The sequence below is a fragment of the Tinamus guttatus genome, unplaced genomic scaffold, assembly GCF_059628265.1.
Source record: "Tinamus guttatus ecotype Peru unplaced genomic scaffold, ASM5962826v1 Tinamus_guttatus_pri_ptg000056l, whole genome shotgun sequence".
NCBI classification, from domain to species: Eukaryota; Metazoa; Chordata; class Aves; order Tinamiformes; family Tinamidae; genus Tinamus; species Tinamus guttatus.
Window position 1 is genome coordinate 3,708,451 of NW_028288590.1, and position 288,358 is coordinate 3,996,808.

General features: G+C 43.0%; 2 protein-coding genes across 2 annotated transcripts; both read left to right on the plus strand.

The window, feature by feature from the left end:
• Positions 1-2,722: 2,722 nt before the first annotated feature.
• Positions 2,723-39,843, plus strand: RAB2A (RAB2A, member RAS oncogene family). The gene is made up of 9 exons (XM_088540170.1): positions 2,723-2,872; positions 2,957-3,063; positions 12,161-12,232; positions 14,633-14,700; positions 24,657-24,739; positions 26,326-26,418; positions 29,801-29,912; positions 37,667-37,735; positions 39,723-39,843. The coding sequence occupies exons 2-9, from the start codon at positions 3,018-3,020 to the stop codon at positions 39,816-39,818; spliced, it is 639 nt and encodes a 212-aa protein (XP_088396296.1). The 5' UTR covers positions 2,723-2,872; positions 2,957-3,017; the 3' UTR covers positions 39,819-39,843.
• A 17,569-nt stretch (positions 39,844-57,412) lies between these two features.
• Positions 57,413-179,679, plus strand: CHD7 (chromodomain helicase DNA binding protein 7). The gene is made up of 38 exons (XM_088540132.1): positions 57,413-57,580; positions 97,270-99,127; positions 124,659-125,077; positions 133,079-133,217; positions 136,267-136,404; positions 137,470-137,535; positions 142,229-142,284; positions 143,719-143,833; positions 145,611-145,694; positions 146,623-146,760; positions 146,857-146,978; positions 147,444-147,687; positions 151,755-151,931; positions 153,544-153,687; positions 155,576-155,831; positions 159,297-159,507; positions 159,983-160,178; positions 160,379-160,546; positions 161,192-161,371; positions 161,463-161,573; positions 161,656-161,861; positions 162,814-163,013; positions 163,646-163,805; positions 166,807-166,896; positions 167,355-167,458; positions 168,927-169,056; positions 169,363-169,435; positions 169,624-169,678; positions 170,360-170,588; positions 170,755-170,963; positions 171,099-171,776; positions 172,468-172,628; positions 174,249-174,476; positions 174,659-175,102; positions 175,644-175,865; positions 176,285-176,425; positions 176,856-176,960; positions 177,767-179,679. The coding sequence occupies exons 2-38, from the start codon at positions 97,445-97,447 to the stop codon at positions 178,721-178,723; spliced, it is 9,039 nt and encodes a 3,012-aa protein (XP_088396258.1). The 5' UTR covers positions 57,413-57,580; positions 97,270-97,444; the 3' UTR covers positions 178,724-179,679.
• The last annotated feature ends 108,679 nt before the right edge of the window (positions 179,680-288,358 follow it).

Genomic DNA, 288,358 nt, shown 5'->3' on the forward strand with positions numbered 1-288,358 from the left:
ATTGCTTCTATTACATCTATAGGCTAATTATTTTTGGAATAATTGAGAATCTGCTCATGGTAGCCTTCTATTAATGCTTAATGTTTTATGCTTAACTAAAAAAAATAATATATTCACTTGTCTGGAAAACAGAGAGTTAAAAAATAAGCACATGCAGTACCTATTTACTTAAAACTCTCTTAATAGCATTTAAATAAACGTTAAATGTAACTTGGATAATCAATTTTGGTTTCATGTCCAATTGGAGCCATCTGAAATCAGTAGAACTGCTGATAGAACAGAATAATTTAGGCATACAGTCATAGTACCCATCAACGAATTAGTGTGTGTTTACCATGGGATAGCCTAAGCAACAAATTTGTGTTGGTTATCCTTGCAAACCGCTACCAAACACTGATACCTGGAATATCCAAGTAGTAGAGTCACAAGTAACTGAAATACTCCACAGGCGTGCACACATAAAACCTCTTAAAGCATGCCAGGTTGACAGGATAAGCAGAAGTGATTTGGCTATTCATTCAACATGAAGCCACTGAGCAAAATTAGAGGTGACTTCCTAATTGCCAAGCAGCCAGCAAGCGGCCCATGTGGCCATTTCTCTGTGGTCTGGGTTGCAGGCAAGTTGGCTACCTCAGATTCACTATGGGGACATCTCTCTTAGTAGAAAGTTGATCAGAATTATCCTGGGCGGTTTTGCCTGTGTCAAACTTGAGGCCTAGAAGATCACAGAAGTCTTCCTAAAAAGTTAAGAAACCGAGTCCCACCAGTGAAGCAAACACACTTGAAACTTATGACACTGGGACGCTACGGAGAGGTTGCCAAGGCTTGACCAACCCTCGCACTCAAGTTCTTTGTGACTGAAGGATGCAGGGATCCTGGATACCGCCACAGAAGACCTGGGACATGTCACACGAGGGACTACAGGACTGTGCAGACGAGGCTGAGACATAGAAGTCCACGTGGTTCTCCTTAATGCTGCCAGCGTGGACAGAGAGCCTCTGCAGGAGAGGAATCACGCTCTGAGTCAACACCTGGCCACGGAACTGACCTCCCAGACTGGGCTGTAGCTCCACGGGTGAAGTTAAGTCATGGCATTTCCCTGCTCCACAGATGACACAAGTGGTGCTTGGACATGGGAGGGAGCAACAGCAAGTTACAGGGTGCGGAGTCACACCATCTCTATTGGCAGCCGTCTCTAATTTGATATCAAAATACATCTTGTCTGCTTGTGGCCTCAGGGAGCTCCATTTCCCATCACTTTGTGCCCCATGGTTGATGGGCAGTAAATCAAAGGCAGTATGAAGTTCTTACCTATGATGGAGCACTTAAGTAGACCCATTTCAATATGAATTTGTTATTTTAACTGACTTCAACTACAGATTTTCCTTCTCTCCAACCAGATACTATTTTTAATGAAAATTTATTGGGATATGGTGGACAGAGGCAGGCCACGGTATGCACAGTTATGGGAACAGGAAGCCGCTTTGCCTCTCGGATAATGAGGAAAAAGAAAAACAAGGCCAAAAACAAACAAACAAAACCCTGTTTTCCTGAGGAAAGCCACTCTGAATTGTTAATTAATGAAAAAATCCACTGGAACTCCACTTCTGACAAGTAAAATCACAGGGGAGTTGAACAGAATGTAAAAATAATAAGTGACAAAGAGAAAAGCAGGATTTCTTAAGAGTAGACAAGGATTAAACCAACCATTTTCCTTCTCCGGAAAACAACATGGCCTGAAGGTAAAAAGGTGCATGACGTATCTGGACTTCAGGAAGGTTTTAACACTCTTCTGCATCGCAGTCTTTAAAAAAAAATGCAGTATAAGAAATCGTTAGGAATATATGCCTCAGAAAAAGTTATAAAGTTCTAAAACTTTTTTAAAAAAAATGAACAACTTGGGTAATATAATGGCTGCAATGGAATAAAATTGATAGATAAACGCCTTGACAAACTCAGTGGTCCTGATCAAAATGGCTAAAATTTAGTAAAAGGTAATACAACCCTCCATAAAAAGATATCAAATCTATGGCAATATTTGGGAAGTAACTGGCTAGACACAGCAGAATAGCGAACTAGGATGAAAAATAAATTTCTTCTGATGCTGTTGCCAAAAAGCAAGATCACGTTCCGCAAGAGCGTAGTTCATCTACCACTGGAGATCCTCCCACAACTTTTTTTGAGGGTCATGAAGCTGGGTGTCATGGACACGAGACCTCCTATTTTGGAGGACTCTTTCTTTGAGGACCCCGTTTTACAAATAATGTTGAGAAAGTAGAAGATCGGGAGGGGAGGGTCAGGGAAAGAGAAGACAAACGACCGATGAAGGAGTTTTGAAAACACCGTGTTTTTGTTTGTTTGTTTGTTTTTTCATGAGTAAAAGCAACGTAGATAGAACTTTCATATTATAAAGGGAACTGCCTTTCCTTTCAAGCCAAGCATTTGTTTGCCATGTCCACAGACAGAAGAGTAGAAAAAAAAAACAGAAACAAAAAAAAGCCCAAAACAAAAACAATCAAACAAAAAAAAATGCGCTGAGTTTTTTATTTTGGGAAAATCCCCCGGTGCCTCCCGGGGGGGCGGGGCGGGAGGGGGGGGGGGGCTGTGGCGGGCGCGCACGCGCGCTGCGCCGCGCGGGGCCGGGCCGGGCCGGGCGGCGGCGCGGCTGCCTCAGCACTTCCGGGTCGTGCGCGGCGCGTCGCGGGGCGGAGCGCGGGCTGGTGCGTGACGTTGCCGGCGGGGCTGGGGGCGCCGCGCGCTGTTATTGTTCTCGCCGCGCGCCCTTCCCGCCGCTCCGGGCCGCGGGAGGCAGGAAAGGGGGAAGGAGGGAGCGGGGCAGAGCGAGCGCCCCCGCGCACAGCGGCGGGCGAAGGTAGGAGGGAGCGCCACCACCCCCCCTTCCCCGCCCGGCGGCCGTTGCGGCCGCTAGCCGTTAACCGTCTCGACCTCTCCGCAGCGCCAGCGGGGGCAGAGCGCGCGTCACGCAGGAGGCAGCGCGAGGCGGCGGCGGCGCGGCCATGGCCTACGCGTATCTCTTCAAGTACATCATCATCGGGGACACAGGTGAGCGGCGCGGGCCGGGGGAGGGCGCCGGGCCCGCGCCCCGCTCCCATTTCCGCAGTGTTGGCTCCGTCGACGTGGTGGCTGCGCGGGGAGGAGGCGGCGGCGCCCCCGCCCCTGCGCCGCGCCCCGCCCGCGGCCCGCGCCGCCTCCCGCGGCCGCCCCCGCGGGCCCCGCGCTCCGTCGCGGCCCGGCCCGCGCTCGGGGGGCGGCAGGCGCGGCGGGGCAGCGGCCCCGCGTTCCCCGCGGAGGCCTAGGGGGTGCCGCCGGGTTCCTGGCAGCGCAGAGAGCGGTGCCGGAAGGAGCCTTGAGCGTAGGCCGCGGGGATGGTATTTGCGGCCCGGCTGGAAGCAGCAAACTGCCCGAGTGCCAGGACGTGCTGCCAAAGGGAGTTTTAAACACCCCACTTCTACAAGAGCCATTTTTAACCGTTTTCCTATGTCGTATATGTGAGCTCTTCCCCACAGCCACCATCCATTTGCTTATCCATTTTTAAAAACTTGCTCTCTCCCATTTGTCATTGACTACCATGTTGCAAGTAATGTTGCTTAGGAATGCTGGAGGCATAACCATGTGCTGATAGGGATGGATGCTTGATGCAGTTTTGCCAATTTTTCCCTACTTCCCTAGTATACTGTGGATATAGGTGACCTCTTTTTCAATTGTACTTTTGGCAGGGCAAGGTATATAACAAGCTGTTGTGCTTATGCATCTTCCTCATTGTCTTCCTCATAGCTGAATAAATACTCTCTTTATGAAATTTGATGACATGGCTGTCCCTTTACATGCTAGTATAGGGATACCTGCATAATTATACTTCATATTGACAAACCAGTTAATCTATTGCTGCAACTTACTGTACTATTACAGTAAATTACCATATAGGTGCCTTACATGTGTGGTGTTAAATAGACTGGTTTGCAAGTACTGTGTGTGTTTTTTTTTTTTTTCTTCTACCCTGCATTTAAGCTCTACAGGCCTTCTTTAGAAACTGTAGTACAAATTAACATCAAAACATCAGGGCTATAATCTTGATAGATGATGACAAGACTTCAGTTTTTACTTGAGTTTAGATGGCTGTCAGGTCCTAAGCCAAGCTAGAGGACACGAGATTACTTCAGTAGAGTCAGGAGAAGTAAAAGGAGATTTTTCTGACCAGTATGGTGCAAAATAGTAGTGCAGAATTCAGGGTCATATTACTCTGGAACAGTTGGTCTTCTGTTCTGGTCCATCTTAAAAACTATAATTTTCAGAGTGGTAGAGAGGGCAGCAAGTGGTTGCTCTGGTATATTGATCACACGCAGATTAGTGTTTTTACAATAAAATGTTCTTCCTGTAGTGATTTCTGTTGACCGTCTCCATCTTAATTGAAGATTGCTTGAAATACAAGCTACAGAATGGATGTGTGTCACTTCTGAAGTTGTATCTTTTTCCTTCAGAAGCAGATGCAGGAACAGTAGGATAAGAAGAAACACTAAGCAGGAAACAGATCACAAATTTACTACTAAAAAACAAAATTCCTGTAGCATTTATGAAAAGTTGCTGTTGGAAGCTAATTAAAACTTGTCCAACAATCACTAGTAAAGGGAATTAAATATGCCAGTAGTGGGAAGTTGATTTTGCTTTTATTTAGATCTCCTATGAGCCTTTTAAGTATTCTAATATAGCTAGTATCGAAGAGCCAATTTATGTTGTGCACAGCTTGCTGCCAGAATGACTGCGATCATTTAGGTGTTGCTATTCAGCTGCCAAATTCAGTTGCACTCATGGCTGTATGGAAGTTAATGGAGTGCATGGGGCCTCTCCTGTTCTGCCCACCACAGTGTTGCAAGCAGTGAAGATATGCCCATGGCCTTGCATGCCCTTGATCCATAGGGACCAAAAAATTTCTTTGCGATCTGATTTAGAGGCTTTGAAAGTGGATTAACTGCTTGGTGACTCAGCAATTAGTTGTAAACAAACCGTGGATGAAAAATAAGGCAGCGTCAACCCAGGGTGGATGTTGATACTTAGCTCATCTTCCTTTTCCAGCGCTACAAAACAAAGTGGGTTATGCAAGCAATCAACAGAAGAACAAAAAAAAGTCTGCAGTTATACAAGGCCCACCTGCATGTGTATCCTGAATTACGATTGCAAATGCTTGCATCCACTTCAATGCAAAAATTCAGTGTGATCTCAGTCTTTTAAAAATGACACCTGACTGTGCAAGACTGCCTTTTGCTCAGCAGATCTTGTCCTTTCTTATTCCTTGCTTCAGTGCTTCATCAGCATTCAGTGACTTTTTCTTTTACTGATACTTCTGGCACTAGAGCTCTATGAACAACCATAACAGAATAAATCTGAAGTTATTTATGATAGTAAGTTATAATATGCATTTATCAGTGATTTCTTATATCCAGATGTTTTCACCAGTTTCTATCAAACGTTGCAGTTCCATACATCTCAAATACCAGTTTTGCAGGGGTCAGAATACTTTCCACCAACACAGTTTATCTGAACGATCAGTGTTGCTGCATCTTCCATGGGCATGTCTGCCTTCTATTTTTCTTGTATCTGTTTATTGAGGAACCTTTGGAGCCTCTTGCACAATGTACTTTTCCTTACCTTCCTGTTTCAATAGATCTCCTTGGCAGCAACAGTCACTTTTATGTTATCTGCTTGTATTAGGGGAAGATTGTGAGACAAAGTATAATTGCTCAATAATCTAACTTTTCCTATTTTATGGAGGAAATCAAGCTGTCTAGTCTACTGTAGCACCTTGTATAGGAAATTCTCAGTTGTTGAAATTAAGCAACATTAGAGAATTAGGCTATTTTTTAGTTACTGTTTTTTGTGAATATGTATCTGGTGTCACTACACTTTGTTCTGGGACAGCTCTTATAAACTGGCAACATGCAGGGCAGGAAACTTTTACCCTTGTTTTCTACATGTATTTCCTATTGATACTCTATAACACAGATTTTCATCTTACCAAAGCTGTTGATAGCACCTTGTGATATGGTTGAGAACTCGCACACAGATCTGTACTACTTGCATCTTGGCGTAAGACCCTTTTGGTAATACTTTGATCCGTCCCTAAGAGGGCAGATAATCACGTGTTTATAAACATATATATTTTCTTATCTTCTTAGAAGTTAACTAGAAATACTGAGCTCTAAGTAGATAATCTATAGCTCATCTCATGAGTGTTCCTGTGTGCCTCCATAGTTCTTAACTTCTGTTTTAAAAGATAAGTTTAAAAATAAAAATTATTGTGAATGACTGGCAGCTTTCTTTTCATGGCCATCCAGGCCATTAACAGGTTTTCTATAGCTTCATGTAGTTTAATTTTGTTTGGAGAGAATTTTATTATTATTATTACTGTTATTATTATTATCTGCAGAGTTATCATTTGGGCAATGCCATACTAAAAGGAATGTGATAGAGCAGAAGACTTCTTTTCAGTATGTAGATGTGGACTAATTTTTATGTAGAAAGAAAAACTTAAAGCAGTGGTTTGCTGTGAGTTATTTACAATGGCATACATTTATTTATCTAATCTAAGCAATGAGGATGAATACTCTTCAAAAAGAGTTAAAAATTCCCTTTTATAGTATTGCTTTCCCCAAACTTATGTAGTCATTGTTAAAAATCTTAAAGGTTATTTTTCTTTCCTTATTCTTTTTTAATTTATATATGAAGGTCCCTCTGATTGTAGAGATTACTGATTGAAACTTTGTAATCTCTCCTTCCTATTCATTTTATTTTTCTTATTTAGTGACAGAATTGTTACTGACAAACAGCTGACTGATAAAAGGTTGAGGGGAAAGAAAAATCTCTGCTTTAGGTTGCTGTCTTACTAGGCCTGTGGTTGGTAATGTAGCACTTTGCTGAGTTGCATAAAGATGATGTGGTTGGAAAGGCAGGAGAGAGGGAATGAGTTGCTGCCTGTCACAAGAAATTTATTGGGTTCGGTTAACATCTGGAAGAGATCTAAAGTAGTGCAGTCTGCCACAAAGAACTAGAAATAGCTCATCAGTCAGATTAGAGGTTTGTCTCTTATGATATTTGTACTGTTTATCTGGTTTAAATCTGAGTTGTTTTTAAAGTTGGTTAGAAACTTGTCTGCTGTCAGAGACTGTGCTCAGATTATTTACAGTTTTTTTTTCTTTTTTTTTTTTCTTTTTTTTTCTTCTTCTTCTCTCCTCCTTGTTTGTTTCTTAAAGGGAAGTAGGAGCAGCAGACAGCTTGTTTAAGCTCAGTTTGTACCAGGGATTTGGTTCCATGAGTACCTGAGTTGAGCTGCCAGTTGGTTACTGGGGAAAGGAGAAGTTCTTGCTCCCCTTGCTCTGTGGAGACTGCCACACTTTTTCATGAGCTAATTCAACTCGCTCTATTCTCAGGTTAATTTTCTACTGAGTAGTTTGGGAGAATAAGTTGCAGCAAGATAGAGACTGCATGTCTCCAGTTGTGTGGTGGTGAGCAGTTTGGTTTGCCCTGTTTGTGAATTGTTCTGTGAATAGGTAAGCCACTGTAATAGTTAGCTGCTGCCAAACTGGGTGGACCCCATGGCCACTCCTTGTCCTAGCTGCAGACTTCTGCTTCTGAGCTGTCAGTATTGTTGCTTGTCTGATCATTCAGAGATTCTTTGGTGCAACTCATGAAGATGATTTTAAAAAAACTAACCCCGACAACAAAACTCTGCAGTCACGGAAGTATAAGAGCCATTCTGAGTAAGAAGGTGGCACTCTGCAGGAAGCAGTGACTCTACCCATCAGAGGCAACTGCAGTAAATCTAAATTGGTATCAAAGCTGAATTCTGAGGGCAAATCTGAATTGGGACTGCTACTGAAAGGCTTTTCCTCTTTCACATTTCTTAGGAAGCAGAGGTGCTTTTGCAAATAAGTGAGAAAGTGATCTATGATTCCCTGCACTGACACAGTGACTGACAGAAGCATCAGTGCAGGGAACAGGACTGCAGGCTGGGTTAGACTGGTTTAAGTGGTTGTGGATCCCTGCTTTGTGGCTATAGCTTGTCAGCAGACAGATCTAGTAGTGAGGAGAGCCTGGAAGCTTCACTAGTGATGACTCTAGTGCACCTCAGACTTTGAAGATGACAACTAATGAAGTAAAAAGGAATCGATTTTTATTAGGCTGGTTTCATGAATTTCTTTTTCCTTGGGCCTCTCACAATAGGGTCACGGGAGTTAGAAGGGGAGAAGGAAACAAATCTGCTTTTTTGATTAAAGTCATTAAATTGGCTGTGCCATTTCATTGACTGTGCTATGGTTCCTGAGCTGCTTTCTGAATTGTTATGAGTGCAGCCTGACACTGAAAAGAATAATTTCTCTTTCAGTATATTTTGTAGCCCTGATCTTTGTACATAACTGGCATTTTGGATGAGTGTAGTATTCCGCTGGATCAGTTCCTTGCTTTGGCTCATTGCATAACCTTCTGGGTGCAGAGGGAGAGGTTAGTCTTACCCGTTTTGGCTTGCTGGGCAGTGAAACGGATACCGGTGCTGATGTAAGACAGGGAGGAGCTGAAGTGTGACTGGCCAAGGCTGAGATAGGAAAGCCTGGCAGTGCTTTCTCGAGTGGAATTAGTTGTGGAGCAGCCCCCAGATAAATTGGAAGCTGCCACTGCTTTTCTAGTAGCAGTAGAAAGCTGCTACTGAAAGCAGATAGATTTGGAACCAGCTCAGGCTGATGTTTGGAATTCAGGATCTGAGGATAAAACACTGCTGTAGCCTGAGTTCCAGTTCACTTTCTGTCACTCACTGTCTGGCTACTGAGAAGTGGTCCTGAAACAGGCAGCCTCAAAGATACACTCTATCTTTGGCACGTAATCCACCACTTTAATTTACTCCTAAGCAAGAATCCAGAGCTTTTGTTTACAGTATTGCTTGCCTAAGTATGTCCAAGCTTTGCTCAATTCTTATTTAAAGACATGATATATATATTTTTTTTTTTTTTTCTGGGGAAGATATTACTGAAGTTATATTAAAATAATTGCGGTAGGAAAATGGAGGCTCGGTTAATAAATACCCGATTTTAAAGTTGTCCATGCAATATCAAATCTGTCCCCCCCCTTTTTTTTTTTTTTTTTTTGGACACTTTTTGATATCTACAGTTAAGACATACTTAACTAATTTTTCCAGGGATTCTGCCTCATTTCAGATATAAAATTAATAGTCTGAAGTAAATGAAGTTTCTGGTATGTAGCCTCTTTGTTCTTAGTACTTCATATAGAATTCAGTGTAGTTACTGTATACGATTTGTATGCAATGTAATTGCCTGGTACACAACTGTTAGTTGATCTTTGCAGCATCTCTGTATGTTCACAAAGTGATCAACTGCTCAGGAGTTCATATATAGCTCCTGCTATAGGGGAGGCAGACTCTTGCTCTGTGGCTTGCTGGCTCTGTCTATGATAGCAGAGTTCTCTCTCAAGCTCTAGAAATGTATGGGCTGCCAGCTATGCTAATGAAAACTTTCTGGTTACAAACTTGCAATGTCAAATTTATAAAATGTAACCAAAACATCACCATTTAAAAACATAGGCGGGGGGGAAAAAAGCTTCAGTATTTCTAGTTGCTATTTAAAAATCGATTACAAGTTAACAGTCACTATATCTTTGTATGCAACTCGAGTCTTTTTTTTCAGTCAACAACAGTGCAAAAACTTATGGAACTTACAGATTTTTTTTTCCATAAAGATCTAAAATGAAAGGAATAACATTAAACAGACTGATTTATTTTTTCTGTTGTGACCCTTTAGATGTGTAGACTGCTTCTAAAAGGCCTGCAGGAAGTAAGTAAGTGCGCAGTTTCTCAGTTGTCTTGAGCCAGCTCAAGGCAGTGCTTGCATTGAAAGGGCTTGATCTGCTCTGTGCACATGCTAGTGTTTGTGTTTTCACCTGAACCAAAAAGCAGACTGACATGTGAGTGCCACTGCTAGACACCTAATCAGGGGTCACTTTTTCCATTGAGTTTTGAAGTTATTTTTCTAATGCATGTAAAATATGTGCAGGCAACATTTTATGACAGTTATGGGGTCCTCATTTATCAAATGAACCTGAAATTGTTTGGCAAGATTAGTGACAAAAGCTATTCTGGATTCTATTTCTGTACTGATTTATAGATTTTTTTTTTTTTCTTCTTAAAAGTAGGGTGGTGATTACTTTTTGTGGAGGGCAGCTCTGTTTCGGCAGTGGTACCAAAGTTATCTATCTATATATAGTGTTCTGTGAGTAGAAGAATTATTAATATTTCTAGGTTCCTTAAGACTTGTTTTCCGTCTCCACAGCATCAGTATTCTTTCTAGCCTTCTCCCCAGTTCTTTCTTTCTTCCAGTGCTTTCCCCCACACTCCTTATCCATGCCACATCTTTCATGTCTGCTAACTGTGTTGAGAGGCTGGATGCAGCATAATCTCTACCTGCTTCCACCCTGCTTCGGGACTCATAGCTTGCTGCCATAAGACAGTGCTGTACAGAAAGGAGAACTATCTGCTAAGACTGATGCTGCACACTTTGCCTTGGGACGTAGTGTTGTGCCAGTCTGAGCATTCATCTGCTGGCTGCTGCATTTCTGTTCCCTCTTTTACCTAGCTCTGAGGCTTGTCTGACTTAATATTAAGTAGTTTCTGTGGCTTTGTCACTCTCGTTCAGCCAGTGTGTAACCCAGTGGACAGCTGAAATGGCTTGGACAAGTTCTGGGACCGTGTGGGGTAAATGCGCATGAACAGGCTGTGGTGAAGAGGAGGGGATCAGCAACAGCAATTGGCTTGGATGGCTGGAATTGCTGCATCAGCTGAGGCATTAATTTCAGAGTGTCATTTTATTACAACTCATTTTGTGACAAAATCAAGGGCACTTCTCATATTTCTGTTAGATTTGATTGAAACTGGTCTTAGGTCTTAGCTTTCAAGAACAGACTGACAGATGGACAGTGATTATAGTTGTATGGGCTTTGTTTCCTTATAAAATGGTCAAACTTCAAGAAGTTTAGCACTTTGAAAAGTAAAAGATCATTAACACTGTGTGCAAACCTCTGGCACACTCATCCTGTGAGTCGCAGCCTGGTGGTTCGTATGCCTTTGGTTGCTGTATTTTGTTACCAGAGAAGTCCTTTGGGATCAGTTGTTGCCTGGCTTGTATGATGGCTAAAATAGCCTCATCTTGCTCTGTGGATAAAGAAGAGCACAGGAGAAACTCGAATATTACAGAATCAGGTATTCTGTAATATAGGTCAGAGAGTTTAAATATATGTAATCCAAACATTTGACTGCAGAGGTTTTAAAAGGCTGAAAATGCAGAATTAGATAGAGTTGGCCTGGAAGAATGATCTCCAAGTAAAAGAACGAGGGATTATAATTTTAAGTATTGTAAAATTTGTAAAAAGGTAGATGCTTATAAACGTAGGTGGTCTGAGTACTCCATCAACTGCATTAGCTTTGGCTTTTCAATGCTTCTACATATAGAAGGAACTGCCTATCTACTGGGCAGTGTCCATGTAATGTGAAGTAGCCCATACAATACAAAGTAGTCATTCACACAATACAAAAATTGTTCCCCTCAGATATCATCTGTTGCCAATTGTGCTTGGCCTGTCTGGTCAGCCAGTAGTCAGGAGCGTGTGTGGGAGTTCTGAGGAGCTGCTCCTGATAAATGGAGAGGGGTGCGAGGGAGGCTCTGCTGAGTCGAGCTGGCTTGGAAGGAACCCCAAGGCCCTGGAGAGGCAGGTAAAGCAAGCACAGAGCTGTGGGGAGGAGACCTGTAGTTACTGCTGTGAGATGATGTATAGTGAAGGCTCAAAAGTCTGATAGGAAACTGATCTTCAGTATTTTTAAAGGCAGACATACTTCTTAAATACATAGTGTTCTATTTCTGGATAGTCAATACTTGAACTTCAGTATTTTTTGGAAATTTAAAAGCTTTTACATTATACAAATATACAAAAAGATTGATACACTTCAGAGTGGGTGAGATCTGGTATTTCATGTCCTTGTAATGGATTTTAAACTATATACATGATTTAATTCAATTAATTTTTATTGGTTCTTAATAAATATTTTTTGAAATTGCTTAAATTTTTTTTCCTTTTTTTTTTCCTTTTTTAGGTGTTGGGAAATCATGTTTATTGTTACAGTTTACAGACAAGCGATTTCAACCAGTCCATGATCTTACTATTGGTAGGTCTGTTTTGTCTCCTTGATGGTAATACACTATTTTAAAGTGTGTGTGTGTGTGTGTTTGTTTTTTTAATGATGGTAAGCAGTAGAGTATCTGAGCCTGTGAGTTTATTGTGCTGAGCCAGCGTAGGATTTGTGCTGTATTAAGGCATCATTTATTTCTTTATGTGATGAATATTTGTTAGCTAATGAAGCTAAGTGGAAGCCAGCTTCTTACTGGGAAAGTAACATAACTATGAAATTGTTTAAATTGGTTCAGATAATGCCTAAACTCTTTCTTCAGAATAGCTAAAAGCTGGATATGGAAATGGAATTGGTCAAGCTTGAAATACCTTATTGTATATATAAATTGAGACTTTTTGTTAGAGAATGGAATGTTAGCCTAAACCTGAAGACAAACAGCAGATAACTAAAGGATTTAACTTAAAAAGGACTTTAACTTAAAAGATGAATATACAAACACTATTTGGGAAGACTAACTTCTTGGTGGAGAAGGACTGGAACTCAGAGGTGTTTGTTGTCTGGAAGGGACAGGGTTTATTCCTGTTTCCTCATTTGGATTAGAATCTGATATGAGGTATGATTTCATACTGATACTAAAGGAAATGAATTAATTATGAAAGGATGCATTGCCTGTGATCTGATGACAACAGATTCTATGAACTGCCTTTATCCTGATGACAACAGATTCTATGAACTTCCTTTATCTTTCCACATAAAATATGAGGAATAGTGTGTGAATATATATATCTTTTTCTTGAACAAGGTTAGTCTTCAGATTAGTCTTTCTCTTGAGCGTAGTAGACGCTACTTCTCATAGAAGTAGCAGGACCTTTGAGCAGGACCTCCCTTGTATGTGAATCAGGTGGTTTGATTATGGCTTCTGTTTCTAGCATGACAAGCCTTGCACCCCTTGTGTGTGGCTGACTGATTTAATTCAAATTAATAGTCTCACATCAGTTTTTAAATATTCCTGAGGATTTTTGCAGTGGCTAGGCTGGTTGAGTAACGAACCTGAGCTCTCTATGGAAACGGGACTTACTGTCACCTTCCCTTATGGGTTCATATGTCACACCTAGTGTATCGTTTGTGGCCTTGGCAGTCCTGCCTCATGTTCCTCAGGAACATGCTGAGCTGAGAAGGGGCTTCACATTCACCATGTTCAAACTTATGTGAATTTCCACACAGCATGTGATCAAAAGGGTTGGTATTTTCTAGTTGATGCTGTTCTGACTTGTTAGAATTTGTGGATTAAAAAAAGTTTAATTACGCAGGCTAACTTTTATCAGTATAGTACAACTATTTTAACAAATGGGAATGCAGCTTCTATTTCTACTGCAAGTAACTCAGGAGAAGGGAAACCAAAATTAGATATTGGGGAGTAAAAATTGTACCATCTAGGGTTTTACAAAATTCATCCAAAAATTTTAGTATAGCCAGTCTAAAATGTGAACTCTAAAGTTTAGGAAATTCAGGGAGAACACTGTAACATCTGCCTCAGGTCATTTGGGAACTGGACTAAACTTCTGTTTAGTTTTCCTGTTATGCTTAGGACATTACCCTTACTCCAGAACTGAACAGCTTCTATTCCTTCTTTGTGCTGTTTTTTTGTTTGATTTTTTTTGCTTCAGATTGACAATTTTCTCACAGTATAGAATTTGATAAGAGGGTAGATATTCTTTCATTCTTTCTATGGGGATACTAAACTAAACACTTGGATTGCTGCTTTTAAATCAGCAGTTCCATATCTCTGCATTTAGAGATCGTGTAATAGCTGCAGTGTTGATGCTTTTGGTATCCCAAGGACGTTGGTCACGCTTTGCAGAAGATTTCAAAATATAGTCATTTGTGTGTTCCCTCCTCCTATCTTCTTCTCCTACCTCCCCCATTGGTAGCTTTTTCCTGCATTTTTTTTCCAAGTTGTTTGGAACCTTAAGAGAATCAGTTTTCTTTGGCCAACAGCTTATGCTGGTTTCCAGTAACGTGTGTGTTGGAAAGTAGTTTTGGTGGATTCCCTAGAAAATGATTTCTTCTGCAGAATGCAGCAAACCTAACAAGCTTTTAGAGAGATGTTTGGGATATCTCCAGTGCAGAACTACTTATTTAGAAGACTCCATTCAAATCTAGACAATGAGCAATGTTAGACAAAATTTAAGTTGGTAATGCTTTATTTTTTTTCAGAAATAATGGTATGTGAAACACAAAGTAATTGAAACTTGATAGCTGTATAAATGTTTGCTATTTCTAGGCATTTCTCGGATTTTAACTTGCTGTAGCAATAGACTGAAATTTGTGCTTAGTTACTGTTAATGATCTTAAAGCTGCATTAAAAGATGGATACAAAAGGCTGAATTTTAATTCATTTTGCTTACCAGAAACATTTCTGTAATGTCTGTTCAGGTGTAGAATTTGGGGCTCGAATGATAACTATTGATGGAAAACAAATAAAGCTTCAGATATGGGATACGGTAAGTAATAAAAGATGAAAATTGTTTAAACATGTGACCCTGCTAACATTTTTCTTTATTGTTCTCTATGATCACCTTCTGTGTGAGAGTATATTCTCAGTCTTACAGCTTTCTTTAGTTCCTCTGAAGACTAAATATTTTTAAAAATTCCGTTCTTTGGTGTAATGTACTAGTAAAATGTTGTAGTTTTCTGCCATTTATACTGTATCCCAACTTCCTTAAATGACTTGGCAGAAATTTCTAAGACTGAAACGCATGCTTTTTTCTTTTTTCTGTGAAAATGTTTTCTGTATTATTGACATTATTTATTTTTCCTCTAAGTAGCCTCTTTGTGTGCATTTATGCAAGATCTGCTTAATTTAACTTGCTGTTGGGAAATTGCGATGTGTTTACTGGTTTTAATCTCCCATTGAATTAAGAGTCTTCCAAAGATCTGTTTGCACTTCTGATATAAAAGTAATGCTCAGTTCACGTTTGGTTTTTTGTTTTTTCATGGAAGACCGAAGAACTCAGGTTCCCCATAATCATGAATGTAGTGAGTACTTCAGAAAAACAAGGAAGATTTCCTTGCTTCCAAAAGCACAGCAAACAAGGCAAAGGCCTTCACTTTACTGGTTCAGGTTAAGAGCATTTTCACATTATAGAAGTTGGTTCCTCTCCCAGCCTTGCCAGTTGCTTTTCGTGGGTGGGTAGGCAGGTAGGTTGCCTGCTCCACTGTCCACTCTTGTTGCGAAACAGCTTTGAGGCCCATCTTGATAGTTGTTGTTTCCAAGGCACCTATTTCTTCCCCAAGGCAGGATTTCCCAGTTCCTTTTCCAGAAATATTTTAGGAAACATCCAGAAATGGACAGGCAGTGGAATAGCTGTAGTGTCATGTTTGTACGTTTTGTGTGGCAAATCAATAAATTTGGCTAAATCTATTGGCTAATCAATAGGCTAAAATTCTGCTTTTACATAACTTCAGAGCTAGTGTACCATGCTTATTTTACAATTTCTTCATTTGAAATGGCATCTAGCACCTTGGAAGTTTGCCATGAAAAGGTGTAAAAGAATATGGTCAGACTATGCTTGCTTTAGGCCTTTTCTGCCCTAGGTATTTGTCATGTTATGGCTGTGGATTGCTGACTCCCAAGGTAGCTGATCACTACAAATTCAACACATCTCTGCATGAACAGACGTTTCTAGTGTTTAGCATGACCACATGCTACACTTTCTAAAGTGGGACAGACTTACTTAATACCGACTTACCAATATTACTGCAAGTGCAGGCACTGTCTTTCATTGTCTTTCGGACTGACTTCGTTCATGTGCTGTTATCTGCTCCTTGATTAGAAATGAAATTCAACTGTTTGAGTAAGTTGTATTTTTCTTACTGCCTGCAACTCAGTAGCTCTTTACAGTCTCTTTGGCTTCATACGCTCCTGCCAAGTGTCCTGTAACCACAGTTTCAATGGATTTGCTACCCCTTCTCGGGTAGTGATTTTATTAGGATAGCTTCTTTACTGTAGTATCTATAAATTAAAAATATTCATTGAAAGCTTTCATACTCTCTCAGTACCTTGCATGTTTATGTCAGTTATTAATAATTTATAAATTGTAAGTGATAAATGATTTTATAATAGGCTGTAGTTAAAATTTTAATGCTATATAGCCCAATTTTTAAAACATGGGATATTTCTAGTCTAATCCAATCTTGGCTTGCAAGCTTATCTAAATTCAGCTGACTCAATTCTGGGCTTAGGTACAAAGGTCTTGAAGCAATACTAAGATAAGAAATATGATGAGGTATTTTCAAGAATGCTTCTTCCTTCAGATTGCTAAGGTACACAAATATGTCAATAATGAGCCAAGGTTACTGATTCTGTAGTGTGTATCTGGGCTGAGCTTTTCCAGGATGTTTTTTTTCTATGAGCAAGAACTGCTAGCTATTACTAGTGCTACATCTGTATTTATAAAGCTGTTAAATTTTTTCTCATGAGAAAAAAAATGATTTTGCAATGGTGTATTGCTAATACAATACGTGAAGCATTTACGTCTTCAGTCAGTGATGGGTGACTTGCAGCACCAGCACCTCTCTGATTTAATGCTAGTCTTTTGTATCTGCCTTTAATTCGTCAGTGCACAAGAAGAATCTTGAGCAGAGACCTAAGAAACAGAAATTATTTCTGTTGGTTACCAGTGAGTTAGGGACTTCCTTTCTTAAGAGAATCAGTATTTACTTGAAAATTTTCTGGACAAGTTCAGTGGTAGGGTGATCAGTTTATGATGTTTTAAGGAGATCAGCCTTCTCCAAAGAAGGCTGTATGTAGTGACAGTGGGAATATATGGAAGCTGTATATATGAAGCTGTAGTGTGCCTTACAGTGGGCAAATGTTAATTTACCATCTGACACTGGTGCATCAGGAATTACCGAACAAAAAGAGCCCAGCTTGCTGTTTTATGTCAGAACTCAGGAAAGTTTAGTAAAACACCAAATGAGCAACTTGTTTTGTATGAGGAGTGTCTTAGGGAAATTAGCTGTACTTACTGCTCTTCAGTTCTCATGTGGGGCCACACAAACTTTTGTGTGAGACTACATGCGATCTGCTCAAGGAATACGCTAGTCTGTTAGCAAATGTAGTTAGTGTCTTGTCCAGTGCGCAGCTGATCTAGAGCTAGTCTGCAGTAGGAACCTGTGAAAGGGGAGCAGTTGGATATTGCTGGCTTAGCATCCTCAGCTGTGCTCTGTGCCAACATCTGCGCCAGCAATGTGTCCCCCGATTTTTCTCTACCATCTGCAGACTGCTCCAGGACCTTCCTATCGCTTGGCTTGGCAAGCTCACTGCTACATGTGCTGAGCCTGAGACATGTCAGGAGTTTTAGGTCTTCAAGTCCTTGACTTTCATTTTTCCTCTCTGATCCATTTAGGTCATCAGGCATAGTGACATGTTGGACTAAATTGTTCTGTGCCTTGCCCGTCGTGGTCTCTAGATTATTTCCTTCCCTGTAGTTTTGTTATTTTTGTAATGACTTTCAGTAAGCTCATAGTCTGACAAACATTTTTGTCAAAGCTGGATAACTGGTAATTGCCTGCTATGAGGCATTCAGCTCCTGTTTTGTGGAAGGGTGTGATATTTAAGGTACTGTCAGTTGCCAAAATAACTTTCCTTTTTAGGGAACCAGTAGTGATCTGCAGAAGTTGGTAAGGAACAAAATGACAGTTCTGGGAGCTGTTAAGCTTTGTGGGGTTTAAACAAGCTGTGCAGATGGATGTTGTTTGTCCTGTGACAGTGTAACACTGAAAACTATAAAAAATTATTTCTCCTTGGAAAAACAGCCGTGTTGCAGAGAGATACAGGCTTGTTACCGGTCTGAGTCCATAGCCTTCATTTTGTGGTTGAGGAGGGATAAGTCCTTAAAATGTCATTGCTGACAGCTAAAAATCGCAGTAGTTAAAAAAAAAAAAAAAAAAATCAAATTCTGTCAAACTGTAGGGGAGAGAGATCAGTGATGATACTATATAATACTATTTATCTTCTTTGGACTGTATTGACATGGCCAAAAATTTTCCTGTTTGGAGACAGTAGGTTTGGAATTCCTTTACCTCACTTTTCCTCCTTTCATGGAAATCTATGATCAAAATCATTTCTTTTTATTCAGTATTATTTTTTCATAACATCTTAGCTCTTGCAATTGTGTTTATACCTCATGCATATTAAGAAATAACTGTTCTTGTTTTAGTTTTCCTCCTGAAGAGAAAAACTTACCTAGAATATAGCAGTTATAAGGAACAGATTATTCATAGGGAGCCTACATTTAAAGCAAACAAACAAGCAAAAAAGGCCACTGCCTCTGAGATTTTTGTTAAGCAAATAACTGAAACTATATCTTTGTTTTATAAGCAAATTTCAAATAGTTTCTTGGCTTACATACAGGTTAGCTTTCTCATTAAGTTAACAGTGTTTGTTGTAGTAGGTGAGAGCTTGCACATATGCCTGGGATGATTTTTGTTTGATTGATGGTTTGTTTTGTTTTTCTGCAAGATTAAATGTTAAAAGTATGTACATCTTTGTTCCCTAAATCTGCAATGTGAGTTCTCCTAGGACTGGAATATTCAGGGTATGTGAAAATGGTTGGATAAGTCAATTACTCTTAAGGTATTTGCAAGTACTTTAGATTTAGTAGAAATAAATAAAATCCCTTTAGTATGTGATGTGAGTTTTCATCTTAGCAATACTGATGATAAATAATTCTTATATAATTGCTTTCTCTGTGATGCTTTCTGCTTGCTGTGGTAGTTAGAGCATATATCCACGTTCACATGCAGCTGGTGAGTCCGTTTGCTGATCTGGTTCTTCAACCGAACTACCTGTAACAAAGTGGCTAAATCTTCAAGTTGAAGTTATGTCTACTCAGTGCTCAGGGGATGATACTCATTACTGCTGTGAAGCAACATCAAGAACTTGCAGGGAATCAACTTTGGTTCATGCAACTAGCTTAATTGTTAACTCCCAGGTTATGTTTGCTGCTGCATAGCAACACTATCTTATTTCTAGATTCATGGGTGGGCAGGATTTGTTCATATAGTACTTAATCATATCAGAACTTGTCTAACGGGGCCATCATCTGAACTTCAGTGCCTGCTGCCCAAGTTAGTGTTCACATCCATTACAGCACTGTAGGAAACCGGGATAATTCGAGATACTGTCTGGCTTACTGTCCTCAAACGTTCGTAATGTGCTTATCGTAGTTCAGTAACCAGACACATTTATTGTTGGCATTTTATTTTCTTACTGGTAATGTTTTTCTTTCCTACGGTTCATCTGTGGCTTTCCACATAATAAAACAAGCTCTTGCTTAGGCTAATGCCTTAGATGAAAGGACAGCAATTCCTTTCTTTTATCCTCAGTGAAGCTCTGAGATTTAGTGAGAAGGATTGTTTAAAACCTGGGGTTTCAAAAATACCTGTAAATTTTAAACAATCCAGGAATGTATAACAGATAGCTGGAACTTTCTGTTTTGGTAGTGTTGGGAGCTGCTGCGGGTGTCTAAATTACCTGCCTTCAGCAACAGTAAAAGGAAAGGTATAGGTACTGGCAATCTATTTCGACACATAAACCGTTTCCCCCTTTGGTATCTGCAAGTCCTCTAGAAATTTCCTATCTTACTAAGATGCTGGCAGGGCTATCCTGAAACAATGTGTCACTTGGCTGAGTTTTCCTACTGTTACAGTTAAGTTGTTACTTAAGTTGTTACAGTTTTGTCTTAAGAAGGGTCTTTAGTTCCATCTCCTGTACAGGAGGATCTTGTTATGGAACATCTGTGCTGGAAAGTGGGAGCTTTGTAGAACAGATTTTATTTTTTGTGACTATTTCTTGAATTACTTGTTAGTAAAAACAAGTCTTTTCTTTTAAATTGTAGAAGGGAGGGATGACCGCATGAAAGATTAATGTATTTTTATAAACAAGTTGCCATGTGATTAAAATACTCAAACTTATTTTTAACTTTCAAAACGGCATTCATTGCTATGTATCAGTCTTCTCTCCATCTGGAACATTTTGTTCCAGTGATCAACTGTGTGGAGTGGTTCCCAACTGGCAGTTGTCACAAGTGGATACTTGCTGTGTCACAAGTCTGATACTGGCTGTGTGAACCGGGTGTTTCTTAGATGTCTCTTAGCTGTCTGTGCAGCTTAGGAAAGTGTAAACTATTTAAAAGTGTAGTAATTCCACATGTGAATAAAGCATTCTGTCAGGGCATTTGAATGTGTAGCCCCTTCCAAAAGCAAAGGAGTCTAAAGTCACTAGCTGTGAGACGCTGTAAATTTTAATTTTTCAGGTGGATATGTATCATAAAGTTTTCTCTTAATAAAAAAAAAAGTATGCTGGGATGTACCCAAATAATGCTTTTCTTGGAGAAACATTACCAAATACTTCAGCGTTAAGAATGAAGGATTTAATAAAATGAACGAGTTATTTTATTTTCTAGAGAGACTTGATGTTATTGATTCTATCTAGTTATCTAATTATTTTCTTCTACTAGATTAGAGAGATAATAGCTTTTATATATATATGCATATACATATATATACACACATATATACAGTTAAGGATCTTGCAAGGAACACTTTTTTGATAGCAAAGACTTGAAAACAGTGCAGATAACATACTCACTTACCAGTGCTGCCCAGATTTCCCATAGGAAAGGTGAGAGTTTTCAGAAAGCTAACAAAAGTTCACAACATCATTTACATTATGTGTAACATTAAATATGACTTATAGGAGGTATACATATTGGCACCCTTAAGAGTTGTAAACCCCTCCTAAGCCTAAATGATCCTTTATGGCTTGAACTTCCTGATACGCTACAAATATGTTGTGTCAGTTGCAGCACAGTTACATGTTCTAAATGTTCCCCGAAAACTTTATTGCTGGCCCTGTATTTCTGTGGATGTCTGACCCAAGAAGATTGCAGTGTGTTTAATGTTCAGCTCACATTATTTTGAAATTGTATTTTGGGCTATGTACTGGGGTCGGCTTAGTGCAGGGCATGGGGAATGTAAGTGCACACAAGTTCTACAGTTCAAGCAGGGATGAAGCTTTTTGTTCCGTTTTGAAACTTGTAACTTCTACAAATATGATTTTAAAGTCGCTTGTTTCACAAAGTTTGTCTTTGCTAAACTCTGGTATGAATTCTGAAAGCTTCTAAATGTGAATTCTGACAGCTGGCTGTCCAGGAGGTGGTCAGAAAGGAGGCTCTTTAACCTTAAAATGTCACTTGTTTATCTGCAGCCTGCCTTAGATTTTTTTGTGATTAATGACCGGCTCATTTGGGAGCCAGCACCCTTCCTGTGAAGGGGGAGGATGCTTGTTTAGCATGTTGAGTATGTGTTTAGTGAGCCCTGCAGGCTACCTTGACTGAGCTAGAGTTTCAACACGTGGAATAGCTGTCATCTTCTGTCTCTTATCAGAGTTTATCTTTCCCCACTTCCTCTGTCATGTGTGGTGTTGTAGTACTGAGAGTGGCTGTATCCCGACGTGTCCTAGAAGTAGCATGGCCTGGAGAGATACCGTGTTAACATCCATACAGTGACACCTGCCTCTGCCTCCCTTCTCCCTTCCCACCCTTCATGTCTCTGGGATAAATTACTGAAAATTACTGCACCAAAAAAAGCTTTAATAGGAAGGGGGAAAAGCTTGGGGCAGGGAGGAATAGTAAGAACACCAAGTTAACTCCCCTTATTTTGCTGCTTCAGGCCTGTTTCTGATTTTATATTGAGCTTCTGTACTACTAGTTGACTGCTGCTTCTTGTGGCAAGTAGTTAAATTTGGCTTGGCCCTCCTGTATAAAATAAAGTGATTATAACACAGCTTGTCTCCCTTCCTCCCCGCAAACAACCCCCAAAATGTACCTTTTTTTTATATATATATAGATAGCCTACATTTTTTTTTTTTTTTGTCTTCCGTTGTGCTTTTGGCCTTTCATTGTGACATATGGGATAGGAAGGGAAAAACAAGTTGCATGTCAGATGAAAAATGCTTGAAGTAATAATGATCTTAAATGGAAAAGTGAAAATGCCTCTCAAGGCAATTATTTTGACTTTTCTGATCTCTTATTTAGTTTCATACTAACTTGGTAAAATAGATATTGAATGATATAAATGAGACATTTGTTCTTGTTTTATATAAAAATGCGTATGTATAAATCTGTGTGTATATATATGTACACATGCAAATATAATGGAATTTCTTTACAGAAGCTCCATATTCTTTTATTGAGGATGAGCGCATTAGAATGAATTTATTTAGACTTCAGTTTGTGTTGTACATCAGTCTATGGAGGGACAAATCCATTAATGCCATATGGAAAGTCATCTTCTGAAGGAAATAAAGGAAAATGTCTTCCTTGCTTCCTCTGCTTTTCCCTTGGGAAGTTGTGGCATTTAAGAAACTTTATCCTGGGTAAATGAGACACAAAAACATTCCAGTATTTTCAGGATTTGGATATTGAACTTAGGAAGAAGTGATTCCTGTAAGAACTCCCATTTCTAACAGTTCTGTAAGGGCTGGTGGGGCCTCTAGTGATTTTGGTTGACTAATTAATTCACTTTAGGAGACAAACAACTTTGTATCAGGGTGAAACCTGCAAATGTGAGACAGAACCTTAATGTGGAAGCTGAAATCCACTTAATGTGGCATTTGAGTGGATGCATTGAATAACCTGGCAATGGTAACTCATCTGTTGTAGAGTCAGAGAGAAAATATTTTACATGTTTTATCGTGTACCTGAACTAGTTGCCACACCAAGAGAAAGTGTAGAGCTTTGTGAAGCTTCTGGATAGAGTTCCGAGGACAGAGCTAAACATTTGCTTTTACTGTTCTTTGCTGTCTAGATTGTCTGCATACTGTTACTTTATATATGTGTATTACTTTCTATACATGCATTTATGTAGTTTTATATAAAATGCTTGGATTCTTGGCCAAGTGTGCATGCCAGGTATTCCAGTTGTGTTGAGGAAGTACTAAATATATTTTCTAGCTCTTGTGGCTTTCCACTGAGACATTAAGTGTCCTCTTACGTGCAAGTATCTGCTTGTGCTGGAAGACCAGAATGCCTTTTGAACACTGTGGGAGTCGAAACACATTGTACCACTGAGCTTTCTTCAATAACAGCAGAATCTATAAAACATTCTCCTTGATTTAAGAAAAAAAAATGTAGTAAGAAAAATACAGTAGCTGTGAGAAATTTTCTGTACGCTCGTTCTATAGCTTAAGCTGAGGCATAGCTTGAACTGTCAAGTCGGGTGCTAGCAATTTGGAATGAGCACAGGTTGCTCAAGGTCTACAATTACGAATGGTTATTTTTCCGGGGGTACCTTCCCTTAAGCAGGAGGGGAGGAACTGTTGCTTTGTCCATTTAGCTGTTTCTACTTGTGGAAGCTGTGTTCTTAAAAGCATTTTTAGACTGTGATTGTAAATGCAGAGATGGTTTTAGGTTTACTGTTGCATGGTGATAGGGTTTATTTTGGAATAAGTAAAGGGGATTCAAAAGACAACTGCAAAATAGTTGAATGTGGTTAAAATATAAACTGAATCACATTCCTGTAAGTGCTGAGGGTTTGTTTGTTTTTGTACAATACTTTTCTATAAGAAGTGTGTAGTCTGTGTAAGATCTGCGAAGTTTAGTTGTGAAGATGGCTTTTGCATCCTGTAGCCATTTGACAAGGATTATTTATCAGGAACAGAGGAAACTCATTAACTGGTGGAGCAGAATTGTGTAAAATTGAATTCAGAACCGTTTTCTGCTTTTTTGTAATAAAATGATTACTGAAAGAATTCCATCTGAAGACTGTTGAAAGCTGGCTACAGTTTATGATATAACGGATAAAATCTGCATCCTTGGCCTTCCAACAACCTTTACACCAGCAGATGGTGGGCGTAAAGATGTCATTCATCATTTATTTACAATGGGCTTTATTTATTCTAGTGTCAACAGCTGCCCCAGGGAGCGGGTTATTGAATTCAAATGTGAAGCTCTGGGTTATTTGCTTCCTTTCAAATTTGTCTTCAGAGCTTAGTTGCTAGGAGTCCATTCTGTGCTCTAATAATGATTCATGTATTGTGAAGCCATTCAGTAAATTGGGTTGTCAGGGATTGCCAAAAAAGGTTTAGAGGTCTTTTTCCGAGATAGATATATATACACACATATGTGTGTGTGTGTACATATATATGCACTCATACATATATACATCTCCTGTATGCTATAAAATATATTGGAATATTTTTGACAGCACTGTAGTTGGTGTCCTTTCCTTATGTGCCTTCTTTTGCCAGTGTTAAAGACTTTTTATGCCCAGTTCCTCTCTGATCTCTCTCCTCACAGTCCTTCCTGCAAAAAGACTTTCTAATTCTGTGATTTTCAGCACAAAAACAAATAAAATCCTTTGCCATGAAATAATGAAACCTTGTCTCCTACAGGCAGGGCAGGAGTCCTTCCGTTCCATCACAAGGTCTTACTACAGAGGGGCAGCAGGGGCTTTACTAGTGTATGATATTACAAGGTGAGAATATAAAGGGAAGTATAACTGGATTCAAGTCATATGTCTTTGTAGAATTGCACTGTGGCAAGTTATGATATCCACATTAACATAACTTTTTAAAATAGATATTTGTCAGTTTAAAGTGGTAACACCTACCTTATGTGCTCCAAGTCACAATGTGATCCAGGTGCACTGTGCACTCCTTAATTTTCTCTGTATATCGACTATGTATAGATAAAATCATAAATTGTTTGACCATGAATGGCCCTTATTTTAATTGAGAAAAGGCTTTAAAATATTTAATGAATTCCTTCCTTATGGTTTTATTAGCATGAAGTGTAATTTCTCTTTAGCCATTTGCAAACTTTTTGGTGAAGTGCCATTCTGAAAAAGAGGGAAATGGGATCACATCAAAGTGATTGTGTAAAAATGCTGCAAAACGTCTACTGTTGCCAAGTTAGGGAGAATACAGTGCTTGTACTGTGGTTTCTTTAGGGGTGTACAGTTACTAAGTAACTAAGGCTTTCTTGCTCTCTTGAATAAAAAAAAACCTGTATATTATCTGCAAAACTGTGGAATTTTTTTTGACTAGACAATGATCATTAGTTTAAGAAAATGTCCAGCTAATCACCTGCTGTGTTTAAGATTTACTGTACATAGTAAAATCTGTAGAATGCTACCTTGTTTTCCTTATCTACTTGCAAAAACTGCTGCCAAGTTAATTATTCAGTTTCTAAACTCACTGAAAATGAATGTAAAATACTTTTTGCCTATGTGTGAACACATTATTTGTATTGTTTGCATGCTCAAATATGTGTTGTACTTAGTACTTTTAAAGTCTTATTCAGTGGATTTTATATGTATATAAAATGCAGCATTTTATAGCTAAAATATATATGTATATATTTTACTCTGTAGGGAATATGGTTTTAGTTATTCTGGGCAGTTTATAAGTACTTAATGCTCCGTGTTTACTAAATTTTTGTTTGCCTGTTCTCCCCCTGACAAGGGGATTACTAGCGCTTACCCATGGAGCATGTGCGCTAATAAATGTACTGCTCAAGTAGAGCAGTTAACTAAACTCAAGCTTTCCTTCCTTTTATTTGTGTGTTGATCCCCCTAAATTTTGCTTAGTAAGTTCCAGGAGGCAAAGGAAAAAATGGATTATAAATAACTATACAAACAACTTTGTATTAAAAGCGGTTATTGACAGACTGTTAAAAATATTGCTTCATATAGTGTTTTGATATTCTTTAGTGTTGATTATCTTCTCTGAAATCTTGACAAGTGTGTGAACAGGAACCAGTGCACAAACTTGGTTAAAAGCTATTTCTGCTTGCTTTTCAGTATGGCAGCACTGAGCAGTTCCATAGTTATTTGTAGAAAGCTCGGTGACTTGAACTTGGGAGTGAAATTTGCTTCTTCTAAAGTCTATGGAATCTGACTGATGAATTTTAATGGTCAGGAATTTAGTCCTATATGTTTGTTAATAAGTAATGGAATATGATCTAAGCATAATCAAAGCTTACTATGAGTTTAAGGGCAAAAGCTAGGGAAAATGATTTTTTTTGAAATACTGCTTAATTTTCCTTCTTGTCCGTCTTTAGGAGGGACACTTTCAATCACCTGACAACTTGGTTAGAAGATGCTCGTCAGCATTCCAATTCCAACATGGTCATAATGCTTATTGGGAATAAAAGGTAAAACTCAATCATTTTGAAATATGTAGGCAGTAAAACTTTATGGGTTGTTTGTTTGGATTTTGCCTCTTGCATATTCATACTTGTAAGAAGTAACCTAACTGTAAGAAGCTTTCAATCACTGAACAGAGTTCTACAGTCCTTGTCAAATGTGTGCAGTACACATTTACATTCTGTACAGTTTTCAGAAGTAATTTTATTTTAAAAAGATTGGTCATGAATGCATAAAATAAAGAATTACATGAATTATTTTTTCTCACTGTATTTTTTTAACCCCTTGAATCCTGCAGAAGCACTTGGATCTTGCCCTTTTAAAGGGAACTTAAGCTCCTAATTTTAGGTGTTCTTAGCAAAAACAAAAGATCAGTTTAGAATCATACCAGAGAAAATGCCATTACCTGAGATGCAGCTCATACTACAGGACTTACTTCAGAAATATGTTATGTTTGTTAAATCTAATGAGTTTGTGTTATTTTTGGTTACATGAGATGTTTATGAATTCTAAATCTGCTTTGCGTGTTATGTTTTAGCCATCATTGACAAGATTTTACCATTTCCTGGTGAATTTGGGCAGCTGTTAGATACACCAGGTGCTGAAGAATCAATTAACATGTTTTGGAAACTCGTTACTAAATTTTTTAAATGATTTTTTTACTCGGTCTTTTAATCACCTAAATATTTGGAAGGTCTCGGCATCAACAGGGTAAACCTGTAGATGTTGAAGTTCTTCACAAAAATACATTACTGAATACATTAAACTTATCTTTAGTTTATCCAGTGAGTGTAGCATCATGTCTAGATTTTTTTTTTCCTGGAATTGTAGGATTTTTTTTTTTCCAGATATCAAAGGCCGTGATTTCAGAATTTAATAACTTGTTACTTAGGCTACATTTGCCTTTTCCTAATTGACCTTGACTTGTCTACATCCCTCAGCAATTCTTGAAGGTAAAAATGCCAGTTGAAATAAGCATGTAGGCTTCTCCCTGGAAACTTAATAAACAACAAGATCATATCTGTGACACTACTGAAAAGCAGCCTTGTGGTAATGGCAGGCTGGTTTCACTCATCTGCCCTGTTCATTTCTTCTGTGTTTCCCTACCTAAACCCCCCAGAAATACTGTCCTGTTGTGTACACATCAGACCACATTGAGTAATTATGGAGCCTCCACGTACATAATCTGGAAATGACCAACAAACTTTCTTACTAGAGTTATATGATAAGTATAATTTTTACAAATTAATATTAAAATGTAATTTCTTATTAAATGAGGCTTTGGAAGCCTGTGCTGTCAAAGACTAATTTTTTATGCTGATGTGGCTGAACATACAGTGGTGACAAACAGAAATATATACTGTGTACACAAAAATATACTACGTGCTTGAGATACGTAAGTACTACATAAGCTTGCATGCTTAGGTAAGACATCTGTAGCTGTTCCTGGTCTTAGTTTTTAAACTGAGCTGTAAATTTTTAATATATTGTGTTCTGCTCATTTGGCCATGTTTGTATCTTACAATATGCTCACTGCCTACAACTAGCCCAGTAATTATCCCAGTTGTAACTAAAGATGATTTAAACAGTGAGTATGCTTAGATTATGTAGAGGTGATGATGCTACGGGAAGTATTTTTTTTTAAGATGATTCTTTAAAAAGCATTGTTTTCAAGCCTCAAAGAGGAAGACGGGGAGGAAATGCCTTTAACTGCCTTGCATTGTACTAAGAGCATTTTGTAGGACATAGGAACAGGGCGTTTCACTTGAAACTGATGGAAGCAAGGACAGGGAAACTAGTGTAAGATTTTTGAAGGAGTAAACTTTCTTTGTAAGAATCCAAAAAGTTTATCTGTAACACTTTTGTGCTAGTGACTCTTTACTAGATTTGAAAAACGTTGAGAACTTAATCTGAAATATAGTAGTTGGTTTTTGAAAACAGTGGAACTATTAGTAGTAAAACATTACAAATACTATACTTAATCTTCTTTCCAGAACAAAACATAGCTATATTGATCTAGTAAGACCAAATGCTTCGAATTATTGGAATGTGATGTATGGAGAGAGGAAGACAACTGTGGTTAGTAGAAGCAGTTAAAGCTCTTATACAGATATGCTAAGATATCAGTAGAGAGTTTAGACTGGGTTATCACTGCAGCTTTTGATGCAGTTGCTGTCCCTTAAATAATAATTAAAAAAAAAAAAGTTTATTTCTGTTTTAGTATTGAGATAATGCTGTACTGAACCAAGCCTTTAAATTAAAAGGTATTATTGAGGGTATAGTGGTAGTAACCAATGAATAAAACATTGCACAAGTTTGAAAATACAGTGTCAGACAGCTACTTCAGGAGCATCAGAATGAATACCTGTTAACTTGTCTTAAGCCTAAACTGACATACTGAGAATTCTAGCTAACTGAGCATCAAAATTGTTTTAAGAAAACTTCTCATATATTCTTAGCTCCAAATGCTCCATGTTCAAATGATTTGCTGAACAATCTTGAATCTATAATTCATCTAAACTAGCAGGTAGTGATTACAATAACAAAAACTTGGCTTACTATAAAATAGCTGCTGCAGTGAGTATGGCTGATTTTTTGATGTATTTGTAATTGTGAGAATGGCAGCACTGAAGCCAGTATTATACTTCTCACTGGCAGTCTAGCTGTAAATTAAATCCATGCATTTGCATGCTGTTTAATTTGGAACTGTGCATCTGAGAGCACACTTCTTTCACATCCACAATTTAAATGCAGCATTATTGTCAAAGTGTACTCAGTTACAAATGTACAAATGTACTTGCAAAGAGGAAAGGAGAGAAACAGTTCCTAAAGAAGCTTTAATAAGTAAAATGCGTTTCTGTAGTTTACAGAAATGAATTTGTCTTTGTGAGATATTTTTCTTTTAGTGAGCAGAAAAAAAAATGAACTAGTTCTATTTTTTGTAAAAGTTTTCTTAATGATATTAAGAACTGTTATCAGTTCAGCTTTTGTAGTGTGGGTAACTACATAACACTTTACTAAAAGGAGTGATAGTTATCTGAAAATATATTTTCTAAACTTAATATTGAAGGAAGAACTAGATAAGCATACATGCATCCGGTTGAAAGCTGTTTCACTGAAATCTGTGGTAAGATCTATGTCAGCTGGGGTTGACATCTTAAATGAGATTCCGTGGCTTTATATAGTAGTGTATATAGTTCATATGCTGTAGGTGCAATGTTTCTAGTAATTCTGCTTAATGTAAATACTTCAGTAGATATGAATATGTACATAAGACCTAACAGGGGGAATGTTGGCTTATGAGCATGTCTCTGGAGAATGATATTTATGATATTTACACATGTTGGACCATACAGGTAACTTGGGTTGTTTGTTTGTTTTCCATCTTAGTGATTTAGAATCTAGACGAGAAGTCAAGAAGGAAGAAGGTGAAGCATTTGCACGAGAGCATGGACTGATCTTTATGGAGACATCTGCCAAAACTGCTTCTAATGTAGAAGAGGTAACTTCACTTAACACTGACTTTTTGTGTTTGTTTTTTTGTTAAGTAAAAACAATTGTTTTGAATCACAATCTGTAACTTGTGCAGATCCTCTAGGTTTGAGATTCTTTAACTACTCCATAACTTTACATTATTATATAGAAAATATCTATGCTGTATGTGATTGTATGGCACTGATCAGATTGCTGAGCCTCTAGTAGCTTGTCTAATATTTATTCTTTTAAAAATATTTGGATCAAGGAAATCAGGGTACATCTGACTGTCTTGGAGTGTGGAAGATAAAACTGGATTAGGTTACTGTCCAAAGCAAGAGGAATATTCTGTATCCCTAACATATGTCAGTCTAAGCTGTTCTTAAAGACCTCTTAATATTTCACAGCCTTTCCAGGCAATCTCATGTAATTTGGTATTCTTTATTGTAAGGCAATCATCATCTTTCCCCTCAAATATTTAGAAGAAATCTTCCTTGCTACAATTCATGTATGCACTTTCTTGCTGTGTCCTCTACAGACCTGGGGAAGAGATCATTGTCTTGCTTGCCTGCTTTGTATTTGAATAATGTAATACTTTTCATTCTTCTCTGTTTTAAAAAGACTTATTTACTCTACATTTTGCTGATAGCTGATGTTTGTGGACATCTAACAGTTCTTGCATATCTGACTTAAATTTACCCCTCACCTTTCCTGAAGGACAGTGGACAAAGAACTCCAACGGAGATATTCAAGTTACGTAGAGTAAAAAGATTATTTCACTCATCTTACAGGCCATACTCAGTTTTTACAGCCTAGATTATTCATCTATTGTGCAAGAACATGACATTGTTCAGCTTCTCTTACTGTATAGTTCATCCTTCCTTTTCCCTAAAATTGCCCGAGTGCAAAATAAACGCATCAATAATAGGGTTTATACAATTCTTCCACCCATTTGAGAGAGATATTTAGATCAAATCAAATCTCCGGAAGCGTGTGTGCTTTTTGCTGCTGTTACTTTTTGGTTTGGTTTTGTTTTACAGAATTGCTTTCATGGAAGTTTCTAAGTCTCTAGTCATAGCTCACTGATTTTGGTGCTTTAGATTGGCTTCTTGAATCATCAGTTTTTAAGGTAGAGAGGAGAGCTTTCAGGTCAATTCCAGAAACTGAGACACATTCTTCCTGGTGGGGGAAAAAATAATAATTTCATAAATGCATAAGTGTTCTGAATTTCTTTCTTTGTAAAAGAGCATAAGCACTGCAGTTCTTAAAATTCAGGCTTTTCAGGGCTGCTTATATTGTTTTATCAAGTCGTTTGTGTTTATAGAAAACCATTTAGTTTTGCAATGTTTTTCCTTGGTGTTTGTCAACTTTGTGATCATTATGGAATTTATATCCTTGACGGATAAGGAAATTCTATAGCAAGTGACTCAATTTTGATAATTTGTGAGAGTGAGACGCTGTTAGCTTTGTAAAGGCTACTGTATTATTCTCTGGTCCTACATTGTCTAACCACACTCCACACTTTCTGAATAGCTACTTTAGTGGGGAAATTCCATTAATTACTGATTAATTCTGTCTTATTAACTTGGGATTGTTTACTGCCTGAGCATTTCCACAGCCGTCTAGATCAAGATATGGTGTGCACTTCCTAACTTTGTCTAGCATGCAGTTAGACTGGAGGGAACTGCAGCAAAGGAGCTGGTAACTGCGTGCTCCTGGTACTCAGAGTACAACGCTGGGCTACCGGGGACATTCAGGAGGGGCCCTGTAGCAGTACAAACCCCCTGATGCTGGATGAGGCAAGGGAGCAGATCTGCATCATCAAGTGTAAGATGTGAAGTTCTTGTGGTCCTAGCCAGTGCCATTCGGTTAAAGGCTGCTCATGTTCCATGTGGATGTGTTACTGGAACAAAGCACATGGACATCTGCTCCTTATGGTGTACCAGAAGAAGGTAAATGGCCAGGGAGACTTTTTTGTAATGGATTTTTTTCATCACTCTAGTTGGAAATACTTCACTTCCCTCTGATGAGTGACAGTGCAAGTCTGTGGAGACAAAGTATGGTCAGTCCAACACGGTTTCTGACCCACTTTGTTGAATTACCTTGCTTCATGTCATGAACATCTACTATAGATGTTGCGGTGTAATGGTAGAAAGTCTCCAGCTGTTTCAAAGCCACCCAACTCTGGTTTAGCTGTGTCCTTTAAATCACTTCTGTTTTATGTTTTCTACCACTATCTGGACTCAGACAAGGCAGTAGGTTGTCCTGTATCGTGCTTGCATCTTTAGATCATGCAAAAATATTAACAGGAATGCTTAGCAGTGGTGAACATCCTGCTAGCTGTTCATCTCGTCCTCAGCTGCTCAGTAGCGTTTGTCCTGTTCGCCCAACAGGTACCTGGGAGTTGGGGACAGGCAGTAGGTGTGGGCTTGCCATAGCTTCCTTGGAGGTTTCCAAGACTTCAGTTTGGTCACAGGCTTAAGTCATGGTGCTTAGTGTGGAATGTGGTGGGGTGAGAAGAGTTCCTGAATCATTAGGAAGATAAAAGGATTGTTTACATTTTTTAAGGTATAGGTTTACCTTAGCTGCTGTCACAAGGCTAGTCTGACTAGCAACTTTGGCTGCACTGTATTTGTCAAAGCATTTTTCCTTTTCCTTGAGTTCCTTTTAGCCTTTGTCTAAAGCCACTAGAATAGATAACCAGCTAGCAAAACATAACTCGTTTTGTTTCACTTCTTTTTTTCAGTGCACTCTAACAGCATCCCAAAGCAAAATAATCATGCTTGTGCTTGTTTTAATCAGAATGCGGTTACTTTCCCACCTTACATTAAAATTACACATAATAATTTGTTTATTCCCTCATTTACAAGAGGAGATTAGGATGCAGGTCAGAGCTTGCTGACCGTGTTTCTTCTTGTTTGTGTTTTTTTTTTTTTTTTTTTTTTTTTCTTGGACAGTGTCTAAAATCTCTAAAGTCAGAACAGAATCATGTGCATAAAGGCAGTGTATCCATACAGTCTTCTATGGGGTGCCTTAGCTGATCCTGTATCCCCAGAATATCCCCCTTTAATGAGACAATAAAGAGGTAAAGATTCCGAGTTGCGTTAGGAAACCCGAGTAACTTTGGGTTGAACTCCAGCCTGCTACTCCAGACTGTGCCAGTGAGCAGAGTTTGGGAAGAAACAGAATTTCTAGTCCATGAAAGTTTGGGGTTTTTTTTCCTTTTATTTTTTGGTTTTGTTTTGTTATGTTACATTGGTTTTGACTGTATTAAAACCACTGTTTGTTTAAACTTTATTGAAATAGAAATTCCTCAATCCTTTAGCCACCTGGTGAACTGATGCTTTGGCCAGTGACAAGGTGGAGGTAGGTGATGTTGCTCATGAGAGTCTCAGCCTTGAGGAAGGGAAGGGGCAGGGCATGGTCTCTCCTGAACACTCTCCTTGGACCTTGTCCCTGCTCCCCAGGAAGTTCCTGGGGCTTGGGGCTCTTTGAAGTGTAATCAGAATACAAGGTCTCAGTTGGTCTGGAGGCCTTCAGCCTTTGAGAGCCTTGAGACAGTATTGTTTTGATGCTATCTGCCTGCCAGGACCATAGTCCCCTGGCTCCCTAGTTCTGGGTCATGTCCCTCCATGTAACTCTTCCAGTGCCCCAGGCGTCTTTCCGAGCGGTGGCTCCATGCGGTGTGGTGCGCGCAGAGCAGCAGGACGCTCTGCGGGAGGCGGCCGTCGCACCAGAGCCCGTCCACGCCGAGGCGCCACGCGCCGCCTGAGCCCCTTTGTGGGACGCGTTCCTGGCGCATCCCTCGGTGCTGGGGTCATCCAGCGGCACAGAGGTGTGCCGCTCTGCGGTGGGAAAGCGGGAGGAGACCCGAGGCCCTGGCGGAGCTCTGCGCTGAGGGCCACACTTTGGAAGCTGTCGGCTCTGCGGCCCTCGCGGTGCCCTCAGGATGCGTCCGCCCGGAAAGCAGCCCCAGCGCAGCGCGGAGCCGAGCGGAGCGCGGCCGCCGGAGGGCAGCATGGGACACGGACAGGGAAGGCAGAGCCCGAGCCCTGCGTTTGAGCAAAGAGGGACTCGTAAAACCAGGGTTTGGGACAGCATCGGCGATTAGCTCGCGTGTTTGCTGTGTGCTTGGCCTGTAGCAAAGTCCTTGCACGCTCATGGTGGCAAGAGCTTTCTGGGGTAGAGAAGTGATGAGACTGCAACTTGCAAATGTGGCTAATACGGCTGTGCAAGGCATTTGCCTATTTTGTCACATCCGTGCCACATGAAAACATAGCTTTTGTGACTTGCGTTCTCGTGCCCTTAGCATAAGACCGCTGCCACTGCTTGATGCAGAGGTAGCGGTAGTTTATTCCCTTATTTCCTGAGGTGTTTTCACCAGTAATGGAATTTGTTCTTCCTGGTTTTGTCTTGGGGAGGGTTAACCTATATGGCTTATTTATTTGGTGTGGCAAAATGGATGTCGTAGTTGATTGCATTTTGTGTTCAGTGTATTAAGATTATTTTAAATGCAGTGCCTGCATTGCTTAGTTTCTTTATTTCTTTTTTTTTCTTTTTTTTTCTTTTTCTCCTTTTTGAGGTGAGCACTGTGAGATGTCTTAACTCCCATTAAGCAGTGTGATCTAGGAAACTCCTAGTGCATGTTATCTAATGTGATGTTACCTTAAAGACGCTGCTGGACTGTGACTCAGAAATCGCTGTGTTTGCACATGGCAGCATGCAGACCGTGTCTTAGAGGACTCCTCATCCCACCTGTGAAGTGGGATCCCAGCAATGTTCAGCATCTCATCACTATTTGAGAACATACCTGTGAAGCACAACAGAAAAATATTTTAAATAGTAAAAAAATACTATTTAACTGGTTTGCAACTTTTTCTAATGCTATATGCAGTAGTCTCTTAAATTGGAAGTCAAACCAAGAGCTAAAAATCAAGAGCTAAATACCAGATGTAGATATTTTTCTGCAGTTTTGGTGCTTTCTTTTTCTAAGCTACATTTGAGGAAAAGTTAAATTTATAAGCTTAGAAACCTGGTATACCGTTTTTGCAAAAGGGCCCTTCCTGTTAGGGATAGTGGGATGGGTAGCAGGGCCTTGCTGCCCTTCAGGTGATGTGAGCATCGAGCAGGTTGAATCCAGCACTGCCTGCCCAGAGGGGGAGAAGTAACGTGGATGGACTTGAGCTCCTTTAGCACGGAGGTGTCCAAGTGTCTCCGCATCCAGTGGGAGCAGCGTTGCCAGAGGGTACGGATCAACCCGGCATGTTGGTCGGCAGCGTGAGCCCGTGCGGGCCTCGAGTTGTGGGGAAGGGGCTGCACTGCAGGGCGCTCCAAGCTGGCACCCCAAGTGCTGCCGCGCTGCTCGGGGGCTGATAAATCCAACCTGGCTTTGGAGGGAAGCAGCTCTGTCTCTGCACATCCGTGGCTCATTTAATCTGCAGGCTGGATAAACTGCACCTAGACTGAGAGCCTACAGTATACGGCACATTCTGGGTAAGGGGGAGAACATGCGGTGTGTAAAGTCAATTTTTTAAATAAGTCAGTTATACTGAGTTTACCTTCCTGTCCTTGCTAATTGGGGACTAATATGCGATGCCAAAATCTGATATGTATAACGTGCTTAAAGCAACTAGATTGGTGCTTCAGTAGGGCTCCCAGGCATTTATTTTAAGTCCGCTTACACTTTGAAACATAAACTAACTCAAAATAAATGGATGCAAAACACTAGAGCTGGGCACTTTGCCATGCAGAATACTAGTTTGTGCTGTGTTTATGGTAGTATTTGCACCACAGTCACCAATGGCAATTTGGTAAATCAGATTTTTGTCTTCGGATAACAGAAACGTTAGAAAGGGACAAAGTAGGCTATTTCCGTTTCTCCCATCCACCATTTCTTAAGCAATATACTTAATACTAAAGCAGGCTAATGGCTTGTGTTGAAAGTTACGGTACCTGGGCAATAAGTATGTTGAAAAGGTATCATATAGAGACAGCCAAACACCCTGTGTTCCCCAGTGTGTTTTCAGGGAGGGGGATGACAGATAACATTCTTACAGTGATCTGTTCTTGAACATAGCATCCAAAAGGTAGTTTCTATTCAGTTGTTAGTTTGGAGTTTGTGTTCTGGCAAAATTCTGATTGTTTTTTGTTGATCTAAAGTGATTCTTATGCATCTCATTTAACTTCTATGAATTTAATTCCAAGAGCCTTGGCGTGCTTAGCGAATGCATTCTAGAATTGTGAAAGTGCCAATTGTTAAGTGCTTGTTTACATGAAGTTATCATAACACATTTTTAAGACTTCAAGCTCTGTTTAATGTCCTACTCGAATGGGAGCAAGCAAGTATCTTCACAGATTCCAGCTGTGTGCATTTCCAAAGTTTTTGACCTCTACCTTTCATTAGTCCCATGTACGAGACAGCTATAATAATTATTGTGTAATCAGAAACCAAGATAAGTTTGCATTTTCTTCTTATATTGAAAACTTCAATTTCTGAGGAATGTGAATCAATTCATAATTGGCTGAAAGCCAGTTTCTTCTCCTCAACTCTAACGCGTGTTTGAAAAACGAACTCACTTCCTAAGTGCCTTGTGAATCTACAGTGATTAATTCTTCTCATTATTTTGCTGCAAATTCTCATGACCCTCTGTGATGATTCGATCACCCACTTAGAGTTTATGCATATTCATATCTCCCCGCTCCTGCCGCAGTCGTGCGAGTCTCCTTCACTGGCTGTGCTCGTGCTTGGTGCAGTAATTGAGCTGCAGTAGATTGATTACTCTGGGGAGCTGTAAGGCCTTTAAAGGTGAAAACATATCAGTCCTGTTAATTAGGAAACAAAGCTCTGGTGGCAAGTTCAGCAGTCAAATGCTTCCAGTGTAGAAATGAGGAAAGGTATGATTTGTTCCTCTCCGTGAACCCTGTTTGCTTTTTTTATATTTGAATTAGGTCTGTGTTTGCTGTAATAGGCTCCTGCATATCTCATATGACTGTGTGGTGGTGGTATTTTGAAGCAAAAAGAACTATAGATTTGAAATTGATTGTAATTATTAGCGGATGTCAATCACCTCTTAAATTATACATTATCTTAGGCATTATGTGACCTATAGCATTCAATGTGAGCTGAAAAATGGAATCATTGCCTGTAAACCTTAACCAAACCCATTTATATCGTTCATTCTTTCAGACCAGAAAGTCTTTTTCTGAAAATCTGTAATTTAAATTCAGAAAAAAACATAATAAAACCTAGAATCTCTTCTTTCTCCTGCTAAGATGTCTATTGTCTGACACGTACAAGATTAATTAAAGAGAATGCATTCTTAACATTAGGTGAATATTAAATGATAGCATAAGGTTTCATCCAGCAGACAGCATCCTTACATCATCATTGTAAGTACCCTGTGGTTTTATGTTGCTAAGCACTCTAATCTATAGTGGCCTATTACAAAGATATTAAGGGTAGGGGAAACCATCTGCCACACAATCTATCCATAAGGGTCAGAAATAAATAATTTAAAAGTAATTTATATATCTTAAAAACCACTTTTTCCTCAGTAATTACTGGACAACAGATTGCAGCATACAGATGTTAGGAAAACGCCACCTTTCTTGCAGACAGCAAGCGATGTGCTGCTGCTGCAGGATGGAGCCCTCGTACCTGCTCCTGCCGAGCTCCCTGAAACAAGTGCCCTGAGGATGGGCTCTTGTTCGTGCGGCTTACGCTGAAGGATAACGTATCTGCTGGCTAATTCTTTCTATTTTCCCTTTTCCTCTCTATTTTAGGCATTTATTAACACTGCAAAGGAGATCTATGAGAAAATCCAGGAAGGAGTTTTTGACATTAATAATGAGGTAATTTTCAGTACTGTAAATGTTTCTTTATGTACAAAATGCCTTTTCACCCAAAAGTTGGAGAGTAAAATACTTGTCCATTCCACTTGGATGTAGAATTGTCTGCCACTGTGATAAAAATGGATTAAAATAAGTGACCCTATCCATCCATGAAGCATCGCAAAATAATATAAATCCCCAAAAGAGAAGAAAATCCACTTTCATCCACTTCTCCATATGGTGTCATCTGTTTTCAAAGATAATTTTCCGCTATGTAAATGGGGGACCATGTTGATATGCCAGATGCACTCCGTGAGCTGTCCAGTGCAGGGGAGGGGTTGCTTTGAGAGTTACATAAAAGACTTTTGAAATGTTTCTGGTTTAGGTGGCTGGATTCAGTAGGGAATACAAGATTAGCCATTTTGCCTATGCACATTACTCAAATGACAGATTATCGTGCCCTGTCTCTTTGGGTTATCTGGGAGGAGGTTGGGGAATGGGGAGATGCAGGGACTGATTCTGTAATGAACGAGTCTAACAATCAACAACACCTCTTGAATTTTAAAATGATTGTCCCGTTGAAAATCTTGAGTAGTTAGGAGATAGATTCCTGGCCATAGAAAGAGGAGGTTCAAATTCAGTGGTTGGAAGTGGCAAAATTAGTAGGTAAACTCTCAGTTTGGTAATACTTGCATCAAAAAGTAATGCCACATAAGTAGGTGTGAATTCTCATGTGAAGTGGCGAGTCGCTCCTGGTGCACAGTTCTTAACCTCTGTGTCCATCAAGTCCCTGCCGAGGTGCTTGTGTCTGCCCTGGGAATAGGGGTCTCCTCCGCAGGACTCGGCCTGAGGCCCCTCACTTTTGCTTGAGGAAAACGAGCAAACAACAACAACAAACTATGCGTGTAATGTTTTGGTGCAGCTCTATTTCAATTCAGTTTAGTGATGGAAAGCTTAAAACTGTCTGCAGGGCTTTCCCTGAAGTTGCAGAAAATGCACTCAGTACTGCCATATAAATTAGGCAGTGATGGGAGTGTCTGGAAAGGCTGCTCGTTGTATCTGTCGAGTTTCATATAGGAGCTGGCTGCTTTACGGCGCCTTATGGAGCTCTGACTGCAATGTGCTGTCAAGAGCCAACAGGCCGTGCTCGTTCCTTGGCTTTATGCCAAGTCTGACTCCTTGATTCTTCAAGAAGTTGCTACCAGCCCAGAGGGGGCAAAACCAATGAGCCATAGGGCATGCTTTTTATTAAAGAGGAGTCAAAGAGCGAAAAGAAACCACATCAGCTGCTGTCAATACTGAGCTAGTGCCAGAAACCCCAAGGCTACTACTGTTGCAGAACAACTGCCAAGCACTATAAATCTGAGATTTACTGTGACGCAAAGTTTCCTTAAGAGCTTAATTTCTGAAGCTACTGTATTACTTTTCTCAAAGTGCTGTATTTTTAGGTAAAATCCACTTGAGGGAGTGAGGGTTAAGATATAAGTGTGATTTTGATGAATGAAAGAGCTGCGCTGTGTGTGGGTTCTTGGCAAGTAGCCACGTCTTTCGGGATCATAGAAATTATTGATGACACAGAGCACTCGTGTGCCCTTAGCCTGTACAGCTGATTCAACACAGAGAGAAAGGCTGGCTAGAGGAAAAGTTTTATACTAAACTAACAGAGGCTTTAGTAGGAGGGGAGGGTTATGTGTTCCTGGAAAACGTAATGTGGTCTTAAAGCCTACTATAAAGTAACATTTAAATATTGCTCTTGCTCTGTGTTTTCGTGCTAGGAGTTAAAGAATTTAACATGGAGAGAAATTTAAATCAGAAGGAAAGCATCTATCTTTTAAGTCCATATTTCATTGCCCAAAAGGCATTGCTTTAAAAAAAAAAAAAAAAAAAAAAAAGTTTTCCTTTGCATGTGAAAGGGTAGCTTGGTATTTGACCTCCTACGAAACAGGCGAGGCTCTCGGTCGCGCTGCTGCTGTAAAATCATGACCGTGGGGCTTAAACTGTGTTCCAGGCCAACGGCATCAAGATCGGCCCTCAGCACGCCGCGACCAACGCGACGCTCGCCGGCAGCCAGGGGGGACAGCAGGCCGGCGGGGGCTGCTGTTGAGCCCCTCGCGGCTCCCCGGCTGCCGCCCGGGGCCGCCGACCCGAGCGTTCGCCCTCCCCTTCCCGCCTGCCCCGCTCGCCTCCACTTCAGCTCCACTGAGACATGAAACTTGTAAGTTGGTTTCCTGTTGCAGAAGAAGACTTTATCCTTCAAATTCTTGTATAACTTTGAATAAATGGTTAATGTTCACTTAAAGACAGATTTTGGAGATTGTATTCATATCTATTTACCTTTGATTTCTAGGTCAATTGATGTGATTATTTTTGTTAAATGTTGTCTTGTGCCCTTGACTACGAACTGAATTGTATTAAACACTACAAAGTCATCTGAGTATTTTAATCAGTTTGTGTAGTTAGGTTTCCCAGCTCCTGTGGTTACCTAATGTTTAATATTGTAGAGCTGTCCTTAAGTTTTTTCTTTTTGTTTTTTTTTGTCAATTTTGAAGGCTATGAAGAGAAGCAGAAGGACTCTTTTAATTCTGTATTTATCACTTTCTGTATATATAGTTTAATAACCTGCTTGGGTGTACTTGCCAAGCTAGAATTCTTTAATGCATTTGCATAAATTCTCTACTACTTAGCTTGAAACTACAGAAGCATTATTAGACATTGCTTGGACGTGAAATTTTAAACCTTTCGACATTATTAGCATGTTCATCCTCCCCTGTCATTATCCTGAAGTCCAAAAAAATGCTTAATGTATATTACTAGAGGCTTCATACATGCTATCTATTTTAATGCCAAATGTTTGCTGTTTGCCCACAATTTCCACAGCACCTCTTCAGAAATGGATTAGCTGTTTGCCTTAATGAATGTGAGAGGTAAAAACAAGAGTATGAATGAAAAACACAGGAGGAGTTGATAAAATGGCACATTATTAAACCTTTAATGTTCTTTTCTTGTTTACCACTTGATTTCTAAGGATATTTTTCATGCAAGGGCAGTTTTTCAACCTAATTGTACAGTGTTTGTGTAAAGTTTTCTTTTAGTGACAACTTGTAACCCTAAATATATGGTAAGCATCTTGTCTATTGTGAAGAGGGTGTGAAAATAAAATCTGCCGGTTTGAAAATCCTGATGAAAATCAAAACTAGAAACGCTTTGGTACTTATTATGGGGAGGGGCGGAGGGGGGTGGCTCTGCCCCAGGTGAAATGGTTGCAGCCTTGCAAAGCAAAATCCCCCGTTCGAGTGTTTATTCGTTAGCGTGCAGAATACTCATGTCACTTTTCCTACAAATGAGGGGAAAAAAAGTTCCCACCTCTTCATTTTTATATAAATCACAGTTAAGAGGGTAACGCTAATGCAAGGCCATGCTTCATGTATCTCTAAAGAGGAAGAAAAAATGACTGCAAAACTTGTCTTATTGGACCAATACCACCTGCAGCACAATGTTGGGGGACATGAATCTTCATGTCACCCATTCTTGTTGTTGAAACGTTAGCACTGCAAGCGAATAAACCTCAGTCTGACAAGTGTAACATAGCAATGGCTCTGAGATTAAATAAAAGTTAAAAAGTGTGTGGAACCTTCTGTTTGTATATGTGGGGAGGAGGGTCAGCCAAAGGGGCTCATGCCCTTGTGTGCTGCAGGTCTTACACTTGCAGGAGCACTGGAAGCAACGCGGTGTAACTATTTCACCGTTTAAGCTTTCGAGGGGGCACCGTTTACATTCTTTCAACTGTTAACTGCTTCTTATGTAACGTTTTCTTTTATAAAACACAACCACTTTTATTACTTCCGTTGAAGTTCAATGTGTTGCATGACAGTAAAACCCTGGAAATAAATTGCATTATGTTGAGGCTGAACTGCCTTGTAGCCTTGAGGTGCCCACGTGAAGGAGAGACCAGCAAAGTGAGTTTTGCTTCCCTGCTTGAATCGGCGTGTGAGGATTTTTGGACCTGGTGACAGAGCAGAGCTCAGTCACTGGAGACAAGATGAGAGGACGTGGAGTCTGCTCTTCTGCAGCAGCCTCGGCAGCCTTGGAAACGTGAGTACATTTCTCCTGCTTATGAAAATTGCCACTGTTAGGTAAACAGAAGGGAGAAATTTATACCCAAATTCTAAGAAAAAGAATAGTGCCCGCTGCTCCAAGTGGTGGTTTATGAGCTGGAGCCCCTGGCCCAAAGCCCCTGGGTCGCATTCTGAGAGCAGGGGCACAACGGGAGGCGCAGGACCAGCGCGGAGGAGGATGCAGTGACACTTGTGTCCACGCTGGTTTCACTCCTGCGAGCAGGTTGTGGCTTCCGCACCGGTCTCGTGCTGCACGTTGTGGGGGGAGCTGGTGCTTTCGGAGGAGCTCCCACAAAGCGGGACTGCCCTCACGTTCTGCCTTGCTTCTGTCACCAGCCTTGTGCAAACCTGATCGGATAGAAATACCTGCGTGTTTGTGGGTTCGGAGAAGCCACCGATCCTGTCATGTGCTATTAGAGTTTAAATATTATACTGCACAGAACCCAGCAGCAGGGTTTAATTGTACAGTATGTGCTTTGCAGGGCTTTTCTGATACTGATTTCAGTTTGACCTGTGTACAAATAACTGATAACTTAAGCAGTTTCCATGCTGCATTCCAGTTGCTTCTGGTGACATTTTTGTAAGCAAAGAGTTAAAATAGTCCTTGGTCTGCAGCAACTGGTACCACTGCTCATGTAATGCAAAACTACTGTCAATACTGAGAAGTTGCATTGAGGTGCAGTTTCCTGCTATCCTGGCTATCTATGGCATAAACCGCAGTTAACTTGCGAAAGAAGAAATGTGCAGTGACAGATCCTCTAAGCATGACTTAAGACTTGTGTCTCTTATTTCTACTTAAAATGAGAAGCTCCAGGAATTTTGGCAGTCACTTAGGAAAGATTAAAGTTCCCTAGGTCTTATACCTGTATGTTTTTGTTGGCTTCAGTCATTCTGATTTATTCTTGTGCAAAATCAAACTTGGAACTGACTTAAGGTAAATGACTGCCAAAACATTTACAGATAAGTTAAAATAATGAGACATTTTCAATTCCCTAGTAGGCAGCGCTCCGCTCCTTGCTCCAGAGACTTTCCCTATTACATTAGACTTCTTAGGATACTTAGTTCATTGTTTTGTTGACGAGTTGAGGAGCCCTCAACCATACTATTTATATATCTGGGGGTTTTCTGAAGGGCACAGATTAGTTGTAGGCTAAATGGCATATCTTTAAGTTGGGAAAATGGTTTCTGTCCTATGAGTTTGAGTGTTGGAGCAGCAAATCCATTCATGGGAAGAAATAAAAACTCTTATCCAGCTCTAGGTTACAGTTAAACTGAATTCAACTGAGTTTGCTTATTTATTTTGAATTAGAGCATCTGTGCTTTTCACAAAGTTTTTATACGTATTATTTTTGCAGATGCTGAAGCCTGAAACGATAGTTTTGTCACTGCTGATTGCCTTGCAGCTTTTCTTCATAGGTTTTCTTTTCTTAATAGGTTTTTCTCCTAAATCAAGTCTTCCTCATGTATTTCCTGCCTTTTCTGTGGTCTATCTGGTGTTCTCTCGCTCAGAGTGGAATCCCATCAGTAAAGTGCTCTTCTCCACCTTTCCTGCTCCATGTCAATTGGACCTACGTTTGGGGGAATTTACCCAGGAGAGAGTAGGATGTGGGGAAGGAGGAGTTGAACTTACGCTGGTTCATGATCAAAACCATAGGGGCTCCGTTTCCATATTACCTGTGCACTGTTTTGCATGTGCAGATACCATCTTTCTATTCCTCTTCCACTACTGAATGGAAAGAGGTAAGAGAGAAAGACCCACAAGCCTCAGACAACTTTTTTTTTTCTTTTTTTCCTTTTTTTTTTCAATTTTTCTGGTGACATTGTGCTGCACACTCTTCCTAAAGTTTCTACCCGCTGGGGTCTGCTGGTTTCTTTCCGCTCTGTTAGTACAACGTAACTTTTAACAGTACATAGCGGTGATTTATTTTACTATGGTACTGAAATTTCCATTTGTAAATAATCCAGGCTGCTGCTGTGTAAGTAGCTGCTGAAATGTCTTTACTGGGTCTGCTGCGTATGAAAGAAACCACAACATTAGGCAATAAAAACTACTAACAGAATGTTACAAAACCAAGACCATGACAAAAAAGCAGCATGTTGTGGATCTATCATTTTTATTCTTGGGACAGATTTTATTATTTTTGGAACTATTACAAGGGCCATGTTAAATATTGTGTATGATAAGAGGAAACAGACTCTTGGCAAACATGGAAAACCAATTACAGTATATTACCCTATTCCCCTTCCAATAAAGGAGGGGCTAAGCTACGAGTTTATTCTTTGCTTAGCAGCTGGGGAAAAAGAAGAAGAAAAAAATGTTCCTGCAATAGGACTGCCTTGAGGAAAGTGCCTGTTACGGGAGCAGTCTCGTTGCAGGCAGCCCACATGGAAAAGGCAGCCCCAGGGCACTCGGCGGTTGCTTTTCCTCAGTCTGAAGAGGAGACTGGTGATAAGGGAGCCCTTGATGAAAGGAAATCGCTGCTCTCTGTTATCAGGTATAGCGCTCTCGTTGTAACCAAACACAGAATTTTTATTTATTTTAACCGGCAATACTGTGAGTTGCCCTATAATGGTGATGAGCATTTCTGAAAAAAAAATATATATATTGGCAAATAAAAGGGAACACATATCTGATATTCAAGCATGTGATTCAGCAGCTCCCTCGGATAGTTCTCCGTGACCTGGAGGTGAAATAAGGTGCAGTGAAAAACAAGTTGAAAGTTTACTTAGATGATAGATAGAAGCATGATGTACCAGACTATCTGACCTCCTGTCCTAAATTGCAGCTCTTGAAAAATTGTCCATGATCACATGAATGTAAATGAACCAATGCATCGACATACAGTTCTGTGTGTTTTTCCCCATGAAGCAGTAATGATTTTCAAATAACTAGTTTAAAGAGTCACAGATTTAAACGTGCATTGGACTGAATCACGGTGACGTGCAGGACTACAGTATAGTTTATGTAAATTAACAGGATGGCATTGGGCCTTCCTCACTTAAGAGAAACACAGAACAACTTCTTAGATAGAAATTACTTTTTCTAGACTTTTCTTGACAATGCTGGGAGCCAAGAAGGTCTGTGGAGGGTCGCTCAAAAGAGTGGGGCATTTGTAACAAGGGTTAGGAAACGGCCAGTGTTCTGATCCCGGTCTGTGAAACGCTCTCGGGAGCAGGAACGCGCCTGGCGTTACGTGACTCCCTGGGCAGTTCCCTGCCAGGTGCGTTCAGGAAGCCGAGGCCCCATGGAGGTGCTGGCCCTTTCCCCTCAGGATGATGCGAGGCAGAGAGAGGCCTTCGCTCTGAACACCGCACCCCGCGCAGGGAGCGCTGCCCCCTCGCGTGGGGCTCCTGCCCCCTTTGCCCACGGTCCTTTTAAATGCGGAAAGTAGCGGAGCTGCAGGGTGAGGGCTCTGGCTGGTGCTGAGGCACCTCCTGCCTTTGGAGGCCCCTGGAAGCGGGACCTGAGGAGGAAAGATGGGATCAGAAAGCTGGCAGAGGAGTAAAGTGCATGTCCTGGGTAAAGCCCTGCAGCCGTGCAGCGATGGACACTTCTAACGCTGGGGAAAATGCAGTTTATGCAGTTATGTCACCATGCTGGCCGGCAGGATTAATTGCTGTGCACCACAAATTAATATTTTGACCTTTCATCTGCCTTCCTACCTCGGACTGAACCTATTTTCTTTCAATCTTTTAAAACCCTCTATGTTATTTCTCGGGTTTCTCTGTGCCTTCTGAACCTGCCTTTTCTCCCTTGTTACTTTCTTTCCCCCCCTTTCCTTTTCTCTCCCCCATGGATTTTTGGGATGGGTGCCTGGCTAAGAGGAAGGTTTCAAGAAAAACAGCAGCACCTTTGCACCCCCCTGTTCTTTTGAGAGACCCTTATTCGCTACCCCTGGACAGGGGGGTGGATGCTGGGGCCTGCTCTGTCCCAGGGGCCTCTGTGAAGGCCTCGATCACCCTGCGCAGGGCGGGCACAACCCCGGCTACCGGTGCGCTCAATCCTGCTGCGCCGCTCTTCGCGCATTTACGGGCCGCGCCGCGCGCTCCTCCCCGCCCCCCGCGCGGGACCTGCCGAGGGGCGGGGCGGGGCGGCGCTTCCCATTGGCCGGCGGCCGCGCCCAATGAGCGCGCCCGGGAAAGCGCCGCCAGCGAAAGGAAAGCCCGGTCACGGTGACGTCACGGGCGGAGCGCGGCGCCGCGGGGGGCGGGATCCCGCGTGGGAGGGGGGCGGGGCTGCGCGGGGTCCCCGCGGGAGGGCGGCCGGGAGGGGCCGGGGCTGCGCGGGGTCCCCGCGGGAAGGCGGCCGGGAGGGGACGGGGCTGCGCGGGGTCCCCGAACGGGCCGGGGCTGCGCGGGCTTCCCGGCGGCCCGCAAGGCGCTGCCGTCGCCACGGCAACGGCGACCCCGCGGGGGAGGGGCGCGACGCCGCCGCTGCCCCGGCTGCGGTAGAACGAAACGAAACGAAACTAATTGTAAAAATAAGAACAAGGAACTACGAAAACTAACAATTGTAAAAATGGGAAGAAGCTCCTTGGGGAGCGCGGCGCTCGCTCTGTCCCCGTCCCTGCGTGTCCCGTTTCCCCCGCCCGGCCACCTTTACCGGCGCCCCGCGGCGCGAACCGCCTCCCCCCCGCCCCGGTGGCCGTTATGGGAGCCGCGGCCGCGCTTCCCCTCGCCGCCGCCGGGCTCCCCTCGCCGCGGCCGGGCTCCCCGCCTCACCCGCTCCGCGGAGACGTGTGAGCGCCTTCCCCGGCTTCACACCGCCCTCCTCAGCGCGGTGCTGGGCGCCCGCCGCCGCCGGGGCTGCCCCCGCGGCCGCCTCCTCCGCCCCCCGGGGCTGCGGGTGCAGCGTGTGCGCGGCGGGGCCGGCCTCGCTCTCTGCGCCTCGCGGTTTGTGAGGGTGAGTTGAAAATAACTTCAGCTTGTCACGTTCGGAAGTTGCTGCGGGGAGAACAAGGCCCTCTTTCACTGTGCTTTTGTGTGGGGCAAAATGAGACGGAGAGAAGCAGCAGCAAAGTTAGATATTTTGATTCTTCAGAGGTATGGAAGTTAACTCTTTTTTTCCTTTTCTTCTTCTTCTTCTTTTTTTTTTTTTAAGTAAATATAGACTTTTTAGTAAGAAGAACATGTGAATGCACCAGAAATCTTCCTGGAGTGCATGTCCTCTCATGTGACTTCTGTGCCAACGTTGATTTTAACTTTAGAACAAGCCAGACTGGGCTTATCTAGAGAAAAAAAAAAAAACCCACAATGTGGAGAAAATGGAAATTCCCCTTAGAGTTCAGCTTTTCATTAAAGTCTTTTGCAGTGGATCCTGTACGAAAAACGACACTTAGACATTGATGTTTCACTGTACGAAAATGAAATAATTTCTTTTTTTTTTTTTTTTTTTTTTTTTGAGGTGCTGAAGACTTGAAAGCAGGCATTAGTGCGTATTTGCCTGGACATCTTCAGTTATAGTTTTCTTCTTGGACAGGTAGAGCAAACTGTGTGCGTGCACCTTTGGCCATTCGAAGCAGTTTGTCATTTAGGGGACAGATAAATAAACTGAAAACTCAAACTGAAACCATAAAAACTTTTGCAGATGAACTAACTGCCTTCTCCCTTTTTAGCCACCCAATACCCCTGTTTTAGGTGGGCTGAAGTAAATAGAGAAATATCTTGTATCTAATACATATTTTTAGGTGCACGCTAATAGTATGTCTACATTGGAACAGTGTTTAGTAGGACGAAAAGCAGCATCTGAAAAGCACATAAGCCTAATTGGTTCCAGACACAACTGGCCTGGGTTTTGTTTCCTCTTATTCCAACTTTCTGACCTTGTAAAAATTATCTTGATTGTGTTATACTAAAACAAGGCCATGATCTTGCAAAAACTTCCATGTGTGTGACTGCCGAGCAGCGCTGAGTAAAGGGCTCTGTGTGGAGCAAATAGCATCAGGCCCCAGGTTCGTTTATTTGTTTTCCTTTGCTTCTATCTGATCACGGTGAAGCAATAATCTCACTTCTGCTAAAAGCTGAAACTTGAAAGCATTTCCATTTTAAAAGAGATGAAAAACATGTAGAAAAACTTCTGGTTTGGACTGATTTCTAATTCTTACAGAAGTCTGAGCTGTTGGAAGCTCATGGTTTTTGGACTCGAGAAGAGGACAATGAGGATTTGAAAACTATGTGTTTCATGTAAGCTTTTTTCAGGACACTGCCTTTGACTCTTGCAGAGTATTTTTCGACAGACTCTTTCCAGGGATGAAAGTTTAAGTTTTTCCTGGCTTTGATGCTAGCTGCTACGATGCTGTTAGGCCTGGGCGTGATTATGAAAAAGGACCGGGGAGAGTATAACGTTAGACACGGTGCCATCTCTGGCACTAGAGAACTTATGGCATAATTACATTTTCTACCTGACAAAATCCAAAGCCTGGGCACACTGCTCCCTCTTATTGCAGTAACCGCGGCTGTTTCCTGTATTTGGGAATCTGCAGGTTGCGAGCCCTCTATCTCACTTGTGGTGGAAAGGTGTCTTTCCGGCTTGTGGAACTGGACGCATGTCCCTGTCCTCCCTTCTCCGCAGGCTCACCTGATTTACCTTTTCCCTCCCCGGAGACTCCGCTGTGTGTTTGCGCCTTTGTCCGCAGGGCTCCCGTGGGGCAACGCACAGGGGCGGCCTGGTAGGTGGCACGGAGGCCTGGAGGAAGCAGCTCCCAGTGGAAAGGGGCCTTTTCCTGCTCCTCCCTCCGCACCTCTCCAATTCCTTCGCGGCTCCTGAAAACTGCTCATCTTGAAAACTCAGCAACGAACACAGCGACAAAGTTGCTTTCACAGACCAAGTGTTATCTGCCTTTCTTCATGCTGTTTCCTTAGCAGGTAAGTGTTTGGCATGCCAAGTCACTGCACCCGTGCAAGACCAAATACAACCAAGAAATTAAAGGGTATCTTTAAAGAAAACCAGCAATCCTCAAGCAAAATTAAACTTGTTTTCTAGGAATTTGGTGTGAATAAGGACAAGGAATAAGTTGTCATCTTTTTTAAGCTTTTTTTTTTTGCTTTTTATCTCCATTGTCAAGTTTTCTTATTTTCCTGCAGAATGCAAGGTGATAGATCATTTATTAAATAAAAAGGTGACTGCATGTGCAACATTTAGACTCAAAAGTCACATTGGTAACTCACCCCATTAAAGATAAAATAACGAATATTGCTGCTAATGCAGTATCTGCAATCTCTGTCTTCCAACCACTGCTTTACATCTTATTTTCTGTTCAGTTACAGGAGATACAAAAGTTACAAAGCATAAACAAACCTGTGCATGAGAAAGGTGGGTTTGTGGCAGATTTCCAGAGCAGTTCCCTTCATGCTGCAGAGCCAAGGCTTTTCTCTTTATGGATAAGGCAAATTCTAGACATTTATGAAGGACACAAACAGAAAAGACGCAGAATGGAGGAGTACAAAATGAGGTGTTTGGAGGCAGTGTTCGAACACTGACCTGTGTCTCTAGATCTATTTATTTATATAGTAATATTTATTTATTATCTATATGATCTGTTTATTCATAACTGGCACTTGCTGGTATTGAGCCGCTCTGCTTCCAAGCAGCGCCAGCCCAAACGGCGAGTGCTCAGCATCCCATGGGATCAGACCTCGCTTCTCTCTTGTGCCATGGTGTGTGGGGTGTTTTTATCCGTGAGGTGGTGTGTTCAGAGAATGTTTTTCTTGCATTCAGTATTTGTAAAGTGCAGTGAATGGTAGGTACACTGTTTAAAATACTTGGGCTATAAGACTCTCCCCTGTCAGTGCCACCTTGCCTTGAAGTGCTGCGTGAGGGTCACGCGTTGCCTGGCCTCTGAGAAGCCGTGAAGATCAGAGCAGTAAGCTTAAGTCCTTGCATGCTAAGTTAACGTGTTCCAGGCTGTTGGAGTATCCCAGTACCCACAGGAATTAGTGCAGACTATTGTGTGTGTCACCTTTTCCTCCACATGCGCTGTTTCCATAGGGGATCAGTTCATATTCAGAAGTCTGGCCCTTCTCTGTGCCAATGAAATGCAGACCCCAGGTGACAACTTTGCTGCTCTGTCACAGTAGGACTCTGCAATAAACTTTAAATGTTACTATCTCTAAAGCAGTTTTCTCAGAGATGGGTCTGAATTAGTTCAAGGAACTACTCGCTTGGTCTCCTGGGCAGACGTGCAGTGGTCGTAAGCTGCAGCGTCCTCCGAGAGCGGCGTTTCCGCACACCCTCCTCGCGAGGCAGAGCACGGAGGAGACACGGCCAGTCGCTCCACCGTGAGGCACTGAGGCGCTGCAGGGGCAAACGCTGGGCAAGAAGCACCAGGGATTGATCGTCTGGATTCATGGTGCAATGCCCGGAACGTTCATGAAACGTCTCAGTTGCACCCAGCTGGCAGGATGGTGCCCACCACAGATGATCAGTTCGGAAATCAACGTGAGCTTAATAAACGAAAGAGTGAAATTCAATTACAGCAATCACCAATTTCTTTTCCTAGGAAGGAGAAATCAGATTTGGAGAGGGAATAACAAACTAGAAGGTAATATGGGGTGCAGAGAGGCTTGCTGACAAAATGGCAATGGGCAGTGCAGTGCTCTGGCGAAATGCAATGCTCTCTTAGGACTTATCAATAGGTGGCATATGTAAGTCACAGAGTAAGGGGCAAAGATGTCTCCACTAAGTGCTAGTGAGGCCTCAGCTGGAGCGCTGTGTTTGGTTTTGTGTTCGGAGATGAAAAAAAGAAAACATTGGAAAGAGTACAGGGCAGAGCAGCAAAGATAAAAGACGTAAAATATAAAAGGAAATGGTGAACAAAAAATGTTGAGCCTGGAAAAGAAGGTTTAGAGGGGATTTGAAACAGTTTCCCATGTACAAAAGGTTAGAAGGGGGTTGATGAACTGTTTCTGAATGCTGGGGGAAGATGAGATAAATCAGCAGTGTACAGGGGAAGGGTGGGTTAGGTTGGATATTAGGAGGGTGTGTGGAGGGGATGATTTAGGCTAGATATTGGAGAGGGAGGGCGAAGATACAAGAACAACTTTCTAGTCATTGTTAGGGCAAAACAGCCGAACCAGCTCCTAGGGAAGCGAGGGTATCTGCCTCGTGAAGGGTTTCTGAGAACAGGTTACAAACATCTGCTGGGGATTGTCCGGGACCGCGTTATCCTGTCTTTGTGCAGCCGCTGCCACCAGATGGTCTCTGCAGATCCCTCCCAGCCCCACGTCTCTGCAAGTTCACCAAGGAGAGGGGAGCCGACCTGAGCTTAATGAGGAAACTATCATCTCATTAGCTGATCCTCCTCCGGGGCGGAAGAGGGGAGGGGTTGCAGGGAAATCACATCTAGGTGTATGAGTGAATAGGCATGGTGGTTGTTTCCGACTGGCAATTTTAAAAAGTCTCTACAAAAAAAAATACATGGAAGAATTATAAATCTTAACACATATGAGATGTTCCTTACTGCACTTTTTTTGTGTAGCAGTTTTAAGACACAATTTTAATTTCCCACTTAAACTTGTTATTTTTGTTACCTATGTTATGATTATTTTTTTCAAGAATACTATTATTGTGTATTTGCCTGTATGTTTTAAATCTCTCCTTTCTCCTCTCCCACCACACTCCGATTTTAAAATAACACGTTCAGGTTTAGGTATTTTTGAATGTCTTCCATGTAGTTCTTGAGTATTCTGAAGCAGAAAATAACAGTGACACATAGCTCCTGTTCTCTAGGCCGCAGAAGGAACAAGTTGCCCAGGAGCGTGTCTGGGAGACCTCTCTCGGAGGAACACTGGCCGAAATCGCGTGTGTGGGACCCCCGCTTCCTCAGCAGGTGAACCGGGTGACTTGAGCGGCGCTTCCCTCCTCCTGGGCACCTTCCCCGCGGCTCCCTCCTCCCGCGGGCGGAGGAAGGAAGTCCCAGTGCAACGCGGGTGCTGCGGAAAGTCCTGCTCACAGGCGGGAGACGCGATCTCTCCGCTCGTCACATCCACTTCTACGGGCGGCCCTGCGGCAGGGTGGAGCCCTCCTCAGGCTCAGGAGGAAGTGATGTGTGGGGCAGCCCGCGTCGCCCAGCCCTGCTCCCACGTCAGCTGATGCTCTTGTCCTGTGCGTGACTCCGCTCCTAGATAGGACGTGTCCCGTCTGATAAGGACAAAGGTCAGAAATGGCCGGCGCTGCGATAGCTGTGCCTCTCCATATGAGAAGAGGCAAGTTCTCCTGAGCAGAGGTGGAAATGGGAACCCTTCGTTGCTGCCTCTGCCAGGTCAAAGCAAAACCGCCCGTGGAACAGTTGGTTCCTATCACAGCCCAAGAGGTCCTCATGGGCTCAGTGGGTTGCGGTGTAGCTCTATTTCCTACTGTTGTCCCAGGCTTACAAGAACTCGCTGTCATTCCTGACTAAAGAGCTGGTCTGACTAACCTTGTGTCTTGTCTCCAGCACCTATCAGAACCAGAGAAATGAGTCGAGCAGACAGGCACTGATTTGTTTTATAGGAATTTAGATTACAAAAGTCTAAGTGATCTCACTTCTTATTCTGGAAAAATTAGTGGTGAAGCAGGTTAAGAGGAGAGCAAATTGTTCATCACCTCTGTAGTGCTGGCACTTCAGTTAGTGTTGCCTTCCAGTCGTACAGATCATGATTGGTAAATGGTCCAATTTGGATTATTTCTGAGAGACTTGGCGGGGAGGGCAGACAGGTTCCCCATGTATTGGTGCAACCAGAGGAAGAATCTTAGAGTGCCACTTCAGAGGGCACTTCTGCAGGCTCCCCTTGAAAATCTTTAGTTAAGTTCTCTAGTTAGCCTTGAGAGAGAGGAGCATTTTGTTTTGCTGCCCTTCCTCTGAGGGCTGGCACGAAGCAGAGCGGATCGCCAGGGCAGTGCTGCGCCGGCTCCCCTCCCTGGCGCAGGATGAGTGGGAAACATCAGTCCCTCCAAAGAGGAGACCGTTTGGGCCACACGAGGCCTGGTGGGTGAGTGGCGCGGGGACACAGCCCGCCTGAGCAGCTGCCCCATGCTCTCCTGGTTCACTCACTCAAGGAGCTCCCTGCCAGAGACAGGGCTGCTGCTTGGGCCAGGTCCAGGTTTTGTCACTCCTGATGGCTTCAGCTTTCTTTTCTTTTTTTTTAAAAAAAAAAAAAAAAGAAAAGAAAGAAGACCCTCCCCTGCCTTGCCCTCTGTTCCCTCATGTTCCCTTAGCTTGCTGGTGCCACAGGGTGGCTCCTTGTAGCACATGTTATTTCTAATGCTTTTAACTTTTCAGCTGAAGTTGCAAACGCTGTTAGCCCTAGGTCTCTTGCTTCCTGACACTGCCTGTGTGTTCTCAGCATTTCGACATGCTGCAAGCTGAACGCTTTCTTCCAGAAAAGGGAATATTGTTTGTCTTTAGCATGTGGCACATCATCATCACCATCATCTGTCTTTTGGCTGCTTCACTTTCTCAGTCTTGCGTGATTTCACTGCTGCCTCATTTTTGATAAATTTGAGTAAAAGTTTCACTTATGAAGGAAAAAGAAACCATTGTCTTTCTTTTTTGCCCCTTCTCCTTTTGACTGAAGTAATATTCAGAGATGAAAAAAACATGTGAGCGTGTTTTTGGGTCATGCAATTTAGGAGTCACTTCCCACCAATCATGGGACAAAATATAATGCCTGGAATTATTTGAGGCTGTGGAATGAATCCTGAATACCAAGCACGGCAAAGCACAAGTCTGCTGAATCAAGAGTCAAAGATTTCATATCCCTCCTTGAACATGTGGAAAGAAAGGTAAAAGAGAGGCTGTGAGATGAGTTTTTCCTGCGGTTTGGGGAATATCTGTCAGAATTTCCCTCCATGTTCTTTCACCAAAGCAAAGCAACCTTTTGGAAGAAGCTGCCAGGGGCGGGTATAGAGCCAGCACAGGTACTTTCTGCTGCGACTGACGAGCAGCTTGGATGTGGCTTAGGATGTGAGGAAGCAGAAGAACCCACAGAGCCTTTTATAAGCAGCGTTGCCCTGGCTCATCCTGCACAGCCTTTGTCTGCAAACAAGCAAAATGCCTGGAGTGTGTTGTCAAGAATGAGGCTAATGTTACTGGGGGCCTGATGGCCTTCAGGTCTAACCGTGCCTGATGCGCTGGGGGCTCTGTGCAGCGAGGCTGCAAGACGTCCTTGCGCCCGCAGCACCATGTCTGCACTGTGATACCACCTTCCCCTCTACCTGCCTGTTAAAGCAGATGCTGGTTCCTCAGAGTCTGCTGAATAACCTTCCTTTCTGTTTTAATGTGATAGTAAATCATTTGCATTTTGTAATAGTGATGTTTTAAATGCTAGTCACTTATCTCTGTGCCTGATTTCTTATGAAGTACATTAACTTATCTCTGAGTAATTATACCTGTCATACACAGCGACTTGCTCAGCTTTGTACAAACTATCCCCACCTTGAAAGTTTACCTACTTAGGTAAAGTGTAGCAATTCGCCTGGGTTTTGTTGGTACACATACCCTTGCTCTGCAGCTGCTGTTGAAATTCTCTGCCATTAATGCAAATTCTTCCTAATCTGCTAGCCAAATGGCTCCCTGCATCAGATGGATTACTTGCTCCCAACAGCATACAAAGGGCTGGGTGATTACAAGTGAATTTCCACCCCGTCATCTCTAGGATATTTTAATAAGCTGTTACCAATAAGGCTAATCATGAAGACTTCCATGTCGCTGCTTCATTTTCCTCCTACCAAGCTTCAAAGTGCTTGTTGAGAACACAGGCAGTTACGACTTCACCACTTTAACTTGAGCACAAGTTCAGGTTTTTAACTTTTTTTGCTCCGTAGCAGCTATTCAGTTATGTGTTCCCTTTGCTCCTGTCCTGCCGCAGAGCACGCGTGTGTGTTAATGCATGTCACGTAAGGACTATGTCCTACCTCTGAGTGTTGAAATGTGTGCAATACTTTTCCTAACTCCCTATTTCCTACCTTGGATGAGGAGTTGGAGAACTGCCATAATTCTGCTAGTTTTGCGAAAGAGATGCTTACAGATTCTGTTTCTACTAATGTCAGAAAATGTTGGGGGATTCCCTTCAAAATTCTATTACCTGTGGGGTAAGCCAGCTGATTTGATAGGCCACAGCCTGAGGAGGTAATTTGTGGGAGCTGAGGGTCTGTGCCTCCAGAAAAAGGGCACACACTAAAGGCACCAAAGTTGTGGGTCTTCTGGAGATGTAACATTTTTCCGAGTCCCTTGGCATGGCCCGTTGTTGGTGAGATGGTAAAAGACTTCAATTTAAAGAAATGCTCCGTTTCTTAGCTTGTCTTGCCATATCACAGCACTATTCTTGAAGCATTTTTTATGGTCGGAAGCTTTGCAATCTCTGATTTCTGCTAAACGAGAAACTGAAACAGTTTCTAGGGGGAGCAGTGAGGCTGCCGACAGTTGGTCGCAGAGTGAGTTTCTCTTGCCCCTAAATCTTGGAGAAGTTAAATCTTTGAAAGCAAGGGGACTTCCCCACTGACTCATGCTTTGCTGAGGTGCTCGGCTGCCAGATTAGGGCTGCAGTTAAATGGTGCGAGCAGAAAAGCAGCATTTTGGGTAAGCAGCTCTTTCTAGGCTGTTTACTCTCTCCCTGGTTTGTCAACACACTGCAAGAGAAAACTGAAACTGATTTGATTGCCTTCAGTGAGTCGGGAGGATGTGTCTATGTAGCTTCTTTACAACTCAGAGAAATATATTTTAAAAATAGAATGATGGTAAGCCCAGCAACTTTGGTAGAGGTGCGCTCAGGGCACATGCACCGAGAGCTTCTAAACACTGTTTCCACTGCTATTTTTAGCTTTTTGGTCGACCACTACGCAGAACAGGGAGCGTATTATCCGGCACCACCACGTGCCGTCAAGTTTTCAACACCTTTTCAGCTGAGAGCGCGGGAGAGCGTCACCTCCTGCGGCTGCTGGTCACGTCTACGGGTGACCACGGGACCTGCTACACGAGACGCCCTCGTGCCCCCTCTCCTATAAAGCTGCCTCCTCAAAACTCTGAGTAAGACTGAGACCGAATTGGTCTTGGAGAACCACGGCATGGACCTGTCTGATTTGCAGGCTTTCCCCAGAAGCCTTAAAATACTTTCAGTGCCTTAAGGCTGCGGCAGCAACCCAGGCACCGGGAGCAGCGGAACAAATACCCCGAGCCCTGACCGAGAGGACGTTCGCGCAGCAGCTTGGCTTATTCGTGACAAGGGGCACGCGGGAGGTCCTGCCTCCCCCTCACACAGCACCGGCACGCGTCCCTGTTTCCCCTCGCCAACCTGACACGGACGGCCGTGCTAAAAAGTTACCTAGCCAGATAAATTGCTTAAAATTCCCGTAATGCTGAGCATCTTTCCGCTGGGGTTGCGTGCTAATCTCTTTATACTTTTAAGATGCTTATTTAGTTTCCAGAGCAATCCAGGAAAGACTGTTAAGAAGGCTTTTTTTTTTTTTTTTTTTTTTTTTTTTAGTGGGATTTGTGTAATTTACTTAGGCAATAAGTTTGCTTCGGTTTGCATCAGGACTTCGGGATTTGTAACTTACAAAATATGAATTTGGCCTCCACTGCCCTTTCTGTAGCATCAAAATAATGCAAACGCGTCAATAATAATAACAATAATAGAAATAATAATTAAAAAGAGAGAGTCTGCGCGGAATACAAGGCGCTTTCGAAGACCGGCCGTTTAACGGCCGCCGTGTTTTGAAAGCCCGATCCGCTCGGGACAAAGTTCACGCCGCAGCGCGGGCCGCCGCGACCCGGCCCGTGTCGCCGCCGCCGCGCTGCCCTCGCGCGCCGCCCCCCCGCCCCGGCCGTTTCGCCGCGCCGCTGGGACGTTTGACGAACGGGAACGCCCCCCCCTCCGCCACCCCCCGCCAGTTTCCCGCGGCGGGACGCGACGCGCCGGGACGGGACGCGCCGGGATGGGGCGGGGCGGGACCCGCCCGCGCCACCGGCTCGCCCTGTGTGGCCGGTCCGGCGCTGACCCCGCGCTCACGGCGCCGCCGCCGCCCGGTGACCGGGGATGATTCGCACGGGCAGGAGCCGCTCCCGCCCGCGCGCCCCGCGCCGCCGCCACCGGCAGGCGGGAGGGAGGGAGGGAGGGTTAGTGACCCCTGCGCCGGCCTGGCCCGGCCCGGCCGCCCCTCCCCTCCCCCCGCGCGCGCGGCCGGACGGTTTTTGTCGTTGCATAAATTATGCGGTGACGCGCGCGGGGGGCGGGGCGTGGCCGCGCTCGCCCCCGGGGAGGGGGCGGTGTCGGGGGCGCGCCTTGTGGCCGCGGGAGGAGGGCGGAGGGAGGGGGCGGTAGCAGCCGCCGCTGCCGCCCGCCCGCCCGGCTGCTGGTGTCTCGCTCGGCTCGGCTCCCGCGGACGCGCTCGGGAACTATCGGATTAAACTTGAATCGAGTGAAATTACACAAAGGAGCGACGCGGAGCCGGCAGCCGGCGGAGAGCCCGAAAGTAGCCGAGAGCCGCGCTGACCCTTCCTTTCCCTCCCCTCCCTTCCACCCCTCCTGCGCCCGCCCCGGTCAGGGATCTTCCCCCCCCTCCCTCCCCTCTTAGCCCAGCCCCGGTGCGAGCGAACGAGCGAGCAACTCCGAGCGTGCGAGGGAGGGAGCGGGACCCGCGCCCGCCTCGCCTCGCCCCTCCGGGCAGCGGCACCAACTCCGCGCCGTGTCCCCTCCTCCTCCCCGGCCCCTCGGCGAGGGAGCGAGAGGGGGACACCGGCCCCCAGCGCTCCCCAACGGCGCCCGCACCGGCCCGGTGAGTGACCGCGCGGCTCCGCCGGAGCAGGGCGGCGGGGGGGGGGGGGGCGGAAGGAGGAGGGCGCCGGGCGCGGAGCCCCCGCGGCGGGTCGCGCTGCGGGGCGGCCCCGGGCCAGGCGGGGGGCGCCGCGGGGCACTTCCCCCCGCCCCACGCACACACCGGGCGAGGGGCTTTTTGTTGCGCTCCGGCCTCGCCGCGGCGGAGCGGCGCACTGCCCCCCCCCCGCAGCTCGCCGCAAGTTTGGCGGGCCGCAGAAAATCCGCGGGGGGGGGGAAGAGGGAAAAAAAAAAAAAAAAAAAAAAAGTTGGGCGAAACTGCGCGGCGGCGGGAGCGCCCCCCGCGCCGAGCGCGCCGCGGGCTCCGGCACCGGGAGCGCTAACAAAGTGAGGGCGCTTCCCCGGCGCGCACGCCGGGCCCGGCCCCGCCCGCCGCGCCGCGCCGCGCCGCACATGGGGCCGCCGCGGTGGCCGCGCTCGCGGCCCGGCCCGGCCGGCAGCCCCGGCGGGAAGGGCGGGCGCGGGGAGCACGCGGCGCGGCGGGGGGCGGGGGGCTCCGGCGGCCGCGGAAGAAAGAGGAGCGGGGGCAGGGAGGCGAGGACGCCGCCTCCGCCCGCCCGCCCGCCCGCGCGAGCCGGCGGCGGCCGCTCCGCGCTGCCCGCGCCCGCATAATAGGGGCCCGCGGCGGCGGCGGGGCGGGCGCGCGGGGTCGCGGCGCCCTCGGAGGGCCGTGCCGGGCCGGGCGGCGCGAGCGGAAAAAGGTGCTTTGAGGCCAAGCGGTCACGGAGCCGCTGGGGAAGCGGGCGCGGGGGGGTTGTTTGTGCGCGGGGAAGCGCGGCGGGATCGGGCGGGCCGGGGCGGCGGCGCCGCTGCGTGCGGGAAGTGCGGAGCGGGCAGCGGGTGCGCGTGAGTGTGAGTGCGGGTGCGAGCGCGGGTGAGTGAGTGCGAGTGAGTGCGGTGCGGCGGGGGGAGGGGGCAGGCTTGCTGGTGAGGCTCCCGGAGAAGGAGCTGCAGGCGACGAGCAGCCATCATTACCCGGCGCTCCTCTATCCCGGGAGCGTTACATAAGGGGACGCGCTCCGGCACCGCTCACCCCCCTGCCCCTTCTCCCCCCCCCCCCTTTTTTTTTTTTTTTTTTTTTTTTGGAGGAGGGTGGGAGGCGGGGTAGGGGTGGTTGGGGTCAGGGCGCAGGGTTCGGGGCCGCAGGCTGGAAGCGACCCGGTTCCCTCCGCGCGCTCCCGCACCCCGCTCGCTCCCGGGCTTAAAGTAGATTTTTTTTAAACAGACAATGGACAAAAGCGAAGTAGCGGTGCCCGGGGAGCCCCCTCGGGACTGCGGAGCGGCCGCTGGATGCGCCGTGCAACTCTGCCCGCTCTTCGCCACTTTCCGCCTTTGTTTTCGTTTGGGAAGGTGCTGGACGTGCCTTCCAACTGTATAAAAGGGCAATTTCTCACTCGTGAGAAGCTCTTCCAGTCACTTAGTTTTTCGTGCGTTTGTGGTTGGGGGAATATCAGAGCAGTCTCGGTGCAATAAGTTTGTTTCTGTGTAGATGCGTGTCTCGATTTTACTTTCATCCAAGCACATTTGAGCTGTGTTTATCCTAGAAGATGGCTTTCGGGAGAACGTGCTCGTCCTTCCCTCTCCTCCCCCCCTCGCCCCCTTTTCCTCGTCATATGCAGGACTAGCACAGAGGTACAAGCAAGTTGAACAAAAAATGTTTCTGTTCATTTCCTCACAGATCGTCCATTCTAACGACGGCAAAAAAATCTTAATGACTATGACCTTAGCAGCATGGGTAGCTGATTTATCCCAATTATAAATCCCGTTAGTTTGCGGTAATGTGTGAGTATCAATATATAATTCATATTAAAAAGCATGATTGGTCTTTTTCTTTTTTTTTTCTTTTAATGAAAGTTGAAATCCCTCATTTTCCAATGAGAATGCTACATCTGTCGCTTGGAGTGTTTTTGTCTCGCTGTTGCACAACAGAGGCTCTCTAGTCTTTAACCTAAAATGGCAGCTTTAATTTGACTGGGGCCCATTCATTGACAATGATAATAAAAAGGCTGAAAGCTAAATGTGGCTGGATGCTTGGGGCACGTTTGCAGAAGTCTCCTCTGCATCGCGAGGCACTGCAAAGAGGGGAACTTCTGAGCTTTCTACTTTCTATCCTGAAAGTTTCTAGCACCTTTTTTTTCATTAAAAAAATCACATTGCTTTACATAAAACACGTTCTAGACAACAGGGTTGCTGACAAACTTAGCAGTGAGGAGACAGTTTGAGAAAGCTTCTTCTAAACACTCTGCATTTTTAGTGGAAAAATAGTGGAAAAATTCTAGTAATGCTTTTTAAAATAAAATGTAGCACGAGGGAAGATAACCATTTGTTTCTGGGGTTTGTAACAGGTGATTAGAACAATTACATTCTTAACATTTTCTGTCTCTAGCCACTAAAAGTGGGAACGTTATTCGTTTTCTCTTGCTTGGTGTTATAAATGTACTCAATGTTTCACAGATTCTTTTGATAGTATGTTGTTTAACTTCTGCAAGATAAAACCACAGCTACTTGGAAAAAGTAATTTTTTTTTGTATGAAACATCCTTTGACGTTCGAAACATAGTTTTACAAAACAAATTTTCTCTTACTACCGCACTGGGAAATGCCACAGGCTAGCACAAGGTCTGTCCTGCCTTTCTATTAACTTGAACTGATTAGTTTAAATCTCTTTAAGCTTTTTCTTTCTTTCTTTCTTTCTTTTTTCTTTTTTTTTTAAGAAATATATAAAGATCATTTTGAAATCTCTATAGCACACTCTTTAAGAGCAATAAATGCCTGTGGTTGCGAATTTAACTGCATTAATGATTTTCTAATCAGATAATAATATCTGACCAAATATCTTACCAAATATGTAACAATATAATGATGTTTCTGTTATTACTTGTAAATCACATTTAGATTATTTTAAAGGTGAAAAAATGCTTCATTTTCAAATCTAAAATAATTGTTTTTTCTCTTTAGTAATTAAGCAAAGTTTTGATAATAGTGCAGTTCCTTTAGGAAAATATCATCAGGGAATGGTAATGCAAAAATATTAGTCAAAATGAGATATAATGGAATATTCTTTATTGAAATCAGAAATATCTGTACAGTGTTAGAAGATTGGAGATGTCATAATTTTCCTTTAAATTTGGTTAATGTGGAAATGTGAAGGGCTAGTGCAAAAGAGCACTGTGGGGAACCTCTTGTTATATGGAGACAGATCAGCTAACAATATTGTAGCATTTTCAGGAGAGTTTTTTGCTGTTTATTGTTCCAACATTTTTTGAGACAGGTCCCAAATATTCCTCTTGTTATGTTCAAATGATATTAGAATTTTAGAACATGCAAAAGAAACAATTTGCAAGTACATATGATAACAAAGTAGGAAAAACCACCAGCACCACCACCAAAAAAAACCCTTAAGTATTTTGAAGAAAAAGCCTGCTGCTGGGTCTGGAGGTAGTGTAAGTTGCGCTGCAGTTTGGCTGGGCATGTTGTGCCCTTCTGCAGGGAGCCTCTTGCCAAGCTGAGCAGTCTTTGCAGAGCGTGCGGCTGCAAACTCAAGCTCCTCGAGCAGGAAGTGGCCTAGGCCCTTTACTTGAGGAGAAATTGCTGTATAAGAATACAACATGGCTTTAAAACAAACAAACAAAAACCCCAGTGTGAGCTTCTGTAAAGGTGAAATGCTTGAGGAATAAAAATCTTGCAGCTTTTCAGAGAGCTGTTTAAATGGTTTATTGAGACTCTATATGACTTGCTATGTTTGTGGCATCCTATAGTGTCTGGGTAGTTGATTGATGTTTGTTTGTTTGTTTTTATACTTTTAGAACATGGCATGATACATAAAGGTTGTTTAGATAGGAGGAGGAAGGAAAAGGTAAATAAAAAGGATAGGAATAAACAAGTACGTTTCAGATGGAAAACTTTTGGAGTCTGCTGGATGGTATTTGGCCTTGCGAACTGGCATTATCAGTGTTCAAGTGAAATTGTCAGGCTAGCCAGGATATGGACAACTGCTCCACAGATTCCTCCCTCCCCCTCCCAGTGGTTAAAATCCTGACTTCCAAACCCTTTAAGTTTTGGCTGCTGTGAACAAATTGCCAACTGCTTGGACTTATGAGCCACTTAACTGATGCCTGTAGGTAACATGGATGACACTTTTATGTTACTTTTATGCTGTCTGTCTGCATGAGAAAACTCTGCAAGTTTCAGTAAATAACTGTCTTTTTTTACAAATAGGTCTTTTATATAAAAGTAGGATTTTAGACCTAATTTCACCTGCAGAAAAGTTAATGTATTAATTTACTGCATCTGTTTACCTTTGTCACTCTGGCAGATGCTAACTTCTGTCACTTCACATTGCTTTTATGTCTGTAAATAGCTTGTTTACACAAATACAAACTATATTGGACTTTCTAGGGAAAATATCACGTATTTCCTCTATTTTTGTCAACATTGCAAAAGCAAATGAAAACTTCACTCCAAGTACCTTTACACTTTTATTAGCATTCTGATAAGGTATTGAAACCTGATAAAAGAGCTCTTCCTCTTGATTTCTTTCCATCTGTAGAATCTAACTTTAACTTTTAGTGGCTCTTATTTCACCAGAGATCAGTGGCTCTGGAAATGCTGCATCATAGCAAATATGCATCAAAATTCTTACTTGGAAGAAGTTGGAAGACAGAAAAACTAAAGAAGCCTGTGACCTAAAGGACACATTCCAAATGCCTTAATATGACAACAAAGCTCTTAAGTATATTCTTAAGCACACAAAAGCTGATTAGGTCTTAGCTTCCAACACTGTGACTTCTCAAAGATGTAAACATGCACCTAGAAGAAGCCGAGTCAAAACTGATGATCTTTGTGCTGTCAGGTTCTCTAATTTCATTAATACTGCTCATTAGCTGTTTCGAAGCATCCTGATCATTTTGGTGCTTTTTCTTTTTTTCCCTCCTCCCCTAGATGCGTTCTTCTTTAAAAACTATTGATAATAGTCAATGACCCATCCTAACATAAAAGTTAAAATATGGTAAAAGAGTATTAATTATCAAGTAAGCCTCCATATTAGTTTGCTGTCATGACATTCTCTTTGGAAGGCTTATGGGTGTATGGGAAGCAACACCAAGTCCTTGCTGGCGTGATGTAGGGATCACCTTGCTTGGCAGTGACCTATATAGCTCTTCCGGGTGTGGTTTTGCTTGGCTTTCATGGGAGCTGCGTCCAATCTTCCTGTGACACAGACAGTTGCTGTGACGAGAGGGCCTTGAGGGGAATGGCGGGGAATAAATAACTTCAAGAATCAATTGTCTGGAAAAAGTCATTGCGGCCAAAACGTCTGCCTCTTCCTAATGGTTCTGCGGGAAAAATTAAATTTCACGTATACAGTCTCGATCCTGGAGGTTATTCTGTTCAGAGTTTATTTAAATATGGACTGATGATCGCAGCAAATAAGATGGCAGCTTACCTGCCTGGGAATAGCTGGCGTTTTAGAGAATCCAGTGCAGAGCAACTGGAAAATGCTGTAATTTTAATATCTGTGAGTCACTTAGTAAGCTAGTCAGCTGAGCGCTCCATTTTCTGCTACGACTCCAACAGGTAGCTGGCTGTTAAGTTTCTTCTTGGCAATTTTAGAATAAATTGGCCTACCCTTCTGTTTGTTTTGATTTCTGCCCACGAAGTAAGTGTCATTTCTCAGAGTGTTTTAGCAGACAAATGCATCAAATGTATGAAGTGTGGTGTTTTACCTTTTAATTCAGGAAAAAAAAAAACCCAGTCCTGCTCAGACATCTAAACCTTTTATTTTTCCTTTTTTTTTTTTTTTTTTTTTTTTATCTCTCTTCTGCCCCTTCCCCTCCTTATCCTCCCATAGCTGCCTTTTTTTTCCCCTCTCCTACCAGATTTTTAATCTTCTTTTCAATTTATAGTCCTCTTTGTCTACTGATCAGAGTTGTATTTTCTTGCTAGTCTTAGATAATTAGGATATGTTGCAAAATAAACATGCATTTCAACTCCTAATAATTTTGTTTCCTACCCAAAGCATAAAAAGATCCTTTGTCAAAGGAGCAGCACTGGCTGCACCAGAGCCTGATGAAATCTCATGGTATTAGGATCTAGGTGCTGTCTGGCAAGATGCAACCAGTTTGTGGCCACTGAGGTGTCCAAAGGACTCCCCTTTGGTATTGCAACTTGCTGGCAACTTTCTGGAGATTGTTCATGAGCCTTTGAATATTTTGGTCGCTTCAAAGCTTTGTATCATTTTATTTTATTTTTTTTCAGGAAAACTGCATTCCCAAAAAACTGCATTTGTGTAGTGGTCAAGGAATAGAGCTTCAATAAACCTTTCTTCTTGCTCTGTGTATGAAGAAGTTGGGAGTGGAGGAGAGTCTAAGTCGTATTTCCCCTCACATAAAATGGAGCCACAGTTGCAGGATGCCTCTTTCTAGAAAATGAAGTTTGGAGGGGGGCAGGGAGGAGCTTGAATAGGGAATTGTGAATTTTTTCCAAGGAATAGAAAAGGTTGGGAGAATGAAGACAATGTGACCAGTGGTAAAGTAGATCAGAATCTGGATTAAGTGCAAGGAAGATTTTATTAAAGACACTTTTGTTCCGGATCTTAAAATAGTAAGGCTGTGGATTTATTATCTGGGTAAACAGGATTTATTAAAAGGTAATTTTGAGATGCTAAGGAATACTGAGTATTTTTTTGAGACAGAACTCAAGGAAGAAGGATCTAAAACTGAGTTGAAAGATGGAAATTCAAAGATTTGGTGATAGGACAGAAACAGAAGAAACAAAGCCCTGATCAGAAAGCACTGGGTAATGCTGTCCTGAGAGAAATATTAAGCAATCCCTTATGTGGGAGGAATGGATAAATTCTGTTAAGGTCTTTGATATTAATAACTTGGGTGAACTAGTAAGTGGGAAGTCCAAGTTGATGATAGCTTATTATATAAAAATATTCCTTGCTTCAGAAAGCTGAAATGTGTGGCTGTAGAGATCAAAATCCCAAACTGAAATGTTACTTGGTAGAATCTCTTACAAGAAAGTCTGAGCTCTTCTGGACTGTAAAGCATAGTGGTTTATATAATTTTTAGGGATTAAAATAATAAGGCCAATTGTATCTCCTTACTGGTTCTCTAATTTTCATGTTCCCTGGAAAGAGGATTAAAGAAAGAAAGGTAACAATGAGGCTAACAGATGTTCCAATATCACTAGGATAAGGCCGAGATAAAACTGCATGTCGGTGAGCGACGAATAAGTTTCAAGGATGCATATTAATTAGCAATTTGGGGCATAATAGATGTTTTCAAAATCTTACGTATTCCTGGATGCGAGAGTATCTCTGAAGTCCAGAAGTCTGGTGTTCCAAATAACTTAGTTGTTTTGCTTCTGAATTTGAATAGATGCTGTTTTGTTGCTTAAATGTGTATGGAAATACCTAAATATCCAGAATAAAATGAACAAAAAATAAAGCTTAGCATAAGATTCAAAAATACATTTTTGTCCCTTTTTTGATATTAATCAATGCAGTTCCTGTGGCTTTTGGAGGATGTGCTTTAGTTTTTGCTCTTTCGGGACTGGAGTAGTTGGATTTGATTGTTTATTGCCAGGCAAAAAGCAGCTGGGTCTTCAAGGTCGTCTTCAGCACGGTAAGAGGTGCTTGGCCTGTGTTTCTAATTCCGGGGGTAGATATGGAATTTTTGGCCCGGATTTATTTCAGACTTCACCGGGTGATGTGGTCATGTCACAATAGCTTAAATGAAGGCCATATGTCATTCTAGTCCATGCTCCTGTGAGTTCAGAGATTCTTTTAATTCCTAATGAGGAATTCCTGATGAGAGTGTAATTTTTGCCTCAAGTAGTTTTAACTGTGAAGAATTAAACTGGGAGTTTATAGTGAGCAATTTAATATCTCTCCTGATTTAGGAAGGAATCATTCAGAAAGTTAAATGGAGCTTTCTTGACTGCCCCAGGAGGTAAGTCGGTGAGAGACTTGCTGAGTAATTCACTTTATTTATTGGTACTGTTATGAGGTATCTACTGTGCTTTGCGTCGACGTATCTGTGTGGAATGGGGTACAACCTTAGTCTTCCTCTTATTTTAGTTGCTCATGCTTCTTCAGAGGGGAAGTGAATAAGTCTGCTTCAGCTTCGCTTTCCCTCCTTCTTTCTCTCTTGATTTGCAAAGATATATGTTAATTTTTTTTTTTCTGTAAAGGAATAAGTGAATGGCAGTTACATCACTCTCTAATTCATTTGTAACCCTATCAGAGTTTACTTTAATTCCACTGTAACCTTGTAAGAGGTTACTGAGGGGGGAAAAAACACGTCAGTCTCACCTGCATTTCCATTTCACTACCCTTCTGCAGTGATCCGCAGCCCAGGCCACCTCGCTCGTGCCAGTAGCTCTTAGCAAATGTACTTTTTTTCTGAGCATGGCCAGGATTTGAACTTTGTGGCAGTCCTGCAGCAGGAAGGCAGTTTCCTAGGAATGATGCTGCTGCTGGAAGAACTGGCTTGCTGCAGGCAGCACTAGATGAGAAACACACCCTCTGACGTGGTAGTTGCTGTAGCAGGTGGCCTTTGTAGCCTGGTTAGATCTTGTACCCCAGCAAAAAAAACAGGAAAATCTCAGGCCAGAGCACCTGCCTCCAGAGAAGGGTGCTCGGCCTTTGGGTTGTGGGTTGCTCATATGCAGTTTCCTTGCTGAGATGATTACGTATCCAGCAGTACACCTGGGCTGTGCGCACGGGCATGGTTCCATAACGGGAATGTTTCTGTGGGAGGAAGTGAGCTCTGGAAGTGGTCACTGCAGGTCGTGTGGGATGCCAGCTGCAGACCCGAGCTGTGTCTCGAGGGCCCTCCTGGAGAGCTGTTTGTGGCCTCTTCAAAGGGCCCTCTGTGGCACTTTGAGAGACATGGTGTCTGTCTGGTGGCTGTCCAATGTAAAGGGCTTTTGGTAGGCAGCTGGTAAGGCTAGGAAGGCTGAAAATCTCTCGTCTAATTTGATACTGTATAACGATGCTGAAATGAGCTCTTTCGCTGCTGAGGGGACCGCAGGTAGGCGATGAGCTTGGTCAGAGCGAGCTGCAATTTCAGGCTGCTGCAGCTCGAGCTCTCTGCTCGCTCTGTACTCGGCGCAGTTTGGCTGCAGGAGCAGTGCGCTTGATGCACGCTTGCTTCCCTCTTCCCAAGGGAAGCGGCACATCCGTGGCAGGCAGGCATCCAGAGCAAGGCCGCTCTGTCTGCAGATAGAAATCATGATCATTAATGATCAGAAAGCCTAGAACTAGGCACCTAGAGCAAATGGTCGCTGGCTTGTGGAAACGCACATCACCATGTGTTGACTTTACTACCTCCCACCAGATTCTTTCAGGTTTTAGGAAAAGAAGCATACTGACTTCTGTAATGCATTTGCTTTGATGCAGATGATGTTTTTAGGATTTCTCCTTTGCTTTCAAAGTTATTTCAGTTTTTTCTTTTTCAGAAATACTTGTATCTTTTCTCTATTAATGCTTTTTAAATCAGTGGTCACTTTTGCAACGCTTGCTATGTTGTATTTTTTTCTTTTAACTTGAGTAAAACATGCAAAACTTACTTTATCCTGCTTTTCTAATTGAAGTATCCTTGTCTTTCTGTTAGTTTTGCAAGAACTATTTTTTTTCAGATGCACTTAAATCTGTTTAAGCAAAGCCTGATTATATTTTCAGTGCAATAAATCATCTTGTAGCTTGTATAATAGTTGAAGGCCTCTGAATGTCTTGTTGTCCATGTGATGATGTGCAAGTCAGAGGACAGTCTGAGGAGGTGCTGCGAGCCAGGACACTGTTCTGAAAAGTTTTGCTCTGCCTCTTCCCACTCTGTGGGTCTGCAACTGTGCCGTAACAGCAGGGTTGCCAGAGCCTTCCATGAGTCACTTCAGTTCGCTAAAATGGCAGGAAAAATAATTTGGGAAAATGGAGAGCATCTTGCTGCTGTAATGAACCAGCCTGGCTCATAACAGGGTGTGAGGAAGCACAGAGCTGGTCCTGGGAGGGGAGGCAGGAAGGGACCAGGCCCTGGAGAGGAGCCTTTTTCTACGGATGGCAGCGAGCAAGTGGATTGGATCAGTTGCCTGGGAGCCCTCACCGGAGAAACAGAATTCAAATAATCAGCTGTGAAACAAAGGACACGGAAAGAAAAATGCTGGCCTGAGCTCAAACTGTATGAAAATGTGTTTATTTTAGCAATGGTGTGGATTACGTTCTCTGAGCAGCTTGTTAGAAGTAATAAACTGCTGCCCAGAAATCACAGTTTGCCTTCTGAGATAGAAGAATAAAGGTTTTCAAGATTTACTTACAAATGTCTTGTGTGAGATCTCAGATTTAAATCATTCCAAGAATATATTCACAAGAAAGCAGACAGTTCAGATGTTCTACACTTTTTGTGACTCTTTTTGGTAAGCTTTGAATTCTCCATTGGGCTCCTTAACTTTATGAATCAAGTTGTGTGTCTCAAATTCTATCAAACTAAAAAATACCTCAGTAGATTCAATTATTCAGCTTTTTATCTCAAGTATCTAGCATGTTTCTACATTAGTCTGAGGTTGCATGAGATTTCTTGGTCTGGGTCGGTAGGTGGATAAGATTTAGATTATGATAGGCAATAAGTAAGTCAAGGCTTCTCATGCTAAAATGAACACATGTAGCTTAGTCCCAGTCTCATTGATCTTATTTGATTAAAATAAGGTTTACATGGTGCTTATTTATTCATAGTAATTCTGTTCTGCTGCTGTTTTCCAGAGAGAGAAATAGGCAGTTTATGCTATAATGTTCAGATAAGGAAGGGACTCCTTTGGGAGTTTTATTTCTGTCTTGTTCTCAGAATACCTAATGCTTCAAGGTAACTCTTTCGGAGTAGCAGGAACGGAACATGAGAAACTGTTTCCTGAAGAACCCTCAGTGTTTTGTGTAAACCACTTGCAGCATTATGGAAGGGTACTTCTCGGGAGGCAAGGGAATGGAACTTTTCTTTTTCCTTCCTGTCTTTCTCAAGACTTGGACAATTTTATGTGACCTCACAGAGGAACTGTAGTCTTCTAACAAAAAAAAAAAAAAAAAAAAAAAAAAAAGACAAATGGGGATGGGGTCACTTAGATCCATCTCCACAGGTTTTACATCTGAAAGGGAAATTTTCAGGAGTCATAAGGGATGGTAGGCAAAGGAGGAGGGGTCTTGCAATAACCTCGGTGTCTTGAGTTAGCAAAAGAAGCTTGAAAATTCTGAAATCAGTACGAGGATGGTGGCTCCGACCAGCATTGTGTGTGTTCAGAGTGAATTCTGTAGTTGCTAAAAGCAGCTTGTTTACATTAGGAATTGTATGTGCTAGCTCTAATGGGCTTTAGGAAGCCCAAAGCGCAGCTGTAAAACATCTGTCTCTGGGACCAGATCTTGTCTGTCTGATGAATTTTTGTCCTGCATTTCATGTTCAGATTTAAAAAGAAACAAAACTTTTTTAAATAGAAATTCTTAGCTGTCCTGGTTGAAGATTGGCTTGCACTTGAAAGGCTATTGTGCTGTTTTGTCTTGAATACAGAACTTAAAATAGTGACTCAGTATTAACTTAACTCCACTTCCTCTTTAATCCAATCATCTTGCTTGCTATATGACCTTATAGCACCTTGATTTAAAGGCTGATTATTCCAGTGGATTAAATTTGGAGGTGTCAGTAGTGGTGGGCATTGGAACAGGAAATGCTTAAGAGGAACTGAGAAAGGCTGTAGCCTCCAAAAAGAGGGAGTGATGGTGTTTTCCCACCTGCTGAGAGTGGCTGATATTGAATTGTGCTTTATGCTACAGCACACAACTTGAAATGAGGCTGCGGAGGATATTTGGATATAAAGCAGCTATAACATAGTTCTGTTATATCTTAAGAAAAAATACAGTTGCTTAATTTGATGTTCATTTGTTTGGATCACACACTGAAATAAGACCAAATACTTGTTTAGTGTGTGTAGCTCTGAGTGCTAGGATGGTGGTTCTTTCTTTGCTTCTGCTTGTGTCTAGTGGACTGAGCAGATGGTTGGAAGGCAGGGACTTCAGTGCTACTCCAGACTGGTACACCAGGGTCCCAGTGGCATGTTTTGCAGTCCGCCATGCTGGGGTTTGTAATAATAGTTGATCTTTACCTAGCAGCTCTCATCGAGGTATTTCGGTTCTTTGAAAAATGCTAACTTTGTCTCACTACTACTCCCATGAAGTAGATAGACAGTATTATTAAAAGCAGAGTTGGTCCAATATTTAGCATAAGATAAATACGTATATAACTATTTAGATTCTGTGTCTAAATAGCCTACATTTTATTTTTAATAATTTATATATTTTTTCCTTCTTTGTTTGCCCAAGAGTATATCCTGAACAAAATATATTTTGTCTCAAGCTTGGGTATTACATGGTTCCTACTTGTTCTGTGTTGTTTCCTGCATAAACAGTGGCACATAGTGTATAATTATATGTTGAGCTTAGTTTTGGAAGTAAAAATAGTTTAAAATGTATACTTTCAATTATTAGCCATTTTGAGTCATTCTTTCTGTGCACCCTGTCAAGTATTTAATTTCATTAAGTACAACCACATGATCTCTTGAAGAGCCAAGTGACTCTAATGAAAGATGTATCATTTTTGGTTATAATCTTGGGGTTATGGTGAGCTTTACTGGACCCAAAAATATTCAAAAAAAATCAAAATATTTGATTGTTGTAGGTCTTTGAACATGCATCACTGGCTTGTGCTGCCTCATGCCTCGTGGAGGTTGGGCTTATTCTGCACTGGGCATGAGCCGCCTTCCTCAGCGTGGGCCCTGCTCAGCACGGCTTTAAGCCGTGAAGAGGCAAGTTCTCCCTTTGCTTATAGCAGCAATCACTGTCTCTTTTGTATTTAGTGGGGAAAAAAGTCATATTCCGAAGTTAGGAGACTAGCATAATTCCTGTTTTATGTTCCCCTCCCCTCCTCGCCCCCCCCCTTTTTTTTTCCTCTTTAGTAACTAAGGTGTTGCACAATGACATGTGGATTGGAGCCGAAGGTTGGATTCGGTCTTCCAGTAATTCCTTTAAGTGCTTAACCTAAATATGTTGTACTTATTTTAAGTACCTTTTTATAACTGTAGTAAAACTTCAAGCCAGTGCTTTAAGTTGATACTGTTTCTTCCAGCTGCTTTTTAAACAGGAGAAATGTGACTATCTTACTTTTTAGCACTTAATGTAGTCTTAGTCTTTAGCTCTTTCTTCAGACTTGAAAAGTTGTCTTTAGTACAACTTCAGCATTCTTAAAATTTCAATGTATAACACAAATTTGGTTTGAGTAATTCTCAAATCAAACTGAAGAACCTCTGTAGGTATTGAACAGCACACAGGCAAGTGCCGCTTGTGTTACACAATGTAGTATCGCTAGTTTCTCTGTTACAACCCTTAGCCAACCTTTTTTTTCCCCCAACAGGTTAAAACTAGATTATAAAAGGCTTGCTTTGCTTTCTTCTCCTCCCCTTATTCTCCCTCAATAGAGTATTCTATTTATTTATTTTTACACAAAAATGGTAGAATTGCAGCGAGGTGAGATATTCTGTACTTGGGGTGTCCTTGTCTTGTATGTGTTGTGTTTCTCTTGAACATTACGGTCTCTTTTGTATTCTTAATGATATGAATTGAAATAAAGTTTTATTGTGGAAGAAAAGGGAAATGATGAAAATAGGGATTTTGAATAGGGATACTAATGAGTTACTAAAATCATAGCATGATCTTGCCTTTTTAGTACATGAGAATAGCTGTCCCAGTTGAGACACAAGATCTGCCTAATTCAGAATCCTGCTCAACAGTGTGAGCAGCGGAGGCCTCCAGAAGCAGAGCCAGCCCTCTGTATGTCCCCAGAACAGTCCTTTAGCCTTCCTCATTCTGCATCTCTGCATCTCCTTCCTTGCAAAAAGTGCTAAGTAATAATGATTTTTTTTTCCTCCCATGAATTAATCTAGTCTTTTCTTGGTCTTCAATTCCATTGGGACTGTGGCAATGAGTTCTGCAGCTTTAAGTACACCTTGTATGAAAAGCTGTTTCTTTTTATTTGGTTTATCTTAAACCTACCACCTGCTAGTTTTGTTTGATGTTCTCTAGTTTCCTTGTTAAAAGAAAAAGTGAACAACTGTTGCCTTCTCCATGCTGCTTGGGATTTTGTGGACTCCTATATTCTCCGTCCAGCCGTCCCCAGTACAGAGTTTACAAAGGTCTGCAAATGCTTGCCACCCCCCGTGTACCTTCCATTCCAGAGGTTGGGAGGTAGGGAAAGCGCTGGAAGTGCCCAAAGACACAGGCACCTCATAGGCTTGGGCAGCAGCACAAGGACAGTCTCTGCTCTAATTCTCTGCATCTCCCCCACCTCCCCTGCAAATACTGTTAGCCTTCAGTTTACTCTCTTGACAAGTCCTGTCTTCTTAGATCTGTCTGCTCTAGCTCCCAGATCACATTCTTAAGAATGAGAATGAGGTAACCAGGTCAGAGCTCACTAAACTGTATGTAAAACACTGGGATTGTATTTTTCTCAGGTGCATTGCATCCTGTTGACCCACACTGAATTTCATCTGCATTTTATTACACCTTCTATTACACCTTTCCTGGGTGTAATTAAGAGCTGCTGCCTTTCGTTTTTAGCAAAACGAACATGTTAATGTCATCAGCAGGGTTCTCACTTGAAGACTTGCTTTTTTTTTTCTAGTTCATTTATGTGCATGTTAAATAACAACAGTTTGTACGCAAATAGAGCTAGAAAAGTGAGGTGACCCTCACCTGAGAAAACGGGTCCATCTCTCCCATCATTTGTTTCCTGTTTTGGACCAATTATCTATCCATGGGAAGACCTTCCCTCTTCCTCTCTGATAGCTTAGTTTCTCAAAGAGCCTTTGGTGCAGAACCCATGTTGAGAGGTTTGTGTATTTTGAAAATCCAGATCGGCTCAACCACTTCCTTATTCTTTCAAAAAAAAAAAAAAAAAACACCCAACCAAACAAAAAGCAAACAAAAAAACCACATGCGTTAGCACAACAGGACTTCTTGAGAGGGGAAGAGTGTTGACAGCCATCACAAAAGTTGATGGCTTTTGTGGTCATTTTTGTAACTTGTGCTTGTTTATGCTGCTGAGACAATAGAGTCCTCTCAGGAAAGGCTCTAAAGGCTGATGTGCTGCTGGCAGTGTGGCTGGGTTGATCCCAGCTCCTCCGGTAGCTGCACGGGCAGATCGGCCATTTTCTCCTTGAGCTTTTTTGACCTGAGTGAAGGATGACCCTCTTGTCCAGTACCTCGTTACTGTGCGCTGCAGTCCCTGCTCCTCTAGTGACTGAGGAGGGAAAACCTAATGTGTGTGTGTGTGTGTGATGAGGCCTTGTTTTCTCCCTTGATTGTTAGCCCAGTGGATTATCTGCCAGGCTTCATGCACCTGGCATGTGTGGAAGATGGATTTTTTTTATTATTATTTTGCCTTTTTGTGAACATTTTAAGATTTAACCTGTGAGTTCTTTTGTTTGCTTTTTTATTTTCTATTTTCCCCTCTTGTTGAAAGTGTTCTTATTTCTGATGGCCTTCCTGACTTGTGGTTTGTGAAAAATTACTTGTTCTTTCTGAGCTTTCAATATAGCATGTGGGTGTTTTTTGTTGTTGTCTTCTTTTTTTTTTAATATTATTATTTTATTGCCTGACAGTGTCTTTCTTGTATTAAACTTATTTTTATGTATTTTCTCTTTGGAAGTAAACACTATTGTAGTGCATTTTTGTTGCTGTTGCTTCCAGGGATGCTAAACTTCAGCATGTTTAATGGATTTCATTAGCACTAGCAGTGAGTCATGCTATGGCAAGGTCAAATGTGACACGGGGAAATCTGAATTTAATGTCATCTCTTCTGTTGAATGTTGAAGTAGTCCATAACCTGGTTAAACTGCATAAGGATAGCCTTAAATCCATCACCATAACTCAAAAGAAAGTACATAAAGCCTTTCTTTTTAGACAGCATATGTACCCCATTTTTCTCTTGTCACTTACCTTCCCCCAGCCCACCTTAGCAAGCTGTACTAGTGGCATGGAAAATAATTTGAATGCCTTTAGCATATTTATGAATGGGACAAAGTGTGTGACTGTTTTCAGCTGTAAACTGACACTTTTGTCTTAATGCAGACTATAAAACAGTAATATAATCAGTTATAATCAGTAGTTATCATAGGCATCATAACTTTGATTTTTCTTTGTCTTGGCTTCCTACGTAAAAGTGCATTCCTCATGTGGTGCATTACATAATTATTTAGTACTGAGGTGTCCCTCTTTTATCATGGTATGTGGAATGTTACAGTACCACTCTATATAAAAATAAATAAATAATCTTCATCTGAAGCAGGGGTGGACAAGTGAAAACTTATTCATTTGTAGATACATGACTACCATATTTAGAAAAAGTTTGCACAAATAATAACTATTTCATACTGCTTTTTTTCTGAAAGTTATGTTTCTTTGGGGAGTTTTACACTCAGAAAATATGTATAAAGATTATGAAATATTTGGGACCCCTCAGTCATGAAGGTAGGTGAACACATTGTATAGAGAAGGAGCAACTGTTTTTCAAAATGTATGTCCTGGACAGTAGCAATTATGAGTTCAAAACATTTAGAAATAAATGATTTTTTTTAAGGGAGAACTTACAAAATGCTTTCATTTCTTTCTGCCAAGAATGCAGGTGTTGAGAGAGGCTTGTGCCCGTTCCAGTTGTTGAGGAGTCATGGTTGTACTTTCGGTTAGTTTTTATGAAATCTCCTTCCATTTCTAGGTGGCGTGCCATATGTACTAGCCGATCCGTTGGCTTGGTTTTCTGAAATAATTTAAAGGGAAATTAATGTCTTTTCAGGTAAATTGGATTAGATGAGGGTAACAAAGAAACTGTATCTAATAGACTGTAGGGATTTGCCTTTAAGAAAGAACCTGAAGGAATTTAGGCGAGGAGCTTTTTATTACTTTAAAAGCAACAACAACAGAAAAAAAAAAAAACAAAGCACCAGGCAGAAAGAGATATCTTTGTGTCTAATGGTGGAGTGGAGGTTAGTAACAACATTGAAGCAAGGGCGTTTGAAACTCACCCAGCCTAGAAGTGATCAAAACCAACGTGGTGGAAGATGGTAAATTCTCTCAGATAGCATTTAATGAGCAAAGGAAGGAAGGATGTTCTTGGTGGTGTTTTATCTCTTCCAAAATGATGTGTTTTGAACTTCTCTCAAGTAACTTTTGTGAAGAGCAGAGGGGAAATCTGGTTTTTGTTTGCCCTAAAGCTGCGTGGTGGTTCTGCATTAGTAAAATACATCCCTGTTATTGGAAGGTCGCAAGCTATCAGTCATTTAATTCCTAAGTTTAAATGGAATATGGGATTTTATAGCCTGGTTTATTAGAGGACTTTGCTTATAGCCTTGTTTAAAATGTGGCATTAGCAATTTTGATATGGAAAAATAGCATAAAGATGTTTAGAGAAGTTTTCATCATGGTCTATGAATAGATAATAAATAAAAGTAGTTGCTGGGAAATGTTGTCATTTCTTCCTTCCCATCTTAAAGCTGCCTCCCCGCCGGCTCCTCAAACATGTGCTTTTGAAAGTGGCATTAGGAGGGGGAAGTGGATCTTATTTGATAGCACGAGCTATGGATTATAGGTACTTCTGTTTCTGCGGTCTTTGTTAGAGGCATATATATTTATTTATATGTTCCGTTCCCTCCCTTCAATAAGGCAGGACCTTTTGTCCTGGGAATAGGCTTCTAGGTGCATCAGGTGCATTCTTAGCAAAGATCTCTTACGTAGCTGGTGTGGTGGGATACAGAAGACAATTACTTACTAAGTTGTAACTTTGAACTGCTGAAAATTGAGACAACTGCATGTTAGGTTATTTCATGTTAAGCAATATTAGCAGTTAAGCATTTTAGTTTTGAATAACAAATACAAAAAGTATCACACTTTAAGGCAAGGACAGCCTTTCTGTGGTCAAATAAATCTTTCAGGTAACTTTGGTGTTGATCTCGTTAGTACTTGTAAGTGGAAAGATGTCCCTGGTAGTGGAAAATGTGAGATGAAATCACATGTTTCAGCTTCCCCATCCTGTCTTGTGCTTCTGTTACTGAGTTTTCCCCAGGACAAAAATTGATATGAATCAGGTAGGTATATGTGACTGCAGCACAAGTTCATTTAGGTTTGTTCATCATTCAGACTTATTTCTTTATTAATGCTACAGCTGAGTACTAGTAGAAGGAAGGAAAATGTTACTTGTTTCTGTTTAAGCATTTTCTGTGCATGTGCGTGCGCTTGTGGCTAAGAACACTGCTGTTTTTCTTCGTTCTCTTCTCCCCTTCTTCACCTTCTCCTTATGGCTCTGTTGCTTTCAGGTGTTTCACTCTTGGACCAGGAACCTACGCGAGAGGCTCCATCCTTTAGTAGTTGTGTTTGTAAGGGAGACAAGGGGATTTTTTTACTACTTTCTGCCTGCTTTCCCCCAAATACAGTGATCCGAAATCTGTTAGCGTATTTTCTCTTTTGAGAAGCCTAATGGTGTCCAGCTATTCTTGTCACGGACTGCTATTTATCCTACCTTATTCTAAAGCTGCTGTGCATTAGTTAATGTGGAATCCTTAAAATATAAATGCATGCACAACTGTCATTTTCTGTGTTACTATTTCATAGCTTCTAGTTTTCAAAGGCTATTTAACTTAGACCAGGTTTCTATAACATGAAAGCCTTGGCAATTAAATAAATTTTCATTTATTTAAACTTTATTTATATTGAGAAACCTCAAGGCTTCTGTTTTAAGATATAGGTATTTTTAACAGGGGGAAGCTAAACAAACAATGTCTTGAAATACCTTCCTAATATCTTGAAATGTGCGATGAGTCAGCAGCTAAGTAAAGTTTTGGTTTTGAAGCTTGATGGATCCCAGCCTTTGGTGCACCTTCAAATGTAACATCCTTTGCTCAGAGATCAGGTTTCTGGAATTGGACGTGAGCTTTGTGAGGCTGTGGGCAAAATGGCTCGGAGAGGATGGCCAGAAATCCCTGGGCGCTTTGTGAGCCGGTGGTTCAAGAGAAGGGCTCTCGCGTTCCTCGTGTCCGGGCATGTGTCCCACTTGCTGTTGCCGGTCTGACTGACTGCACTGAAGTGACATGGTGGGATAAAGCAGGGCAAACGGCCCATTGCACTGGCTCTTGAGTATTAGTTAGAAGTTATTTATGTTTGTTTTATGAACCTGAAAATCCATGTTTGCTGGGAGAAAACTGGTAATTCTGTAATGGTTAAATTTCATCACTCTCCTATAATAAACAGAGCTTATGATGCAGGTATTTGCCCTAGGCTTAAGAATAGGATTTTTGTCATGTCCATAAATATTTCATTTTCTTTTTATACTCTTTATTGTGTATAATTATGACTCAGTAATTGCACTTGATATACTGAATGGATACATTGCATGTACCTTTGGTAAAACATCCTTTTATGATATGATACTGTCTGATAAAACCACAGGTAACTTTTCTTCTCAAAAAGTATTGCGGTTCTGTGATACTGCAGCTAATATCCTTTTAAAAACACTTCTGAGTTGTTGGAGAATCATCCTAAGTGATAGCACTTGTGCTCAGTGAGTTCTTAGGTGTTTCCAAGAGATTTATGGTGAAGTCCAAAGCCTTCCAAGGCCAAGCATAGCAGTCTTGTCAGATACAGTTTTACAGCCTAGTGACTTATAATGAGAGTAGAATGTAATTAGAAATTGTCCATGTCTTTACTGAGTACTGATGAAAACTATGGCTCAAAGGTTAATTCAAATAATAATTAATATTAGTTTCTGTCAGAACAGGGTGGTAATGAAATCTCTGTCATTTGATGACTCTGATTTTTTTCCAGAAGCAAATGCCTAAGAAATGGAAGTGGTAGTTTACCTTTTCCTGCTTATGTTCAGTTCTCCTGCAATCAGCATGATAGCTTGATAAAGCAGAATTTGAGGGCAATCTAAACATACTCACAAATATTACAGCCTACAGTGAAAATCGCCTAATGTGTTGCATGTGTATAAGGAGAGAGATTCATGGCGAGGCTGCAGAACTGGACAGATTTACTGCAAATGATACTGAAGGGCCATATAAGGGATTTTCTCTGTTAATAACTGAGCAATACCATGTGTTTGCGGAAAATACTCTTAATAAGTTTGTTAAGATGAGAAACGTGGAATGTTACATTGATGTTTGTTTAAATTGGACTAGTTTCAATGAAAGCGATAGACCAGGTTTTGCTGGCAACCAAAACAAATGCTGTTCAGTTCCTTTTCCTGAGTTTAATTATTTTATTAAAAAAAAGTGCTGAGCTTTTGCTTAAGCCAAAATATAGTTTTCTAGCTGCAAGTAGTCTGTGTAAGCTTAGACCTGTTATTTTATTTTTTTTCATGGAAACGTTGCTATCTTCTGTTCTAATCTTCTGTAAAATCTACCTACCAAAAAGCTGCTCTAGAAAGCTATAGCTTGCTTTTATCATCTAAATAATGGTGCATAGTACAGTTTTGTTTTCCAAACTTCTCCATTCTATGTAGTTTGTGTGTGTTACATGTTATCAATCAGATTGCATCACACATGATGTAATTTTAAGGCTGTTTACTGTCAAAGAATAAACCTAAGTATCTGTAAGTCAGAGCTGGGCATAATTAAGTATTTTTCTTTCTTATAAAAGTGATCACAAGACAGATTTTCATTTTTTTTTTTTTCCTTTTCCCTGACTCTTCTGGGTAACGCTTTCCATACAAGCTGAATCATTTCCAGGAGAGAGCAAGAATCCTCTGCCATGATCATGCGTCTCTGTAACAGATGCACTCAGCTGGCAATGAGTTGCATGCAGTATGGCTGAGAAAGGTGTGTGGTTGGGATGGTCTCTTGCTTTAAGACTGGCCCGGGGGAGAGGTGTGACATGTAATAGGTTTGAGAGAACAACATAACTACAGATCTTGCTTCCTTCTTCATACACTTTTTAGATAGCCCGTAGCCAGAAGACAGTATTTTGTCCTAGTTTCTAATTAAGTGAGCTTAAAAACAAGCAAAACTAGCACCGAGGAAGTGCTGTATAAACTAGGTACCTAACGCTCAACAACAAAATTATCTTGTAAGCAGAGAAGGATTGGTCTGGGAACTGAGCTGCCCCTCCAAGTCTTGTTAGGGATCTCTGAAGCCACAAGGTTCGAAAAGTCTAGCAAGTAAACTTGATCATGAAGTTGAAACTTGCTCATCCAAAATGAGATATGCACGCAAATTTTCAAAGGTTAGTGAAAGAAATTCTAAAGGACATTTATTTTTTTTTTCTTACTGGATTAGGCTTGCACATTTATGCTTAATGCTTTAATCTTTTAAAAAGAATCCATTGCCTGTAGAGTTGGTCAAGCAGCTTCTACAGTAGGTTTGCAGTAATAACACTGGAAGGAATGTTTCTAAATCCAAAATACTATGAGAATTACTGAAATGTAAATGTCCAATACAAAAAAGACCTACCCAAAGCAAGACCTGAAGTGTGAAGATTTGTGCTAGTGTATTTCTAAGGCGTTTGAGTGCAAAGAGATAGAAATTTAAAGGGGGGGTGCTTTGAATGTCCCCAAAACATCTTTTGTTTCTTATGTTTCTCAAATCAGCAAGTTAAAGCATGTATTAGGGCATCCTCTGTCGTTTCTTAGTACTGGTCTACACATCTTGTATTGACATGGGGTATAAATTGAGACTACTCCTGCTATCTTGCACTGGTTTAAATATACCAGCCCCAAATAGAAATGAGGCTACATGAGGGGGAAAGGGCGGGGGGGTGTGGGAAAGGCAAGATTGTCATTTCAGTTCCTCTCTTTTTATACCGTAAGTGACAAAATTTCATGTTTCAGGTCTGCTTGTAGTTTGCTGCCCTGTAGTTCGCTTTCTCCAACCACTTGAAATTCTTCAGGAAGAGAATCTTCTAGAGGGATTGCGCCTGTGCTGTGGTATAAACAGTTGTCGTGTGAAACTGATGTGAGCCTTAGTTTTGCTCTGCCTCCACTAAAATACACTTTTACGGTAGTTTGTGCCGGATCAGCACAGAGGAGTACAAAGAGGGAGCTTTTCAGTACAAAGGCTGCCTGTTTGGCCTGCCCAAACCACCGTGAATGTGTTTAAAGGGGACTTTTATTACCATGGAAACTCTCAGACAGGAAGGAATTTGTCCTGCCATATCTAGAAAATAGTCTGTAATGGTCAGCTCTTGGAACAAAAGTGTTTCAAATAGTGGGATATGTTTAAAAATTCTTGTGGTGAATGTTTTGTAAAAATATATATATAAAAAAACCCATTTTATGTTAATGGACTTTTAACATGGGAACTTAGGGAAGGCAGTAGATGAGAACAGCATGATTAAGGGACAAACTAGGAGCAATCCTAGTTTTACCACTCGTTCAGAAAGCTTCCGTGGTGTCGCATGCATGGAGATGAAATACTCTCCCTTTAAACAACACGTTAATCCATCACATATATTTATTGGTGGGCTCTGTGTGTGCTTGGATTGAACTACTGGAGGAAGAATCCTCTGAGCACCATGAAATAATTAACTTTGGAATGTCTTAACTAAAATCTGCTTCTTGGCCTCTCTTGATAAATACCTTTAGTATTCACAAACAGCCTTTATTTGCTCATACTAAAATACTGCTTGTTTTCCTAAAGTATCTGAACAGTCTTTCCTGGAGTTGCATGCTGTTATTGTAATAACTTGAAGCCAGCAACTGTCCCTTCCATCGCTGATGAGCAGTTGCTGGTAACTGCAAGATGTTCCATGCTTTGAGCAGTATCCAGTGTTGATTTGATTGAAAATTTGAGTAGTTCGCACAAGGTATTTTTTTCACATATTTGATCAAATTAAAATTCCTTTCTACTCTGATAATCACACCAGCAGACAGTGTTTTCTCATGTTCCTTCTATGCAGCAAACATGCCTGGCCTCTTTTAATGCTCTGCTCTGCAGGTTGGGCTGTTGCAAACCACCTGGTGTGGCCTGGAGGCAGTGTGAGCAAGTGGTGTGATCCACGGGCGGTGCTGCTGGGAGGGAGGCATCCGCCTGCGCTGCTTGCCGCGTGCTGAGGCTGCTCTCTGCCCCTTCCCATGGCAACTCATGGCGGGAGCGGCTTCTCAGCGTCAGGCTGCACCCCCACGTTCTCTTAAGATGGCTGGGGCAAGCTGCAGAATTAAGGTATCTTGTGGTTAGAAACAGGAAAAACTAAGGAGCAAAATTTGTTATGAAAACTTTCCACTGCCCTGTCAATGGTTGCACTTGCTCACAGCTGCCACAAATCAGTGTTCAAAGTCTAATTCTACATGGCAGGCCAGGTAAGAAGCAGCTATACATATAATAGCGTGTTTCTGTGTGCCTTTTACAAACACCAAGTGACCTTGCTTGCATCATCTAGGTTAACACTGAGATCTGCTGCTCTGAAATGAGAACTTCTGTGCTACACGCTGATCAGGTCAGTCGCTAGCCTCCCATCAAAGAGGCAAAAGGGCTGCAGAAAGCAGCTCCCTCTGGGCTCAGCAGCAAACAAAACCACAGTGGCTCTTTCCGAAGCCGACTCCTGTGCAGTGGTTCATTTCCCTGCTTTCACTCAGTCGTCCCTTTCGTCTCTGGGCTGGGTGTCCTCCCAGACCGCTCCAGAGCGGGTGCATCTGAAGCTCAGCCAGCCTTTCCAAGGGTGCGAATCCCTGTGAGGGGTTTCTCTCTGCTAGTGACCTCTGTGGAGAAAGGAAGTACTGGGGACACCATGGATGATGTAACGTGGTTGTTGAGTGCAGGTGTTGTAAAGTGGTGAATCTAAACTGTTCTCAAATAATTGTGCTGTGTCAATTTGTTTCTTCAACTTTTGCTCTTCCTCACTCTCTGTATTTGCTTTTTGCCCACTTTTCTGGGTTCTAGGTTTGTACTTCTATGCTGCTGTGGTACTGTAGGATGTTTTTTTTTTACGTTCCCTCAGACTTTGATCTTAATTCATCAACTGTTTCCTTTCCTGTTTCTCCCTTACGCATTTGTAGCTTTTTATCTCTTTCCTCACCATTTCGGTTTCACACCTCTGCCTTGAGCTGGCGATTCTCTCCCCGCTGCGTGTTTTGCCAGCGAGCAGCCCGAGCGCGCTCGCTCTTAGCGCTCCCTGCGAAAGCGGCCACTGGTCCTCGCGCTGTGCCTAGCGGCGCCAGCCTGTTCTCCGCGTGGGGAATCTGGAAGACGCCGAGCGATGCAGCGACCTCCCCTTCTCTTGCGCCTGTCCGAGTGGCTCCGCAGGCTGCTGCCCTCGGGATATGGACTTTGTGCCCACCCCCGCCTCCCGCGCACAGACATTTCCCTTCTCCTCAGCTGTTCTGGTTTCCATCTGTTACAGGGCCTTCTGGTGCAATTGTTTCCTCATCTGGTGAGCTGAATAAAATGGTTAAGGACCAGACACCGCGCTGACCTAAGAATTAGGGGTTGTGGTTTTGGAGAGAAGGACTTGCATGCTTATTTCCCTTTTGCTCCCAGAGCCTTGGCATGGAACGCATGCATGCCCTGTATCTTCAAACCTGCCTAGGTACATTTTGCTTTCTGTAGAGCAGGCATATGAACTCATCCCACTTGCGTAAACGGCACCGTGGGCCTGTCTTATGCGTCCCTCCCCCGCAAGCGCGCGCCCTGCTTTGTTCTCGCTGTGCGCAGAGTTCCGCGGCGCTGTTAAACGTTAACCTGGAGCAGACAATGGGCAGCCGCGGCCAGGGCCTCGCTGGGAAAGCGAACGTGCAGCTCCGACAGCACCCAGGCCGGCGGGACGTCACGGAGCCCGTGCGGGCGTGCAGCCCGCGGGGCAGGGCAGCCTCCTCGCCTTGCAAGGGTCTTCTCTGCCGGCAGGCACAGGCCTGCTGCCCATCTTCAGGAGGCTATTTTAGGCTCCTCGTGTCTTTAACACTTCCCCGATCCTGCAATTCCTCAGGTTGGCCCTTCCAGAGATCGCTGCTTTGTTGTTTGCTTTTGAGTGGTGCTAGCGGGTTGCAATAAGCAGAGAAGACAGCGGTGCAATACTGGCATCAAGGAGTGTTCTTGGGAAGCTGAACAGTTGAACAACAAAATGCCCATTTTTTATTTAAAGAACTGCAACCACTTCTGACTTGTCGGTGTGTAGCAGCCCTGCAAAGCTGCTGTTCACCATCCCTGCCAGAAATGTTTTGAATTGTCCAAAATGCAGTCACTCACCAGGCAGATTGGCCTCATGAGCAAGTAACTTCCTTCCTTCTCATGATTTCATCATCCTCCTCTGGAAGTATTTGGCATTTTCAATCTATTTAGGCTACTTATATATGTAGTTTGTTTATATATGTAAATGAGAAATGTACTGAACACTGTAATTGAATGATGCTTTTATTTCCAGGATGTAACTACTGCTTAACATATGCGAAAGAGGCTTGCTCTGACAACTCTGTCTGTTTTTTGAGGACTTCTGTGATCTCACAGAAGGCTTTTTAATATTTATTCATCACTAGTGTTATGGTTGTGTTTTGATGATAGACACTTAGGAGATGGGTGTTAGGCAACCAGTTGAAAATTATTGTAAAGTGATTTTTTTTTAAGTGATCTGTAGATTCAACTTGAAATCCCTGAGCACATTAAAAGTGCTAATGCACAGCCTTCTGAAAGCCAGGTTTCTTGTATTTCTCGGGTAACTTCCAAAGTACCAGCTAATGTGGAATCTGGTTTAAACCTGGTATGTGTGGCTTAACCACCGGTTCGTAAATAGGGCTTGTGCGTTTACTGGCTTGATATTGGCAGACTGACTTTTGGAGAAATTGCAATATTGTAGAGTTGCTGAAATGAGCAACTGTTTGCCTTTTGGGGAGACAGCTGTGTTACATGGTCAGAGATACGTTGTACTTCTCGGTGGCTTTCTGTGCGTGACCTGTCCATGCATTAGTCACACGCTGCTCTGTAAGGAGAAGTGAAGAGAGAAGCCCTGTGGCAATGAGATGTGTTGCTTTCTTGAAAAATGTCGAGTGAATGAAACGGCGATGGAGGAGGGGGCTTGGTGAGATAGGAATGTTGTTAGTGATGGGTGATGGTTCTGTGACTCGCTGTCTGGCTCTGCGATAGTTCTGTGACTCGCCAGAGTTCTGTGGCTCGGAGGCACGAGCAGCGACGGTGCCGCTTCCAGGGCAGCCGTCCAGCTGAGCAAGGGGAATCGCTGTGGGGCCGTCTTGTAAGTAGCTCCCTGATGTCTGGGAAAGAAGCTTTTCTTTTTCCCACCACCTCCTCCCCGAGTCTTACCCATTAGAGCTTTAATAGAAAAGGTACAAAACTAGGGCCAAGGAAGGACCAGCTTGTGGTTCTGGAGCTTGGGAGCAGCAGTAGAGCGAGCATCTATTAATGCTTCGGTAAGCTGTGTTATTTGGGTATGCTGGTCTGGCTAGCCAAAAGGCTTAAGCAGTAGGCAGCTAGTGTATGGTGTAGCAGATGTGGCAAATTAAATCAAATGATGGAATTACTGGTTATTTTAATTTGAATTTGAGTCAAAACTGCAGATACCTGGGGAAAAAAAAAAGTAGGGAAACACAAGCTGGACAGTTTTGGCTCCAGTGAAATGTAAAGTTGTCGAAAACCTGAAATCTTACAGGTTTGAGAACTGGACTGAAGAGGAAGATTTTGGACTATGCCCTGCTTCATTTGTAAAGCTGCCTTAAAGGAGAGGGATGTCTGCTGTAAAGTAACAGATGGATACTTCTTTTCTAGCAAAATTAAAAAGCAGCAGTGTAAATGATTGGACTATATCGCTGTCATAGGTTTGAAATAGAGGAGCTACGTAGATTTCCATCTTGTAGATGTTCCTTGCATCGCTGCTTTGCTGATATATCCTTTCTCCTTGCTTCTCAAATGAAAGTCTCTTTCAAACTTGTTTTGGTTGGCTCCAACTCGGGAGGGAAAAAAGCCTTTGGGCACTGCACTAGATCTTAACTTGAAGCTTACTCTGATTTTGATACTGCTGCTTCATTCAAGGCCTTGGCAGGTGAGAGAACCTCAGTTTTGTCCTTGCTGTAGAGAAGACATAGGGAAGGGCTGCAATACATGAAAAATTAACTGAATCTTCAGTAGCATGCCATGGCCACACTGACAACCACGAACTTCCAGATCACCCGCTAGGGCTCTGTGTAGAGCTGATTCATAGCAATGGAGCCAAATCTCCTGGTTTAAAGGTACTAAACTGAATTTAAATATTTAGTACAGTAGAATATCCCTAGCTCACTGCTTTTGCCTAAGAAACAGGCTATGTTGTATAAAAAATGTAAAAAGTCTTCTGTATGTGATGCTGCTTACAGTTCTGAGATCTCTAAGTAAAGAATAAAGGAAATACCCCTATTCAGAGCAGGTAATGAAGCAGCACTGTTTGTTTTTTGTATGCGGATACTTCAGTTACTTAAAAAGAAAAATTCTTGCCAGAGCATCCTCCTACACTTTTGAAGAAAATGCATTTTTTTGGAGTTGTCGAGAAGAGTTGCTAGCATATGGGCAACACTTATTATTTGCTGTTGCTAATGCCAAACTGTGGCTTCTGTAAATGCAGCTGTCTAAAAATCTAGGCATTCAATAATGAAAAAGTAAGTCTGATGCCACTGGTTTTGATCAGTATTGATATCTCTGTATTGATAATGGAAAAAAATAATGTGGCCAAGACTGAGGCTTAGAATTTATCCAACAGAACTGCAGAGTAGAGCTGCACCCCTTCCATCCCTAAACTGGAAAGTTACTTTCTAAGTAACCAGAAATCAAACACAAATGCAGTATTTTTCTAGAAGAAAAGGCACCAAAAAGCTTTATATTATATAAATACCCATTTTGGTTAGAACAAGTAAGCTCAGAATTCAGCCGTGCTCTAATCCCAGCCTGCAGGGCTGGGCAGGACTGTGTGGCGAGGTGCTCTTTGGAAAGGGAAACTGGCAGCTGCCTTCCCTGGATGCTCTGGAGCAAGCTGGGACTCCAGCAATCCCGATTAAGAAATCCAGTTAACAGCTGTTGCTATTGCTACTGTATTGCACACATCTCTTCTTTAGGCTGTTCCAAGTATTCCCCTTGCTTAATTCTTCTCCTCTCTTCTGGTTTGTGTGTAATTTGCAGAGCTGTGCAAAATGCATTGGGTGCTGTGGGGCAGGAGAGGCACAAGTGGTGCTAAGGCACCGTGTAGCATCTGTTACACTTGGCAAGAGGTGAGACCTCGGTTTGGTGGAATTCTGAACGGGCACCCTTAGCAGTTTTACAGGGACCCGTGTCAACCTGGAATAAATCCGTTAATTCAGTTAGGTTTTAAGGTATTTCAGAGTGTTAAGACACTGAAGTTTCTCTTCTTTTTTTTTTTTCTCTCCTCTTTTCTTTCTTCAACAACTCAGTGTCATTGGTATATAGTATCCAGCAGGATCTGATTCCCATGACTGGCTATTACTGATGTTTCCTTGTTTTGCTTTGAAGCTGGAGCCCCAGATGAGGCCATGTGCTTTTTCTGAACTCATCTTCATTTTATTTCAAGGCTTAGTTCACTGTGCTCAGAAAATAGAGGCACGTGGATTTGGAGTGTTGAAGAGGGCAGTAAAGGGGACAATGATGATCTCGTGTACTTCAGACTTCTGGGTGGTGCTTTGTGATCAAATGTTGCACAAGTAATTTAAAAGGCAGTATAAAAAAGTTGGCCAAAAAAACTCACAGTGAACATTCTGTTAGCAGTAGGAGGCAATTCATCATCCTGTTAAGTACATTCCTTTTACCTCCATATCTAGTTTTATAGAATTATGTACATACACACACACACACACTGGGAGGACAGGAAGCTAGATTTTATTCCTTTGTGGGTACCATTAATGAAGCACCCGAGTTTCAGATGTAGGGCTAAATCGTATTTGCTTATACAGCTTAAGGACTGCTATTTCTTAAATTATCTAATTCCTCACTCCTATGACTTCTAAATCAGTTGATCTTCAGCAAAGCCTCAATTGTGTTTTATGCTCAGCTGTGCGCTATAGGTTCCAGGTGATGCAAGTCTTTGCTAGCTTAGAAAGATGTACAAAAGACTTGATGTACAAAAGGTCCTATAATGATGCCATTTACTGTTTGCTGCTTTGGGAAAAGACAGTTAGGACTTCACGCATTTAGTCCCTGCCTGTTATGTTCTGGATGAAACATTTTGTATGGATGAAATCCATTTGGAAGTCTTATTTAGTCTTGATAGCTGAAAAGTTCATTGTACTTGTTTTTTAATTTATCTACATATAAGCAAAAGAAAGTGTTTTAGCCATGTGTTTGTTTACCTCTGATGAGGAGGATTTTTGACCCTTGGTAGAATAAAGATTTTTCTAGTATTGTTTCTGCACTGTAGAATAGCTAATAAACTATCTTTGGAGGGCTTTACATGTCTGTGTTACACTGAAATAGCTGCAAGCTGTCAACTCTGTATGGTAGCAGCATTCGTGTCATGCTTGATTAGGAGTCCTGACTGCTGTAGTTAAAACATGTGTGGCTCCCTAAATATTTTTGATTGCCATTTAAATTTTAGGACTCACTTTATGGATCAGAATTTCACTTTATTTCAGGTATTTACAAACACAAAATAAAGAAATTGCCTGACCCATAGAGTTTACAGTCTAAACTCTTCCAAAGTTATCAAAATAATCTTTGCTATTTCTTATACTTGTACAATAGCATTCTAATTTTCAGTCAGCCTGACCCTTTCCTCTTATTTCCTTGCTTTTCTTCAAAAAAAAATCAACTTCACCTTTACAGACTTCAGTGAGTAGAAAAACACTTTTTCCTTTTCTTGAAAAGGCATGGAATGGCAATGGATTCATTTTCAAGAAGTCTTCAAGATTTAATGCTATGTAGATGGTTCAGCATGTCTAAGATTCATAGCTTGAAAGGCAAAATTAAATCAAATTTAAAAATCATTAGGAGCAGTGAAGATGGTGCTTTCAGTCATAAAACTGTAACCTGTATTTTGAGAGAAGGTAGAGTTACCTGCTGCAAAACAGAACTAGTTTCCAAGTTTATTTTCAGGTGACTAAATATGTCCTTTTACATCTTATCTATGAATAGAAATGCAGTGCTATTTTTGTAGCTTTGTCATAGGTCTCTTAACACACAGAGAATTGAAGGTGCCCAAGAACTTTTCTGTAGAGTGCCAAAGATTTCATCATAGATGAATGCCAGCTGCCTTCACTGCTGCAATAACCTGAATGGCTATGGCTCTGGATACTGGATCACTAATTATCTTTGACTGGCAAACTACTTCCAAGTTCTTCAAAATGTTGATTAAAAGGAAAGTGAGACTGTGTAGTTCTAAAATTTTAGATTACGAATTCTTCCCTTGTTTTTGTTTGAACATGAATGTGTTGGGATCATTTTAGAAGTGTGTGCATATGAATTAAACAACACACAGTTGAAAATTGCCCCGTTACGTCTCTTGTGTGAACTGGGGGAGACCTGTTAAAGCTTTGCTTAAGACAATGTGCTTCTCTCTTCCTTCCGAACCTCCATGTTTTTATAGCGGAAAAATATTGGAGTACAGTCCTGCTGGGAAAGGAGAACCACATGGAAGTAGGACCAGACACCTGATGAAGGTTGTGGTGGTCTAGCAGACACATTCTCATCTGTAACTTGTGCAGGGGAAGCCTCATACTACACAGGCACCTTCTGCCCTGTCTGTGCACAAACCTACAAACCATCAGCTGGCTTGTGCTCAGCCATGGATCAAAGCAAATGGTAGAAGAAAAGAAGCCAAGAATAAATCATCATTCCAGAGTATCCTTTTCCAGTAGGATGCTCAAGACAGCTATCTCAATTTAGGGGGTGAAGGGGGACTGAGTAACCCAAATGAGTTGTCCAGCAAAGAGTTGTTGTCGAACATGAGTTTTGATATCTGTACTATGTCCTAGCTACCATATGCTTTGGGTATCAGCGGACTTGTTTACCAATTCTGGCAGTGAATGAAGACGACTTAAATCTGTTCACTCTATCAATTGCATTTTGTCTTTCAATGTTCTAGTGTTTTTATTGTCTGGCAACACTTTTTCTTCATAATATGCTTATTGCTTAAATAGCTTGAGAAATGTGGTCGGATGCAAGAATTTAACACTGCTTTCGTATAGTTCCTTGCATATAGTAAAATACATCAAATAACCAGTTCCTTAGAAAAAGGATCTCTAGTACCAGAAAGTAAGACTTTCTTGTAAAAGCCAGTAGATGAGTAGATGAGATGTGATTTCATTTAAATAGTTTGTAAAGTATTGCTATTATAAAGCAGTGGTAACTTGTAAGGCCTTTCCAGCGTAATATGCAAATTCATCACTTGCTGAAAGGTTCGAGATGACACGTGAAATGTGCTGGGCAAAACTCACCATAAATCCTGAAAGTTGACTAAGGGTTTGAATACAGATACAGGATCATTCATCCTGCCAGATGAAAAGAGTGTGAGGGATAACTACCATTTTGGTCTGCAAGTCTGAAACACGCTCTCTTTACTTCAGTGAAAACTCTGGCTTTTCACTTTGGATATATAAGGTGTATTTATCTTCACAAAAATGAGTGTGGATATGTGGTTCCTGTACAAATGCAGACTGTGATCTACCAGTATTTATGAAGAACACATGTACAGGAAAATGACTCTTAAGTACAAGTCATAAATTGAAATGATTATAGAATATACATGGACAAATATACCATGTGTGGTATTGGTAGACTGTAATTTCATCAAGTGGTTTTTCAGACTTCATAAACTATGAATGAAACATGATTGTATTGGCCTTATAACAGGTAAAGTAAAATATAGGGTCTGGCTACTTTAAAGTGCTCATAATTCTACAGCTGGAAATAGCCTTTTGGGACACGATTAAATCTTAAAGCCTGCCTATGATTAAAAAAATACATTTCCATGAAAATCGCATGTTTAGAAACCCTGGAAACATTTGGGTATCCACCTCATGAATTTTTACAATTCCCAGCTTTCTATATGTAAACACGGCGAGCTATTTTCAACAATTTAGTGAAAGGGGGTGGTGGGTGGTTTGTCTGGCTTCGAATTTTCCTCGTTCCTCACCCGATCTGTTGTGCTGGGTGCGAGGCTTCGGCGGGCGCGCGAGGCCGCGTGTGCAAAGGCCGACCCGCCCCTGCCCCCTCGTACCCTGCGACACTCGGCCTGTCTTTGTGCTCGAGTTTATTCATGATGGATACGTTTCCCTCCCCAGCGCATGTGCTGGGCCCTCGCGGAGGGAACAGATAAATTATTTTCAGCTGCAGCCCTGCCAGGCCGGGCCGGGGGGAGGAAGGCGGCCTGTGCTCCCGGAGGAGCCGCGCTGAGCGGGGGGCCCCTGTGCTTGTGCTCGCCCGGGACAGGGCCCAGGCTGAGCGGCCTGCAGGAATATGAAAGGGGACGCCTCGCAGCCTCTCACATCCTTTTAAATGCAAAAGAATGTAGGAAATTGCCAGATCAGTTGGTTAATCAGTGACAACTGCAGTAGGTGTACAAAAAGCCTGGCCCTTAACAAGAGTAATCAGTTGTGCTTGGTGTTTTTTCAGCGCCTCAGCGGGTCGCCGCTGGCCCCACCTCTTGAATCCTCCGCGGGTTGAGTGTCACCTTTATAAGAGAATGTAATTGCTCGGAGATCCCTGGGTGACTGATGGCCACAATATAGGGCTGCTCCCGCCACCTCCCCCCGGCCTCGCCGGGCCTTTTTGTTCCGCTCCGGGCACCTCGCTGCGCTCCAGAGCGCGGAGCGTCGCCTGCGCGGGCCGCGCGGGGCCAAAGCGTGTTCTGCTCCTCGCTGCAGTCACTGCAAGATAACGCTGCCGTCGAGCATTTTCAAAAGTATTCCTGAAATATTTTCTGTGACTGCAATTGTTTCTCTTAACTTATCTGGGGCTATTTTTAGATAAACCTTCTCCTTCTCACATCTGTATTTTAAAGTTATGCTGGGGTAGAGGGTGGTCGCATGACCAAAAAAGGCCTCTAAAAATTCCAAGCTACGTAACACTAAAACTGAAGTGTTTCTAGTGTAGACTTGCTTTGCTCCCCCACCTCCCACTTCTAATGTAAAACCTTTTTTTTTTTTTTTTTTTCCCCTTTGTACCTCAAATAAGAAACATCCGAATATGCAGTTTTAATAACTGACTGGAAGAGTTGCTTCCTCCCCCCGCAACTGGAAAGAAAAGATGATGTTTGAAGCCTCTTATTTAATATCACAGATGCTGATTTAAAGTTGGCAGTTCTTGTGTTGGGAGCACAATTTGCAATGCAGCTGGTATAGTGAATATAGAGGAGAAGTCACTGGGAGTTGGAGGGGATGTTGTTGCAAGAAGCCACGGTGGGTTTGCATCACCGTCCTCCTAGGTGAGACTGTTGTGGTTCTTGCATCAAAGGCCCTGTGAACTTGAATGACGTAGGATATTGTTTCCAAATGCGTGGCACAGGCTGAACTCTGGCTGGTCATTCTCGCATCAGCTGCTTGACAGGAACAAGCTGCCAAATATTCCAAGGCTGTTGTGCCCTCAGTTGCCTCTGTAAAAGCCAGTTCTTTGCCAAAGTACATGTTGTATTAAGGAAATAAAATGCAATCTGGTTCATACTTTAATATTTTATGGGAAAATTACCATTGCATTAGTTTCTTGCCCAAAAGATGTTGCTGAATAATATCCATGTTGCTTTCTGCACGTGCGCAGTCAGCTAAACTATGACCTTTGAGGAAAGGCATATGAGGTTTTTCACCCTCCTTACCAACAACAAACAGCCTTAATTATATTGACTGCCTTAAATTTGCCACTGCAAATTTCTGGAAGGAAGGTTCTTCTGCAAAGGACTATCTAACCGGGTAGGTGTATAATTAAACTTCTTAGAAATACTTATATTGTAGTTCCTGACTCTTCTCACAGAAGATAGAATATTCTTGTTCTCTTCATCCTTGCAGGTCTGCTCTCTCTCTTCCCAGGATGGGGGAGAAATCCTAGCATCCTTTGATCCAATAGAAACCTATTTTTTCAGCACAGCTGTACTGTCTGAAGTGTGCGTTAGGAAACATTTCACATCTTAAAAAGTGTTTTTTAGGTTTTCGTATATCCAAGTGTTATTGGAAGCTGCAGGCAAAATCATGCTGTAATCACTTACAGATCTGCTGGTTTATTTTGGTTAGTCTCTATGCAGGGTGGATGTGCTGTGCATGATAAGTTACCTGTGATCTAAGTGAGACCTAACCATTAGACCAGGAGACTAGGCTAGTTCCTGCACTTGCCCCTAGGCCCTGGTGTAACTTTGCATCAAAAGTGCTGATCACTCAATAGATGAGTACCATGACAGTCTGTCTTCCACTTGGCATAATGTTCACTATGTTGTCAGGTTGTTGCTTATGGTTATAAAGTCTTTGAATGTTTTGCCTCAGACTTTGTTCATAAAAGGAAAATATGGTTAATGTCATTAATGTTTGCTTCCACGTGGCAAACATTTAAATGATGACCTAGAACGGCCAAGAGGAGCTTAGCAATTTTGAAAAGCAGTTATGCAGAAAATGTTCAAATGGAGATTTAGTAGCCTAATTTTTAATCCTACGTTATAAGGGCGCAGTCTCAAAGTTACCTTTGGCATGGCTTAGTTTTTGCCATGAGGCCTATTTCTGCCTCCTGCTTCAAAATACCAGGTATTTGCAATTCAGGTGTGTTATTCCATTAAGTAAGTAATTGTTTGTTTGCATCTCTTAGGTACTTTGGAGTTGTGTCTAAGATGCTTTGTAAAAGTCAGCAGTGTATGACTTGTCTTATTAAAAAAACAAAACAAATAAACAAAACCTTTATGCCATTACAGAATTAGTTTGCAGAAACACTTCTGGGATGTTCATAAAGAAAAATTACTCTTCTAAATCCTGTTTATTCAATTTGCTTGCTGCTTGGCTGTCAAGAAATACTAGCAAATTCATTGTACAGAAAGAGCGAGAGTTGAACTGGGTGATATTTTTATTGCAAAGTGTTATTTTGAACATAAGAACATGAAGACGCTGATATGGGGGCACATAAATCAATTTATAGCCCTTGCTGCTTTTTGTTCTTGGTGTTGATACCTGCTGCTTTGGGAAAAAGACTAAGGAAGCTCCAGTTTTAGGTTTTGCAGTGCTAAGACCTCAGGTAGGACTTAATCATAGAATGCTTAAGGTTGGAAGGGACCTGTAGAGGTCATCTAGTCCAACCCTCCTGCACACGCAGGGTCACCTAGAGCACGTGGCACAGGACTGCGTCCAAGCAGGTTTTGAAGATCTCCAGAGAAGGAGACTCCACAACCTCTCTGGGCAGCCTGTTCCAGTGCTCTGTCACCCTCACTGTTACGAAATTTTTCCTTAAGTTCCTGTGGAACTTTTGATGCTTCCGTTTCTGGCTGTTTCCTCTGGTTTTGTCGGCGGCTACCAGTGAAAAGAGACCAGCACCATCCTCCTCACTGCCTCCCTTGAGGTACTTATAGACACTGATGAGATCCCCTCTCAGCCTTCTCTTCTCCAGGCTGAACAGGCCCAGCTCCCTCAGCCTCTCCTCGTAGGGCAGATGTTCCAGGCCCCTGATCATCCTTGTAGCCCTGCGCTGGACTCTCTCCAGCAGCTCCACATCCCTCTTGGGCTATGGAGCCCAGAACTGGACACAATACTCCAGATGTAGCCTCACCAGGGCTGAGTAGAGGAGCTGCTCGACCCTCGAGGAGCCCTCAACCTGCTGGAGACGCTCTTCTTAACACGCCCCAGGATCCCATTGGCCTTCTTGGCCACGAGGGCACACTGCTGCCTCATGGTCAACTTGTCGTCCACCATGACATCCAGGTCCCTCTCTGCAGAGCTGTTCTCCAGAAGGTCAGTCCCCAGCCTGTACTGGTGTCTGGGGTTATTCCTCCCCAGGTGCAGGACCTTGCACTTGGCCTTGTTGAATTGCATGAGGTTTTTCACCGCCCAGTTGTCCAGTCTGTCCAGGTCCCTCTGGATGGCAGTGCAGCCCTCTGGGGTATCAGCTACTCCTCCCAGTTTGGTATCATCAGCAAACTTGCTGAGGGAGCACTCAGTGCCTTCATCCAGGTCATTGATGAATAAATTGAACAGGACTGGACCGAGGACTGATCCCTGGGGGTAATGTAATGTAGCAGTCAGTTGCTGTTCCATTCCAAAAAGTGAGGAGCTGACCAAGGCTACTCAGTCTCCAGCAGACGGAAATATCAAGCTGAACAGTGGTCAGTCCTACCTAAAATCTGGGTCTGTCGGATCACACCTGGAACGTGGCAGAGCACTGTACATACAAGTTCTGCCCGGGGAGACAATGGGGTCACTGAGCAGGTGACTGTGTCCCGATGGTCAGGATCGCATCTCAGACGTTGGCCAGGCAAGTGCTAGGGGAATCTATTCACAGGCTCCTTGGGGTCCAGTCTTGCTGGGAGAAACTCTCAGTTTTGGGAATAGAGAGACTACAGAACCTTGCCATCTTTTGTGTGTTCACAAACTTGCACAGCAGTCTGTCACCTGGGATTTGGATATTTTGTCCTCTGTCCCTGGAATAGTAGTCACTGTTTCGTGCGTATCAGCAGGTTTTGATTCATGGGGAAAACTGTACATGAATTTTAGAGGTGTTTTGAGTATTTAAGCCAAAGAAAAGACTTTTATGCTGAGCTTACTGTTGTCAGTCTTGGTCCAGTCTTGATGTTAGTACGCTTGCTTTCGTGAGGATATGAAGCAGCCTGTGTGACTATCTTAGCTTCAATTACTCTTTATTGCAATTGCTGCATCTGTGGGTTCCTCCAGGTTTTGAGGATTTAGCAGAGAAGGTAGTGTTGCTTGTAATGAAGGAAGCACGGAACTCTATAACTTGCAGTAAGGCTGCCTGCTTCAGAAATGACTGTTTCAGCATAAATTTACAATTGTGACCCTACCTTCTCAGCCTCATGACTTGCTTGACTCTGAGATGTCTGTCCTATTTGGAGCTTACTATGTGATTGCAACATTGACTGTTCTCTTACCAAAAAGTTGATGGTTGTTTGCTCACTGTTATTCTTTCCTACATGTGTTCTGTTAGTCGCCTCACAGAGGTGTGACTCTTGTTTATGGAGGTAGAGTAAGGTTTGGTGGGAGCATAACTTCTGACTGGAAAGGGCCATTGTCATTAAACTTGAGGCTGAAGCTAAAGCTGCAGAAATGCTGCTGAAGTTTGGAAACAAATTCCCAAACACATTCACGTGCTGTATTTTAAACCACACTTCATCTGTTTAGCTCTTGCTAAAGCTGTTGGAACTGATTTCGTGTTCTAGTTAAAATGCAAACCCAAAATCATAAATAGTGGCAGGCACTCTTAATTTAGGGGTTGCATTAATTTGTGTACACGCTGCTTCATAAACTTAGAGATTGCTTTTTCTTTTTGAAGAGCACATACTCAGGAAAGCTCAGTGTTCCCAGTTCACAGTGCATCTCATTCATTCCAAGTGACAGTCCCTAGTTCATATCTGCAAACTGGGGTCAGAGTCAGCTGGGCAGGAATTAAGGTGTCTTTAATTAAGCAAAGCCCTTATCTATTTCCTATTTTCACTGGTTTCTATGGGTGTAGTAGCAGGTCCTGCTAGCCGAGATTGACAGTGTTAGTGGCTGTCCCTCACTTCAATTTATTGAAAGCCTGTCAGCCGATGAGTTAAGCTGAGCAGTGCAATTCAAACACACACTTGGTTTCTGGAGAATCCTGTGTCATAGTGCCTACAATAATTAAAGTGAGAATTTTACTGTGTAGGTTTCAATTATTTTTACTGCAAAGTTTCGTTACTCTGCATTTCATTATGTTACAGGAGTAGGACATACTTGTGTCTTCAGAATGATTCTCTTGGGCGTGATTTCAGTAATAAACTAGTGAACAAACTCTTAGCTGTTTGTAGTTCTGTGGATGTAAATGATTAGCTGCTGGATCCGATCATCTGCTTGGGTGCAGGGTAGTAGCAGCAGAACGCTGGGGCTCTGCGCCCCTCAGCATGTGTGCATGTAGGGAGGCTCTGTGCCTTAGCAGAGCTCCTCAGGTGACGCTAAATCAGCGCAGGGATTTCCACCGTGGCAGAATGGCTGCTCCGGAGGCCCGAGGTGGCTCCTGCTGCCTTGAATCAGTGGAGGATGGGGTCAAAACTTTTTTGTGCTCTGCTTTAAGAGACTGAGGTGGCAAATATTACAGCTGGCTTGTATATAATAAAGAAATTCGAGTCAAAAGAAGTAGATATTTGAGATATGGCATGCAGGAGTTTACCCGCAAGTGATTTAGAAATACATGTGTTAATTTTCCAACCAAGCACTGAAGAGATTTAAGAGTGTAGTTTTAAAGGTGACATTCAAATGCTATTTTAGGAGAAGTGATAAATGCATGTGCTTTCCCTCTCGCCCTCTGCTTCATGCTGTAGAAGGTCCTCTTGACAATGGCTACAAGAAGTGTAATAAGCATGCTGATATCCTCCCCTAGAGCTTGGCTGGGACAAATTCAATACATTTTAACTAAATAACAGAGGATTCATACAACATCTTGTGAATTTTCTTTGGGGGTGCTGAGGTGGGCAAAGCATCTTTTCAGAACATGCAACGCTTTGCTGTGGAAAAGGTGATCGGAAGCTTTTTTGAAACGATTCTGTTCAAGTGCACTACTCTTTTCGAGTTCAAGTGCACGGTTTATTAGATTAGTATTTTTATTATTTAAATTCATTTGTAATTACAGATTCTCCTTAGTGAGTTTTCAAATTATAATTCTGGAGCAAACATCTGGGGTCTTCTGAAAAGTTATAGTTAGTAACATGATTAGTAACGTGTGATGATGAATACTGTACTCTGGTGACGGTACCCACCCCCTCTACCCCCGCTTATCATGAGGGAAATTTTGATAGGGATTCAGAAATCTACCTTATCTTAGAATGCTTAAGAAAATCTAATTTTCTTATACAAGTTGCTTGTGTAGTTTTATTTAAATGGGAAGAAGCATCATGTTGTTTCTGAATTTACAACGTGACTAAATTAAAAAAAAAAAACGTGCAGCAGAAAAAAAAAGACTTAAATGTAAAGCTGGGCTTGGGAGTTTGGTATGTAAAAGGGTCAGAAAAATCTGTTGTCCATATAACTAACTTGGGTCTGCGAAAGGCCTTGGGGCTGGCGCTTGCCCATCTGATTGCGCAGCTCAGGGGAACAAGGTTAAGGACGCGCCGCGGTCGCGGGCGCGCTCGCAGGGCTCCAGCCCGGCAGATGGGCTGCTCGGCCCTATCCTACATCTGCCTACCTGCTGTGGCAGCTGCTGCCGCTGCGCGTTGGGTTCTTTTGTTCTCTTCCACCCAAGAAAGGAGCACTAGGAAGTGCAGTGAATGGATTAATTTAAGGTTAAGGCTGGTGTTTTGCTCGCTTCCTAACTCTCTATCATAATGAAGCTTCTGATGAAGCTAATGAATCCTTCCTAAAGCAAAATTAAGAGTGTTTGAGAGGCGGGGACGAGATAATGTTTAAAGCAGTCAAGTATATTTTCTTTATGTGGTCTGATGTTGTTTGTTTCAATATTTCCTTTTCTTTTTTTCCCCTTCCCCCACTTCCTCTAGGAGCAGTAACCAGACTTTGCCTGACACTGCGTGGTCCAAAAGAATTAAGGAAATATGGAATGACATGAAGGAGATTAGTTGAGGATTAAAGGCTTTGAGGACAAAACACCTCACCGAGGTGAAGCACAGACTAGTGTTCTAGTTGTAGCTCTGAGGAGCTGTGTGCTGAAAAAAGATGGCAGATCCAGGAATGATGAGTCTTTTTGGAGAAGATGGGAATATTTTCAGTGAAGGTCTGGAAGGTCTTGGTGAATGTGGATATCCAGAAAACACAGTAAATCCTATGGGGCAACAAATGCCCATGGATCAAGGATTTCCCTCTTTACAGTCATCTCTTCATCATCCCCCTGCAAATCAAAATCAAGCAAAGTTGACCCATTTCGATCACTATAATCAATATGACCAGCAGAAAATGCACCTGATGGATCAGCCGAACAGAATGATAAGCAGCGCCCCTGGGAACGGTCTCGCGTCTCCTCACTCTCAGTATCACACCCCTCCGGTTCCTCAGGTTCCTCACGGCAGCGGTGCTGGCGGTCAGATGGGCGTCTATCCCGGCCTGCAGAGCGAGAGACACGGGCAGCCCTTTGTGGACGGTGGCTCCATGTGGGGGCCACGGGCGGTTCAAGTGCCAGACCAGATCAGGGCACCTTACCAGCAGCAGCAGCCGCCGCCGCCGCAAGCGACGCAGCCCCCGCAGGCGCCCTCGGGACCGCCGGCGCAGGGTCATCCTCAGCACATGCAGCAGATGGGAAACTACATGGCTCGTGGTGATTTTTCAATGCAGCAGCACGGTCAGCCGCAGCAGCAGAGGATGAACCAGTTCTCTCAAGGCCAGGAAGGCCTTAATCAGGGAAACCCTTTCATTGCCACCTCAGGACCTGGCCACTTGTCTCATGTGCCCCAGCAGAATCCCAGTATGGCACCTTCTTTGCGACACTCAGTCCAGCAATTTCACCACCATCCCCCCGCTGCTCTCCATGGAGAATCAGTAGCCCACAGCCCCAGATTCTCCCCTAATCCTCCCCAGCAGGGTGCTGTTAGGCCGCAAACGCTTAATTTTAGTTCTCGGAGCCAGACGGTACCCTCACCTACTATAAACAACTCAGGGCAGTATTCTCGATATCCTTACAGTAACCTTAATCAGGGATTAGTTAATAATACAGGGATGAATCAGAATTTAGGCCTTACAAATAACACTCCAATGAATCAGTCTGTACCAAGATACCCAAATGCTGTAGGATTCCCATCAAACAGTGGTCAAGCACTAATGCACCAGCAACCCATCCACCCTAGTGGCTCACTTAACCAAATGAACACACAAACTATGCACCCTTCACAGCCTCAGGGAACTTATGCCTCTCCACCTCCCATGTCACCTATGAAAGCAATGAGTAATCCAGCAGGAACACCCCCTCCACAGGTTAGGCCTGGTAGCGCTGGAATGCCGATGGAAGTTGGCAGTTATCCAAATATACCCCATCCTCAACCATCACACCAGCCGCCTGGTGCCATGGGAATTGGACAAAGGAATATGGGCCCCCGAAACATGCAGCAGAATCGTCCATTTATGGGTATGTCTTCAGCACCACGGGAGATGGGTGGGCACATGAGACCAAATGGTTGTCCAGGCGTTGGCCTTGCAGACCCACAAGCAATACAAGAACGACTAATATCTGGCCAGCAGCTTCCTAGTCAACAGCAGTCTTTTCAACAGCAAATGCCAACCTGTCCTCCCATGCAGCCTCATCCAGGGATACACCATCAGTCTTCACCACCCCCTCATCCTCATCATCAGCCTTGGGCACAGCTTCACCAGTCACCACAAAACACACCACAAAAAGTGCCTGTCCTCCAGGTAAGATACTGCTAATGAACAGGAACGTCTTTACATTACCATGATGCATTTCAGTGTGCAAAAGTCGTATGGCTTTAACATAGCTGGTCTTGTTTGACTTTGCTGTTGTTACCGTGTTTTCTTGCTGTTCAGAAACAAAAGGTAAAATGAGGCTCAGGTAGCCTGCTAATGTTTGTGCAGTATTTACAGGATAGCACTGAGGACATACCTGAATCTGATACAGCAACAGGATGAACAGAAAACCTGATTTTTTTTTTTATTATTAATCGTGTTGGTCCCTTTGAGGGGAAAATGGGAAGCATGTGTGGCAACTGCTGTTTAAACTAATAGTTAGAGTATTTGCAAACTTGTCAGAAAAAGTTAATTTTATAGTGGGTTTGCTTTAAGCAAACTGACAGTTTTCTTTACATACAAAAGGAATGTTTTATTTTTCTATGATTAAATCTGAATTTCTACACATGAAAAAATTTTTCAAGATGAACTTTTTCAGCACTGAGTGAGGGGGCAGCAGTTTATGTGAAAAGAAGTCCACAGATGTGAATCACGGTCTCAGATTAGATCTTCTAAGGCTGAAATGAAACCTCAGATAGTATGGAAGTCTTTTACCGATTTTCCGATCTGCTAGATTTCAATGAAAATACATTGCTTCCATGTTATTTTTTTAATTAAAAGCTGGGGATTTTAAAACATCTTGGTCGTTCTGTAGCTTAGCAGCTTTGAATGTGTGTTAATGTATTAAGTTTGAGCTAAAAGATGCCTTTTGGGGATGCTTAGGTTTTCTGTCACTTGCCTCTGACTTGAGATAGTCAATCATTTAAGAGATTTTGCTACTGATGAATAGGTGACCAGGATATCGGGCGTTTAGATTTTTGGTCTGGTTTCTTTCCCCCTTTTTTGCCCGGTGAGTAATTAATGCCGCGTAGCTCTCCCCATAAATATTTGGAGACAATCGCTGGAATGCAGTCATAACGCTCCGATGCCACAATAAGCCTCATAAATCATCCCAACAGCTGTCCTCGCCAGCGTCCCGGGCCCGCGCGGGCAGCAGCTGCTCGGCAGCCCCTTCCAGAGCTGCCTGCCGGCTGCTCCCGCTCGCGGCTCCGCACAGCGTGAGCCGGGGCTGGGAACGGGGCGCCCGGGCAGCTGACAGCGCCGGAGATGGAGCCGCTCGGCAGCTGGGAGAGACTTCCACCCCCGCCAGGGAAGAGGGGAGGGCCGAGCTTTGGATGCGCCCTTGGGCGCTGGGCTCCTCGCAGGGAGAGCAGGGACTGAGTGGGGCGAGGGCAGGGTCTTTATGGGAGGGAAGAGGAAGATGTGCTCTTGAAAGGAAGAAAAAATGTCCTCGGGTGCATCCCTGCACCCTCCCAAATTAGTGTGTAATTTTCTGCGTATATTTTCCCTTCCTCTCCCTGCACCTGCACGCACTTTGCTCAGAGTACGGAGTTTGGGGTGCTTGCGGGCACGCAGGAGGGTGCTCAGTCCGTCATCTACCCCCAGAGAAGAGGTCTTCATGGTGCCTCCTGGGTTATCAGCTGCATAAGTTAGAGGGCAAAAAGGGAGAGCATTCATGACTGCCTTCAGAAAACAAGAGAATAAGCAGAAATTTGGAAAAGGAGGAATGACAGCATGGAGAAGTTGGTATGAAAAGTTGACAAATGGCAAGAGAGGTACAAGACTGCAGACTTTTTTTCTCCTTTCCCTGAAGGGAGGAAAAACTTGAAATGGTAGAAACAGTAGCACTAGATGTATAAAATAGTAAATAAGCAAAAATAGGCGAGACGGCATTGCTGATACCCTTCACTACTAGCAGTGAGGGGTGGTGGAGAAAAAGGACCTAGATCCGTTGTAATAAACACGGGGCTCCAAAACTGTGGTGTTTTGCATTAGGAGTTAATTCGGTGTTTTCCTCTGATCATCCCATAAACTTTTTTTAGCAGCAACAGATGGTTTGGGCGGAGAAGATCTACTTGTAGAATGGAAAGGCTTTTTAAATGTTCCAAGAACATTCGTTTTCCTTTAATCACTGAGGAGGTAAAATACAGACAGCTCAACCTCTAAATGAGCTGTACCGTCTATTACAGAGTTTTAAATGGCAGATGAATAACTTGAACAAAGGTAAGTGTTGCAACTAAATAATTAGAGGAAAACCACATGAAAATTCAAGTTACTTGATTAAAATCAGTAATTTGAACAATTGTAGCTAGCCAAGTAACTCTTCTGTTAGGCTGCTTCTGTTAGGTTTTTATTTGGTACAAGTGATTTGTTTCACACCTTCCCATTAAGTAATAAGTTTTGGAAGACAGTAGGTGCAATTTAGGGTGTTTGTGTTAAACCTGACTATAGTAATGAAACACTTGAAAGGCAGGTATTTCCCCCTTGAAAACTGTGTGGATCAAATATGTATTGTTCAAGTCAATGAAACTCAGCTCTTCCCCACCCCCCGGGGAAAAATGGAGGTGTGTGAACATCCTGCTCTGCAGAGGGAATGCAGAGGTGGCAGGGCAGACCCTGTCTGTCAAGGTCTTGGTTCTTCATGTCAGCTGGCAGAAGACTGTTCACTCAAAACAGTTATTTAAATGGCTAGTTTGTTTTTATTTGTATAAAATTAATGAGCAAAAATGAATTTAGTCAGGGTAATGAAAGTCACTGTACTTTTAAATCAACAGAAGTCATCTAAGTAATTATTTTTTGAGTGTTTTGAAGCTAAACTTATCATGGGAAACCTGTAATACTTGTGGTTAACCAAATTACTGTTTTGTTTTTAGGTATCTTGGAAGGAAAATGAAGTTTTAATGTGAAAGAAATTATTCTGTCCGTTTTAGGATTCTTTCTTGTGTACAAAATGGCAAATAATTTTGTGCATGAGATAAAACTAGTGGTTGACAATTTGGCTGGGAGTAGCAGAGAACTAAGCAAGGTTATTAGGACCTTGTTAGCAGTGAGTTGCTGAATTCAGTTTTTATAGGTAACCGTATATGAGAAGGACTATAACATTAGGGCATTCAATTACTGTGCTTGATTTTTGAACTGGTTCTGTGAAAATATTCCTCCTCGACATCTTTTAGTGGCCGTGGGCTGGGAAGAAAAGCCCTACTACGGCCTGGTCAATGGCCAAAGTACGAAGCTAAGGGTAGGAGTCAACTTATTTCCACAGTGGAGGAATCTGTGCTGAGTTTTTATGCTCTTTAACATGTTCATAATTGACCTGAGAAAGAATGGAGAAACATATGACAAAATTTGCTGCTTTTGTTAAGATATTCAAAGCGTAGAGCTGAGTGCCAAGTACAGAATGGAGAAGGACCTTATAATAATGCACCTAAGTAGTTGGAAAGAAATACAGCAGGAATGTCAATTGTTTGGCCACAGGCTGTGTAAATCAAGGCATGGTGCCTGTGCGGTGATATGGCAGGGCAAGAGTCTCTAAAAACAAAAGTAAAATAAAACACAAAGGAAGCTGTAGTTCTCAATGGGGCAAGAGAGGTGTCTGAGCTGGTTGCTGCTACTCAGGAACAAGATCTTGGTGTTAGATGGATATCTGAAAATATGCTATGACAGGCAAAGAAATAAAATGTTAGGAATGGTTATGGAAGTATTAGAGAGCAAAATGGATTATTATCATGTTGCTACATATATGCATGGTATGTCAGTGGGTCAAGGGCTGTGCAGCCCTTGAAAAAGCAGGGAGAGGGATTGTTTTGGGAAGAGGGAGGGAGAGAATGGAAAAATTTGAGTGGTATGGAAAAGGTGCATATGAGGCAAGGATTTGTGGTGTCTTGTTTTTGTGCTTCTTGGGTGTTCAGCAAATTATCAGGTGGTGAGTTCAGAATAGCACCTTAAGATGCTGATCTCTCAGTTTGTCAGTGTACAAAAAATCAGTGCTTGTTAAATGCAAAGGCTCTACATTTGGCTCAGCAGATCTGGGCCATAAATAACAAGTGGCTGAAAGTTTGTTTTGAGGATATATCTACTGTGTGTGTCCAGTTCTTGTCCACTTCCACAGATGCTCTCAGGATATGAGGCCTTTGGGAGGGTCTGATTCTGTGCAGTTACTTTTAAATTTTCAGAGAATTTTATTAGTGTTAGAGTGAGCATAAGATTTTTTTCCTGTCAACATTAGGCCGTCCTGGGGGCAATACTGTGCAGAACTTATTTGCCCATAGCTACTGTGTGGAGTAAGTTTTGAGTGTTATTCATTAAACATATCCCACAAATATAATCTACACTATTTGTGGTTGAATATGGGAATAATTAAGGAGAGGATAACTATGGTTTAAAGGCTCTGTGCTAGATTAAATAGTGGAACTTGGTAAAGTTGAGGGATCCTGGGTTAAGATATCCAACTGCTTTCTGGGAAGGTGCTTGTTTTGTGTCACCAGTTTTGATTATCTGTGGATTTTTTTTTTTTCATTTGATTACTCTTAGCTCTATTTTGTATGAGTGCATTGGTCTGAAATTTCCTGGGCTCCCTAGGAGGGAAAGAGGCAGGGAAAGTCCTGCTGAGTCACCAGCAGAGTCATCCCCGTGACAGGATCTTCCTGTGCTCTCAAGCTTTGTGCTGCTCAGCTTAGTTTATACCTGTGTGAAGAGATATGAGAACTACTGTCAACTTGAGTGATTTGAAGTGATGTTCTAATGCTGCAGAGTTGAATCACTACCACTTGCTCAGTAAAATGAAGTTGATGTTCTCCTGGGTGGTTTAGTTTTCCTAAGGTGTGGAAACAGAATATAGGAAGAGGAGACTGACTCTATCTCCTTACTCTCCACATAACCAATTATCTTTCAATCTGTATACTATAATTTGTTTTTTTTCTTGTAAATAAGTAGAAATCCAAAAGTTTTAAAAAATTTGTGAGCGCTACTAGCTGTGTACTTTTTTTTTTTTTTTTTTTTTTTAAACTTTGATTCAGAAGTTACACAGCAAATCTCATATCTGGCCCTCGAAATTCTAGTCTCCTTTCCCAAATGCTCTTGGACCAGCAAATTAATGGATATTGGCAAGGTTGTTAAAGGTATGAGGTTAAACAGGAGAAAAAAAAAAAACACTAATGCTGAACCTTGATGATAGAGTCCAGTAGTATGTTACTTAAATAAATAAAATAAATAAAAGCCCTAAACCAAATCAGATTTGGTGGAGAAAGATGAATGAAAGGTTGAGAAGAAGATCCATAGGATTCATCTGAAAGTAGGGCTGGTAATCACAAATTACTTTTAGATGTTTACAAGCCTCTATTGTATTTTGTTGAAGGCTCTGGGGAACTTCTGCGTTTGAGCAAGGAGTGCCATGTAATTAGCCATAACCTTCCAAATAAGAATAGACCATTAAAACTGCTTTCATTTAAAAACATTGAAGTAATTTCAGGTCTATGAAGGATTGTATTGTGGTGACATCTGGTTCAACTGTGAGCTAGTTCACTTTTGATTCTCTCAAAGGATATAATAATTAATACCAATTCCACAAAAGTTCATGGTACTGAACTCCTTAGATATAGTCTAATCTACTAATTAACAAGTCTGTGGATGTCTTAATATTAGCACCTCATGCTTGAAAAGGCTGTATATACTTTTGTAAATCAGGGGCCTCTGGGCCAAAGATTTGTAACATCTAGGTGGATTTGTTTGGGATTTTTTTTTAAGGGACTTGAGGAGGTACAAGCAAGTTTAAGAATGCTTTTTCCTTAGGCTGTCGTGATTTGACAGTACTGAGAAAAATTTGTCCTGTTAAGTTTTCTGTTCTAGAGTTGTGGGTGAAGCTAGTTTGCAGCATTAGCATAAGAATACATGTCCACATCAACATGCTGATTTTTGTAGGCCTCAAAGTTACCAAACTTGTTCTTCAGCCCTGCTGCGTTGGAGGTTTGTGTACGTGTGTGACCTGGCCCTTGTTTTGCTGAAATCATTAGCATTGTCTGAGGAGCTGTCTAGCTAGAAATGCTTTTAAATAATGCTGCTGTTCAGTACTTCACTATTTTTAATCTGTTGATAGTCATCTTTCAGAGGGATTTGGCAGTCATCTGATTTTTACATGAATGAACGCGTTCTCTTATTTTATATTTATTCAAATAAATTTAAATATCGTGCTTCAGAGAGCTTTTTACACGACTGAAAGGTGATAATCTAACACAGACCCTGGAGTCTGCATCACTATTGTCGTAAGCCTACATAGCTTAAAGGATGGAGAAGTGGGCCAAATTAGAAGAATGCTTATTATTATTATTATTTAATACTGTGATAACCTTGATAAAGAATGAGTTCCAAGTGAAGTAATAATTTGCTGCCTTTTACTATGAAACTTCCTAGTCTTCCCATTCTCTTCTTGTACATGGAATTTGAGGCATTCATTTGTGTTAAACTCATTAGTTCAGCTTATGCATTAGTGCTGCCTTTGCTTGTATCTTGGGTGCTACTCTTACAAACTTGCCCATTTCCTCCTCTTTTTTTTTTCTTCTCACAAGAGTAAATGTATCATTTTTCTCTACAGAGCTCTATAGCACTTTGAAGTGTGGTATATGTGCGCGTTATTATTTTTTAATTTATTTTTAAGGCCAGTTTATTCCTCAGATTATGAGTCTGTGCTTTTGACTTTTGACAATTGAAATATAATTTAAGAATTGGTAATGAAACAACCGTGAAGCTAAAACGCTGCCCAGAAAAGGAATGGTCCCGTCTGAGCAAGCTATGAGACTTGCACCAAATATGCTCTGTGAGAGTTCTCTTTTCTAGATACCCATGTTCTTTTAGTTTTTGTGGCTATATACCTTGCAGATGCTAACGTGCTCTGGATTTGTGGGACGAATTGCTCAGTTTTTCTTTAGAAATACTGTGAACCTTCTCTTGTCTGTGGAGATGTAAAGCTTAGTATAAGCTAAGGAGAAAGATTAGCACCTTTGGAGTTTTCACTGTGATTCAGATATAGTGTAGGAGATTTTCTTTTGACAAGTTCTCAAGTTGAGGACATACTTTAAAGCTGGGGTAGGAGGAGCATAGGAAGTGTGGGCAGCAGGACTTGTTCAGGGGAGAGGAGCGCTGAGGTGATGGGGCAGAGCGGTGCTCAGCGGGGCGGGAGGGAGGTGGAACTGTGCCCGCGTCTTTGCACCAGCACCCATCACCGTCCTTCCGCGAAGGGCGCTGGTGAGGCCAACCTCCCCTGAGGTGGGGTGGGTTCCTGGCACCACTTCACTGTGTGCCCAGGCTGGCGGTGGGGATGTGGGGATGCTTGGTGGGAGGAGATGGGCCCTGCCACTTCCTGAGGTCGGACCTTTTGGCTCCTTGGACGCCCCTCAGAACACAAGTTCCTGTAAGAGCTTGGCTTCAGTAACCAGGCCCTGAGTCACAGAATGGTTGAGGTTGGGAGGCACCTCTAGAGATCATCTACTCCAACCCCCCTGTTCCAGCAGGGACACCCACAGCACGTGGCAGAGGCACATCCAGTTGGGTTCCTCCCTCATGTTTCGATAAAGTAAAACCTCCAGTAGAAGTCAAAACCTTATCCTGTCTTAGTGACAAAACAGGTCATGTTCCAGTGCCTCCTACTTTTTAACTCTCACCTTTTGTTCCTTTTATAAAAAATGATTAATTTGCTTTCAGAGGTTTGTGGTGATCTTTTAGAAAAGCAAGATTCTTTCTTCTCCCAGTTGCAGTTATTTTGCAGTTATTTTGTTACTGAAGAGATGAAAGAATGTCCACTAAACTGCAGAAAGAGCTTGTCACAGTTGTCTTAGATGCGTGCCATATGCGTTGAAGTGAGGGAAGACGCTTTCGGTATCTTTCTCAATCTGTGAATTGTTCCCTTGAGCAGTAACTGTAAAAATTGCTATTTTGCTTCGACACAAAGAATCATTTAAAAGCAGTGTCTAAGTTTGTACCACTGGTATACGGGATAGTTTAGTGATCCGAACACAAGCAGGTTTGGCTAATAAGCTGCAAAGCAGAATTGTTTCTACATTTTGCTAACTATGATAGATGACTTTCCAAAGTCTTGGTTAGAATTTTCTCAAATGCTGTGCAAGATTGGTAGCAGTAGTACCCCTGTGTATGAGGAAGAGCATATTGATGACGGACTTAGAAATTATTTGCGCAGAATGCAACTGCGTAAATGATTCTGATTCATTCATGAATCAGATTCGTACTGAGATGCCCAGTACACTAAAACATGCCCAATTCATACTTTTCTTGTAACTTGGAATTCATTCCAGTGTATTTTCTCATAAGGATGCAGTTCAAGAAGACAACCCCTACGCATCTAGCAGTTCAAGGCAGGAAGTCCCACTTCCCACCTCTTACCCTGGGTTAGCTCTGGCTGCTTGTTGGATCCCCTGACTCTTTCACTAGTCGGTCAGAAAACTAAGCCAGGAAGAGGGAGAAAAAAGAAAGTATGTATACTTATCAATGCATTGGGGAAGAGTGAGATTTCCACCTTTAAGAGGCAGTTGGATTGGTTCAGCTACTTCTGCAACCAAACCATGAATGCCCTTAAATTAGGAATGTGGTAATTGTACAGTTTAATATATGAGAGTGAAATGATGCAAGATATGGAAGACCTGAAACACACTGTAATGAAGAAGTGAAGACTTAGTAAAATTTGCACTATGTCTTTTTTTATATTTTGTTAAATGTAAAAATGTTATTTTCAGAGAGCTTTCATGTATAAGAGTTTCAGAAGTGAGTATACAACTACTTATAATAGACATTTTCTAAAGAAGGCTGAATAATTAGTTGAATATTATACTAATTGGTAAAACATCTATTTTAATTGTCTAGTTATTAATGTCTATGCAACTCTTGTAACCAGAAGAACATAATGGCCTCTGTAATTGTGACACTGCAACTCCTACAGATTCTACATTTCGTGTTTTTGAAGGAGAGCTAGAACTCATAATAATTTTCATTAGAAACTCCCTGAAATCTAGATATCAATATGAACCTTGTTTTCTCTGCCCTCTTGTCTCGGCGCTCTCTCTCCAGATGGCCCTCCATCCACTTGCGTTCTGGTACTCCGTATCATTTTTGGCCCTGCACGACTCTGATAACCGTGATAATACATGTAACTTTGCTTACATGTGAGTGCTAAATGATTTGAAGTGCGTTATTTTATTTTTGGAAGAAATCTCTCTGTACCAGCCAATTGCCGCAAAGTATAGCGGGAGGCTTATAATGTTCAGATGGGAATTTAAAGTGATACGGACTGTCAAAAGCTGACCTCATAGTTTGCTTGTACGATTGTATATGAAACATGAAGCCGTTAAAACTGTTGCCATTATATTTTGGCATTAAAGCTATTATCCATGTATCTCTCTGTCACTTCATTAATGGGATATTGCAAGTATTTACTGGGGCAGGCATCATCAGTTAGAAATATGGATAAATGTCTACAGTGTTGGAGGATTGCTAGGTCTTTCTGTTAGTCTTCTGTTGAAATATTTCAAGAAAACGTATTGAAAGAAAATAGTTCTGTAGCTAAGCATTAGACTGGGATTTGGGGAACTTTTTTGTGGTTGGCACTGATTGCTTGTTGACAATTTGTTTCATTTTTGTAATGCTGATATTTCTGTACCATGCATCCATGAGGCATTCTGCAGCGTGGGTAGGCAAGGCACTACGGAGCAATTCCTGAAGTTCCCTCCTGTAACAGACAGTAACAGGTAGCTCAAGAACTTATGTTCTGTCTTATATGACACATAAATACTTTGCTTGGCTGCACTTTGTCAAAACCAAGCACCTGGGCAGGACAATGGGAGAATTGCAGTAGCAGCCACAAACTGTCACAGCGGTGACAAACTGAAGACTGAGGCTCAGCTTCCCAGCAGCTATTTCTGATACCAGCTCATTCTGCTGAATGGCAAAGGTTACGTGGCCGCGACTGAGAGCGTCCTCAGTGTGTGCCTGGTGGCCTGTTCAGAAAAATAATCCAAAGGGGCCTGATTGTAAAAGCAGGCAGCTCCGTGGCTGCCAGCGTGGCAGTGTTCCTGGTGGTAATAAGGTAAAGGGTCATTTTATAACCAGGGCGTTGTAGCTAATCCAAAACAAAACATGAATCTTGAAGGTGTATAATTTAAACCCCCTTCTGTGTATAGAAATCTTTGGTGTTTCATGGAAAAGTATTATTAAAACTGGTTGCTTATTATCATAATTAGACATAGTTCAGAATTATTTCAATTGGTGCTTCTAAATGAGAAATTTGTCTACAGAAAAATTGTATATTGGTTTCTCTCCCCACTCTACAACCCCTCCCCGCTGTAATGGCAAATTCTGTTTTAGCTGTTAATTCAGTGACTACAGGAGCTGTGGTTTGCCATAATACAAGTATTAGCATATGCAAAGCTTTTTTCAAAATTTTAGTTTATTTTTTATTTATGCTGTGGCTAAAGAGCTGAAGCTTGAGAAGCGTCTTTGACATAAATGGAGCTTAGCCAGTGTGTCATGAAAGGCTTTCCAACACATCTGTGATTTTAAGCCCACTTTGTCTTGTTGAAGTTAATAAGATACTGCAATGGAAAGGCCATTTGGAGAACCACTATCTTTCCACCCCAAGAGAAAAATAGGATTGATTATTGGCAGTCTCTTTTGGTTTTGCATCTCATGTGTTTCCATTAAGACCTGGAATCAGTGGTTTCATCCTGTGGTCTGTAACTCCAAGGTCCCCTGTGGACCACTTTTAAGTAGCCTGGGAGAGCACGTTTATGTGCTAAACAACAACTTGTCAATGGGAAAATTCTGAAGAGAATTATACCACCACTGGAAAGCTACTAGAAGCTTACAAGTGAAAATAAAAAATTGACAGGACAGAGTTTTAGGTTGTAAATCTCTCTTCAGAGCGAATCTGTTCAGGCACATGTCCGAAATGATAGCTGGTACGCTCTCATGTAAAGCAAAGTGTAGGAAAGAGTCTCCAGCAAAGAATCTAGAAGGGGAATTCTGTATTGGCTGGTCAGGGTGCCATTTCTCATTAATCTTGAAGTAATGGGTTGCCTATTGGCACTTGTCTCTTTTTGGAGATGTTAGGAAAAGATTCGAGAGAACATATACTCGGAACTTTTTATTTGCCTTTCAAATTTGAAGAGACACAGGCACAACTGGACCTTTCTGTGAAGCTAGAAATTTTGTAGCAGAAACTGAGAGCATAAAACCTCAGCTCCCTGCATCGCTGGGAGGTTTGTATCAGTAAGGCCGCCGGGGAAGGACGGCCTGGGTTTGCAGTGTGCAACCTGTACGCGGGGCACGTCCTTCCAACCGAAAGCTTTGGAGCAGCTTCAGTCGTGAGGACTATGTGGGTGAGGAAGGCAAAGCTGCTCACCTGCCCTTTTGCAAGATGAGATGTGCTCGGCTTCCCAATGCTTCAAGGTGTGCAAAGGGCACAAGCATTAACTGTAAAAGTAACATTACTTGTTTATGAACTTTCTTGTGTGTTCTTGGACTGACTTTTACTGTTTGTCTTTGTATGTCTCCAGAAAGTTAAAGGCCTTTTTGAGTGTGTCTAATGGTCTGCTTGGTGTTTTAGTATATACAGAATAATCACTGAAGCTTCAGAAAGTAACTTGCTTTTCGAATGACTTTTTACAAGATATATCTGATTGGATAACCAGAAACTCTTATGCAGGAAGAACTATAGGCACCCTTATATAAAAGGAAGGTGTACATGGAAACATCTACATTATTTTTCAACCCTAGAAGAAACACAAATTAACTTTAAAGTCTCCAAACACAGAATTGCTGAGCCAGCAGAAGCTGATGAAGCTGGTGTGATCAAGACTCTTTGCCTCTTAATGCAGGAATGCATTCGTTGTGTTACAGAAAGGGAGGGCAGATGTTTGTAGTCTTGCAATGAAATAATTTTATATTATGGATGGGTGTGTGTATGTGTGTTTATATGCACACACATGTACATGTATACTTTATAAAATACATGTGTGTGTATATATAAAATATAGATCTACAGTGAAACCTGGATTACATCAAGTAATTGAAGTGTGACCTGCACTCCTGCCTCCCCCTGCCTTTTTAGGTGTCTCCACACTTCAGTTGTACCAACTTACAGTGACATTAAGCACTCCTGTAAACCATCTGGTTGCCTCAAAGGGAGGGATGGGAGAAGGGAGTTAGACTGCACATTAACTGGAGAACTGTCAAAGCATCTAGGGGACTGCTAGGACTGGGCACTTCAGGGTAATTTTTGTGGTAAACAATTTCTTGAAAGAAGTGTTTCTCCCTGTATTTATACTCATTGATTCAGATCACTCATGTTAAGGAACTGTATTTAAGTTCTTGAGGAGGAACACGTTTTCCAACAGAACCTTGGAAAGAAAGGGCTAAAACTATCTCAAGCCTTTTGGTTGCATTTCTGTTGCAATTTAAGACATGGCAATTGGAAGCCACTATCTTCTGCACTAACTCATTCCTTAGAAGTATATAATTAATATTTAAATATTGTAAATAAACAACTGGGACTTGCTTAATTCTGCTTTTCTCAAATCTGTACCATTTAGAGTGCCTAAAAATGACTTCTATGTTGTTTTGGGAAGGTAATACAGATGCTCTGTTGCAAAAGAGTACAAGCTGTGTAGCCTTTGGTTTAAAATTAACCGTCTATATCAGGCAGGTGTGTTTTAATGGTATGTTTTTAAAATCATGGGGGCTTTTCCATACGGTATTTGAGTAGTCATAGCTGTGATGATTTAAGAATATGATCATAGTAAGGCTTATGGGGAGAATTTTTTTGTTTCCCCAGATATATCAATCTGGATACAAAAATATTTTGGGGCAGCCAACCTTGTTGTGTAGGTCTGACAAAAAGATTTGTGTAGCCAAGCTATGTTTAATAGAGTCCCCTGAAAATTGGGCATAAATAGCTGTTTTAAACATATTTAACTCATTTCTGAACCTAAATATTTAGTGTTTGTCATATTTCAAATTACATTTGTTGAATGTATATTTTTAAACCTGAACAAGATCTTGCTGATGAATCTTACTATCATTAGGAGCAAAGCTCTTGTGAAGGGTGTCTTGGCCATTGAGTTGAGCTGCCAGTTTCACATGTGCCATCTTAGCTTCTCACACTCCTCACACTTCAATTTGACCAGCACCTGGATTTTGTGCCCATTACCCCTTTTTGATACCTGGGCACAAGGCTGATTACTGGGATTGCTGGCCAGGCCTGTGACTGGCTACCCGACATTTATCAGCAGCTGTTTTTCTACCCAATTTGTTCTTGTGCCAGTTTTACCCTTTGCCTTCATTCTTCTTCTTTGCATGTCTACTTGGACTTGCTGGTGTTTCATAGGTAGCAATTTATCGAAAATAAGCTAAGTTCTTCCAGCCTTCTCCTTTGAAGTAATGTGTCCCTGTGCTGGCTTGACTAATTGCAGTTCATGCGCACGAACTGTATACACTATATATCGGGGCACAGATACTTCCCTGTGTTTAGTGGGAATCATCCTGAGATGCATTTTAATATTTAATTTTCTTCTCACTGTACATTGCACTAGTTATTTATAGGCATCCTGTGGTTAAATGCAAATTTCTTTAGTCTTCAGCTATACAGTCTTATGTTGTTGCATGTAAACATAAATGAAGCCCAAAGTTGGCTATAATAATAGGGCAGAAAGTAAAGAAGTACTGAAATATTTGAAGTTTGGAAATGTGTGTGAAAAGGTAGTTAAATTTGTGATGGCTTTATGCTGACAGGCTTAGTGGTTTCTTTAATGTTTCTTATTTAATACTAGGAATCTGAATATGCTTCTGTTAAGAGTTGTGACTGCCTTAAAGAACACCTTTCTTTACAGTAACATTTAAAAATACTGATTCCTCTTGCTCATCTACAGTCCTCTTCCCACAGCTTGAGCTCAGGGCTGTAATGGAGCCTGTTATAGGCAAAAGGTGCCTGACTCAGCTGTGGCATAAAACAGCCTCTTGGCTTTTTTAATTGCCGCTGCTAAATCATCAGTAGTTTTCCTCTCGTAAAATAGATATCATTAGTGTTAAAGGCATCACTGCTAAAGATATGTTTCCTGACCTCAGATTTCTCCAAGTTGATCCGCTTGAGGTATTGAAAGATTTGGGTTTTTTTGTATCAGAACTTTTCTAGAGTTACTGCTTTTACTTGATATTTAGGAGTATATCTAAAATAAATGAAAATGTAAGAAAACCATCTGACAAGAAGGTGTCAGATTTTTTGAGACAGGAGAGGGAAAAGAAAAACCTACTTTACCATTATATGTTTTTTTTTTTTGTCTGTTTGTTTTTTAATCTTAAAACTTATTTAACCTGGACTGGGTACCTTCTATGTGACAGAATGGAAAATGTAAATTCTAGAGTATGTAACCCAGAAAGTACCCCTATAATTTAGCTGATGATTTTGTTTGCTTTGTTGCATTCTTGGTTTATTAGAAGCTGAACCTAGACACTGCTATAGTTTTGCAGAAAGGTCAGAAATAAGAAGAGGAAAATGAAAGGACAAAGGTTAAAAGACTAAATATTCCAATCTATATAAAAAGAAGTTTTAATTTGTGTTTTGTGTCTCCCAACCCCAATGCTATAAGGTGTCACATTAAGTATTCACACTGCTGTGAGCATGGAGTAAAGAACTTCTGCGAGAGAGATGCGATGGGGGCATCTGAGGAAAGTGGAAATGTTTCTTTTTGCTGTATATAGCTGGCTTGTTTGTACGTACATTTGGGGAGAGGCTGTAGGTATTATGTCTGTGTATACTTTTAAGTGACTGGTGAAAAGACGTATCAAGAAACAACAAAATATGCTCCAGAATGTATAGAACTGTAATTTAATGCACACATTTCAGGTGCTTGTGTATGTATGGTCCCAAGCTGCAGAGCTGGAAGTGGGGGAGTTAGTCTATGTGTTTGAGTTGTAATTGTAAAATACTCTGTGCTAAGAAACACCCTAGTTAATGTCCACTAATGAAACAAGTTACTTTTTAATTTTCAAGTATTTGAAGGCTGTTACCTTATTTAGGTTTATCCTGACTGCATAGACATGCATTGTTGCATGTATTGCAACTTCTTGTAACTGTAACACTGTGGTTTACAAGTGGGTTAGAAAAGTCACCCTAACTTCTGATTAGGGAGAGCTAGGAAAAAAGTGGTAGTGCTTTTTCAAATGGGGGTAGACAGGGCTATTTCTTTTATTAGTGTGGAGATATTCGTAAGGGAATAACATTTAGAAAGTTAGTATAAAATACTATCTTTTAGGTCATTTAAAACTGAATCTTGTTATTAAGCATGCTCATGTATACCATGAGATTGAAATGGCAGCGAGGAAAGCATCTTGAGTGCTTGAATGACATAAATAGTAGAAACAAGATGACTGATTTCCTGTGGACATCATCTGATCGTATCAGAAAACTTATTTTCCAAATGGGGCTGCTTTTTTTTGTTACTTTCTGAGAAGAGACCCTACTCATCACAATAACAAATAAGTAAGCAACTTTAAACATTAAAGCCAGAAAAGTAAAATAGAATTGTTTTGGAATAGGATTAATTTTCATTGCCTTATGTGTTTTCTTAGCTGTAAAGTAAGACTCAAGTGTCGTATGTGTAACAGTGCTTGTGCTTCTATTAATACCATGAACTTGTTTTTTTCTGAACCTAGTAAAATGTATCTGCAAGACTTCTTGGTGAAGTGCAAAAATATTGCTGTAAACCATGTAAGAGTTCAGAAAGCTTTATTATTTAATGAAAGTAGCTTTGTAAAGTCCAAGCTTTATTATTGAATGAAAGAATGTCATGGAGGTATTGCAGGACTTTTAAGTAGGACCTTCTTTATATGTATGGCCACAATATCCCAGGAGTTGCCGAGCCCTGTCTTAGCTCTCTGTGGCAGAGTTTTAGCCATCTAATGTTATTTCCCTTTGCCTGAGCTACTCGAACATGATATACATTTACATCTTTGGGGGTAACTTTGCTCTCTGGTCCGAAGAGAGCTTGCAGATAGAGATAATATGGTTTGTTAAAGCTTCTCTTGGAATCGCGTTCCCTTTTTGCCAGCCTGGTAATCTGATGGGTGTTTGCTGTTAAACTGTTGATTGAAGTGCTGTTGATACATGTAGGCTTCTTAAATGTGCATGTTTGGTGGGTCTAGAGCCTGATGCTGTTGTGGAGGAAGAGGGGACGGGAAAAAGTGCAAAAGCAACTCCAAACCAAAAGGCTGGGCTTTCCTTTCCCAGGCCTTGTACGAGAGGTGTTAGGAAAGCAACAGACAGCCAGGTCCTGCTGACTGTCCTGAGTGTTGGCGGGGACGAAGGGACCTGGCGGGGAGGGGGTGCCTAGGAGACTTTGGCAAAATGGGCAGCATGGGGAGCCCTGTATAGGGGCAGGTTGCACTAGTGGAGGGTCGGTAGCACCGTAGGGTAGAGAGGATGGGCTGGAGCTGGGAAGAGATGGGGCACTGCAGTGCCAGGAGGGGAGCGTGCAGGCCTCCTTGTAAACCTGTGCTGCGTTGCCTGCGCGTCTCTGCTGCCACGTGCGTCCCTGCGGTCCTCACTGCAGTCCCGTCCTTTGGATTCATCATCCAAGTTCTAACGCGTTTCGCACTGTCTTTGCAAAGAACAGAGGAGGCTTTACAGGATGCCCGTGCAACAGGTGGTGTTTCTGAAGCTTGTGTTTGTTTGATACTTAGACATAGCTGAACAGACAGTAGAAGTAAAATATTGCCTTTTGGTAGTGTTTGGCTTCATCCAGTAAAAAGGTCATGCTGATTTTCTTCTTCTCCTATCCCTTCCCCTTTTTGTGTTTCCCCTCCTGCAGATCTAAGGGTACATTATCTGAATTAGTGACTTTACAGATCAAAAGCCCAGAGGCAGCTCTCTGAACCTGCAATTACACACATAACCTGGGGATTAAGTTTTCCTGTAAGGCTGGGGTTAGAATAGAAAATACCAGAATAGAACTGTTCTTCGTTGCTGGTGTGGTGTGCGATGGTCTCATTGCTGCGTCTTGCAGCACGAACAGAACTTTTTTTGTTCATCCCTTGCGGTCAGAGGGGCAGTGTTTGCGCTGAGTACACTCAGCTGTGAATTCCCCCCCAGTCATAAACCCGATGCTGTTTGCTCTGTGCCACTGTGATTCAGAGCTGAGTAAGAGCAGAGAAATGTGTTGCCAGAAGGAGACGTAAGGTAATTAAGGTCGCTCTTAAAAACTGTTGTCTGAGGGGAAAAAACAAATTTTAGGGAACATGCATTGCTTTAATACACCAAGTCAGTCAAAGCTGCTTTGCTGGACTTTTCTTGAGGGTTGGGTGTTAAATCACAATCACACTAGATATTACAGAGCTATAATCTGTGATGATGGTAATGATACAAGGCTAGAATTGCTTGCTTGTGGAAGAGGAGAGCTACTGCATGTTTAACGTTCAGTAGGTGCCTGGAAAGATTTCTGACTGGGGAAGGAGGAGAGAAGTGTGTGCAGGACAGTACAGTTCTCATCCCTCCTCAGCAACTTTGTTTTCAAAGCACAACTTTCAAGTGTGCCCAAGAATCAGAGAAAATGATCTGATTTATCTCATTGTACTATCAAAGAGTAATATGGATCTTTTTTTTGACTGTCTACATGTATACAAAAACATTAAGCTAGTCTTCGTAAGGTTTATGAATATAGATAACAGTTTTAAAATCATTTTTCCAGCCAAATATATGAATCTCTCCTTCTGGCCCTCTTTGTGGGAGGTTGCAGTGTTGTACTAGGCGCTGTGGAAGCTGTTTCATCCTGGCCTGCTCTTGCCTTGTTGCCTGACTTCGCAGCTTGCCTGGCGTTGTGCAGCCATCATCTTGTTTCGGAGGAGTCGGGTGGCAAAGACTAGCAATAAACCTTGCGGGTAGCGAAGTAATCCAGGGAGCCCTCTAGTAGGGATTCGGTATGACAAACACTGTGCTGGAGTGGTGGACGCTCCTGACCTTGTATAGGAAATATCCCCATTTTCTAAGTACAGCTCCTAAGTTCGGGTGTGCAGAGGATGGTGTTTACGGGCTAGCCACAGTGCGTGGCGCTTCGCGGGAGGGCTGCAGCCGGTGTCCCTGCGCTGGCTGCACGCCGTGTGCCTGGCTTCCCCGGCCCCGCTGCTGGAGCTGCTCCTCTGGCCAGCACAGTACCCGCTTGCCAAGGGGCACGGGGAGAAGAGAGGTCTCCTCTGCCGTGGCCGCGGAAGGGAGAGTCGCCGAGGTGGGACACGAGTTGCCGGTGTGGGCAAGATGCAGCGCCGTTCTGAGGCCAGGACCTCGTCGTCTCGGCGCTCGTACGTGGCAGCGCAGCCAAAGCCAATAAAAAGCTGCCAAGGACGTGAGTCCTCGACCTGCCTGCTTGCTGGGTGATGAGGGAGGGGAGTGTGGCGGGGTTACTGGGCTGGCCGCTGGAGCAGTGCTTAGAACCTGCCCTGGTTGCGTTAACGCCGATCTTAGTCATCTAAGCCGACATGTGTTGATACTTTTATGTTATAGCCTATTTCATAATCAAATGCTTGTTTTGTGGACCATCACATTAGCAGGTTTAAAAAATCAGTATTGTAATTATTATGGTTTCTTATGTGGAAAAGTAATTTGGAGAATATTCGTTCCATTATCTTGGGCTTGGAAGCACTTTGAAATTGTCGTATTAAACATCAGTGATAAGCAACAAGATCATGGGATATTTAGTTATTTTTGAACTATGAACAAACTCCTCAGTGCTCAGTTCACTGGCAGATATTCCATAGGTTTAGTAATGCTATTCTCTCACTTTATGCAAGAGCAAAACAGTATTGCTACATATGGTTACTATAAAACATAATGGGATTTTTGATTTTTGGATGGCCATGTTAGTGTCATCCGTCTTTTGTAATGTGTGTTACTCCATACAGTACGTCACCGTAGAATGAATAATTCCAATGCTACAGTTGTGCCGAAACTCAGTTAAGGATCTCTGATCCGTTCGTGTAGTGTCTTTCATTTTCATACACAATAACTGGGTGATAGTTGTAGCTCCACCAAATTAGAGTGGACAGGTTTATGTGACAGTGGCTGAAGGCATTAAAACAGGTTGAAATTGCTCCTGCTCCACTGTTAGGATGGTGCTGCCCAAAAAATCCAGTTGCTTTGATTCAGACTTTTTCCTGGTCACTTTGAGTAAAAAAATACTAACTTTGAGTCACACTTTTAAGAAGAGAAAAAAAAATAAATAAAAACTTCTTTCCTATGAGGGCGACAGAGCCCTGGAACAGGCTGCCCAGAGAGGCTGTGGAGTCTCCTTCTCTGGAGATCTTCCAAACCCACCTGGATGCCACCCTGTGCCACGTGCTCTAGGTGTCCCTGCTGGAGCAGGGGGGTTGGACTAGATGATCTCTAGAGCTCCCTTCCAGACTTAAACATTCTGCGATGCAAAGTGCATTTTACTTCTCAAATTACTTCCTGCTAAGAAGGTGTTGACAGAACTTGGTTTTGATACATTTTTGCATTTCGCAGAAATGTGGAAGTGTGGCAACAGATCTGGTAAATTACAAGATTCCTGTTGACGTCATTTCTTTCCTTTTCAGCTTGTGTGATGTCTTTTCCTTTACTGTGGGAAGGATCATTGATGACACTTGCAGGTTTGTAAAGCCAAGTTGCCACTCTGGAGCTACAAGTTTCAGAGGGGTTTCTGTGGGAATGGGATACCAATACTTTCAGAAAGCATCATCTTGCCCAAAATGCTCTGTGGTCCACCAAGTATTTTCCTACAAGGAATAATATTGTCCTTGAAAACCTCATAGTTGGAATAAAAACACTAGTTTCAAGGCAAAGGAAAGGGCTCATTCATGAACAAGGAGGAGAAATTCATTGGCAAAAGAAGCAGTTATTGGTGCGGGAGTATCCTTGATGATATTCCTGGATTTCAGTTATCATAGAAAAAACAGTACAGCTCTAACATTGTCAAATGCAGCGACAAGTAGGTGGCTGAGGTGGTGCCAAATCCTGTTTACTCTGGAGTTTCTGCCGATGCACTAGCTTCCCAGCAGAGCAGTGTCGGAGCAGTTGTTGGTCTGCAAGACGCTTCAGCGTGATGAATAGAGCAGCAAGTCGGGCCTGATGCTGGAGGTGCCGCCAAGGCGAGCGAGAGCTGCGGGCGCAGCGTGGCAGGCACGTGGTTTTGAGGGCTTTGAAATGGAGAGACGTGATCAGGGAAACTTCCCTAGTGGGTTTGTTCATGGGGTAGTCATGATTAGTAGTTCTAAATAATACAGATGGGTGATGAATCATTTCACTGACTCTTGAAAGGAAGATTCATGGGGCAAGTCCTACGCGGGATGGTTTTTAACACCTTGAGGACCTCGTCGCCAGAGTGTGAATTCAGAAAGTGCTCTCTGCACCGGCGCGCTCAGCACTTTTCCTGTGTGTGTTGCTGTAGTTTTTCTGGTGCTTTAGAAAAACTTTCTTCAGGCACAAGTTGCTGTTTAACTTTTTCAAAGGGAAGGTGGTAACTTAACAGAACTGTGATTGCTGCAAAAGGGAGTATTCAGTAATGATTTACCTCAAGTGAAAATTTCCAGAGAGATATATCAGAGGTTTTATTTTGGAGGCAGAGAGAGTTGATTGGGTGCTTCCTTTAGTGTTATACAACTTAGTTAATAAATCAAAATGTGAGCAAACTTCAATAAAATGTGGTTCCAGTAAATCTTTTCCAAAATAATAGAAATGAGCAGGGTATATGGAAATACACCTGAAAGAAATCAAAATATTCCTGGTAAAAATAAAACGAGCTCTCAATTTAGCGCTGGTGTTTACATTTGACAAAGTTACCTGTGTCACGTCACCTATGTTGCTGCTCTTACTTCGGTGTCATTAAATCTCAGTATTGGCTCAAGCTGCTGCTGTGCCCGGGAGCAGATACTTGTCCTCTCGGAGCTTACGTGGAGTTGGTTGTGGTTCAATCCACGCTCAAGTGACCGAAAGATTCTTCTCCTTAACCTCCTGTCCTAATCCCGCGTCCTGGTAATCCCACGTCCTGCCCATCTTGCCACTTTACATAACAGGCCTCGTCTGAGGCATCTCCCAGCTCCATGGGCCTTGGAGTTTAGATCTAAGCACGTATTGGGCTGTGAAACGCATGCACCATGACTTTTTTTTTTTTTTTTCCTTTATCAAATCTCTGTGACTCAAATTTATTTTAACTTTACCAACATACTTGAATTCCAGATTTTATACCCCACAAGAAATTTCTCAGATACTGTTACCCCCAATAGGACTGACTGCTAATTACTATGAAGAATCAGATTACTGTCCAGGCTAACCTGTTGCACCACAAATTATTTTAAACGTTCAGGGTACTTGAATAATTCTATTTTGTTCTAATAACCCGTGATCTTTAACTGTGTCCTGCATTGTGATATTGCATGTTAATAGCATTGATTACCTGTCAAGGGGTGGGAATTGATGAGCAAATGTCCATTGTGAAATTAAATGGCATTACTGGAGACTGCACCATGCTGCTGGGTAGGGAGGTGCCGAGACCCACTAGGCTGCGGGAGGAGTATTAATGTGAGCTCCAGGTTTTTTCGCATGATTAAAACAGGCCATCTGTTCTTTGTTAAATGTTTACAAAAACAGCTTTTCTCTAAAAGATTTAGAGATGTGGGTCTAGTAAACACACCAATATTTTTGAGCACCTTTTTCACCTTATTTCAAATAATACCAGAAATAATTCTGCTGCAGTATTAAATAGGATTAATACCTATTTGTGTTTAATCTTTACTGGTTTCTTTCCTGCAGAAGATTAAATTCTGTACCAACATGCTAAATTATAGCTTCGCCTATTACTAAAAGCAGCGGGAGAAGCGATTTGAATGGAGTATCCAGATACATTTTTCATCTTTTGCTTAGAAAAAATAGTAATACACGTCTTTTTATGATTTTGTAAATGGAAAAGGGGGTTCTGTCATTTAGAAGTTGCAACCCTGTAGCTAGAGTTAATCCAGTGCAGCTTTAAAGAAGTAGAACTATTGGAAATAATTCCCTACAGTAGGCTTAAACTAATATTTACTAATGAGAGCCTATTCTTCTTCCTCTTCTCCCCTCTTAAAGAGCAGACAACTGGTTTTGGCTGAAGAAATGCATCTTTCAGGCTGTTTCTCATCTATTCTTCTTACTAGATTTGTGCTGCTTCTACACAGTTTCACACTAGGGAGCAATGTAGGGTTGCCAGTTACGGATAGACAGTTTTAGAATATTGCAAAAGTAAAGGCACAGGCTTGCTGAAAAAAATAATCATGCAGGTTTTTGGTAGAAATGTCAAAACTTGCTATATTATATATATTAGTGAATTATGAAATGTTTCAAACTGCTATGTGGTATGTGGCAAAAGTAATGCCTTTTCAAATTATAAGAAAATCAAATGAAGCCTAATTAAGGCAGACTTAGCTTTTTGTAGCTTAGTGTTTTAAGGATTGTGAATGATGTGGAGCAATAATATATATATATATTTATGTTTTGGTATGCATGTATCTTGGTATTGTAAATATTTTTCATATTCCAGTTTGATGCATAATGCCTGCAAGTAACGTAGACAAAATAGTTTTTGAGTGTGTTGGGAATGGCTCTTGTGGGTTAGTTTTGGAGGTAATGAAGAATCTGAATTTTGCTAGACTGATGTCTTCTAGAGTGGCATGGAATTAACCTTACCCTGGTAAGGTTACTGGGTAGCACAATAAGGAAAGGATCACTGTGTGTTCATTGCTTAACCTCATGTCGAAACTCTACATTAAACCTGCAAATGGCAAATCATCGAAGGTTGGTGCTCATATGCAAACTTGAAAAGCTGTATACCTTACTCTCAAACTCTCTCACTCTTTTTCAAAAGTTGTTAAGTTTTCTCATTGCAAAAGTCTGTGAAAGAGACTTTTTTTTTTCTTATTAGAGTGAAAAGCTAATATTCAAGCATAAAATCTGTTTGTATGGATTTTATTGATACAATCATGTAGCTAAGGTAGACACACCTTTGAAATTTTTATAGAACTAAATTTAGGTGCTGGTATTAGACTTCTTGCAGTTTTTAATATTCACTATATTAGGTGATTTTTCTTTTTTTAAGATGAAAAATTGAAAATAACAGCTTTGATTTATTCTAAAAAGCTGCCCTTCACAATTACACGTATATATAGTTTGTAAAAGTCTCTCTCAATACTGCAGTCACATACTGTAGCTCCCAACCCAGGGTACTTGCTAAATACCAATTTAACAAATAAACGGAAAGGCAAACTTATATGTTAGACATAGTGAGTGAACAGTATTGGCTCAAGAAAAGGACTGAGTATTACTGGGGACAGCTCAGTGAAGATTTAGGTAAAACTTGCAGTTGATGTCTCAGACGAACTCAGCAATGCACAAGATATCAAATGGAAGATAATATGAGCTGCACTGGGTGTTTTTTCCTCTCCCAGGAATTCTTTCTTTTTTTTTTTTTTTTCTTTTGTTGGTATATGTCACCATTTCTTAAAAATACTGCAAAATTGAAAAGGGTGGGGAGGCAACAAAAACTATTAACTATGCAAAAATATCTAGCAAGAACTAAAAATGCTGTTGTGAAAGCAACCAAACTGAAAACAACCACTCATTGGCATCTCTGTCTGAGAGCCACATTTCAAGTACATGAAGAACAGCTGTGTGAATGTTACAGATTTCCAGAAGAGGTGTTGGTTCCAACTTTGTGATTTCCGACGTGAGACGGTCTCGGTGGAGATGGGTCTTGAAGGTGGTGGTGCTGGTGCAGTGGGCACATCAGCTTTGCAGTAGAGCTCTTTCCACTAAGGCTGCAGCCCTGTTGCACAGATAAGTCTCTTAAAAAAACATATGGGAGAAGAGAACACGCAGAAGTCTCACAAAGTTTTTGATTAATCAAGTAGAGCCAGATCTTCAGTTCACCACTTCCCTCCATCAAGGAGCCTTCCATACAGAGCTGCAGAGTGTAACCTGTCCTGTTCAACTCTCCCACAGGCAGTAAAATGCTGTCTTTATGTTTTGGTAGGCTGGTTGTCTGTCTTGCTTGGGTAATTCTGAGAATGTGGATTTTATTCAGAGTAAAGGCTTTCTTGCTACAGTGAAGAAATGATGAAAATAGTTAGGACCTCACTAGTTCAGTTTACTAAAATTCAGACAATGATACTAATATATGTGGACAAATAACCTTGCTTCTTTCACTTGCTCCTGTAATGATATCAAGAATTTTGTTTTCTGAATTTTGATTTACTCGCACGGTTTGACTTTTGTAGGTCTAGGTCATTATTAAAGTAAACATTTGTGCATACACGTGGCTTTTCTTGATGTGCAGGGGCCGAATGCGCTGTGCCACACTTGCGTGCTCGCCACCGCGGCCTGCCCTTTGGCACAGGAGTAGGACGGGAGACTTGAGTAGCAGTAGGGACAGTTACGCAGGGCTCTGCTCTTCCTGGAAGTAGAAATCTGTTGTGCTACAAACCTCTCTTCCCTCTAATTCAAGGACCAAGCATCTCAAATGGCTAGAATTTATGATCAGGTCTTCAGGGAATTTTTCCATTTCAGGATCAGGCCTGACTTCATTTTTAGGGAAGAGAAAAGTGGGAACATAGAAAAATGATAGAAAAATTGGTGCCTTATATAGGATCGTAAGAAAGACATTGATCGCGTGCTACACCATGACTTGTCTTTGTGGGAAGCCCTTCAGCCCCAAGTTTCCAAGTGCTGGCAGGCGCTGAGGAGGAGCGGGGAGAGCTTTGGCGCCCTCCAAGGCGGGCTGGGCCGCGCTCCTTCATCGCAGCCTCCTGGATGGATCCCTGGTGCAGAGAGTTGCCATTGCACCCTGTGTGTCACATCCGGGCACTTGGCACTGGTCATTAAACCTAGGTTTTCTTGTACTTCATAAAAACTCTGATACACTGTATGCATGTGGAAATACTTCATACAAACTAACTTCACAAACGCTTGACGGGTCCTTGTCCAGTTTGTAGTAGGTACAAATCCTGTTGCAACTCTAAGTAGGGAGCTATGAATCTGATGAGCTATGTTGATCAAAATACCTGATGTCACACCTGAAATGGTGTAAATTGTCTTGGTTAATTTGGTGTGAAAGCAGCCAATGGGTACACTTGGTTTTCCTGTTGTAGGCCTAGAACCAAACCTGTAACTGTTCTTTTTTTTTTTTTTCCCCAGAGGGCAAAATTCCAATGCAGCTGAATCCCTTGTTCCAGGTTATTTATTCTAGTAGCAACTACTTTGAATATACAAATATCTGAAATAACAGTTGCCTTCCTTTTGCACCTAAATGTTGAAATGCCAAGATATTTTCTACATTTTCACCTGTTTACAAGCTTTATTATAGAATAATTTTGCCATTGCCATATCAAAAACTTTCTGCTCATTCTGTCACTGTTTTAATTTCAAAAAGCTAGTGTGTTTATTAATCTTTTAGGAATTTCAGTTTATGATATTAGTTAAATCTTCTGCTTTGTATTTTCTCCCTCTGTAACCTTGCTCCAAAATAGCGAGCTCCTTGCAAACTTTTAGAATTTAACATTAGAAATCTACAATTTTATTTCTGTTCATCTCTCCCAGCATTCTCCGTCGGAACCCTTTTTAGAGAAACCAGTGCCGGATATGACTCAGGTTAGTGGACCGAATACCCAGCTAGTGAAAGGCGATGATTATCTGCCAGCAATCGAGCCGCAGCCCCAGCAAAAGAAAAAGAAGAAGAAAAACAATCACATTGCTGCAGAAGGGCCCAGTAAAGGTTTTGGTAAGGAAGACTTTCCTGGGGGACTTGACAACCAGAATCTAACTAGGAACTCGGATATCTCTCAAGAAGAGAAGAAGAAGAAGAAAAAGCCCAAGACAAAAAAAGAACCGAAGGATCCTAAAGAACCCAAGGAAAAGAAGGAACCCAAGACCCCCAAAGTCCCTAAGACCCCTAAAGAGCCAAAGGAAAAGAAAGCAAAAAATACCACGCCAAAACCGAAGACCAGCAAAAAGACCAGGTAGGTCAAAAAATTCATGTTTGTCTTCAGGGAAAAATAGTGTGTTTGTGGGATTTCGAGGATATTTGTGCTAAGCAGAGTATGTGGGGATGAAATCCTGCTTTGTCAGTTATCATCTGCCATCTCTAACACCATGTTTTGAGGAATACTCAGGCGTGTTTCTCTTGTTTGGACTTCCTGTTTATAGCTTCATCATTATCCCTAAATATGCTGGAAAGGCAGACATATTTGTCATAGCCAACATGGCTCATTTTTCTTTTCAAGGCATGAATATTCCTGGTTCTGTCAGATTTCAAAACTTATTTTCTTCTGATGTTGATCTGTCACTGATTGTGGTTTGTGTATGAAGAAATTAAATTGCTTCAACAATATTTTTTTGGTTTGACTGAAATCCAGAGAGGGAGGGTTTAGAGAAGAAAGGTTTGATGGGGGTTTTACTGAAATGAAGAAACGAGCTACTTGGTTTTGTTACAAGTTGTACTAACCTGCCAGACACTTTCCTACTGACATAACCTATGGACTATAAGGTTTGCTTTTCGAAAAGGCGTCCCTGTATAGATGTTGATATATTCTTATTGCAGGGATTATACTCATTGTACTGTTTCATGTAAAAACAATTTCTGTAGTACAAGATCTTTCTGGATAGACCAGCTGCTTCAGCCCTGTTTCTTGGCTGTTTTCAATTGGCATCATGTCCCTTTATCAGGATATACTTAAAATACTACAGAGTAGTATGAGAGAGGACAAACTGCTGTTATACATGAGTAACTGCGTCACAGATAATCACACAGATTCTTTCCTTACCCCTCAGCTCCCCAAACACCCTGATTACAAATGCTCGCTTGAAAGAAAACTGAAAGGAAAAAGACATTAAAGCCCAATTTTTTTTCATTTGTACCTAGAATTTCTTACAACTGTTCTGAATTTGTTCCAAACATCTGAATCTGCTTTTAAAGATGTGGCTAGTGTTATAAAATATAACTTCCAGATGGAAGCACAGCCAGACTTGGTTAATCTGAATCAGTTTGCAAAATCCATTTGTACTAGGATTTAAAATTGTAGTTAATGAATGAGCTTTGTATATATTCTTCAAGGCTGGCTATTGGCTAGTGTTGCTGCAAGTATATAGCTAAATGAGTTAGAGGTCAATACTAGTTGTTCCTTTTGCAAAAAAATATTTTTTTAAAAACCAAACTACAAAGCAGAGATGGTGTTTTTATAGACATTGTTTATAAAATTGTATGTTGTTCTGATTAGCTGAATTAGCTTTTCAGTAAATTACAGTTGATTAAGCTTATATTGGAAAAGTTATATATATAGAGACACATACTATGTTCCAGACTGCCCATAAATCATTTCTTTAAAAAACCTTATATTTGTAAGTTGTACATCTCCTGTGCATGTTTTTGAAACCGAAACACTGAGTCAACTAAACAAAGCTTTTTACAAGGTTTCCTTATGTTCCTAGGTTTGAAGGTGAACAAACCATAATGCACGCTATACGACACCTCCCAGCAACTTCTGGCGAAAGCTTTTAATGCAATTAGTGTTTTTGCAAGGGCTTTGCCAGAATGAAGCTTTGTAATGAAGCCTAACCATAAGACGTGGCCAGAAAGGATTGGCTCAAAATCCTGCCAGGGTTCCTATGGCTGTCAGACCTCGGGCCTTGCCTGCCCACCTACTCAATCTTCATGTCCCTCTGCGTGTCTTCCCTCAGTCTGTGGGACATGCTGTGCAGATTAAAGGAGCAATATTTCCTTCGATTGGACTAATCTCTTCTTGCTTAGATGTGTGTGCAGACAAGTCCTATTCTCCATCTTTTTTTCCCATGCCGTAACTCTTGCAACAGGGCGGCTGGATGATTGCAGTGTCCCTGCGGTCACTGAGCCCTCTTGTTCTAGCTGTGAGAGAAGGGAGCAGCATTCAGAGCACTCGCTGTCCTTAGGCCTCCTTGGAGTTGCTGGGAGTCAGCTTGCCCTCCTCTAATGGACTCGTCCCGCTGCTGCTGAGCGCTCTTCTGAGAGCAAGGTTACTCTTGTTTTGCGATCTGACCAGCTTCCGTGTCGAACTTCTTCAGGGAACTTTCTGACTGGGCTGGGATGCTATTCGCATGTTGCTCTTGAATCTTAAGTCCGTGCGGAAAGGAATTTTGTTTGCTGCGGCGATACCGCAGATTGGGAAATCTGTCCAGTGACGTAGGCCATTGATTCAGTCCCAAGCAATCAGTCAAGCCACAGTATTTCAGCAGCGCTAACTCTACAAGAGAAGTATTACAATAACTGAGATGAGTAAAATTCATGCAGCTGAATATAAATTGTGATATGATTAGGTAGATAGAAAACATTTTGATAACATTAATGAGATGGCTGTCATGTTTATTATTGGCACTTCCATTGCTCAGTACTTTGCTTCGAAGCACTGGAGAAAGAATAGTGCAATTTTAGCTTTCTAAATGCTGTGAAAAACTAGCAACGTTCATTCCTGAATAACCTAGTTGGTTTTAATAGGAGAGAAGAATTTTGTACTTGGGTAAAATCCAGGTACATAAAATTAGACTTTTAAAATGTAAAGAGAAACTTTTTTCGGAGAGAGGACAAGACCCAAACAGTAAAAATGTAAACTGATATGTTAGGATTAAATTATGAACTATTAAATTTCAAAGTGAATTAGGTGTTTAGTACCTAATTTTTAATCTGTCTGTGTATTTTAATACAGCCAAAATTTGTCCTGTGCCAAAATTTAATAACAATATAATCAAATCCATTTTCCCTTTACAGTAAGCTGTTGCAAAATGAGTAGCCTGCCTCCCTGAAACACACCTTCATGTGATGGAAAACAGATCACATGGAGGAGAGAAACTGATTAATTTAGTGCTTGTGACCTATGTGTCTTGTAGCATCAGGAAAAGGAAGAAAATACCAAAATAGGCAACTCTATATTGTGCTGTATGCTTGATGATTTTGAGATTGAAAAGGTGTGATCAAAATTAGCTTGATCCTGCCAGCACAGAAGTGGCATTTACAGTAGTGGCTGGAAAAATTGCTAAAGCAACGTGTTGCGGAGCAAATCAGGTTCAAAAAGAAAGTGCAGATAAACTTGGAGATCACAGGTGAAAGGTTTTCATCAAGCTGGGCTCTTAATGTTCCAAAGCCAGCTGAGGGCAGGGGCCAAGTCAGTGTTTTTCCCCCGAAGCAGGTGGAGAGTCAGAGGCAAACAGTCCTCCCGAGGCGCCGGTCCTGGCCCAGGTGCCCTTCCCGGAGGAGGTGGCACTGCCTGCCCAAGCCCGGGCTGCTGCCCTCTCCTCCCGGAGCCGTTCAGCTCTGGGGAGCAGCAATGACCTGCAGGGGCCCAAGGGCTCCCCTAGTGCTGCCCCTGCCCTTCCTGCACGCTCACAGCGGCCCGGGATGCAGGCGTGAGCAGCAGGGTGACCAACTGCTGCTGGTGCAGGGGTGGAGACGGGCCTTTTGGCGCCCAAATCGGCTATTTGTTGTGTGGGAAAGGGGATGGCTCCTGGCTGAGGAAGTGGGAAAGGGCTGTGGCGTGGGGGGAGCACGCAGCAGCAGGATGCAGCACCTTCGGGAACCCGAGGACAGGAAAAGAGGTCCCTAGGTGGTGGTGGTAGTTTCCAGCCTGCAGCTTGGGTCATCCTGAGAAAGGCAGGAAGGGAGGGGAGGAGGGTGCGGGAGCCAACAGGAAACGGTGCGAGATTCCCCTGCACGAGAGCCCGGAGCGTGTTCCTGCTCACACCTGTCCCAATGCCCCCAGTGAACTTGTCCAGCACAGCGCCAGGCGCCTCTTGCAGAGAGGCCCCGGGGCCTTTGCTCCCAGCCAAGTTGGCTTTTTTTATTTTTAATTTTTTAATAATATGGCCTTTTTCAGGCCACATAAATGCAAGCAGGCAGCAAAGAAAGTCTGTCAGCTCTAACGTTTCGAGAGAGTGGGATTCTTTAGTGTTAGTTTATGGGTTTGTTGCTCCACAGTGAATGTGTAGCCATTTTTCCAAGCAGGGTTCTGTTTAGAAATTTTCACAGGATAATGCCCCACAAGTGGAAAAATAGAGATCTTAGTAGTGTGCCTGACTAACTTCGACTAGACTTCCAAATCCTTATACCCAGCATAAATTACACTAATAAACAGATTTGTCAGTTATCCAGCTCAAATGAAATAGTTGTACGATGTAAATATAAGGGCTAATTACTCCCCCCTCTTAATCCCGCTGAGCACGCTGTGCTTTTGGGGTATTTTTGAGTTGGATGATTTGGCTCTCTAAGTTTCTGGTGCTTGACCTAGCTCTGTAGGTGGTTGCTCGACTAAGTTGCATGCAATGCTACTTGTTCTAAAATCTTAATTTGCTCTTTCTTCATTGCTTCACTGTTATCCTTCTTAAAGTTTTGCTTTTAAGCCCTCATTATCCCTTGTCTTGTTGTGTCCCTGACCTTCTGCAGGTTGTACTCCTGGTGATCGCCCTTGGGGCAATCTGTTCTGCCTTCCCCCGGGGAAGGAGGAAGCGGGGAGGGGGCTGGGGGCTTGCAGAGCATCTAGTCTGAAAAGCTGGCGTGCAGTTTCCTCAAGTAGCAAGCCTCATATTAGCTGTCATCTATAAAATATTTTACTGATTTGCACTTCATTATGGACAAATTGTGCTTTAATTTCTGCCAGATTTATGGGTTTGGTTTGGACTGGAGACTGTCCATAATGGAATCTGGGTTGTGCATTCACGTGCGTGCCAAGGTGAATATTCACCACCGTTGTCCAAAGGTGCATGTTATTGCAGTTCTCATTTCTCCTTCCCAAATCTGGGAAGTTCTACCGGGTATATATCCAAAGTTAACTACTGACACATGAACCCTGTCAGTGGTTCTGAATTGCCCGAGAACAGATCTTTACCTGCCTGTGTTTACATACGGAAAGGTACCTTCAGTCCAGTCTAACGCCGTTCCTGGATAATTTGAGTACGCTCCGCTGGAAAGCGGGATAGGCTGGGCCAGAGCCGGGATGTTTAATCGTTGTGAACAAAAAACAGCGGCTTTGTGGGAAGCGGGGTAGCAGCGAGAGTTGCTGACAATTCCAGGAAGCCGGAGTGTTCCCACCGGCTTTGGCCAGGTAAAGCATGACAAACCAGGAAGCACGGCTTAAAGAGGCAGCGATTTTGTGCTGGACTGTTTTGTTTTGTTCTATCTGTTTCCTGGTTGGAAAAAGAAATTGTGGGTATGCACTTAAAAACAGCAGTTCTTTGGCTGGGTGTTGGAACTTAAAATTCTCTGTGTCGCTTCTTGCAGGCTCTGGGCTCCCCAGCTGAGTTGTGCTTTTGATGTGTCTGCTCTTAACTGGGTGGTGCAAATGGAAGGAACAAAATTGCGTCCAAATTACTTAGCACGCGTCTGTGCCAGGAATGACTCAGTAGGCTGAGGCACGACGTGTATTTGTACATAACAATATATACGTGTTCGTGTAGGTCATGAAACGCTCCGAGGAAGACGATTAGCCCAAACGCTGGGAAGGACCTAGGGGAGTTGGGAAGCAACCTTGGCCGAGGTGGCTGCGCTGGCGGCCCTGGGGTCTCGGCGAGCTCTTTGTGTGGCGCGCGCTGGGTGCGCGGTAAGTGGCAACCCCCGCGCAGGCTGCACCGCGTCAGGCCGCGCTGCCTCCGCGTGCGCGGGGCCGACCCGCGCGCCTCGGCGCGCTCCTCCTTTCCGCAGGCTGGTGTCTCATCAAACCGCAGCCACGCTGTTCCCTGAGACCTTAAGCCTGTTATTCACGTGTGATGGTGCACGCAGGGCACGGTAACTGCCACTAAGCTTAATTGTGCGCCGTGCTCTGATTTATGGAGGTCACCGGTGAAAAGCACGAGCCTGTCGACTTACTTTACCTGGCAGCGGGCCAACCCCCTGACAGGCTTACCTTTGATTTAAACAAATTTGAGAAATATGTAAAGTTTTGGGAGCAGTTTTGCACTGATTTGATAAAAGCAACCACAGAAGGCCGCCGCGCAGGTGTTGGGAATGTTTGAAAGCTGATTGAGGGAAGCAGATGGCTTCAGTCAGTGGCATCCAGCCAAAGGAGCAGGTGCTGGTCACGTGGCCGCTGGTTACCAGGGCAATGTGATTGCTCTTGGCGTGCACATGAAAGGGAAGGGGCCCCGCGTTCAGCTGTAGTATTGTATAATTTGTGGCAGTTAGAGCGGAAATAAATGCTGGAAATGGAGCCTCATAGTAGGGGAGACTTCTGTCCATGTGCAGCGTGCGCGCTGGGGCGGTTGGAAGGGGAGCCGGCGTGTAGATTTCCTTTATTTTCTTTTCCTTTTTTTTAATGATTTGTCTTATATCTTTGCTCTTTCAGCTGGATCAAACTTTTTTTTTTTTTAAATTGTCACATCTTGACTTTATTTATTCTGAGAGGAAAACTATGTTGCGCCCTGTGATTTGTGCAATAATAAGAGTTTATTTTTTCAAACTCCCGCTATTTTCACGCGTAAATCTTTGGTTGGTTGGGTAGCTTTTGCTTTTTAGAAATTCAGTGTTGGTTTAAGTGCCCCCCCCCACAAAAGGAAATAGTGCAGAAATTGAATCGATCTGGTACCAAAGCGTTCAGAAATCTTAAATCATAGCTCTGAAATATACATTCAGTTGAAAAATACTTTAATCAAAATGAACAAGCACAAGGATGGTATGTTTTTCTGAGAAGTTGCAAGGCTGGGTTTTACAAAGGAAAAACAAACCCCAGGTGACATCTCTGCTATGAAATTAAGATAGTAGGGGAACAGAAGCCGCTTTAAAAGTGACGAGGAGAGCGTTTTGTGATCTACACTTCTCGTTTGTCAACTGTTGGTGTGTAATTCTATGTGGGCAGGTTGCTTTTAAGCTGCAGCAAGTTTTTAAAAGCAGCCTGTCAAGTCAATAGCAGGCCTGAAGTGGTTGAACACAGAAGGAAAAAACCTGGCAAACCCCCACATGAGTCACAAAGACTAAAGGCCTTTAAAACTATTAACTTTTATTGTCGCTTCTTTTTTGTTAGTTAAAAATTTCATCTATGTGTACTGAAGATCTCAGTGCTTAATCACTAATCTGGCGATCAAGCATTTAAAGCTGGATTTTGATACGTGTATCTGTAGCATTTTTTTTTTCTTTTAACTGGGTGTGCACAGGTGGAGTTTTAAATGTAGCTGAAGGGAAGGTGTAGTCCCAACTCCATGAAAGTGAGTATTTTCCAAAGGCCAGGGGAGCAACCGTGAAACTTCTTCCTTCTGTTGGTAGCTGTGACTTGGTAATTCGATGTGGACACTGGGATGCTAGTTTTTGGTTTATTAAGAAAGGAACTAAAAAAACAGTAGGAAAACTGTGAAATGCATAAAGGTTAGGTGAAGAAGCCAGGTAGCTGCAGCTGATAACCAGAAACCTAATCCGGTCAAGTTTATGGGCTCCTGTGTGTACCAGCTGTGGTCGTACTCATTAAGCATCCATACGTTCCTGGAGATTTGATGCCAAGATGCCTTTCCTGTGCCGCTTTTGGGGAATGACATGACACATGGAATAAAATGGAGAATCTTCTCATTTGCTCCACTGTTTGGTAAAATGCCCTCTGGTCCTGCTCAACTAATCCATAGGGTTAATATCAAGAAAAGTTCACCTGAGATCTTGTTTTGTTTCACATGCATCAGATAGTTCAAGTAATGTTTTTGAAAGTGCAAATTTTGAGTACAGAAACTCTTTTGGTCTCGTTTTTACCTTATCAAATATTTTAGTCCCTGTCTAAGCCTTCTCTTTGAAGGAGAGAAGTGACATGCCCGTTATTCAGGAATGGGGAATGAGTAGCAATGGCCCGAGCATCATTGATTTTACAATTAAGTTTAAATGCTTAAATAATACAAAGCTGTTTAAAATAATGAAGTCACTACAAAATAAACAGTTTAACTGTTAAAGCACTTTTTATTTATGCTTTTATTTTATTGTTAAGCACATCATATTTTTCTACAAAGTTTGATGAAAAATACCTCTGTTTCAGTAACAAGAAGCTAGACTCAGAAACTAGTGCTGCGAAGAAAAAAGTTAACAAGGGAAAAGAAGGTTCTGAAAATTCAGATCTGGACAAAACTCCACCACCATCACCTTCTCCTGAAGATGAAGATGACGCAGGAGTTCAGGTAATTCTCTTTCATGTTTTCTGCACCTCTTGATGCTTTAGGTAGGTAAAACCAGAAGTCTGACCATCTTTGTTATTTTCAGGTAGTTTCTTTATTGATTAGTAAGATATATCAAGAAGGTGAGAACTGGAGATCACTTTGGTGAATGTTTTGTTAAAATAAGCACTTCTCTTCATGATTTATCTTTACAGTGTTGGTACCTGTAGGTATGTGCAAAATGCATTTGCATGAACTTTTTGTATGTTTACCTTCATCACTACAGAGTTATTTTCTGATTGCCATTGTGAGGTCTTGTTTTAAGTCTCACCTTTCCCCTTGTATTGGCTTTGTGGTCTTCTGAAATTAAGGTTAAAACATGCCTAGTAGTATGCAGAGAACTTGTGTGTACATGGATGCACTACACCATTTTTGTGAATGAAAGGCCTCTTTTGCAGGACTGCTGCTCTTCAGATAGCAGTGAGCATTTCTCTTAAGCACTGAACATCTGTTAATTTCTGTCTAAGCCTTTTCATGTAAATAAAATTGTGAAATAGAAAAAGCAAATGAGGAAACTTCCATGCGCCCTCTCACTAGCTGTGTTCGGAGGAGGGCAGCTCGGGGCTCACTTCTGCTGGCAGTGTTCAGAGCAGCCGTCAAAAAGGTTGATAATTCTCATAAAGGGAAAAAGAGGCAAATGGTAGTGGAGGTGTGAGTATCCTATACAAACAGTCATGCAGGAATTTCTGAAATCCGTTGCGTTTCACCCTCGCATATCAGTTTCTGCAGGTTGCTTCTAGTTAATAGCGGTGTCAAGACCGGTGCTCGCGTGAAGGCCCAAAGTAGCATGGCCAAAAGGTTGGCGAGTAGCAGTGTTGCACACAAATGCAGTTTATTCCTTCTCTCTGTATTGTTTTCCAGAAGGATTGTAAAATATAATATAATATAGAACTATATTCTGGTTAAAAAAAGACAGGGAAAAAAGCATTTTTTTTTTTGGTTCCTGGTGGTCATCATGGCATTATAAAGGCTGAATTAAAGTGGAGAAGTGTTTACAAACTTTAAGAAATGTAAAGAATGAATTTTCTGTCAGTAGTGGCATTGACAAAGATGATGAAAAAGCTCCTGGGGTTGATGGGTTTGGGGATTTTTTGTTTGTTTGCTTTCCAGATTATTATGCAATTCAACATATATGCACATTTGTTTTCAGTTTAATGGGATAAGACTTGCTCTCTGAAACCTTTTTTGAGTGATAAACTTTACATCTGAAATATATTTTATTTTTGCAAATTAGTGTTAACCTCTTTGCATCATGTAAATAAAAATAATAGTATTATTCATTTTTCATTTTATTAATATTTTCCAGCACACTGGGCAAATTGTACTGTACCCACACTGCTTTATGTAAGCCTAGGGAGGGACTGCACCCCATTCATTAAGATCCCTAGAATTAATATTCCTGCAGAAATGTATTATAGATTTGCCAACTCAATTTCATCTTATGCAATTCTCTAAAACACTGTAGTATTTTGGAGGCACAGCTGTATGAGATTTTTTAAAAGTTCAGTATTTCAGTGTGATGCATGTTTCCTTTAAAGAGTAGGAAGAATATTTACTTTTCTGTGTTATATTATCATACAAATTTTGTGTATTCTGTTCCCATACCTATTATTATGCACCCTTCTACCTTCAGTTCCATAGATAGTAGAAGATAAACTGGTAGAAACAAATGTGTGCACGGCTTCTGCTAACAGCACATAAAAACTGCCAAGTCTGACATGGATGCTAGGGGAAACAGGAAGGTACCCATGCCAGTAAATATCAGAAAGAAGATTACGCTTATATTTTAGGCACCCCTTTTATTAGGGAAATGGACAAAGAGACTTTTGGCACCAAAAATACTGGTAGAACTCACCTAAAATGCTAAAACAAAATGCCCACATAATTTACTAGTTTAAAGATAAAGTCACTCCATTATTGTTTAAAGGGAGTGTGTAAATTCAAGCTTTGTTCAAAACCTTCAATTTAAAGAGAGAATTTCTAATTTTAGGAAACATTTCAGATATTTATGCAGATAAAGTATCATTGACTACCTAAAAGTAAATACATTAACAGACATGGATGCATAGAAATATTGAATATGCTACATATATATTTGAATGTAGCTGAATGAAAAGATTACTGGTATACATTTTATATATAATATTTCTTAAAATATGTATGTGCATGTGCGCACCTGTGCAGATGTGTAATGCTGAGTGGACCATTTTCTTCAGCAAAATGCATTAGTAGCTTTTCAAACTCTATGACCTGATGCAGACCATCTGAGAATTTCAATTTTATTGTTGTAGAAAATAGTTTCTGGAAGGAAGTGTTAAATTACAAATGTTGTCGTGTGTGTGTGTGTGTGTGTGTGTTGCAAACTTTATTTTTTGCAGTTTCTTGGATGCTTTCTTTCCTGTTGGAGATGAGGGGACAGAACCACTACATTTTTACCATGGGGATAGTTCAGCTTTTTCTTTCTCCTCTATTAAAGTTTGGGTCTTCTCTTGTGCTTGGCTTCAGGGTGGCCCTCTGAATAGTTCAGAGTGCAGAACCTGGGTTTCGCTGGGCTTCCCTTGCCGTGTCTCCTCAGTCCGGCGGGTGGGCAGGGAGAGCAGGGTTAGCTCTGGCAACGCTGTGGCTCACGCTGAGGAAAGCTCGTGCTTGGCCTCTGTCCTCATCATCTGTTAAAACTGGGAGAGGAGACGAACTGAGAAGAGAGCTTCTACTCTTTCTTGGTTTTGTATTGCTCCATTAAATATGTTTTTTATGTTCTCACGCCACTCGGGTAATCCTAAAAACTCCTCTTGCTTTCTAGCCCAGAATGGGCATGATCTTTTTCAATACAAAGGCTAAAGTAACTTGAGGCATGAATTTAGAAGAGTACAGTCTTGTTTCCATGTGATGCTGTAAAAATAGCATCTTCCTTTTTTTGCATACTAGTGTATTTGTGAGATATGAAAGTCTTCTCAGTCTTTCTGCAATTCCTTGGTTTTGTGTCTCATGGAAAACACCAATCCTTTCTTTCTAGAAGCGGCGCTCTAGCAGGCAGGTGAAGAGGAAGCGTTACACAGAAGACCTGGAGTTCAAGATTTCAGATGAGGAGGCTGATGATGCTGATGCTGCTGGAAGAGACTCCCCTTCTAATACTTCTCAGTCAGAGCAACAGGTCAGTTGGTGCCCTGGATACGATGGTTGTAACTGCAGCATTCAGCGCTCGAGTGTGAGCTCTCTCCTGAGTGATATTCATCCATGGTTGGCACAATGTGCTGAAATAAATTAGCTTTTTAGCTTCTCAAAGAATATATTCATTCATGATTTTGTTTGCAGGCTGACAATATGTAATTTGATGCAATGCTTTGAAATTAATGGTCTCTACCAAAAAGAAACCTAAACTGGACTGCAAGGAGTCTGAATTTACTTCTGTGAATTCAGTGGTCTGGCTTCTGTGACTTTAATAAACCACTCAAGCTTGTTCCCTGCTGCTAGGCACCATAAGAACCCCTTTATGAAATTACTGCCTTGTAGTACCCAGCAGGGTACACTTTATTCTCTGTGCAATGTAAATGATGGATAAAATAGTTTGAATAAAATGAGGGATAATAATGTAGGAATGACTGTTATAGCAATCTCATTGTTTTGTAGTGCTTTTCCAAAGAACTACTTCACTTAACTAACTGATGACCTATTGGAGTCTACATATCTGTTCTTTGGTATTTCATTTGACAATTTGTTAAGCCCTGAGAAATACTGTATGTGATCTCCATTGTTAATTGTGTATTATCCGAAGGGGAATTTGGTAGATTTGCCAGCAACTATAATAATGGGGATCACAGGCGACTTTGAGAGCTGTCATGCAAACGTTTACACAGCCAACTGCTGTTCCTGAACATCATCTAGAGTTTAGAACAGTCTATTTGGGTGACAGAAGCATATTTAATTTTCAGAGAGATGTAACTAGACCTATACATATGTGTGTGTGTGAGAGAGCCTTTGTGGGAGAGCAGAGGTTCAGCTAGCTCTACAAAGTGTGTTTAAAGAAATATCCTTCAGTTCTTTAGTATGACATGAAATGCATCCGAGTCTTCTGAGTTCTCATGATAGGAGGAAACAATCTCCCTGTGCATTAAACTCTTGCTACAAAAAGTATTGCTCAATATTTTTCTGATTTTGAAAGTCTGAGAAACAAACATAGTGTGTGAATTCCTGTAACTTTCGTATGATATTTATGTAGGAATCTGCTGATGCTGAAGGTCCTGTTGTGGAGAAGATTATGAGCAGCCGTTCAGTCAAGAAAAAGGTAAGCAAAAAAACATTTTTTAAAGAGCCGAGTGTTATTATGCTGAATATCTTGGATGTTTTAATTGAAGAATTGTTTTAATGCATAGAAGAATTTCCTGAAAGGTGTGTTTGGATGGATAGTATTGACCATGCTTGTGGATTGGCATAAACAAAGCGGCCTGCTTGTTTAGTCATTGTTCTTTTGCTGCGTTGCTTCAGATGAGGATTTTTATTTTTTGTAAATATGCACTATCTGTGGTGCACTTCGTGTTAAAAAGATGTTTCTTGAGAGTCTGAGAGAGCAAGCCCACCTTTACCTATTACTTTTCTGACTTTTATAGTAAAGAAAATTTGCTCCTAATATTATGCATCTTATGACAGTGGTCATATGTATGCAGCCAATGCAAGCTGGTGTGTGCGACTAAGAACATTACATATGTGAGTGATCAGAATATTCCTTTTTGCTGTGCAAAGATGGTGAAGAACATTTTGTTTAGTTAGTGTTGGTCTCTCTTTAATTCTGCCTGGATTGTGAATTATTTTTTTCTCTTACAGACTCCCCTGAGATGTTTTAGAGTGTGGTTGGTCCATATGCTTCCAAACTACTACTCTGAGCAGAGATTAGAAACAAGCTTGTTCAAAAAATGGGCATTATTGCACATTATAGGCTCCTCTGCATTTTAAGTCTCTGGTTTATCATCAAGTTAAGTTTAAAAAAAAAATGTATAAAATATATGGGTATTCTGGAATAGATCTGTCTAGTTGATCTGGAGGTGATACCGAATTCATCTTTGTTAACAAGAACGACTTTCCTCTTTTCCCAGAAGTGTTAATTTTAAGACTAGAAGAGTGAGAGTTACCTTTGTGGATTAGTTTGCTTTATGTTGTGTTGACTTTTTATTTTTGATTTTATCTTATTTAATTTTAATTTTATTTTATTTTATTGCTGCTGCCATAACATCATTGAGAGCTTTGTAACCCAAATTCACGCAATGTCATGACTGGCTTGGATTGAGTTGACCTGGTCCTGGAGCTTTCAAAGCACAAGATCTGTAGGTTTTTTGTTTTTAAGTGTAGAGTTATGTTTTTTTTTTTTTCCCAAGCCACAGGCTTATTTTTCAGATAAACTTCGTGTAATATAAACTCAATAATTAGTTGTCCTGAAGGAGAGGAGAATGTAGTCTTTTCATAGATGTCTTTACATTGGAAGCTATTTTTCACCAATTATTCTTCTCATCTTCCTCTCCCCTGCAAACAAAGGTGCGATTACTCGTGGGGAGTGTGTATTTTTCTGCAGTTTGTGGGAAGTGGTTGGTCTCCTCCTGCATGTCTTTGATTGCAAGCTCTGTTGGAGGCGAGCTCTATTTTGAGCTCTTTCTTTAATGTTTTTTTATGGATTGCATTTACAGGTTTGAGGGGTGTCTGTTCTGTCCCTGTTCTCCTTCCCAACCCTTCTCTCTATCTCCCCCAAAATGGATTTCAGGATGTTAATATTTAACATCTGAAGTACCCAACTGTGCTTTTATTGAAGGTTTTTTACACTCCTACTAACGTCATCAAAACCCTGGTTGTTGGATTGCTAATCAAAGCAAAATTGCTGCGATCAGAACCACAGCATAAAATAAACATGAGGAAATGCTTCCCTAGGAAACCTTTCAGTGAATTAGGGTGTAACAAAGATGTTATGTTTAAGCAAGGGACATTAGGTGATTAATACACTTCTTGAGTAAAGCTCTTATCACAAAATTATGCTGTCTTTCCCTAAAACAATCCTAGTCTGAGTTTGGAGATAGCAGGTATGAATAAAAATGTTTTCTCCATTATCATTAACTTAGATCTTTTTAAATTCTGTTGAATGCTCTTACCTCTTGTATAAAATTTTACATACATGTATCATGACCTCTAAACAGACACAGTCTTGATGTCTTTAGTTAGTGTCTGAAAAATCTTTCATTTCTTTTAGCTGTTTTTTGGTCAGCTTGAGACTGCTTTGAATTTCTTACATGTAACTTTGAAAAGGAATGCCTACCACTAAATATGCTATTCATAATAGCAGGTGTTACAGGGCATTTATAGTGCACGGTACCTACATATTGCACATCCGAGTGTCTCTTGCTCCCTAACATGTGATGAGAAGTGCTTCTTGCTGCACTGCTTACAGTGCCTACGTGTCTTCCATGAGCAGATTAGTTTAAAATCTAGTGCTGTCAGTTAGTGATTCGTTCGAGTATGTTATAGCTCTGCATCTGTCATTCATGTGCAGCTCTGCCTGCCTGCTGCTTTTCCAGCAGTTCATTTTTCAGGTGTAGTTTTGAAGCTGCTGGGCAGCCCTGCTCCGGGCGCCTGCTTAAAGAAGCAGTTTAAGCAAGTAGCAGGGGCAGTGCAAGGCTTCGTGCCCCAAGGAAGGGACTGTGCAGCCTTCGATGTGAAACCCGAAGAAATGCAGATTTCCCTGTCAGTCCTCTCTCGCCTGACATTCATCCCAAGCATCCTATGATGCTCAGTCCGACTCGCACTGTTTTTTTTTTTTTTCCTCATTTTAGGGTGTTAGGGAAGAGTTTTGTTTCATCTTCCTACTTGGTCAGTGTTAACGTATGTGTGAGGGTTGGACAGTGATGTAAAATCACAGATGAGAATTGCTCTCTCATTTGATGCTCTTGTACATCCCATCTGAGGTATATAGTGGTATATAGAGTATAGGTGGTTGTCATTTGACTTTTTCGTTTAATTTCTCATAAATATGAATGCCAAAATAACTTTTCATCAGGATTTTTTTTCCTGAAATACTGATTAAGTGAACATTGAAGCACTCTTGGTAGACGATATGAAAACATAAAACGGATTATTATCTATTGGACAACACAGTAGTACTTGAATGAGTTACAGGTTTTATCAAGATTTACATTGTGAGTTATTGTTATGAAGTTGGCAGTTGACAGTAAGCATATGTGCCTGACATGCTGCTTAAATGCATTAAATTGGCTAATACAGAACTACTATGTAAAGGAACATAAAAACGTCATTTTAAAATTGTTGCATCTCAAACGATTATGTTTTAAAACTAATTGAAGACATGACCATAATATATGAGAATAAAAAGTTAATGTGTTAAAAATTATGGTGGGCTTAAAGAGTGATTTTTGACTGGCAGTAGTAAATACATTCAGATAACAGATCTCTGGGTTTTTTAGGCTTCAATTCTGTGATCATTTCACAAAACACAGTCCCTTTTTTATCTTTTCTGAGAAATAAACTCGATGGGCCTCAGATTCCTTCCTTTGCCCGAGTCTTTATCAAATGACTCGGGCAGCCCTTCCCGGTGTTTGGGGCTAGAGGACAGTTCACTGACACCAGACCCGAGCAGATGGGAGGGAGCACCGAGAGCAGCTCCTCTTCCCCGTCCCCCAGGGAGACCCCACGGAAGCTGCTGTTGCCTCTGTCCCCACAGGGCAACACTGGCAGAATATACTGGAGTGGTGTCAATGCCAACATGCTTCCCCTAGTCTGGAGAGAAAGAATTGTACGTAAAGCAGAGACGAGGGTACATGAGCATTTTCTTTGCTGGGCTAGAAGAGAATTTCACACCAAGTTGAACGTAGCTGCTGTTGCTGCCCTTCACTTGCCCACGCGTGGAGGTAGTGTCTGGCCAGCATCTTCACTTGAGAGAGGATTTGAAAGGTGATATTTCATCCTCTAGCTTCAGAGTATTCTCTCTTTTCCTGTGTATGTTTGGAGGAGATTGACTTACATAGGGTTCATCATCACTTTTGCCTGTTTCAGGGCTGCACAGAGTATTTTTTTACAGGTGTTGCTGTCTCTGCTGAAGTCTGTATAGTGGAAAGTTCTATTTAAAATTGTTCCAAAGTTCATTAGCAGACACAAACTGCTAATGTTGTGACATAAACCGAATTCTCAGCGTGTGGCTGGTGCACTGTCCTTAGTTTGTCCTGTAGCTGGGTTCAGGAGTAATACTTTGTTGAATTACATGCCATATGTTATGCAATGCTTTGGCACTAGGGACGAGTTAAGGATAGTCTCACCCCTAGCAGTGAATGCCCTTGGTTTTGCTGGTTTATATCACAACTTTAACCTTGCTTTAAATGTAGTTTTTGGGTGTTAATTTAATTTGGCTGCTCTGTATGTGAGACATCTTGCCTGAGTGAATTTAATTGCACCATTGAGTAAAACTAAAGCCATGAACGCTGATGCACTAAAATTGTAGCAGAGGTATAAGGTTTAGTTTTATAAGGCTTCTTGTTTGGAGTTATTAACTATATGGAGGAATAAACCCCCTTTTAAACTCCCTTTTTTAAAACATTACAAAACCCACAATGTAAAGTTGCCATGAGCCAGCCAAAAATAATACATATGGCATTCAGGAGTGCAGTTGCTAATTGGCTGCTGCCTGAGAAAATGGTACACTTGGCTTCTACTTAACACTGTGGGTTTGGCAGAAAGCCAGGTTTGGGGTGAGGTTGTGAATGAAGCTGCATGTGGTTAGGGAGGAGTTCGAATGATTCATGTCTTGGAAGTTGTAGTAAGCAGTGCAGTATGTGCGTGGGGAAGGCTGCTGGGGGAACTCCTTCCCGCGGCTCCCCCGCACCGGCAGGGCTGCGTGGGGACCCTGCCCTCTGTTGCAGATGCTTGTCATCACTCAGACCTCTGGGGTATTTAGTGGTTTAACTCACATTTCAACGATTCTTTTCTTATAGATGGAGAATGGAGAGGAGGTAGAAGTAGAGGAATTCTATGTAAAGTACAAAAACTTGTAAGTAAAGTTATGGGTTTGGTTACTTTCATTCACTTTATGCAAATTCCAAATGGCTGTTGAAAACTGTGTTTGCAATGATGTAGCTGTTACTACCCTGCTTTTAACACTGCTAGTACTTAGTCCAAGATAGTGGTAAATAAATCACAGGGAAGTGATCTTGCATTGGTGGTATTAGGTTTGGTAGTGTCACTAATCTGTATTCCTCCCAGAATGAAATCTAGAGGTAAAATTGCTTTGCTGCTAAATTTTCATTTAGGGCTGTCGTTAGGCGTGCAGACTCATGAGCGCATACCTGCCTAGTTGCATAGCTCTGACTGCAACCATAGAGCTTTAATCTCATAATGCTTCTGAAAACTAATCAAACCCAACCTTTAACATGGTTTCAAAACCAAGATCTGTGCTCATCAAAATGTTTTATTAAGATAACAAGTGAGATGGTTTCCAACGCTCTGAGAGAGGGCTGCGGCTGTGGAAGAGGGGTAGGTATTAGGGGCGAGAGCAGCTTGCTGTTACTATCCCGCGCTCTGGAGCTGCAATGTAATCAGGGCTTAAAATAGTTCTGGATAAAGCACTTTTCTTCTAGACAAATAGAAAATCTTGTTCAATTTTTACAAACTTCCATATGAAGGACAGAAATTCACTTAAAGTGAGTTTCTTGCAGTTAACTGTGAATAGTTGATTTCACGTTGAGCATTCTAAATATGCTGCCTTTTTTTCTCTTTGTTCTATACTGGTTCTTGAGTGATTATTTGGTAGCTTGCTTGTGGTTTGTCTATTACATTGGCATGTACTGTTGTATTAACTATTTCTGTCTTATTTCTTATCAGTATAACTTAATGACAGACTTCAAATTTATAAAGTAGGACTAGTTATTTTGGCAGAGATGCTGATTCTTCCGTGAAGCATAGCGTTTTCTTAAAGATGAAGTATTGTCATAAAATGCAATTACAAAGCTTTTTATTTCCTTTCTATCAATGTTAAAATGTTAATTGACTTTTATAGGATTCCTAATTGCAAAGTGGTTCTCAAAATACACTGTATAGTGCTATAGTATTTGCTATCTATTTACATACTGTTATTAACTTTTCAAAAATTTATGATGTATGTCTTCTGTAATAATCTGTATTTTGAATTTGCCCAGTAAAAATCATTCTGTTCCGAGCACTAAATGCATAGAGAACGCATTTGTGTAATATTTGTATTTAGGCAGGAGGGTATTTTAAATTTATTTACAAAGGAATTTCTTCATTAATAGATGAAATTACTTCTAGTAAAGGTGATTTGTTCATAACTTATATAATGAAGATGATAGTTTCTAGTTTCCCAGCATACCACTACAATGTACTTAAAAGTTTAATAGTACTAATAGAATGCGTAGGTGAATGCAATGGAAGTATGATTTTGAGTTATTTTCTTTATTTCATCTTCTAGTTCTTACCTACACTGTCAGTGGGCATCCGTGGAAGAACTGGACAAGGACAAGAGAATTCAGCAGAAGATTAAGCGGTTTAAAGCAAAACAGGGCCAGAACAAATTCCTTTCAGAAGTACAACTTTTTTTAAAACTGTTTTAAATGTTTAAATATTATATATTTAAGGCATGTTCTTGGGAATTTTTATTTTGTATTCAAGCAGAAGGTTTTGAATAACCGGGCGAGATATCAGTAGCATTTTTCTGGCGTGAAGTCTAAACACCAGGCTTGACTCCAAGCCCTGCGAGTTTATGAAACTCAAATGGCCCATCTCGACTCTGTAATTTTTACTGTAGATTATTTCCCTAAAGTGAAGGATCTGTTGCTTGCTTGCTTAGATCTTGGCCCTTGCAGTGTAATGTGCAAACAGCCTAGCGGTTCTATTTAAGCAATCCATATAAGACTGTAAGTAAAGTTCTGCAGAGTAAAAGAAAAATTAACTTTATAGAAGCTAGACAGATTCTCTTGTGCTGTATTTTAAAACTTTTTAAAGAATTTAAGCAACCTGTCCGAACTGGAAATAACAGTAGCTTGACATAGAATTCTTCCTTAACTCTGAGGAATGACCTGAAAAGAAGCACATGCCTAAGACCGAGCATGATTCTTGCTGAATCAGTACCAGGTCTGTCTTCTCAGGAGCCGATTATGCCAGAAAACACGCAACACATTTTTCTATGTTATGGACTACTGCTCGCTAGGGATTCTAAGCTTTTGATCATCAATTTAATTTTACTTAGAGCCATAAGCAGCAGTATGGCAGGGGTCCTGTCAATAAAAGATCAGATCTGTTGATTTGTGTCTCTGAAAGCTTACCTTTCAGCAAAATGCTCTCCTCAGAAAATGCATTTTTTTGCTGCTAGTTTATTTATTTATTTACATATTTACCTATCGTCATTATTTTTTATAATTTAAGGTAAGCAAAAGCTGCAAGAATTTGAAGACTTCTCCAAAGTCACAATGAGCTTCTCATTATTTGCATCAGCTTGTTATATAGTTTAAAATTTACAGAATTTGGGGGAGGAGGACTTGGTGTGTTATGTTATGTACTCTCTTTTTAGAGAGAGTATAAAAGAGCAGAGTATTTCTGAGTGGTAGGTCAAAACAAACCAAGTTGCAAAATTTAACATCTGCTCTAAGAGAAGAAGCCAGAAATTGTTTTGTTTTGTTTTTTGTTTAAGTGGATCATAAGTTATTGTAAGAACTTGTAGTTGGTTCTTGTTTAAGAAGAAACTATCAGAACATATTTAGCTTTATCTACCTTTTCTGTTGGAGTAGCTTTTCAAAGTATGAAATGAAATAAACCACTTTCATACATTAGTTTATCCCATCACTTATTGAAGGGATAAGAAAGATGATAAACTGTGAGTTTTGGAGAAGCTATTTCTTCTGTTGCTGTAGTAATAATCCCAAATCTTGCTCGTAAAGCAATTAAACAATTCCTGTAGTTAAAATAATCTAGAGGCACTTAGTGTACAGAGCTCTAATTTCTTTATTGCAAGCTGTAGTTTTCAAGAATACTAAATGCATTGCATGCCATAAGCCTTTTCGATTGCTCATTAGTGAATTGTAATTTCACACTTCATTTAAAATATTCTTAAACATTCTCTCACAGTAAAAGGTTTCACACAGTAATTAAGAGGCCCAGTTAACAAAGTCTGAGAAGTCTGATTCCCTCACGGGGAGTGATCTTGCTGAATTGTAGCATTTCAATTAACATGTCGAAGTTTGCCAAATATGCATTTTATGTCCCTGTGACCCAAAATATTATTGCCTGGTGAAATACATAATAGTTTTCCTCCCAGGAAGGGCTAATAAAGATATCTTTAATACTTTTGCCTCTGTCCTTCAACAGATTGATGATGAGCTTTTTAATCCGGATTACGTGGAAGTTGATCGAATCATGGATTTTTCACGTAGCACAGATGATAATGGAGAGGTAAAGAGAAATTTCAGTGCATTTGTAGTCCTGTAGACGCTGTCTTTAAAATATATTTTTTATGAATGTGAATGCATCAAACATTTTTGAAGCTACAAGTCTCTGTGCTTGTAAAATAGGAAATCACGTGACGAAACCTGGGCTACTATAGCAGTTTCTGTAAAGTCTAGGCTTTCAAGAAAGAACTCTAAACAAATCTTTTATGAAAAACCTCTTTTAAAAAACGGACAAAAAGTCTGCCCTGCTGTGTAGATCTAATATATTTCTTATTGCTATGGAGGTATAATGTCCATGCAGATAGTGGAAAATTTAAATGAAAATGTCAACAATTTTAGCTGAATTATTGTTAACGTCTGGATTTTCATGATGTTGTTTATGTTGTCTGTATAGATCTGTAAAGTAGATGACAGATCAACTGTTCCACGCTTTTTATAACCTGTTCTTCAGAACAAAATCACCTTCTTTAGGACAGTCCTTTGTAGTCTTGGGAGAAGAGAGATTTATGGTGCTTTATGGCAATGCTGGAGTTTCTCTATCCCTCTACCTGTGAACAGTGATGGTTTTGCTGCCTGTTGGGAAGTTTCTGTTGACCTTAACAGGAAGAAAACAGTTGACTATTTAAGTGCATAGAAATGTTTGCATTTGGTAACAAATTTTGTTTAAAGCTTTAATTGAATCTTAGTAATTTCAAATGCAACTCTGTGCTCGTTTTGGTGACGTTTTGGTATTCCCTGTATTTTAATCTTATGTCACTGTGTTGTCAAGGCTGTGATGTCAGCCTGCCGTTTGCTTATCCTCTTGGCTGACTGCAGACGTTTAGGTCTGTTGATACTTTTAAAATTGTATCTAGCCTGCAGATCTCCTGTAAAAGTGGTTGCACATTTATTGTTTTAAGTTGTAATTTAATTTTATTTTTATCTTAACAAAGCCTGTAACTCATTATCTGGTGAAGTGGTGTTCGCTTCCTTATGAAGACAGCACTTGGGAACTAAAGCAAGACATTGACCAAGCTAAGATCGAAGAATTTGAGAAACTGATGTCTAGGGAGCCAGAAATGGAGCGTGTGGTAAGAATTGGCTCCACATAGAGGATTTTATTTGAAAATAGTAAAGTAATGTGGTCTTTCAGAAACCACTAATGGGATTTGCTGTATTTGAAACAGGAGCGACCTCCTGCCGATGACTGGAAGAAATCGGAGAGTTCCAGGGAGTATAAAAACAATAACAAACTCAGGGAATACCAGTTGGAGGGAGTAAACTGGCTTCTTTTCAATTGGTACAACACGTACGTAAAATACTGCTTACTGCTGAATCATTCTTTGGAAAAACTTTTGTAGTTCCTATGAGGTGCTAATCTTTTGAAAGTAGACTTTTTAATTTTAATTTTTTACTTTTATTTTTACTGCAGGAGACTAAACTATTTTTGGCGGATAATGTAGTGTTACAAAAAATAAAAATGTGGGCTAGATATCTTGCCACACCTTTGTATATGTATTTGTTCACCCATACACATGCTATCTTCCTCCAGCTTGTGAGCTTGAGAGAAATGCATGGAATGGATATATCTATATGCATTGTATCATAAATTGCCACATTTTTGTAATATAGCAAAAGATTATGGTGTCTTTGGAATATAAACTTATTATTCTAGAAAATTCAATTTTACACAATTTAGCTTCTGAAGTACTTTTATTCAGAGTATTACAAGTAGGAATAAATGGTTTAAGATGTTTTTTATTATTGCTTTCAGACGAAACTGCATTTTAGCAGATGAAATGGGGTTGGGAAAGACTATCCAGTCCATTACGTTTCTCTATGAGATTTATTTGAAAGGAATCCATGGTCCTTTCTTGGTTATTGCACCGTTGTCCACAATTCCCAACTGGGAAAGGGAGTTCCGCACCTGGACAGAGTTGAATGTGGTTGTGTATCATGGGAGTCAAGCGAGTCGACGGACCATTCAGTTGTATGAAATGTATTTCAAAGATCCACAGGTAAAAAGCTCTTCATTATTGTTTTTGTTATGTTTTATTGTCAATAATCTTATGTTACAAGTCTCAGTTAAGTGTTTTAGTGCTGATATAGGAGTCTTCAGCTAACAGTGAGATCATACAGTTACAATAACAGTTGCCATGAGGCCAATTAGAAATGGAGGAGGAAGATGGCCAGGAGTTGCTGGGGTGGTAACAAGTGCAATCCTTTCATTATTTTGCATTCATGAAGAAAGCTGGCAGAAAAGACTTTTAATGTTGAAAATACTTTAAATGGAACTAAAGTTAAAAATCCATCTTTGCCTACCATCCCAGGCAAAGACCAGCACTGGACTTGTCAGTGCATCTTCATCACATTGTGAAAGTCAAATGTATTTCCCTCTGTGATATGCATTCGTGTTGAAGAGTTCCTGTGACAGAAAGAGAACAAGTGTAGAAAAACTTGGACGTGAAACAGAGAATTACTTGGAAAACTGTAGCTGTAGGAAGCAACAAATCTGTATAGCTTTGCTCAGAATAAGTGAACAGGAGTAAGGGGAAAATTATGTTCACATGCTGAATGTTATTGCAAGATATAACATAATTCTCCTTTAAGGGAAGAAAAAAAAGTGAAGCTTAATCTGATTTGATATGTTGTGGAGTAATATTTCCAACCAGGCCTAAAGAAGTGATAGTGGTGAATTCATATATTTAGATTTTCTATAAAGCATTTGATTTTATGCCACCAGATATTTTGATTAATAAAGTAGAATGATATAAAATCAATATGGCACACATTAAGTGGATTTAAAACTGGCTAACTGATATTTCTCGATGTAATTTTAAATGAGAAATGATTTGCATTTCAGTGTAGCTCTTCAGGGATTGGTTCTTAGCCATGAGCTATATAACATTTTTATCAATGACCTGAAAGAAAACATAAAATCATTACTGGGGAAGCTTTCAAATGACACAAAGATGGGGAGAGTGGTAAATAACTGGAGACAGTTAATGGATACAGAGCAAGCTGCAGTACTTAACAAACTGGACCCAAGCTAACAATAATCGGAGCAGCTAAATATGGGGTTATTTGTGGACAAGGGATGGAGACCATTTATAGAGCAGGGAGGAGAGTCTTGTTCTGGGAAGGCTGCAGGACAAATGCGGATCCTTTTGCGTCGTGACACGTGACTGGTTAAATGCGAGGCTGTGCCTGGGTGAAAGGGCTGGTGTAGGGCATGGCTCCAAGAGAAAGGAAATCTTTATTAAGATTAGAAAATTACAGCATTCTTCCTTTACTACTGTGGTGAGTGATCCAGTTTGTGAACAGTTTTCACATCCATGACTCAAAAAGCAGGCTGAAAAAACAGGCCTTAGAGCAAAGCTGTAAGGATGATTCCAAGATAAAAACTGTGTTTTTTATGGGGAAGGAGTGTTATCCATTTTGAAAGTAACTGTGGCACAACTGGGCGTATCCATCAGCGCAATAGAAATAGAAAGAGGTTCTTAAAGCTAGTAGAAAAATATATATAGCAACTTCTAGTGGCCAGAAGCTAGATCTGTTTGGCCTAGAAAATATCCATTTTCTTGACAATTTATCAAGGAAGCTTCCAAATTGAAATCATGTAACATTATGTTTGTTGGAATATGAGTTACTGCACTGAAGTCCCAGGGCTTGTGTTAGTTGAGAAACTGTGATTATTATCCATGTGGACATATAATACATAAATGACCTGAAATTAATTGATCTGTTTTGTTTAAAATTATTTTGTATCATGGAAGGATAATATTTCATATTAAGTAGTTGTATAAGCACAAGTTGCTGTATTTGTTTCTGTTATGCTGAAGTGTTTCCTATGTTTAAAATGTTTATTTATTTATTTAAATGGTTCTTTCTGTCATCCTCCTCGCTGGATGCCGCATAGTGGCGAGGCTTCCACAGCAGCAGGAAACTTAAAGGAGTTCAGAAAAAGAGCACTTACTGTGCAGATACTTGGTGTTATTTTTGCAATATCACTGTGTTGATCTAAAGGCTAATTGCTACAGGAAGGCATTTCTTTTGATTTGTTCTTCCTCTCTAGCACTATGTGTGCTTAACTCTTTTTTTTGCAATGGCCGTGGCAGCCGTTTGCTCCCATAGCAGCTAATGGCAAGGAGCTCCTGGCACAGAAAAGCCATTTTCTGCTAGTTCTGCTCCCTGAGCTGGCTCATGCTGAGTGTCAGGCAGTGCCACAGCTGGGGAGAAAGCAGGAGCGGAGCAAAGTGTTTGTTCTGGCAGCAGCTGGGTCGAGCTGTGTTGTGAAATTGCCCCATGTGAGACTGGCCCATGACGCGCACGCTGGGAACGGGCCTGGGCAGCAGTGTGGGCGTGCGGCGACACTAGATCCCTGGGCAGTGTTCGCTCCCGCGTCCTCCGAAGCGCCCTCGCTGAGCACAGGGGGCAGGTGAGGGAAGGGGCAGAGAGAAAGCAGTCTCGGGCAGTGTCGTTTCTAGTCCCTTGGCCAAACCCTGTGGCATGTCGGTGGCAGCTTGGGCCTTCGCCATGAGGAGAAGCCTCCGGAGCTGAGCAGCTTCTCAGACAGGCAGCCTGAGCAGCCCGAGACACAACGCACTCGAGAGACGCCTGCCCCGTCTCTGGCCACGTGGTTTCCAGAGCGCAGCGCGAGGTGTTGTGAAAACCTGCACAAAACCAGCAGCCAAATAAATTACTGGTGCAGTTTTGACACCAAGGGACACTGCGCTACTGGAAATGTTCCCCCAAAAATATTTCTCCTATCTTGACAGTAATACTTTGACATATCTGGCTCATGAGAAGATCGCAGCATCTCAGCCTTCGAAGTTACCCACGTAGTGTATCTTCGCATGCTGTTTGTGTTACATGACCACTTATTTTTTTCCCCAAGAAGATAGATGCTTTTGGAGCGTGCTGCCTGCGAGCCCTGTCGAGCAGATCCCTGCTGCTCGTGCAGTGCTGTTGACAAGCCTCCACAGCCCAATGGGCAGTTCAGGAGAGCAGGTTTCCCGGTCATGGGATTAGGGCAGTAGCCAATTGGGATCCTCCCAGTTCTGAGAGGATATTATGTGCAGGTCGCTTATGAAAGGATACAGCATATTTTGAAGAAAAAATGGTCACTTTACTGTAAAATGTTTCTTTTGAAATTTATTCAGTGTGCAACCCATGGCATATTCTACATTTTTGAAGCAGGACAAGCTTTGGGCTTGTGTAAGGACAGGCCTCTTGGAGAGAGCCAGTGCCACCTAAGATAGCCAAGCTACTTATTCTTTTCTTTGAGAGGACTATGAAGAAATATGACAGAATAATCAGAAAGATGTTCACTTCTTCATCTTCCGAGAGCTTTATCAGGGTTCTTCAGCAATAGAATCTTAGTATCAGCTTTGAAAAAGATGATCTTCAACTAGCCACATAAGTAGTGAAGATGATGCTGGATATCAGCTAAATCATGCTGTTGAATTTTTGTTAAGTAAGAAACTGTCAGGGAAATGTATGCCAAGGCATATATTCTTCAGTTATGACTTCAGAGATGTGCTTCTTTTCAGAACTATTTGCTAGAATTTCGTAGGTGCTTTGAGTACTTGCTGTCCATCAAGAAGAAATTACTGCTTATTGGGAGCAAAATATTTTTTTTCTATTCAGAAAACAGAAGCCTTAACGTGCTTTTGGCTTATTTGGTTGTTTAGGAGGATTGCCACAATTATACTAATGCTGTGAAATTTTAATTTGAAAGAAAAAGCTAATTCTCCTGACAAAGTCTTAAGTGGAATATTGTGGCAATACAATAATGTTTCACAGCATTAGTATAATCCATACATATTACAGCTGAAGCACTTGTATAGCATTTTGGTAATGAATGTGCAGTGATTATATGGTCCTTTTACAGGATTGGAAAACATGACTGGCGTGAAGTAAACTTACACACTTGTATCCTTTATTGAGCCAGTGCTATTGACTTCATTTATTTAAAACAGCTTCCCTGTCATTCTTGTTTTTTAAAAGTGCATTTGGAAGATGAAACAAATCCACTTCCTTTCCTTGCCAGCAATTTTACTGTATTTTTTACTGTTATTTTTAGGGTCGTGTGATAAAAGGGTCCTACAAGTTTCATGCCATTATCACAACATTTGAAATGATCTTGACCGACTGCCCGGAGCTGCGAAACATTCCCTGGCGCTGCGTGGTGATCGATGAGGCCCACCGGCTGAAGAACAGGAACTGTAAGCTTTTGGAAGGACTCAAGATGATGGATCTGGTCAGTGTGCACATCGCCTACATTTGCATTTTTGGTGTTTACTTTAGTCCTGATTTGCAGCTTCATCAAAAATTAAAGTTTTTCTTCTGAAGCATCAAATGCTAAGAAGCATGAGAGAGTGCAGCTGATGGTCTTTAATAGATCTGGAAGCTTATTTGTACCTTGCATTTTTGAGTGGTGTTTCATCAGTCCTTCTGTTCATTTAAAAGTAGGTTTGTGTGGGATCTGTTAAGAGATTCCCAAGAAATAATTCTTTTTTTTTCTCTCTCTCTCCCCTTTTAAATAATTTATCCTCCTTATTACCATCTTTACTTTTATTTAAAAGTGTACTTAATAATGTTGCTAAGTGACCAAATACTGATGTGAGACTTAAGCTGCTCTGAATGTTAGCCCTGATGTTGGTTTATTGAGCAGTGGTAATGAAGTGATATGTAATATTAATCACACAGAAAAATAAGAAGATATTTTTATAAAGGAATTTATCATTAAAAAGGCAAAAAAAGCGTCTGCATTTTGTCACATTTTTAAGTGAGAATAACCCGGTCATACTTAATTAACATCCGGAATTCAACCCATTATTCATAATAATAAGAGGCATAAACATTAGCTTATACAAGCATAGGTGACCTATAGGTTTCTGTTTCCCTATCTTTTAAATAATACGTTTTTTTTTCAAAGTGGTATTGAGGCTTAATGAATGAAAGTTTGTAAAAATGTTGTATACAATTTATTATTTGTTGTGATTGCTAGCAGAGGAAAGATGAGTTTATCATGCTGGCTAGAGACGGAGATGTGGGACTTCGTGCTCTGCTGAATTCATGTTGACCTTGGCCAAATCACTTAACCTCTTTGGGCTCCTTGTGTCCTAAGATTCTTGTATCTTCCTTCTTTTCTGGGAGTTTTTATGGTAAAGTCTTCTGGAAAGAGACGTGTTTTATTTTTGCAGTGACTAACAGGACAGGGCCTTACGTTCTAATGCGCTGCTTGGGTACAATTTTAGTAATCTCTACTTTTTCCATTTGCTAATCCATGAAAAATAGGCAAAACTGTGTTTAAAGAGAAATTTAATTTTTAAACACAATTTTAGAGATACTTGTAGAGATTTTAAAGCGATATGTAACATTTCCTCTTATTTCTGCAGTTTTTTGCTTTGCTGTGTGTAGATAGAGAGTAGGGCTCTGCTTCAGGTTTCCCATGGTTTCAGGTTTACATCTTCATACAGAGGTTACTCTGCCGCGAAGCGATTCATGTCTTGAGGTCTCCTAGAGGCAGTCAAGGAGGGGGTTGTGCTAGAAGTGAGGGGCAAGCCCAGCTGTCAGCTTCTCCTCTAAAGTTTATTGTGTGTGTGAAGCTGGGACGCCGCAGGTCAGTGCAAGCTCTTCTGGAGCTCCTTCTAGGACTGTCTGAAGACACTTAGGTATTGAAGAATTTTTCTAGGCAACCTCTGAAGGCCAGGGTGTTTGCTCCAGTGTCTTAAAGAGCTGTAGGTAAGTAGCTGGGGGGTCGAGGGCAGCAAACAAGGATACATAAGAAAATATAAAAATGTCATGTATTTCACTGTTGAAGATAAATCTAGGCAGGTTACTAGACATATCTTTCTTATTTTTTTCAGGAACATAAAGTGCTGCTTACTGGAACCCCTTTGCAAAATACAGTGGAAGAGCTATTTAGCTTGCTTCACTTCTTGGAACCAGGTCGGTTCCCATCAGAAACCACGTTCATGCAAGAATTTGGTGATCTGAAAACTGAAGAACAGGTAAACTGCTCCTACACTTCTTCTTTTCTATTTAGATATTGTGAATTTAACCACTTAGTGTATCAGAATTTTATTGCTTACTTTGACAGGTAATTGCTTACTTTGACAAGTAAAAAAGAACATAAATTCTTGTCCAAAGACCACTTTTTTTGTTTTTCTGTATTTTGTTTATTTTGTTGGGGTTTTTGGCCAAAGTCATTTTCTTACCACTGTTTTTGCTCTTTTGTTGATTAGTAGTGCAGAAAGGAGGAAAATTTCACTCATTAAAATGTGTTTGAAAATTGGGGGAGGGTATTCTTATAATGCTAGATGTAAACACTTAAAAAAAAAAAAAAAAAATTCCCCGCTAATATAATTATATTGTCACCTGACATTCTCCCATGATTATCTGTATAAGAGCAAGGGGATTGTCCTCTTTGGAGTTAATATTGAGAGTTTTCTTTCAGTCTTCTGTGCAAACAAGAACATATTTGAAATATGGTTAGCAAGAGACAACTATAACCGAGGAGCGGTTGGTTGGTTAGTGTTGGGTTTTTTTTTTTGGTTGTTTGTTTGTTTTTGTTTGTTTTTGGAGTGACTAACAGTTTTATCAAGCTGTCTCATGAAAGAAATGGGTAAAATCAAAATAAAATGAAAAAAAAACTCCAGGCAAGTATTTTACATCATTTTATAGATGATGATATATAACTTAGTTTGTTCTGATGCATAGGTAACAGGCAAACCACCTTGAAGGTGTCTGAGTACCACCCAAACATGGCATCTTGATTTAGACACTTCAATTTGGTCCTTTGCAGCCTACAATGTTCTATCTTTGCTGAAATGTGCATCTCTGCAGGCAATTCTATCTTGGTTATGTCTGAAAATTCCAATTTCTGGTATTTCTGATGCTTTAGTTTGGGATTTTAACTTTTTGATAGTGACCCTTTTATAGGAAACGAAATAAAAACATACAAAGCCAGCTTTGCCTCCTTCCCGCTCGGCCCCTCGTGTGCCCACGCCACCGCTCCTGGGCAATCACAGTGTGTCCCAGGGCAATAGCAGGATGTGTTTCTGCAGAGCGCGCGGGCACTCGTGTGTCAGTCTGCCTGGACTCTGACCTGGTTGGCAGGGAGCCAGCTCTGACCCAGGAGCCATGTCGTCCTGCTAATGAAGTGTTTGAGCTGGAGTTAATATATCCTAACGCTCAGCACAGCTTTTGTCCTCTCTGCTCAAAATGTCAGCAGGACGGAGCTGGGAAGTTCGGACGTGCAGCTATAACTAAAACAATGCCCTCAGCCAGCAGCTTATAAAAGAATTGCTTTTTGTGTGGACACACTCTTAGATGTTTGGGAATTTTATCTTTAAAGTGAAGGGAGAGGTTATATGTTAGTGACTTAGATTTTTCTCCTCTGTTCCTTGCAATCTTATTCCATATATGGGATTTTTTCGTTCCTTACCCTCTGTACTAATTTATCTCCTTTCTCTTGAAGTTGCTTTGTTTTTACAGGAATGATCAGAATGCAGGACAAAGTGTCTTATGATTTTGGTTCTGCTATACAGCAACCTAGCAGGAGGAAATGACCGATTTCAAGGAAAACAATTGTCAAATATTCAACTTTGTGCTGCTTTACCAAAACTTGGCAAAATTTAGATAACTTTACACAGTTTTCGGGTTTCTGGGTTTTGCAGCATATATTTTCAAGGTGCTTATCTTGAAAATACCAGAAACCTGAAAAATTCTTGGCAATGCTTTAAAAAATTTCCAAAGTAAAATGTGTTCCTGTTGAGCAGGGCTTAAAATACATTATTTCAGTGGTTCTCAAAACGAGGGGAAAAAGAAAAGAGTTCTAGAAGCAAATATGAAGCCTTACAATTGCTATTTAGTTATTTATTAATGTCTTTTTCCTAGGTGCAAAAACTCCAAGCTATTTTGAAGCCGATGATGCTGAGACGTCTCAAGGAGGATGTAGAAAAGAACCTGGCCCCCAAAGAAGAAACTATCATTGAAGTTGAGCTGACAAATATTCAGAAGAAATATTATCGTGCTATTCTTGAAAAGAATTTCACGTTCCTTTCTAAGGGTGGAGGCCAGGCAAATGTACCTAATCTTTTAAACACTATGATGGAACTAAGGAAATGCTGCAATCATCCATACCTTATTAATGGTAGGCCTTCTACGTTTTTTTTTTTTTTCTCTCATCTCAAAAATGGTTAAGAAGGTTCAGCATGATAGAAATTCTGGTGTCTCAAGAGAGATAGTCATTTTTATTTTGGTTCATAAAATTCATAGGATAAAAGCAGTGTTAGATGATTGTGTAAATATATTGTCAGTTTTCTGATTTTTTTTTTTTGAGAAGAAATAGGGACATAACCTTTGAGGTTCTCCTAGGTTTGCTTATCTGCTAGTTAAGACTATTGTAGTTTTGAAAACATACCTGCTGGTTTTCTTTCCCTAAGGTTTCTTAGCTCTGACAGGGAAAAAGATAAATATTACTATTATCAGGTTTTTGTCTCTTATTTCCAACAAAAAAGACTCAAGTTGTTGTAGTGCAGGGTGTTGAATGCTAGATAATAGGATGCTTTGGTGCATAGAGTAATATTAAGTTTTTTCTTGATTTTTTTTTTTAAGTGTGGAAAAATACTTATACTGATTGACCAAATAACATCTGGTTATATTCCATGCACAAGTAATTATTCTGAAGACGTGACAGCTACTGCAAAGCTCTTGAACCCAACTGTGCTGAAGGGCTGTGTTCCAGCTCAGATGAGCTTAGAATAGCTCTGTGGTTCTGGGAGGGTTTTTTGTGGCTCTTTGTTTTGGGCTCTTTGTTTTGGTTTAAGCTAATCTGTTATATAAATGAGTTTATCGGGAAATAGTTCTGGTTGTTCAGGTTATAAGCTTCTGAGATTGGTGCTTTTTATGTGTCTTGGTTTTCAGCAAATTTTAATCTATGCTTTTATTTTCCTGCTTTCAAAATCTGCTGCATTCTTGAATTTCAAAATTTTGTGTTTGCCACAAAGAAAAAAGCGTGGATGTTTTGCTGTTACTTTGTTTTGCCAAGTAATGGTCAGAAGTGGGGTTTTCAGTGTATCACGTATCATGTACCATGTATCAGTTTGGATTGGTTTTTCTTTTCCTCCTTAAAGATTTGTAGCATTTGGTGTCTGTAAAACTGGTGAAGTCCAGCTGACTGTATAGGAAACTTTCAGTATTTTTGAATGACTGTTTCTTAGCCATAGCCTTTTTGTTGGGGGAGGAAGTCTAGATGGAAGATGTGAATTTAAGTGCTTTTTAACTTTCCCCTTCTTGTCTGGGGGGAAAAAAGGAGAGGGGAGGTCTCCAGAGAGCTTGGTAATGTTTTTGTGACTAGCATCAACGTGATGGCTGGGTTGAGCCTTCAGAGCTGATGGGAGGGAAAAATTAATAAATCCTGACTGCTGTTATTATGGAGGATGGACCTTAGCAAATAGGCACTTTGTTAATTCTAGGCCAGAAAATACCCTGCCCTCCTGTAATTGTGTGAGCCTCAGGTTTTATCCTGCTGGTGCATAAGGAACACGTGTGCCGTGGCTGGGAGCGCGGGCGCAGGCCCGGCGCGGCCCTGCCGGAGAGCCGCGCGCTGAGGGGCCCTCCTCAGCTCGTGTGGCAGCGCGCGAGGCCGCTGCTGTGGTAAAGCTTTCCCTGAATCCCTCGTGCTTCCTGCCACGTTTACAGCTTTGGTGAGCGAGCACCAACACCGTTTGTGTTTAGAATTTATTTGAATACAAATACAACGTTATATATTTTGTACTGAATAAAAGCCGCAAGCAAGTTTCAAGGAAGTCTTTTAGATGACTTTCGGTTAAGAAGGTCATGAGGTAGAAGCGGTGTGGCGGGAATGGAATAATTTGGGGGTGGGGATGTGCTCGATGGGCAGATGTGTTTGGGGGAGGCGGTGAGAAGGCTGCCTTGCAGGAGCTGGTTTGGGGCTGACTTCTGGGTCCTTTCCCTGAGCAAACCGGAGACAGCCCTGCCGCTGCGTGAGGGAAGTGGGGCCTTCTGAGAGCCAGCTCTGATGCTGACGTCCCCTTTCCTTGGTCTGTCTGTAGGTTTGTTGTGGTGCACTGGATTTTGGCAGTCGGCTTCCGCAGATGCTGAGTTTGCAAATCGCTTTATAGTAGCTTAAATTTGGGTGATGTAACCAAGGAAGATCCCTGTACATGAGCTAGGTGAAACCCTGCTGTATTCTGCAACTGTCCAAGCTCAGTAAAGGACCAGTAATGCTGGAGTAGTTAGACTTTTGCACTGGGAGCAGTTGAGGGCAAAGCTCCCCCAGTACGTGACCCCATGGTCGCAGTTGAGCCCCCTCAGACCCACCAGCACCGGCGCTGGGAGCTGCTCGGGGCGGCAGCTCGGTGCAGTGGGCGCCGACCCAGCGATCACGCAGCGAGCGGCCGCGTTTGCCCGTTTGTTCACAGGCAGCTACTTCGGCTGGGGCTCGAGAAGGATGCTCAGCAGAAGCCTGGCAAGGAGCTGCTGTGTTTGCTTCCAGCGTTCGTTCTTCTTCCCTTGCGTTTTCTTATGTGACTTAAAAGCAGTGATAAAGCTGGGTGCTGTGCTATTCAGAAATACTCTAGTACGCTTTGTTTAAAAAAAAAAAAAAAAAGGAACTGAAAAAGAACAAAACTGCTTTTTTTTTCTGGGTGTGAAATCATAAAATGAGGTTGCCAAGCTTTTTACATAACCCAGAATAACCATCTGATAATGCTTTGAGTAGTCTTTTTGTAGAAGTGACATTAAAAAAGGGATGAAAGCATAAGAGAGGTTGAGGAACACGGACGAAACTTGAAGTTGAGCTGCAGCCTTCAGGTAACAGCCGTGCAATGAGGTGTTTGCTGCTACCCACTTAACCCGAATCTGCTTAATTGAAGCTCTGAATGTTATTTTTTTTTCTGGAAACTCTTAGCCTATATTAGGTAAAAGGAGTGTGACAATGAAGAACCTTTAATTAATTTTAGGTTAAAAAAAAAAAAAAAAGCATATACACTGCATAGCTTTATCATACTAAACAAAGAAATGCATTCAGTGGGAAAAGAAAGCTAAATAAAAGGTAAAACAGCAATTTCACTGCTACTTATTTTTGCAATGGAGTTTAATGTTTTATTGTTTGGATTTTGTCTCTATAGTTAATAGTGGAAAGGAGGAAGTCTGAGACATTCTCATGTTTAAGCCTGGCTTTAGGGGCACAGAAGTTGAATGTGATTTCTTGTATTGTCCTGTGGAAAAAAGACACATCTCTTTTATCCTTGTTTAGAAAAGGAAATAAAATCAATTTGATCTGTTAGAATATAGTTTACTTTTTCAATTTCTTACTTTCTCATTCAATTCTGTGCATCAAGTGATTGCATGAATTCTTTTGGAAAAGGTCTTACAGTTAAAAAAAAATGAATGAAAGCTCAAATGTTTGTTATTTATTTATGCTGGTCTTGTGTATATGTTTGCTTTAAATTTAAGCTTAATGTTTTTCATAAATGTTTATTCACATAATGCTGCAAACATTCCTGTAACTTCTGCAGGATATCGAAGGCAACTCATTGTTTATTAATAAAAACCTTTGCAGTGTTCATGTATTGCTGTCCAATCTTTGCAGGTGCTGAAGAGAAAATTTTGGAAGAGTTTAAAGAAACACACAATGCCGACTCTCCAGATTTTCAGCTCCAGGCAATGATCCAGGCTGCTGGCAAGCTAGTACTGATTGACAAGCTGCTGCCAAAACTGAAGGCTGGTGGCCACAGGGTGCTTATCTTTTCCCAGATGGTGCGCTGCTTGGACATACTGGAAGACTACCTCATTCAAAGACGGTGAGAGCAACAATATAATTCGAGTCTAAATAAACTGCGCTTTCCTCAGCGGCCACGGTGTTTAACCTGGGAGCAATCCGTATTGTAAAGGGAGGAAATTAAAACAAATGCCTTACAGTATTTTCTGTGGTGACCTGACTTAAGGGAAAAGCATACCTGTAATATGGGACCTCTTAGTTTACTGCTTGGTTAATTTTTTCAGTTGCTATAGAGCACCAAGCCCAAGCCTGAACATTTATTCCTTGGAGGGAAAGTGTTCTTTGCTGAAAGCTGCAAAGCAGGAGAGAACATAGTGCTTCCTCCACCGTCGAAGGCAGATGCTGCAGGAGCAGTCACTCAATTTGTTGTAGTTCTCCTGGTACTATAGTGGCATTACATGCTTTCCCCTTTTCATTTATGTTGTTTTAAATTTTTTTTATTGCAAATATAAAACCATTTGCAGTAAAATTCTCCTTATAATGTATCTTTATTTCAGGTACCCGTATGAACGAATTGATGGCCGAGTAAGAGGCAACTTGCGTCAGGCAGCTATTGACAGGTTTTCCAGACCTGATTCTGATAGGTTTGTTTTCCTGTTGTGTACAAGGGCCGGAGGTTTGGGCATTAATCTCACTGCTGCTGATACCTGCATCATTTTTGATTCAGACTGGAACCCCCAAAATGACCTCCAGGTAATATTACAAGGGATGATTCTATTGAAAAATTCTCTGCCTTCTTGCTTTTTAATTTTCTTTTTAATTTTCTTTCCCTGGAAAGGAAATTCTGTTGTCACTTTCTTAAAAACATCGAGCTTATAATTCAGATTGAAAACGAGCTGGGTTGATGTTGTCCTTTTCTGTGTGTAACCAAACACCCGTCTTTGTTCCGCCAGGCTCAAGCACGATGCCACAGGATAGGACAGAGCAAATCGGTGAAAATTTACAGGTTGATAACACGAAACTCTTATGAAAGGGAAATGTTTGACAAAGCTAGCTTAAAACTTGGCCTTGATAAAGCCGTGCTGCAATCTATGAGTGGAAGAGAGAATGCTACAAATGGGGTGAGAATTTAATATGGTAAAGTGCATGACTTCTGAAAGATGATATTAATGTGCTACACATTTCTGGCTTGTATTTTTGCTGGAGAGCAATGGTTTCATATAGAGTGTGGTATGCATCCTTAAGTAGGGTTAATTAAGAGCAAGGCTACATACACTATCTCAGCCTATCTAATGGCTTGTGTGCTGCCAAAAAGGGCAGGTGGAATCTTGTTCGCTTAACCCTCCTTCCCATTCTCATTCCACCTTTACATTGTACTGGTCCTGGCAACAAGTCCTATTTGGACTTCTCTGGCAGTCTATTCTAATCATTTTGTTTTGATGGGGTCTTTTTCGCTTTAGTCCTTATCAGATTAGTAAAGTGAATGTGCTTGCAGAAGAGATCTAGTGGTCATCAGAGGTAAATGAAGGGGATGCAGTGGCAATGAATTATTAATTCATACAAACCACATGTATAACATCACTCTAAGAACTTGGTTGTCAAGTGTTCTCCTTTCAAAGGTGACTTGAGCATGCATGTTTTTTTGACCAACAAAGCTTTATTTTAGAAGCTTACTTAAAACGCTAAATAAAAGGACAACCAATCTGATGATGCTCTGAGATATAAACATTGACGAATGTCAGAAAATCCTCTCTTACATGTTACAGGTGCAACAGCTTTCTAAAAAAGAAATAGAAGATCTACTTCGAAAGGGAGCATATGGTGCTCTGATGGATGAAGAAGACGAAGGGTCTAAGTTTTGTGAAGAGGATATTGATCAGATCCTCTTAAGGCGAACACACACAATTACTATTGAGTCTGAAGGAAAAGGCTCAACGTTTGCTAAGGTGTGCATTGACATTCATAGGAAAATTGGTAAAATGTGATCAGGATAGCATGCAGTTAAGAAATCAATGTGTGTGTTTTCACATTTACTAGGCTAGTTTTGTTGCATCTGGGAACAGAACAGACATTTCCTTGGATGACCCTAATTTTTGGCAGAAGTGGGCTAAGAAGGCTGAGTTGGATATCGATGCTTTAAATGGAAGGGTAAGATCCTTATCACAGTTCTCAGCTCATTTAAATGAGAATTTTCCCTTCCTAAATTTTGATGTTTTTACTTTCACTTTAGAATAACCTGGTTATTGATACACCAAGAGTAAGAAAGCAGACCAGACTCTACAGTGCAGTCAAAGAGGACGAACTGATGGAGTTTTCAGACCTGGAAAGTGATTCTGAAGAAAAGCCTAGCACCAAGCCTCGCAGGCCTCAAGACAAATCACAGGGTTATGCAAGAAGTGAATGTTTCAGGGTAGAGAAGAACTTGTTGGTTTATGGGTAAGGATATACAGATTAAGTTTTGGGTTGTGGGTAAAGAACTTAAAATATAGAAATCATATAAAGTAAATTATTTTTCATTCTCTTTGACACATGGAGATAATCTCTGACTGCATAACCTTTACCTCATTACAATGTATACATGCCAGTGAGATTAAGTTCCTTATATATGTGTGTTTTTTAGCTTGAAGTATCTGGGAGCTTCCCAGATGGATATGAGCTCATGAGTAAAATATGCACGTCTGTGATGAGAAGAATATTTGTTTCTGGTTTTCATAGCATAAACAGTTCCTGAATTGCCAAAGTTTAATCTTCCTGTTTCAAGGGCTGTGGTGAATAACCCAGCATGTCTGTAAAGAAAAATGTGATCGTGAAATCAACAGTCAACGGTTTTCAGACATACATTCTGACATTTCTGCACCACTTAAATTCAACTAATTGAATAGTTTTTTCTCATTAGCTTTTTCAATTTGACCTTCATCTCTTTGCCAGCCAGTAGCAATATTTAATTGCCACCATGGTAGGCCTCAGAACGGCTGTCTTTATTTTCAGGAAGTTGCATTTTGCCTACAGTTGCATGCAACAATTGCTGGTAGTGGATTTCAAGTTCAGAATAGAACTGATTTCCCCCGAAGCATGATTGTAGGAATTTGTTGAATTTTTCTGTTTACAGCTTACTGGAAACACTAGTGTTGTATGTATGTACTTCATCATATTGACTGTAGTTCAATTTTAGGTTTGTGAGCAGTGAACCTATTGCCTGTTTTGTAAAAATAAATATCCTTAACCCTTTGGTGCCAGAAACTGGATTCCATGACATAACTTGCAAGTGCAAAACGCATCACTGCTAATGTAGGAGGTCCCGACCTGCCTGGCACCAAGGGTTAAAATGAAAGTCACAAACGAAAATTCCAGTGCCCTGGCTTTTATATTGAACACATCTTTCTTGTAGCTGGGGTCGGTGGACTGACATCCTCTCACATGGGCGCTATAAACGTCAGCTAACAGAACAAGATGTGGAAACCATCTGCCGGACTATCTTGGTATATTGTCTTAATCATTACAAAGGGGATGAAAATATCAAAAGTTTCATCTGGGATCTGATCGCTCCGACTGCAGATGGGCAAACTCGAGCTCTGGTTAATCATTCCGGTATGTCTACCACAATCAAATAATGATGCTAGTAAATAAGAAAGAATTACTTCAGTCATGCTCTGTATTTATTTTAAACTATAGCCATTCTGACAGGTTGTAGAATCTTGTCAGATTTTATGAGTAAGGTGGGCTTTGACTGGGTCAGTACTTAAAGGGAAAGTCTCCCTCAGACATCTTGTATGGTGCAGTGCTCTTCCCCTAAAGTCAGTTTTGCACAAATATTCTACCATGTTTTTAGGTTGCACCTTCTGCTGGAGGTAATCTTTTGAAATAGCACTAAGTCCTAAAGCAGGTTTCCTTTACGACGTTTCAGATTCATGAGAGTTTTTATAAGAAATGTTTATATAATTATATATAAATATATATATAAATAATATATATATTATAGTTTATGATTTATGGCTAGCTCTCTGGATTTGTGAAATCTTCACACCTAAATTTGCATGGGAGTTTCAGTTGATTTTGTTGTTTGCAATTTCCTATGTTGTTGCTCTTTATTTCTTGGTTATTGCATTGCTCACCCAGGAAATAATTTAGCAGTGATACTTAACTTTAATGTATGTTTGTAATGCACTTTGGAGCGAGAGCTCTGCTATTCAGATTGTAAGAAATATTGGGGGATTCTGTAGGTCTGTCTGCACCAGTGCCCCGAGGGAGAAAAGGCAAGAAAGTAAAAGCCCAGAGTTCACAGCCAGTGCTGCAAGATGCTGACTGGTTGACGACCTGTAATCCAGATGTGCTGTTTCAGGAAGACAGCTATAAGAAACATCTCAAACACCATTGTAATAAGTAAGTATTAATAAATATTTCACTTTTTACTGTCTGTTTTCAAAATATCCATTACTTCATTTGGATATGTTTGGTAGAATGCAGGGCTGTTTAGTGGGAAGTAAATATTGTATTGACTTTAATTTGGGAAGAGTCGTCTCAACAGATGTCTGTATATTTCTGCAAGCTCTTTACGAGTGATCAGCTTTAAAAACACAGTTAAGAAAATTTGTTTTGTTTACAAAATTTGAATGGGATCAGGTACAATTCTTTTTACCATATAGAGGAAAGAACATACCCTTATATCAAGTCTTTCTTTTGACAGTTGGATATCCTTAAACATAAATGATCTGTAACTTACACATCTGTGGGGTTCTCTCTGGCTAAACTCCTTAGTTCTTTACTTGATATTTGAACTTAAGCTCTTGGCTTCCAGATTTTTCTATAATAGTTCATCCATGTGGACATTAACTTTCTCCTCCTCTTCATTCTTCTCCTCCCTCCCTCATTTGCTGTTCAGAATACAGAATATTTCTTCTTTTCTTGCTTGGTGTTTGAAATAGAAATTCTCACAAAACTCTTGCAAAAATCACGGCGCTGGTTCAGCTTTTCTGAACTTACATTATTAAGCTGTAAGCCTTTTGGGTGGTAAAGATCATTCTCTTTTGGCTATTATTTTATTGTTTATTGTTTTGTTGCTGAATGGATGCCTCTGAAGGGGCTCTCCTGCATTCTTTTGCTTTCTCTTTGTAATGTCTTGGTTATTTTTGTGTTAGCTTCCTTCGACTGTGCCATGGCTCTCCAGCTCAGTTTTACTTATGCTTATCCTCTGCTGGAGACACTGAACCTCAACTTCGTCCTGAAAAACACTTGGGGCAGGGGAAGGGGGAGGTTGTTGGTGTGTTTTTGGTTTATACTCTTGCTTTAATATACAAGTACCATACAAATGTAGTGCAGTGTTATGGGAAGGGGGACATTGTTTTGTATTTACTGTGCATTGTATCTTACTATTCCATTATTGGAAAGAAACTATAGATATTGAAAAGTACCTGTGGCCTGTCAATAGGGGGTGTGATGTGAAGGAGGAGAGGCGTTTCAGAGGCTATCAGCTTATGTCAAAACACCACCCGCCATAATTCTCAACTGATGAAAGCAGATACTTGCAGAATTATATTAACAAGTGCACTTCCAAATAAACAACTCTTTAATTTTTTTTCGAACTGTTGCTCAGCTCTGTTGTTACATTTCACTTGCGCTTAAAGTATTAAATTGCTTCCTGTAGCATTCTTTTATTCTCGCAGGTAACGTGTCCTCATTACTTGTTTCAGTTTTGTGGAGCACTTTTTTTTTTTTTTTTTTTTTTTTTTTAATACTGCTTTTGTAATAATACCGTAGAAGAGTTACAAGGATCAGGAAGGCTGATTGATAAATCACTGTGCAAGAATCTTTTCAGTTGCAGTCACTTCTCAGATACACCAGGGCTAGGTGAATTGCAGAAGCAACATGTTTAGCTCAGGTAAAATCAAACAGAGGTGGAAGCCAATCAATAGTCTGAATAAATTTCCTAAGAAGGCAGCAGTAGCAATTGGCTTTATAAGAACCGAGGTCCTGCCCTTGTGTAACAAATTAATGCTATTGTGATACACAGGACTCCATAAAGGTGCAAAGCGCTTATGCTTTATTTTCTCCTGCTCTTCTTTGACTTCATGTAACAGCTGTTATTGCTTAATATTAAGATGATCAAGACCCTCAGCGGTTTATTTATGTTGCCACACAAGGAGCGGAGACACCTTGCTGGTCCCACATATCACGCATACAAAAAGCAGCGTGTCTGACATGTTTTGAATTGCAGACATGACCTTCATTCAAATCCATGCTCCTTCGAGGCTTACTCAGTAACACGTGTAGAGCCGGGCGTTGCTCCTGTTGCCTCAGTTCTCCGACGGGCAGCTCTCGTAACCGGTGGCGGCCTGAATTTGCCACGGGCACCCGGGCGAGCGGATTCCTGCCTCCCTGCTTGGCCCCGCCGGGGCAGCAGCAGTTGGACAGTTGCTGCCATGGGGTGGGAGGCAGCGAGGGGCCGGCCGGGCAGTCGCCATCTTGGCCGGGAGCGGCTTTGCTTCAGGAGCCAGGCAGCAGGGGGGGCCCTGGATTGGGTCAGCATGGGCCGCCGGGGCTGTTTCCAGGTGGCCACTGTTTCCTGCAACCATGACCTCCTTGCTAGTCACCTTGAAAACGCAGAGTCTGCTGTTCCCGCCCCTGCCAGCTGAACCTGTGACCGCAGTAGCTGCTAGCGGTTTCAGAAACGGCTGTAGTATTACAGGTATGGGGGAAAAATAAACACGGCAGTGAAGAGTTTTTGCTTCCTTATAGCACCTATGTGGGGCACAGGTAAAATTAAATAGCAGCTTGAACTGTAAAGAGTAAAAATAGTTAATATCTCCTAGGGGAAATGAGGGATTATTATTTTTTTTTCCATTCTCGGAAGCAAAAAGTTGTATAATCTGAAAAACCTGACATTCCATATTGAGGGTTTATTGTAAGGTAGTAAAACCAGATTTTATATCTCGTTTATTCCTACAACTTCTGATGTGCTTCCAAAAATGGTATTAAGGCAGCAGCTGAGGAAATTTTATGAGATAATGAAGCAGAACAGTTACTGAAAGCCATCTGCTCAGTTGTTTACAAACTTGCTTCAATACTTCAGAGGCAGTGGTAGAGTACGTGTCTAAACTTCACAAGCTGCACTAGGTAGAACTAAATGAAATGCGGCCGGGCTGGGCTGCGCTCGGTGCCTCTCTGCGCAGTGTAAGCGGTTGCCAGGCAGGCCTGTTGGAAGCCAGCAGAAAGCACCACACAGAGGTGATTATGTGCCACCATCTGTCACGCTTCAAGCCTACCATACAGCATGGCTAATCAGCCTTGGCAGGATGATGGATGAACAGCAGCAGCTGCCAAAAGCCACTGTTGGCAAACAGTCCTGAAGTTAAGAACTTTTTCCCCCCTCTGCCTTCCTCTCCAGGGTCCTGCTGCGTGTCCGCATGCTGTACTATCTAAGGCAAGAAGTTATAGGGGACCAAGCGGACAAGATCTTAGAGGGTGCTGACTCAAGGTTAGTACAAGTGCAGGTTTATTTTTGTGCGTTCTGAGGCTGGCTTATGTAAAGAACACATACTGTACTAATGCAGCAGTTAGAGAAGGTTGCAGCTTCTCTGTTAATGTCCGTTCTCAAGCAGCCTTGTTAGTATTTAAAGCTTGGTGGATAATTTTCTTGGGAGTAGAAGGGGTGGGTGGGAAGCAATAGAGTAAGATTTTCAGTTCTGCTAAAATTGAAGGATTATTTTATCAAATTACAAAATTTAAAAAAGAGAGCTAAAATGAATATTATTGGGGTAACCATTGATATTCCACTCCCAAAATAGCTTAACTTTTTGTTGTTGTTGTTGCCTTAATTGTTCTTACAGCTTCTCAAAATACATATTTACAAAATGGATTTGTATTTTTTCTTCTTCTTTTTGAACATCTCTGTACAGTAATACCTTTAAAAATGCATATAACATTGTCTTTCAGTGAAGTAGATATATGGATACCTGAGCCATTCCATGCCGAAGTTCCCGCAGACTGGTGGGATAAGGAGGCGGATAAATCCCTTTTAATTGGAGTGTTCAAACATGGTAAGTGATGTCTCACTCTGAACAAAACTCAGTCGTAGTGCTTTCTGTTCTGCTTTCTGTGTGTAGGACTGTTCAGTCATAATATTAACAAGTATTGTTCCAAGGAACTCTTGGCTTGTATCTCCTGTTTTTTTTTTCTTTTTTTTTTTTTTTTCTTGCCTGCTTAAAAGCCTAATATGAGTCGTAAATATCAGATGCTGTTTTTAAATGTTTGCAGAACATTTGAGAAGAAAACATTCCTTTCTTGGCTGCAAATAAAGCAAAACCATATTTGTTTAAGTAATAGCCAAATAGTAAGATAGATCTCCATAAACTTTGCTTCCAGTGCTGCTTCACTTGCTAACTCTGCCAACCAGTGTCAAAGTGGACGGTGGGCTTAACCTCTGCTATTAATCTGTACAAGTGCCTCCTGGGCTTTGTTCCAAGCAATATTTCACAAATGTCAGTGTTGAGAACTCCCGGCTCCCTTGAGTGGGATGCAGCCTTGTTAACTTTGAAAGGCTGGGGATGCAGAGCTGGCATGATATATACAGTGAGCGATTCCTGATTATAATCCCAATTCTCTGGAGGTCGCAGAGGTATTCTCAGCAGCCCAGTCTGACTAAAGGGGAGAATGATGGCTTATAAAACCTTTCATGATTACAGTTTGGCTTGAGGCTCTACAGCAGTTAGGAGCAGTGTGTTGTAGTACAAATCCTAATTGAATTGTGCTGTTCTGCCTATGTACAGCAGCTCCGTTTTGTGGGCTCAGCTGAGGCAACTCTAGTCTAAAAATCATTTTCCTGCAGTGCACTGTTGGGATCTGCCATTTTCCATCTAGTCAACTTGGGCAGTAAAAAAGCAAACAGCAGTTTGAAAACCATAGAGGGAACAGTGTCATCTTACTGACATGCATCATCCTAAACCTAATAAGACAGGTTCGTTGGCCTTATGTATAACCCATGTATACAGCATTTTTGCAGCCTACATTGAGGGCTCCAGCAGGACTGGAGCTATAGAAAACGCGTGTGTGTGTGTGTGTGTTTCCTTTTGCACTGCGTGTTTGCAGCAGGGAGTGTTGAACATGGAGAACTGCTTTGAAAGTGCTAAAGGCATCTTAAAGAAGTTTGTCTACCACTTGTGGTATAAAGCAAGATATTAATTTGAAAACTTTCTTCAATATTCTTTGTTAATGATATTGGTGTGAAAATGTTTTTGCGCTGATAAAATTTACCAATATAAAAACTTCATAGAGTGAATGAAAGGATAATTCCCGATATCCTCAATTTCTTAAGAAACTGGTCCTGTAAAAATCATGGTACCAAATTCTTTATTTTATTAAAAGAGGCTAAATAAACAAAATATTTCTTAAATATTTTATTTATATGTATTTTATATATGTGTGTATATATAAACTGTACTGCCTGAACAATTATACTTGCAGGTGGTCATAAATTTCATTTTTTTTTTCCTCCCTCTGTGCTCGCAGGCTATGAGAAGTACAATTCCATGAGAGCTGATCCAGCGCTGTGCTTTCTGGAGCGGGTTGGCATGCCTGACGCGAAGGCCATCGCTGCAGAGCAGAGAGGGACAGACATGTTAGCAGATGGTGGTGATGGGTAAGGAGGACATGAAAAAATGAATGTATTTTATCAGCATTGTATATGTTGGCATCCAATCATATATCATATTTTGCTTACATCTTGCCTGATGATCTGAACAATTATATGATGTAAAAGTACATAGAATTATTTACATGGAGTTAAGCAGGAAATATGAGGGTGTGATTTGGTACACCAAACTGAAAGAATTTATAGTTGTTTTTTTTCTCTCTCTCTCTTTCTCTCTCTCTCTCTCTCTCTTTCTGAAAATCTGACCCCTCTAAGAATAATAACTTGAAATTTTTTCTTTTGAATATTTTATAGGGGTGAATTTGACAGAGAGGATGAAGATCCTGAATATAAGCCAACCAGAACTCCTTTCAAGGATGAAATTGATGTAAGAACTTTAACCTCCTGTCATTTATGTCCTGTAATTGATACTCCCCGTTTATCTTAGTGTTTGATTCTGAAGTCTTGGAGCCACTGGATGAGCTTATCTTATAAAGACAGTTTGATGTTGTGTATTTGAATTGACCAAGTACATTCAAAATTGAAAACTAAAATAATTTATATCTTCTCCCAAAGGAATTTGCAAACTCACCTCCAGAGGACAAAGAAGAATCCATAGAAATCCATCCAAGTAAGATTATAGTGTAAAAGAAAGTCAAAGAAGGGACTTTACCATATCAGGAAATAGATTATGTTTTTTGGAAAATACCACAGTAAAATTTCTGCTGCCCAAACTTTTCATGCTTCGCATCTTTTAAAATAATTATTTACTGTCTGTGAATAATTCCACATTATGGCATTCTTGGTTTCTGATTACACAGGGGAAATTGTGATGATGAAGACTGGATATTTCATAAAATGCAGTGATTGATATTTTTGCTGAAATAATCCTGAAGTGATTGTAGGGATGTTTCTCAGTATGGCAGGAAATCTGCCAAGTGAAAATAATAAAGTGGGAAGTTATAAGCATAGGTGTTTCCTTAGAGGCAGAATTATCTTCTCAGTAACATATTTGGAGATCTACTGATTTAGTTTAAGTAGGTGCAGTATTCATAACACGTTTGCATTCATAACATTGATTAATAATACTTGAAAGATAGTTATCTCTAAACACTTCCAAAGCATTTCTGCAGTCTTGAGTTGGACTTTTTTATTTCATACCAAAGTAGTTATCCCATTTCTAATTTGTAAGCACCAATATTAATGAAGTATATGTTGTTATCTGATTAAATAGGAATCCAGTTTTAGCCATAGAAACTTTGAAATGCACAGTGATGGTTTTGGGGTGCCCAAGTGCTTCTCTCTTCTCTAGATAAGCACAGTGAAAGCAACGCCGAGTTAGGCCATCTCTACTGGCCCAACACTTCAACCCTGACTACCCGCCTGCGTCGCCTCATTACTGCCTATCAGCGCAGCTATAAAAGGCAACAGATGAGGCAAGAGGCACTAATGAAGACTGACCGCAGGAGACGTCGGCCTCGGGAAGAAGTGAGGGCATTAGAAGCAGAAAGGGAAGCGATAATAACTGAAAAACGGCAAAAGTGAGTGTCTTGGAGATCTGTCCTCAAACCTCCCTTGAGGTTATGTGTCACCAGTGCTTTCCTTCTGCTTTAGGAGTAAAACTTACGGGCTGGGGGGGAGCATCCAACATGTATTTGGGCTCCTGCTTACTCCATGGCCCCACTTTCTTCCTGTTTTCTCCACTAGATGGACAAGAAGAGAGGAAGCTGATTTTTATCGTGTGGTGTCTACTTTTGGCATTATTTTTGACCCTATAAAACATCAATTTGACTGGAATCAATTCAGAGCATTTGCCAGGCTTGATAAGAAGTCCGATGAAAGCTTGGAAAAGTATTTTAATTGCTTTGTGAATATGTGCAGACGGGTGTGCCGGATGCCGGTCAAACCAGATGATGGTAAGTCCTTGTTGTAGGAATCCGCGCGACTGTTGAGAGACAGGAAAATTGTTAAACTTGATGCCTAGGTGGAATAATTTAGGAATGGGCATACATTTATTCCACGTTAAGCGGTGCAAACTGGTCTCGTTGCAGAACCACCTGATCTTTCGAACATGATAGAGCCGATCACAGAAGAACGTGCTTCTAGAACTCTCTATCGCATCGAGCTGCTACGGAAGATCCGTGAGCAGGTTCTCCATCACCCGCAGCTGGGGGAGAGGCTAAAGCTTTGCCAGCCAAGCTTGGACCTGCCAGAGTGGTGGGAGTGTGGTAAACATGACAAAGACTTACTGATTGGTGCTGCTAAACATGGAGTCAGTAGGACAGATTATCACATTCTGAATGATCCAGAGCTCTCTTTTCTTGAGGCCCACAAAAACTTTGCTCAAAACAGAGGGACGGGCAGTGCAAATGCTGTGTCTTCTCTGAACCCTCTGGGTGCCGGCTGCAGTCAAACACCACCTGTTGTCCCATCCACACCAGTGCAAGAAGAAAAGACTACAGAACAAGCAGAGTCTAAAGCTGAAGGGTCTGAAAATCCAGCAGCCAAAGAAAAATCTGATATCAAAGAAGAGGCGACTATTGCAGATAAAGACACTAAACAGGACTGTGATGCTGAGGTCGAGCCTGGCTCTGTTAAATGCGAACTCAAAGACATAGAAATGAGTACAGACGTGGATCCAAAATCTATTTCGGAGAAAGGTTCAGAGGAGGATGAAGAAGAGAAACTGGATGACGATGATAAATCAGAAGAATCCTCCCAACCCGAAGGTAACACATTTGTCAGGTGGTTCTGTGTGTTTAGCATGAACCCCCCTGAGCTGTTTTTAACTTGTGCCAGCTGATAAATGGCACACACACAAGGAGACATTATGAAGCTTGGGATGGGCTGCATGTAGCAGCTCCTCTCCCCTTTCCTATGCCAGGTGCCCAGATAAGGTTTCAGGAGAATTGTTCATCATCTGTGGGGTATTCCCCTCGGTGGGTGTTATCCAGAGGAGCTTGCTGAGCCGATAAGTCGGTCTCCGTGCCAAAGATGAAGGTCGAGCCTCTGCTGTAACTAAACAAATGCCTGAGCTACAAATGTTTAGTGAAGCCTGATTGTTTAACCTATTTACTTGTCTTTTTGATTTATCGGTCTTTTTGGAGGAATCTGCTTTTACTGTTCTAAAGGACTTAATAAAATGTTGAGGTAAAAGCTGTCCTTAATTTTTACTTGAAATACCAGTAGCTTGACTCATACCTCACCTCTATTCTGTATTTTATAGCACAGGAGTTGTATATTTTTTCAGTAACAGACATAAACTGTTACCATCAAATTTTACTTCCTTTTTGGAGGCTTGAAAAAAACATCTATTTGTGAGCAAACAACTGTTCTTGCTGCTTGTCGCGTGTCAGCCCAGGTTGATGTTGGATGGCTGGGAAGTCTTGTAGTTAATGCCTGGTCATGGTTGCTCTTCAGCAGGAGCGGTTTCTCAGGGTAAGAATTTTGATGAAGAGAGCAATGCCTCCATGAGTACTGCGAGGGATGAGACACGCGATGGATTCTACCTGGAGGACGGGGATCCTTCGGTGGTTCAGCTGCTTCATGAGAGAACATTTGCCTTTTCCTTCTGGCCTAAGGTTGGTTAGGATGCAGTGCTATACGTTGTCTTCAGTGCAAGTGTGGGAGGTGTTGTCTTGTACAAAGCTTTCCCTTATTTTGCTGCTTCTGTACTTCCACTGTGCAAGGGGCTTTTTTTTTTTTTTTTTTTCTCCTAATAGTGACTTGTGGAATAACATTTTTGGAGGCAGAGGAAACAAAAGGAACTGCTGTATTGCCAATGTGGTTATTTAGGAAAACTACTAGTTCTAGCATTAGTTCTCTTGGGCCCATAATTGTATGTCAGCAGAATCATACCCCTCATACCTGTTTTGACAAAAGCAAATTCATGATTTTGGGTTATGGGTGTCACCTGCAAAGCAGTCTACAGTCTTTATTTTAAGATCTTTTGTTTTTGGGTGGGGAGATTGTTCAGAAGAGTATTGATGACCTACATGATCTAAGCCATTATGTAATGTTGACAGATGTAATTGTATTAAGGTGTCCTGCAAACACAAAGAGCAATTTTAGATAGGATACAGCTATATTTTATTTTGGTAACAATGCAGAAAATCATCTAATATAAAATGTTTAAAAAATATGAAGCCATAACCTTGTAATAAATCCATACATAATTTAGTCCTGTCCTTACTCTGCAGTAAGGATAGAGATAGAAATAAAGTAGTAATAGTCTTAAGCTTCCTAATCACCATAACAGGGCCATCTGGTTCGGGGGGGGAGGGTGGGCAGGGGGACCTTGCCCTTAATAGGCTTATTCCTGGGGAAAGCAGGCGGTCTGCGGCAGCTGCTGTGCCCTGCGAGTGGCTCCTGGGCTGCTCTGCTGGTGGGGAAGCTGGCTGATGCCCACGTTCCCTGGCCAGCAGGATTTCGTGGAGCTCTGAAGTTTCTGCTGCTTTGAGGAGGCTAGCATAGAACAGGCTTAAATTCTGAAGCAGAAAAAACAAAACGAGCCTGCATTTTCTTTGCTGCTGGTATACATTTCAGAAACATCAACTTTATTCCAGCTATGATGGAAGAATAAAACATAAAAATCCTTATTCTTCATAAATTCCTCTTAAGTAGACTAATAAACATGATTAGAGTTTTTAGTGTGCACGCTTCAGTGGAATCTGAAATGATAATGGGCGTGGAATGAAAATTGACATTCATTAGATGTCCCTAGGTTGGTGCCCGTTTCATAATGTTGAACTTTATTAATAGTGACGCTAATGAGGATCCACTTCCTAGGACAGACTTGCCAGATCCAGCCTCTTGGTTCTTAAGAACCACTGCCTTAAGATACTCGTTGCAGATGTTTAATTTTCCCTTCATAACTGTTGATTTTGCTAACGGCTTTAGTTTAGCAATATAAAACAGTATTGAGTCAGTTTGTCAGCTGATACGCTGTCTGGCAGAAAACTTATTCTGCCATCCTCCCTCCATGTAGCCTGTGCTTATTTTTAAATTCTGCTGCTGCTTTATTCCCCATAATTCTCTCTGTGTTAACTCGAAAGGCAGTCGGTTTATCCTGTCTTTCAAGCATAGTTGGTTTCGAATGTGCGTGTTAAGTTTTGCAAGCTGGACTGTGTAGCTACAGCCATGTTGAGTTTAAAACATGCCTCTCAAACTAAAGGTTCATTACGGACCGTTCTCTTATGCAGGACCGAGTAATGATCAACCGCTTAGACAACATCTGCGAGGCCGTGCTGAAGGGGAAGTGGCCGGTAAACAGGCGCCAGATGTTCGACTTCCAGGGGCTCATACCTGGCTGTACTCCAGCAGCTGTGGACAGCCCTCTGCAGAAAAGGAGCTTTGCAGAGCTCTCCATGGTTGGCCAAGCCAGCATCAGTGGCAGTGAAGATATAACTGCTTCTCCTCAGTTATCAAAGGCAAGAAAGGACCTTTGTTATTCTAATAGGAAATAGTTTATCCTACATGCTTTTCTGTGCATAATAGGAAAAATAAAAAATAATATTAAGGTTTTATTTTCAAAGTTACACGATTAGTCTTTTTAAAATCAGTGTAGAGAGCATAGCTATGTTAATAACTCTAAATGGTCATTTTTCATTAGGAAGATGCACTCAATTTATCGGTTCCACGTCAGAGGAGGAGGAGACGAAGAAAGATTGAAATAGAGGCTGAGAGAGCTGCCAAGAGGAGAAATCTTATGGAAATGGTTGCCCAGTTACGTGAGTCTCAGGTGGTCTCAGAAAATGGACAAGAAAAGGTTGTAGATTTATCAAAGGCCTCACGAGAGGCAACAAGTTCTACCTCAAATTTTTCATCTGTTACTTCAAAGTTTATCTTGCCTAATGTCTCCACACCCGTGTCTGATGCCTTTAAAACTCAAATGGAGCTGCTGCAAGCAGGTCTGTCACGCACACCCACAAGGCATCTACTAAATGGCTCTTTAATAGATGGAGAACCACCCATGAAGAGGAGGAGAGGAAGGAGGAAAAATGTAGAAGGGCTTGATCTGTTATTTATGAGCAACAAACGGACATCATTGACTGTAGTAAGACAGCAACCTTTTTGTCTCATATTTGTTCTGTGTCTAGTACTTTCTGAATGTGAGTTTGAAGTTTTGTTCTACTCTGGCTAATGGTAATGTGTAGTTTGTACCCAACCATTTTTTTCTTTGTGTTTTGTTTCTTTATTTTTTAAGCAAGCAAGATGTTGTCCATATCAAGTTTTAACTCTAGCAAATTGAGCCTTTGTTTTAAGTAGCTTGTACTTTCAAAAAGAAAAAACTTTTTCTCACAAAACATATAATGTATATGTAACATTAATCTTTGTATAAAAAGGAAGGCTCTGGGGCCATTAGCTGGGAATACTCTCTCTTTAGTTGTATGTTTCTTAATATATCAAGATGCTAAATTTACAAAGCTTCCCAACATAACAGTATTGTTTTATGTAGTGTGACTTCTTAACCTCATTAACTCTTGCCTGTACAGAATGTCTTTGAGCATTTAATGTTAGTTGTTTGTGAAACTATTTCTGCCAGGCAGCTGTTCCTTTGAAGTGAGAATTAATAGTAATGTTAATATCTTTTTTAGGAGGATGCAGAAGTGACCAAAGCTTTTGAAGAAGATATGGAGGCCCTACCAGCAAGGAACATTCCATCTCCTGGTCAGCTGGACCCAGACACTCGCATCCCTGTAATCAATCTCGAGGATGGGACCAGGCTGGTGGGAGAGGATGCTCCTAAAAACAAGGATTTAGTTGAATGGCTTAAACTGCATCCTACTTACACTGTAGATATGCCAAGTTATGTACCAGTAAGTATGTGATTCTAAAAGTGTAGCTATAGTAGCGCAGTATGGAAAAAGGCTTGAGAGACACCAGAACCAATTTCTTCACACAGCGCATTGTCATTGGGTTTTGTAACTGCTGCTTGGCTTCGGTAGAAACTTTCCTTTTCGCCACCCTTACCGTGATCTAAATTCTCAAGAACTGCCCGACCAGAGTGTGGGCTGTCTTTGTTTTTCCTTTTGAATGCGATTACACAGTTTTTGTGTCAAGTTGTGCGGATTTTTTTGACCTGATGGGGGGCAAAAAAGTTTCATTTTCAGACCGTCTGAGAGTGTAATGTATAGTTGGCCCATTCTTAATTTTTTTTCGGAAAAGTTTCCGTAATTGATGCTTTTTCACAAGAAAATGCAAAACTAACAAGAAGTGACATTTCTCTTCCTTCCAGAAGAGTGCAGATGTGCTGTTCTCCCCATTTCAGAAGCCGAAACAAAAACGACACAGGTGTCGAAACCCTAATAAACTGGATATAAACACCTTGACGGGAGAAGAAAGGGTACCTGTTGTAAATAAGCGAAACGGAAAGAAGGTAAAAACTGTTAGTTTGGTTGAGTTGTTTCATAACTTCTTTACATATGGAAAGCAGGCTTTCTCTTTCAGACTTGCTCAAAAATTGAGTAATTTGGCACTGGTGTTTAATCTTACTAGATTCTACTACTCAGTTTCCCTAGTTCCCCTTCTGCTCTTCTGATATATTAATGACTTGAGTGAATAATTCATTACTTTTTGAAACTGTATAGCTTATTTTTCCTTATAGCAGATATATCTTACCTGCAGTATTTCACTACTGCTTTAAACATGGTCCTTTCAATTCTAGCATAATTTGCAGGTCTCTGCGTAGTTTTCCACAAGCTGAATTGAAAGCCATTAATGCCATCCTTCAGAGATGAAATTGCACAGATGAAATATGTCCATAAATGTAGCTCTTTTTTAATTAATACTTTGATCTTTTGAATTAGATGGGTGGAGCTATGGCCCCTCCAATGAAGGACTTGCCAAGATGGTTGGAAGAAAATCCTGAGTTTGCTGTTGCTCCAGATTGGACTGACATTGTTAAACAGTCTGTAAGTGAAACTTTTGGTCCGTGCCCCACTGCAGGTTATGGTACAAGGGAATTGAAACAGAATAAATGTTTCTCTGGAAACACTGATTATTAAGTACTTATGTCATAGCTAGGATTGAACGAAGGACGATGTAGGGTCAGGAGTTAAGAGTTGGTGATAGAAAGCTGCTGCAGGGTAGATTGCAATACACTGGAAAAAACAGCTACGCTAAAGCAACTTTCAGCATTTGTTCTACATTAAATTTTTCATATAAGTAAGGAGTCTTAATAAATGCAAGTATTCATATGTTAAGCAACTACTAAAAATATTTGTCATATACATAACTATCTTGGCAGCACATGGCATTAAAAGATTAACTTTTTGCCTTTTGTTTTACACTAGTTTTGTGAAAATAAAGGATACAGCTTATCAGATACTTTATATAAACACCGCTGGATGTACTAGAGTTCAGTACAAAGCCATAAACTCCTGTAACTGCAACATTTTACTATGTTCTAAATGAAATGACAGAGTGCCAGCATATTTTCTTTTCCTGCTGTGATTAAATAAGTTAAATCTGTGGCCTTGCTTTCCTTCGTTTTTCTTGTGTTCTGCTGTCATTCGTCCTAGCAGCTAGCTGGCTACATTAGAAACACAAATCACTTTGCTAATACCCGAATACAATGAAATCCTGTCTGTGTCTTGACATGTTGTGCCAAAAAGTGGCTGCTGAGAACTGAAGGCAGGAACTGCATGGTCACCAGTTACTGCTAAAAGCTATGCAGGCTAACTGAGGATGAAACTTTGTTTTTATGTCTCTGTTTCAGGGTTTTGTTCCAGAGTCCATGTTTGACCGTCTTCTCACTGGACCTGTGGTGAGGGAGGAAGGAGCGAGCAGAAGAGGAAGAAGGCCAAAAAGTGAAATTGCCAAAGCAGCTGCAGCAGCTGCTGCTGTAGCATCAACTTCGGGAATCAACCCACTACTAATGAACAGTCTGTTTGCTGGAATGGACCTCACGAGCCTCCAGAACCTGCAGAACCTGCAGTCTCTGCAGCTCGCCGGCCTCATGGGCTTCCCGCCTGGGCTGGCCACGGCGGCCGCAGCAGGGAGCGACTCGAAGAGCCCCGCGGCGATGCTGCCTCTGATGCTGCCGGGCATGGCCGGGCTGCCCAACATGTTTGGACTGAGCGGGCTGCTCAATAACCCGCTCGCGGCCACTACTGGAAACGCCACTGCTGCTGCTTCCGCCCCAGGAGAGACTGAGGATGGCACTTCAAAAGCTGAAGAGAAGAAGAATGAGAACGAAGAGGAGAACAAAGACTCTGAGAAAAGCACAGACCCTGTTTCTGCTACTGACTCTGCAAATGGATCCGTCAGTGCTGCTACTGCGGCGACTACCGCCACTGCCACCACTACCACCACCACCAACACTGGATTGCCCACAAACCCTCTGGCCTTCAATCCCTTCCTGCTCTCCACCATGGCTCCTGGCCTCTTTTATCCATCTATGTTTCTACCTCCAGGACTGGGAGGGTTGACTCTGCCTGGTTTCCCAGCACTAGCAGGACTTCAGAGCACAGTGGGCTCCACCGAAGAGAAAGCTACTGACAAGACTGAAGGCACTGCCTTTAAGGACGAAGAGAACCTAGAAGGCAGCGATGCAGAGGAGAGCCTTGATAAAACTGCAGATTCCTCCGTTTTAGAAGATGAAATAGCACAGGGTGAAGAATTAGACTCACTTGATGGGGGGGAAGAAATAGAAAACAATGAAAATGATGAATAACCAGTACCAGTTACAGTTAAAGTGTTTTAAACTTTTGACAAGTGGTAGTCCTACTGTTTACACTCACAGTTAATGTCCATACTTAGTTTTTATAAGCTGTTCTGTAACATAGTGTAGCAAAAAAAAAAAAAAAAAGTTCAAGTCATGTTATACAGATGTGTCAAAAGGTATCTTGGTCATTAAGTATTGTGCAGTGCATTATTTATTATCCCTAGGAGAGATGAAATTTGAGAGGTGATCATGTCTTTTTAAGGAAATTGACATAATGCTCTGCTTTTTTTTTTTTTTTTTTTTTTCTCCTTTGGTACCATTGGTATTATGAAAGCAGCAATTTGTAATCAAGTGGCACTAATGGAAGGAAGTGCTGCTTAAAGGAAGGATGAAGTTATATATTTAATTTTTTATTTTTATTTTCTTTTTTGCTGTGAAGGTCAAGATGAAATTTTCCATACATATCGTACTCGCGCCTCATTTTGACTGTCCGGGAGCTCGGCCCCTCTCACGCGCACACCCCCACACACACACTCTCTCTCTGACAATCTTTCATGATAGTGTGAATGTCTCTGTCTGGAGACCCAGCAATAATAAGGCAGCTGTTGAATGTGAAGAGTACCTTTTGGAAATTAACCCACGGAGAAGGTTCTTGCAGGATAAAGCTACAGTTTAATCGTCTCGTGATCTTGTAATGCACTGGTATAAACAAATAAAAAAAAATCAGGTACCTTTTTTAAATTAAAGGACTTTGTTACTTTAGCCACAAAGCTAAACAGCATTACCTCAACTCTAAACTAGCCTTGAAGTTTACAGACATGACTTTGTAAATGTATTGTTTTTCTTTGTTGTGATGTCTTTTTATTTTTTTTTTCTTTGGAAACTGCTATCATGTAAGATAAGATGTAAATTGCTGCCAACTGTAGTAATGATGCTTTTAATAAAAGTGACCCATGATATGCAGAGATGTAATTAGAGAATGCAGTGTTTAGGGACATCACAACTGGTGTTGGCATTTTTTACACTTGCACTGGGGCTTTTTTACAGCATTTTTTTCTGCTCTATTCTGTCATAGATTAGGGGCCATAGTTTGCCGACCTGATTGTCTTCAGGGGCCTAGGCAGGAAGAGAAACCTTGAATTTACCTTGATGTTTTTCCACTCTCAAGTAACTCTACAGCCCTGCACACTAAAATCCTGACTGTGCTCCTTCCGAGGGGCAGCGCAGACTGAGACCACTTTAAAATGTGTTCAGCGTGTGATAATGTGGTACACTAAAGAACAAAAGGGCAAAAGAAAAATGAGGCTTTAATAGGCACAATATCTAGGTCATTTATCCTTGGTTAATGGGTAGAAAAACACAATGCTGTAGTGACAGCAAGGGATACAAAGGCTCTGTGGTATCCTGTAGACCAGAGCTTGTGATGCCAGAAACCACTGTGTCAAACAACCTCCATGAAACTAAAACTGACCCACTTTTCATAAAAACCAGTGTCGCTTCTGGAGAGCTACCGATTTGTAGCCTTTTGTGACCTTTGATATGCGAGATAATGTATCATCTGAGGACTCCTGGTTTCGCCGTGGTGTCACCTTGGCGCGCATGTACGCAGCCCTCTCTGGGGCGAGGAGAGCGGCTCCGGCTTTCGGTGCCGTACGTGAAAAATCAGCTCTCGAAGGCGCCGGCTGTGGGTGGGCCCTGGCCCCCTGGCTGCCCTGAGGGGAGCTGTGGAAGGCCGAAGCAGCCCCCTCAATTCACACAGGAGCTCAGAGGGCCCAGGGGGACAGGCCCAAACCCAGTCGTGGGGAGGACGTGTGAAAAGGGGCAAGCAGGGCCCATGAGGGGCCCTTCATGGACAGCGAGAGGAGACGAAAGATGAAGGCTCGGGGAGTGACTCTGGTGTGAGTGAATCACAGGCAGGCGCTGCTGAAATGAGTCATGTCGGGACGGCCCGACCTGCCGCTTAGATAGATCCTAGGCAGCCACCGCGAGTCGGGAAGGATCCCCCCACCACATACATCGCTGACCAGGTGACTATGGGCGTTATTTGGGCCTCTTTCTGTAACACCTTGCGTAGACTCTGGCAAAAAGTGGTATGCTGAGAGCAAAAGTGCATTGATTTCATGAGGTGTGTCATGTGCTCTGCTGCTGAAGGCTTTTGATCTCTTGCTTAAGTTATTTAAATGACTAGTGTCTTATTTTTTTCCACTGCCTATAGAATTTCCCCTGTAAGAGCTGCTAGGTGCTTCCTGTTGTGTGCATTCCACATACCGATCTAAAATAGCCTTTAAAAAAAAAAAAAAACAGTTTTATAATTTCCCGCAAAGATTTACACAGACTAATGATATCTCTTGGGAGCACCATTTTTAATTGGCAAGAAGAGAAATTCTATTGTTAAATGCAACTCTTAACTCCCCTCTTCCCCCCCTTTTTTTTTTTTTACCACTAACTCCTTTCCCTTCTCGCAGTGGGGAGGAAATCCTGGTAACGCTGATTTCTGCCCATAGATTTTTGGCATGGGAGCATCCAAGAGATAGCATATGGCGTCCAGCAGGCAAACGAATGAATCTTACTCTATTTTAAGCATTCTCGGTGATAATATTACTCATCTGCGCGGGGCTGTTGCAGCCACCTGAATTCTGTGGTGATGAGGACCTGTCCTTGGTTTGGACGTGCAGTCCCAGCAGCCTCGCTCCTCGTGGGCTGGACACGGCCCTCACCTATTGAGAGGAAGGTGGCTTCGGATTTGGGGAAGGGATGAGGGCCCGCGGTATGAAAAATGAAGTGGGGGGATTGCCATCTAATGTCGAAGAAATGTATTACATGAAAATATGAAGGTTTTTCTTAGACATGAGGCAGAGGTTTTTATGTGTTAATCGCTGGAAAGGTTCTTGCGAAGTTTTAAAGTGTGTCTAGATGAATAAAAGCTTACACAAGTAAGATGATCACATCAGATACTACTACGAACTTCATTCCCACCTGGAGGAGCATTTTTGCTCACCTCTATCAGAAGGCTTTTTCTGCTAACAGCCATTTGCTGCTGGACCCTCTAAAGGTCACAGAATTTGTAGTGGAAGTCATCAAGGAACCCGGGGAGAGACTGGCTTTGTCATTGCTTCCAAGAAGGACACATCTGTGAAGGCCCAGCAAGGACCTGCCTCCCAACACTGCCTTTTTCTGTCTATCTGGAATGTTCGGCTGCCAACAGAGAAAACAGGATTGCTCACCCTGTTACGTGGTCTTTGGGGAACTTGCAAAGAGGGTTGGCAAACTTCATGTTGTGAACCTGGCCTGTAAAGGAACACTGCTAAGAGTGTGAGTTTCGAAAACTTGACTGATGAAATGGCAGACTAACCTCAAAGCGAGTCCCCAGGAGCTCCCGTCAGCTTCGGTCTCTGTTTCCTACCGATGTCAAAGGCTGTGCCCTGTACAAGAGTGCTGCTGCTTGGAGAAACAACCGGGTTTCGTCTCTTGAAGACCTTTTCTATTTACTAAGGTGAGGAGAATATTTTCCTGTGAGAAAGACTAAGGGAGGTGGGGAAGAGGGAGCAATAGCCTGATTTTCCTGGTATTAAGTTTTCTGCTAGATTTTGCATTGCGTCCAAAATTGCCTTGGCGTTCGGGATTCCTGCTGATTTGCACCGTGTGTTTTGGCAGTGTCGGAATCCTTAACGTACAGGCCTGGGGTCCCACGAGGCTGGGCACCCACTGGCCCCAGGGCCCCACCGGCTCCGTGCTCCTCCCCATGGGCTTCCCCGAAGGGCATCGGCGCTTTCCGACCACCTCCAGTGGAGGGTCCTGCAGGCCTTTAGTATGGAGATCTTTGCGGATGGTTTTGCAAGAAGAGCTGCATGAATACATCTGTGGTGCCTCTTTGGGCTGAAGTGATTGATGCCTTCGGGAGGCCTGGAGCTGGCTTTTTAAACAGACCAAAGATGTTTCAGGCATATTTTCTTAGATTTTAGTCAGGCAGTTGCTCTGATTAAAAATGAGCAATGAAACTTTCATGACTGGCAGTTACTGTGATCCAAATTCAATGAGACTTTCCAAAATCAAGGTTCAGAAGTGTGTGTGCCAGCAATGTCTGCATATAGCTTTAGGTTGTACATTTGATGCAAAATTGTAAATGTTTTTGATGACATGAACTGCAGTGCAAAAATATAATTTCTAAAAGGGGATAAATCTGCATTACAGGATGAATGTGCTCTCCTAGCTCTAATAGATGGATGTCGACACTGGTAAACTCCTCCAATCTTAGTTGTTTGAGCTCTTTGTATTGATTTAGCGATCTGTTCTCTGTCAGTCTTGACTTAAATATCTCGATACCTGTGATTAGTATGCAAGCCAGTGGTCTTACTCAAATACTTGTAAGTGTGGCCTGCTTTAAAATCACAGTCTGGAACCAACTGCTTTAAAAGTTTGCTCAGGGCACGCGGCTGCCGCTGTCCGGAGGTTGTGGCTTTTCGCGTGTGAGCCCTGCTACTGCCAGCGGCCATCGAGGGCCCTGGAGCCGGGGGATCGCGGGGACGTGGAGCTGGGGCCAGCCCCTTCTGCCAGGGGCTTTAAACTGCGAGCCCTGGAGGGCCCAACGCTGGTAGCAGGTTGTGGCCGCGCGCACGAGCCCTGCGCTCCGGGGCTGCAGCCTCCACGGCTCTTCCCTCGGGCGGCCTCGCACCGCTCGGCCTGAGGTGAGCCCAGAACCTGCCGCGGGGTGCGGAGGAGCCGGAGCTGCAGCTCCCGCCGCTCCGGGCAGGATTTGCGGCTCTGTGCGCGGAGCCGATGCGGCCCCTCCGCTCAGAGGCCCTACAAGGAAGCGCTGGGATCTCCCACCCCCAGCCCCTGCTCCCTTTTTCTTTTTCTTTTTTTTTTTTCTCCTCTCAGGGCTAGTGGAACATGAGAGCCGGCCATTGTATCTCACTGCGGACGCATTGTTCGGCACCAGACAAAGATGGCATGTTCCTGCCATCCATGGTTTCTGCTCCTTCAGCCATGGCTGGCTGCTGAGCAGCAGCTGTGCAGACTCTAAATAGCCCGAGGCATTTCCTAAAACCATTAAAAATATGATTTTCCCCCCCTTCATGTGCCAAACCCCTCCCCAAAACATGTAGCAGAAGGAAGAGGCGAAGCCTTTGCTCTTTGTCCGGAATGTGTATTCCCAAAATCAAACTTCCAGGGCATCCACAGGTTCAGAGAATGTGCATGAGAAGTTCTCTCAAACGTACTGGTTGATTCCTAAGTGACTAATATAAGTACAGCTTAGAAGGACATTTTAAAAGTAATAGGGTAAGGTTGTTTTTTAATATTCTATAATGTTTTTTTGTAAGTAAGGAGGCGAAAGTGAAAGGCTTTAACTGCTCTATAATTTTGTCATGTGACTAGGACAGAAGCTCATAACAAGTTGCCGAGGCCGAAGAAAATGCCCCAAACGCTTCGTGTTCCCCGGCTGTGGCACTGACTCTCGCGGAGCCTCCCGGGGCCGTGGCTGCGAGGACGGGCTCTTCCCTCCCGTCTGCAGCGCTCCCCGCGCGGGCTGGCCGCGCTGCGCGGCGGCGGCTGCAGCCGGTTCGCCATCTGCTAGGTGGCTAATCAGCCCACAAAGGTGCTGCCGGGCAGCGCGGATTCCCTGTCCGCTGCCAATATTTTCTGGAAGTTGTCAAACAGAGCAGAATTTGTTCTCAGCTGTCACAACCATCACACCGATTCCAGCTTGTAGCCCTCCAGTGACCAGTGGGGTATGTGCTTTGTTTTGCAAGCAACGTTTGCTCTTTTGTGCCTGTCTTACGAGGCTGGAGATATTGCTGAGGCCTGGAAGGCGCCGCTGCGAGAGTTTCCAGGATCTCCTGAGTCCAGATTCAGCTTCCAATTCTGTCCCTCTGCCCGAGGCAGCTGCTTTCATTGCGGTTTCCAATCTGCAGGCCGGGCCCTGGCGCTCGAAACACTGCGAGCCCGTGTTGGCTGCGGCCGCGCAGGGCTCGCAGCGCCGGCACCAGCCCCGCCAGGCCGAGGCACCTGCCCGAGTCCCTCCCGGGCGGTAACAGCGGAGCCCCCGATCGGCCGCTGCCCCCGTACGGTGCAAGGTCCTGCGGCGAAGCCGGGCCACGCGGCGGCTGTCGCTCACAGCCGGCAACTCGCTGAGCTCTGACCCTGAGGCCCTCGTGTTTGGGCAGCCCAGTGCATCCTACAAACGGGGGCCTCCTTCGACACGCGGGCCTGTCACCCAGGCTGCTCAAGGCGCAGCCGCCGCGCTTGGAGCGGGCAGCGCTGGCAGCCCCGGTGCCAGCCCAGCTCACGCAGCTTCCCACATTGCACGTGCGACACCGGTTCTCAGCAGCGGGTTTCGTAGCATCCTAACAGCTCCACGCTCAGGGAAAAGGGCTCCTCTGCGGGGCTAATCTGAAAGCAGGGCTGCAAATCGCTGATACTTGCTGGCCCTCCTGGTGACCAGGTTCTCCTCCTCATGGGTCGTGTGAGTGCAGGGGAGCCCGGGAGCTCCCTCCTCAGCTTGGTCACGGCTGCGCCAGGAGGGGACGTGGGGGCTGCCTGGGGCCGGGCAGCGGGATGGTCCCATTCCTGCCGTTTTCCCAGGGTGCTGCTTTGTGCCGCGCAGCGAGGGCGCCTGAGCTCATCCTCTGGGGCCTGCTGGCTTTCTAGCAGAAATTGGTAGCTTTAAAACAGCCTTAACTCCAACTTCTCAAGCACCTGTTCCTATCAGGGATTGTCTTCTGTCCACAGCACTTATAACTGCACTAAACAGGAACATTAATGAAAAAAAATACTAGTTTTAAACTGCTGTGTTTTACTTGAGCACTTTTTTCCTTGCCCCATTAGCTTCCCTTGCTACACAAAGACCTGCCACCATTTCTCACCCAGTGTATTTTTATATTTAACCCAAGGGAGAGAGAAAAAAAAAAATAAAAGCAATTTTCCAGAGGCCACAAGAAGCAAACCCAAAGATCTGTCATCCTGTTTTCAGTACCCGCTGTGAAATATCCCATGTTTGCCAGCTCTTCACGGCATCTCCTCTGTAGTGGAGCCTCTGATGAGTCTGGATCAGCTTCTCCAGGGCTTCCTGGCAGGGTCCCGTGCGGCTGCGCTCACTCCTCGCGGAGCGCCTCTCCCTCGGCCTTGCAAGGGGCCTTGTGCGCCAGGCCCTGCAGGGAGGCCGCGAGGTAGCGGGTGTCCCTGCGCGTGGCCTGGCAGAGCCGCCCTCGAGCCGCCCCGGGCCCGGCAGGACCGTGGGTGCACGGGAAGGCCCGGGGGGCCGAGCGCCCGCCCGCTCCTGGTGCCGACGTGGGGAAGCGACCGGAGGCGCCCCCCGACGCGAGTGCCGTCGCGTTCATATTTCAGGCTCGATTTTATGGTTTTATGTTTATTCCCTTTGCTCTTATTTCTTCATTACTTACTCACTCACAGTTGTGCGTTTTCCTTTTTTTCCTTCTCCCTTCTTTTGCTGGTACCGGATCTCGCAAGAATCTGCAGCGTTCACGACCATGTCGCAAATGATGAAGACGGTATTAGAAATTGAAGTGGCAATGGATGTAGCATCAAGTACTGCAGTGGAAGCTAAAATAGAGAGAAATCCTTAATCCCTTCAACGTTTTTGTAAGTTTTTTGTCCTGGCCCACATGGCTGCAAAAGGCATATAGCTAAAAATGAAAATTTTTGCCCTCAAAAAAAGACAAACTGACCACTTCAATTTGTTTAGGAAACACTTTTGATGCTAAGAAATTGGCCAGGCTCTGTGCAAGTAATTCAGGAAGATATAAATGGCTACATTATAATGAGCAGACACCTATTTTAAGCATGATCTATGTTTTTAAGAAAATTCATTACAATAAGTCTTACAATACCAAGCTCTTCAATGAATTTTTCATGTCTGCATACCCAGATATATATAAAATGATCGTAATCATACACCTTTGGGGCAATGCTGAGCACCAGCTGTTTCACCCATGATTTATAGGTTGCCACGCTCAAGGTTAATAATCAGGAGAAACAGGTTACAGTATGCAATGTATTTATGTCAGGTTAGAAGTTCAGTGGCGAGGATGTGATGTTAGGGTGATATGTACCATTTTAATTAGCTACATCCCAGCTTTCCCGCGAATCAAGCGCCAACCACTTTCCAAAAGTGAAACCTGCGAGAAGTTACCTGTGTTAATGTTTATTCTCAGCTCAGCTGGAATTAAAGCAGCGAAATGGCACATCCCCTTCACCCAGCCCGACACCTGCACGCAACCCGCTCTGCAGGAGAAGTTCGGGGCTCGGGTGGATGCAGTTGTTCCCGGGACGGGGAGCAGGGAGGCTCAGACGCCAAGGGAAGCTGCCCTGGGAGCAGCCCCCGCTTCCCGCGCTTCCCCAGGCGACCTGTTGAACCTGCGATGACGAACGTGGTTCACCCTCCATCAAAGGGGAAGAGGAGCCCTGGCAGCATAAAAACACCAGCGAGAGGGCAAGGGAGGGGACACAGATGAGATTTCATTCTCATAAATTGCCTCTCCATTACACTGCGAGTATATTCACAACAGGGAGCTCCAAACAAGATGAGGGAAGGGGCTAATTCATTTCCCAAGGACGGCTTTACATTTCAGCCCATACCTGGGCTCAAAAATTAATTAGGGACGTGCTCGATGAAAGAAGAACTTACACCAGTGATGAGCATTACCGTGTCCTTCTTTCTTAGCCCAGCAGAACTGTCTTGAACTGAGCAGTGGCATGCATGAATGTCAGCAAAGCAAAACAAGGAGATAACGGAGCGTGTTGACCTGCGTGCGGGCAGCGGCGCCCGTGCTTGCGCAGGAGGCTCTTGGAAGCCCGTAGGTATTTCTGTGTAATTTGTAAAGGCCGGGCTATGGCTTAGGCAATTCCCTGAGATACTGATCGGGCAGTGGAGAAATAGCCCAGAAAAAAAAAAAAATCAAACACTATTGTTGTTGAGAGTTTTGTTTGAGTGGGGAATAAATTGGAATCCCAGGGTAAAAGCTTAATTGCGCTGAAGTTAGTAGTAAAATTCATCCTTACTCAGGATGGTTTTGCAATCTGCCTTGTGGCATCCAGGTCCTAAACAAAATAGCCTCAATTGTCGTACTAAAATACTGGGTTGCTTCCCCTCACTTCTTACTAAAGGGCTGGTGCTCACAGGTTTCATTTCACTGCTCTGTGATTGCAGTTGCCTCTGCAGTATGCAGAAATACACACGTGTTTGTGTGCATACACACTTTTTAAAGAGGACTTTTTTTCTTCAGTTCCCCTATTTCTGGAAGGTTATTTGTGCTCAGTGGCAGTCATTTGAGTACTGTGTTAAATGCACACAAATAAATCTGTATGGTTTGTCACCCTTGCAAAGCAGAGTACATTTGGGTAAAAACAGATGGCTTGCTTATTCATAGCTCTAAATTATATCCACAGACTTTGGCTCTATGTCTTGGATATGTGCTGGGTTGGTGAGGGAGAGACAACTGTCACAGATTGCATAAAAATATTTGAGTAATTAGTGACACAAGGAAAAAAAAATCTTTCAGACTGGTACCTCCCACTGGCCTGGCTGCCCATAACACTTATACTGTCTTTCCCCTCCTGCTCTTCCCCTTCCTCTTCCCATAAAACAGAAGAAGGGACCTGGCACAGGGCTTTGGAGAGCTTCTAGCAAACCCTCAGCCCTAGAAGGGGGCCAGGCGCCCTGCACACTCTCAGGGTAGATCTTTATCTAACCTCTTCTTTAGGACCTCATGTGATGGAGATGCCACAAACCTTGCTGTGCCTCACGTATACACTGCCCTCCTCTCTGCAGCTGCCTGGCCAGCTCTCCCCCCGTGCACGTTTGCCCCCTGTGTTATTTGGGTGGAAACGTCGTGATCTGCTGCCTCTTACTGAGCTCTTGGAGCCTTTCTCCACTTAGTCATTTTGAATGAAGATCTTGGCCAGGGCTCCAACGTGCTGCCATTGAATGTATCCCAAGGCTCTCACTGCAGGCACAACCTTTGTTTCCTGCCTCACAGTGTGTGGCGCCCGGTCCCGCATTGCCTCCCAGGATCCCCGCTAACCACGAGCTTCGCCCTTCCACGCGCGTCCCGCGGGGCCCTCGGCCGTCCGAGCCGGAGCGCGCGCCCCACTTTGCATCCCAGGGTGCTGGGGGAGACTGTCAAGAGCGTTGCCAGCCTCGAGCGGAGCCTCGAAGCCTGCTAACCGCACAAGGAAATTGAGTTGATTTGATGCAATATATTCCTGACAAACCCATTTTGGCAGAATTTCATCTCCTTGTTCCCATCCACATGGGAAATGTGGAAAACCAAATGGGAAACCAAATGGTTTGTTGTTTGGTTTTCCTGGGAAATTAAATTAAGCTTCCATATAATCCCTGGCCATCCTTCCCCCCACGCCTGGGCACCCTCTCCCTTTCTCCAGCTGCCCTGGAGCCCCCGTGTGCTGCTGTGCCTGCCGTGGGCTGCTGCTGAGATTCCCCCATGTGCTTTCCTGCTTTTCTTGCGTGGGTCCGTTCTTGTGTATTCCCTCCGTGCAGTGACTGTCCCTCCCATGCACGGCCTCGCTGCGGGGCTCCCGGCGGGGCCCACGAGTTGCTGTTTTCCCTCACACGTCAGGACATTTGACCGCTTCCCCTCCGCCAAGCGAGCGGCTTGCTGCTTAATTTCAGGATCCAAAATACAATTGCTTTCTAAACTCCCCACGGACGCTCTCCAGGCTACTGCACACATTAAGCCTATCCCTACTCCCCTCCCCACTGCTTCCTTGCCTTGCAAAGGCCTGGCCCTCTCCTCTTTTTTAAACTTTTATGCAGAGCTATAAATTTCCACGTGCTGATTTACAGCTGGTAGATAAGGAGCTCTCCCCGCCGGGAGAGCTGCTCGCGGTTCCTCCCGACGCCCCTCCGTGCAGCAGCTCCTGCGGCTCCGCAGAGCCCATCCCCGCGGCTCCCAGCCCCGCCAGGCTCCCAACTGCGTCTGCTTTTGAAGTCTGTATTAACCATTTTGTCTTTGCTTGAGCCCTCATACACGGAGTAACCGAGCAGAGTTACTCGTGCTGTGTGTTGCTGTTGCTTGTGCCCACGGTGGTCACGGCGTGTCCTGCTTGGTGGCAGTGGCCGTTGTGATGTCCCGCCTGGTGCCTGCTGGTGCTGCCTTCTGCACTGGAAATGAACCTGCAAAGACCCTCTCGTCAAGCTGTTTTAAGGGCTTTCTGTAGATAATGGCAGTTATGAAAATTATAGGAAAAAAAAATAGTAATGAGTGCAAATTAGCTGCTGATATACTCCTGCCTTGGTGCTTAAAATTAAATGCCTAAATGCATGTTAAAATATCACACTGAAGATGTGAGAGGGTGCAGATTTCGCGTTTCACTGTGGTCTGCTCTAACCAAAGTTAGAGTATCCGGGCTCCAGAACTTGTCCAGAGAGGCAACACATGAGGCAGGCGCAGGGCATGGGGGCAGCTGCTGTTTTGATGTTAACCATTTTTAGCTTTAAAAAGGTGCTCCATCTCCCCCAGGTACTCCAAGAGGGTCTCTGCGTAGGCCCCTGCCGGGGGCTGGTGTCAAACACGGCCCACGGACGCTGGCGGTGGTGGATGGGCTCCGCGCGGGGCGGCTGCAGGGCCGCGCTGCAGCTCTGCGCGCGAGTCCCCAACCCGCGCGGGCACCGACCCCCGCGGGGCTGCGCGCACCCCGGCCTCTGCGTTTGGCTGCTCTTGTTGCTTGCTGGCTTGGATGGCTGCGTTGGTGGCTCTTGTTGCTGTGAGCAAACTCGTGTGCTTTTCCCAGTGCTTTGCCTGGCTTCCCAGCAGCTGAGCCCGCGTCTTCCTCTCGCCCAAGGCGGCAGCCCCACGAAGGCGCTGCCTCCGAGCAGCCGGACCCGACCTGCTCCCTGTTTGTACCTAAGAGGATACTCAAGGTTGGAAAGGCATCACATTAAAACCTATGGAGGATATATGTCCTTGAGTGCAACATAACTGGCTTAAGGCACTCATTGCCATGTAAACTCAAATTGCAGATGAGGCAGAATTTTTTCGCTGTGCAGCTTGAATTATAAACACCCCTTATATCCACGAGGTATTTTGTACTGGCATCCTTAGCATCCCTAAAAAGCCCATGCCCAGGGTAGGTGCAAGGTTGGTTTAATCTTCTTTCAGAGAGCACCTAAGGAAACTCGATACCCAAAAATCCATGGGCCCTGATGGGATGCACCCCAGAGTGCTGCGGGAGCTGGCAGATGTCATAGCTAAGCCGCTCTCCATCATCTTTGAAAGATCCTGGAGAACGGGGGAGGTGCCAGAAGACTGGAAGAAGGCCAATGTCACGCCAGTCTTCAAAAAAGGCAAGAAGGAGGACCCAGGCAACTACAGGCCAGTCAGCCTCACCTCCGTCCCTGGAAAAGTGATGGAACGGCTCAGGCTGGCCGTTGTCTCCAGGCACATGGAGGACAAGAAGGTGCTCAAGTGTAGTCAGCATGGATTCACCAAGGGGAAATCTTGCCTGACTAACCTGATTGATAGCCTTCTATGATGAAATGACCGGCTGGATAGACGAGGGGAGAGCGGTGGATGTCGTCTATCTCGACTTCACCAAGGCTTTTGACACCGTCCCTCACAACATCCTCCTGGGCAAGCTCCTCAAGTGTGGGATAGATGAGTGCACAGTGAGGTGGATTAGGAACTGGCTGGATGGCAGGGCCCAGAGAGTGGTGATCAGCGGTGCAGAGTCTAGTTGGAGGCCTGTGGCTAGTGGGGTCCCCCAAGGGTCAGTCCTTGGTCCAGTCCTGTTCAATTTATTCATCAATGACCTGGATGAAGGCACAGAGTGCTCCCTCAGCAAGTTTGCTGATGACACGAAACTGGGAGGAGTAGCTGATACCCCAGAGAGCTGCGCTGCCATCCAGAGGGACCTGGACAGACTGGACAACTGGGCGGTGAAAAACCTCATGCAATTCAACAAGGCCAAGTGCAAGGTCCTGCACCTGAGGAGGAATAACCCCAGACACCAGTACAGGCTGGGGACCGACCTTGTGGAGAGCAGCTCTGCGGAGAAAGACCTGGGTGTCATGGTGGATGACAAGCTGACCATGAGGCAGCACTGTGCCCTCGTGGCCAAGAAGGCCAATGGAATCCTGGGCTGCATTAAGAAGAGCATCTCCAGCAGGTCGAGGGAGGTGATCCTGCCCCTCTACTCAGCCCTGGTGAGGCCGCATCTGGAGTACTGTGTCCAGTTCTGGGCTCCACAGTACAAGAGGGATGTGGAGCTTCTGGAGAGAGTCCAGCGCAGGGCTACAAGGATGATCAGGGGCCTGGAACATCTGCCCTATGAGGAGAGGCTGAGGGAGCTGGGCCTGTTCAGCCTGGAGAAGAGAAGGCTGAGAGGGGATCTAATCAGTGTATATAAATACCTCAAGGGAGGGAGTGCAGAGGACAGTGATGGTCTCTTTTCAGTGGTGGCCACTGATAGGACTAGAGGAAATGGCCGGAAACTGAAACACCAAAAATTCCATAGGAACTTAAGGAAAAATTTCTTGACAGTGAGGGTGACAGAGCACTGGAACAGGCTGCCCAGAGAGGTTGTGGAGTCTCCTTCTCTGGAGATCTTCCAAACCCGCTTGGAAGCAGTCCTGTGCCACGTGCTCTAGGTGACCCTGCGTGTGCAGGAGGGTTGGACTAGATGATCTCTAGAGGTCCCTTCCAACCCTAAGCATTCTATGATTCTATGATTCTATGATTCTCTTCTCTCTGAAAATACCCCTTCTGCTAGCAGTTCTTGTGGCTCAGGGGTACTTGGTCTGCAGAAATCCACCTCCTGGAGATGGGCAGTTATGGGACAATTTTCTTGGAATTTTTCTTATTTCAGCTTAATGACCACTTCTTGCTCAATTGTTGGTTGTTGACCTTTTTTTTTAGTCTGTCTTTGCAGACCGAGTGAAGATCAAAGGCTCAAAGCTCCAGGTTTATCCTAACACGTTGCCACGAGTTTTGGCTGCTTAGCATGGACTGTGTGAGATCCATGTGACGGTTGCTCCCCAGCCTATATTTTTGCACCAGTTTCCGTATGGGAACACCAAGGAGCAGCCAGCAGTGCTTTGGAAGTCCAGGCGTGACATTTCATTCATGATGTTTGGGGCATTAAGCCCGAGCAGACGCCGGCCGGCGCTTTTCCAGCTCGCTCCCACTCCGCAGGCCGCCTCGCAGGGATGGCACCGGTGGCTCCACATGAGCACCCTGCTCCCCGTGCGCTGCCTGGGACCTCAGGACCCTCCTGCCCCTCTAACACCAGGTGCTTTTGCCTGACATATCAGGTGGATGTGCCTGGGTCCTGACCAATTTTTATTGCCATCCTGGGGATTGAAAAGGTGATGACAGCAGAGCCGGTACCACAGGAAGCGACTCCTGTCATGCCACAAGTACAATCTGCTCTACCTGGGACCAGGCCGTGGGACTAAAGCCAGGAGATACGGAGCAGAAACCTGATTTTCAGAGGCGGCTGCCCCCGTGGTGGCCAGCGCGGGGCTGTGAGAGCCGCAGGCAGCGGCTGCAGCGCCCGGCACGGAGCGCAAGGAAGGGGCTCAGGGCCAGCGCGGCGGGAGCTGCCGCGGCCTCGCCAGCCGTGCGCGCCCTTGGCTGGGGGTGCACATGGCCTCAACGCCAGCGTGGGGCCGTTTTGGGAAACTCCCCGTAGACCGAGGGCACCGGAGGAGCCACTTTATCCTGTTGTTATCCTGTTGGTGGGTGAGCGCGGGAGGCTGAGGTTAATAAGCCTGGCATCAGGCACCAAGCGCACCGAGCGAAAGCCGCCGTGGAAAATTTGTATGGAAAATGTCTGGTCTTCTCTCGGCAGCCTTGAGAAAAGGGCCCGAGTCCTGCAAGTTCCCGTTTTTAAATGAGCAGCCGTGATTTCCACAGCTGCTAACCTGCGTACCGCAACACTGCAGCGCTCGCCTGAGCATCAGCCTGAACCGCCCACGAAGCCCATTTATCTCCACCAGCTACTTCCAGACTCCCTGGCATAAGAGGATTGCGCCAAAGCTGTGTTTGTATTCTCACATGTGACAACACCACATGAGGTGTTTTTGTGTTATTTTGTAAAGTCTCTCTATTCCCACTCAGCTGATTCTGCACACGAGCCCATTTCTCAGTGGATATACAGAAATGCTCTCACCCACTTTGGGTTTAAAAAGAGGTATTTGAAAAACAAGCGGCTACACTTTGAATAGTGCCTAAATTTAAAATACGCTCTTAGGTAGTGCCAGGACTGGCTTTTCAAATGCTCTCACCCGGAGTCCCCGGGCGAGCGCGTCACGTAGCCACCGCTCTGCGCCGCCGCTCACCAAGGGGGCCGCACGTCCCACGCAGGTTTCTTACCTCACAGGACGGTCATTCCCAAAGGAGACCTACCAACAGCTCCACGTTGGCACAGAAAGGGGCATGGAAAGGACATCCTGTGGTTAACTTAGGCATCCTTGCTGCACAATGAAGATGACTTTTTGGAGGAAAATGGAATGGGAGCTGAGTGACACCACGCTACTGTGAGCAGCTCCACACGCAATTTCAGGCAACGCATGGAACGGGCTCTCCTGGGTCACCCAGCACAAGCCACAGAGCTGCATATCAAAGCAGCAGATTTGGTGCAGATCACTGGGCTCTTGAAATAGATCAGGTCGAACTAGACAAATCTGGCACTGGCTGGACAGAGCAGTGGGAAGAGACCTTTGCTTTTCTCTGTGGAGTCTGGGGTGATTTTTGTTCACTTGGGAAAATGCAACTCTTTCTTCAGTCTTTTGATTTACCACCAGTTGACCTGGAAAAATAAAGGATGGATAAACCCAGCTTTTTTATCCTCCAGTTGTATTCCCAAGTAGATATATGTATATTGTATAAATTTAGATGAGACAGTTGGAAACTAGCAAGGAAGTCTGGGTGGAGGATCCTCTGTGCTACTCACGTGAGGCTCTACGGCAGGTTTCACAGATCATCCATAGGGGCTCAGCACAGCAGCGCTATAGGCCAGGAGCGATATTTGTGAGGAATTTAAGCATACAAAGTTAATGATGTGAGAACAGGTGTTTCACCACTGTAGTCCGTGGGGAGGAGTTTGATACAGCAGCTATGAAAGAGCAACAGGAACAGCAAGAGATTGAAATGTTCATGTTAAGCAATACAGAGAGAGGCAGGATATCAAGACTGCTGAGATGTTGTGCGTGGGCCACAGAAAAATTCTGCAACGAGTTAAAACATGACGCTGCAGAGGTTTCTCACTTCCCCATAACTTTCTCGGGTTAATTTGAGGCTTCCTTGCTCGGGCGTTCCTCTTTCGTGGCCTTTTGGTGGTGTTTGAGAAGGTGGGGAAAGGAGAAAGACAGAAATGCAACCAGAAACTTGGTCTCCTTCTTGAGTTTTAATCAAACAAAACCATTCAATACGTTGTAGTTCTTTTTGAGCAGATGTAGTAGGACTTGGTTAATGAGTTGGGGTGTAGCTAGCTACACATACGCATGCAGTCAGATCTTCCTTCTCCTCCTAGAGTGCAACATGAAGAAGTCCTCTGAAATGATTAAGCATAAACTCCATACAGCTCCAGAAGTTCTTGTAACTGCTGCAGGGTGCAAAGATTTCCAGTATCACAGACACTTGCTGTGAATACTGCCAAAGGCACTAAGAAAGGAACACAGGCAGTTTTAGTCCCTTTCCTGTCACCACTGCATCAGGAATATTTAGCAAGCGTGGCTTGTTATTAGTCATGTTACTAGTTGAATTTGTGACAGGATAACTAGTGTCCAGAAACCTGGCTCACCAACATGGGACCAGGATCAAAATTTTGATGTGAGATTGCCTTAGAATTTGTAGTAAAGAACAACAGGGAAAAGCAGAGGGTGTAAGGGGAAACCATCCTGTTGAAAAGTGGAGAGAACAGAGAACGGGAGAAAGGGAGCTTGAACCTGGTGCCCGGTAGGATTGCAACATCTCAGAAAAGCGTGTTTATCCTCGAGGAATGTCAAGTATTTTTGATATATTAGCTCCTACCACAACTTCTGACTGTGCAGCCTGGTTTCAGGCAAGGTCTAGTGCCTGAAGCACTAGCTAGATTGAGAATGTGGAGAAAACATTAGAGACCAAGCCAAACTCTGCAATTCACACTCCAGATGTTTCAGCTGAGAGATTAAAGTAATAGCAGTAAGAGAAGGACGGAGCAGATGCAGCGTCTCTGTGGGGCTTCCTTCGCAGCCCCTCTTCGCATGCCTGCCTTGTGCTTTCTCGCCCTCCCGAGTAACACGGCAGCACGCGGAGCGCTCCCGCAGAGGGGAGCCGGAGAGCGGATGCAACCTACAGCAATCTGGAGACGCACGTGCGTCCTCCTTGGAGGAAACAGAGCTGCCCCGCTCGCAGGCACGGAGCCATCTGCTCCTCCCATAAGGAAACTCCGGCTTTCCGGTGGAAGACAACCTTCAGCCTGATCACGGAGAGGCACAGGAGGTCCCTGTCACAGCCTGCAGCCCCTTCGCTGCCTCCCTGGGAGCCGTCAGGGCAACCAGCCCCTCTGTTAGCCCCTAAAAATGTGTAATTCCATCCCCATGCTCTGTGCAGGCGACAGAGATTTTGGGATGCTTCCTGCAGGCATTTGCCAATATTCTCCTTGCTATTTAGCTCCCTTGGCTGCCCTCCCTTGGGGCAGGCCCTTGTCAGCAGAATCAAAGTGTGCAAGATTCTCTGGTGAGGTGGTGTGAAGTTGCCAGGCACATCTCCCATCCCTGCTCTCCTGCGGTTCCTCCTTGCTGCCTCCCAGGCTGGCAGTGAGCAAAGGAGGAGGAGGAAGAGGAAGGAGAGAACCCATGGGCAGCACTTCTCCAAAGAGTGGGGCCATCCCAATTTCGCTCCTGTGGCCAGGGTGTTTGGTGTGATCCTGGCCCCAGCACCTGGGCCAGACACATCCCACATCCACAGCACCCAACTGATTCTTTTGCAGGGATCCCCAGCCACATCCCAAGGAAGCAGAGAGCTGCTGTCGTCATTACCTCTCTATCAGTTACGCTTCCTTTTTGCACCGGGAGGAGAGAACCAGGCAGGCTAGGGACATCCTCTCATACACACTCAAGAACAGAAAAAAAAGGTCTCAGAGAAAGGGAAAAAAAAATCTTGACAATACAGAAAATAATTAAAGATTAATTTCAGCTCAAAGAAAAACATTTCATTTTGTGTCATGTTTTAAAGTGTAAGTAACTTCCAGGGGAAAAACATATTTTTCAAATGAAATATTAAAATATATTCTTTTATTTTTATTTTCAGTCAAAACTAGTGGCCAAGTACATAGTGACTTTGGCAGTTAGTTCCAGTTACCTTGAAACTGCATATTTTTCCAAATTTTACTCATTTTTTAAAAACTGTCCCAATGCTAAGCAAGAGCATCGTGTTGGCCCTTCAGCACGCAGAAAGCCTTTATTCCCATTCATTGCTCCCTAATGCACATTAAAAATTACCTATAAGATATAGCTATTGAGCTGTGCAGACGATGCGTGGTGGGAAAGAGGAGAAGGATGAGCTCCAGCAGCCAGCTCCGTTCCACATGAGTCACCGGCTTCCTGGGCAAATTCCTCCCCCGGCTGAAACCAGCAGCAAAACTCTCAAGCGCCATCCAGACTTCCAGGGTTCGGGTTATTTTTTGCTCCCTTTTCTCCCCAGATTCCTTTTACAGCAGCGTTTTTTTGGCCTGCCGCCGCAGGACGAAGGCACGACGACGCTGCCGGGCCAGGGGCTGTGCTGTGGGCGCAGGAACGGGCCGGGCCGCGCGCACACGTTGCACCGCGCGGTCCTGCCGGCCTCCCCTCCCCACCGCCAGCACCAGCAGCACAAAGAAACCTCCCCGGCAGCTCACTCGGGGCCACTCCCCTAATTCCCCCAGAAAACTCCGACTTTTATTCTTATTTTTATTTACTTCCATTTTGAAGTGACTCCAGCATGTCCTTTGTTTTTATTGCAGATGATTCTCTTTTTCTTCCCCCCCTCCCCATCAAATCAATGGTTATTCTCTTATCAGATAAGGTTTCTTGCTCTCAATTCCCCTTCTTCCTTTTCAGAGGGGGATGCTGATAATTAACCCTTCACAAAACACGGCTCCTGGCACAAATCGCCGCCCGCTCAGCGAGGAGGAGGAAGGGGGGGCGAGGAAGATGACACAACAAACATTAGACAGAGCAGCCGGTTCCAGACACAACATCTGCAGAATGAGGCCATTTTTCTGTAACTCTAATCTCATAATTCATTGTTTGTGTGGTGTTGGTTACAGTAGCTGAAAGGGGGGATAACAGCAGGTCAATTTGGCACCGCATCGTGGTTGAATCTCAAATGAGGGCCTTGCCCACCTTCTGACGGGCTGCTGAAATGCTGCCAGAAGAACAGAAAATAAGCGGAAAAGAAGTGGCTTAGAAAGAAAAGGGAGGCCCCTTAAAATTATAGAGAGCTGCTTATTCCTTAGGCCGCACGCGGGCTCTTTGTGTTCGCTGAGCACCAGGCCCCGGGCCTCATGACGGCGGCCCTGGCCGCGCTGCCGTCGCTCCCTGCTCGCCGCGCTCGGCCTCCGCGTCTGCCCGCGCGTGGGGGCGAGGGCGGCCTGCCACGTGCTGCCATGGCCTGTCCTGCCCACAGGGAAAGGCAAATCTTGTTTTCTTTGCCCCCTGCGCTGAAGGAAATGCAGGCCCCGCAAGCCCCATTCTGGGAAAGGCACGTTGGTTAATGCTAACAGCTGATTGCTAAACTTTTTTCTCTCTCTCTTTTTTTTTTTTTTATTCTAAACCACAAAACCTAATATGTCAGCTTTAAATGAGCTAACAGCGAGGGAGTGTCCTTTTCGGTTTGCAGGCCGCAGCACATCTGCTCTTTGCAGACGCAGAATGCGCGAAATAGGGTGTTTTTTTTTTTTTTTCTATTTTCTTTTCCTCCTTCCCCCGCAGCCTCCCATTTGTGCGCGTTCATAAATACCCTGATGAGAGCCTGCCTCTGTGGTTGGCGTGTGGGAAGCGGAGGGGGGTGAGCAGAGAGCGACTCTCCGCCCGCGCGGGGGACACCCTTCCTCCCCTGCCCGCCACCTCCTCTTCCTCCCCCCGCCTCGGCGCGCGACCTTGAGCTCCCCGTGCTCCTCTCCTCCCCCTCGGCCGGCTGCATCTGGCACCCGGGCGCAGCCGAGGGGACGGAGCCGCCTCCTTGGTGCCCGGCCGGGGTGTCCGGCGCGACGCCGCCGCCGCGCGGCCCTAATCCCTTGGTCCCCGTGAGCGAGCGAGCGGCGCGCTTGGGAACAAAAGGCGGCCTTGTGCTCGCCGGGACTGCGTGTCCCCGTCCTTGCAGCTGGTGTGCCCGCCCGTGCTAAGCCCCAGCGAGCAGCATCAGCTGCAAACGCTCCTTCCCCTTCGCCCGTCTTCAAGGGCTCTGCCCGCCCGCTGGGGCCGCTATCGGTTACACGGAGCATTTGGTTTGCAAGGGGCTGCTTGCGCTGCGAGGCGCGGGGGAAGCTCGCCCTGTGCGGCCTTACGGCGGCTTCGCCCGCGCCGAAAGGTACAATGGAGACAGATCAGGCACAGTGACAGGCTGCCGGCGGCTCCAGAGGATCCATAATTTATGATGTTTTTCTTACCAATCCGGTTTTAGATTTCGCCAGCAGGCCAGTTTCCTTCCCATTTGTTGCTTCCTTCTGTCTCTCAGTTCAAGAAATTGGATGCCAGGCTCCCAAGGAGCACAAACGGCCAGCGCCGGGTGGATAGGGATCCCCAGGCCCGTTCTCCTGTCTCTGCGACCCGCATGCCGCTGCCCCAAGCTGCCCTGGGGCTCACCCATCCCCTGGTAACAGCTGGGCTGCTCCCAGCAACCTGCTGGTAAAGGTAAGGAGGTTGGCAGTGACTTTTAAGGATAGTTCTTACTCAAATAATATATATATATGAAAAATCCAAAATTAGTCTGTAATTTGGCCATCGTCCTCCTGCCAGGCACGGATGCCCCATGGCAGGATACGTCTGGACAGGCACCACCATCTCCACCACACTTGCAGGTACAGTTGGCCAGACCTTGGCACTTGGTGTGTTTGCCTGGTGGCCCAAATCCCGTGGCTGCACCCAGAGACCCCCCCAGGTGCCTAAGTTGGGGTGACCCGTATTGACTGAGCCTCCTGCCTCCACCGTAGCTCTGTCCAATGATTGGGTCATCCAGGTGTTTTGCAGATGACCACGTAAGGTTAAAACCACCGTGAATGCAGTTACGGCCAGCTGTGATTAGTCACACAGGGAGTGATCCAGTTATATCGACTCCTCCTCCCAAATGCACTTCATCCCTTTAAAAAGGAAGCCCAGGCCGCCATTGATTTAATTTCAGTGCAGGTTTCCACAGCAGAGGACAGGGAGCTGGGTGTCTCAACAGAGAGCATGGGGAGGCAGTGCTGGTTTGGGCTCTGTATCGACTCTGTGCTGCAGTGCCCATTGCTGAGGCCTGGGAGGTGGTGGGGACACCTGCCCCAAAACACGTTTCATCCCTGCTCACAGTTTCATGGCCAGGCTGCATATCCTTGGAAAACTTCCTGATGAGCACTCTGGCAAACCACTGGTGCTGCGTTTGCACCAGCTCTTGTGTGGCGACTTGTTGCAGCCTCGGCTGTCCTACTTGTCGCAGACTGAGTCTCCCTGCTCCCAGCAACCAGGAGCACCTGTACCTTGACATTGCCTTGAAAAGTCCGGCGAAGCACCTGCTGAAGCGGCAGGCTCGGTGCTGGGGAAGAGTGAGCAGGGCTGCGGGCTGGCCCGGGTGGCGCGGCACGGTACGGCGCAGCACGGAACAGCGCAGAGCGGAGCAGTGCCCCGGGCACCACCAAGCGCCTGCTCTGAAGGCTCCCCGGGTGAGCTAAGGGGGAGTGTGGGCTCCTGTTACAGCCTTGCACTGTCCGCCCCCTGATAAATCACTCCTGCTGGAGGGGGCTGCCCTCCAGGGGCTCCGGTTTGCGCTGTGTATCTTGGCCTTTCGGGATAACCACTATCGGATGCTTTTGGAGGTATCTCAGAGGGCAGGACACATGCAGACACCTCCTTTCCTACCCAGCAGATTTATTTCAAAATAATATGCTCAAGCTTGACAAATTCTTGACTCCCCAAAATAACCAGAAACTTTCTTAGAGCTTTTCCATCAGGTGCCTCTGGTTATTTTGCCTGCCTGACGGTGTCGTCTTTCCTGCCCAAACCTCCCCACTTTGCCCGTCTTTTCGCTCCACGCTCAGGAGCTCATCCTCCTGCGTCTGCTGCAATCTTCTGGGTCCGTCCTCCTGAGCTGCATGTGCTCAACCCCAATCGTTTTAACCCATGCAGGGTTAAATATATTTAACCCCAACCCCAGCCCTAGAAATTGCTTCTGAGTGGGACAGGGAGCACATGAAACCGTCCTCTGGTCCTTCACATAGCTTCCCCTCCACATAATGCGACAAAGATGATTAAGAGACAGGAGCATCTATTGTATGAGGAAAGACCAAGTGAGCTGGGCCTGTTCAGCCTGGAGACATGAAGATTGAGAGGGAATCTTATCAATATGTACAAATATCTGAGGGAAAAATGTAAAAAGAAGATGGTGCCAAACCCTTCTCAGTGATGACCAGTAACAGGACAAGGGGTAATGGGTACAAATTGAAGCACAGGAAATTCCATCTCCATGTATGGAAGAACTTCTTTACTGTGAGGGTGACAGAGCCCTGGAATAGGCTGCCCAGAGAGGTTTTGGAGTCTCCTTCTCTGGAGATCTTCAAACCCACCTGGATGCCACCCTGTGCCACGTGCTCTAGGTGTCCCTGCTGGAGCAGGGGGGTTGGACTGCGTGATCTCTAGAGGTCCCTTCCAATCTCAACCATTCTGTGATTCTGTGGTAATGCTGCCTCTGTGTAGAACCTTGCTTAAAAACAGGCAGTGCGAATCTTCCCAAGGATGAACTTCTACCGGCATGTGGGGCAACAAGCCTGGGAAGGCAACCAGCACACGGCTGTGTGGCTAAATCATCTGCAGCTACATGGATTGTCAGAATTATCAACGTTACTGTTGTAGGTGAGGTATAGAAACGACTATCAAGGAAAAAGACTGCATTGTTCCCATGCCTTGGAAAAGCTCACTCCTGCCAATAAGTGATCACAACTTTAAAGGGTTGTCTAAAACTCACGGAGGTACCCCAAAGATTGTTGGGCTGCAGTTCAAGTTCTTTATGAGTAAAGACCCCAAATAGTTTTTGAGGGTTTTTTAATTATTTATTCATTTTTAATGAACGAGGCAAAGGGAAGATCTTCCCAAATAATTATACGTGTGTTTGCAAAGTGACTCCCACTGCTCTGTGCCTGTGACCCTGGGTCATATGTGGGGTTTGTATAGATCCATCCGCAAGCACATAATATGCTTGTGGTAGATGAAATAAGCTCTGGTCTATTTTTTTGGCAGCTTAGGAGCCATCATATTTTCAATGTTTTATCCAGTCAATCACACCTCAGACTGCAAAGTTTCCATCAATTTCCTCCACTACCTCCTAGGATTGTTGTCCTAGGACCATTTCTCTGCATTTGCAGTAATTCTCGAGCAGAGAAGAATGAGCCTTTTTTGCAATTCATGTAGAGACAAGTTGTTTTGTTTGTACTGACTGGATGCAAAATGCAATGCAGGCGAAGCCCACATCGAGGGGCACCCACCTCCATGGCCCAGCGAGTGCTGCGCAGAAGCACCCCGGGCAGGCCTGAGAAGCCAGCCTTGCTCGCCAAAGGCAACCAGCCTGGGGGGAGCGTTAGCCAGGGATGAGCAGTGGAGCCAGCCCGCGGACCTGCAGCACCGCGTGGTGCCCGGAAACTGCCGCTTCCCGGCACGGCGACGGCAGCCGCAAGCGCAGCCACCGACCCTTCGGACTGGGAAAGGGCAGAGCGCGCGGCTGGGGACGCGCGCAGCCCGCAGGGCTCGCTAATGGGCAGCTCCAGGCTCGCTAGCTGCTCTCCCGGCTCGGTGGGAAATCCTCAGGGGTATGTCCGGGCGAGGAAATCAAGTTGCTTTTAAAATGTCTTTGCAGAGGTGACTGGGCAGGCTCAGGGGCTCAGTAAATCCTGGCCTGGCCTGCTCGGCTGTGGGAAGCGCGGCCAGTGGCCCTGTGTTGCAGCCCTGCTGCTCCTCTGCTTTTCCACATTCTCTTGCTCCTGGTGAGGTGTGTCAGAGCAGCCTATCTCTAGCTTTTGCTCTCTCTCCCTCTTACAAGCTCTGAAATTGCAGATTAAAATACATGGTGCGGGTAGGAACCACTCCTGGAGTAAATTTGTCTAGATTGGACTTTGCTGTCCAGTTTATCCTGTGGGACATGAGATCTTGACAGTGAATTTTTGGTGCTCGAAGTCTACCTGAGAAGCAGGTTTGTTTAGTGCTTGCGTGTTACTGCTCTGGTGGCATCAGATGTCTCCAATGATTTTAATGTGATTAGACTGCACTGAAGCAGGATCACCGTAACAAATGGGATAGCTCCTGGTCTGGAATACGATATACGTTTTACCGCATCACCCCTGCCTGTAATCCCCTCACGGGGTTTAAGAAAGGGCACGCTGGTTTCCCTTTCAAGGGCCCGGTTCTGCAGACCAGGATGCCTGCCAGCCTTCAGACACATCGCTCAGCGCTGCAGTTCGATCCGGCCTGTGCTCCAAAGGTTTAGCTCTCCTTGTGAATTGGTAAGGGGCGGAGATGAAGGTGACAGAGGGGAGACCAGCAGGCTGTGAGGGAGAGAAAAAGCACCTTTAACCCCACAGAGCACATAAAAAGGACAACTTTCTCTAGCGTGAGTTTGCATCTGTTTTTCTCTGGCAGAGGGCACCTTGCAAACCCACCTCCTGCGCCCTGCAGGTGCGGATCCAAGAGCCTCCTGCATCCAAGTGCAAAATCCCTGGACTCTGCCACAACTCCAGCACGAAGCTTCAAACATTTCCCGAATCAGCTCTTCTCCTGCTACCTTGGTTTCCCCCTCGCCCGCCCGCCCTCTCCCCCACAGCTGGACCCGTCGCTGCTCCATTTTCCTATTGGTTGTGACTGAAGTAGCTGGAGGTCAATTATTTCCCCGGCAATCGACAAAGACTCCCGGCTAAGAGGAGAGTGACATTGTCCCTCGCGCCGCTCGGCTCCTGCGCCCGACCCGCAGCGCCTGAGGCCCCGCGTAACTGTGTCACCGCGCGCGGCGGAGCCCGTGCGTAGCGTATGGCGAGGGGGCAGAGCGCCCAGCTTCGGCGAAACAGAGCGTCCTAAGCGGTGGTGGTGGGCAGGGATTCTCGGCTGGTTTCCCGAGTTATCTGTTCATGCACTTGTGGAGAGGAGTCATCCGCGTGTAGCATTGTTGTTACTGATATTTTCATGCCAGCCTTCACAAACTTTTAGTATTTCAGCATTTGAGGCGCACATGGCTGCCGGATTTGGGAAAGCAGGGTGTGCGGTCCCCACATCCATTCCTTTGAGGCCTGTTCCTCAAAACAGCCACAACCTCCCGTGCCCCCTGGCACGGGCGCTGCTGAGCACGCTGCCCTGCAGGCCCCTGTGAGCTGCCCTGACACAGACCTGCTCCTTTCCTTTTCTTCTCTTTGCTCTCTGCCTCCCCTTTGGAGCTGCCACGCAGGGCTCGGGGAGGCGATCCCGTGCTCTCCGCCCGCTGGCGTTTCTCTCCATTATTGTTTTGACAGGGAGACAAGGTAATGCAGGGCACACATGCAGCGGGTGCGTTCTGGGCTACAACTTCTGCAGGAAGATGTAAATAATTAATCAGCCTTAGATTACTTTCTGATGACTCGCTTGGAACCTCCTGTCATGGCCGTCAGCTGTCTCCTCATACGCATTATGCAAAATCGCTTCTGAGGAAAGTTTTAAAGGATTTTTGCTGTTGTGGTGGCTGTTTTCAATTAGGGGCGAGAGGGAGGACAGAGGCGCGCGTTCCCGTTCACGCGAGCCCCGGCTGCGCGCTCACACGTGTTTCCCCTCCCTCGTGCACACTCTCACCCTCCTAACACCGCCTCAGTAGTTGCTCTTATTTCTTCCCTCTATTTTAGACTAGTCTGCAGTGTTCATTGCTGCTATATCTATCTGTGGGAGAGATTTTCAGAGGCGTTTACCCCTGAGAAGATGCACACAGGTGCTGAGCAGGACTTTCAAAAGCCTCTACTTCCTCAAGCCTTAAATAGGAGTGCGACACGTGGGCACTTTTTTCTGCTCTGCTCTGCATCTTTTGTGCTTGCCTGCTGTATCTAACAGGGATTATTTTGGTTTGCTCACCCTGCTTGTCTTCTGAGTCACGGATGTGCAGGCCAGCTGCTATCTGTGGTCAAGCCACATAATGGTGTTAGCAGTTAACACCAAGCCTAAGTAAATACCTACCATTTACTTGGGTGTGCTTGCTCCAACTGGTTCTGGGCTAGCCATGATTACTTGATTTCTGCAGAGCTCGCAGAGTAAGCAGGGCAAGCTCATATCTGCTGTTAATGTCTTACTGCAACTCGGGCAGCTCATATTAGCCCAAGATATGCCCCTGTTGGTCTCGGTGGCATGCACTGTACAGAGCAAATGTTTGCTCAGTGAATCACGGTTTGGGAAAGTGCAAAGGGTAGGCTCAAACAGAGCCCTTCCCTCCAGAACCCTGTGTGTTTCCCCATCACATTTTTTTTCCATTTTATTATTATTATTATTTCGGTGCTTCCAAGTTTATTGAGAATTTCAGATTTGTGGTTGTCAGTCAAAGGCTCAGATCCTAGAGTCTTGTGAATACACAGGAGCTGATGCTTTCAAGGCAAGAATAAATAAAACCAAGAATGAACTTGTACTCTATATAATCAAAAATATATGCCAGACACTAACCACCCCTCTACAAACAAAATGCCAGGAAAGAAAGAAACCCCGTGTGTTGCATTTAAAAATATATGGCTACTCTTGGAGCCAATCACATCATCTGCGGTGGCTGAGCAGCTGACTCAGGCTTTCTGCCTGCCTCTACCTGGAGGCCCTGGATTTGCCTGGTTTCTGAAGTGTGGGGAGAAGCAGCAAAGAGCTGGCCATGGAGCTTCAAGGAGATGACCATGGAGAAGTGAGGAGCTGGTGGTGAGTAGTGAGGAGCTGCAAGAAGAGGACCACGGAGTTGCAAGGAGCTGGCCATGGTCAGTCGCCCGCTTACTGGAGTGGAAGAGATGGCTCTGGAGCAGCAAGGAGCTGGCCTTGGAGTCACAAGGGGATGGCAATAGAGCTGCAAGGAACTGGCAATGGTGCTGCGAGGAACTGGCAGTAGAGCTGCAAGGAGGTGGCCGGGAGCTGTGAGCTGTGCGTGGGCCTGAGCTGATGGCTGGGCAGGGAGGAAGGGAAGGGAAGGACCAGCCCACCCCTCCTAATGGATTCTTTCAGATAAAAGAGCCCCAGCTACCTTTCTTCCCTATAATGGCCCCTGAGGCTAATGTCTTAAAGAGGAAACAAAAGGATTGCTTTACATCACACAAGTGGGGCAGGAGCTCGGTGGGGAAAGCGGCACTTGAGTGATGCAGCAGGGCCAGGGCTCCTGCAGCGGGGAGGGAGCAGGGGGAGGGGTGCAGCTGCCTCCAACTTCTGCTTTGCTTTGCTGTGCTCTGTGGCCTCCTGGTACTAAACCCTTTAACCCCTTCTCTGCTGCCCTGGTGTCCATGTGCTCCAGGAGGGCTCCTCTGCGCTGGGACATTCAGGCAAGTGGGGGCCTGCAGGAGGGCCACACGAGCATTTTGTTGCATAGACGTACGCAGCAGTGAGGAAATAATGCTCATGGCAGCTACAGCAGCCAGAAGCAGTGATGATAATAATAAAAATAACAATGATAGAGATTCTGGAATAACGCCTTAAAAAGGAGCATTAGGGGCTAAACACAATAGAGCTCGGAGAGCCGAACTCACAGGGTGGCAGGAAAGGAGCTTCCTATGAGCGAGGGGCAGCTCCGGAACGGCAAGGGAAACAACCCGACGTGGGAGCACGCGGCTCCTTGCGCTGCAGCTGCGCCGCGTCCCTCGGTGAGGGGCTCCCTCCCGCGCCGCCGCCGCGTCCCTCTGCTCTGCGGGTGCCGGGCAGCGCAGGTGCGGGCGGAATCGGGCAGAACGGAGGGGCGGCGAGCGGGGACTGCAGGCAGCGGCGCCGCTTCCCCACGGATGGTGCCGCTTGCGCTGACTCAGTCCCTCAGAAGAGATCCCTCCGGCTCGGTGCGTGTGTGACTGCCTAAGGCCCCCGCTGCGGCGGGTGAAATTTTCCACGCTTGGTCCCCGCGCAGCGCCTTCCGTGTGCCCATTTTTGGCAAGGGGATGTGTAGGAAGAGAGATTGGTACAGTGAGAACAAACTAGCAAACAAACAAAGTTGAAGAGGCAGCTTCAATTAACAGGTAATAGAAGAAAATCGACTCTTTCGGGCCATCATCATCCTTGCCACATTGGATCAGCATGATGCTCTGTCAGTGCCCTGTTTTTGACCCTGATCCGCACCAGCTTCTATGCAGGAAAATAAAGGGAAGTGGGCTAATCAGAGCCTCCTCAAAAAATACCCTTCTCACCCCTAACAGCACAGCCCCTGACACATCTTCCTTAGGTCCCTGACGCATCACTTCTTTATGCCCGCCATAAACTCATTGTGCAACGTGTACAGGCCTCTTGTGCTTGCAGGGCCAAAGCTAACATGTCAGAGGAAGAAAGGTGACGTTGGAGACTTGTCCAGATAGTCGCCTATTGACGATGTGTTTGCTTGGTTGAATATGAAACAGCTGAAAAAACGCCCCTGCGGCTGGCAGCTGTGGCCTGCTTGGGTTGGCAACCTTCCTAGGGAGGTCTTGGCCCTCTGGTGACACTGTGGTGTGCGCAGCCCTCACCCAGACCTGGCGGGTACCGGGGCTGCTCTCGAGAGCGTTCGTCTAACGCAGGTTGTCAGTAAGCCATTGAAATACATATGAGCCAGAGAAACACCCCAGAAAAGAGAAGGAAGTAAAGAAAGGAATAAAATTGAACCCGATCCCATTTTAGCACTAGGGTCAAGGGAGAATACTGGGTGCCGAAAATGGCCTGTTTCCAAGGAATAAGCTCCAGTTTTTCAAAGGTGCTCTTCTCACAGAAACTAATAGAAGCAGCATCTGTGCATACAGCTTTTAAGTTTGTGATTCGTGTGTCATTTTCTCTGCAATGGCCAAAATTCTGCAGGGATTCGAGGGTTTGTGTGCGTGTGTGTGAGTGTTTATTTTCCTTTCCATTGCAAAGGCTCAGCTATCTCTCTGAAAGCCCATATGCTCCTGTCCTGTTTGACTTTATCGTGCAGGAAATGGCCTCTGTCCAATTAGCAGCATGGGAATTAGCAATGATAGAAATTCACTAGTCCCCTCTCTATTCGCCTCTGAAAGTGCTGAACTTCAGTGCTACATTTGTTTGATTTGTCTTTCTTTTTTTCTTTTTTTTAACAACACCAAGAAGATTGAATATATTAACTCTTAGAAAACCACTGCTAATACTGAAGTCAGGAAATGTAGATGTTAAATTGTTAGTAATACTAACTCAGGGGCATTTTAGGTAAGTTGTACTTCCAAGTTTAATTTTTCTGGTTTAGTATGTATCGTTTATATTGTAAGATGTTAATAGTGTTGCTAATTCATGTGATTCATCATGAACTCATAACATTTTATGTTTTACTTAAACAACAGCCTCTGGAGTCCTGTGAATAACAGGAAAAACTCACTTTTAGCATCCTCGCATTTGTGAAAAGAAGTATGTTAAGCATGATTAAAGTGAAAATGGAAAACTTAAGGAAACAAGCAAAAGCAATCCCATACATAAGCATATGGATTTGTACTTAAACCACTATTTTTTAAGACATCTGAATGAGTTTAACTGGATGAGGGAAAAGGAACTCATGCTCTTTGTATGTTTTGGTTTGACATTACTGTATGAACACCACGCATCATAAAAGGGAGGAATTCATCTGAGTTAATGTTATTGCAATACCATATTTTTAATGTCCTGTATTTCAGCTTTTACCTTTGTGACTTTAATGTGGTACATTTCTATGACTGTGCATGTTTACTGTACAAAAAAGATAGGAAAATCATCTTTTGTGATGAATGCAAAGAATGCAAAGGAAACTTTTTATTTAGGCTGCTGGACATAGACCAAGGCTGTGGTTTTTCCTAGCTGTCTAGCTCCCAGACTGACTCTCACAGTGGGTGCCTAGTGTCACTGTAAGGGTTTTTTCTAAGTCCTGGCCTGGATTAGACAGTTGCCGATCAGAGTGAAATGCTGAGTACATCACAGATTGCTTACCTTTTTCCATTTCAATTTTGAAAAAAAAAGACTCTCTTCTTCAAGGTACATTTAAAAATATTGCTTTGGCCAGCACTTTTAACATGTTAGGGAGTAAGTCTCTGATATATTTTCTTCTGCATATTTTTTCACATTTACAGACTACATTAAAATTTATTATAGTTATTATTTAATTAAGTTGTGCCTAGAAACCCCTCTTAAAATCAGGACCTCTCTTAACTTGCACTGGATATTCTACAGTACTGTTTTCAGACTTAAGGTCTATTAAATAATCAACAGTTAATGGGAGAAACTAATGGAAATGCAGAACAGCATTTGCTTACCCTGAGAACAAATTATCTTTGTGTGGGGCATCAAGCTTCCGTTTTCTTCTCTGCTGGGAAATAATCAAATGTGTCAGGTATAAAAGAAGACTTGTAAGGATTCAGACCGCTCTCCTGCATTCACTGGAACAGAAATGTGTGGGGTCCTGTGTATTTGTCTTACTAAACACCAATAACCATTTCTGCCTTATCTCTAGATGCAAAGCTTGGCTGGGTCTTCAAAAAAATACCAAAAAAGGAAAGCACACCTGGAAGCTGCACGAGAATTCAGCATTTCCAAATGTGTTTTCATTCTGTGTTGGAACAAAATGAAAATCTTTTGCCAAAATGAGGGAATATGAACAGAAGAGGGAGTTGAATAGTGTTTTGGAAGGTTTGTGCAGCTAACATAACTCTTCAATAAGAAATAAACACCATTTAATTGGGAAGAGTGTGGTCATATAAGAGCAACAAAGTAGCATGATTTGGAGCAGGTAGCAGGACTGCAAAACACCCACTCAACTGAACTGATACTGTAAGTGGTGATCTGGAGAAAGTCCATGGGCCCATTTCTCATGATGTATGCGGAGAAGAACTTTGTCCGTCATTCTGCCGTGGGAAATTAGACAAACAGGATCCAGGAAGGGAGCTGGGCAAAAGTGCTGGAAAACAGAACCGAGATGCATGAGTAGTATTTGGAATAACACAGGTTTTCTTAATTTTCAAGAAAAAAAAATCTTTTTGGTTTTCCTTATTGAAAAAAAATACTTTTATTGACATACTATATAGTCAAACAAAGCTCATATGCACATTTTATCCCTATGGTGTAAAATAGGAACCACTTTAATATTTATAGGGTTTTCCTGGCACTGTACTGCTTTCCCTCAGTGTTTGATGCCAAAACTTCTTTAGTCAATATAGTTCCATAACACCTGCCTTGAGATTTGCTAACATGTGTAAGTGGCGTGGGCCCATTTCCATGCTGCCTTTTCTAAGAAGACCTCTGTGTTTGCTAAGCTTTGCACAGCACCCACCTGGTACTGCCATGGGAATTACTTATTATAAAGCGGTGGCTTTATAATTTAAACATCTTTCAAAATGGTTTTCTTCAAATCTAAAGCCCACTTCATTGTCCCTTAAATGAGGGCCTAATTGTGTTGTAAGGAGCCTGTTGTTATCTATTCGTCCCCTCTTGGTGGTCCATAAACCGGTCGGGCACAACTGCATCCCCGGATCCTGGGGACACAGCGGTGCCTTTCATTAGGCGCGTGGCGGGTGATGCTGCTGCTCTCCTTTGGTGGCAGCAAGGGTAGGCGGTGGCCAGATGTCCCTGGATATGTTCTCCCAGTGTGCGAGGGGCAGGCCTATCCCGCAGGCTCCCCTTGGGCTGGGGGGTGCTCGGCATCCTCCCCCATTACAAACCCAGAATTGGGTCCTGCCTTAATTAGCCCTGGCCTGTGGTCAATGACAGGCTCTGGGCCGCCGCCGTTTTAATGAAAGGCTGTGTTCTAACACTGACCTTGATCTATTCTGGAAGTGCCAATCACCATGAGGACGACTGTCATAACAATCCCTGCCGGCGCATTAGGCACCTCAGGACCAACGTAAAGGCAGGCAGCGCCACTGGAAACCTCCGCAGCTCCATCCCGCACCAGGCCCACAGAAGCGCCCCAAGCTGGGGCGTTCGGATATTCCTTCCCACCGGGCGCTCGGGTCCTGGGATGAGGAATTACCTATTCCGTGGCCTGGGTAACAAATCCCTCCGTGGCTTCCTCAGCTAATGACCGCACAGAGCTCTCCTCCGTGTCCCTGTGCGCACCGACCCTCTCCCCGGCAGCCGCAGCACGCGGGGCGCAGCGCCGGGCCCGTGTGGCCGGGGGACCCCGCCGTGCGCTCACTCGCTCGCCCCCCGAGCGCCTCCTTTGTTCAGCACCTTCATTCCCTATTCATGTGATCACCTCCTTGCCACGTCGCCTCTCTCCTTGCCTCGCTTGGCGGGAACCGGCGGTAACTTCCCTCTCCATCTGCCGCTGCAGCAGGCTCCTGGGCAGCCCTTCCCCCCGTGTTTGCATCCCTGGTGCTCTGTCTTCTCGCTCTCTTCCCCCACCCCCTGTGAAAGTCCTCCAGAGTCAGCTGTCACTTGTTTTTATTTTCTCATGGCTCCCGTAGCACGGTCACATCTGACTCGCCTGTGCTATTCCTCTGTGGCTCAGGGAAAACGCAGCCAACTTTTGCCTGGTGTCAGTTTAGCAGCCTGGGCCTCTTCCTCCTCCCTTGGGGTGGCGGGAGCTGTTACTTCCCTGTCTCCCCTGTGCTCTCATCCGAGCGTGGCTGCAGCTGCCGTGACTGCTTTGAGCAAACCGGGGCCCCCCGCCACGCGGCTCAACCGAGCCGGCCTCCCCTCCCCCTGCCCTCACCAGCCTCCGGAGCCGCCGTGTCCCTTCTTCCCCGCTTCCCTCTGCGCTCGGCCGCAGTGAAGGAGAGCTGCTCCAGAGCATGGGGCGCGCACGGACACACCAGCGCCTGTGGGGAGCGCCAGGCCCCGGGGGCGCTTCCTGGCCTTTCCCTGCTGGTGCTGCAGGCCCAAGGGCAGTCGGGCACCCTGGGTCTTCCCGGCATGCTGGGTCTCCCCAGATGCACCTGTGAGCCGGGCCTGGGGACACCCGTGGCCCTTCTGAAGCCAGGGCCAGGGCCCGGCGGGAAGGGCAGCGCTTCCTCCCCAGCCCTTAATGAATTGCCCCTTTCCTGCTTTCCTGCTTGTCCTTTTATGAGCGCCCCAGGGCACGGCTTGCTTTGCTCCTTTCTTTAACGAGTCAAAGGGGTCTGACTGGAGGCTTTCCAAGACTAAGCTTCCTGCGTTTCTTTGCCCTCTCTGCAGGCTTAATGAATGTGCCACCGAAAAGCTCATTAGATGTAATGTCAGTTCTGTTTCTGACACTCCCGCTCCGAGAAACAGCATCCTGTGCTCACAGGGAGATGAACCCAATGAGAGCCACAAATAAACACCAAATACCCCGGTCTCCCTTTGTCTGCCCTTCCCCTTCCTGTGCTTAAACAGCAACATGGGATGTGGAGCAGGGAGCAGGGAAGATCCATGAGCCTTCCCAACTTCCCAGCTCCCACCATTTGTTCACAGGATGTCGAGGCTGTCTTGCTTCCCCAACCCTCTGCGTGTCACTCGCTTACGGCTCACGATGACCGCCTGGCTGAGCGCCTCGGCCTCCTCCTCCCGCCTGCTGCTCTTGCTGCTGCGGTGCCAGCAGCAGGTCCGAGGGGCTGCCTGGCGGCGGTGAGGAGAGGCGGGCACCGCTGCCGCCGGGTCAGCGAGAGGAGAGGAAGCGGAGGCTCTAAACAAGAGCGCGAGCAGCGGTGCTGCGGGGAAGCTGTGCTCCCCCCGCGCCGCAGGTCAAGCAGAGCTCCACGGCTGGTGAATCATGGAGTGTCTGACACATTGGAGCGCTGGAAAATGATTCACCAAAGGGTTGACAGGGTTGACCTCTCTGTTTTTTTTTTTTTTTTTTCCCCCAGCAATGAAATTTGGGATTGCTTCAGGGTTTTTTTGCCCCTCTTTCCCATCTCTCCTCCTCAGATTTGGAAAACAGGTCTTCTCAGAGAAAGAGAGAAAGGCAGATGGGCAGGATGGGGCGGGAAGAAAAAAAAAGAAAAAAAAATGAATATTAAGATGCAGTAAAATGCTGAGTTGGTTGGGAGCTGCTCCTTCATGCTGCCTGGCTTTTGCTATCTCTCATTGCCTATGTGTGAGTTGCACTCAGTTGCCAGGAAGGGAGAAGCAGATGAACAGAAAGGATGTGGTTACTCTGCAATACACTTTATCTCTGCTAGAAAGTTGCAAAACACATCCCACTTACCTTGCAAGCCCTTGAACTCTGCTGAAAGTTCTAGGAGAAAAGCTGCAGCCTTTCACTGCTGTAGTATTTCACTTTCTATGTATGTATGTTCCAAAGTAACATTATTTTGTTATCTGCATTAAGATCATCTGGTGAGGAGGCCTTCTATTTTGGGAATGAGTATTCTCAGCTCTAGGAACTGTAAAACATAATATGGCTCTTGATACAGCAGAAGCAATAATGTGCTCATAAAATCCTATTTATGTTTGAATTCGAACAAGGTATTGCAATGATTTAAAGGGTGCAAGTCAGAAGTATGCCAAGGCTAGTGGCCTCCTATTGGTCTTAATCTTATCCCTTTACCATTTTCAAAGATATATTAATAGCTTCAATTTTTAATTTGAATTTGTCTTCCCTGGAAGGTATCATTAAGTTGAAAGGTGCAAATGGATGACACTGGTAATTTCAGCCGTGCGAATGCCTATGCTTAGTCTTGGAGGGTCAGATGTTTCCACATTGGTTCCCCATGTGCTTTAGCATGTCCTGCACCTCTGGAGCAGGGGAGATGGCAACCGGGACTGTAAGTGATGTTTAGATCGCTCTTCTCCAAGGCTGCTTCAGGGAAGAAACGATCGCTCAGTTACTTACTTTTTCCCAATGTTTTTAATGCTTGCCCCAGGAGATAGCAATACACTTGCTGAGCACAGCCGCTGGGTGCAAGTGCAGGGGCCCCATACTTGCAGAATATGGTTGCACATCACTAACATATTCAGACATAAGCAACATTTAATTCTCTTTTGCAAAGTACCTGCTATAAAAATGATGCTACTCAGATACTAATAACCGTTTTTTCTTACATTTTGCACTATTATTATTTTATTCTAATTAATACTGTGATGCACAAAAGCTTCTTGCACAATTAAAATGTTGAAGTAATGATACAGAAGATGGGAATCTCTTGATCTAATGGACAAAGGGAAGCAGCAATTAGTGGAGCTATCTTTAGCTCTTTGGCCCTTTGCAAGGACAACAGGCAGCTATTTAATATGGGGCTGGAAAGTACCATTTAGAAAAACCTACTAGGAAAATTTTCAAGCACTAAATTGCTTTGTTCTCCCTTATTTGCCCTAGTATCCATTCATGCCTAAAATGACCCCGTGTTTTTTAGTTTTTAAGCTGAAGCTCTCTTACAATTCTTCACCTTGCTGCCTCCGAGGGAGATATAGATAGAAATTCTGCCAGGAAGCCCCGCAAGAGATTAGCACTACAGATATACTACCCACCAGAGCTACCACCTCCTTATTTCTCTGGGAGCATGCTGTGTCTGGCAGCTGGTGAAAAAATAAATAAATAAACCACAGGAATCAAATTCCTGAAGAATCTGGTCATTTCAAGGTTCCTCTATAGATTCACAGGTTTTAAAGGCCAGAAGGGACAATTATATCCTGACCTCTGGTGCAACACAATCCATTGAATTTCTCCTAGTGTTGTCGGCACTCAGCCATATGAAATGAGTTTGTGCTCTTTAAGGCCCTCTCCTCAGCTCCAGCCTCTCCTCTCAGACAATCCCGTTTTACTCCTCGTCCTCTCGTGCTCAGTGCTCCATGTGTGTGCGAGTGTGTGTTCGGGCTGGCTAAAAATAGCAGCCTGGGAACAGCGTGTATTTTACATGAAAGCAGCATAGTACGATCGCTTTAACCTTTGCTTGGCGCCTCACCCAGCAGCCTTCACACTGCGTTTTGGCCTGGTATCCTAAAGGTGGGGATTGCCTTTTGCAGCTATGGCTATATATAGTCCCTATCTTAGTCCCCTCCACAACAGGTTTCATGACAATATTCTCTTCCCAAGCAGGGAAAAGGGGAGATGCCTCTGCCAAAAGGCCAGCGAGCAGCAACAACGCAGCAGAAGCAGGCGGGGAGAGCCATGAGAGCTCATAGTGCTTCCCTTCATTCCTGCCTGTGGCTGCCCCGACCCAGCGGCTCGACTGCCCAGCACCCTGACAGCCCTAGCCCTAGGCTGTGGGGTAGCAGTGTCGGGAAATCCTGGGCACCCCCGGGAGCACAGCCACGAGGGAAGGGCCACTCTCGAAACTGTTTGCATTGCAACTCACTGTGAGCGGTGGCGCGGCAAGGAGGCAAGGAGCTGGAAACCTCCTCCGGGCCCCAAGAGTTCAGGACAGATGCTCTGCAACAAGCAATTTATTTGAGGCTGAAAATGCTGGGAAGGGCACACAGGTCAAAATCACTCGAGTGGCCAGAGCCGGGGGACGCTGCCCTTGGCCCCGGGTCAGAGGAGCTCTGGCTGCACACCTGGGGCAGGAGACAGGACTGAGTGCTGTGATGGGGCTGAGTGGCCCGTTTGTTTAGCTGGAGGATTATCACCTCCCCAGGAGCGCGGCCAAAGCACCGCAGCAGCCCGCAACCTGGCAGAAGGCTCCTGGAGCAAGGAGAGCTGAAGTCAACATTTGTCTCAGAGCTGGGTGAGTTAAGCTGGGGCTGCAGGGGGTACCCAGTGGGTGTGCTCTGCTCGCACCTCTGCCATGGCAGCAACGCTGCCTTTGTTCCGGGGCTAAAAAGGACAGAATCCATCTCTGTACCACAAATGTTACAGCAGCTCTTTCTCTTTCCACTCTTCCAATAAATCCTGCTTCCCTCTCAGACTTCCTAGACTGAGATAGAAAGTCTGGATGTCGAATCCCTCTGCATCCTTGAAAGTTACAGGAGGTGAAACGTGTATTATCACACTGGGTCTCCAAGAGTTACTTTCTAGCTCTGCTCTACATCTGCTGTAAATTGCATAGTTCTTTGGAAGGCAGTGTCCTTATGCTGTCTTACATCAAGTGGAGATCTGCCCCTCTACCCTTCCATCTCAGTCCACATGTGCTGTAATTCTTGTAATGCCATCTTAAGTCGTCAAATATTTGTTGCCTCTGCCTTAAAGCCTCATCTCCTAGAACCAAGGGGCCATTTTTCCTTTTTGGTCTGTTTATTTATTTACCTATTTGTGCAGGGCAGATGTCTAGCTGCTCTAGCTGGGCAGCAAAGCTTGAAGCTGCAGACCAGGGAGCAAATAGAAAGAACCCAACTGTATTATTAAAGAAAAAAAAATACTCCTGATCTTTTAAGCGTGTCTCCCTGTCTGTCGGGGGCCTGGCTGGTGCTTCTGGACTGATTGGCTGGCAGTGCTGCCATATCCAACAGTTTTCCAGCCTTCCCACAGGAGCAGTGATGTGGTTTATGTATTTCAGTCTGTGTTTCAGCCTGCTGCTCTCTTTAAAATGGCTGAAAGTCCTTAGCCTAGGGAGTACATGCGCCTGAAATCCCTTTGTGTTGTGCCCTCTTTTCCACAGCTGCAATTCACTTACTTTTATAAACAATGAGATAACTTTGTTCTGATGGTCTGGCTGTGGTGTTTTAATGTGCTATAAAACACAAATTTTAGGCGGCGTGTAAAATAAGCTTTTCCTGCCATATGACTCAAACCAAAACTGTCTGGCATGGACACACAAGCCAGAACCTGAAAGGAAGCAAAGCACAAAGCCAGACATGATCTTTGATCATATGTTGTTTAAAATTAACAGCACAGATCATAACCACACTTAAATAACACATCTGTCTGGGGGTTAGGCAGTAATGCACAATATGCTTTTTAAATTCATTATGCATTTGAATCTGTCCCAAGTAACAGGTGGTTTTCTGACAACACAGCATGCCAAAAAAAATGCTGGAGAAAGGACTGGCTGATTGTTATCCTCAAAGGTGAGGTAGCTCCGGGTTCCTGGGTAGCAACAAGCCTTGGCGAGCTTAACTCTTTTACTGCTGGTTCTCCATTAAATCCTGTTATAATTAATGCCCTACCTATTTATGGTGTCTATACTCATCGCACTGACTATCCTCACTCTTTTCTACATCTGGTAGTCACCAGCTGTTGGCAAAGTTTGAGTGGGGTGAAGCCCGGTGGGCCACAGGCCTTGCAGACATCTCACTCGGGTCCTCCCTGGAACACGCAGCCTTGGGGCCCCACAGATCCCTGCCTCTGCCCTGCTGCAAGCCCATGCGTGTGCCACCCATCTGCTGTGGGGCTGAGGACCCGCCTGACCCACATGCTCACTGTAGCCTGCTAGCCCAGCTGCAGAGGGGGTTCAAAGGGCGGGTTGTCATGTCCAAACCTGCGCTTTTGCAGAGCAGGTGTCTGAGCTAATGGCTTTAGAGAAGCTTTATGGTCACTCGAGAGGAAATGGCACCTTCAGGGTGTGATTCTTCCCAGGCCGTGACTATCTGGAACAGACGAGGTGAGTGTGTCCGCAGAAGGCCTGTTTGTCTCCCTGAGCTATAAAAGGAGGTGGTGAGCTCCGACGACATCCATGTCAGGCAGGGCTTGGGGGTGCCGAACGCCGCCTGAGCTGCTTGCACACTGCTCAGGCCAATGGGGCTGCATCCCCTCGCCCACATGCTCCCCTCTGCATGGCGAGTGGCTCAAACCACATAATTGGAAGGTGGACGAGAGGCTGGGTCACGCTTTCCTAAGACTGCAGATATACCCTAGATGCAACGAGCTGCAGCAGCTGGTGTTCACAGAGCTCTGGCAAGGCGTAGGTGTATAACCCTCTACACCTATTTTTTTTTCTTAGTGCTACATGTGAAGGAGAGACTGCACGGATGATCGAGTTACAGCATGAGACATGGATATGATTAAGTGTACTGTATTATGCATGACAGCAACAGCTATAACTCATAATATTAGCCACATCTTTTATAAATCTAGCTGCAAAGTCTGTATCCAGCACTGCGCACTAATGAATTTACAGGCTGACCACATGCTGTGGAGTCTGTTGAGCTGCTGGGTGAGGGTACGCTGTACTGCCTGAGGGCTGTGTGTGTGAGCACTGCCTTGCCCAGCCTTTCCTGGCAGGCAGAGGAGATTTCCCACCGCACAGTTCCTCTGGGCCCTGTGGTGGGCTTTTTGGCTCAAAGCCAGGCAGCTCTGAGCTAACGTGGCAGGTGGGGAACATGTTAAAGGTTGCTTCTTTGAATCCCTTCTGGGTGGACTTTAGAAGGTCCATCCGTCCCCTCAGCAGATGTGAGAATCCATGGTAGGAGGAATACTCCTGCCCTCAACCCTAGCTTTATGGAATGAGTTGAACCCTAACCCTGTATGGCAATGGATTTATTTCCTTTATATGTTCACATTATTGCAGTAATTCATTTTGACCTATTCCTTGTATAATCTGTTGTGGGAGAGAGGGAGGAGGAACCTGATTTCCTCTGGGGCTTGCTAATAGTGTTTCTTATTTTTGGCCAAAAGAGGTTGATGGAAAGCCTTTCCCTCTCCCTGGGAACCCTTTGCTCCTCATATGCCCCAGGGCCCAAGGGAGCTATTGCCTTTGGATGCTTGACACGGACATGTCTAACTCCTGTTATATTGTCATTACCCGGTTAGTGTGTCTCCAAACTGGCCAGGCCAGAGAAGCTGGGCTTTGTAAGCTGGGAACTGAACAGAACATGTCCAGGGTAGATTTCTCCCTGCGTCTAATGGCACATTAGTCCTTGGGGTCCTCCTGGGTCACTAGTCAGATGCTGTTTGGCTTGAGGACCGCCTAAAACAGATTTCCAGATCGGTGGCCACTGCTACTGAGATGAAGTTCGTTAAAAAAAACTTCTCAAACAAACTTTGTGAGGTTAAATAGAGTCCACGGAGGGACAAGTAGTTACTGGGAGCTGGAGTACAGTTTGAGCCTGGCCACCCTGCTAGTCACAAGGAGACTTTGAGAAATCCTGGCACAGAGCAGACTGCAAAGAGTGCTGTACTTGGAGAGGGGACAAGCCTCTGCCTCACTCTAGTCTTTGTTGCTATGAATTCCTCCTTGCATGTTCATCACTTTTTTGCCCAATTGGCTGCTAGCACTCTCTGTAGGGATCATCATCAGCATCTTTTAGCACAACAGAGCTCCTAGGCTATGTTGTACTGTAAGAAGACATGGCGATTTGGGTTTTTGTGCTTTGGTTAGAGCTTTTTGCTTATGAGACCACCTGAGGGCTGCAGATCCTCTGAGGCGTGCAGGAGAGAGGTGCAGACACCAGTTGCCTAACCACAAAAGTCACTTTTCTTGCTGACTTCAAGCTTAGGGACTTTCTAGGAACTGCACCTGTGCTAATGGCAGTCAGCGCTCGCCAGCAGAAACGATGGCGATTGCCTCGGCGTTTCCCCACGCGGCTGCCCCCGTCTCCTCCTCCTGCTCTCTGGGCAGAGGAAGGAGAGATTTCCCCTCGCTGGCTAACGCCTGGGACCGCAGGAGGAAGAAGTTCTCCAGTGCTTGCTGAAGAAGTGAATCACCACAGATAAACAGTGAAGGTAGGAGTGTTTAGAAACTGCAGTGGGGCAAGAGGAACAGCTGTCTGAGCTATGAACCTCGCTGCAAAGGCACAAAATGAGAAGCACCATTGCAGGCCTGGCAGTGCCGGGGAGCAAGCAGCAGAGATGGCTGCTGGGCATTTTCAACAGGAAGCCAGTTAAGAGGACAACAGTGTCCTTGTCCGCTTCCCCTCTATTAGAGCTGTTTTTTTTTTCTTTTTTCTTTCAAATTCCCCACCACAGGAAGGAAAAGAAGCTTGGGAGACCCCTGTGGGAGGGCTGTCTCTTCTCTGGAAGAACAGAGCACCAGCGCAAGTGCTCCAAGTGCGGGTGGTGTGTGGCCTGCACCGTGATGGCTGCGTGGACCCACCGGGACTTTGAGCACGTGCGCGTGTGCATGCGGTGCTGGGGAAATGCTGCCCTGCACCTGCGTTTGCTTCTGCTGTGCTCGCTCGCCCCAAACCTGCCTGCAAATTGAGCACGACGGCCCCGCTCCCCTCCGTCCTCGCCTGCTGGCAGGGCCTTCCTGCTTCCCCGGCAAGCCCAGAGCGTGCTTGAACGCGAAGCGCTTTGGAGGGCTCCGTGGTGTGGTGGCGGCTGGTAGGTTTGCCGGTGTCGGCAAGCGCTCTGCGGGCGACCGTGCGCTCGCAGCGAGGCAGGAGGCCCCCGACGCATGGCGGCGGCCGCGGGCTCCCACCCGCGCGGCGGTGCGGCCTGGCAGCGGAGCGCAGCTGTCTGTCAGCGTCCGGGGGGAGCGGGTGCCGTGTTTACACGAGTGATCATATGGTCACCTCTCACGGGCAAGGCGCACGGTTACCTCATCTGCAGTCAAATTACCTCATCCTTGTGCAATGTGGCGAGAGCGAGGCAGGAGCAAAGCAGGCTGCTCTCTGGGGTCCCGCTTCCTCATTAGGAGGCTGCGGAGGAGCTGTCCTCCAAGCGGGCTGCGCAGGAAATAAACTTGAAATCTGTTAGTTTTGCAATTATCTCCATTCGAGAGGTTCTTCATAAATCAACCGGAGCTGTTTTGTGGCAGGGGAGGGCTGTGCGGGGAGCTTCGTGCCTGTGCCTGTGGGGCAGTCACCATCTCAGTGGGTCTGTGTGTAGCCCCTTTTCCAGGAAGGCTGCTCCGTTGTGCTGCCCAGAGGGGACGGAAAGGGGACATTACTCCCCACTGTAGACCAGGACCAGGACATGGGCATGTTCTTCCTCCTCTGGCTTTAGCTTTCTTGACCTGGATTGCTCTGCTTTGCTGCTTTAAAAACAAAGCAAAAAACAATAAGTCTAGGAATAAAAAAATTGCATGCGGTGCCTGGGAATACATTATAAATTATCGGTGCCATAGGCAGCTGAGTTTATTAGCCCCTGTCAAGCTATTCACAATGTAAAGGACATACTGACCTAGAATGATCTCTTCCTTCCAATCAGCACTTACGCTGTAACGGGAGGAGAGCCAGTATTTGTGCATTTATAAGGTTAACCCTTTGGGCTACCCTTGCAGATATTTACTCTAATATCTTATTTATAGCTTCAACTCTGGCAGGTTGTATTTATTTCCGATTAACCTTTTCTTTTGATTAATCAAGAAAGCTGTGACCTAGAGCTCAATACTTCAGAAAACAAACATTTTATATCCTTTAGAGCGTGCATGTTTGTATGTATGTATTCATGTGTGTATGTATGTGTATATATATGTTTTTTTGTTCTCTTAGGCTATTTATCATGTCCAGTTGGACACACTGTGCAAGCGCAGCTGCTCTTATCTGGCACAGGGCAGCATATTAAAAGGAAGATTAAGATTACCATTTTGCTTTATTTTGCTTCTCAGAGCTTGATATGCACAGCCAGAACTTGCATATGTGTGGGGGAGAGTGAGAGTTTTCCGCGGCGTTTGAAAGCAGCGTCTCCAGGCGCTAGGTGAGGCACATCTGGAGTTCGCCGCATTCTAGAGATAGTTGCTCGAATCCCAGGAGCACCCGCCGGCCTGGGGATGGGGGCCCGGTATCCATGGTGAGGTTCCCTATCTCACAGTGCCAGGTGTGTTCATGTGTGTTATTTCTTGGAAAGGCTATCCTTAGGGGGGAAAGAGAAAAACCAGGAGAGAGGTAATTAGGAGCTACCTTGCACAACTGAGCCAGCTCAGAGGGGAGGGATATTGGAAGGACAGCACTGGAAGCAGGTGACGTGCAGAGGTTTCACACAGCCTGCCAGCAGCCATGCTGGTTCCTTTCGCTTGCTCTCTTTCCCTTTTCCTTCCTTCCTTCCTTCCTTCCTTCCTTCCTTCCTTCCTTCCTTCCTTCCTTCCTTCCTTCCTTCCTTCCTTCCTTCCTTCCTTCCTTCCTTCCTTCCTTCCTTCCTTCCTTCCTTCCTTCCTTCCTTCCTTCCTTCCTTCCTTCCTTCCTTCCTTCCTTCCTTCCTTCCTTCCTTCCTTCCTTCCTTCCTTCCTTCCTTCCTTCCCTCCTTCCTTCCTTCCCTCCTTCCTTCCTTCCTTCCTTCCCTCCTTCCTTCCTTCCTTCCTTCCTTCCTTCCTTCCTTCCTTCCTTCCTTCCTTCCTTCCTTCCTTCCTTCCTTCCTTCCTTCCTTCCTTCCTTCCTTCCTTCCTTCCTTCCTTCCTTCCTTCCTTCCTTCCTTCCTTCCTTCCTTCCCTCCTTCCCTCCTTCCTTCCTTCCTTCCTTCCTTCCTTCCTTCCTTCCTTCCTTCCTTCCTTCCTTCCTTCCTTCCTTCCTTCCTTCCTTCCTTCCTTCCTTCCTTCCTTCCTTCCTTCCTTCCTTCCTCCCTCCCTCCCTCCCTCCCTCCCTCCCTCCCTCCCTCCCTTCCTTCCTTCCTTCCTTCCTTCCTTCCTTCCTTCCTTCCTTCCTTCCTTCCTTCCTTCCTTCCTTCCTTCCTTCCTTCCTTCCTTCCTTCCTTCCTTCCTTCCCTCCTTCCTTCCCTCCTTCCTTCCTTCCCTCCTTCCTTCCTTCCTTCCTTCCTTCCTTCCTTCCTTCCTTCCTTCCTTCCTTCCTTCCTTCCTTCCTTCCTTCCTTCCTTCCTTCCTCCCTCCCTCCCTCCCTTCCTTCCTTCCTTCCTTCCTTCCTTCCTTCCTTCCTTCCTTCCTTCCTTCCTTCCTTCCTTCCTTCCTTCCTTCCTTCCTTCCTTCCTTCCCTCCTTCCTTCCTTTTCCTTCCTTCCTTCCTCCCTCCCTCCCTCCCTCATTCTCTCTCAGCACTGGGAACAAGTGCAAAAGGCATAACAGTGGAAAAAGCTTCTGAAATAACTCCAGAAGGCTCTGTTTGACAGCATCGGTGCTGGCTGCTCACTATCTTGCAACAAGATCCATACAGTGATCAATAGAGATTTGGAGGGTGGGGGAGTGTTCCCTTTTATTTCTTTATCAACTCAATGTGGTGGACAGTTACTGAAAGAAAAATTGCTCTGTAAACTACTAGCTTGAAAGCAGTTATTAAAACAAACCCTTTCCAGTTGAGCTCTGTGTACTCTTTGTGCATTTCCTTACATGGAAATAAAAGCGTGGGTGAAACAACCCAATACCGTTCAAGTCCTGCTCGTTGCAGGATGCTGCCATTTTATTTGTGGAGGTTTGAAATGGAGCCTCCTGAGAATGGCCTCAGCTTCCCAGCCTGCTGCAACCTCCCGGCAGCATGGTGGTGCTTTAAGCTCCCAGCAAGAATTGGGTGAATATGGCTCATAATCCAAGCTTAAATGGATTTATGGGGTGAAGAGGCAATCCTCCTTCTGTTCTGTGTTTCACAGTGTTGCTTGGAAAGAGTACTGATGCATAACTGCATCTGCTCCACGCATTGGTACATGATGGAAAGCCACTTGTAGTTCTGGGGAGTCATTGTGGAGCACTAGGCATCGTGTATGATCAAAATCTGACACGATCAGGCTGGAAAAGGCTCTTAAGTAATCTTAGACTTAAAATAATGCTCACAATTGGCTCTCTCTTGAGCTTTTCCACTCTCTTCAAGGCAAGCAGGATTGTGACTCCCTTCTCTTGCATGGAGGCAAACCTTCCTTTTGCAGGAACAGCTCTGAACCCTAGGAACATGAGAGGAACCTGTAATTCTCTTGGGCAGGTGAAATTAGAGGGAGAAAGATATGACTCATTTGCAGGGCAAACCAAACCTGCCAGCTGAGCTTCATTCAGCTGAAAAATATACCCCTGTGGCTGCAGAGAAGCCAACCAGAACTAACCAGAGGGGTGCAAATCTTCCAGTCAAACTGCAAATTGGGAACAACAAAGCAAATAATTCAGGTAGAAGGCATGCAAAACGCAATTGGTTCTCTTGCACTTTACCTTGAATGGATTAAATCTGGCACTCAACGCGTGGATCCACAAGAGTTCGAACAGTAGTAAGCTGGCATAAGGCTGGCTATAATTAGAAGTGATATCTGCTCAGTATTAAAGTGCCAAATGTGCCTTCAGGTGTGTTCATTCTCTAGCTTGCTTTTTAGTCCAGGCCTGACATATTTGGGATTCTTGCCACAGGAACTGTACCAAATGACTCACTCACAGTGGTGGCCATGTGCTGAAGACTCCATCCTACCGAATCAGTAGGCCTGGAGTTTAACATGATAGGCAAAACCTCAGGAGACCGACATATGGTTGCTTGGCTCAAATAAGCACCTGCAAACTTGAAAATGTGTCTATTTTTTTTTTCTATAAATTCTTGTCTTCTTTCTTTTTTTTTTTTTTCTTTCTGACATTTCCAATACTGATGGATTTTTTGTAACTGGCTCCTACCTTTCTCTATTCTTTTTTGTCCTCTCATTCTCCCATTTCCTTTTGTCTCAGTGTGCTTAGACCTTTGGTCAGTCTCAATTCTCAAATTTTTCTTTCTTATTAACGGCAGGCACCATAAACTCCATGTTTTCTCTTGACTCCCCAGCAGTGTCTTAGGTTTTATAGCCCCTCTGGAGGCTCAGCTGTAAAGTCTGGAATGCTCTCTGCTAATTCCTCACTGGTTGCTCTTTTGGTTGCTTGTGTAGGAAGCAAGAGATCTGCAAAAGCACTTAAAGGCTGCATAGCTGAACACTGCAGACCCCAACTTCTACGTGTTTTACGGGAATTCACAGCCGAACAAAGTGTATGTGGGCATCAACCAAGACACGGAGAACAGTGTTCAGGCTAATCTGCTTGACGGGGCAATAAAAGGGAGCATGACAGCTCCTGCCTGGTGGAAAGGGTCATTTTTATTTTCCAAGAAAACAAGGATGTTGGACTTTTATTAGCTGGGTTTACCCTGATATCAAAGGAAGTGGTTGGTGATGTGTGCTTCTATACCTGGGAGCTCAGAAATATTCCCCAAATCCGGTAATATCAGCAGAACACCACTGAGCAGATGTTTGCTCTTCCTTCACTCCAAATTGGCTGAACTATTTTAGTGTATTAGGTAAAAATTAAAAAAAAAAAAAGGCCAATCTCCTGTATCTTTGTAAATCCTGGTATCTTTTAACTCCTGTCAATCTAATGGAAACCATGGGTTCGGACTATTGTGCTTGGAATGTCTCAAATGGACAGGAAGACTTACTCTTTGCACAATTCCCCTCAGATTAAATTGATAATATGTATTGATGTTGCTTGAATCAATGCAAATTGATTGAGGGCCTCAGAGCATCTGTAAGATAACAGAAGGGAGAGACGAAGAAAGACTAATGTCCTAAAGGGATGTTCATGGTCACTTTTACAGTTCTCTGCAACCTCTGCCCATAAGGAATAACTTTATTTGGTTTGAAATTGAGTCTGTAAGATTACTCACTGAGTACTTTCATCCACCTAATTTCTTTTAGCTTCCCTAACTGTTAGGAAATTATATGGACCATCAGATTGTTGCCAGCAGTGAGTCTTAAAGAAAAAAAATATGGTTGTCTTAATGGTGAAATGAGGACCAAGAGTCTAATGGAGAAGACAGACCTCACCAAGGCACTGGGCCCTCCAATTTGCAGTTAAATTGTAAGCAAAGTCAGGGAGCCTAAAGAGACAGGCAGCCTTTGCTGAATTTCTGCCCATCTCCTCCACTCTGTTCCTAGTCAGCCGCAGCTCACATAGCTGCCTTTGTGATAAAGCTCACTAGCAAATTGGACAGAGTGTCAGGCTGCCTATGAAATATGACAAATTAACAGCCGAGGCTGCTACTGCCCTGGTTACAGACACTTCATTTAGAAGTTATCATGTTATTGGATGCTTTCTGTAATTTGTGATGATACTGATTGTGATAAATTGCAAGATTCAGGTAAAAATTTCAGCAGCCTATTCCTGAAGCGGAATATTAAGGGAGGAAATGGTTGTCAAAACGGCGCCACTTGACTTCAGGCCCCAAATGAGAAAAGATCTCACAATAACAATAAAATTCTCAGTCACTGAGCAACGTAATTAAATTAAGCTAATTACATTACAATTAACAATTCTTTAATTTATTTTTAATGCACTGATTAAACATTATGTGGTAACCATAAAGTGTTCTGAACAGTAATCCTGTTGGGAAAGCATTGACATCAACCCAGGGTCATTGCTCGATGCTAGAGTATTTCCTGAAGTAATAAATAATTGCTTTTTATATCGAGCTTGAAAAAAATCTCCATACAAGTATTTCAGGCATGTAATTTGTTCACCCCCTCCCCTTGATGGCTGATAATGAAAAAATGAATGCTCTGCATTCCAGTCTGTTCTGTTTGTACCAGAATATTATTTGTATATTATTTTGTTGTTTCTTTTGTTTTTAAAGTTGCCAGTTATCTCAAAGAACCCAAAGAAGTCATTATCAGGTGCCTCTCTCATGGTTTATCCAATGTTCCTCCTCATTTCAGTGAGACCTGCTGTGAGAAGGGGCCAGGGTCCGTGGCTCTGCATCCCAAATGTAGCTGCATCTCACACTCGACTAAAGGGAGAAATTAAGCGTGTTACGCAGAATTGGAAGGAAATTAGGTGTTGAACTGCACAGCTCCCTGACCTGTCCCCCATCTGGTCTCAGAGATCCTTCCGACTTTGATATTGAAGTTCCTAAGGGGTGAAATACTCCATTTCGGAGCATGCCTAACCAGTGCCCGTGTCCGGACCAGTCTGTGCAACAGGGCACTTATCTGGCATTTAAGCCGGATTAAAAAGCAGGAACTGTCTGTTCATGCCCTTATCTTTCTGCAGGGCTCAGTCTCGCCAGGTCGCTCTGCGACTGCCTGCGGCACTCTGCCCACTCGGTCCCACCGGGAAGGTGGTGGCAACCATCCCTTTGCTTTCAAATTTGCCCGGGAGAGAGGACTGCCCTCTCCTGCTGCCTCACATGCTTCTAGGGGGCTATTGGGTGGTTGCAGCGCCCACAACGCGGGAGGAACAAACTTGCAACCCCCTGCTTGATTCCAAACACCCAGACCTAGGTTGTTCCTGTGCCTTTGTTTAGAGGTGCAGTTTTGGCAGGGCCCCCCATGCCGAGCGTCATATCAGCCTGCTGCCAGGGCAGCCCTAGCGAGGAAGCCGGGCTTTTTGTCTTGTCTCAACTCTGCTGAGCTAAAGCACCCACCTTACATCTGTTTTCCCTGTGGGGCGTCCTGCTCCTCTGTGTAGATATATCTGCTCCCCGCGGTTAGCTCACGCTCTCTCCTGTAGCAAGAGCCAAGGCCCACGGACGCGTGTGTGTTTTGGAGCAGGCCCTTGCAGCCGAGGGACCACACGTAGCTCCCGCGTGCAGCTGGAACGCGACAGGTGAGTTGGAAACGGGGGAGCCGTCTCTGCCCTCCCTGCGCGCCAGCCCCGGCAGGTGGAGTGACCCGCGGGGCACCAAACACGCCGCAAGGAACGGGCCGAGATCGGGAGGCCGAGAACGGAGCGCGCTTTGTTACTGGGAATACCTGGGGCTATATTCTGCCTCAGCGTTTTGGAAAATTGCTCTGCAAGCACCAAGGAATTATTTTGTTTTAAAGGAAGAATAGAAAAAAAATGTTATCTTATATCTTACAAGCAAACAGAGTAATGGCTCTATGCCGCGTATAGAGTGGCCTACAGCCCTTGTTTTGTTTGCGTGGGACCTCAAACAACTGCTGTGTTTATTTTTTTCCTGATAATCTCTCTAATAGCTTGGAAAAAGAAGGCACAGGCTGTGCCTTTTTATTTATTTATTTATTTGAGAACTGAAATGATCCATGTTTCTCTTCTGTGGAATGAATTTTCAAGGCGTAATGCCGCACGTTGAGTGTCCCTGGAAAGGATGCCGCCTTGTTCGATGAACTGAATTGCACACACAGTTGGAGGCTCTGACAGTGCCAGCATCAGTGAATGCAAGTTGCATAAAAAGGAGGCAGCATCATTCATGACACTAATGAACAGTCCTTCCTCGTCTATCAGAGAGATCTTTCCCAGGGATAACGGTTCTCCCAGCACTTTCTTAGCCATAAAAGCAGAGACTGTGCTGGGTCTTTGGTTATGTATGAAACTATCAAGACAATTTTTAGGCTGGTAATAGGAATCAATGTTTCTGTGGTACTGTATTGGCTAAATACTTAAAGAATGTAAAAAAAAAAAAAAAGTTTTGTTCTGACTGCACAGGGAACTTCTTGTTTTGTTTTATTGTTACAAGATTGTGAAAATAGCGTAAAATTTAAGGGGACATATTTGATTCCGAGCAAGCCTGCCAGCAAGTTCTCATCATTTATTGCAATGTGATGTACCTAGTTCACTCATATAAAGTGTCAGCTTTAAGTAACTGTAACTTCATTGATTTCAGTGGGATCTGGAGAGTAAGAGAGGAAAATTGGAATGACACAGCAGTGATTCAGCTTTAACATTTTTCCTCATTCTTTTTTCAGGTATTAATCTTCCTTTAGGAGACATCCACTTTAAACTTCTTTATTAGTTGAGAAAAGTCTCCTAAGATAAGAAAAACAAAGTACGAAGCAGAAGAGTCTCTGGGAATCTTTTCTACAAAATGACAATTAGTGTAGGAGCTTGATCAGGACGTATATTAAGGTTATATTTTTTTAAACAATTTTTTATTCAAATAAAAGCTATCATATAGATGCAGTTTTAGCAGCAGTGTTTGTGATTTGGCTGGTACAGTTTTATTAGAATTGTAGAATGAATATGGATTGCACCTGCAAATTAACTTATCTGTGTCTTGCCATTCAAAATCTTGTCAGTGCAACTCTGTTACTATAGACTAAACCTTAATCCATGGTTCCAGCTACTTTATTTCTCCCGCTGTGTCCCTTGAATATTTCACACTCTGCTGTCCACCTTTTACATGTATGTGTGCACAAATATCAAATAATATTTGAAAGTTTTCTCCTTCATTCATTCTCTCATTTCCCAGTGCTTTATAGATGGCTCCTTTGGAGTGAACTTAGATCCTGATCCACATTCATTTGTGGGTGCTCACACGGGCTTTACCAGCCTGTGTGTTTATTTTAAGTGCATGTAAAATTGTTTTCAGGGAAGGAAACTATATAGATAAGTTTGTCTTGGAGCTTGTGTTCGTACTCATGAAAGCGACATTATGATGAGGGGTGTTGTAGAATAAGAGCACTTGAAGCTTCGCTTTTAGAGAGAGGGAGAAAGTCAGAGCATTGCCTGCTGACAGCATGTGGTCATCTGTCATCTAGTTTTCCTCAAGACATGCTGGAAGCCTCATTAGAAAGATATATACGTATATCTATATATATATATATGAGAGGCCTATGTTGTGACTGAACAGGTTTATATGAGCCATTCTAAGAAGTTAATTTTTGGACTGACTATGATTAGGTTATAGGCTACTTTTCTTTAAAGTAAATTATGTATATGCAGTGCATTAGTATCAGGCATAAGGCTTTCATCACTGGAGGAAATCTCTTTAAAGGACCAGACCAAACCCACACAGAGGTAAAGTGTCTATAATTCCTGATCTCCCATGCATGGCTGTTTCCCACAGGAGTGATGCTTTTGTGATCCGTACATTAGCAATAACTGATTACAACTACAGTAATTAAATGGTTTAAGCCTACCATTCCATATAGATTCACTTTGAGTGTTTTCATTCTTATTGCTCTTGTTTGTGGGTTCCAGAAATTAACACTTTGGTAGACACAGGGAAAGCCACGCTGTATTTATCCCAAATTCCTGTTGTAGAATGGTACTCATTAGAAAACAAGCCTCTTATTGGCAACTGAATTTACATTAATATAGCAGTGTTTTTGTATACTTTTAATAATTACAATTTGCAAAGTATAATGATATCTCATGCAGAGATACATTCTGGTGCTGTTTCATTGTCAACTATTTTCTTAAACCACTCGGTTTACAAGCTGCTGTGATTAAAAAAAAGAGCATGAGATGTCTTCTGGTGAGTAATGGACATCATTGCGAGACTAGCAGGTTCCTTCAAATTTTGCCTTTGTTGGCTGAACAGTAAGGACAATCACTAGGTGTAGAAGAATTGGATTGATTCATGACATGGGACATTTTTGTTGAAACAGGCCCTCAATACTTTGTCTCCTGATCAACTGTGTCACAAGCCAAAATAAGAATGTCCTGTCATCCTTTACGGGGTCACGGGAGTTTTGCAGATCAGCTTCACAAAATCAGATGTGCAGTCTGCAATACGTTTGTTTACGAGAGGCACATAAGTCACATCCTTCTCAGTCTCTCATAGCAATGTGAAAGCTTAAAACTCCCTTTTTTCTTTGTTCCACCCCTGAGCTTTTCACCTGGGAAACCCTTCTAGGTCAAAGCGCCTCCTCTGAGACTGCATGACCTTTAAAGGTGGGCTTGAACCTTCTTTGTGCAGCTGCTCTGCAATACAAATGAACCTCCGAGCTTTAAGAGCCAGACAAAGAAGAGGGCTTTAACCCACACAGTCTCTGTAAGGGGGGTCATTTATGCTTAAATGACCCATAATGGGAAAGTGATGAGCACTGTTCAGCACAACGATATTAATGGGCAGGCAGGAACACAGAGCAAGGGCTAAGGTGCGTGTGTGCATGTTCTGATACCTTACAAAGAAAAAGGGGTGGGCAAACTTACCTAGTGCCTTCCCCAAGCATCGCCAAGAGTGCTTCAATACTCAACAGGGGTGCTGCTTTTGTTGATTTATTTCAAAGAAATGAAAAGCTTTGTAAATTCACATTTAATTAGGTAAATTTTAGACTTATTTGGATTGCATAGGACAACTGATATTAAGGTGAGGGGAAGTAGAAAATTTACTTTATTTCCAATGATCCGATGTCCATTTCCATGGAAACAGAAATGGAAGCAGGAACCAAACACAAGCAGTCACAGCCCTGGTTAATTGCCCATGGCTGCTTTCTGTTTCCACTTCTATAGTGCTGAACTCTGCATTTTCTATTGACCCCGTTCCTATAAAATGGGGTGTGTGAGAAGGGACCAGTGAGGGAAAAAGTGGCAAGAGAAGGCAGAGGGGAAAAGATCCGAGAAACAGTATACAAACTCTCAGGACTGACTGGTGAAAAGAAATCTTTGGGATTTGTTGCACTTGGCTGAGAAATTGAGGATTAACACCAGCAAAACTAATTTTGATGAAGTTACTGCTATTTACCTGGTGGTAAAACACCTCCTAATGATGATCAGTGTAAATCTGGAATTGCTCCATGGAAGTCAATGGCAGTCTAGCAGCTATTAAGAACAGAACCTGGCTATTAATGAGAAATACAAAAAATATATATTAACAGGAGGTGTTTATGTGGCTGCTGAGGCAGTGGTGAAAGCTATAGAACCAGTCAGGTTTTTCTGATTTAGAAGCTGTGGTAGGTCACCATGACAGGGAGGCCTAGAGGTAGGCCCCTGTATTTGAGAGTAAAACAGAAATGGAGTGTGGAATACAAGCTTCAAACAAATCTCTTGTCAGGCTGCAAAACTGTCATATCTGTGCATTAAAGTAATTGAGCACTTCTGCACGCTCAGATTTGGCCTAAAACCAGGAACAGAAAATAACATGAAAAGCGATAATCTGTGTTCTTCCCATCGCTTCCAAAACTCTCCCTGTTCCTTCCAAACAGGAAGCAATGGTTTCCAGAGGTTCAGGTTCATGGAAACCAAATCAAACCTTAGGTTTTCTGGAGTTTCCCCATCTCTTATAACCATGCTGGCATCTGTTCCCTAACACAGATTTTTTTGTAGATATGGAACAGCTTGTTCTGACCTAACTAATCTAACAAAAGATTGTTGTTTAGAAGAGTTTGAAAAGGCTTGCTTATATGAAAAAGAAGGTTCCCGCCTCTCCCCCTGAAACATTCTGTGGATAAAATACGCAAAATAATCCAGGCTCGCCTTTTCGTATAGAAAATAAAGAAGGAGAAAACAAGAAAAGAAGGCTCTGTGTTATGAAGTTGACATGCATAAGCTTTGGGGAAAAACAGACTCAAAGCATAGCAGCTACTTCCTCTTCATTTCATCTCCCGCCACTGTTCAATCACAGCCAGCAAAAATTCAGCAAGTGCAGGAGAACCCTCCTCCTGCTGCTCTCTCTTCCCTCTTTGCCCTTTGGAGTAGGCGCTACCTTCGTTTTCATGTTACAGTTTGATCCACTAACTAGTCAGGGATGATGATTGAGTTGTCTATCAAAACATGCAACAGGCAAGAGCAAGCATCCAAAGAGCAACTGCCAAGGAGATATATACCTTTGCAAACACTACCCCATCAGGAAGCACTATGGCTTTGAAGTGTGCTTGCAATAAATCATGCCCCTTCATTTTTAATATTGCCTGAGATATCATGGAAGATTGGCAATTTACTCATTGCTTCTGGAAAAGCTTTGCTGATTGCCTAATTTTTTACTGCTTGATAGATTGAATGAGAGTTGTTTCAGGTGCACAGAGTCAAAAGATCAGGTGTAAGTGGTGAGCGAAGTCTGACTGCAGCTGGAGTGTGGACAGACCAGATGGCTTTCAAGGAAGGAGGTAGAAACCTGGGGAATTCTAATGACGAGAAGCTCTGAAAGAGTCTTGGAGTGCTGAAAAGCTAAGATTTCTGGGAGAGTTAGCAAATAACCTCTGTGTGATTATTGCAGAACGTTCTTGCATATACAACTTCATTTTATGGTGTGGCAGAGCCTTATAATCTGTAGCACATGCATAAAATTAGAGCTAGAACAAAAATGTCAGCTCCAAAACAGGCATGTATCTTAAAATTGCACTAGTAAAATTAGATCAAGGAAGGATAGAGAGAACTGTTTTTAGTGTTTTCTGACATTTCCAAAATGCCTAACTTAAAAACGTAGATTCACTAGCTCTGGCTAAAAATCTACCTCTATAGAAAACAAAGCCATAAATCTGCGTGTGGCAGAACCCTCATTCTTCACTTTCTTGCACCTTATATGACCATGTTGACCTGGTGGTGGCTTGTCTTCCTTTTGCACAAATCTAAAAGCCTGTCCGCAGCGTGAGATAAGGGGAATTCAGGCTCAGTGGGTAAATAAGTTTGTTCTATGCTATGCTTTGCAGCAGAGAAACATCAGCTGCATATGGTTTTCTGTAGATTTTGATACTTCTCACAGATAACACCTATAAGCCTGGGTAAAATTCAGCAAAGATAGGTTCTGACAGATTGTCCAGGGTAACTGAAATATGAGATATTTGTGCAGCACATGCCCCTTGAATCTGACGCATTGCCAAATGCGCACAAGTCTTCCTGCCTATAGCTTTGCTCAGCTGTGTGCGTTGGTGGAGAATCAGTCTAAAGAGAAGGCATGTGATGATGCATCTGCTGTCGTTGATGTTGTTTTTTAAGCATCAAGCACCACGGTTGTTGCCTTGGGGTTTTAGAAGAGATTTCTTGGGGCCTAGAAGAGATTTGGCTTCACTACCCCTGCACCATCCTTCCTCACACGCTTGGTGGCCGTTTTGCCTGATTATGCCTGACTCTGCTTAGTCAAAATGACTGCTTCACTCTCACACACTTCAACTTCAGTCAGTCCTGGATACCTGGACAACTGCTTCCTTTTTTTTTTTCCCCTATTGCAGTGCAAATCCCAGGGGAAAAAAAAAAAAAGACAACTACCAAATGTTAGGGCTTTCTGTGTGGAACAGTATGTAGTATGTGATGCCTCATCTGGAAAACAGAGATAGTAATCTGTTGGAGTTTCTGGTAGTAAGAATGGCACCAAAAATAAAAGCATGCAGCATACAAAGCCTAAATCCTAGGATTCTTAAGAGTGGGAAAGTATAATCTACAATGTTACTTGACCTTGTACATATTTACCAAATATTCATATCCTAAAATAGCTAGTGGCCAGGCAGTTAAGATATTATTGAACTTCAGGTAATAATAAGCAAAAGTATAGTAAGAGGCCATATTGAATGAGTCTGTTTTTTCATTTTTTTCACAGTAGCTGCTTCTGCTTTCTTCTCTCCTATTAAGGAAGAGGAAGGCATTCAGAGCAGCAAAACTCCCAAAACAGGAGAGTGACTTGTTCTCAAAGTGAAGAGCAGGTAACTGCCAGTATTGGAGCCTGCAGGTTAATTGGGTATCCTGACCCAGACAAAACTCAAAAGAGAGAGCAATCCAATTCTTTCATTTGCTACATGAAAAATTACTGTTTGTGTTGCACTGAGTTCAGTTTAATCAGCTCTTTGAGCTACTGTCATATCATGATGTGGATCACCCCTTCCTAAGAAGGAGGAGGAAGGCTATAGAGGAGACCCATGAGAATTAAAAGATGGTAACTTTAAAAAAAGTGAAGTTAGTGAATTTGAAAAGAACCACACTAACAGTACAGGAAATGGCCTCCTTTATTTAATCATACCTAAGTGCTTTAAGCCAGATTCTTATTCCTTTTATCTGATGAGTAGATCATCTCCACAATGGGCACAGCGCTTGCTGGGGCAGCTGTGCAGGATAGATAGGGACGATCCTTAGGTAAACCCAGCCGGGTCTGGCAGAAGCAGGAAGCGAGTAAGTGCACTGTTGTTCCTCTTTAATTCTTGCCCTATCTACCCATCTTGAGGTCAGCCCAGGAAAAAGTGTGCTGGGGGAAAGATGCTTTAAGTGACATGGGTTCCTTAAAGCTGCAGCTGACTTGTAGGTGAAGAACTAAAAACCCTGAAAGCTAGTGGTACCTAAATGCTTTAAGCCAGATGCTGATGGCCTTTCTTCGGACTGAGCCCGTTTCAGAGGACAGTGAAAAAGTGGTGGCTAGGATGCCATAAGCATGGCATACATAATATGCTACCTATCTGCTACCTCCTTCTTATGGGCAGTCTGCTAAGACCAAGCATCTACCTGGTATTGGAATCTCTGCATGCTTTGGAAGGAATGCTCTAAATATGCCTGGAGATGTGCTGCAGATTGCAGACCAGTATGGAGATATGGTGGGAACTCAAGCTGGGGCTCAAAATCACTTTATAAGATCACTACTAAGAGCCTGTAGTCAGAGCCCTTAACTTTGGACACACTTCTGGTGTAGTTAGTTGGTACTGGCTCATTTTTCAGAGTCCAACCTTCCATAAAATCCTACTGTTAGTTCACAGAATACTGTTCAGCAGTGGTATTAGTGCAGCATTTGACCACTGGGCTAGCAAGACTAAGGGTGAAGCCATGCAGGTCAAGATAGAAAGAGAAACATAGACCAGAATAAGACTGTTGTGGATTCCCTGGATCCTTCATTCCCTTGGACTTGATTCTACTAAACCAAAGTGGTTTTCCATTATGGGAGAGGCTTTTTTTTTTTTTTTTTTTCCCAAACAAAGAGGCGAACATGGAAGAGGAAGAATACTATTGGAGAGCATGCTTTACAAAATCAGGTATACAGAAACACTGTTTATGTAGAGGAAAAATGTGATGGCAGCTTTTTATCTCCAAATGTGGTTAATGGTTCCTACCTATGTATTTTCTTCAAAGGGTCTTGCTGACAGATTTGCTTTTGGCAGAAACTGCTCTGGATTTGGAAATACACCTGTTTGTTCCTTTCCCCCTTGCCTTATGAGCTTCCCTCATCACTGCCTGCAGCCCTGCACCTGAGGCAGGTCAGAACTTGTTCCTCTCAGCCATCTTCCTCAGGAAGCCTGAGGAAGAGTTGTGAGCGTGCTGTTGTTGTTCAAGTCCATCTTGTAGTGGATCTCACTTAAGGTGCATATGCCCAGATGTGGATTTTTCAAAACAGCAGCAGTTCTGGGCTGCCTGTGTTTCTCTGTGTAGCTAGTCAGGCATACAAATAGGTGGAGATGTTTGTGGTTCTTTCTTAACTCTCTCACTCAAATTACTAAAGGCACAAAATCCTGCCATTTGGACCTCTCATAAGCATGAATATCTGCACAAAATATCCACCAATGGGGGCCACCATTTAATGCAGAGCATTTATATCATATAAATGTGTACATCTATATGCATCCCACCACTCTTGTTAATTCTTTCTCAGCTTGTAGGACTAATGACTGACTTTGGATAAGAAAAAAAAACTTTGCTCCCTGTTGGCAGATTTCCTTTATTACAAGTTTGTCTATTCCTGTGGGCATCAAAATGGTTCCCACATCCCATAATTAGATCTCTCGTCAGCCTAGTATATGTGTATTTGTCTTAAGATTTAGTCTGCAGCCTCATTAAGGCTGAGTCAAGTTGCTTTATTCTCAGATAAGACATTGACTAGACAGGAAATTCTTGGTGCTGCATCTTGTTGCAGAACTGGCTTGGTTGCTTGAGCATACAAATACATAGGAAGGGTTCTCCTTGATAAGGATCTTAATCACAGATGCATCAGTAGCACATTGGGAGCTGATTTTCTTTACCACCTTTGTAGTCAGAGGACTGTGGCATTGAAATTATGTTGTGAAACTATACACAACAACTCTGCTAGAGTTTGGAGATATGCAAATGGTCAAATCTCAGAAGGACAATTCTTTACACACACAACGTCGGACATAGACTAGCAAAATATATCTCTGCCATGAAAGCGTCGCACTTCAACCTGGGTTGCATCTACCTGGGGTAGCACAAATGGTCCTTCATCTCCAGGAGCATGAAAAATCCAACAGCTTTCTGAGGAAGCAGTCCATCACTAGTAAGTACTGCCCTTGTATACAGAGACAGCAGTGAGAAGGCTCCAGAATAGATTTGCTTGCCTCCAAGAATAAGAGCTTCTGCTCCAAGAGGGCCCAGGTCCAGGATTGTTATTGGATTGTTTTTTTTCCTGCTGAGCCCTGTAATAGGCCTTTCCAGTAGCTACCCTGATTCCCAAGGTAATCTGAAAGATCAAAAAGAGACAAAGACATGATCATTCTCCAGCTCTGAACTGGCCAAGACAGTTTTGGCTGGCAGACAGTACAGATGGTCATCAGCCTCTGATCCAGCTTCTGCGCTGTCTGGACCTGATCTCCCAGCCCTGCAGCCAGATACTCTGTCCAGACCCAGAGCCGCTGCACCTGATGACACTGCTGTTGCTTGGCTGAGTAACACTCAGAGATGTGGATCCTTACATCTACAGAGATCTGTAGGGCAGAAAAAAACATGAGGAAATTCATTTATCTGCATGGAGAAAGTTTGCTTTATAGGCAATCCAAAATTGTCCAGTCTAGCCTTGTGATCAAATATGGTTGTCTATGTTTAAAACAAGTTGTCTTTGTTCGTCTTGGTTTGAACTGATTTGTGCACACCACCTGCTTATTTAATTTATCATCTTTCCTGAGAGCTCTTGATCACCAGTCAGTGACCAAACTTTTACTGTCTGTCTGTAGTTAATGTTCCCAGACTCCTAAAATATCTCTTGGTATACTTTCCTTATCACTCAACATGCTATCTCATTTTGAAGTCATTTTGAAGGCCATTTTGAAGGCAAGTATCACTAAAACCATGAAGGTGATCTCAACTATTTCATCTCAGCTCTTACTCTGAAACTCAACTCTATCACCTAAACTGTTTCTTAAGCCGGTTTTGATACCAGAAGGAAGGAACCTGTGAGGTAGTAGGAGAAAGAACTCTGCTCACCTTGCAACATGTAGTTGCAATTGAATTGTTCAGGTTTTCAGCCTGTTTCATCTCCACAACCATATTGCAAAAATTACAGTGAAATAAAGAAAAAAAGTTAGCACCACGCTAGTGTCAACTGGCTGGTGATTTTTCTAAGAGTTGCTCAGCTTTCTTTCCCTGCTTCAGAAATTAACCTAAATTAGGGGTTTGGTCAGAAAACTACTGAGTACCACTCCAGAACATAACTTTTCTGAATTCAGTCTATGTTCTTTGACTCAAGCTGAGTAATTTTCTTTGATTAATCTAAGCTCTAAACTGGGCTCTGTCCCTCATTTGGGTGACTTCTGTATTATCCTGATATTTTTGGTAATGCTAGTACATCTTTAGTAACATGCTTGTGATTTCTGCAGTTCTTTTGCTAGAAGCCTTCTCACAAATCTTAAGTTTCTAATGTAGCTCTCAGATATGACAACTTAGCATTTACAGAAGAACTAAAAAAACTTTGGTGAGTGCCATTCACTTATTTTTAGTCAATAATCTGCCCTCTTATATAAAGAAGATCTAAGCTGCACATTAAAATGGAAACTATACTCATAAGAAACTCGGTCTGTGAGTCAGCTTGGCCTCCATTTGCACTTTAGCTGCTTTGATATCTGTGCAGCTATATCAGAATGAATGAAGCTGTAGGTTTGAGTCCTGACTAAGTTTTTAGAGTGATGCTTAGGTCCTTACAGTGATTTTTGACAGGAAAGGACCATCTCAATTGCTTTATTTCAGTCCAAACAGCAAGTTGCCAAACAGCAGCCCAAGGTCACAGCTAATCCTTTTGTAAAAGTAGTTTGTGTTTTGGTTTTATTTCTGGAGGTTGCTCAATAGCTAGTTTGGTTTACCAACTCTGCTGTGTCAGACTCTAATAGATGTGAATCTCATGCAGGGTATGTTTTCCATTCTGGCAACAGGATTTACTTTTCTATATATAAATGAAATGAAAATTCTCTTGTTTATATTAAAAAAAAAGTTTCCCATTGAATCATTTTCTCTTTGAATACTGAATGTTAAAACTAGTGAAATCTGGAAATTTAATAGATGCTTCCTTTCTTTTAAAGTGAAAGAGACATTACTCAGCTAATATAATTTGTCAACTCCCAAACTCAGGATAGCAGATACCCTGAGATTGCCTTTAGATTTGCCTCATTGTGGTGCTTGCAACTATAGGAAATACAAATTCAGCAGTAGGTTATAGAGCTACATATGCCTCTGCAGTAAAATCTTCCCCGTCAGGGAGACCCTGCTTCCAGAGTGGAAAACACATTGAATTCACCGAGCTGAGAAAGTTCTGTCAACTCAGCTCCCCTGAATAAAGATGGCAGAATTCCACAAAGAGGGAAACGAGGAGGAGGACAGGGTTGCTTTATTGAACGTTATGACTTGCAAGTGCCAGAATACCAAAGAGCTTGTTACAGCTTAGAAAATCCCCTCTGCAAGCGACTCCATTTGCACTCCAGTCCTATTCCATTGCAGGGCCTATAAAGCAGATTGCTAACAAAAAGGTTATTCAGAGGGTTTCTTTGAATAAACCCAAAGGTAACAAGTATCCACTGAGCAGATGTCATGAGACCAAGCTACACGCTGGAAAACTGCCGAGATATTTAAAAATAACGCTTTCTTATTAACCTAAATACAATACTAAAAGTCTTTTAAAATAAAACTTTCCAGATGCCACCTGCATCTGAGATGCTAATAGGATGAATGCCAGTAAGCCCACTAATACTGGAAATACTCTTCAAGAACAGCCACGACTGATTGTACTGGCACAAACAAATCAAAAACTAATTTATGTATTCCTGCAGCTGTATCTCCAGCCAAAGCAGAGGCAGGAGTCAGGACCAACTCCCAGCTGACTAATGTTGCCTCATTCTTTGCAGATTTTTGGCATTTAAGTGTAATTAAGATTTATTGTTTGCTAGCTCACGGGTCAGAGCAAATACGTGGATAACTTTTTGTCTGCTAGTAAGATGCCAGTTAGGAGGAATCATCAAACCTTCCAAGTAGAACGTGACAGAAATAAATAAGAAAGTTATCCTCATTTCATCTGACTGCTGTGATCCCAGCAGGATGAGGAAGGGCTGTGTATAATAGCACTAGGGAATGCACTGGGGAAACACAGTGCCTATGGTGGTAAAGACAAGGTAGGTAGAGACACCTAATATAGACTGAGTACTGCGAGTTAAGTGGCCATGGCAGCACAGGATGTGGTAGACATGCTATAAAAACTGGCTGGTCTTGCTCTGAGCTAGACTTATCTGTCACCTGCAGTGTTATGCCCTTGCCTTTTTTTGGCCTCCTGATGCCTTAAATGAAAGATGCAGCAGATGAAACAGGTATGAATAGTGCTAGTATGAGTAGGTAAATGGGGGAAGTAACCCACCATGTCCTGCCATCCTAAAAATGAGTGAAGAAAGGATCAGTTACTACTACAGCCTGGATGCAGAGATGATAAGATCAGGCAGAAGGACATGAGTTTGAATGATCTGTGGCCCGAATCATCAGTAGGTTTAGTTCACTCGTTTCTACTAAATCAACCTAACTGCATTGGCAGATGCTCCAAATACACCCTAAAACCGCGGTTGGGTGGCGCCTTAACCGTGCGGGGGGAAGTGAATCAGCATCGGGGTGGTGAATATCTTATCTGGAATTTGCATAGGACTTTGATTAGTAAAGATGATAGCATGAATTTGAAACTCAAAATCCAGCTGAAGAGGAAGAACAATCTAATAGCCATTCTCATCATGATACAACACTATATTTATATTCCTTGTACCTGAGGATTTGCAAGCATTTTTGTTACTAACAACTTAAGCTTTGTGACACACATGAGACTTACCTGTACATTTCTACCAGAAGTTCCCAGGGGATTAAATGGAGGCATAAGAAGACACTGGGCTAGATCCTCTTTTGCTGTGCAGCTTGGGCAGTTATTTAAGCCTGTGCAAAGAGAAGATAGATAAGTGATGCACCTTTTGGTTTCACAGTGCCTTATGCCTGGAGGTGTCATGAAGGAGGCTTTGGAGCTGTTTTATTTTTTTTTCTTTTTTCCTCAGGTATCACAGAAACAGTTTAGCAAAGACAGAGGAAAGCCTAGGTTGCCTTAACTTGTGCTGCCATGTCTTATCGCTAGTGCTAGCACTACCTTGAAAATTTTGCGGTCATTTCATAGAATCATAGAATCATAGAATGCTTAGGGTTGGAAGGGACCTCTAGAGATCATCTAGTCCAACCCCCCTGCATACGCAGGGTCACCTAGAGCACGTGGCACAGGACTGCATCCAAGCGGGTTTTGAAGATCTCCAGAGAAGGAGACTCCACAACCTCTCTGGGCAGCCTGTTCCAGTGCTCTGTCACCCTCACTGTTAAGAAATTTTTCCTTAAGTTCCTATGGAATTTTTGATGTTTCAGTTTCCGGCCATTTCCTCTAGTCCTATCAGTGGCCACCACTGAAAAGAGACCATCCCCGTCCTCTGCACTCCCTCCCTTGAGGTATTTATATACACTGATTAGATCCCCTCTCAGCCTTCTCTTCTCCAGGCTGAACAGGCCCAGCTCCCTCAGCCTCTCCTCATAGGGCAGATGTTCCAGGCCCCTGATCATCCTTGTAGCCCTGCGCTGGACTCTCTCCAGCAGCTCCACATCCCTCTTTGTACCAGGCAGGGAGAAATCTCTACCAAATCAGGGTGGCAATTTCTAGCTAGGACTCCATTCTCTTATTAATGCTCTTCCTTTCTTTCTTCCACCTCAGATCTGTTCACAAGCTGAGTCCAAAATGCTGAGGAAAGACACTGCAGAAGGATAAGCAAAGCTGGAGAGATCCAGTTCATTTACCCGGAGTGCCAACACTGTAAACAAACTGGCTGTCATACATCCTGGCAACAACTGGTGAAGCGAGGAACATATCTGAAGGTTATAACATTCAGTAATTCACCAAATAAAGAGGGGCTGAGTAATACCAGGAGCTTTTCTCACAGCTCATTTATTGTGTGTGAAATAGTTCTGAAAGGCCCACCACAGTAGAGAATTCACATCAAGTGTTTTCCTTCATGGAAGGAATATTTTTTCCTAATATTTTCTTCTAAGATTTTTTTTCTTAACTTTGTAATATGACTCTGAAGATGGTCATTCCACATTTTTGAAAGAGACGCTCTGTGTGTGTTTTTTAAGACCTTTTTTTGAAGGGGGACATTGGGTTACATATTTTTTAACTCCAAAACCCAGATGTTCTTCTACAGAGAAAAATAGAATAACATACATTAATAGCTTGGAAAACAATTGCAATATTTAATTAACCTTTAGAAATGGCTAATCTGTGAATCTGCACGTGTCAGCTCATCTTTAGAACAGAGTGACTGTGTGTGCCTTTGCCAAAATCAACATGCTTGTTCGGTGGATTTCTTCCACTGGGGATTCACATGAAGAACAAAAAAAGAAAAGAAAAGAAAAAAGAAAGAAAGAAAAAATAATTTTTTTCCGTTGTTTGACTCGAAGCATTCATGTGATCCAGATGACCTCGCCCGGGCAGATGCAGCCTGGTGTGCCACAGATCCAAGATGTGCGTGTTCAAGCCTTGGCTCTTAGCCCTCAGACCCAGACAGTCTGCAGGCCTTGGGGGACTCTTAAAAGCCTTCAGTTTAGCAGTGGGGCTGTTACCTCTTCGTTGCTGACTTTCTGCGTCTCTCTATCCCTTTAAGTTGGCTGCCACCAGAGCTTATCTTGGGCAGGGGCTCTGCGTGCCAAATCCTCTCCTGTTTGAAGCCTCTAAGCAGAGCTGCCACCCTCGGGAGAGGACATGGCTCCCAAATCCGCAGCCCCCTTCAAAGCCCCCCATTTGATAGGAATCGGCTCGCACAGGGTGGGGGTCTATCCCTCCTCCCAGCGGAGACGGCAAAGTGCGGGTGGCATCGGCGTTTCTGTGCGCGAGGGAGAGGTGTCCGCAGCTCCGGCTGGTGGCACACGCGGGAGGAGCGGCGAGCACACCAGAAGGTGAAGGATGGCTGGAAGCAACACTAATGCCCCTCCATCTGGAAAGATGAGTGCTGTTTAGTACGTCTGGAAAGCATTATTTCTGCAAATAGCTCAACCTCTTTCAGCTCAGAGGCAGGGATCCCAGCCTGCTGCCAAGCTGAGCTCTCCCTGATGGCAGTGCGGTAGGGGAGATGGTGAACAAGTGTACTAATGGCATAAAGCAGAGGAAAAAAAAAAACAACAGCATCCAATAGATCAGCTTAAGGTACATCAGGCATCTGCCCTTCTCCCAGAAGGCTGCCTGCAACTTCCAATTGCATTAAGGCACACTTGTGTTTTATATCATGGGATCAACCCATATGATAAAAGTTTAATTGGGTGGGTGTAAAGGGGAATTTAGAAGTCACTTAGCTGCTTGCTGTCAGTGATTTAGCTTTGTGAGGAGGGATCTGGGAAAGGATCCATTTTAATGCAACAGCACCCCTGAATTTTTTGTTTGAAATGTAGCCCTGCAAGGAATCTTCTGCTTTACTTGAAAATCATTTGGAAACACTGTGAACTGCTAGTTCATGATATTTTTAGAAGAAACCTGGACCCAAGTTTTCTCAAAATCCTGATTCAAATTCAGAGACTTCTCATCTGGCCTCTGATGATGTAGCAACAGCAAAATCAGTAGAGCTTTTCTCTAATTTTTTTTTTTGCACAGAGATGTTGGTGCAAGTTCTAATAAAGTGTTTTTTACCTTTTAACCATATTAAGGAAACAGTCTAAAAATCTATAGAAAATGCACTCCCCATGTGAATTTCAAGCAGGACAATTTCCGAACTCCTTCTCATCAGTGTACAGCCAGTTTTCTAATGATATATATTCATGATCAATGTGGGATGCTGCGCGTGGTAATGAACAAGTTGTAATGCAGCTGATGTGTAAGGGTCTTCTGTGTATTCTCATGGGTTGCTGTTGACCAGTCATCTGATATGTGCCAAGTTTCTATGAGGCACGCAGTGTGCAAAGCTCATGAACAATTTCTGGAAAATGTTGCTTTGATTTATTTGCAGCAGATTTGCACCTTTCAAAAAGTTTTTTTTTTTCTTATGAAATTCAATACGACAGTTATTTTCTCATTTGAAAACATAGTTTCAAGATGTATTTTAAAACCATTTTTCATTTGAATTGGATGCCAGACCCTGAAACAAAATTTTGAAAAAGGAGTCTGCTCTCAGACTTAGAAATAAAGGCAAAACTTCACTTTCTAAGCAATCGCAAGACATTTTTGTTGCTACTGTGATAATTTTGTACACCTTTTCAGAGATTTTTGGGATTTTGCCTCAAGAATTTCTTCAAGGTGTTACTTGCTGTATCTGACTTCTGTATTGAATGTGACCCTGATTCTGTAACAGCATTTGCTGAATTTTGGGCAACTTGAAGGACTCCCTACAGTTCATATCCTTTTGTGTACGTAGGACTTTGCAGGTCAGGGTGACATTGCTTTTTTAGCAACTCTAAAATGGGCTTGAATATCAGCTGTGGTGATATTTAAGTCAATTCTATCTGAAAACTTGTGCATTCACTGGTAGTCTCTAACAGATGAAATCAAAATGCAAGAATGAATTTATAACAATAGCAACAACCAAAACTTATCTATCGCTCTTTCCTTGCTTTAAAAAAGAAGAATTTTACTTTTTTCTTTGACATTCCCTAGGTGTTTTCAATAGAAAATTATTTTCTTGCCTTGCCTTGCTTTCCCTTCCCTTTTCCTTCCCTTTTCCTTCCCTTTCCCCTCCCTTTTCCTTTCCTTTCCTTTCCTTTCCTTTCCTTTCCTTTCCTTTCCTTTCCTTTCCTTTCCTTTCCTTTCCTTTCCTTTCCTTTCCTTTCCTTTCCTTTCCTTTCCTTTCCTTTCCTTTCCTTTTCCTTTTTCCTTTCCTTTTCCTTTCCTTTTCCTTTTCCTTTTCCTTTTCCTTTTCCTTTTCCTTTTCCTTTTCCTTTTCCTTTTCCTTTTCCTTTTCCTTCCAGCGTTGTTTCAAAACTATTTGATTATCTTTTTTTTTCCTTTATAAAGAAGTAAAAATCTTCATAGGATTTTTTTTTGGTAACCAAGTAAAATGTCTGCAAGCATTCTGGTAAAATATGACAGAAAATTTCAAAGAAATAATAAAGAAAAATGACTGACATATTTTGTGAAGAATTGTTTTTGGATAAAAAGGGTTCTTTTCAAGTGAAAAGGCATGTCGTGCAAAAAATTCAATTAGTTCTAGTTTCAAGATCCCTATGGGCCATATCCTGAATAGTTATTGAGACAAAGCTCCCATTGAAGTCATTGGGCATACTTCCTGATTAAAGCCTTCAGGACTAGGTCAACTGGGAGTTTTGCTGAGTAAGCACTTCAGATTTGAGTGTAAACACAGCCATTGGGGAATAAATGGGTTAATACAGCAGCCTAATACATTCTCTGCATTTGTAAGCCTTGCTTTATAGAAGGGACGTGGATCCCCTTTCCCTGGGAGCACGGCAGACATTTTATTTTCCGCAAGCCACTGTGCCCTTTCATTCATGTCACCAAAACGGTGGTGGTGCCTGGTCCCAGTCTTTCTCCATTCCCCGATAACTCTCCCCTCCAGGAATGACCCCCCCGCCATGTCGGCATGAAGAGCAAACCAGTTTTTTAATACAGTACCAAGGAGGAATCCCCCTGCCCCCTCCCAGCCAACCCTCATCCCCCCATCTCGGCTGAGTTAGTCATGTCTGACTTCTCCTATTCACATTATGGCTACCCTTGTTGCTTTTTGGGTTTTGTTTTTGCTTCCTTACTGTTGTTGTTTTTCAGCCAAAGCTGTCATTTATCATGAGAACAAGAGCAGCCATGTGTTGATTTTTCTGGATTCCTTTTGGACAGTGTCCCAGTGCTAATGAAGGCCCTTCCAAAGTGCTAAAGAGCTGGTGCCAAATCAGTTACAGTGCAAACAATAGGGGAGTGGTGCGCAGACAGCACATCCAGTGTGTGTGTGCGTGCATGCGTGTGTGAGCGGAGGGAGCACCGGCAATTGTGATTTTGGTCCCCCTCCCTTAAGGACAATAAATTCTACCCAACTAAGGGGCTCAGATTCACATTTGCTCAGAGTCGGAGGCACATTAGGAATAAAAGCCGGCGGAAAAATAGATGGTAGATGTTCACACATTATGTCCTGTCTGGTCTGGATAATAACACAAAAATCAATTCTGAGCGTAAGCTGTGACAATGGTGATGAAGCTTCTACAAGAGCTACAGGGCCTTGAAATTCAGGGCTTTATCTCTGCTCATGGGGCATTTATCTAAAACTTTCCTTTACAGTACTTTTGAATATGCTTTTTTTTTTTTCATAGTCAAACTAAACTCTTCTTAAACTTTATAACCCGAAGGCATTAAAATGCAAGTTAGGTCTTACAATGCCTAGTCACAGTTATTGTATATAAGAGCATTATGGTGCGGGAGGGGGATGGAAGGCCACTTTTCCTGGTACCACGAAGTTGCGTGAAATTCAGACAGAGCTATTCCGAAGGTGTGAGAATCTCAGCAAGCCACCAGCAAGCAGCAACCTCGCAAATGCGAATTAAGGAATAAACACCCGGAGCAGAGCAACGTGAGGCCTGGGACGCCTGAGAATTTTCGCCTTGTAGGAAGAGCGCGGTCACCGCGCTTTCCTGCGATTATTCACCTCGGAGGATTTATGTGTTTTATGAATCAGAACAGGCTGCAGTTGTGCAGCCCGGCGAGCGCCTCCGCGGAGCGGAGTTTCTAGCCTTGTGCTCCATCTACCGGCCGCGGGCCCCGCGAAGCCGCAGGGTGCCGTGGTCTGGGGGTGCCGAGACCCAGGGGCCTGGGGACAGAGTGGGGAGAGCCCGGCTCCATCCTGCACCTGCACCGCAACCTCGGTGGACCCTGCAAAACAGATTCCTGCCCGGCAGGACAACCTGCAGAGAGCCCAAAACATCTGCGGAAAAGACCTATCCGTTCTTGTGCTTGAGCTGGATCCAGCCACTTTTGTTGTGTATCTATCTGCAGCATCCATTCTTCTTTATTAAACCCCAAATGATTTAATCAAAATGATGTTTACCCAACACATCCGGGAAGCAATACTTTCATTACCAGATGCCAATCTTTCTTGTGCGCGCTGCAGTTGTGAGTAAGCCAGTTAGCATTTAGAGGGAGATGCTGGTGATTTGAAAAGGCCTTTCTGTGATAATTCAGACTAATGCTGCTGTTTATTTTGAGTTTGTTCAAAATATATATACATATTTAGATACATATCTAAATATATCTAAATATTTTTATTATTATTTCCATAGAATTATCTATATAATTTGAACAAATCTGGTGAGTGGATTGGTCAATTTAATCTACATTTACTACATATATGCTTAAATAAATATAAATGACCACATTTATCTTTAGATCTCCACCTGAAAGACAGTATTACTACAACCATGTAGTTAATTTTCATGTTCCTTGACTACATAAACATTATCTTCTGCAAGATCTAGTAGATTCCAGTCTTAGACTAAGAATCCAGTCTTGAATCTGAGACCAGTGCAGTCCTCTGGTTTGACCTCCTGCATAGCACAGGGCACACAATTTCACACTGTGATTTCTTCTACTCCAGCAATTGGCAGCTGAGTTAAATCACACCTTATAGAAAGATAATCAAGATACGCACAGTCCTATGCAGCACTCCTAACAACCTTTCTGGACTTTAAATCTCCTTCGAAGCAAACCATCCAGTTAAAAGTTGCTACCCTCTCCCACAGTTAAATATCAGAAGAATGCCTTTTTCATCGTCAGTTATGCTAAGCTATTTTAGGTGTAATATTTATGCATAAAAATATTCAGGAGACTCCAGTTTATGAGCCATCTCCTTTCACCCCCTTATTCAAGCATTTCAACGAAGCAACAGATGGTCATTGAGGGCCATTTGCTGTGATTCGAATTGTGGTGTCCCAAAGAAGGGCTGCTTTCTTATAACTAAAAACAAGTCTGTTTCCTGCCACAGGAAGAATTTCAAATGCTACCTCAATTTTATTTGCTACACAAGAAAATATATTTCCCAACAGTTTAAATGTGAAATTTGCAAACCTTAAAAATCGTCTCTCACCATATGGGCTATCACGCCCTTACAACCAGGGAGGAGATTTTCTAGATATGACAGGACAAATCCCTCATTTTAATCTCTATACCTTTGAATCCTGAACTTGGAATGACTGAAATTAGTAATTTAAACATATCCCCTGTTCTCATTATTTATTGATCTCATTGATAAATTTTAACACTTCTCAGGGCTAGTTTCAATTGTGTGCTGTATTAATTTAATATCTTAGGAGCATTCCATGAGCCAAAAGTTTTATGCCTTAATATTGAAAGGGACTAGAATAAAAGTGCTCTCTAAAAGACTGGTTTTAATTGTCTCTGTGAATTTCACAAACTGCTCCAAGCTGCAGAATAATGAAGATTATTTATAAAGGTCTAAATAAAGCTTATAATTGCCACAGAATTCTACTTGCTATAGAGTTTGCTCTGTGTCTAGAGAACACTATTATAGTGCTAGAGATGTAAATCCATATTATTTACTTTGATTATTATTTAATTCCAGGCACTTTAGTATCCAGGGGTACTTCAAAGCTTGGGTCCAGACTCACACTCTTTGCATTCGTAAATCTTCTGGAAATGACAATAAGGCACATTGCTCCTTTGTGCGTATGTGTCGTCTTCTTTTATCCTATTAGCCCAGTTAAAGGAAATTCTGAGGACACAAGGCATCTTTCCAGATGTCCTTTAGGCCAGATTATGCACATGACTGGGATGTGCAATATGTGAGCTCTTCTGGGTTTATTCCATAACTGTTCAATATTAAATGGGTTTTCAATTCCTGATAAAATAGTCCGTGATAGAAATCTTCCTTCCTTCTCTCTAAAGCCCTTATGGCCAAGTATTTGGGTCCGTTTAGGGCCCATATGGAATATGTAAGTTTGAACCCTGTGAGGGTGTACAGAACTTTGAGACCCATCATCTGGGTGAAGACTGTGAGAAGTCACACACAGCTGTATTTAGCATGATGGCATCAGCATCTGTTTCTAAACAGAAAACTTTCTATGTGGAGCTCAGTGCTGCTTGTGCCTGGCGGATATGCTCAGACCATGCCTCTTTAAAAGCTTCCATCCTTTAGTGATGTGGAGAAAAGTACAATTAACGACCAGACTTCATCTGGGCTGATGGCAGAGAGAGACTGGCCTCTTCATGCTGAGGCAGTGCATTTGTGGAGGCATAGCTCTAGGTAGGAAGAGACCTCTAATGTCAGGGATATATGCCTCTAAAGATGCCTTTAAAGTCCATGTGGTGTATAGTGAAGCCAAAGCAAGGGCAGAGGTGGCAGAAATCCTCTCTAGAGATACTGCTCTGAGGGGATTGCCAAGTGGGAGCGATCATGCTCAATGTTGATGGCCATGGCTGCCCCACAGAAGAAGGGTCAATAGTCCCTGTGGTTTCAGATAGAGAAGGCAGTGCCAGGTGAAAGACTGGGCTCAAAAGCATGGGAAGAAAATATGGGGCAGAGAGGGCCAGGAGCTCTGGGATGGCCTCCAGAAATCCCTTGTGTGGCTTTTGGGCCATGGTTGAGGCCAAGAAGAGGTTTTACTCATCACCTTTTTGTCTGTATTCTGTCCTACTTTATAACCTACAGTCTTGAAAAGATCCAGTCTCTTGATGCTGAGTTTGATTTGGTGGCAGTTAGTCACAGTCCATTCATGGCTCTCATCTGTGAGGTATGTCCCTGCCCAGTCTGAACCTCTAAACCAGGATTTAAGTGTCAAGAGTCACCATGTGAGATGTCAGGTTGTGAGAAGGCAGTAAGACCTTAGTGTTCACTACATACACAAGAAAGGAGACAGGAAAGAGTTATTTGTTTTCTCTCACTTTAGAGGATTAAACAGAACTTAATGCTATCTCTCTCATTTCTCACTGGATTCTATGCAGGGCTCAGCAGAGACAAATCCCTGGCTAAATAAGGCAGAATAAACTGAGAGGCTAGGGATGGAAAAGACATAGCGTGAACGTGTTAAGAAATGTGTAGATGAGGCAGTTAGGCACTGCAAGCAGTTTTGGGAACACAAAGCCCTTAAGAGGGAGCCTGACCGATGTGGTGGTTGCAGGGTTACTGAGTTAAATGGCTGGGCTAGGAAGATAGACCTTCATAGCGGTACTTATCGGGAGCGTGACAGACAACAGACATAAACTGAGGGAAGAGAGGTTCAGACATAAGAAAACGTTTTATTTTCCCCCACAAAGACAGTTAAGCAGTGGAACAGGCTGCCCAGAGAGGTTGTGTAGTCTTCATCCTTAGAGACCTTTTAAGACCAGACTGGACAAAGTACTAACCAACCCAGTCTGACCTCATAGCTGAGCCTACTGTGAGCAAGAGTTTGAACGAGAAACTTCCTGGGGCCCCTTCTGACCTGAATTATCCAGTGATCCAGTGAATACACAACTGGGGCTTGAGGTTTTCCTTTTTGGAGCAACACAAGTCTAGACACAAGGTGAAAGTCCTGTCTTTCCCATGCTCTATGCTTTCCTTGAAAAGTGGATTTAATGTTTCTTGGGCTGACAAGAGCCTAAATCTCAAGTGAAGTTAGGGTGTAAGACCCTTTGCATGGTGTAAATTCAGCAAAAGTCAGGTAGCTGCCCCATTCCTCTATTCTAATATAGGTCCACCCTCAGAAGGGGACTAAACAAAATCCATCCAGGGTAAATGCATATTGCTACTGATTGCTTGTTGTGGCACACGGGAGAGGCCAGCTCCTACCACTCAGAATTCATGTCTGCAAGTCCTGCCTTGGGTTAGTGCCTGCCCTCTTCTCAAGGAGACAGGAACTTGCATCTCCCATATGAGGCACTGGACCAGTTACTCAAGCTAAAGAAATATAGTGCTTAGCCAGGATATGGGCCAGACACCTGTCTATATGTAAGTGATTTCCAAAGTGGAATGACTTCATCAGGAGTGTCCCCAGCAGCAAAGGATCGTAACTTTATCCGGGTAGGTGAGAGATTAACATTCAATTCTTCCCTTAAACAGGCTGAGGAAATGTTTATATGCTGTTAAATGACCTTTAGGATATTGAATGTGAGGGCTAGAGATGGTGAGGAACAGTGCAATTTTATATTCTGTCTTTGCTGTCTTTGTTTGGATATACCCCTGGACACAGAGTTGGGACAGGTGATATTGCTGTGGCTGTGCAGTCCCCTTGGAAGAAAGACAGGTACCTTAGACCAGTTTCCTAGTAGTAACCCAGGAGTAAAAACTTGCAAATGCAAAATCCAAAGACACAGTGGACTTCTGTGCTCATTTAGATCATTGTGTCCTCTAAGTGAAGTGGGCTCATGTTGGTCTCTGTTCAAAACAATTTGCTAGCAGAGTCACATTTCTGAAAGCCAATGCACTGGAATACATGGATGTAGCTCCCTCATTTCCCTTTTTTCAATATGCTTATATGTGCCGCTTGAGTGATACGGAGGGATTAAACATTTTTTTCAGGCAAGAGATCTATATAACAAAAAGGTTGATGGGGAAGGAAGGATAGCAATATAATTTATAAAAAGCTCTCAGAAGCAACAGCCTTAGCTTTCTACTATTGTCGAGTATGACTGAAAATAGCAGGGAATGGGACCGGTGTCCCTTTAAGAATTCTTGAGGTTACTAATGGATATAGGTCATGGTGACAGCCTTAAATAAACCTTCAGTAATAAACAAATCATTTTGAGTTTTCATAAGATTACCATCACTCTAAGGCTGCTCCAGTAGGGCTAAGAATGCGTGAAGGAAATGAGCATGATAGATCATATACATCATACTGTCATACCCCAAGAAAAGGACAAAAAAAATCTTTCAAGGAGGCTCACACTGTATTCCTGATAAAAGCTGCTAAGAATGTGCATTAATATTAATCCTGTATTTTACAATAACCTATTCACTGCCTCTACACAAAATGTAACATTGCATCAGAGGAAAATGAATACAAAACTTAAAAAAAGATCTCAGCAGGCACCAGCATCCTGTTCCCAGGATTTGGAAATTAAATAGCAAGAGGGTTACAAAAATAATCATATATGCCAAATCATTATGGAAATAATATGGAGGCCTATACATAATAGAAATATGTATCTATAAGTCTGTTTCCTGCAGTAAATTCTTTACCTATTGTAGCTTTACTTTGGTTTTATTTACATTTAATTTAAATAGAGTTCATAGTTCTCACCTGTTCTAAAAGTGCTTTCATTTTGATAGGTTTAGTGCTTCTTACAGTGAAGAAGAAGGTGCATTCAAACAGAAATATTGCTTGTTCCTATTTGATGCTTCGGTATATCTTACTGTGATAAATGTTTGCACTGGCTGTTCTTACTACAGCACTGAGAAAACTGACCTGGGGTTCAACTGAATCAAGATGCGATTAAAATAAGATTTCTTTCTCTAGTAATAAAGCCTTTCCTAAATTGAGTGTCACTTCATTATTTACATAAGTCCCATTCTACAATACAAATGTCTCATGGGTTATTTTTAAGCCTTTGATACTTCCTTATAAATTTCTCAGCCCAAAAAGGAGAACAAGAGAGAGAAAAGTGATTTTGGTGTATAGTTGGTATGCAATTGCATTCATTGCTAGGGAAAAAAAAGAAAAAAAAAAGAGCTGAGATATCTTTATGGATAATGACCTGCCAATGGATTGTAAATACAAGGTGACATCTTTAAAGATAAGGACATTACAAATCGATTAGACAAATCAGTTAAGCAAGGCCACACAGACATATAGGTATATTAGGACTAAAGTGCCCTATTGTATGGAAAATACAGATGACTGCAAACATTGTAATATCTTCTTCCTTGTGTCCATAAATAATAATAATCATAACAAACATACTCCTGCTGACAGCCTAAGCATCCCAGTAATGTGAATTGATTATTAGCATTTTGTTTTAAAGATGGATTAATTAATGCTGAATCATACAGCAATCCTTATAAAACTAATGCACATATGACATCTAAATTAATACCAAATGAATTCATCACAAGCAGGGTAATTACAATGAATTTGTTATGAATTAATAATGATGATCATTTATGATTCCTGCACACACACATATATATACATAAATACACACTCATGCATACAGAGGGTACCAGATTTGCTGCTGACACATGGAAGAGTGAGATCTGTGTTTTGGGCTTTATATGGCTACTGTTCCGGGCTACTAGTTTTTTGGTGATGTTAACACTATGTTAAGCCTAATGCTGGATAAAAAGGAAACAGGGGCACCAGCTGAAACGGCATTCAGTTTTGGTGTGGAATCACTGCCATTTAGCTGTGATTCTTCCTTTATGTATCACCAAGGCTACTGGGGTAGAAGCAGGGACACAATTTCCATTTGCTTTTAAAGTCACCCTGGATGCACTTTGGAGGCTTCCTGAAGCTGAGAAGGTGGAATGTGGAAGCCAGGAGCATAAATGATACTTGTGTTATAACAGTAGAGGTCTGGTGTCAGAGGGTGTTTGTACCTGGCACCTGCTTTCGGTGCGAAAATACTGTAATATCCCTGGCTTCTCCTGTCATCTGTCCATAGGCCTCTACAGCTTGTCACTACTTAGAGTGGGCAGGTTTTCAGAATGGATGTGTATGTAAATGCAGGAGCAAAGACCTGAAAGTGTCACGATCGTCCCCATCATCCAGTGAAAGAGATTTGAATTTCCCAACATTTAAATTACTTTACATTCCGCCATTTGACCCATCCCTCATCTCTTCCGTCACTTCAGACATTAAAAAAAAAAAACAAACAAAAACTAACCTAGACTTTTCCTTCCTCAGCAACTTCTACCTACATTTGACTTCAGACTTCCTGAAAATGTCACCCACTGTCACTGCTTGACTACCATTTAATCTCCAATATATTGTGCTGTAATAGAGCTGAAATAAGGCATCTTCATCCACTAACCAGGTATTTGTCAAGGCCAGCATAACCTTCTCCAGGCTGCTGCCTAAGACCTCTGCTATTTTCATCTTCCTCAATCTGTCTGTGACTACTGAGTTACCAACCGAAAATAATCAATTTTTCATTGATCATTCTCTCCTCAAACATCTCTGACCAGGCTTTCTCACATCTCAGTTTTCCCTTTATGACCACTCCTTCACTGGTTCCTTGTTATTTTGCCTCTGTCTTTAACCTATTCTCTTTTTCATGTGGACTTGACAGCCCATTTCTGACTCCATATCCATGTTGATAGTTCACACGACCATTTCCATTTTCACGATCATTTTCACTCTGCTCACCACCTGGCCTTTCTGTCTCTAGACTTATCCATGACATTGGTCTGGTGTTCTCATCAATTTGAATTCTGCTTTATAGCATCAGGACTCTACTTCTTTTATTTTCCTTTCTTCTCTATCACCAGGTGCAATTCCTTGGGTTCCTTTGGAGAAGAACTGGCCAAATTGTGCCCAGACTCTGGAACCTCAGTCCTCCTCTTCCTGGAACTGAGAACAATCTAAACCCCATTTCTGGCTTAAAGCATCTATTATGCATTTCAGGGATACACCTCATGCCTGACAACAGAGTGAATAGAAGGGATTTCTCAGCCTAATAATCTAGGCCCTACTTCCTTCTCTTCCCAAATCTTTTCGGCAATTTTTATATCTCCCAGTATCCCACTGAAGAAATATATATTTCCCAATAGGCAGTGAAGGAATATGAGCCTTCATCGTACATACACTTTATTTTTTTCAAGACCTAGGTAAAAAAAAAAATCCGTTTATGTACACACACTGTTGCTTAAAAGCCTAAACTTGACTGTTCTTTTCTAATAATACAAAAACATGCGAATCTAGGTAAGGCTAATGAAGCCTTTGTGCCATTACTTTGTTTCCCTCCTCATTCTAGATACAAACTTTGGGCTCCATTCAGAGTCCCTTAAGGGCTTGTAAAATATTTCACCTGCAGCACTGAACTGTCTTTTAAAGAAAAAATTTCATTCAGCTCAGTTTACTACAGTTGGTCCTGTCAGTGAAGAGGATCTTCCTGCTACAAAGGCATATCTTTTTGTTCTCTTCCCTTACTTTAAACCCTCTCTCTCCACTGCTTCAGTGAATGCTTTAGTGTATATGTTCCAATACCTGATCCCTCTGTTTTGCTGCTGGCTCTTCTTTCCTTTCCACTTCACTTGAAGACTAGCCGAAGTGCTTCTCCTTGCTTCTGCTGACCTTCTTGGCTTTGTCTATTTAGAGTAGAGACTTGAAGATCTCCATAATACCTAGTCTGGGAAAGGCATACTTATGGCCTTGTGAGTGAATACACAGTGGCATTCAATGATACAGTATTTTTTCAAGTAACAATTTAATCATATCAAACACAACTGTGAATTTATAGTTGTAATCTTTGACCGATTTTTCATCTTCTCTTATTCCCGTCCTATCAATCTACTTCTGCTGGTGTTCAGAAGTCAGTGCATAGCCCAATTATTTCTCTTCTTTTCCAGCTTACATGTGCACTCCCAGTTGCTGTGACACCTTTGCATAGTTGTGCAGTGTGAGACTCTGTTGCCTGCAGACTCAGTACTCCTTATTCTGCTTCAATCCTTGCAAAAATGTGTTTACCATCTGGCAAATTATCTTCCTGCCCTACCGCACCCACACAGAAAAAGGGAAGGGAGCTCAAAAGGTCAGCAGGTCTATCACTTGCCCTAGGGCAGGATCAGCTACATCTACAACATTTTCAGAAGATGTTTTTCTAACTTGTTCTAAAAAAAAAAGTGCAGATTTTCCAAGCTCTTCATGAAGTCTTTACCACTGCTCAACTCTTCTTGCAAATTCTTAATGATCCTCAGTATCCTGAGCTCTTCAGTTACAACCTCTCACACTCACCCGCTAAATTCAACCTGTTTATCTGCTCTTTCAAAGACTCTGCACAGCTCCGGCTCCATCTGTCCCTGGTTTCTGTATGAGAGTGTCTTCATAGGGTGTCTGAGTGCCTTTGACCTCTAGTGCTTAGGTCTTTAAGCTAGGAGGGGGGTTTATCCTCCCTTATATTCTGCACCCATCTATCTCCATCTGTCTGGCATCCCTTTGCCCAAAACTCACTTCATCAGACTCTCATTTTTAGCTTTCAAGAAGTTTCTCCTTAAACACTTCTGTTCTGGGAACAAGTAGAGTCTAGTCTGCACAAAAAAAAAAAAAAAAATCAGAAACAAATGGAAAGAAAAAAAAATACCCAGAACAGTTACTATTTAGTCTGCCACCTGCGCTCCCATCCAAGGTGCTGCCTCTGTGATTTTGTTTGCCCTCATTAGCCTGTAAATTCATTTGAGGTGGGGCTTTATTCTGCCCTTTGTTCTCCACTGTATCGAATGTGCTGACAGTGCTGAACTCCCAATAATTAATAGCACAAACAAAACTTAGGTTTTAATGGATCAAAAATGGATCAAAGGAAGGAGGAAGGGAAGGTACAGGGAATATAAAGCTTTGTTTAAAGCAGTAAAGAAGCTCCAGGATAAATGTAGCCAGCTGGGATGTGTAACATACCTATTAAGAAGACATATACAAGATTGCTGAGCAATCTGAATGAAGGCCCTCCCTATATGTAACTAAAATGCTCAGAACAAAACACATTCATCATAACAGGTAGACACCTTAAAACGTACTTACAGTAATTTCAAGTGAGTGAGACAGACAGTGAATGAGTAAAAGTTGGAAAGTAGGCTTGAGGCAGGAAAAGCACCACAGAGTTTTTACTGTGGGATTTACTTAGATCTTGGACATTCAGGTGTGCTTGCCTGTATCCACTGTGTTATACTTCCCTTGAGTTATACCTGTTTAGTGATGTCCATACTGGCTTAGCATTAAAAATCTGAAATACTGAAATGGATCTTCAAAATGTTTCATATTGTCGCTCTCTGTTCTTACTGTGTGGGACTGTTGAGCAAATGTTGTTCTGACAGGTAGAAAACTCCTCCACTCTGGCTGCAGGGGAGCCAAAGCTGAAGAGATACGTGCTTGCACATCTGGAGACAGAAAGTTTGTATGGGGACAAAGTAAAGGGCATTCTGCTGAGCTTCAGAGGATGATCTCACACACTAGTGGGTAGATCATGCAGACTGCTTCCACACATGAGAGTCTGGAGGCCTCTGACAGCAATCTTAAGGGTTATGGAGTCCTCGTGCACTGAGCAACGACAGGAGTATGCAAACAGAAGGGGACAAAAAAAGAAAAAAAAAAAAGAGATCTATGGATCTGGGAGGGCTGTTATCAGAGAAAAATCTTGAGTCTATTATTGCTGCTTTCCCCCATCAAAATCAGTTACCTCTGAGGAAACAGAGGTCCAAATTATTCTGGGAATATAGTGGCAGAAATACATTCGTTCTCTTTCTGTGTGTTTCTGTGAATTTAAACCCAACAAAACATTTGTCGGTCATTATTCAGCCTTGAACAATCACTAAGATGAATCCGGGGTGTGCCAACTGCCTACAAAAGAGCAGGGTGATAAGGACTTCTGGAGTTTGCTTGTTCCATCATGAAGAACTGTGTCACCTGACAAAACCACTGATATCCATAGAGTATCTGCATTCCTCTTATTCAAATGACTCACCTGCCCGTATTTTGCTTTAGCTCCTGACGGTGGACTGGAGGAAAGAGCAAGAAGTGGTTGACTTCACCTTGATGGCCAGCGAGTGTGCGGCTGGCTGGCAGCAGGCGAGATGGGCAGGCCTCGCTTCCACCCCGATGGGCCTGGCGTTAGTTATGGTGCCAGGGCATGCAGTGCACTGCACAGCACGAGGGCCAGGAAGGGGTGAGGGGCATTCGTTGGGAAAGGGCTGTAAACGTTGCTGGTTCACAGGCTTGGTACAGGCAATCAGAAAATGCACCTGATTGATAGTACAAGAGCTGTGTCAAGAAAGCAAGGAGGTGGCCTTGTAATGGAAAATGCAATTCTGTGAACTGCAGTAGTGTGTGTATTAATCTGTCCATCTGCTACTCTTCTTATGAGAATTTATTAACATCCTCATTTTAATTCTCATATATATAAATCATAAAAAAGTTTCAGTTTAAAGATCCTGCTTCTTTGCCTTCATGAAGAGACAGAATCAGTAGACTGGGCAAGTGAGCAGGTTGTAAAAACACAAACATCCTGGCCATTGTAATAGAAGGAGCGCAAATATTAATAAAAGTGGAAGGTTCCATGGGCAAGGCGAAACAACTGAAAATGCCGAAGAGGCCAGTGTCAGTGACTGCTGAATTCCAAAGCTTCCAGCATCTCTGGGAGCAAGAGAAAAGAGTAAACTGGAGCTATCTGGCCATACATGCTTCCTTCCCAGCAGTTCACTGACTCACCAGTCCAGGAAAAAAACTTCCAGTGCTTGCTTTGGCTATGATGTGATAAAAGCAAAACAAAGCTGATGGGCTATTTGCTCTCTAGCGCTAAGGGAAATTATTTGGAAGGTGATTTTTTTTCAATAAGATCTATTTGGGTTGACTAAAATTATATTTCAGATACTGCATTTGTTACAACCATTGATATTTTCACCTCAGCATTTTCTAAGAAAAACACTGCATTTTCTTTTTGCTTAAAAAATATTTTGCTTTGAAATTAACTTCAATTTGGTAGTTAAAAGTTTTGTTAAGGGATGATTTTTAACTTCAGATCAAACAAAAAGAGTCATATGAGTCAGAAGGACTTACTTCTGAAACACCTTGTTTTGCTTGAAAAAAATGTCAAACCATTTAAATAATAATATATACCTCCAGTCAGAACCTAGAGTCTTTCCTTACATCCATACTGCCAAATATATATGTACGTACTCATGTTAATGTTAAACATGGACCCTAATTTATATTACTGTTTGAATAAGCAAACTTATATCCAGGACACAGATACATGTAAGTAAAAGACTTCTGTGTCCAGATGAAAAGAGTCTAAAGAAAATCTGGCTTACAGGCAAATTGTGAAGAGAAGATGTGTTCTCAGAAAGGCTGGAGAGGAGGAAGTGCAGAGCCAAAAGGAACTGAGAGAGTGAGAGGGAGCCAAAAGGAATGGAGAGTGAGAGGGGAGATGGGTGCATTAGGAAACTTGCTAATAGGATGGTTGGAAAAGGATTAACTGCAGCAGAAGCAACATACCAAAGACAAAAAAAATCACAATGCTTGATAGCTTTATAAGGTGGACACATTAAAAAGAATGGGGTCAGATATCAAAATCTGCTTTAAAACTTGCTGGTGGCAATCTGTGGTATTCAAGCTGACATCAGTGGAATTGCTCCAGGTTTACATCATGTTAAGAGAAAAGGAATTTAGCTTAGATTTTTTGACTTTAACCAAATATGCCAGAGTCTTTCAGTAAGATATTTAGAAAGGTCTGAGGTATCTATTTTGGAAAAAAGTGGAACTGGATACATTGACGTATCAACTTCTGAAATGAATGAGATTGTTTAAGTGACATTTTATGCTATATTTAATTTCAACTTCCCTGAAACAGTTGCTTCCGTGATTCTTGCAAACTATCTTTGTAGCTCCTTCCATGTCCAGTAAACACGTCACTGCAGTTTCTCAGCTACATGTTCCTGGAGAAGGAACATGAACATATTGAAGTCCTGGTATAATGCTCAGAACAGTAAGTACATGGTTGGGTGATCCATATGCCAAGTGAATCTCATGAAGTGAAATAAAGGATGGATGCTTTTCTAATTTATGGTATCTGCAATGTTACCAAATACCCTCAAATTACAAGTGTGTGTACAGGTCACCAGAGCATCTATCCTACTTTTGCACACATGATTAATGGCTCTTTTGTATGTTAGCTTGAAGGTTGAAGAATTTCATTTCCTGGTGATAATTTTATATATCTCTGCTCTCTATGGCAGGCGTGTGTCTCTGCACAGGGCTCTGGGAGGCTGCTTACACCACCAACAAACACTGTAGAAGTATTGAGAAAAGCACTGCGTAGTACTGCAACAGCCTGTCTAACCCACAGGTTGCATCTGGCTTGCACTAGGCCTAGTGCTGCTGCCTGGGGACACTGCTGGGATAAAGATGGGAAGAAAAGGGACTACAAAGCTAGTGATGGCAGCTCTGGGTTTCCTTTCACTGGAAGAATTTAGAAGCATTATGCTGCCACTTTTCTATGTGTAGAATAGTCCCTGCATCCTCTAAGCACCCAGCCACAGTTCCATATTTTATGGCCTGAGCCTTCCAAGGGGAGCAGGATTTTTAAGCAAGAAGATGTTTCCCTAATTGCCACCCCACCTTTAGGGGTCAAATCCTCAGGCTGCATCTTGTGAAGTGTCTCCATAAGATTTTCAGACCACTCAGATTCCATCAGGGCTTTAGATTTCTATAGGTTTCACACACAACCTCTATGCTAGTCTGAATTTTGTCAGTAACTATATAACTTTGCTTGAAGTCCACCAGAGGCCAGACCCTGCTCTGACAGCCTCAGGCACGTCCCTGGGCATCTGCAGGAGTTCAGAGAGAGAATCCAGTTATACCCAAAGGGGCTGATGAAAATTCAGAGGTTGAAGGATGAGATCTTTTCTCTTTTTTCCTAAGGACACAAAGAGTTATTTATTTAAAAGCTGGCTTAGCATTATTATAATTTGTTTCACAATGGGTGCCTGGAAGTTCCAGCCTGGACCAGGGATCTCTTGTTCTAGGCACTGAACTAATCTTGCCACAGAGATCTTTGGTTAGCTGAATACCTGGGTGTATCTGTCTGTATGGCCCTTTTTTTTTTTCATAAGATAAATTTACATTTCAAAGTCCATTCACATGTGTTAACCTAGTTATGAGCCAGTTTCACTCTTCATGAACTTCCTGCCTACAGGCATTTTTTGTAAATTGCTGTAATATGATAACTGGAAATCCTTTTTGCCACCTTGAAACAGGAAATAAACATCCTGTTGTGAGAAGAGAATTAGAATTATGTATGATACTTTTTTGTAATTTACTCAATCTTGATATCATATATTATGTAGGAGAGACTTTTAAGGCATTAAAGCAAAGATGCTCAGCAATAAATTAACCTTAAGGAGAGAGTATGCTGAATCTCCGTTGAATAGCACTTAGATCATTCTTGCTCAGCTTGAGTGTTGGTAAGCTTTTGCCTTTGAGACTGAAGAGGAATTAGTAAGATTAGAAAATATTTAGAAATAAAACAGACTTTCTGGGTCTGCATTTTTTTTACTATCAGATGAAGGCTTGAATAATTTGTACTTTCTGTCATCTACTGCTTTGTGCTTGTAAGGTATTCCATTAAATACTCGGACTGTCTGCCTGAAGAACGTACTTGGCTACTCTTTTGTGAGGTGGAGATGCAGGTCTGCCTTTTCAGCAATGGGCAACAAATTATAACTGAGGTGCTGAGGTATGTATTCTGCTTCCCTTCCTTATACTGCCCGACTACAGTTCCTCTTTTCATTCTGATTAGAGCTGAATTTATTTGTTGCATATTACTGATATATAACAAACACCTTTACCTCCAGAGATTTTCCCCTTACTTTCAGATAATATAGCTTTAATTGTTTTTTTTTTAATGTATATGTTAATACAGGATATTGCTCAAAGTTTTATGAAGAACCTCTTGATTTAGGTGCCAATAAGATTTCTAAAGAAATGCTTATCACTTTCCCAATCTTTCTCATCAAGTTACTGACAAATTCCAGTTAAAAAAGGAAAGTCGGACACAGTACTGTAATTTATGAAAAGTGTCTTGATTATGATTTGTGACAGAGCAATGTTACTACACCATTATGTCACATAGCATCAGAGATAGTGCACTAATGTCAGTGTTTGAATTTCTACTGTCATTACTGAGATATCTTTGTAGCAAAACATGAGGGTGAATAATCTTTGTATGATACTCCTTTCTGAGTGATGCTACATGATTATTTATGAATTTGGAATTCTTTGCTATACTAATCATAATATTATGAGAGAAATAATTCCAGTTTTGGCATCAGTTTATAAACACTGTTGAAATGTTTAAGTGCCTGCCAACAGCTGTAGGACTGATTTTTGGATGATTTCTCTTTATGTATGTGTAATACTTTTATGTTAGAAATAGTTTCATAGAAATAGCTTTTAGAACAATGGGAAACAGGTGCACAATGTTGCACCTAAACAAGGTAATATTTGAACCTGGAGAAGGGAGTGTTCAATTTGATACTGTTGGCTGAACGAAATGAGAGGTATTTTAACCTCAGGCTTTTGCTCCCTGGTATGGCTCTTCAGCTTAACATTAAAGTTTCTCTTAAAATAGATTCTCCTTTGTTTCATGTTCTGAGAAAAGAGTTTAAGTGTTTTACCCAAGTGTATTTTCTGGGAAGTGTCTGGTGATAGGTCTGTGAGTCAGATATACGGGGCTCTGATCGGTTATCTGCTTTTGAGTCATTTAGCTTTGTCTACTCTGATGCGTACAGTCACACCTCTGCTCCTCCCACACACCAAGATGACCAGATGTGAGCCAGCACTGGAGCAACTGTGTTAATGCAATGCTGAAGCGATACAACTACATCCTACTTTGTAGCCTGGCCTATTACAAGCCTACAAGCAAAACTCTGGTTACCCAAGCCATGTACTATTATCTTCACCAGTCCCAAATTGTGAGACAGCTCCCACACGGCTCGGGAGCAGGAGCTCCAGGAACAGCTCGCAAGATGGAGATAGTGATGACTTATCTCCTCACTCTGGGAGGAGATAAAGGGGACTGGTCTGGGCATTCATTTGGTTCCCAAGGCAACTGAACAATATTGACTTCATCATCCTTTGATAATTTGCCTAATTCCACAGCTGGGAACTCAGATTACTCAGCAGTCCCCATGGCAGTAGGGTCATCTGCTGATCATGAGTGCAAACTGCACTTGAACTGTTCAAGAATCACCAGGGGGGCACTTTTGACTTATTACCTTGGGCTTCTGATGCTTTTTAACTTGGGCCTGTGCTGCAGAGCTTCTCGGCTGAGGCTGGCCCCTATCCACCCAGCTCAGAAGACAAGAAGAGCAGCAGATGCACAAGTGTCACACTGATCGGTCCCTCAGCAATAAAACCAGGCAAGCTACCAACCTCTTCTTTCTGGCACTCATTTTTAAAAGCGGTTTCTTACACATTAAGAAACTGTGCTTCCTATTCTTTACTTACATAATCAATGCTTTAATATATGCTTCATTCATTTACAGAAATGACTACAACATCTTTAAAATTGTTTAAAGAAGGTTCGTCTCTGCCTTGAAGAATTTTCGATAAAGCCCTAGTTCTGCATCTCGATGCAAGTGGGCATGTCCTAACGTCTCTCTGAACGTCAGACTTGTTCTTCCTTGCTTGTGCTTGTTTTACTTTAAACAATATTGTCAGCAAAAGTTTGTTTTACCCTCTGTGTAAGTATACAAACGAACACTCCCATTGAGTTCAGTGGAGCTGAGGTTTCGTTTATGAAGTTATGAACCTTCAAGGAGTTTCTGCAGCATAGTGTGTCACTGCAGAAGTGCAAATGACTGTTGTTCTTTTATTGACTTATTAAAGTCAGTATGTTGGTTGCAGTTATTTATATAGTGACCATTTTCATCTTCACAATCAGCTCACTTTGGGACTAGATTTTGCAGCATGGAAGGTGTTGAGATCAGTCACTACTCGGAAATCGCTGAAGCCTCTGCATACATCTGGATCGGTCAAGAATGGAACTTTCCCTCTTCCTCTGAATTTCTCTGAATTAATGTTATTTAAATTTCGCTTTCACACCCTTTTTGCAGTTGTTGGAACCCTGTCATCTTTGGCTCTCATACTCTTTGCTAATGGGATGGATTCTCATACATTCCACCTCATCGTTTTTAGCTGTAATGTTGAGGAAGAAAAAAAAAAAAAACAAAAAACAAAAAAACAAAAAACCTTCTATCTTCATAATAAGTCTAAGCAAGAGAAAGTGCGAGTTTCTTTCCGTGGAAGTGTGGAGCAATACCACTCATTTAGAGAGCAGATTTTGCAAAGAACCAGTCTTGTATCTCAAAGACAGTGCTACATCTCAGTATATGTGAGTGAGTTCAACAATGTTGACTTGAGAGAAACTATGCTGGTTAATGCCGTTTTGGGGTCTGGTCCATGTATATCATTGAAAAAGACTATTTAAATGCTTAATTAGAAATGACATTAAGGAATTTTCATAAAGTCTGACACAAAAATTGTTGATTTTCCCAAGAGTACGCTTTCCCTTCCACCTCACACTGATTTTAATGCTTATTTTGTCTTGAGATAATGGATTGAGAAACAAATGTCATTCCACTTTTCTCATGAAAGAAAGACATAAACATTGCTGCTCACTGTTGTGTGAGGTCAAAGTTGCTCATCTGCATGGCATACACCCAACATCATTGTAGGGCATTTTTGGGTGTTCTTTTACTCAAATAGCAGAGGAATTCTGAGACTTTACTAGAAGAATGTGTGATTCACCTTTTTGGAATTAGAAGAAGGTTCCAATACTGTCACTGTTGTTTTAAGAAGAACCTGTTCTTATTTAATTTCTTTCTGTAATAACAGAAAATTCTTCAATAGCTTTTGTCATCCAAAATTTTGAATCCTAATTTATGTACTAATTGACTCAATATACAAAATGATCTTTACTTCCAAGAATGAAGGGAAATGCAGAATTAGATATAGCAGATGGTAGCATGAGGACCAATTTTAAAAATCCTTGACCTATGTCAAAGCCAAGGGAGGTGATCCTCCTCCTCTACTCAGCTCTGGTGAGGCCACACCTGGAGTATTGTGGGCAGTTCTGGGCTCCTCAGTACAAGGAGGACATTGAGCTTCTAGAGAGGGTCCAGTGTAGAACTATGAAGATGATTAAGGGACTGGAGCATTTGCTGTATGAGGAAAGACTAAGCGAGCTGGGCCTGTTTAGCCTGGAGCAGAGAAGGCTGAGAGGAGATTTGATCAACATGTTCAAGTCACTGAGGGGTGATTGGAGGGAGGATGGGGCCAGGCTCTTCTCCGTGGTGGCCGGTGACAGGACGAGGGGTAACGGGTGTAAGTTGAAACACAAGAAGTTCCATCTCCATGTGAGGAAGAACTTCTTTCCTGTGAGGGTGACAGAGCCCTGGCACAGGCTGCCCAGAGAGGTTGTGGAGTCTCCTTCTCTGGAGATTTTCAAAATCCGTCTGGACACCACCCTGTGCCACGTGCTCTAGGTGTCCCTGCTGGAGCAGAGGGGTTGGGCTAGATGATCTCTAGAGCTCCCTTCCAACCTTAACCATTCTGTGATTCTATGTAAAGACTTAAACAGATGCTCAGTCTTTTTTCAGTATATTCAGTATAATAAACACAAATACTTCTATATAAGTGTCCATAAAGTAGTTTCTTAACGTAGAGAACTGCTATGAGTTCCCAAACCAGGGACAAAAAAAAAATAGAAAAAAAAATATATATGAAGATAAGAAGGACCAAATGTTTGAAGAACAGTGGTGGAAAATTGTTTAGGGAAGGAAAATAATGCAAGTAGAAATGGATAACCAGAACAAAAGGTATTTTTACAGGTGTTCAGGTGTAAAGACCACCCTAGAAAAGAAATTAATCCAGTTATTAGCTGGCAGAATTCTCAGCAATAACATAGAAAAGGCAGAAGTTTGATCAATATTCCTGTTTAGAATCTGGGGAAAAGCCAGATGATTCAGGACAGGATGATGAAGAAATGCTTTCCACTCTGGCAGTAACTAAGGAATATGTTAAAAAGCAGATACGGAAGTTAGACACGTTAAAATTAGTGGGCCTGGATAATTTGCATCCAAGATTTTAAGATCAATAGTCAAGGAGCCCCAACAGACCATTAATTTTGATTTTTTAACACACCATTGGGGATATTCCAGAGGACTCCAAGAAAGCTAATGTTGTGCCAATATTTAAAAAAGGTAAATGCAGTAACCCAAGTAATTATAGGCCTGTCAGCCTGCCTTCGATCCCATTCAAAATAATGGAATGGCTGATATGGTGCTTGAGTAATAAGGAATTAAAGCAGGAATAGAATTGATGACAATCACAATAGTCCTTGTCAAACTAACTTGATGTCATTTAGAATCAGATTTCAGGTAGAAGTGATTAAATTTACAGTTTTGATACAATGGATTTAATCTTGTGTAAGGTGTTTGTATTGCTTGACTTCCTGATTATTCAAATAGAGGCCAGCTCTGCAAACGGTGATTAAAGGGAGAAGTTTGGTGGAGTTCAGGTATCTGCATCTAAAACTGCAATCCTGAAAACTCTGCTCAGTGGCTGCCCAGAATGGCCTAATCTCCTCAGTTTCCAGTTGAAGAAGTTTCCTAGGCAACTGAGGTTCTGCTTCTGTGCACTCACAGAAGACAGCTCAGTCCTGACAGGGCTGAGCAGTTCCGTATCAACATCATAGCTAGACACTTGTCTGCCAGTTCCTCTTACAGAGCTTAGTCGAAGGAGTGTGTTCATAGCACTCTTGAAGGATCAACCTGTGCACAAAATACAAAAGCAAACACAGCCATCTTTTAAAGCATGACCACAGGAAAAGGTCTTTTGTCTAGTTACTCAGTGGTCTGAGCACTTATTTGCCCATGATAGAAAAACGCTAGCTTGAATTCTTTCCTCTGTAGAACAGGTTTAAAATATGCTTATCTCAATGATTCTCACCAGTGCATGCTGGTAACGGAGGAAGGAGAGGCTGAATATGCATTAGTAGGACCTATGATCCTGGCCTATGTTGAACTACAGCCACAATTGCTCTCATTGTGAAGTGCAATGAATCTAAAGATAAATTCTGCAAGTGAAACTATGTCAGGAAAAAAGGTAGAGAATATCATGTTTCTGCTCCAGAATTATCCTACAGGTGCAAGCAGGGATAATAAGTTCATCCAGGATCCCTTTGTAGTAAACACCCCTTCAGAGGTCTGTTTGTTTGTCTGTGTTTATCAAGGTATTCAAGATAGGTGGGACGAAATCCCATACAGAGGTTCTCCCTTCTCTTTAATGACTGAACAGCCAAGTTGTTAGTTTACATATGTAGTTGAAGTTAGGAAAAAGAAGTCCCACACTGAACACCTACTCATGGATCAGTTCAGCTAGGATAAAAGTCAAAGGTATAAACATCAGTCTAACAGCAGAAAAAGAATCTGGACATAATCAGGCAAGAAATAAAGCTTTTATCAGTGAAGGTTGCTGATCAGCTATTTACCAAGGCAACACTGATTTTGGGGAATATTTTTCCTAAAATCCATTCTTTTGTCTTCCACAGCTGTTGAAGCAGGAATTAATTCCAGAAACTCCCAGGGCTTGTCTTATATAGCGGCTTATGACCAGATGATCACGGAGGTTCCTTCTAGTCTTAAAAGATCCAGCAAAAAGCACTGAGGACAAACAAACTGAAAGCCCAAGCCATGCAATAAGAAGCTTTCCCTGCCCAGGAAAGCAGATAATCTAAATAGACAAGACAGACTGTGGTGAGAAAAAGAACATGTTATCTCTGTTTCACAGATGGGAAACAGAGGCACAGAGAGATTAAGTGATTTACACAAGGCTTGTGTCAGAGCCAGGAACGGAAGCCAGATCTCCTGAATTCTGTGTTGCTACCTTAACAGCAAGACCATCTTCTCTTTCTCTGACTGTATGCTTAAAGAGGGAAAGGTCTATTTTATGCATAAAATTGTGCCATTGCTTACAGAATAAACTGATAAATGATGGAAATCCTGTACAAATAGAGTACATCTGATGTTCTAATTTGTCCTCTGTAAGACTGATTCCTCTTTCCTCTAATTCTCTTTTTCATTGGTTTTCGCTGTCTGTTACAAAGGACATTGGTGTCAATAACAGTAGAAGAAAGCATCTTCGGTGTAGAGTTGAGATATATCCAGTCCTTCTAACTTTTCAACATATAGTCAAAATAGTATATTCATTGGAAAACTAGACACAGAAGGGCACATATATCTTCTGAGATTGTATTTGCATATATGAATTAAATAAAGAAATAAAAAGGGGCTTTTCACATGTGTCTGAGTACATTTTCAGGAGAGTCAGTAATGACCTTAGCATGGTCTGCTCAGCTGAGTTGGCTAGGTTCAATTATGGATAAATCCTTCTCTATCTTAGCATTTCACACTTGGTTCTCATCCTCCTTCCTAAGCCCCTTTGGGTAAAACCTTGCCATTTTTTATACTGATAACAGGATACCGAGATGGGATAGTACTTTGGGCAAAACCTGTCAATACTCTTTTTGTATTGAAATTCTGAGAGTGCCAGTTCCTCTCCTGGTCTGTGAAATTGTTGGAATAAGAATTTCCAAGTCATTTCCCTCTGAAATACCTCAAAACCTTGCAAGTTTGCAAGAACAGAAGAGATCAATTTATGATAATGTCGCCCATCCACGGGAGAGAAGAATATCCAGGGGGATATCGGAACACTTTCAGTGTGCAAATATCTTGATAGAGGGTTAACCATGGTCGGATAAGGGAGGACAGCTTGCCTAGGGCCCCGATTTTTGAGAGGTTAGAGAGGGCCCCAGCTAATTGCATAACGATACACAAAAGGTCATAACCTCCACCTTTGCCCTGGGCCCCCTGGAGCCACTGCTATTGCTTGGCACTGAAATGCAGCCACCTCGGTGGTATGGCAGACAATGGCCAACCAACAATGTTGCTCGACATTTGATTTTGGGGAGGCAAGCAAAGGCCTTTTTCTGGAATTTGTATTGAGCAGGATGCAAATAGTGCAAGGGAGTCTTACGTGGGTGTAAGGTAAAGGTGACCCTGCTGATAAATGTCACTTTGGGTTTTGTTGTTTCATAAAAAGTTCTACTCAAAATTCAGAGAACCTGAACCTTTTTCTGACTTGATACACTCTGGGGATAGCTTCCCAGAATTAGGTTATCCTGTTGGCCTCCCCGTTAAAGGAGACATAAAGAATAGTACTGTGAGAATTACAATGCCTTTTTATGGAAAGATCAATGGCATGTCCTCAGCTAGAATGCTGCTTTTAGGTAAGCATAGTTTCACCTCATAAAAGATTATATGGCTGACATATTTTTAAGTCCAGAGAAGAGTAACAAAACATATGATGAAGAGATATGGAAACTTGGAGATGAAGATATGGATGACTGAGTAGAGGGAAATGGCAAGTAAGAGATGTCATTGCAGTATATAAAATAATAGATGGTACAGAGAGGTCACGTGGTCACTGCTGTGTACCCTCTCCTGTAATAAATATCAGACAGACACTCAGAAATAAAAGCAACAGGTTTAAATCTAAAACAGCACATGCTTTTCTAACACAACATGTCTGCCATGGCCTTGAGCAAATAGCGAGGTAAAGCACTCAGCAGGATTAACAAATATTAGATATTGTTATCAATATTAACTATATTTACAGTTAAAGAAGCCAAGGTGCAAAATACTATGTTAGCTAACATTTTAGCATAATATTATGCTAATAACTCAAACCTACGCTTCAGGCCTTGAGTCAACGAGTGCTTCCCACTGACAGCGAAACATGACTGCTGGGCATGTGCTCGGATGGGCATTGCCCGTTGCAGGGGGGGTTTCTTCTCCTTTTGTTCCTGGCGAGGGGCAGAGACGGCATTTCAGCCTAGCTGGCCCTCTGATCTGATGCGGTCTGGCGTTTGAGCCGTGCGCTCAGGCCGTGCTGCGGGAGCCGGCTCCGGGCCGTGCCGCGGCTGGGCTGGCTGCTGCGCGGCGGCTGGCCGCGCGGCCGGGCCCGCGGCGGGGGGCCGGGCTCCAGCCGCCTTTCTCGAGGCCGGCCCCACTGGTATTTCTGCCTGCCAGACTGGAACTTGCAAAACCTGGGTTCAGCCTGGCAACCGCGAACGCGGCGTGTTCAGGCAGCTTTGAGGTTTTCACCCAAATTGCCCGCCCTGCCCTGCAACGCACCACCTGTGCAAAACTAGCTCTAGGCAGGAAGTAGAAGAACAAATCAGGCCTAATTCAATTAAAAAAAAATCCTTAAAACAAACTGCACATAGTCTTCTCTGCACGCCATCTGCATAGGAGCGGGGGGGATGTGCTTGATTCATACTGTGATTCAAATGGAAGTGAGAGTAAATTGAAGTCTGATATATATCAGTGCTGAGGGCAGGATTTAGACAAGTGAACAGTTGTTCCTACAACAAAAACAGATAATGTTGTCAAGTTTGTTCCCTAACCGAGGATTCAATCAAACGCTCACCAGACCCTAGCTAAGTCTCCACAACCTTTATTGCTTCCTGTACACTCACTTAAATCTTGCCTAACCCCTTCCTGTCCCAGTGCTGGTTTCCTTCTTCCTCCCGAGGGTGGTATTAGCGTCTGCCCACTAAACCATGTCAGCAGGTGAAATTTATAGATGGGCTATGGAAGCTATTTATCATCATTTTTGTAATTTCCGTTCCCACTCCCGATTAAACCCAATAACCTCTTGAGCGTGTCGACATGAAATCCATTGCCATATCCATAAGATAGCTTCTCCTTCTGTCACATGAACATGGCAGATCACTGTGCCATGGCACTGCCAAGGTATTTTGAAATATTTTTTTTCTTTACAAAAAACAAGCACACACATGAATTAGGACTTTTACAGGCTTGGCAACAGGTCATTCCCCTTAATGAGTCTCTTTATTGATCAAAGTAGCCAGAGTCACAAGGAGAAATGGTAATGAACATTTCCTCACAGCATTTGGAGACCACAGAGAGCTTGTGCCACCCCGTCACTGAGTGCGGAGCTCCAGGAAGCAACAAGCATGATGCAGTTCTTGCGTGTATTTGGTGTCTCCATCCTCATGTTACTGTTTCTCCCTTCTTTCTATCAAGCAGCAGACACAGATATCTTTGAAAAGATTCCTATCTAAGGAAGTAAACATACATTCAGAGAGGAGATCACTTCAGGAAGGAGTCAAGCAAAGCAAAGGCAACCACAGATGGTTGGAAGATGCGTTTTCCCTGCTCATAGGTTTACCAGAATCTGCCATGGACAAGGGAACATGGGTACTACCATGGGTCAACAGCATCACTGCTGTGATTGCTACCTTCAAGCTCCAGGGCAAAGACAAATCTATGGGACTCATGGCTTGAAAAGTCCACTCTCTTTAGATATCTCCATTTCCTACCCTGACTCTACTGCTCTCTTCTAGAATGAGTAATTATGAGCTAACACCTGTGGTATGACAGGAAGATTGATACATTTTTGTATATAAGAAATTACTCATGAATAAATTGTTTTGAAAGAATCTTCTGACAATAATGGAAGGAATTTACTGGGAAATCATATGGGAGGTACATTAAGCTCACCATGTATGAACAATGTATTTTTCTCTGTTTTTTACTTTCTCATGTTGGCTGCTCAATTGCAGAAAGAGAGACATGAGAAATATCCCAACTGTTGCATGCATAAAAAAGAGCAGTTTAACAGTTTATTTCATTGATAAGATAGACTAAAGGAAAGGACCATGTAAGAGGGAAATGAGTTTTTGAGTTTTACTTCAAAGAAGCTTTCACTCAAACACAATTTCAGCTGAGGTGTCTGTGAGTGAAAAGCATAAACGTATTGATACAAATATATGACAGGATGTGCCCCTAAATATGAGGCAATGCTGGTGTGTTGGTTTACTCTTCAAGTAACAGAAAAATCAAGCAACAATACTCTGCTTCTTCTACATAGACACTATTTCATCTTTGCAAACTCTTTTCCTTTGACAATTGCAGCACAGTTTGACGTTTCAGTGCCAGTTTCTGCCTCAGTAGATGCCCTGCGTTACTGCCCTCTGCCAGCACACAACGTCCTGGAGAACATACAGGATTGCAGACAGGGTGACTGACAATCTTCAAAGAATGGAGGTAGAAACATTGTGAGGAATTTGGACAAACTGGTCCAGGGAGCCAGTTTATATGCACTGCCCTCTAACTGTGCAAACTAAATGGTTTCAGTAAACAAACTATTCTGGTCTTTAGCCCTGACTCAACTTTTGATTCATTTCCTTCTTTGCTTCCGTCACTTCCAAAGCCTCCATTGGTCTTAAAGTTAAACTGTACTGCAATGTAAAAGAGGTGTAAAATTTATCCCCTTTGCAACTGCTTAAATCTCATTTCTAATCCTCTAAACTCCTTGGTTAAGGGTAGTTTAAATTGTTATAAATATCTCTTTGGTGGATTATACTGCTTAATTGCTACTAGGGGAATAATAATATTATGTATATGTGCATACATAATATAATGTACATAGAGAGCACAGACACAGACAGAAAATCATCCTGGCAAAGAAGATATTAAATAATAATTTAAACTACTCAGGATTTGGGAAAACATGTTAAGGGGATTAGAAACTAAATCCAAAACCGGGCAAGGGTACAGGCAAATATTTCAACAGATGACAACACAATATTCCCTTCTCTTTCTGTGCATGAATTTTCTTTATGCATGCTATGTACCAAGATCTCTTCAATTAAGTTAGCCTTATTTAAAGGAAAAAAACATGTATCTTTTACAAAACATAAATACTTTTCTCATGAGGAGATGGGAAGCAGAATGTTCATCAGAAGCATTCATTTGGAGGTTCCCTCTCACCTGAACATGACAGCTAAAAATTATACATATGAAGTCGCAAGTCCAGCTGTCCTAAGTACCAGAAGCTAAATGAAAAAACTGCATAAATATGCAGTTAAATGTAGCTTCCTTCACCTGAGGTTCTCCTGGGGTGCTTGTGATCCATGCACATGTGCAGAGGCCTGGAGAACTAAGGCCAAAGTCTTGTCTTGAAAATGTACAGTCAACCATAAACTTCTAAAGAAAGCAGCTGTGGTAATAAGCCTACTTGAAAGTGGTAAAGAAGAATCTATTAGCAGATTTTTTTAAAAACATTCATAATAAGGAATATTACAACAGATGATTCTGAAAACTTGACTCTTCTGCATGCTTGTCACTGTAAATGTCTGCATCTCATCTTTGCTCATCTTCTGTCCTTCTCACAGAACGTTGTAAACAAGTTCTTCTGAAAGCAGCCATGGTCGCCTTGGCGCTAAGCATGAGCTGGGATTGACCAGAATTCAAGGAACCAGTTCCGGAAATATTTTCCATAAAGTATTGTAAAAAAAAAAAAAGGTTTTTAATAGTACTTTATGGAAAATATTAATTATTGAATATAGCAGATGAAGAAAAATAATGTAGCATACATAGTGAATGAAAGAGGTACATAAATGCTATAACTATTTAATAAAATAGCGACATTTCCAGATCATAAGGAATGCAATAGTGCCTGTGAGGCATTGGTCACCTGTGAGGGCTAATTCCTGTCCTAACTTCTTACAATAAATAGAAGCAGGGGTCTGATTGCACCTGTAAGTCTGAATCCCAGCATGAGCATGGATTCAATTCCAGAAGAACTGTGCCCTAGGCTAGTGCCTGTCTTTTTTCATCTAAAATAAAGCTGCATCACTACAAATACAGTAATTGGATGTAGTTAATCTATTACCCTCTTTCTAGGCCCACTAGCACTAATTTTAGCCTATTTTTTAGGGTTTATATTCTGTGATTGAACTAGTTTGATCTTGTTCTGTGAAAAGAACAAGAACCTTCTGACTGGAAGGTTAAAGTCACATTCCTTGTACCATCCCTTGCCTTTTCCATTGATTTACCTTCTCTTGCTTCGTCTTTTTGATTAAATTCTGGCTAAAACCCTTAACTTACAAAACACTGTGTGAGAAAAGTACTAAAAAATTATCATTATTGAATCCTCTCCTTTTTAGCAGTCACGTGGTATATATTTCCTATTTCCTCTTTAGATTTTAGTCAGTTTCTCTGAGCAGTATTTGCACAATGCCCTAAAGCATGGTTTTGGTTCCTGACTTGGTCTTCTGAGTCTTGCCAAAGATCCACACTCATGCTTAGCATCATATACACCCGAAGAGTCCTTTCCGCTCATGAGCTGCTGAGACCAAGGAAGGATGTGGTCTGGTACACTGTGAATGCAGTGGAGTGCCCTGTAGCCCCACTGCTGCTCACATAGAAGAGTGGGGCTAGGATGACCTGCTGTGAATGGTGTAACTAGTTTTTAAAGAGATGGACACAGAAATAATCACCTTGTTGCAAAGCTAAAACTTAACATTTTACAGCAAAATCTCTTTAGACTGCTAAATGTATTTGGGCTTATATCCTTTGCTATGTGATTACAGGACTTAATTCAGCAAGGTATGTCTGAACATAGCTGGCAAGTACTCAGGTAGTTTGCTGAATAGGAATGGGAATCTGCAGGAACTTGAGGGCTAGATCCCATAAAGGACGTGATGACCTACAAGTCAGATGGAGCAGTTGCCCTCTTTCCCAGGGGAAACCCAGGCTCTTGGGTCCAGTGCCCAGGTTGTATCTGTAGTGGATGGTTATACTCTTGGCATGGCACTCAAACCATATGCAGTAAAGTTCAGTATAGCCAAGAAGCAGCTACCAGGTGCTGTAAAGCTGATTCCGAAGCTGTGGGAAAAGGGCTCAATTAGGCTATTAGGAGCTCATTAGGAAAAGGGAGGAGACAGGACTTGCAGCACAGGAACTGAGCCTGTTTCCCCATCACATAATTGTGTTACTTATTGATAAAATGCAAATGGTTTGAATCCTTTGATTGTACTTTTTATGGGAAGAGAATTCTTTTCCTTGGCTTCTGCCAACCTCCAGCCTTGGCTATACATGAGACATTTGAAGTAAAAGACTTTCATCATTATGATCTGTTCTACAGACTCCTTCACACTACTGTGTTTGCTAATTCCCTGATATAGAGTGTATTTTTTTTAATAAAAAAGTAATCAGTTCTTCCTATTCTAGAGATAGGAAAGCAGATGTGCAAAATGCATAGGTGCCTAAAAGCTAGTCAGCAGCACTAGATGACAAGTCCAGCAATAGATATGTGTCATCATTTGGCCTATTGCTGATTTTGGCAAGCACAGAAAAAAATCACCCAGGTTTAATCATCTACAATTTCTAGTAGCTTTATAGATGTTGGAAAAAGGGCTGAGTCTTCAGCTGAGATGCAGGCTGCAATCCATCTTCCTTCCATTTTCTTCTTTTCACAACCCTGCTCGCAAGGCCCCTCCTTTTAATGGTTAACATGGTTTCAGAGGTGGTCTGTGGCTTCCTGTAACCATGTAATCAGGTGTAGGCTATATTCATACATATGCACATGAAAAAAAGGGTGAATAAGGAAGAAAGAAAAGAACAATAGCCAAGATACTTTTGGGAGGATATGTATGAAAGGAGATGTGTTCATCAGCTGCATGCTTTCTGGATCATAAAGAAGTTACTGTTTTCAATGAACAAATGAGAATACAAAGGAGAGAAACAAAATGGAGTGAAATGGTAACAGTCACTTTAGTAGGGGTCATGGACAAGCTGCAATAGCATTCAGGAACATCAGAAAGACTCATGTAAAATCTAGAAAAATTCAAAAGTTTCTAATCTTTCCTCTCTCAATAAAACTAAAGAATCTCATCCATAAACATAATTGAAGATTCAAGGCAAGCATATCCCAGGTTATTTCCCCCAAAGACAATGGCTAACTCTAGTGTTAACAAAGTATGAGCAAAAAAAGCAATTTGTAATGTGTAGTAAAGAAGCAGGAATCCCACTGAGACTACCTGAAGAGCCCACCCTGCTGTTGGGAGAGCTCTGGCAGTGCAGGAAGCAAGTGTGCAACAGTTCATATTCAGAGAGGTGAACAGAGTCTGTCTACCCACCATGTTGGATTTTGGAGTGGAAGGAGGGGAAAAAAAAAAAAGAAGAAACAATGATATTTTTACAAGGAGACGTTTGAAAAAAGGAAGAAAAAATATCCAGGGGAAAATAAAAATAGAAAAAAAAATAGAAAAAAAATCTGCATATAAGGCCAGATGCAATAGTAATGCCAAGAGCTACTTGGGCAAAACAGAAAAGACAGCCCATGAAGAGTTAGAGCAGTCATTGCTCAGTGCTGTTTCTGTAAGACTGCTAAAGGTGATCAAGCTATTTTCAAAGGACTGGGATATCTTCCAGGTGTATTTCACCTTGAAACAGAGACAGTGATTCAGTCAGGATGGCACCTGCCCCATCATTGCACCAAGAGGGACAGAAAACAGCCAATAAGGAGAATAGAAAGAGGTGGCATCAGTGCTGCAGTTGCAGCATCCCCCAGTCAGATATAGGGCCTGAGAGCCATCCCTAATGCAGACAAAAACCTTCATTAGCGTAAGCCCAAGCAACCTCATCAAAGTACGACTAACTGTGCATTACCAAGTGCCTGCAACAAAAGACGTTACCTGACTTGGCAGAAGGAAAAATAGCCTCAGCACTCGGATGCCTAAGATAGATATTGGCAAGTGCTATCGGATAAAGAAAGCAACCACCCCACTACATCTTGGACACCAGCAGTGTAGCTACAGATGGTAGAGTATGCGGTTTTGGATCAAATCTGCAGTGGAAGAATACTTCTGCTGCCAACAAGATGCACTAACAGGACTCTCAGGGATCAGAGGTGTGGATGATGGCATTCTGCGGTGTAGACGCAGACACACTGAAATGGAAACAGTCATAGATCACAATCTCGTTTGTTTGTGAACCAAGAAAATAAATCCATAGTGAAATAATAATAGTCAAATCCACAATAATAATCATGTTGCTGAGTGACTTTAACCCTCACTCAGAGACGATATGCTGTGTGAACACAAGAACTGTGATAAACAAGCTAAAAATGCCAGCTGGGCCTGGTGAGCAGTTGTACAGCTTGAGGGAAAAGGAAGTGATACTATGGAGCAATAAGAATATGTTGTACTCCCATGGGCTTGGAGCAAAGTAGGACAGGACTTTCCACTGCAACCCTCCTAAACTGCTTAATTCTGGAACAGGTTAGACTGCGGGTCCACTGAATTACTAGGTGCCCCCCAAACGACTGTCTTAAATTAAGCAAGAACTCCTCCAGGCATCTGGGTAGTTTCAAATCCAAACTCCCGGTTTACTTTCGGGGATATTATTATTACTATTACTATTGTTATCATTTTACCTGGGAATGAGAGTTCAGTCATACTGAGCCTTAAGTCACGCTGTTTTTTCACTGAACACAGGCAGGCAGATGAGTAAGCTATTAATACTTCTAGCTTTGGCTTCAAGAAGGTTCAAGAAGCAAATAAAATACATGGGAGCCAGGCTTGAACTCTGAAGGAACTCTGTCTCTAGTACCAGTCTGTGTAACACTCAGTGTCAAGATTCATCTCTATACTGTTGCCCATGCCTAGCAGTGGTGGATGGAGGACAAGAGAAGATAGAGAAGATGCACAAAAAAGAATATAGTCCATCACAACTGATAAACAAAAGACCTCCCATATTGGTATTCAGAGACAGGTCAGGCACAGGAAGGCAAACAAAAGGGATCAAATTGCTAATTCCTCATTTGAAGGAGATACTGGTGAATGGGCTTCTATACCACTGACACTGAGAATCTGTGAAGTCTTGCAAGTGCAGTAATTAAAATTACTTTTTCTTTGCATGGGCATTATGGAGGGGCACAGTGGTTTCATGCTTTTTGGTCACTCGAAAGCTTATGTGTTTTCAGCATTTGGGTGATCAAGACTCAGCTAAGCACATATAACACTATATTCAATCTATCTTAGTTGTTTGGATGTCTGTGTTAGGATGCAGAGCTCATTTAGGGACTGCAGAGGGATATACTGGCAAATTAAATCTGTAAGCAAATATAGACAGTGATGTTCGATTTTCACTAGAACTTGGAAGATCAGTGACTCATTAGGTGGCCAAAAGAAAGTCTTTTTGCCCCTCTAAGCCTCAATTTCTCCATACGGAGAAGAACTGCTGCAATATTTGCTGATGTAAAATGGGGTAGTTGCAACTGGGTATTATCATCATCTCAAATTAATGTGACAAATGGAATGCTGTGATAAACAGCTTCCTAGTCCCCTGGTAGAGAGCACAACAGTGTGATTGTGTGGGCACTGTGAGAACTCAGCACATGACCAGAATCATGTATAGGCAACTACGGCATAAGCAGAGGGAAGAAGAAAGTCTGAATGTTGCCCTGTCTTGGAGTTCTCTCTCCTTCTGCTTGAACACTACATAATAAGGTCAGCTGTGATTTTAACCAACTCAAAGAGTAATTCCTAATCTCTTTCCATCTGAATGTTCATTTCCTGACTATCTCATGTAGAACTATATGCTTTTTCAGGATCGAAAGTAACTTCAATATGATTCTCTTTCCATTTCTATTATATGATGATTGCTTTATCTGGGATGGAGCTCAGGTATCCATGTTAAATTATTTGCATTTTTAGTTAATCACTGGTGCTCGGCAGCAGGAAACGTGCCAGCTGCTTACGTGACTTAGTGAGCTCTCCAAGGCCATGTATACAGCACGGCATCGTGCCAGTTGTCTGGGTGGCTACTTTTCAGAGGGGAATGAGTCACTGCAGCAGTTACTGCTGCTCCACCCCTGATATTGGTTTCTAATATCTTGCCCTGGAAGGAGGCCAAGAGTCCCGCGAGGACCCAGATTTTGGTCCAGGCTTCTGTTCCATTTCCTTCCTCTTGTGGCAGTAAGGTATTTCCTGCGCTACCCTCCCTTTCCTCCCCGGTCCTTGACGGAAGCTGCCATTATGTCGCTGGGATTACCAAGCAATGCTGAGCATCACCACCGCTCCGCGACGTGTTTACAAAACTGGAGTTGTCACACAGAGATCTTTTTTTCCATGCCACACTAACATTTTACAGACATTACGCAAGGTCATAACATTTCACGCTGTGGCATGCCGGGGAAGGATTGCTCGCAACCGTCGTCTGCAGCAAAGAGTTGACCAACGAATGCAAGCACAGAAGCTCCTGGGCTGCTTTCGCAACCCTAGTCTTTGAGGGATTTCAGCGTTGCCTTGAAGGTTCCCCCAGGCCCATAGTGCCCGTTGCCTCCCCCTCGTCATGAGGCTGGAGCCGCCCTGGCCGCAGTGTCACGCATGCGTGCCCCTCCTTGGCGTGAGGCAACACGGTGGTTGTGAGCTCTGCACCGGTGCCGTGCAGGGTGCGCAGCCAGCACGGCCAGGAGCGGTGGAGGGCCTTGTTAAACGTGCCAGTACTCGCTGTGGGTGTACACCTGCATGTCACAGTGCTCCTCTCAGGCCATCCACGTGCTCGTGGGAATGGCCTGTGACAGCAGCCACTGCTCAGATGGATGTGCTAGGGAAGGGAACAGGGACATGAGTGCTCTAGGGGCTGCTTTTTCATTATCACTGCTCATAAAGCCTTCTGGAAAGTGTGAACATTTCCTGCTCTTAGCCAGGCTCTTAATTCACACCATGCTCTTCCCAAACCCTCTCTACCTCTCTCCTTCCCCAAATCTGCCCTTCTGCTCAGCTCCATCCTTGTCCTGCTGCAGGACACTGTGCTGCTGCGCCCTGTGCTGGCTCTCCAGCCCTGTGGAGAGGGCGCATCGCACTCACGCGCATGGGAACAGCTGTCCCACACCTGCTGCCACAGGGGAAACGCAAGTAGCTCCTTTGCCTGGAGGGGGAGGTGGCGTTTATGACCTCTCAGCTGAAGAGACGTTTCAGCACTTACATCCTCTTCCTCCTCAGATATAGACAGCACCTTCCCCTGCTGCTTCTGCTCATGGCTCGTGTCAGAGCGCATGCGCTAAGACATCTGCTAGGCCACAGTTCCTCTTGCTTGAAGTCCACAAGGCATGTAAGCTGCTGTTGGCTTTTGGTTTGTTTGTGTTTTCAGTATGTTACCCAAATAAATTATGATAGCCAGGAAGAGAGTGATAAATTGGTAAGAATTTTCTAGATTTTTCAAGAATAGCTTTGTATTACAAACTGCTTCCTTGAAATTTTGCCTTTACATATATTGCTTAGTCATTTTCTTTAAACAAAATTCACATATTAATTAAATAACTTACATTATTTTTTAATTTAAATAAATATTTCTTTAAATAGAAATAAATAAGTTTTTCTACTTACAATGAAGGAGATGATAGATTTCTTTGAAGATTTAACACTTTTATTCGGAACAGCTGGTTTAGCTTATGAAGCTGTAGGAGCACAGAGAGTGGTTTTTGAGGCGGTGATTTTATATTTCAGAGCACTGGTAATCTGTTTGTCCTTGCTTAACTTCTTCTATGCCATGCCCTGGTTCACATTTGGAGCTATATTTTATCTCCAAGTTCCTATTATTTTTTACAGGTTAGCATGACATACGACCTATGACATTGCAGCAGTAAAGAAAGTAGGCACATGTGATTTTTTTCTTTAGTTTTCATATCTCAATGCTCTGGCCATTCAATTTAGTTTCCCAGGTGCTGACAGCTGGTAATGCTCTTAACTGCTCTCCCCTGTTGGTAAGTTATGGATATTTCCTAACTGACATTTAATTGTATAACTTTACTTCACTTGAAATGCCAAAGGTCTCAGAAACCCATTCCTCCTCCAGGCTGATTACGGCACTGAAGATAATTCTGTTTGTGGATGGTGAACCTAAACCACTGCTGAGTGTCTTCTAAGACAAACTGACATTTATTGTGTTCCTTATTACAGTATGTCCGTTCAGAGCTGGCCTGGAGAGAGCAAACCCCTGAATTTTAGGTTATGTCTTCTACATATATAAGGGCAAACAGAAAAAAATCGAGTTTATCACTTATGTTTGAGTTAACTCAAACATAAAAGTTTATCACTTATGATTTAAAATAATAGCTGTTCTGTGTGCACCAAAAACAGGACTATGTGACCGACTACTTCAGGAGTTCATAGCGAAGTATCACACCAGTCTAGCGAGGCGAAGTAAGATCCAGTTTGATATATGCTGTCTCGTATGCATCTCGCACAGTCTGTGTTTCTCCCCATCTTCGCAGGAGCAATGAGGAGGTCACACCCCTCCATTTTGGACACATCGTGCAGCACCAGAGTGTTTCATGGACAGGATTCCAGAATGCTACTCCAGACCTGGCACCAGGCGATGGCTGATCCACACTTTGCCAAAGGCAAATTACCTCTGGAGGGAGTAGTTAGGGTGCTAAGGGTAACCCGTAGACTGCGTGTCACGTCTCCCGCAACCCATGTCCACAATGAGTGCCCCACTGTCCCCCTCCCCGGGCTGCCTGTTGGAGGGACACCAGGGAAACCAAATGCAGCAGGCTCTTGGTCTCCTTGGAAAGAAACCTGGGCTTGGCACCGTGGGGCTCCCCTGTGAGAAAGTGCCATGTCTGTACATACCAGCTAGGGGTCGGGAGGGTCAGTTAGAACTACCCCACAGTATTATTTAGATATCTGACTTCCAGGGCCTCAATGGAAAGAGGGGAACCAAATGCCTTTAGAGGCTGCCATTAAATTTGTCCATGGCTTTTCTTAATGGATAAAAAACTCCTTTGCTCTATCCCCAGGGGTAAACTGAGGGTAAACAATGAGGGTAATAAACTGAAGGTAATAAATACTAAAATAATGGTGAAATGTTTCGATCTTGTTGCAACAGAGAGGCTCAGGTGGGAAGGGCAGGACTGGCTGATTATCCTCGTCACTAAAGGGTGAACTCACTCTGCCTAACGCTAGGAGAATTTAACTTTTATTGTAGTTGCAGCAAGCTGCAGTAAGGAAGAGAGAGAAGATCAAATAATCATGAGCATTGCATTTATTTCGTTTCATCTCCACCCTATACATTTATACGTCTCTCTGTGGGAATGTCTAGCCTATGCCTGGCAATGTGGGTTTGGTGAATTAGGTTGCTTTTTGCTAGGAGAGAACAGAGAGAAGTTTGCTATGGGAACTGCTCCGTAAACAGAGCCTGCAAGTTTCAGTGTGACAGAAAAAATAGTGTTTCTCAAAACTTGACCTCGTTTTATAAATGCTCAGCAAGTTGGCCAGGATTCATCTTCTTTATTGTTTTTACTCTCCAGACTTCACAAGGCTCCTCAGTCCCCCGCAGCTGCCGAGTGACGGATGCTGCTCGGCAGCCTGTGGGGAGCGAGTCTGGCCCGTTGGGCCTGGTGGGAGAGGGAGGAAGGTGCCGCGAGCCTCCCGGAGCAGCTGGCACCGCTTTGCTGCTTTCCAGAGCAGCCCAGAGGTGACGGGGCCAGAGAGCGTGAACTCTCCTGCAGGCCTCACGCGAGAGGCAGAACGGAGGCGCATGGGAAAGGCAGCAAGGGGAAGGTGTCTGCGGTTGAGGGGTTGCAGATGTGCTGCGGGGGAAGAGAACACCGCGGTCAGCAGGGGACCTGCCTCTCCTGCACACACCACCTCCCCTGCCTTCCTGCACACGGCCCAGGAGGCTGCCGAACTGCCAACGCATCTGAGTGGATCCCATGACGAGGTGCTAACAAGAACTAGACAAGGTTTTTTACCCACTTTTGTTGAATAGAGAGATGTCTACTGGCCGCCATGAAAATTTCTCAAGCAGTAAAGCTGTTTGAAGAGGTTCTTGTCCTTTCCAGATCGTTCCCTCTCCTGCATTTTCTAATGGTGTTTACTCTCTCCCTCCCCGACAGTTGCGTGAAAGCAGCTATTTCTGCTATTGTGCTCTAAAATGGATCAGTGGATTTTTGTTGTTGTTGTTGTTATTAATGCTGGCTATTTGACTAATTTAGTTTAAAGATCAGCACACTTAGGAGTGATAAATGGGAGGGAGGAGAGAGAGTAACAAATAGCTGTGGATGAGAAATGGCAGGGTCCTCCTATGGCAGCTTTGCTGCTAGATAAATTGTAATTTAGAGCAGTGCTTTCAGATGTCCACCAAGAAATGCATCTGTGTCTGGGCCCCAGCTCAAAAGAGCACCAAGAATGCATTTTACTGCTGCTCTGTTGCTTCATTCTGAGTAAATAGTCAAGCAAGCACATGTCCAAGGCAAGGCACCCACTGACGAGCCATGCGCTGCCAAACTGGGGTTAGAGAGAAGAGAAAGGTGATATTAGTTCTGTACTGATGCAGCCAGCATAAAATGACAGTGAAATACTTTCAGCTGAACCAAAACATGCACCTCATGCATTGCTCCTGCATGTTTTAGAGTGATGCAGCATTTGCAGAATTTCCTACGGGTTTTTCTATAGTACTCATTGCTGTAGTATTGTAGGCTCACACACATATTTAGGCTTCTTGTTTCTTTTTAGGAGCCAGACTCTCGCTCTTGCTAGAGCTCTGTGGGCCTCTTTCTGACTTGTGTTATTCCAGTGAGTAATTTCACTTTCTTTAGGGAGATTTCTCTCAATTCCTGTCAGTGAAGTGGAACTGAACTATACACAGACCTAGGTACACAGAAAACATAGACTGGGATTTGCTTCAGAGGCTATACAGTGCTAATGGTCCTTTGCTGATCATCTTGATTGCTTAAGGATTACCTGATTAAACTTATGATTTAAATGTTATGTCTTGATAGGCAGGGTCACTTTTATGTAGCCTGAAGTGCCACCTAGAGTCTTACTTCATATATCTTTTAGAGCATTGCTCCTAGGACTCCTTGAAGGTCAGGAGCTGGATGGTGGGGGCAAGATTAGCATGTGATCATGAGCAATCTAAGCAATGGCAGTAGTGAAAATTAAATAAGCTGGATAAACAAGTCATGTGCGCTGGAGCGCCTCCCGTGTTTCCATTCCCTAGCTCAGTCTCTCCCTCCCTCTCTCTCCTGAAGATGTGGACAGGAAACGGATTTGAATGGAAATGCTCCAAACTGGCCCTTCCCTCAGGGCGCTCTCCCAGCCCCAGGCGTGCGAGGTGAGGAGGGCCCAGGGCAGAGCTGCCAGTGCCCCCCAGGCCAGCCTCCCCCTCCGAGCGTCCATCCATCCCTGTCTGCATCAGGGCATTCCGGGGGAGGGAATACGAGCAACCAAGGAAGCCAAGGACACCTTTAAGTGTTTTTCTGCACGAGTTTTTCCAGACATGACACCCCCACCCTGCCAGATCCCACTGGATGCAAGCAGGATTTCTGTCTCTCTTCCCAAGCAAAACTACGGGAGGGTCCCTGTCCTTGCTCCGGGCAGGCACACGTGACTGGCTGAGTGAGCATTTCTCATCCTGATTTCCTCCCCTCGCGGGGGAGCAGGGAACACCATTTCCCCTGTGCACACTTGTGCAGGGCAGGCTCTTCCGTTCTTCCTGAGCTTATGCTTTAAATTGGAAAGACCTTTCTGTGATTAACATATTCTGCCACAGAAAATGAGGCTGCTCTGCTCCTGAAACTGGAGCTACTCCTTATTTTAGGGTTTTCTAAGACATGGTAGCTGGGGTACCTGTGCACAGACATTTCTTAAATCATAGGAGGAATTAATGTATTCAGGACTGTGTGAAAAAAGACACGCACGTATCCACAGGCCCAACTATTTCCTGTATGTAGCATCCCATATAAAATATCACATAGCATTTTGAATCAGAATAATCTAATTTAGTTTGTAGTTGCACCGAGAATAAAAGCTTTTCCTTCACCTAACAGAATCAATTGGTCCATAGTGGGTCTTTATTCTCCTTTAAATTAAGGGCTATTCTATACTGAAAATGCACTAATGTAACTAAATTGATTTCTAACTTGATTTTAGTTAAATGGGTGCAGTTCCCTGTGGAGATACACTTAAAGCAGTCAAAGGGTGGGTAAATTATGCATCTTTGTATATTTTGTCGGGATTTATCTTAATTAGGTGTAAAGGGATCTCACAGTAGCTGAGACTCCAACTGCATGCACGCATTCACAAAAAAACAAGAAAAAAAAGGAAACTTGCATCGTGCGGTTGGAAAATGCTGAATTAAAGCACACAGGTTTGATCTTTCAGGACGCTGGCGGCTCCTGCGGGGCGCTGAGCGCTCTCAGCTCCCGCGGTGGAGCGGGAAGGTGCGCTGCGCTCCGGAGCGCGCTGCGCTTCGCGAGGCCAGGCGCCGCGCTGCGCCCTCGTGGGGTTTCATCCCCTGTAATTGCTTCCCTCACGGACGCCCGTGCAGCTTCGCCTCCGGAGTGCACTTGTTTCACTCAGGAATCCCAATGGGTTCGGAGGGAGGGATTTTTTCCCCTTACCCGGCAGTTTCACAGTCGTGTGGGAGCTGGTCTTCCCTGGGGCGGGGGGTGGGGTGGAAAGTAGCGGAGAGCAAAAGTGAGAGCATAAATATCTTAAGAAATGAAGAAAATTCATGCGAGGCCTCGAGCCTAAAGGCCTGAAGTCATTTGCAGCCTTATGCATGCTGGGCACTGGGAGATGTCTCCTGCCGCAGCCGCTTTGCCTGGCTCAGCTGTGTCCCTGCGGGTCTGCGGGGCAGTGCTTGGCTGTGTGATTTTCCCTTTCTCCCAAACACACCTCTGCTATTCGCTGTGGCTGCTGCTGAAAAAAGCAAGAGTCGAGGAGGTGCCTTCAGGTCAGGGAGGCTTCGCTGCACTGGATGCACGTGGCCCATGAGGGTACTGCGTGCTGGGGTGTCATATGGGAAGGAGCTCTTGGATCCATTCACACTAAGTGCTCCTAATCTAGAGTGCCCATCTCCTCCCATCCCCCCCCAAAAAACACCAAGTAGGTAGTCCCTTGAAAAGCAAAGCAAAAAGGAGGAAATGACCTTCACCATCACTCAGGAGTATGGATCCTGAAATTTCCTACTCTAATATGGGAGGATATATGCCAGTATCTAAGTTTGGGAGACTTCTGACCCTTTGCCATTGATGGAATGTATAGAAGGGCCTGACATGCAGTGGGGTAATGGAGCTATAAGCAATAGGTTTCAGAGTAGAGACCAGAAAGCTTTAAGGCTGTGGTCATTCTTCCAGGAACAACACACGGGCTTGATTGACCAGAAATATCTCTGGGAGAGGGGGAGATCCAAGGAGGTCAATTCCCTCTCTTCAATGGCTCTGGCTACTCTCTCTAAATTAAAAAGAAAAATGGGACACTCCAATCCTTTGTGTAATTTCATAGCCTAAGGAATATTTCCTAGGCTTAGTCTGCTGTGTGTGTGTTATAAAGCAGGATGGGGAATTTAACCTCTAAGTTTTCAGCCCCTTGGTGTTTTTTTTTTTTCCTAGTCACATTTATTTACTGCATTATATCGGTTAGTGTATGTTCTGTATCAACTTTTGGATGTTCTGTATGGCTTGGGCTTTTTAATTGAGAATATATTATTTGATATTAATAAATTCCAATGTTTTCTACCACTGCAGGCGTATGTAATATTTTGCAGATATATGTCCCTCCTTTCCTCCTCTCCCTCCTCTCCTCACTCCTTCCATCTCCTTCCTCCCTTCCTTCCTCCCTTCCTCCCTTCCTTATTTTTTTCCTCTTATTTTTTTTCCCTCCATCTTCCTTACCCACCCTCTCCCCAAGTGATGCCAGAAGTATTTCTCCTCTCATTTATTGGGAAGCTGTTACAGTCCTGATGGAAGCTAAAGCTACTGATGTTTTCGTGGGCACAAACACTGTGTCATCCCCAAAATTATTATTTGTCCTCAGACTGTGGGTGATATTTCATAGCTTTATGAGCTGGCTGTGGTCAGAAAAGAAATACTAAGATCTTAGATTCACTGGGTTAAAAATACTCCTTCTTGTGGGAAGGACTCTGAGGTTGGGAGGCAGGAATGCTACGGGCCAAACTCCTTACATTGGTGTTTTCACCAGAGCCCTGATCTCCTGAAACTGCATCCTGAGGGAGAGAACGTCACAGCTTTTAGATATGTATGTATGTCTGCATCCATCTACACCCATATCTACGTATACCTTCATCCAAGATACATGTATTCTTTTAGTATATAAACTTATTTTTTTTTAGCATTCTTAAAACTCAGGGAAGTTAATGCAAATCTGTAGTCTGCACAAAGACTATCACAGGTGTTTTTCCCTCTGAAATTGCAAGTGCCAGGCTGTGTTGGTGGTTGTGGTGGGGCCTCGTGATGGGGAAGTGCTGATGGTTTCACTGTTCAGGCACATGTTTTGGTGGTAAAACAACTTTAAGTCTCATTCAGGATTTTCTTGAATGGCGATGAAAATGTACCTCATTATAATCTACTCAGTAATAAAAAATCATCATTTTTATGTCATTCAGCAGAGAGGTACAATAAATGAGATTCAAAGGATTAATGCACAAAGGAAATGTCAATGTTAAATCTATAGACAGTCCCTTTAGTAATACTTGTCATAAATTCAAAGCAAGAGAATTTTCAGCCTGGCTTGGGAAGGGTAAAATTGAAGGATTAAACAAACTATATGTCAATCTTTATGTACTTTAATTCTTTTTTTTTTTGAGGGGGGGAAGACTTTTTTGTATTAAAATAATCTATATCTTCCATGACAAATAAAAATTGCAAACACTAGAGAATAAAAGTTGGCCTTTTTGTAGTTATGCTTCGACAAGCAGGCTCTAATTCGAATCAGCTGTGCTGGTTTAAAGCTGTGCTAGTATCCTTTATTACTAACACTGGGCTACTTAGGTTACTTACTGTTGTGTCTTGTATGGGAATACAGGGAGAGACAGGCTGGCTTTGTCTCCCTCCTGACAGGGAGGCTCTGTATTTACTCATTCCTCAGCAATCACATTATAAAATTAGAGCTTCACCATCATTGCTGTTGGTTATTTTATTTTATTTTTCTTTTCCAGATGAACTTTACTTTTTTTTTTTTTTTTTTTTTTTTGCTTCCCAGGATCCCAGTTCAGTCTTCAAGGAGAGTGTGAATCTCTGGGTAACATTATGGACAACTGAGGTCTGATTTTCTCTAGATGACTCGATCCTGCAGTTGGATTCGTAAGCGCAGTCCTTTCTGACTGCTCATTTAAACAGCAGCCTACATGGTGCCAAGGCCTGCCCAACCTCTCAGCATAGAATCAGAACCATAGCATATAAAATGTGCACACAATTGTATGTCTAATTTGTCCACAAATTTTTGATGATTGCTGAAGCAAACCACATTGCAAAAACTATGCCTAGTTATGTGCCTAACTCAGCATTTGCACACAAAATTGTCTAATGAGCATGTGCAATTATGGCAATTAGACTTGTGAATTAAACATGTAAATACCCTAGCATTTGGCTTAGACTCTCAGAGGCTGTATCACTGGATACTGGAAATAGCATAACCTATTTTAGAGGTGGTTAAAAAAAAAAAAAAAAAATCACATCTACTTTTTCTCTTCTCCCTATCCCTGTACTTCAGTGTGACCATAACCAAGCAGAGAGCAGTGCACCGTTAGGAGCTCTGTTTTGGGGAGGAAAGAACACAAGGAGGCCACAAGGAATCTGCAAATAAAATCAGGCTTTAGGCAGCAGGTTTCTGCTTCATTGTCCCAGGTGTCTTTTGCTCATAATGAAAAGCCATCACTCTCTTGCTGAGCATGCCTTGGTTTAATGGGGTTAGCTAGTGTGTGTGCAAGGAAGCCCAAACCATCAGCAGCAACTGCCATAAAGAAAATGGAAACTTTCCTTCTATTACAGGCTTCAGTTACAAGCATGATGTAAAACTACCTTATGTCCACAAAAATGTCATTTGCAGGCTCTAGCAACATGGATTTGCAGATCTTTAACAGGATCCCATCCGAGGTGTTCCCATCCTCCTGCATGGCTGCAGCACAAAGCCCAGCATGAGGTGTGGACTTGGTTGGCAGGTCCCAGGGCTGAGAGCTCTGCACCAGTTATTGCTGCTTTAATGAAGTAAGGTTAACGAGCACAGAGGTGAGCAGGTGGTCAGAGATAAACAGGTGAGAGAGCACAGTTCCATAACAACAACAACAACAAAAACCTTGGTAGGGAAAGCACCCCCTGCACTCCCAAATTTCTGCTTCATTAAGGAGGTTTCAAACTCTCCGTGAAATCAAGGACTCGGTGGCTGATCGGTGCAAACAAAAATAATCCAGGTGGCAAGTCTGATGAGATATGACCTTGTTCAAAATCAATAGACTGTTCCCCTTCCACTGAGCACAACTGACTCTCGAATGAGTTTACTTCAACGGAGGCATTTCCCTCACAACATTAACATTTTAAT

What these genes read in the sequence shown, in the direction of transcription:
- CHD7 (XM_088540132.1), top strand. Translation starts at nt 97,445, where the DNA reads ATGGCAGATCCAGGAATGATGAGTCTTTTTGGAGAAGATGGGAATATT. An exon ending in AAAAAGTGCCTGTCCTCCAG is followed by an intron (nt 99,128 to 124,658) that starts GTAAGATACTGC and finishes CATCTCTCCCAG; the next exon opens with CATTCTCCGTCGGAACCCTT. An exon ending in GCCGTTCAGTCAAGAAAAAG is followed by an intron (nt 137,536 to 142,228) that starts GTAAGCAAAAAA and finishes CTTTTCTTATAG; the next exon opens with ATGGAGAATGGAGAGGAGGT.
- RAB2A (XM_088540170.1), top strand. Translation starts at nt 3,018, where the DNA reads ATGGCCTACGCGTATCTCTTCAAGTACATCATCATCGGGGACACAG. An exon ending in ATGCTTATTGGGAATAAAAG is followed by an intron (nt 26,419 to 29,800) that starts GTAAAACTCAAT and finishes TTTCCATCTTAG; the next exon opens with TGATTTAGAATCTAGACGAG. An exon ending in CTGCTTCTAATGTAGAAGAG is followed by an intron (nt 29,913 to 37,666) that starts GTAACTTCACTT and finishes TCTCTATTTTAG; the next exon opens with GCATTTATTAACACTGCAAA.